Source organism: Pteronotus mesoamericanus, unplaced genomic scaffold (genome assembly GCF_021234165.1).
Source record: "Pteronotus mesoamericanus isolate MK-2021 breed Mesoamerican mustached bat unplaced genomic scaffold, CSHL_Meso_final contig_2, whole genome shotgun sequence".
NCBI lineage: Eukaryota > Metazoa > Chordata > Mammalia > Chiroptera > Mormoopidae > Pteronotus > Pteronotus mesoamericanus.
The window spans coordinates 1,117,323-1,405,680 of NW_026555084.1; the positions used below are offsets into that span (position 1 = coordinate 1,117,323).

The window sequence follows — 288,358 nt, forward strand, 5'->3', positions numbered from 1 at the left end:
CCTCCTCAGCAGGGGACCCGAGTTCTCGCAAATGCCCCTTCTGGCTCCCACATACACGGTTTCTCCAGCTTCTCTTGCCAAACCTATCCTGTTCTTTGTTCTCACGCTCAGCTCGCTACTGGCGGTTTATCTAGTCACTGATCTCAGCTCATGGCCAGGTGCCAGGTGAGTTTTGCACGTTGAAAGGAGCCTCCAGTACCATAACGCAAAGGCACTCAGAGCGCGGAAGGGAGCTCGGGGGCCGAGTCGAGAGAGCTTTCTGTGCTTCTAAGATCATCACGCGGTGCAGGGACCTTGAGCGTCCTCATCCCCCCATCCTAGACAGGCCTGACTGGGAAGCACAGAAAAATGGAAACATCTAGAATACAGCTTTCTAGGGGGTTAGGTTCTGAAGTCAGTGTAGGAGGCAAAAAAATGAGCAACGTCAAAACACCTTCAAACCGTTTCTCGCCTGAGCATCAGCCGGGGCGGTTGGCTTGGCGCAGGGCCCCACGGGCATGGGTGGCATGTGCCTGCACACGAGTCTCCTCAGAAGGGTGAGGGGGACCCGCAGAGCCCCACCCCGCCCACCCTGTCCGCCGGCTTGTTAGTGGTGGGTCCCGTGGAACCGCCCGCGCTACTCCTTCCTTCCTGTTGCCCACTCGAAGTCCGTCAGATACACCTCTGATCTGATGGCGGCATGTGAAGGGTCCAGCCTGGGATCTTCGGTCGGCTCCACACATCTGGGGGTGCCCTTGGATGCTTGTTTTACTCTTGGGGGTCCAGGTCCCTCACCAAGGCAGGCTCCGGCAGGCGGGGTGGGGTGGGGGGGCGCCGTTGGGAATCAGGGTCCCATTGGTGGGGGCAATGAGGACACATATGTGTTCCTGAAATGTCTCAGCTGCCCCACTCCCTTTTTTGCCCTCTGAAAGGGCGCAGTACAGAACCAGGGGCAGTCGGGACTCCTCTCCAGGTTTCAGGGCAGGAACTTCCAGCCAAACTCAACCTCTCTGGCACCGCCCACCAGAGTTGGGGCAGGCGGTTTTGAAAGTGGCTCCTGAGGGTCCCTGTCTCCAGGCGCCCACCCCTTGGTCATCCTCTGGCATGGGCATGAGCTGATGTCAGCGATTTCAGTGACCAGACGGAGTGGAAGTGACAGGCATCCGGTCAGAGAGTGGATGATAAGAGGCCATGGCTCGTGGGCCGCTGCTCTCCCTGGCTCTTCTCTCCCACTTGCGCTGACGAAGCAAGATACTGTCTCGGGAGCTGCCCGTGAAGAGGCCCATGTGTCAAGGGGCAGAGGCTCTCAGGTCACCAGTCCCTGTGGGATGGCCTCCAGCTGTTGCTGCCAGTGACCGCAGAGGCAGGCCCTTCCCCAGCCAAGCCTGCTGATGACCGCAGCCCTGGCCGCCCCACCCTGTGCCTGCGGCCTGTGGGGGACCCTGCAGCAAGGGGCCTGGCTGCAGGTTCCAGCCCCCCAGGAACCGTGACACAATCACCGTGGTTCTAAGCCACTATGTTCTGGGGGACGCTAGGTAGCGACCAGAGTTCTGAAAAACAAATGGAAACGAATGTCAACATCAGCTGGTTTCAACTCAATGGTCTCAAATGTGTCTTCCTCGCAAGAGACCGGGAGTCCTTTGAGGTGAGGACAGATCTGGGTTCCAGTCCTGCTGGCGTGACCGTGTGAACTATGTACCAGCTTTGAGCCTCAGTTCCCTCCTCTCAGAAGTGGGGATAAGGCCGTCTACCTTCCTGGGGCCGTGTGGGGACTAAGGGAGGTAACACGGGGCATGTCGGGGGCTCAGCGTTGGCCGAGTCCGCTTTCCAGCCTGTGCATGCGGCCTCGCCGCGGGCTCCATCAGGCCAGCCCGCGAGCACGCCCTGCCACAGGCGGCCACAGCGCGGCGGGCCTGGCCAGTCCCCAAGGAGGAGCTGCTCTCCCAGGCCAAGGCTGGGGGCCTTCCCTGGCTGGTGTGAGGCCAGCAGGCGACCTGTGGCAGTGCGGCCAAGAAAAGCAAGCGCACAGTGGTATTTTCTTGGGAGCATTTTACTGCAAATGCTATTGTGCTTGTAGGTCCCCAACTTTTGTAAAGAAAACAGTGCCAGATGGGGAGAGGCCTTTGGTGAAGCATTTTTGTGGTGCATGAATGTGCAGAAGTCAGTCCCTGAAAACCGGAACTTCTCTAGTCAGACTTCTTCAACAGTTGATGTTTTATAAAGTTTGGAATTTGCCCCCTCCAGAAAAATTGTTTCTCACTGCTAATGAGATACAGTGTAAGGCCAAGACTTACCTATGCGTGAAATACCAGAAGCAACCCTATGTATAACCCGCTTTCCCTTGTTTCCTGGGTTCACACATGGAAGACAAACATTTTAAGGTAAACTTGGGTGACTCTGCTTTTCCGTGACAAGCCCGTTACGTAATTCTACTATCAAGAGCGGTTTCAACAAACACTAGTCTGAGAAACGAAATTATAACCGGAGCATGTGGATTTACTTCTTCTTCAACAGTAAGGCCGACGTTTCATGTCTTATCAGAAATAAAGGGCATAATATTTATTACAAGCCTGAACCACAAAGACAGAACAGCGAGATAGGAAAACCATCCGACAGTGGCCAACTCCAATGAATAGCCTGGTGACGGTCCCTCACAAATGGCAGGGGCCTCCGTCCTGCCCTGGGCGTGCGTTCTGCTGCGACCCCCACGGTGATGTGTTTTTGTGGAGAGACAGCAACGAACTCCTCCTCATCCTTGGAGGAGCTGAACTTTGGTGCCCCGAACTGATCAGGAGGGCCCAGAAAGGCAGGGCGGCTTTGAATGTCTATTTTAATGAGATGCCTTTGGGTTCTCTTATAGATTAAACGAAGCAGGAGGACCGGGCGCTGACACCAGCTGGGAGTTCTTGCGGGGAGACTCGGCTCCTCCCGAAGAAACGTCTCGGCAGGCAGCGATTGCACAGCTTAATTCTTCTAGACCGAACCACTTCAGATTTATGCCCGCGAAGAGCAAACGTTGTTTGTAGGCCATTTAATTGTGTTACTGTCTCTCTGCTTTATCAGATGCTGCTGAGGCGGGGTGGGGGGGGGGCCTGTGCGGTCCTGTGGTCGCTTCGGAGAGCTCCAGGCTCGTGCTCAGCGCCCCCAGCTCAGTGCCCCCCGCGCCGCTTCTTCCAGACTCATAATGAACTACTAATACAACAGGACCGGACGGCATTTGTCTCAATCTGGGGTCCACGGTGAAGGCTGCACCTCCACCTATTCTCTGCTTTGATTGCAGCACCATTAACTGGTACACGCTTAGGCGCAAACCTGGTTTATTATGTTCTTTGGTTAAATATCGTTTCTACACCGTTTCAGAGCATTGTAAGAACAAAGATAATGACATTTTTATAGAAAGACTGAAAACACTTTTGCTTTTTCAGAGCAAAGAATGAATTTACATAGAATGAATGTGCACTATTATAAATTCTTAATAATGAGGCCAGATTTATAAAAAAGGTAGGGCTTCTGTTGTTGTTCGTTTTGAAAAATAGATTTCCCTGGGCCAGCCAGCATCACTGTCCTGGGCTCAGACCCACAAGAGTCTCCGGACACAGGCCGCTCGGCGCGGTCAGACGGTCCTGTCAGCTCATCATATCCAGGCCGCATGGCTCGGCGCCGCCATCGCTGCGCAGGGCCTCGGCCACGTCCCTCCTGAACACAGACAGGTTCTGGGTGAACCTGTGGAAAGAGGCAGAGAGGGCGAGGGCAGGGGCAGGGCCGGGCTGCACGAGTTCAGGACCCTGGAGAGGGCCCGAGGCCCAGCCGGCGGCTGCCTCCCGGAAGGTTCCCACCAAAACCGCTCTGACCATTCGGAGGGGTGCATTTTATGGTTATGCTTTTTAAAAAGTCAAATTACACACTGATGGTACAGAATATTATAAAGAACTGAAGCTTATGTGCCAGGCTGAGCTTACGTAGGTTCGTTTAATCATCACACGTCTTCCCAAAGGTAGGAGACAGTATTCTCAGTTTACAGATGAGAAAACTGAGCGTAGTGCTTCAGAAGAGGGGGCTCTGGGTCAGACCCCCTGGTTCCTACCCTGGCTCCACCAACCTCTTAGCTGGGGGATGGTGGATGAACACTTAGGGCCCAATAAGAGTAGAAACCCCAGGGGGTGGTGGGCAGTGAGAATTTACTGAGTCAACCGAGACAATGCATGTGAGTGCTCAATACAGTGCCTGGCCCGCGGGAAGCCCCCAGGCCTTGCTGGTTAGAAACTCCAGAGGCGAGGAGGAAGCAAGGAGGGCTGTCTGACTCCGCCATTTCCCCGCGGGGCTGGGGAGGTGGCACTCACACTCCCCGACCCCCGGGGAAGCCGTCCCCCCTCCAGGCGCTCAGGGCTCCCCCACTCAGGGAGTCTCTTCTGCTGGCTTCGCAGGCTGCCCCTTTCTGCCTGAGGGGGTGTCTTGGCAGGAACAAAGGAACTGTCTGCAAGGCTCATCCGACTTGGGCCTTGTATTAGCAGGGCCCAGGCTGGTGGCTCCCGGACACACAGCGGCCGCTGCGATGCCTGTGATTTGCATTTCAAATGGTGTAGCCTTTGAATGCTACCACTTTTACAAGAGGATGGGACAGGTAGTTGTTTTTCCTGGAAACATCAGTCCTTATTGTCTATTGTCTCTACTAGAAGCTCCATAAGGCCAAAACCCTTGAACAATTGGTTCATTGCTGGTATCCCCAGTGCCTGGTGCACAGCGGAGTCTCAAGAACATTCTGCACACTGAGTGAATGGGTGAATTCAGGCATAGCTGATAAGCTCGGGTTCCCCTAATCTCAGTGGCAACTTGTTATCTCTGCTGTACCAAAACCATCGCCCCCACCACCACCCAAGCTTTCTAAACCAGCCACTCTTAAAGGCCAGGCAGAGGAACTGATATTTACTGCAGGCTGTATGTCGGAGGAACCACTCTTCACTACATTCTGTATTTGAACATCACAGCCAATCACCATCATTTCTGTTTTACTAGTAAATAAACTGAGGATCAGAGAAGCTGACTGCCGTAGTCACTGCCACGCCGCCTGAGGGTCAGGGGTAAAAGTTAAGTCGGAGCCTGTCTGACTTCAAAGCTTATGCTTGTTCAAATGCGGGGAAGCCTCTCCTCGTCCTTTGTAGCAAATCTGAGCTTTCTTTCATTAGTTACTTTTCATATCTCTCCTGTTGGAATATAACATAAGCAGAGGCTGGGTTTTATTTGTCTCTGCACCCTGTAGAGTCCCTAGTATGATGCTTGGAAGGAAGCAAACACCCAGCCGTGTATACTGGGTGGAAGCTGAGTCTAGTAGGGTCACAAGGTGTAACAGAAATGCCACGTCAGTGCATGAGCCGCGCAGACCCAGAACACCCTCCTCCCCCGAGACGCTGCGCCTACCAAGCACTGCTTACCTGTCTCTGTTCTTGATGCTCAGGTTCTGCTCCACCCCTTCCATCAGGTTCCTGAAGCACTGGGCAAGGACCTCCTGCTTGGGGAGGGGCTGGCTGTTTATCAGGCTGGCCCTCAGTTCACTGAAATGCTGTTGGGAGACAGAGCAGGCGTCAGGGCCCTGGCCCCGAACCCGGGCCTGAGGGGAGGCCTGGGGAAGGCGCCAGATCGGCTCCAGCCCGCTCTCAGAGGAGCGCCGGGCCGGTCTACTCCGCACCGTGGGCCTTGGCTGAAAATGGAAGCAGCCGGGCCCTCCGATGTGCGACCTGTGTTGTCCTGCCTCAGAAAAATCTCTTGCTAGAATTGTTCTACTGTCACTGAACAGTTAGGGTGACGGGGTCCTTGCTTCCTCTGTGGGGACTGAGCACGTGGCGGGGTCTTCCTGACTCTCATCTCCCCGAGTCGCAGGAAGGCTGGGAGAGGACGGGCCTCTCAGGCTGACGGAAGGACGCGACCGGCGCCCAGGGAGCACGTGGGGCCACTGAAGGCCGAGGCCGGGCCCGGGCCCCGCCATCTTCACGGCTTCAGTGGATCACTCCTCACACAACTCCAGGCTTTGTTTCAAGTCCCTGTCCTCCCAGTGAGGATGGGTCTGCTCTGCAGAGGCGGACGGACGCGAGAGGGGCTTGCTTAGTCCCAGGAACGATCTGTCACATCTGGCCACACAGACCCGCAAGTTCCTTCTCCTTTCTGGGATCGGTGAGCTTTCGTACAAACAAAAGCTCTCATGCCAAACGCAGCTCCTAATTATGGGGAACAGCCTAATTTCGGCACAAAGACAACATTTTGCCAGTCATGTGCTTATCCTTCTAAGCCCGAACAGCGTGATATTTAATTTCCGTCATACATTAAAACAGCTCACATCAAAAACACACATAATTAATATGGAGTCAGACTAATACTTAAATACTATATATCAGAGGCATTAGACGTAAACCTCGGTGTCTTCCTGAACAAGATTGGGAATGCACAAAACGACTTATTTTTCCTTTTTATAATGATGCAGTGACTCACACCAAATAGAAAATTATTAGTTTTTCATCCCAAACCATGAAATATTGCCTCCATCAGTAAAGTATAATATTGTGATGTCATAAGCTTTTTCTAAACACTGAATTTGCCCTTATTCCCTCTCAATCATTTTAAAAGAACTGCTCTCCTTTATAGAGCCTGGATTTAAATCACAATAACACCGGGGGAAGATGAATGGCGGGGCGGCTGAATGTGGCTAAAATTGGATACTTCAGCACAGGTGAGTGATGAGACAGCGCTGCTCTTTTTGATATATTTTCTTCTTCTATTAGTTTCCTTCCAAGGCTGGGATTTCAGTTTGAATTTTAATGTATGCGGCTGCCTCTAATCTCACTGTCTTTTTCCCCAGTACTATCTTATTGTATAGACAATTCATTCTCCCGAGCAGTAATGCACTGTTCCTCCCGACGGCAGGGGGCGGGGGTGGCTTCCGGAGGCGGCAGCCGGAGAGCCAGGGAGGCAGCCCAGGGTGGCGCGCCCTTCGGGACTGGAGACTTGCGCTCCTGGGTGCAGGGGCCTGGCTCTGGGTTTGGCCCTGGGGGCTGCTCTGCTGCCACCAGCAAGGGCGGCAGGGAGCCCAGGTTTGAAAGGAGGCCAAGGAAGGAGCAAAAAAGGTTATTGCTTAGAATTCCCTGGGAACAGCGGGAGGAGGGGAGGGCGAGCTTGAAGCACTGCTGAGCGCATCGCCTGCCCCGGCGTGGGAGCTCCGGTTCCGGAGGAGCTGGCCCGGAGGCCCTGCGTACCTGAAGGAGACCTGAGACCCTTGGGGAAGGGCCTTCTGGGGGGAATACCGCTCTGCCTCTGGGGGCTGACAGTCCCAGCTCGGGCTCAGTGGCCCCTCGGTCCTTCCCTGTCACAGCGGGCCCGCCTCCCGAGGCCTCCCTGCAGGTCCACGCACCTTCTCATGCAGCAGGATGAGCCCCAGGAGAGGCCTGGACACCGACCACTGGTTCCGACAGTCTTCAAAGACGATGGTGTTCATGAGGACAGACATCATCTAGGGGACAGAGTGGCGTGAGGACACTGCTGCCTTGCCTCCGAGTCCCTCCAGCCCCTGGTCTTCTATGGACGGGTCGGTCCCGGCCTCTCCGCCCTCAGGTGCTCCCCTGTGCACTAGGTGACCAGGCGGGAGCCCAGCTCGCCTTCCTTTCTGCCTCTCAGTTCACCTGAGGTCAAGGCGTGGAGGGGACAGCCTCAGACAGAGGGAGGGATGGGACAGCCACCACGGAGCCATGGAACATCCTGCTTCCCGCCAGCTCAGGCTGCTAAAGGCTTCCTCTCACTCCTTGCTCACTGATTCATGCACTTCACACACCCACTTCACTCCTCCATGCTTCTCCATCCATTCTCTTAAATTCAAAGTCTGCAAGGCAGCTAGGGGAGGACAGAGAACACAGGCACCTAGCGTGGCCGCTGCCCTTGAGGCGCCGGCTAGAAGCTTCCTGGCGCAGACCACCAGGAGACAGATGGAAGGGAGCAAGGCTGGGTGGGTGCAGTGCTGTGGGTATGCGGCGGAGGGTGGAGAGACGGGTGGGCCAGACGCAAGACCCTGGCGCCGGGGGGCGGGGAGGGGCGAGGTGGTGGAGACCATGCCTGGACTTCAACCTGATGGCAGTGGAAGCCAGTCATGGGCTTACAGCAAAAGGGAGACATGCTCAGGTTTGTCTGGGGACCTGGAGGCCAGGTCCCGGGCAGGTGACACAAAAGGAGAGAGGCCGGAGATGAGGCTGCTGGACATCCAGGCAAGTGAGAGTGAAGCAAGCTGTGGTCATTCACGTGGGGCTGACGGCGCAATTTCTGCCTCTTGGACTCTTCGCCTCCCCCCACAGCCCCGGTTTCCATAGCCCCAGAGCTCCTTTCCTCGGAGGCGGGGGCGGGGGCGAGGCTGCAGCACAGGCGACCACGCTTACCGCCCCCGACTGGGCTTTGGTAACGCCTGGTTTCACCCTCCGGTGTGTTTGCAATCCAGTCTACCCTGTGATCTCGGGCAAGTGACTGAGCCTTTCTCTCTGTGTCTCAGTTTCGTTAGCTACAAAGAGGAAAGTAATAATCCAGCATCAGGAAGCTCTGAGCATCAAATGAGATGGTGCATATAAGAAGTGCTGCAAAGAGCAGAAAGTGCTGCAAACATTTAAGGTATATAATCACAATGGTAATGAGCTTCTCTGAAGCTCGAAACATCTGTCATCGCATCCATACGTACATCGTCATCGTCATCATTACAACGCGGAGGCCGCCTGCAGATGGACTCTGCCAACTCCAGATAGGCTGATCGGCTGTGTGTCCAGCCTTTCCGGGGGGGCGGCGAGGTCTCCAGCCTGATGCTGAGCGGCATCTGTGGATCACGTGTCTCTACGTACAATCTAACAAGCCATCCAAAGTCATGGAGCCACAAATTAAATTGACAAGCAAAACTAACAGATCCATGGAGACAGTCTAAAATATTATGGGCTTCACAATGTGAAGGCAGAATGGATATTTTAATGGAAAAGATGAAAGTTAGAGGTACTGAACTCCTGTAGTAACTGACAAAGCATCCTGAAGTGATGTGCCAATTACTTTATACGGTTCTCCCGTGGATTCATTTGTCTGAATGCATGTATTTATGTCTGTAATAAGTAAGGGGATGTTTGAATAAAATACTTTTCTAAAAATAAAGTTAGCTAAAATGGATGATTTTTTTTTTCTTTTTAACTCTTCCGGAAAAATGGAAATTAGTGAGCAAATCTGCTCAAATGGCATTGACGTTGCGGCTCGTTTCTAGAGCTCTCTTCCCTCGTAATCGTGGAGGGTGTTGGGGAAGCAGCTCAGCCACGCAGCAAGTTCCTCTGAAGAAGGGCCCCACCGGCAGGAGCACTGGGTGGAATGGTTAAGGACAGAGTCCTGTCTTGGGTGAAGTGAACGTGCTGGCGGGAAGCTCTCGGCGGTTAACGCGGTGAACAGTGACGGCAAGGAGCGAGCTCTCGGCGACTGCACAGCTCACCCAGCCCCAGAGCCGCAAAGCACCACCAGCACGTGTTTGGTATGCGGAACGCAGCAGAAGCGGGGTCCCCGGGGTCCCCAAGGCCCCCGCCCCGCTCACTTCCCGTGCTGTTACAGGGGTGGCCGGAATGGCTGTTTACAATTTACTCAACCCAGGCTACCATTTCCAGGGCCTATGTCCACAAAAACACACACTAGCCATGTAGCATCCTCAGCAGCTATTCGTTATTCTGCCCACGTGGGGAGGGGACCCCGTGGCTTGGCCCACTCCACACTGCCTCAGGCACTTCCTCGTTCCCACAGCCTTTGGCAGGAGTTGATAGGAAGTCTCTCTCGATGAAGTGAAACCAACATGCTGTAGTAGGGAGAGGCTTTGGAGCCAGTCAGAGCTGGGGCCGAATCCGGCCAGGCCACATACCTACCCACTTAAATGTAGAAGGTGGGCAAGCCATCCACTCCTCGGAGTTTTTGCTTCCTTACGTATATAGATGGGAGACAATAACAGCTCCTTGGAAGGGCTGCTGTGAGGACTAACTCACAGGCCTCAAGAGTCACTAGCGTTTCTTTACTTCAACTATGGCTCCCTGGCCCGGCCCAGCAGCGTCTCATGGCTCAAGGAAGTGCCCCATTTCCTGTCCTGATTATGTACCAATAAATCAGATGATAGTCTCCTCACACTCTAACTTCATCGAGGGTTGGAGTAAATAACAACAGCAACAACAAAACTCTAAAATGGGAAACAGTCCAAAAGGCATCCCTATTTGGCCGGCTCGTGCGTTAGCATGGATTTGGAATGACAGTGTTCCCGCTCGTCTGAAAGCCTGTGATCTTCCACATAACACACCAAGCTGCTCTACAAATACCTGACCTGGAAAAAGAGAACAGGCAATGCTGTGTCGTCCGTGTCTCCGTCCACTTCTCAGCTCCCCTCCTCTGCTTCACGGAGCCCAGTGGACGTTCCGACCCCAATGCGCTGGGTGGGCTCTCCCTGCAGCAAGGGGGTAGCTGGGGCGGCCTCCTGCCTTGTCTCCCGCTGACAGAGGGGGGGCACGGACTCGGGGTGAGCGAGTGCTCGACGGCGAGGACGCGGTCTTTCTAAGGAAGCCGGGGCTCAGTGGGGCAGGATGGCTGGAGAGGGTGCGGGGAGAGGCCTGCAGTGGGGAGGGCGGGGCGGGGGGGGCCGCGGGCAAACCTCTGGGTCCTGACGAGGGGCTTCTCTCTGCGCCCCAGGGCCTGCCACTGCGCCTGGTGCACGTCAGAGGTGTAGGGAATAGCTACTGAATCGAAGAACGAAAACACGAAAAAAGAAGAAACGGGTGAATGGGAAGGAATGAGTGAAATATCAAGGACCAAAGTCTAAAGAGCTCAAAATAAAGGGCTGAAAGGGGATGGTAGAGAAAACAGAAGTTCTGGCCTCCGTCTATGGCAAAACCTGAAATGGGTGACTATCTGAATTACTGCGTCGTTCATCTCCAAGGAGCCGGCCTGCCCGCACAGGGACAGTGCGGTCCGCCGCGCCGGCCCCACCCTTCGGGCCACGCGGGCCGCGGGCACCGCCTTTCCCAGGACAGGCCCGCCCGTCAGGAGGCCGGCCCGCGAGCGCTCTGCCTGCCAGCGGCGGCTCTCTCCACGGAGAGCCGCTGGGCCCGCGCCGCTGGGCACACGCGTGCTGCTCTAACCCTCGGCGGCTTCTCCCCATTTCGCAGACGGAGGGGCTGCGGTCCTGAGGGGGTGGGTGGCACCGCTAGCAGCTCCCACGGTGTGAGGTGGGATGAGGATTTGTGCCCGGACCTGCCCAAGCCCCCTGGGTCGTGCCTGCTGCCCAGCGCCCTGCGCCCGAGAGTCGGGGCCACGGCCACCGCAGCGGGGGTGCGGGCCGTGTCGTGCGGCTGGTCCCGCTGCAGCCTTCTGGGGGGCTGACGGTGAGGGGCCAGGCCCGTTTCCGGGCACGGCTGCTCCTTCCACCTTCTGCGGGCGCTCAGCCACGCCGCCGCTGTGGGCGCCAGGCGGCCCCGCGCTCCCTGGGGCTGGGATCCAGGGCAGCAGCTCCCGGAGCGCCTGCAGCGGGCCTTCCGGACTCCCACCTCGAGCTTCTATAAATCTGCTTAACGTGTTCGCGGACTCTCAGGACGAACACCAGCACACGATTAATAGATTGTCTCTGAAAAATGGCCCACTGAACGTTTTCCTAAAAATAATAGCTTCCCTCCCACTGAAAGTACCATGTACACGGCAATTTAAATGAACATCCTAGAAAACACTGGGAAATTAAACTAATTTCCTCTGAGTTCTAGTACTCCCTATAAAGTCAACACTTCTCATTGTTAATGTCCTTTGAGCACGCTGAATAATATAACTAAAAATATTTCACAGACTTCTAAGAAATAGGTGAAAAAATTCAAACCCCTTCCCCTTGCTTCCTGTCTGTGTCAGAAAGAGCGGTGTCCAGGCCGCATGCGGCCCAGCACAAAATCGCAAATTTACTTGAGGTGGTATGAGACTTTTTTGTGATTACGTGTTGCTATGTATTTAAACAGGTGGCCCAAGACAACTCTTCTCGTCCCAGTGTGGCCCAGAGACGCCAAAAGGTCCGACACCCCTGGAAACTGAACCCGAAGTGATGAGATGAACCCTGGCCTCCAGGGGTTGAACCCTCAACATACGCAGGGAACTTCGGCTCTTCCCTCTCTAATCGCATCTCTTTGTTCAGGGCTGCACCGCACCACAGTCGGAGTGGGCGTCCGCTGCCCGTTGACCAGGGAAGTAGAAAGTGGCTCAGGGACAAGAGTCATCTGTCTCGTCCAGAAGGTGGCGGAAGGAGGGCCTGAGGAGGCGGCTTTGGTTTAGACCAGCGACTTTCAGCCTTTCTCATCACAGGGCACACATAAACTAATGACTAAAATTCTGCGGCACACCGAAACTTCCATTTTTTGCCGCTCTGACAGGAACATAGGTATAATTTAGGTTCATTTGCGCTGGATGGCTATTGTTGTATCGGCTGCTGTCTTTTTTTTTTTCAAATTTCGCAATCCGAGAGAAAAGAGGTCAGTGCCCCTGACTAAATAGTCAGGCGTTGCATGTTTTAAACATTCTTGCAGTGCACGGGGTGAAAATCGCTGGTTTAGATAAAGGACGGACGGACCTGGGAAAAGGCGAGCGACTGAGGAGAAAGCCGAGCTCTAGATGGGGGCGGAGGGCGGAGGACGAAGCAAGGACGACCAGGGCTGTGCCCAAGAGGACACGTCTGCAGAATGGGGTGCCCGGCCGTGTCAGGTGGGGGCCTTCGTGGGGGCAGGGGTGGTCGGCAAGGTGACCGGTACCTCTGGCCGAGCCTGCTGGGCCTTGGCTCTGAGGTAATGAGGTGATGTGTTGAGGAACGACCAATACTAAAGGCACCAAACACTCAAGAGCTGCTTCTGAGTCTCTGGCCTCCTCTGGCGCAGTACCTGGCCCTTCCGAAGGCCCGTGGGAGACGGGGCACGGGGCCTGGGAGAAAGCGAGCGCTGCCAGGGGAGGGAGGCGTGCAGGTCGGCGGCGCTTGTGGAAGCCGGGGAGTCGCTGGCCCTGCCGTGTGCTGTTCCCGAGGCCCCACGCACAACACACACTGAAATGTGATCCTCCTCAAATTAGATACTAGTCATCTTTAGGGAAAAGGAATCAATTGTTCTCTTCGTCTGCTGTCTACCAATGTGGTATCAGTGGAAGGCTATGAGAAATAAAAGTAATGGACAAATAAGCGTATATTTCCCTGCCTGGATTAACTAAGCCCCACCATCTAAGTTACATTAAGTCTTTTAATATCTGTACATATTAAACACGCCCTTAAATTCTTATATGTCTTTGTAGCCTCATAATAGAAGCAAGCATTTAGCACTTTAAATGAAAAAAAAAAAATCAAACGAGATGCAAGACGAGGTGAGCCTCTCTTTTAAAGAAACAAGATTGCGGTCGATTATGGGTGACCCCTTCTCCTCCGGAAAATCATTTCGGGGTCCTGCCTACTAGGCCTTTGCACAGTGCTGGCTTTGCTTAAAAATAAATAAATAGACAGACAGATAGATAAATAAAAGCAAGGAGGCTCCTTACCAGTCAAGGCGCTGCAGGACTGGGTACGTCAGCTGGCTTTGGTCTCATATTAGCACTGCGTGTCACATCTAAACTAACGGCCCCCCCCACCCCCGGCCCCTCCTTAAGGCAAGTGAGGGCGTGCTTTCTCTCCGAGTGCTACATGGCCTGGAACATTTCGGAACTCTTCCATCCACCGTAAAATCTAAGGAAATACACGGCCTGGCTTTGCTGCTGTTTCAATTTCCCCCATTGCCAATGTTACCCCTTGTTCTCCAAACATTCACTTGAATCATCGTTTATTGGGGAAAGAATTACCTGCCAGTCTCCAAGCTTATGAGAGTGAAGATAAAGTTGGAATGAAACTTCAGGATTAATTAATTGAGAGTATTGCATGTAATGTGTCTATTCTGGATGTTACGGCACCCATCACGATGAAAACAGTTTTATTTTCCATGGTTGAAATAAATTATCATAAATAATTCATTTCAATGGCAGAGATGTACTGGAGAGCAACAGCAACAAAATTGACTGCACTACACTGTGAGCCTCATTCTTGAATCTTCATTATCCATTGGAAACTTTTTACGAGTAGTAAATCATATTTCAAGTGGCTGCAGATCTCATAAAGCAGCTTGTGCATTAAAATACAACCAGAAAACCCGGGGCTCTGGAAGGCTGCAGGGCCTGCCACTCAGCACTATTTGGGAAGCTGTTTCTCACTCTCCTCTTGCCGACATCAAACGGAACACTTTTCAATGTGATGGGAAAATTAAGCATCACTTGTCAAAAGCGTTATTTCAATTTCCTCTGGGTGGAAATGGTGGGAAAAAAGTAGAGGGATAGCTTTCAGCTCCCAAGCCATCTTCCTCGATCATGTGACACTGATTTCTAGTTCCTGGTCCTGCATGAGTGACCGACTGGCTCATACTAGCCTCTGGGGGTCCCCAAATTAGCCAACAGGTGTGCAAGCTCCAGGGGCACTAGCAAAGGCACCTGTGCTACGATTCTGTCTAGAAAGACCTGCCTGTCTTCATAGGATGGGTGATATTTAGCTTGAATCTTAACAGACGCATAGAGCATCATCGGGGAAGGAGGATATATTTGGAATAGGAGGGAAAATGAGAAAAAGCCCAGGAGACAGGGCTTGGCACGTGCAAGGAGTAGTTGGCCCGTCTATAGGAAGCTTCTGAGAGAGACCCTCCGAGTGGCAGAAGTGGGGCTGAGGACGAAGAGAAGACCGGGCTGAGTCCAGGCTGGAAAAGGCCGTTTGGGCCACGCTAACCACAGAACGGAGTCAGGGCCAGCGTGTAAATGGGAGCCTTCGCAGGGCTGCTGGATGGTGATGCGGTTTCCGGTTTGGAACAGTAGCCAACGGGGAACCGGGGAACGGCAACGATGGGCAGGCAGGGGCAGCGGGCAGGGCTGGGGAACGCTGCCCACGTCCAGGGGAGAAGTGACGCGAGCCGGGGCAGGGCTGCAGTGGCGGACGCTCGGGGAAACGATCGGAATCCTTGACCGTGTGCCCCGTTTTCGTCCCAGTAAATGAAGTCTTTCCAAGAAACATAACCTGACACGGAAGCTGCACATAAATTCTGAGCTTGCGGGACGGGGCCCCAAGTTGAAGGCTGCCAACGGAAAGGAGAGGCTGGATGCTAGGCCGCCCCGGCCGTGCTCCCAGCGGTGGAGGGGGGCTGAGCCTAGCAGGCCGACAGTCCAGCAGTGAACTCGGGGGCTAAGGAGCAGTGAAATGAACCCTAACCAGAGAGCATATATATATGCGTGACAGAGAGGACTGCAAGCGCATGGTGATATTAAATATTCAGTGATAAAGTAAACTCTAACTGAGGCCATTCAAAATCAAGGAAGGGAGCGGGAAACAGCATGCTACTTTATTGAACAGCCATCACAACATTTCCCAATGAATATCATATTTCACAACAGAACAACATAAGGCATAATGGCACGAGGGCATCTCACGCAGTCATCAACGCCGAGTGCAATGAATATTGTATTTCATAATAAATATATTACCCCTCCAGTAGGAGGTTCAAAGTTTCATTGCCTCTCATCTATCACTACATTCTCCCTGATTTCGTGAAGGGATTTGGTTAGAATGGACATAAAACCCTTCATAACCAACAGGGGAGGATTATTTCACTTATCATGTTCACAATGGTTTTGAGTGGGGAGAGAAAGTATTTTTGTGGAAAATTCATGGGGCCCTCAGAAGCGTTTTCCATTGAAGATTCGGCGGGAGTTTGCATTTCAGCCACGGAGGAAGGCCCCTGCGTCTCAGGTGGGAGGGTTTTTATTTATAGCGTCTAAGCGGGGGAGCCAGCACTGGCCAAGCGGCTGGGAGAAGGTTCAAAGATGCTGCTGAGATCTGCAAGCTCTTCTGCCCTGATCGTTACGTAGGGATCCTAAGAAACGACGGGGACTGAAAGTGTGGAGCTCAGACCTCTTGCCGCGAGCTAGTCCGACCTTCGCCAGCCACCTCCTCTGTGTCGGGCTCGCGGTCAGACCCGGGGGATGCAGATATTCAAGGCACAGTCCTAGCCCTCAGAGAGCTCACAATCGAGTAGGGAAGGACACACACAGTTACTTAAACAAAGACAACACAGCATGGCCAGCGCCACCAACATACGCCCGCACAGGAGGCTTTGAGAGGCCAGAGGCGGCTGACTGGCTGCCTAGGGCCGGGGGCAGGCAGGGATCCCCCAGTGTGGTGGAGGGAATAAGCCAAGGCTGAGAGGCGGCCAGGCAGGAAGAAGGGCAGGCAGGTGCAGAGGTACGGAGAAGTGGGGTGATGAGCAGTTCTGGGGGCATGGGAGGGGGTGTGGGGCAAGCTGGTGGCTGAGGAGGGGGACAGGGCCAGGTCTGGTGAGGGGCCTAGTCACGCGCTAGGGAACACGGACTTCCCCCTGCAGGGCATGGGGCGGCACGCAAGCTGAAGGAATCCGTCCGGCAGTGACGTGGAAAGGCGAGCTGCCTCCGTAACCCTTCTCCGGGCGTCAGTGCCTTTAGGGAGTCTGGGCCGGGGGGCTTCTTCAGAGGATGTCCCTTTCCTCCTGCGCTAGGACTGGGAAGCCACTGGCGGGCCACCTGCTCGTGCCGGGCCTTGGTCAGGATGCGCCTCGGCGCCTGCCTTGCTGCCCCTCTGCCAGCCAGTGCCCTGAGAAACGGCACTGCCATTACTTCCCTTGGCCCACAACACATAACTTAATAGTGTCCCTTGTCAGGAATGGTTCTCTTTGTCAGAAAGCTTTTTATTGATGTTCAACCTTCATCTTCCCTTTCTTAATATTATCCCATTATGCCAATACTCCATTGTGCCATGCTAAGTAATTCCCTTTCCTCCCTGGCATTTACATCTTCCAAGTATTTATAGACTTATCAAATGCCCCATTTAGTTGTCACTTAGGCCGGCTATACATATTTAGCTTCTTTAATCTGGCCCCATAAGCCAACCCTTCCATTCTCCTAAATCACTTGAGTCACTCACTCTCCTCCAGGTTCCTGTCAATTTGTTTCTAGCCTCTCTGTAACTCAGGGGGCTGGGGAGGGAGGACCCGCTCCCTCCGTGGGGTGACAGCATAGCATTTGCATAGGGGCGGGGCTTCTCCCTGAAAGGGCAGCCTCGCTTAGAGCAGCCCCCGCCCCTGGAGGGGCTGGGGATCCTGCAGGCATTTCCTGTCAATGTTCTATTCGGAGCTCCTGCTATGTGTTAGGTGCACCCATGCAACACATGCCTTCGGCTCCTACCTACCACAGCCAGACACTGTGGTATGGAATGAATAAAGTGTGGTCCCTGTAGCCTTATGGTGCACGATAGCCTAAGTATTTATTAATCTCTTATTGTCCACCCATCACGTTGATTCCCTTCTAATCTTCAGGGTCTCAGAGAAATCATCCCTAAATGCACTTAACTCTAATTGACGCTTTTAGTTCCCTGAGCGGAACTTCTCTGTCCCGTCTAAAACAAGATGCCACATTAAGCACGGGCATTAACACGCAGCTCCTGTTTCGGGTTTTCCTTCTGCTGGGCCTCTCCGGCGCCTATGAGGTTTCTCTTCAGGTCTTGCACTTTCCGTCACTGGACTTTCTGGCAGTTAATTTCCTATTCTGTGTGGCTATGACGTCGGCTGCTGGGTGTGCCTGTGAGTGTTCCCAGCTGCGGGCAGCTGAAGGGGTGGGGGAGCGGGGGAGCTTTGAGGCAGTGAGCGCTGGCTCAGGTCTTGGGGGGTGTGGGCATGAGACACAGGGTGGAGCAGTTCAGCCGCCTCATCCTGGGGGCCCGTTTGAGTGAGGTACAGAGTTCGCCAGGGGGAGGTGCTGTTGTCCTCAAAGAGGTGAAGTGACTGCCCCGAGGATACAGGGAGGGGCACAGAACTGCTGTTCCAAGCTGGGTATGCTGACTGCCAAGCCTGTCTGTCCTGATGGTTATAAAGTAGAAAGTCCCCAACAAATACAGAGAGTCTGCAATTACACAGCTTCGAAAGGAGGATGGAATTGCCTCAGCCTGAAAGCGCCGCGGGCACGTTTATTCCCCTAAGCATGACGGGGGTACAGAATGGACGTGTAAGAGTTCTTCTGGGGTGCAAAGCGTACTGAACAGCATTAACTCACAAAAGGTCAGAGGACTGGGGAACCTTGACCTTGTTCTGCAAGTAGCGATCAGGTTGCGATCACATAAAAAGTCTTCCCTAACACACTATATAAGCTCACGGCTGCCCCAAAGGCTGCTGCTGTTGGTTCAACTTTCCAAGAGTTAAGACAGAAATGAATACAAAGATTTAATTCACAGCTCCAGCCCTCTAATATACTTTGGGAAAATTTCACATAATTTGCCCTTTGAGTACATGAAAGACCAGTAATAACTGTAAAATGAATAAATCATGCCATCATTAAGCCAACTCTCACTTTATACTGTTTCATTCTTTCAAAAAACTCAAAGAGCTTCCCATACCACTCACAACGCCACTCAGAGAGAAGGTGGGAAGAGACCCTGCTCTCCACCCTGCAGCCTCCGTGGGACCGGGGGCGGGGGGGGCGGCGGAGAAGGAAAGCCAGCGGCGGGGGCGGGGGGGGAGGCAGGGGCGAAGGCCCTGGCAAGCCCGGCCCTGGCAGAGGCTGTACCAGTGACAGATCGGCCCGTCGGCGTGTTCCAGGCATCGACACTAACTGGCGGTGTGACTGCGGGCAAGGTATTTCACCTCTGCATACCTTTCCCACGGAGGTACTATGCGATTAAATTTGTTGATGGACCTACACTCCCAAGTTAAAAAAATATCCATATCGGCCCTATCCACCCATTAGGATGGAGATTCCGAAGAGGCTCGGGCATGAAGGCACTATATACATGGCAAGTGCTATGAAGGGGATTTCCCTTCTTGCCATTCCGAGCAGGTGTCCAGAGCACGCAAGAGGGACAAATGCGAAGTCAGTTTGGGCCAAGAGAGGGGCACAGGAAAAAGCGGCTGTGTTGCAGGGTGCAGGCGCATCTGACGTATTTATCAAATGACGCCTTGGTGTTAGGGAGCCTACGCACTCGGTTCAGTTTGTCCTCACAGCTTCCCTGAGTCAAGGCTCTTCTGGCTGTGAGGAGAGCAGCCGCCACAGACAAAACTTAGGCCTGCAAGGGCTGACCTGAGGTCCCCGGACCAGCAGAGCAGCCAGGCCTCTCAAGGACCCACAACCAGGGACAAGGGCTGGCAGGGCCTGGCCCAGTTGCTTGCTCTCTGGAGCTGCCTGGTCTCGCTCTGAGACTCGGCGTATCCGCTGCCTTTACCTTGCGCTGCAGACCGGCCACTTCTCTGAGCACGTGGCAGGGAATGGCTACCCGTGGCTCTTGATTTTCCAAGTCTCCAACTCAGGTGAAGACTGGAGGCTGACCCATGCCTTTTAAATGCCAACTTCTAAAACCTGGGGCGACTGACTGAGGCATCTTGTGTTAAGCGTCTACCTCTCGTCTAGTCCGTTCTCAAGAACAGGTCCTCAGCTGCATCGAGGACTTATGAATGGAACACTGTTCTCTCCCCTTGGCCTTTCCTCCACTCCCCCAATCCTGATTCTAGTCCATTTAAAATGAGCCCTGTAGACTGGTTAAGAGCACTGCTACTTACTAGCTGCATGATATTGTATTTTGCCGTGTATAATGTGCACTTTTTCGCCCAAATTTTTGAGGGAAAAATAAGGATGCACAGTGTACATGGGTAGTACTAATTCTATATCTATATAAATTTTTAATTTTTTTATTTATGCTTATGCATTAAAAGTGTAACTCTAGAAAGCAATAAGAATATCCATATGCAAAATAATACCCGGGAATACGGTAATTGGTTTTGTTTCTAAGTATGGATAAATAAAAGATTGAAATAAAAAATTAAAATGAGAGATCTTTTTCCCCCTGAAAGTCTGGGCCAAAAATGTGAGTACGCATTATACACGGGAGCATGTTAGACATGGCTAAGTACAGTACCCGGCTTCTTCGAGCTGCAATGGCACTATTTTGATTATGAAATGGAGATAAAAATATCTGCTTTCCAGACAGTGAGACTTGAATAGAGTAACACACACACACACACGTTTTTTCTGTGTGTGTGTGTGTATAAAGCACTTAGCACACAAGCCTAGCATATGGTGATTATTTCTACTTCTTTTCCATCGTCATCATTCATCATCATAATTCTCTGAGCCTGAGGTTGCCCTTCCACAGTGACTTCTTAGGTCCTGGCAGCCCCACAGAGAACAAGGCTTCTCCGCCCGGATGGAGGAAAAGTCTGGCTCTTGAAGGAGGTGTGACGGTTCTGCCACTTGGAAGCGGGAGGGGAGGAGGCCCCCCTGCACCCAACGTGCTGGGGTAACGCCGCCAGCCTCACTGCGGCACCCACACGCATCCCGGGTCCTGCTGGCGCGCCCCAGCCTGGCTCGGGTGTAACTCAGGATGATGCTCCCAGGTGTCGCCTTCACAGGTCACAGAGACACTGCTTATGGGAGAAGGGCCGCACTGGTGTGAACACCTGGGAGCGCGGGCAGAATAGCAGACAGCTTCCGCCTGCGAGGTGTGCACCGCGCCGCCACGGGGGGCGCCAGCATAAAGACGCAGGGTCGTGTGCGGTGCTTTCTTTTGCTGAGAGATCTTTAAAAGCAAAGATCAAACTGTCTCTTTAAAACAAGTTGCTCATTTTCCCAGAGCTGGTCTCCGTATGTAATCTATGGATTAGGAATTTTCCTTGCAGAGACTTTTAAAAAAGATATATTTAGTGGACTCTTTTTGTCCTTAATTTACAGTGATAGCCAATTATGCCAACCACTATTAATGAAGAGGTTAAAACCCGCCTTGCTCGCCGTTTGCCGCACGGGGTGAGTGTTATAAAGCGGGCCTGACTGCGTGCTGTTGGGCGAAGCCGCGCGCAATCCTCTGCGCCTTTTCCTCATGAAATGCTGTCTCTGCTTTACATGAGTGGGAGGGAAAAGGGGCACCCATTGTTCATTTTTTACAACTCCTTTGCTATTCTGACAGCATTTGCTGCAGACTAACGGCAAAACTGACTGTGCTAAACTGTAGATAAAAGAATGATGACAGATTGCAGTCACTTTAATTCATAAAGAGCACACTCGGAGCCCCTGGGAACGCCCTATCAAGCCACTGGCACCCAGTGACTTCATGCGAAGCCACAAACTGTATCCTATTTTTTAGATTAAACGCAAGGGCTAATGGACACATGACTTATTTATTTCAAATTCTTCTTTTACGAAGGAGTGAGCTCCTTGGAAAACATTATACTTCCCCTATTCTATAAACACACAAATATAATTGCAAAATGACATCATTCTGTTTTCATTTAATTACTCCTGAAATGCTTTCTATTTAATATTCATTACTCAAAAGCTAATTTAAAAGAGAAAGAGATGAGACTTATTCAAAAAGATGTACTGTCATTCACAGCAATAGTTATCTAATATACAGAAGTTAATAAAGCAGATTAATCTACAAGTCCCTTTAAGCCATTCTTGAGTTTTGAACAACTGCCTCTTTGACCTTTCACCTTCACGCTGTGCACCAGTAGCAGGTGCCAGCTGTACAGAAATTATGGCTGCGCATTTGAAGGCAAAATCTTTTCTTACTTTGCTTCTGACCAGCAGCTGACCCTGTAGGAGTGATTGTTTCTGGTGCCGGCCTAAAGGCTACATAAACCAGTAGCAGATAAACAAAAGGCTACATAGACCAGCTGCCTTGCCTAAGGGTACCATCCTAGGCTGACACCTCCACTCCTTCTCCAGCGTTCCAAATTGCTCCTTGTCTGTTTCCATACATGCATTTCATCTTGTTATTTTGTGTGAGGGGTGAGCAGGGGTGGGCGCAGGAGAAAAACCCCCCAAATAACAACAAAAAAACGCCCCCCATCCCTTCCCTCGAACTTGACTTTTGAGTATTCCATGTCAAACTGTGCCATTATGATGCTAATCTAGGTCTGATTTAGCAACTTTAATAAGAGGCTAAACCCTCTTGTAATTAGATAATAAAATTTTATTATGTATTTTAATATTAAAAGTCTTAAAATCAAACTCTTCAAATCATACGCTGGTACAGAACTAAGGTACTTAAGTATCATAGCCCTAGAAAACGGGAACCTGAAAAAGCACATTGTGACTAATTTTTCATTCTCAGAAATGTAAACACGGAATTCCTATGTGGTGCCAGTGAAAGCCCCACCACTCTTAATTACGTGCAGGGAAGAACGAATCTATCCAAGTATGAAGCACGCTGTACCATTTCCAGCGACAGCGTGAGATGGCTTTGACAGTTATTTCTTGGATACAAATTACACAAGTATAAAAACAATCCCCATAATGATTAAATGCAGTTATGTACATAGGAGAATACCAGTGCAAATGGTAACATATTTAAATGGTTTTCCTTCATTAAAAAAATTATATATGATATTAAACCATCAATCACTGCTGAGGCACAGGAGTTTAAATGTATTGTCACTGGTTGAAATAAATGACTTGGAGACTGAATTCTGGCTCACTCAATATGGTGTCTTCGCTGTTGCTTAGTCACCCAACTCTCTGCTGGTTTGGGCTACATCTGGTAGATTCCATCCCTTTCAATTAATAAGGGGAGTTACGCTACCAATGGATTACATCTTTAAACTGTGCTTAGAGGTAGGAAAAAAACATGTCCTAGTGGGAAAAAAAACCCCACCTCTCTGTTCTGTTAACCATTTGGAACTATATTTGAAGTACTAATTTTTTTTCTTCACCCATGTTTAAAGGAAAATTTTCTGGTACATTTTCAGCAGGGTTATTCAGTAGTATATAATAATATATAAGAATCTCATCCTAGCATTACCATTTAGTTTGTTATGCAGTAAGTGGTCTCTGATCATGTTGATTTGATACCTAAAGTCACTGCCTGCAGATTGTACTTAAGAAATCTAATTTTTTTGTTGGTTCGTTTTGCAGGCAGCCACTGACTAGCACAAGGTGGCAGGCTCTGTGAGGGGCTGGGACAAGTATCAAGATGGAAATAATCTTTGGGGAAAACAAGGTATTCTGTAAAGAAAGGTGTTAGGGCCGTAACACTGATTTGATGATCTGTTAATCAAGAATGGATTACTATTTTATGTGGTTTTTCTGTTTTAAAATACCAGTTGTTTTGGTTTTTTTTTGGTTACAGTTGAAAGAGTCATTCAAAAATTCTATAACAAAAATGAAATCAAAATGGCAAAGATGATATATAAAGAAGGATATGGACTAAAATTCTCCTTCTAAAGATGGAAGACAAATAATTTATAATATCATGGATAAGATGCCATTGATGCCATTTAAATGAAAAAGAGTATTTTTCTACTTTTACAAACATAAACTTTAATTTTCTAAACTGACCTTCAGTGGTGGTAGTCACATACTCATCAATCTTAAGAGTTTTATCCCCTTTTGGACTTTTACTGCTTGGCTGTTACCCACATAATTTTGTCCAGCCCTGGTTCTTCTGGATATTCTGAGTTGATCTTGAATAGTCAGATTTTATTGCAAATCTCCTGTATGCAAAATAACATCTCCTTTTAAAACAACTAACCAAAAAAGCATGCTTTGAAAATTGTCAAAGTGTCCGAGAGAAATAAAAACACCACCGTAGCGCGGCCACTGGAGACGGGGTGAGAAGCACAAGGGACTATGCGCCGGGGGCTCCTGCAGCTCCGACGTTCTCTGGTATCACATAACAGAGGTGGAAAACCGGTAACCAGACATAGAGAGGGGACCTGCAGAATACTTTCATTTGTTGTTTTCAATTTTCAATTAGTGGCCAACATTTTAAAATCTAGATTTCTGGCTTCTCTTTGGGGGTTCGTCTCAATAGATGCGGCGACACCGAGTCGCCCCTTCTTACAGGGAAGCAGTGGGCTGGAGCTGTGTGGACGCTGCCCCCTTCAGACAGGAATGTGTGCTCAGTTTCGTGGTTTCTTCCCCCAGTCTACCTCATTCAAGTCTTCTGCTTGGCTCTTAAGAGGCATCTTAGCTTGTAGAATGGAAAGGCGAGGAGGAAGGAGGCTCCAAGGAACCCAGGTGTTGGTTTCAGACTTGCCACCGTGAGAAGACATTAAGAATGATCTTTGATAGAGCTAATGGTACTCAGCAGTAGAGGCTTCCTTTAGAAAAGAGAAGCTGTTTATGACCAGTACGAGGTGAGAAAAATGGCCCTCCACACTGATAAATGAGTGAGGAAAATCAGGACGAAGCCCAGGTACGTGCAGGGTATGGGGGACGGACACCAAACACTTGTTGCTCCCCCCGACTCCGTCACACAGCGGCCGTGCTGAGTCTATCCCAGAACAGGCAGGTTAGAGAAAAGCTCAGTAGCTACCGCAAAGGCATTAAAGGAAAGTCACAAAGGCACATCAGGAGACAGTCATACTACAGACCCTGAACTTCGCAAGGGGACGTGCCTCACTAAGTTTTAGACCCTTGATGTCTGGCTATAGAACGAACGACTGGCTGTGGATGTAGCAGGAGAGAGAGGAAACCCGGAGCTCTGCTCGCTCTGCCTCGGGGATGGCGGGGGCCACAGGGCCTTTCTGTACCAGCTGGCAAAGCCACCTTCCTCTCCCTTGCCCGTTGCCTCTCTGGGTCACTGCCCATCTGTTTCGTCCCGGCTGCAGCGCCGAGCTGAGGTATAGGATGACGCTCTAAATCATTCTACCTTGAGGACGGTCCCGGTGGGGCTTCCTGGAAGCTCAACTTGCCTCACTGCAGGCGCTTCAAATATACAAACACTCTCAGATGAGTCGCCTATAGCAGCTATCGCTTTGTGGTTCAGCATGTGGACTCTGCAGGTACACGGGCCCAGGCTAAAATTTTAGTTTTCCCACTTCCTGACCAAGTGACCTTGGGAAAGTTACTTAATCATTTTGTGCCTCAATTTCTGTATCTGAAAATGGGGGTCATGTCACAGAGGTACTGCGATGACAAAATTAGATTAAATACATCCGTACAGCGCATAAGCTCATGCCTGCTCTTAGTAAGTCCTTCTGTTTGGCCAGTGTTATTTTTTTTCCTAGAAATAAATGCACAGTGCACGCATGGAGTGCTATGAAGACCAAGCTCACAGCAGCGTCTGTGAAAACCAGTTGTACCATGACATGGAAGTTCCCCCTTCCCACTTTTGCTGCCTAATGACCTATCCCTGGCTTCCTTTAAACCTTTTCAATCCATGTTACCCTCTGATCCTCCTGTGAGCGGCCTTTCAGCATGTGTATTTTTCATATCAATCTACTGCCATATTTTTGATAATAAAGCTGCAAATCAAGCAGGCTGAGCTAATGGGTCATGTGGAGGGCACACATTCTATTCAGGGTTCACTAGAAAGGTCTTTAATAACATTAGAAAATCCGGCTAATCATTTTTTAAGGGGCTAAGAGACATGAATATATTTCATCTGCTTAAGTGTTCCCCACTGTGAGAGTCTTGCTAAGTTTTCACTGGCCAAAATCTCGCCATCAGTTAAATATGCGACTGCACTCTCCCCTGCTTACTATTATGGAATGGAATCTTAAGTATGAAAGATGTCTTGTATAGTATGTCAAAATGTTGAGCAATATCGTTTCAATCTAAACACAGAAATGAAAGAAGAGCAGATGATTTCCCTTTCGCTGTAATTCACTTTGGGATGTATGTCATGAAGAGCACTATACAAAAGCAATTTTCATTGATTGACTGACTGATTGAGGAAAAGGGTGAATGTTCTTTCAGCTTATGTCCCTGCTGGAGTATGATTCTTATAGCTCCTGACAGCTCTTCACAATTTGTAGTTAAATGCCAGGTTAGCGCAAAAAGAGGGGCTTGGGTGGGGGTTGGGTTTTTGGTTCTTGAGCCAAATAGTTAAAGAGATGAGGGTAAGATAAATTCAAACCCAAATGTTCTAATTCCTGCATTCAACATATTTAGATTTTAGAGAATATAATTGCTAAAGATATCCAGTTAATAAGTTAATTGTACAGTCTAATCAGCAATACTTGCCGATCGCATAGTTTTTGTTGTACTTCTGGGGAAGGTGCTACTGTTATAGGGCAGTTAGTTTTAGCTGAAGATCCGACTTAGAGAAGCACTCAGAATCACTGGCCTGTTCTTACACTCTGAAAAAGAATTAGTCACATCTTTGGCATGGCCCTGTAATTCCATAAAACTCACTCCTTCATTTACCTTATTTGGGCAAATCTTTCACTCTGTCAGGTAACTAAATGAATGCTGATCTATAGACCAGGGATGCAAGCACTTAACGTGGCCAGTGATAACACTGAAGAAATGTCACACGGAAGTTTGATCTTTTAAATTACGGTGGCAGATCAGGGCCTCCTCACTGTCACTATTGGCCTGTTCTTAAAATTTCGGTTTATCTCTCTAATGACATAAACACACGGGGAATTTTTTCTTAATACACGTAAACTGGGTTTTTCTCAACTGTTAAGTTGAAACAGTGCTGGTTAGACACTAATTCTTACTTGAGATAGAGCCACTTAATCGTCATGCATATTCAAATGGACTAAATTTCACGCTCGCAAAGTTATATTTGTTTGCAAAACATGAGGGATAACTTATTTGGAGCGTGTTTTCAGCAACGCTGGAGATCTAAAGCCACACAGCAGGTCAAAAGAAACACAGTTAAGATGAGAGGCAGGTAAAATGGCTTTCCTCGGCTGCTGCATACAGGCTGAGGCCCGTTACAATGTTGGAAAACCTTTATGTGGGTTCGTGCTTCATTTGCTCTGGAAGCTTCAGGAGATAACTTTTGCAATTTGGAATTGACACTCCTCATGCAATTACGCTTCCAGCAATACAGATCCCGGTCTGGGGGGTGGGGGAAGACGGTTCAAACTAGTAAATAATTGCAGTATCATTGCATCAGTTTAGTTTAAAGAGCTGACAAACCCTCTCTAAACTCCAAGCACAATTAGTCATTAGGGTCTAGTTTTTCAGCACTGTTAAGCAATTTGTAACCCATTCCTTTTAATAGGGTTAGGCATTACTTAACGGACACAGATGTCTTGAAAACTGAAACCTCGAGTTATGAAGCAGCAACCTTGTTCATTACTTTCTGTGATAGGCAAATCGTCTATAAAATCAGCATTTAATGGGCAACCAATGAATAATCAATGGCTCACTTTTCATCTGAGTGTGAAAATGAGAATAATCTAATACAAAGTCCCTCTGGTGCGAGGCTGAATCTTGGGTTCTGCTGCTCTTCAGGGCTGATTTATAAGGCCTGGAAAGCTGATGGAAACAGATGATCAATGGGACCCATCCTTGCTCATAATAACCCCCAACTGGCCTACTCCCTATTTTCCAAGTCCATCCCTTCAGGCTATTAGCTCTGTCCAGCTAATTCTTCCCACTACTCCTGCCTGCTGCTTTTACTCCGGCCATCCGTTCAGTCCAGCCGACTCAGAAGTAATTTTATACGCAGCAGAGAGCGGGTGGAATTGATTTTTCACTCAGCACTCAGTTCCCATCTGAATAATTATCAATTTTACTGCCTCATAAAGGGAAGAGTCAAAATTTCAAATCAATTCAAAAGAGCTTTTGAGATGACAGAAACTGTGCATAAGAATAGAGGTCAAAGTTGTCAGTGACCTCAGAAGATGATGTCAGATATTACCATGCCCAACAGTTGACATCAGAGGCACTCAGGATGATATAGCCGAGTGCTAATGCAAATCATATTTATGCTGACGACCAGATACCGGTCATTAATATTTAAAATGCGATCTGAAAGCCTACATTCCAAATAAATAGAATGCATTCCACTGTTAATAAAGATGTATCACTACTTAGGCATACACTATAAAGCAAAGGGTTACCAAGTACTATTAACACAGAGAAATTACTTAAACCAACAAACGCACGGTAATTCTGAGTAAAGACAAACTTGATTGTCTCCTGCACAACCATAGGACTTGCTCTGCATTCTCCGACAGTATGTCTAGGACCACGCCTATTGATTTTTGCTAAAATTTTCTACCAACATAAAAGTTTCTGCCAAAGCTTATTAGACAATATTGTGACCGTGGCTGAGCGCAGGCAGAAGGATTTTGGTGGAGAACTTGTTGCTTGCCATGGGGGTGGGGGGGTGGGGGCTGGGCCTGACCCCTGGCCAATCCAAGGGTATTTATCTTTGCCACCGGCTACACACTCTAAGTCTGTGGCGCTCAACCTTCTCCTGGTAAAACACCCGAGGGCTATGCCCCGCTGCCGACGGCCCCAGTGGCTACTGCAGTGGGTAGGCAGGGGAGCGGGGAGGAGAACACCCAAATCCTGATGGCAAAGGCAGTCTAGGTGGACCTGAGATCTTACCCTCACCAACTAGACCCTTGAGAACCAATGGTATAAGCGGTAAGGACTTGCGCTTTTGAGCTGAACAGACCCTGGTTCACATTCTACTTTCCAGTTGATCTCTCTGAGCCTCACTTTACTCATCTGTAAAATGGGGATGATGATAACCACGTTTCAGGGCTGTTGGGGGTCTAAAAGAGAAGACTTCTCTAAAAGTTGTCTTCTCCTATGCCGCTCTGCCATCACTATCTTAATCAAATTATGATATAATTGGTTAGTTACTTATCTCTCTGTCCCATCTGATAGGAGACTTTTTAAAGAGAAAAATTATGTCTTATGAGTCTTGATTGCTCTTGTACCTTGTACATAGAAAGTCCTCAATAAATGTGAGTTACCTTCTTCTTCTATTTACTGTATCACCAACATGTAACAATTCCAGGGTCATACCAAACAGTTCTAGGCCTACAGCACTTTGCCTAGTGATACAAACTCTTAATTACTTCCCTCCCCACCAGGAAAATAATTGGTTAACTGAGATGTCGCCACAGACAAAGTTCTGATAATTTCATTTAAATATTGGCAAAAAATGGCAGCCAGGAAGAAAACCTGTTCCATGGCTGCTGGCTCGTTCTGTTTCATCAAGAGTGATATTTTCTGTTGATTGCAAAAGACTTATTTGCTGGTTATGACCATGGTAACATGTTTACCTTTGCAAAACAGACGATAATGGATATAATATGGCAAAATAGAACAACTGGAAGCATGATAAAGCTATCATTTTCCAAATCTAGTGAAACTGGAAAATATCAATGTTGGTATTTCCACAGAAAAATGGTATTATTCTTTTGAAATATTTCCAGCACGCGTATTTCTTTTTATGTATGTTGTTACTGTGATTTGTAGAAGTGAGTTTTTTAAAGAACAGAGACAGAATCATGGATTCAGGAGTGTTTTGATGGCTGCCAGATGGGAGGGGGGTGTGGGAAATGGGTGGAGAGGAGAGGGGATTAAGAAGTACAAATAGGTAGTTACAGAAGAGCCATGGGGATGTAAAGTACAGTGTAGGAAATGAAGCTGCCAAAGAACTTATACGCATGGCCCATGGACATGAACAATGGCGGGGTGGGGGGGGTTGCCTGAGGGAGTGGGGGGGTGCTGGGTGGAGGGGGGTAAAGGGGGAAAAATCGGGACAACTCTAATAGCATAATCAATAAAATATAATAAAAAAGAAAAAATAAAAACAATATTAAACTTGGACCTAACTCATATTAGCCACTCAGAAAACGCATTTGACAATAAAGAAATTGTGGCTTTATTACTTATTATTAAATGCTCCCGGGAACATGACCTATCTGAACCTTGATTTCTCATCTTAAAGTGGGAAAATACCAACCAGGATATGATAAATGAAAAGTTCCTAGCAAGTCACCTGGGACAGACTGGGAGCCCAGGTAGTGATAGTTTCCCAACGTTCCAGAGCATTCCCAAGGCAAACGTAAGATGGCACCATCACAGGCCCCGGGAGAAACCGGAGGTTGACCGATCCTAGCGCTGGCTTCGCCTTTTCCCTCCCAGGCCCCTGGAAGAGCGAGGCTCTCGGGAATTCTAGTTCACTGAGGCGAGGGGCAGGTCTCTGAGGTGCCCTGAGGGCGGGTAATCCTAAGGTCGCTGTACTGCCCTGCCTTCAGGGAAAATAATTCCAGGAAATAACCGATACAGAATCTGCGCAAGCAAGCCCAGGTGCTCTCAGAGCTGTTCAGGGACCAGGCTGGCTTTTGGGAAGCTCTGTTTCTTAAGCCCGATGACCAGTTACCTGCTGCAGGACATCTGGATTTTGCTGCATAAAATGTAACAGTCTCTGGCCGGCCTGGGTGGCCTCTCTGCACCGCAGTGGCTTCTTGCCCTCTTTTGAGATGTGCCTGAAGAGGTAGGTGACGATGTAGTCCAGGCTGGCGCAGCAGCTGGAGGAGACGACTGTATCTGTGTGAGTGATAAATGAGAGTTCGTTTGCCTTACTGCAGTGTTTGCTTCATCTGGTTAATTACAATGCCTTTATTAAAAAATAACTTTCTGGTTTCAAAGCACTTTCTCCCCCCTTTTTTTGAATTTATTTGGGTGACATTGGTTAACAAAATTGTACAGGTTTCTGGGGTACAATTCTAATCACACCATGTGTCACCGTGTGGTGTGCTCCCCCCCGAGTCAGGTCTCTGTCCATCACCACCCCCCACCCCACCCACTGCCACATTGCTGTCCATGTCTGTGAGTTTTTTCTCTTTTTCTCTTTTGCTCAAACCCCACCCCCCGACAGCTATCAGCCTGCTCTCTATCTTTGAGTCTGTCACAATTTTGCTTGTTAATTCATTTCGTTCGTTAGATTCCACATATGAGTGAACTCATATGGTACCTGTCTTTCTCTGACTGGTTTGTTTCACTTAGCAAAATGCTCTCCAGGTCCATCCATGCTGTTGTAAAGGGCAAGATTTCCTTCCTTTTTTTTTACAGCCAAGTAGTATTCCACTATGTGAATCTACCACAGCTTTTTTAATCCACTCATCTACTGATGGACACTTGGGCTGCTTCCAAATCTCGGCCATTGTAAATAATGCTGCAATGAACATAGGGGTGCATATATTCTTTTGATTTAGTGTTTTGGGTTTCTTGGATAAATTCCCAGGAATGGAATAGCTGGGTCGTACGGCAGCTCCATTTTTAATTTTTTGAGGTAACTGCATACTGCTTCCCCACAGTGGCTGCACCAATCTGCATTCCCACCAACAATGCATGAGGGTTCCCTTCTCTCTACATCCTAGCCAAGACTTGTTTGTTGATTTATTGATGATAGCCATTCTGACATGTGAGAGGTGATATCTCATTGTGGCTTTAATTTGTATTTCTCTGATGATTAGTGACATTGAGCATCTTTTCACATGCCTATTGGCCATCTGTATGTCCTCTTTGGAGAAGTATCTCTTCTGGTCCTTTGCTCATTTTTTAATTGGATTGTTGGATTTTTGGTGTTGAGTTTTGTATGTTCTTTATAAATTTTGGATATTAACCCCTTATCAGGTGTATCGGTGAATACGTTTTCCCATTCAGTGGGTTGTCTTTTCATTTTGTTGATGGTTTCCTTTGCTGCGCAAAAACTTTTTAGGTTGAAGTAGTCCCATTTGTTTTTCTTTTGCTTCCCTTGTGCAAGGAGATATATAAGAAAAAATGCTGCTATGAGAAATGTCTGAGATTTTACTACCTATGTTTTCTTTTAGTAGTTTTATGGTTTTGAGCCTAACATTTAAGTCCAACATTTATGAAGTCAGCATTATCCTAATTTCAAAAACTAGATACACACTACAAGGAAAATTATGGGCCTATATCACTGATGAACAGAGATACTAAAATCTTTAACAAAATATTAGCAAACCAGAACCAGCCATAGAGTAAAAACCACAATCAAGTGGGATTTATTCTGGGGATGCAAGGTTGGTACAATATCCACGAATCAATAAATGTGATACACCACATAAACAAAAGGAAGGGTATAAACCATATGATCATATCAATAGATGCAGAAAGAACAGTTGATAAAATTGCACCTATTTATGATAAAAACCCTCAGCAAAGTGGGAATAGAGAAAACATACCTCAATGTAATTAAGGCCATGTATGACAAATCCACAGCCAACATTATATTCAATGGGCAAAAACTACAAGAGTTTCCCTTAAGACTGGGAACAAGACAGGGATATCCACTTTCACCAGTCCTATTGAATACAGTACTGGAAGTCCCAGCCACAGCAATCAGACAAGAAGAAATAAAAGGCATCCAAATTGGAAAGGAAGAAGTAGAGCAGTCCAGGTATTTCTGCCTAATGGCAACATATGAACATGATCCCCGGGAATTTATGATTCGTGACAGAAACAGCAAGAGAAACAATTAGAAACACTATGGACTCAAAAAAATGGCAACCGCGATAGACTCAGGAGAGTGCAGACTGGCAAAGTGGGGCTGGGAAGCAGCAGGTTATCAACTTGCTAAGGCAACGGTGTCTTACTCATTTTATTCATCTCTGAGGTTCTGAGACACATGCGCCTGTCACGGATGAGAGGTGCAGTAGGATCCGAACTGATTAAAGAATGGGCAGGCAAAGCTCAAGTTTTTGAAAGGTCTTGAGTTTAGTAATAAAACCTACAGTTGATATAATGCTAGAGTTTAAAAACACTTCCACATACACTGTTTTAGAAAGAAATGACATAGTAAATAGAAAGAGGTAGGTTGGGGGCAAGTTTTGAAACACACAATTTTTTTTTTTGCATTTAAAATAAAGGACAGTGATGGTAGCTGATGCCGGGTCACAAGGGCTTGGATGAGAGTCTAGGAGACGGGCACAGATAACAGTTTTGGGACCCCATGGAGCTATAGGCTTTTAAGGAAAGAGCTTTCCTCCCCTCCTGAAGCTATGGCATTTGATTGATTTACTAATTAACTGCTTACGCCTCTCCCCCCACTAACTGGCTTACTGGGCAGAAAAGGGAGCGTTGGTTTTACAGCCCTGAGTGGTGGTGTGTAGCGGGGAACATTTCGGCCTGAGAGTCAAGCACAGACTTGTTGAGCCTGACTGTTTTTTCTCTTTTTCTTCACATTTCTCCCTTTGAAGTCCTAATCATGAAAGTAAATGGATTAAGTAACTTAACATCTACAAAAGGAAGTGAGCAGGAAATAGATACGGTTCCTCTCACCAGTGAAGAGCAATATGCAATCAATCATGCAAAAATGATGAAGACTTCACATAGATTTGGTGACCACATGCCATGCAGGTTGCATTAAAAGGTTCCAATCTACTGAGTCAGCTATGAAAAAGCCAGGTAAACACTTTAGATACAAAGGTTGGAGCATATATCCTTGCAATAAAAGCAAGAAGAAGAGCTTCCATTATGGCTGATTTATGGTTGGGGACTTTGAAAAGGATAAATGTTATTTCAGGGTAGATTGAAAAGTGAGGAATCATAAGGATTGAGGGGCATTTGATCAAAAAACAGAATGAATACTGCTGAGGACTATGTACTATTATTGGTTTCTTTTTTTTTCTTTAAAGATTTTATTTATTTTTGGAGAGAGGGGAAGGGAGGGAGAAAAACATCAATGTGGGACAGGTACATCGATTGGTTGCCTCTCATACGCCCCCAACTGGGGACCTGGCCCACAACCCAGGCACATGCCCTGACTGGGAATTGAACCGGCAGCCCTTCCGTTCACAGGCTGGCACTCAGTCCTCTGAGCCACACCAGCCAGGGCCTATTACTGGGTTTCTTGATTTGCAGCTCAAGCTATTGTGTGAGATTCAGATAATTAAACTCTCCTGACATAAAAAAAAAAAAACACCAAAAAACAAGCAGAAGTCATGAAGTTTTCTATTTTATCCCATTTCTTAGTGTTTAGACTCTATTAAGAAGGGTTCATCAATAATTTAGACATTTTGGGGTATCATTTTTAAAGAGGTTTTATTTATTTATTTTTAGAGGAAGGAAGGGAGGAAGAAAGAGAAGGAGAGAAACACTGATTGGTTGCTTCTCCTAAGCCCCCAGCTGGGGACCTGGCCAGCAACCCAGGCATGTGCCCTGACCAGGGATCGAACGAGTGACCTTGAGGTTCGCAAGCCAGTGCTCAATCCACTGAGCCACACCACCTAGCGCTGGATACAATTTTTAAGCCCACTAGGCACTGTGTGCTCTGCAGCAACTTCTTGTTGGCACAGGAAACAGCCAAGTGCCCCTTTTCTCCTGTAGCCGCCTCGGCAGGAAGCGCATGCATCGTTAATGGCCCTCCTGCCCGCTAGGCCCGCCACAGAGCGGCTCAGAAAAGTCATCTGCGTAGCCAAGAGCTGCCTAACCAAGAGCTGCCTAACCTAGAGGCAGGAGCGAGCTAAGGGGGCTGAGCTGAAATCTGTCTTTGAGTCACAGTCTCTCACTACAGCAGAAGGGCGTATGAAGGTCTTGGGGAAATAAGGGGTGGAAGGCAATTTCAGAAACAGAAGGCCTATTTGGGGGGTGCAGTGGTTTGGGAAACAGGGGGGGTCTTTTGAATCTGTATTTCCTAGATGTTTGACCTTAAGGAGTTTCAATTTGCACCTCTGCAAAATGTGCTTAATATCACCTACTTTGCAAGGTGGCGTGAGGAATTAATGAGACAAAGTGCTCTACTAACATAGCACATGACACAGAGATTTCCCCTTCTCGCTTCTGTGTTTTCCCGGACAGTTCAATCCCTTTAACACCCAGCCTGTCACTAGTAGCTAATCCATAGCTTTCTTCTTTCTTTAGCACATTTTTGGTTGGAGAAACTAATGTACAAGATGTCTAAGCTTCTAAATACTTCCTGAATGTTTCACTCCCACATTACATCGATACTATTTCCTTCATCCAATTCAAGAACGTGGTCAAAATAACAACATACTCTCTCCATTAATATTGAGCATTTGAGACCCGGAGGTTTGCAAGCGGTTCAGCTTCTCGCCCGCCCTCACCGCCCCCTGCTTTGCCTCTCGGGCCGCCGTTCGCTGCCTGGCCTGCGCCCGTCCCTGCCCCAGCTAATCCTCAGGGGCTTTCCCTGGTCACACTTCTAAAAAGGCCATGCTTAATCATTCTCTACTTACTCCCCGATTTTAAATCTTTGTTTAGCACGTATCATGGTGACATTTTCATGCAGGAGTGAGCTTCATATGAGCGGGGTCTTACCTGTCTCGTTCCCTTCAGTTTGCTAAGGTCTAGAAGAGCAGCTGCTATGTCGTTCTGCGCACAACCAACGCTGAATGAACGAATGAGTCGAGAGCAGCTGGTTGTGAGCCCTGTGCCCAGTCTCTCTATGTAAGAGCTGGGGTGGGGGGAGGTGGTAGTGATGGTAGATCGGTGATTAAAAGGATAGAAAATATAACTACTTTTCTTATTCACCTTTACCTTTCCACACATTATAGCTGGTCTGAACTAAAAATGCTAATTGATGATTAATGAACAAGTTTTACTATCATGTTAAGTGTATTAGGCAAGTTACTACTCTATCGCTGATAGAACTTTTTTGTACTTCCTTCTCACTTTTTCCTCTGAAGCTACAGTAGAACTAAAACCTACCTGTAACCCAAAGAATACTTATAAATGTCTCTTCACAAATTTATCATTGTTGGAAAAGGAGAAAGCCAAGTGGTTACATTCAATGTGTAAACAGTCCTCTCTCTTTCTTTTTAAATGTTTTTCTTTATTGATTTTTTAGAGAGAGGGGAAGGGAGGGAGAAAGAGAGTAAGAGAAACATTGATGTGCTAGAGATATACTGATCGGATGCCTCTTGCAGGCCCCCAAATGGGGACTTAGCCCGCAACCCAGGATGTGCCCTGACTGGGAATTGAACTGGCAACCTTCTGGTTCACAGGCCAGTGCTCGACCCACTGACCCACACCAGCCAGGGCTAAATAGTCCTCTTCCTTAAACACACAGGGCACAATTCACCTGCCAGTTATCTAATGCTGACAATGCCATTTTGTAACAATAGAAGAGACTGAAGATAAAATCAAGAATACAAGGAAAACTGTTTTTACCAGGCATCTAGCCATCAAAACTGCGACCTGTATCAGCCACATCTAGCGGGCTGGCAGGGAAAGAAGAATGAATGAGTTTTAAAGTTAGAGATACTCCTGGACCAGGTCCTTATTAGTTGTATGACCTTAGGCAAATCATTTCACCTCTCTGAGCCACAGTGTATCATCCAGATAACAAAAATAATCTTACCTAATTAATTCACTAAGTATTTATTTATGAAGTATTTATATGCTAGGCACTGGGAATAAAGTGATGATCAAGACTGTTCCTCTCCTTAGGCTTACAATTAAGTAGGAAAGAAGGACAAACAGCCTGTTAGAGTATCTAACCCAGTTTTGGTTCACAGAATGGTGCTGAGAAGGACTGAAAACGTATGAGGCACATAAGAAAATACCTACAGCAGGACCAGGCACAGGGCCGGGGTCCACGGTTATGCATTTAGTAAGGGGCAGCGCTGGAACTTAATTCCAAGTTCAACATTCTCTCCACAAGGCCACTTTGCCAAGACTCACTTGCGAACCTTGCTTAAGAGCAGATTCCAGGCCTAAGACCACACTCAGAACAGCACAGCCACCAGCAACTAATTCAAAATCTTCAGGTATTACTACGATGTGAGATAAAAGAACGCCGAGCCAAACTGTAATAATACAAGACGTCCGTTTCTGTCCACGAAGGATTAACTGCTGTGAGAATTTTCCTTTCCTCCATAAACAACTAGAAAACAGAACAAAATATATGAAACAACATTTTTCAGTTATTGCACAAAAAGTAGTACAGGACTACTAAACCAGAGGGGAGGGAAACCAAAGAGGCAATACCTCCACAACTGCTCAGGCGCATTGCCCGAAGCTGTTTCCAGGCTACTGACGAGGGAGGGGGAAGGCAAACCAAGCCAAGTCTTCTCACTGAGTTGACAAGAAAAAGCCAAAATCTGGGGGACAGCGGGGCTGAGGCAGCTAGAACTTGTGGGGCAGAGTGTTAGAGAGCGGAAGCTATTCAAGGAGAGAGTTTTGCAAAGGAGTCCTCTCCAGTCTTTGAACAATGTAACAGAGATGGGCGCCACATGTGTAACTGGAGTTCCAGAAGGAACGGAGATTGAGGAAGAGAGGCAGCGGCTGCCAATATTTGAAGGCAAACCGTGATAGTATTATTTGAAGGTATAGATTGTGAACCATAGAGTACCGCTAAAATTAAGAAGTATGGCAAATAAACTCAAAGGGGATAGAAAATGAACCCATTAAAAAAAAACAAACGTTTAATTAATCCAAATCACAAGAAGGTAGGAAAAAGAAAAAAAGGAACAGAGTCAACATAGGATTAAGAGAAAACAAACAGCAATATTGAAGTTTACACTCAAATATACTGGTAGTTACATTAAATGTAAATGGCCGAAACACTAACTAGGAGGTAGAGGTAGTCAGATTTGACATAAAAATATGACCCAATTACATGCTGTGTGTTAGGCAAAGACAGGGTCCGGAAGAGGCAAGGCCTGCTTGATGGGGTTGGTAGGGCAATAATATGGGTGTAATAATTTATAGCTTTAATTTGAACATTTCACCTAAAGTGTCACATGGTGTGCTTGAGTATGATATCATTATGTTACAGAATGACATGCTTATGATTTTGTAATAAAACAGGGGCGCAATTTGTGCCGGACCCCCTCTATGTCCATGTGCTTAACGCTGTGAACGCGTTAAGTTACAGGGCAAAGAAGAATTAAGTGTGCAGATGGATTAAGGTGGCTAATCAGTTGAACTAAAAATAGGGAGATAATCCTAGATTATCTGGGTAGAACCAAATTAATCCCAAAGGTCTTTAAAAATGAAAGAGGGACAGGAGAGGTCGGAATCTAAGAGAGACACACTTATGAAAGAATGACCAGGGAGAAAAACGTTGCTGGCTTTGAGGACAGAAAACAGGGCCATGAGCCAAGGAACGTGGCTGGTCTCCAGGAGCTGGAAAAGGCAAGAAAGGGAGGCGCCTTTAGCTGGAGGCCCAGCTCTGCTGGCACCTTGGGGTTGGCCTAGTGAGGCCCATGGCAGGTTTATGGCCCAAAGAACTATAAGATATAATATATTTACATTGTTTTAAGCCACCAAGTTTATAAAAACTTGTTACAGCAGCTATATAAAATATTGGGCTGGTCAAGAAGTCCGCTTAGTTTTTTTCTGTAAAATAAGACTCATTTTTCATTTTCACCAGTAACTTTCTTGATTTGGGTATTTTGAGTACGTCTGCTATCTTCTGCATGGCAGAACGTTGGTTGTTCCCAATTACTGTCTTGATTTGGTCAGTATCAGCTTCAAATGTCTTGATTTGATCTTGACTGTCTTGATCTGATCACTATCAACTTCAAAAATCCAACCGTGGAGCATCATCCAGTGAGAAATCTCTAACACGAAACTTCGCGAACCACTTTTGACACATTCAGTCAGTCACAACACCTTCTCCATACACTGTACAAATCTTTTTTTGTGTTTCAGTTGTATTTTTACCTTCCTTGAAATAAGAAAGCATAATATGCCAGAACTGTGCATTTTCTTCCATCGTCAATATTAAATTAAAATAGCTACATAAAAATTCACCAATTTTGATGTTTTTTTAAAAAATGCATGCCGATATGACAGCTGTAACAAAACAATCTAACAAAATTGTTTCAAATGAAGTTAAAGACAACTAAGTGCTACTAAAGACATCTCATGGAATAAACCAAACGAACTTTTTGGCCGACCCAATACCTGCTATCTACGAGAAACCAAATTCAGATATATGAAGACACAAATTAAAAGCGATTAAAAAAAAGAGGCTAACAGTAATCAAAAGAAAGCTGAAGAAGCCAGTAATATCAAGGTATTGTAGATTTTAGAGGAAAGAATATTCCAGGTATAAAGAGGGTCATTTCATAATAATGGGGCAACTTCATTAAGGGGAAATAACAATCCTGAATATTTATACACCTCCATTATTATTAAGCGAAATATAATAATGGAGCTTAAAATACTTTATATAAAGACCTATAGAACTGACAGGAGAAATGGACAAATCTATAATTATAGTTAGAGACTTTAGCACGTCTCTCTTGGTAATTCATAAAACAAGTAGAAAGCAAACAAACAAGAAACCAGTGAGATATAAAAAAAAAACCTGAACAATATTAATCAGTCAGACTTGATACTTAAAAGAGAATGCCTTTCCAACAACAATGGAACACACATTCATTTCGAGTGCCCATGGAGCACTCACTGTGTTTTAGACTATAAAAAAGATACAATAAATATAAGAGTTATAACAACCCTTGAGTATCTTCTAGGATCACAGTGGAATTAAACTAGGATCAGTAATAGAAAGGTATCAGGAACATCTCTGAGTATCTGGAAATTAAACAACGTACCCCTAAGCAACAATCCACTGGTAAAAGAAGAAATCAGTGGGGTATTTAGAAAATATTTTTAACATAATAGAAAAATATAAATATAAAAATGTTGTGAGGTATTGCTAAAGCAGTGCTTACTTTAAAGCATTAAATGGGTATATTAGAAAAGAAGGAAGGTCTACAATCAGTGATCTAAGCTTATACCTGAAAAAACTAGAATGGGAAAAGCAAAGTAAAATGAAAAAAGGAAATAATAAAGATTATATATCGAACTAATGAAATAAAAATGGAAAAAGAGAAACATCAATGAAAACTGAAAGCTGGTTCTTTGCAATAAAACATAAACCTAGAGCCAGAATGATCAAGAAAAAAAGAGAGAAGACACAAATTGCCCATGTCAGGGATAAAAGAGGGGACATCATGATAGATCCTAAAGAAAACGAATTGTATAAAAGGATATATTATGAACAATTTTATGTCAAAAATATCAGATTAACTTCAGATAAAAAAATGGACAAATTCTTTTAAAGACACAAACTACCAAATGCTGCTCGAGATGTAATAGATAACTTGAACAAAACTAAATCGGTTAAAGAAATTTAATTTGTAGTTAAATACCCTCTAACAAAAGGAAAATCTAGGCCTAATGGTTTCACTAGAGAATTCTACAAAACAATAAATGAAGAACTAATAACAATTCTACACAAAATATGAAGAAAAGGGAGGAGGGAAACATTTCCCAACTCATTTCACGGAGGCACAAGACTGACACTAAAAGGAGGCAAAGATATGAGGAGAACAGGGAACTCTCCAGGAAGAGCTAAAATCTGTTTCAAAATTTTAAAAAGTTGAATCCAGTAATCTATAAAAAGGATAATACCTTGTAACAACGTGTGGAATGCAAGGTTGGTTTAACATTCAAATATATATCAGTGATGATTAACATTATATCATGTATTAACAGACCCTCCTGCCCCACCCAAAAAACCCCTTATGATCATCTTGATAGATGCAGAAAAAGAATCTGATAAAATTCAACACTCAGTCATGATAACACTCTGAGAAAACTACAGTAGAAGGGAATATCCTCCACAAGATAAAAAGCATCTATGGAAGGCCTAGAGCCAACATCATACTAAATGATGAGAGAATGAGCGTTTTTTTCTGTTACATTGGAGACAAGGAAAGGATGTTTGCTATCATCACTTATGTTCAACCTTGTACTATAGATGCTGGCCAGTGTGATAAGGCAAGGAAAAAAGCCTGCGGCTTGGAAAAAAAGAGTGGGGAAAAAAGAGGTAAAATTGTCTTTACTTGCAGACACATCTGCATAGAAAAATCTAAAATAATCTACAAAAAGCTGCCGGAATTAGTGAGTTTAGCAAGGTTGCAAGACACAAGGCTAACACCCAAATATCAACTGCAATTCTACATGGCAGCAAAGAACAACAAAATAAAATATTGAAATTCAATACCACTTTCAATAGCATAGAGACATAAAACAGTTATTTATAAATACAACACAATGTACAAGACTCATACATTTAAAACTACAAAAATGCTATTGATAAAAATTAGGGAAGACCTAAATGAACAGATACGCTATTTTAAGAACTGAACATTCAATATTGCTAATATGTCAATCCTCCCCAAATTGGGTTAGAAATTCTATGCAAATCCTGACCAAAATTCCTCTACTCATTCATTTTTCTAACAGGAGAAGCGGACAAGTTGACCCTCAAATTTATATAAAAAAGGCAAGGGACCCAGAATAGCCAAGACAATTTTAAAGAAGAAAAACAAGATAGAGGGCTATAGTGCCTGATTTTAAGGCTTACTATAACATCAGGACAGTATAGAATTGGTACAAAGTAATCCAATAGATAAAGGATATTCTTCAACAAAATTTGCTAGAACAATTGAATATCCATTATGTTAAAAAATCTCAGCTTTTATCTCATAATACTATATTCAAAAATGTAATTGAAATGGCTTCCCTTCTACTAGGATGGCTAAGATTAAAAAGGCTGAGGATATCAAGAGTTAGGAGAGGCAACTGGAGCCCTTATACATTGCTCGGCAGAGCCAACTTGGTACAATTACTTTACAAATTACTCTGAGAAACAGTTTGGCAGTTTTTTATGTTAAAAATATTCTTAGCATACAACCCAGAAATCCCACTCCTACGTATTTACCTAAGAGAAATAACATTTGTCCACAGAAATACTTGTATTTCAATGTTCATTATTCAAAATAACTAAATAATGAAGACAGCTCAAATTTCAAACAGCTGGTGGATTAAAAAGAGGCGGCAAGCTATAAAATAGAATAATACTCAGCGATAGAAAGTGATAAACTAGCTGATTCATAAAACACAGATGAATCTCAAAGGCATGATGCTAAATGGAAGATGCCAGACACAAAGGATTATACAGTATATGATTCCGCTTATGTGACATTCTGGAAAAGGCAAACTACAGTGGGAGAAAGTCGACCGTGGTTCTGGGGCCAGAGAGAAGGACTAACGGACGGGGGTGCGAGGGAGTGCTGGTGGTGATAAAGATGTTTTATGTCTTGGCTGTGCCGGTTCGCAGCTGTATATGCACTAGTCAGGACTCAGTGAAATGAACGAATTTCATTGCGTGTAAATTATACCTTCATAAAGATGGTTAAAAATAAACTGCGAATTAAACTATAACTACAGCATTCTCCCACTTGTGAGTAATCGATACCACCTTTCAGTCTGGGGACACATCTCGTCCCATCGGTCAGATTGTCACCTGAATGAGCGCAGCCAAGTTCTTCCTGTGGAAGCAACACGCCCCATGCAACTTACCAAGAGTAGTGAGTCCCTCTGAGACAGAGGTGAGGACGTACAGGAGCACCGGGGGCTCGAGGTTGGTGATGAAGCTCATGTGGTCCTGGGTGAGACACTCCAGGAGCGGGTAGTAGGACTGGCTCAGTTTCCGATATTGCTGCAACACAGAGATGCTGAACGTCAAGCCGCGGAGAAGCTAAAGACATGCTACAGGCCAGTGGAAATTGCCATCTACCATACTGGAAATGGTAAACTTACTTAAAATAAACATAAAATAAGGATATGACACAAATGACAATATGATTCTCAATTCAACACGGAAAGGGCTCCAACAGGAATCTCGTGATGTCCAGAAATCCTAATCTGAAGCTACGGCATGTCATTTCAGTTTTACCTTGTATGACTAACACTTCAATGCAAGTAAAATCTCTATAGTATGGAATTTAGAAGACTGAATTATTTTCTGGACTGGAATATTATAACATTGAATAGTGCCTAATATTGGCTTGGCAACCTTTTTTCTTTCTTTCTTTTTAACACAAAGAAATTTGCTATTATAATAGGATTTGGCATTATAGTCTACTGTATTTACACAATGCCAGCCCATCTAACTAAATCATAATTTGGTAAATGGCTTCATATATACCATACACGACAGGCAAAAGATGAGCACATGAGAGAGATACCTGGACAAGCTGAAATGAAACTCAAACCAGTATCAAAAAAAAAAAAAAAAAAAAAAAAAAGCGTTCTCAGAAGAGAAATAAACCAGAATAGTATTTCTTACAGTGATATTAAGACCATGTCTGTAAGAATTACATGGGGTGCTTGTTAAAAATGCAGTTCTCTGATCCCCACACCAGACTCACTAAATGAAAAACTCCGGAAAGAGGTCCAAAAATGGGCATTTTTAGTGTGTGCGCTAAGGGAGTCCTCGGCACCCTCGATTTTGAGAATCACCGAGTTAGACGTTTGCTCGTCTATTAGGAAGAAGATTAGAGACATTCCTAAAACCACACCCGTTTTTCTGGCGGACCTCGGCGGCAGCGAAGAGCCCCCTCAGTGCGCTGGCGGTAAGGCGAGGCTGCCCGGCGGGCGGTTCTACTCCGAGATTTCGGTCACCCGGGCAGCCTTCCATATGCAGGCCTTTCTACTGCAGGGAGGCTTGACCACTGTGACTTGAGATGCGGGCCCGGCGAGACCAGCTTGGGAGGGTCGAAGAGGCTGCCGCGGGTCCCCGGGAAGGCCGAGGAGCACGTCCCGCGCGGCTTCACTAGTGAACGTCCGCCAATCTTCCTTGCAACCCTGGGCTGGGAGCAGGTGGGAGAGCCTACACTAAGCCTGAGCATGAACTTGGCTGTGTTTCTGAAGTCATTACTGTGACCACACTGGGCATGTATTAGCTTCTGTGTAATCAGGCAGAGATGTTTAAAAAAAAAAAAACAAAAAAAACTCGGATAATGAAACAGCTCCGTGGAGGGGCCTGGAAATCCGAATTTTCAACAAGCACCCCAGGTGATTCTGATGGGCCGCAAAGTTGGAGAACCGTGGGCATAAATCATAGGAACTAGATGGTAGAGTACAAAAGGGACCTAGAGATCACCTTGTGTAATTTAGTCTTTCTACAGGTGAGAAAATGAAAACCTGGAGAAAAAGAGAAGGTGATTTATTCGTGGTAAAGGACCAGTGAGTGGCAGAGTTGAGACCGCACACTAGGTCGCTCAACTTCCGGTTCTGCGCTCTGTCCGCCAGACCAGAATTTCAGGGACGCGGGCCAGCAGCAGGGGCTGGCGGGTGGGGACGGGGGAGCCACGGCGCGGAAGCGAGGGCGAAGATCCTGCAGCCGACCCTGCGTTTTCTGCCGTAGGAAACACAGACCTTTGCCGAATTGTAAGTGTAGTTGTAAGCAATTAGTTGAAATTGCTAATTACATTTTCTCTAGGTGCAGGCCCCGGAGCGCTCGGGACGGCTCATCTGTCAGAAGGTGGCGGCTGCGGTTTTCAAAACTGCACATTTAATTACACAAACGCAGCCCCTGTAGTTGCTCAGATTCTTTAAGCTAAATCAAGATGCTGTCCTAAAACATAAAGTGTCCTGGTGCTAGTCTAACTCCTTGGGCTTCGTTACCACAACTCCAAACCTGTGCTGGTGGTACTTCACGTTTTGCGCAGGGGCTCCCAGGACGCACGGTTGCTTACTAGCAAGTCACTGTGGGACGCTGACAGCAGCATTTTGACAAAGGCCTGGAGTACATTGTCAAAATGGTTGTCCCCGTACAACTTGAAGACGCCAAAGCTGACATAATTTCCACACAAGGCAGATTTGAGAGCTGAATAGCAGATGGAGATGCCCTTGAGTTTCATTGGATAAATCTGATCTTTTGAGAGGCTCCCAAGGGACAGGATCTGATTACCTGTTTTAGGGTAAAAGCAGAAAGAGAAAGGGATATAAGGAGATACAATTCAAAGCAGTTATGAGGCACACTATTTGACGTTTTTACTTTCCTGCTTATGTTCGCTTCCCCCTACCACTGTTCCAAGAATTATGCCACTCATGTACTGAAAATATAAATATCAAGGGCAGTTCACCTGGAAAGTACAAATGGCCCGAGGAAAATCAATCAAGGGCATTAGAAAATATTTTATCTTTTTATCTGGATGCATATCTAGATACATAAAAATTCACTGAGTTTTACCTGTTGAGTTCACTTTATGTACTTTAATATATGTGTTATCCATTCTTCAGTAAGAGGTTAAAAAAAAGTAGGACTAAATAACCAGCTAAGTCAAGGGAAAAAAGATAACCTAGACTGAGAGATATAAATTACTCTAAATTCTGGGGTGAATTTTCAACCTTTTCTATATAAACTTGATCTTGAGGTACTTCACTTTTAGGAGCCTCACAGGTTTGGTGTATGAATTAAATGAAATAAGACACAGAAGAAGTTCCCGGCACAGTATGCAATAAATGTTACTTCCTTTCTCTCCTTAGATCCTTTTTCACACGACTGCTTTAAAAACTGTACTTAAATTCTATGTTGACCATCAAAAGACAAAGAAATGTTTATATAATCACCTTAAAATTTTTACTAGGTATGTTACTAGGCAAAACCCAAGAACGCTTTTTCAAAAAAATATAAAGTTGTCCATGTTTCTTAGCTCTGCTTGCTCCTATTCAAGTAAGTGCTGCTTCTAAAACTGAAACTAAATTCAATTTACAAAATTTAGAGGTACATTGTTGTGGTTTTGTACTGTGTCAACTTGGTTAAATAAGAACTAAGTATCCCAGAATGCAATTCCTTGTATGGTTGTGGGCAAGAGTTGGGCAAAACAGAAATTGGTGTGAGTTTTGGGAAGTGGAAGTGGAGCAGCTGCCATGATTTTTTTACGGCCATTCTGATTACAGATAGTGAGAATAAGATGAGCAATGCCACTGGCTTTTCAGTGTGTCCTGGCTCTTTTCTGCTCCGTGACTGGAACTACCAGCCGTGCTGGTCGATGATCCGAAGCGCATCACACTCCCAGGGCAGGTTCCCAGCCACGCGGAGGTGACAGCCCCTCGCTGACTCCCATACCGCTACACCAGCGCTCCCCAATCCCGCCCCCCACGTCCCAATCCAGCAGCTGTGCATGTGCAGCTTCTGGGTTCTCCTGCCAGCTCCAACTTGTCCACCCATGCCATTGTTTTAGGAGGGCCGATCGGTGACTTTTCTCCTGAACTTCCAACTCTCACCTCTGGAACTATTCCCCCATCTTTGCCCAAGATGATAGAAGGTCTAATTCCTAAAATAAATTCCCTACTCCATCTGTGCCATAGCACTTGTTTCCCCTGTTTGATGCCTGACGGGTATGTTTATTATGGTAACCACATGTGTACTACGAGGTTAAGAACCAAAGCTTCTGGCAGATCATAAAACCACCCTTGGACCGCCTGGCTGAAACATTTCCATATATAGGTTTTCTTCTGTGCATCCTCAGGAGCGCAAGAAGCTTTGCTTATAATTTATACACCCGACTGACAAAGCCACTGTCTGGAAGGCCGAAGCAAACCTTGGAACTGACTCCACACCCAGTTCTATACCCTGTCTTGTGCTCTCACCATAACTCACCTTTGGATACACAGCGAGTGTTGCACTGACTCAACGCAATATGACAGCGACAACTTAGCAACAGTTACTATGTGTGAGGTGCTGCGATAAACAAATCAATGAAATAAAGTCTCTGCTCTGATGGAATACAAACAGATTTGCAAGTAAATAACTGCATACCAGCTGACAAACACTAGCAGAGAAGTGTGTCAAGATGTTATGGGAATAGAAGAGGCTGACTGGGTTTGGGCAGGAGGGCAGTGGGAAAAGACACCATAGATCAGGCTACTTCTCAAGGATCCATTGCAGCTTCCCCGGTGAACGTGGAGGGAAAGGAGTATATTCCAGGCAGAGAAAGTGCACAGGTACGGAGGTCTAAGTAAGCAGGGAATGGCAGGACAGGGCAATTGTCAGACATTGCTTTTCTACCTCTGCCTCAAATTCAATATAAGCCAAGGTAGGCCTTTCCTGTCCCTCCCTTTCCCAGGAAAGAAAATTACTGTTTTCATGTGATGGAAAGAGATAGAGTAACTGGCATTGGGGAGGGGTGATGGTGGTGGTTTACCTATCTTTGGGTTTGCTGGGGAGGCCAGGATCACGGGGAGAAAACTGGGTCATCTTTTGGGACCTTTTTATGCTGATGTCCTTCTTGGGGTAGTAAAGATCCTATATTCTTCAGCAAAACATAGAAGAGGCAGACCAAGAACACTGACGAAGGAAAACTTGATTGTAAAGAACTGGATACAGCAAGAGGGGTTAATTATTTAGAACCACAACTTTTAAATTTCTGTTAAAGGTGCAATTTGGCATGTATGTCTTTTGGACTGTTTGAGACACATCTGTGTTAATTAAAACAGTGAATAGTATATATCGTCATGACGGTGCAAAAGAAGAATGAGTGATACTTTTAAAATAGGACATGCTTATCTCATTGTGCTCCGGTGCCTTGGTGGCACTCCAGGGGGCTACGAAAGACCAGGGATGAAAGTGAACAAACATAACAGACAGACAAAAACTCATAGATACAGACGACAGTATGGTGGTTATCAAAGAGAAAGGGAAGGAGAGGAAATAAAGGGTAAAGGGGGTCATATATATGGTGACTTTGGGTAGTAAACACCCAGTGCAATATACAGATGATGTATTATAGAATTGCACACTTGAAATCTATGTAATTTTATTAACCAATGTCACCCCAATGAATTTAATAAAAAAAAAAAAGACTATGGAAGAGAAATCTTGGCAAAGGTGTTATTTGTTGACTCCAATTCAGCTTTATTCAACAATACTTACTGAAATTGGAGGTCTCACCCCACAAAAGCTTAAAATCTAGCAGTGGACTCACACTACTGTAAACACAGGCCTGAGGTTTGACTCTGATGTTCCTCTACAGGTATGACAGCCCTCCTCGCTGTCCCTACGCCTGGAAGATGACACCTCCTTCCTTCCCAGCACCTTCTCCCATGAGGGAAGTCCGCACCACACTGGTGGGCAGCCAGGAGACGCAGGCGTTGCCAGCATGGCCACCGCTGAAGCCGGTAGCAGCCACCACTTTGGTGCTATCGTTGCAGCACCAAAGGAAATGATACTTTCCTTAATAAAAGAAACTTCGAAAGTTTAGGAGCAAAAGGAAAATCTGGAAATGTTCCCTGTTGACTATACCTGCCATACCTGGGGGTGCGGGGAATGGGGCGCTGCTGCGTCTTTAACAGCAGACCTGGGTAAGACGGACGCTGAGGTTATACGCTGGCCCTTGGGAAGCGAGCGCTGTGAACTGAGGGGTGAGCCTGGCCGAAGGCTGTGATGGGGACAGGAGGCACGATGCTAGGAGCCGCCATTCCTGCTCCTCCTGCACACGCTGCGCAGCAGAAGAGGTCTACTGAACAGTATGGGAACTGAACTGGCAAGTTAGCACAGAGGACGCCTGATGCAGATAATTTGCCTTACTAAAAATATTTTCTTCATTATTAGCATATATTAACTGCTTGGGTTCTGGAGAAGCCTTTTTTGTTTGTTTGTTTGTTTCTGGTTAGCTTCCAGCACTTACAAGTAGACAGCCCTCAAGAATTGGATTCAGAGAGGGAAGTATATATAAAGATGCAAAATCTCCTACTTTCAGGTCTAGTTTAAAATAACTTCTTTCCTTCTGACACCCTCTCTCTTCCGAGCGACAGGCTCCATGAAGTCCCCTCCTGCAGAAGCGGCTTCCCGCGCCTACAGAGGAGCAGCTGCCTCACAGGCCTCCGCTGGAGAGCTGGCGAATGAGACGATGTTCTAACCGAGACAAACATGGTTCATAGCCACGCAGTGATGAACTGGCGCGCCCTGACCTAGGCTTTGAATCCTCCATCTTTTCTTACTACCTGGGTGTCTGGGCAGATTATTATGTTCTGTCAGTCAGTGTCTTCACCTGTAAAATGAGAGCAGTAACAGTACCTATAACTCACGAGGCTCTCAGGTGCAGTAAAGGAGGCAGCATATGTAGAGTGCTTACCACAGGAGCTGGCCAGCACAGTAAGAGTAAACTGTAACAATACCTAGCACCGGGGGTCATTTCATTCTCCAGTCTAAGAGCCGTAAGTTCCCATTTGGGGAGCTAGAACCCGGGAAAGAGGAGGAGGTGAAGCTGGGCGTGTATGGTGTGCAATAATGTCACCGCCTTCTAATACATAATTCAGAATAAGGTCAATACTTTATCTCTGACCAACTTCCCTTTGTTCCTTCAATGGCGAAATGGCCCCGGGGGTCATGGTGTGGCTCTCTGCCCCCCTTCTACCAGCTGTCTGAGCTCTTACTAGATTATTTAGGGAAAATGAGGTACAGTGAGAAGACGCTATAACAGCGTGCTGTACCAGGAAGAACTAACAGCATGAACAATCCATTACATCGATTTACCTTTTCTTTTTCCCTTTTAATCTCTAAAATTTTAAAGTGAATTTGATATTTAGCTGACAGCTATATAGGTTGAATGTCTTCATTCATCATCAGAACAGTTATGGGGAGAACCGCAAGCTCGCTGATATTCCTTAGTTCAGGCCACTCTGCAAACCAGCCAAGGGCCCTGGACATAAATAGTTTGGAAGAGAACTGAGGCTGAAAAGGCTGGGAGGAATCTGTTTCCCTTTGAGACTGGAAAAGATTAAAACAATGCAGTGTTGATGAGGCTGTGGGAGACTAAGCAAAGTGTAGGAAATGGAAATTAGTATAACCAGTCTACAAGGCAAGTTAGTAATATTTATTAAGACAAAAATGTGTAAACCCACTCTCGGGAATATATTCTATCGCTCAGTGTTCAACACCACATTCACCTGTCTACCGGCACCTGCACTCACACACAGGCTTCCACAAAAGCCAGCCCCTCCATGTTCCCATGGCTCCCAGCTCCTCTGAACGTGCTTAACGACAAAGCACAGTTTCCCTCTCTTTATCTTATGCAATCTTTTCTTTTTTTTTGCGATTATGTCATCTTACTGGTATACAAATTACACTCTTATCTCTTCCATTAAAAAAATACAAAGCCTTATCTTGTCCCTACTTGCCTGCTACACATATTATTCCCCCTTGCAATAAAACTCCTCCAAAAAATGGTCTGTATTCACTATCATCATTTCCTCTCTGACCCTCTTCCACACCCGCTCCACTGAAGTGCTCTTTTCAAGGTCCCCAGCCATCTCCTTGTGGCTAACTGTAACGGTTGTCTCTCAGTCCTCATCTTACTTGATCCACTGGCAGCTTCTGACGTAGCCGACGACCTCTTTTCCTTGTCTGACAAGATGCACACTCTTCTGATTTTTTCTTATGTCGGTGTTCGCTCCTTCTCCTTCTCCATTGCTGGTGTCTCCTCTTCTCCCTTTCTTTCTAACACTGCAGTGCCCCAAGGATCGAACCTAGGTCTGCGTTTACATTATCTACTCTCCCCTCCAGGCTGGTGATGGGTACTCTTATCTAGTTTTCCAGCTTTAAATACCATCGTGGAGCCGATGACCCCCATATTTGTTTCTCTAGACCAAACCTCTCTTCCGAACCTCAGGCCCGTATATCCACCTCCATATTCACCGTCTCCACTTGGAAGTCTAGTCAACATCTCAAACTCAACACGACCAAAATGGAACTTCTGATCTCCTCACACCCACCTTAGCCTTCCCCATTTCAGTCAATGGTAACTCCATCCTTCCAGTTGTATGTGCCAAAATTCTCTGACTACATTATTTCTCTCATACCATATATCCAATTCACCAAAAAGTTTGATTTGCTTTACCTTCACAATATACCCAGAATCCAACCACTTGTCACCAATTCCACTGCTATCATCCTGGTCAAAGCCACACCACTCCTCTGCTCAAAACACTCTGAAGTCCCTTGATTTCACTTGGAGCTGGCATCGAAGCCCTGACACCGGTCTACAGGACATGGCGTCAATGACATTGCTCTTACTATTTCTCTCCCTTTGGTTTATTCTGCTCCAGCTACTGATCTCCCTGCAGTTCTTCAGACATGCCAGATACACTGCTGCCTCAAGGGCCAAAACTTGGTGCTCCTTCTGCCTGGAACACTCTTCTCCAGCATATCCCTACGTGAGAAACTCCCTCGCTCACAGCAAGCGTTTGATCAGGTGCCATCTCAGTGAGGCCTACTTCGATCACTGCACACAGGAACATGCTTCCCAGTCCCTGGACCCCTAAGGTCACTTATCCTGAGTTCCTTCCTTCTGTCCTTTCAAAGAATATTTTATTGATCATGCTATTACAGTTGTCCCAATTTTCCCCTTTTGCCCCCCTCTGCCCAGTGCCCCCTTCCCTCCAGCAATACCCCCACTTAGTTCATGTCCATGGGTCATGCATATGAGTTCTTCGGCTTCTCCACTTCCTAGAGGCTTCTTATACTATCCTTGCTTTTTTTTGAATTCTTGTTTCTTCTTGCTGCTCTGGCTGAATGCTTATTTCTTCCTTATGTTCCAAATCGTTGATTTGAATCCTGGCTTCCTACTCTTCACTGTTGGTTCCCTGTAGACTTTTCTTAAATATATTTCACTTAGTGTAACCTTCATTTCTTCCTGTATGTTGTTGCCATACTCAATGAGTTCTTTGAGCATCCTGATCACCAGTGTTTTGAACTCTGCATCTGAAAGGTTGGTTAGCTCCGTTTTGTTTTATTTTCTTTTTTTTTTCCTGTTCTTTCATTTGGGCCACACTTCTTTGTCTCCTCAATTTGGCAGCCTCCCTGTGTTTGTTTCTGTGTATCAGGTAGAGCTGCTTTGACTCCCTGCCTTAGTAGCATGGCTTATTATAGAAAAGGCACCTGAAAATTGTGTGGGGTGGAGTATTAGGTAATCACCGGGGTGGGGCAACCTGCTTCACCACTTTGTGGTTCTGTGTGTGGGGAGGGCACAGAGAGGGGACAATGTGGCTGCCTGGCTTCTGGAGGTTTGCCCGGCCACTTCCGGTCACTTCACCCACTACTGCTAGGTGACTGGAGCCCTTCCAGCTGTTGTCCTGAATCCCAGAGTGGGTGGGTTTGCGTATGTTCTAATACAGCGTAGGCCCTTTACACGGCCTCCGAAAATCCACCATCTTCCTCCATCAACCCAACCCTCACTGGTTTTTATAGCCAGAAGTTATGGGTATTGATCTTCCTGGTGCTGGGACCCTGGGCTGTGCGGCCTGGCACCACTTGCTCCCAAGGTATCCCTCCCAATTTTTATTCACCGTACGTGAATGTGGGATGCCCCATTCTGTCACCGCTGCTGTCTCTCTGTGCCACACTGCACCTCTGCGACCCCGCCTCTCCAACCTGTCAGGATGAATGTGGCTTCTTTAAATCCTTGGTTGTCGGACTTCCACACAGCTCAATTTTCTCACAGTTCTGGGTGTTATTTGTTTTGAGATCTAGTTGTAATTTTCTCTACGGTTGCACAAGGAAGCAAAGCATGTCTACCTACATCTCCATCTTGACTGGAAGTCCCTTCCTTCCTTCCTTCCTTTCTTTTTTTTTTATAGTACTTATTACCTTCTAATATATTAAATAATTTATTTTTCAGTTTTGCTCAGTGATGTATCTGAAGAGTCTGGAATAGCACCTGCTGCTCTCATTATACATTTATCGAATGAATGGAGCTCAAAAAACTGAATGTACAAGTTGCTTAGTGAAACATGTTATATGATAGTGAAAAGCTACATGTTTATTACATTTATCAAAAAGTGAATAATTAAATAAATTATAGTATGACCATAAAATGGAGTACTTCGCAGCTATTTAAAAAGACATGGTGGATTCACACATAGTAACATGGAAGGATGGTCATGATACAAGTAAAAAAACAGCAAATTACAGATTAGCACGTATATTATGATTCCACTTTTGGAAAGAAAAATACATGTATATGTACATATGAAAAAGTATGCAAGAGCACACACTAAACTGTTAATAATGGTTATCTTTGAGTGATGAGATACTGACGGATTTCCATGGCAGTTTTGAAATCCCTGCAGTTTACTAATAAACCACAATAGTTTTATAGCGACATGACTTTGTAAAAGTTATTGTCTGCTTGAAATGCCCTTTCCAACTTCTGGGTCATATTTTTACTCACTTAAGAGATACAGCCTTCTCTGATGCCTCAGTTGAGCTACAAAACTCCTCTGGGCTCCTATAGCATTATATATGCTTAGGAAGCATAAGAGTGAATACGACACAGCGTAATTCTTCCTTTACTTCACTGAATCCCCTACTGGACTCAAGTTTCTTAAGGAAAATCTTTTTCTATGTCCTATTTCTCTTCCTAGGCCTTATGAATCTCACAGTATTGGAGACATAGTAAAGGCTCAATAAATGTTCCACTGAATTCTAAGAAATCGCCTTCACTTATTAAACAGCTCATTTAGCATTTTTTTGACGGCCTGTAGAATGGGCCAAGTCCAAGGCACGTGGTGGCAAAGGGGACTCTCAGATCAGTGGCTTCCGGGAGCCCCGGTGGGATGTATTCCTCAAGTCCATGCTTCTGTAAGCCACCTGATCTCGGTATTGGGATCCTCAAGGCGTTAATCATTTCACTGCCTCATAAGACTTTTGTGAACTTTACTCTGCTACTTTGTCATTCTATGTCCCCAACCAAGGTTTTGATAAGATCTAAGGCCGTATCTATGGTTCCTGGCAATGTTTTCCAGAATTATTATTTCCCGGTGACATTTTGTTAAGTCTCTATTTATTTCAAGGTCAATTCATTCTTCAGCTATCTTACTGTAATCATTTAAATATAAGCATACAATCATAAACCTTCATTCTTCAATACTTCTACTATACACTCCAGTCATTTTCAAGTTCTTTTATAATTTTTTTTTTTTTAAGGCAGAAGACCCCTTTTACAAACAAATCCAGTGCAACCATACAGCTGGGTGGTGCTGGTCCAAGTGGCAGTAGGGTTCCCCCCTCTCCCCTCTGGAGGGCCTCTGTGGCCCTTTCTGCAAAACCCAGTTCTAAAACCACTAGTCCATCATCTAGGTCACAATAAACAACAGAGCCTTGGACTTTACAAATTCAATTTATGCATATTATTAAGCCATACCTTAAATGCATCAGGAGCGTATACTGCTGAAAAGAACCATGATGTAAATTCTTATGTAATTATAATGAATAATCATAGCTTGTTCTATTCATTTTTAAAGCTCAGACTTTTACACACCGCACTTCCTTAAATGAGGCATCTAAGGAAGGGATCAGAGCAGTTCCTTCTGGGCCAGTCTTAGGAAAACAATCATGTTTCTCCCTCTGTGCGCACTTCAACCAACAGATGTCACTAAAGACACCAGTACCCAGAGGCAAAGGGGAGAAAAGATTAGACAAATGGAAACTGAGCATAAAAAACATCCAGCTCTTAAAACTGAGAAGTAGGTTTCCAAAGTAATAACATTTATTACACTGCATGCAACATTTTAACCAAAATTCAAGAAAGAAATTTCTTTTATTAAGTTGGTTAGGCTGAACGGATCATAGCACTAAGTTTTGAACTACGCATTCTTGAAGCAATTTAAAACTCATTAGAAATAATAGGCTTGGGCTAGTAGAAAATGTGGTAAAATTTAATCCTCATCCAAATGTTACCTGGGCTGTACAAACAGGAAATTGTTCTGTGCTCCTGTGGCTAACCTTGCTGCTGACCCTGAGCTGCAACAGCGAGAGCCGCTGAGAGCCGAAGCAAAATTAAAAACTTACATCAAAGTATATCATGACAGAATGTAGATAAATAAAACAGCATATCAAAAGTATTATTTTTCTGCCAGTCTCATTGAGCAGGGAGGTGGAGGTATTCCACAAAATATATAGCCAATCAGCTGCGTTTGGAAATGAGCCCTCCCCCTCGCCGTACCCCGCCCTCCCCAACTCCTGACTGCCCAAGAGCAGCGAGCAGGGAGGAATCCCAGTGCGGGCGGGGACGGGGGGAGCACAGAATGTTCTGGCCTTTTCCCTCCATGGGCTTCCCCTTTCTGCACTTGGCTTACCAAAGAAACAAATAATGCTAGCTCCTCTGTGTCCTCCCAGCCACTCTTTCCCTCATTTTCCAGGCTCCTAGTTGGCAACCACATGACCTCCCTCCCATGGGCGTATTAGACTCTCCAGAGGTAAAAGGACGGGTAAGCAAAGACCACACAAGGTAAACTCAGCTGGGCTGATGGGGGCCGGCTCGGGAGTCAGTGAAGGCTCAGAAACATTTTCCTACTATTCTATGTAAAGTGCATGTGTCAAAGTCACTCTTGACAAAGTTGAAGGGCATTTTTCCACGGAGCCTTGATTTCCCTTAAGTTTTAGAATGGAAATCACCATACTTGGAAGAAAAGTGCTCCACCATAAACATCCAAGGTACAACTTTTCTTCGGCAACTCCCAAGGGGCAATAAGAAATATGGACGACGACTGCCTGAAGTCGCTGAGACTCTCAATGACATTCCAATTCAGCGACATGCTGGCTATGCAATATTTGGCAAATCTCTTCTTAACCTCTGTGAGCCTCGGTTTCTCCCTAACAGCAATCATAGCAGCTAACAGGTCTAAGGGCTTTGCATGCATAATCTAATCGACTCTTCACAGCCACCTAATGAAGCAGGTATTATCTTCCCTGTTGAACAAGAATCTCAAGCAAAAGTGACCAGGCAACTTACCCGCGTTCCAATGGCTGGTGAGCAGCAGCATGTACCCACCCTGAGGATGCAACGAGCTAACATGTGATAAATGGTCTAGCACAGGAGTGGGCACCTAATAGCTGATTAAAAAATGGAAGGTGCCATTATTATTGGTACGAACTGGGCAGCAGAGCATTGGCCTAATCTCCTCCTCTTTCTTCAGGGTAAGAAAACACCTTACTGACTTTTGTTCCCCAGGATGCTTTGCGGGGTTTTCTCTTTTCCGCCCCCCTCCCTTCTCTTCTTCCTCACCATCCTCTGTCTCCATCTGCCTCTTCTCGTTCTTCCCCTCGAGTAGCCCTTACATAGTTACCTTTCTCAACTTTTGCCTCTGCCTATGGCAGGCGACCTGACAGAGGACTGGACAGCTCTGGGAGCCCATAGGCTGGGCACTGCTCTGAGAATGCTTTGTTGTCACCTGCTGGACATATGTTCTTCTGTCCTAGAGATCCAGTAATGCTGCCAGAGGAAGGAGCCACTGCTCTCGTCTGCCCCACTGCAATAATGGATAAACCTCCAAGGAAAAATTATCCTTAGTGAAGGGAACTGGATCCAGAAAGAGGGAAATGAAAGATATAATCATGGCTGGTAATAGGAATCTAACATTCATACAGTTATAGCTCTACTGACTACTAAGACATTAAAAAAAAAAGAAATTCATATACATGTATTGTTTCATAATGGAAAATATTACTTCCTTTTAAAAAGTGAGGAAATAGAAGCTCAGCACTTGTCATCGGCAGAAGGGAGCTGAGCGGTGTGGTTCAAGTAGGTGGCATCCCTGAGCAAAAGTGTGACGTGGTCCCTGAACCCCGGTCCAAAGAGAGCTGGCTCTCTGAGTGCACGAGGACGGCTTTGGGTCAAGGAGGGGCATTGCAGTGAACAGGTGTTCAGTGCCACAGCCTGAGCCGAGCCCTTGACCCAGTGTCGCGCCATTATCCCCCCTCATCTTAACTAGACAGGTAGGTCGGCAGGTCCTGCTCATTACAGAGGGCCCTCTGCATTGCACCTGTGGATTCAATCAACTACGGACCTAATATAACTGGGAAAAAAAACCCTCAGAAAATTCCCCAAAGCAAAGCTTGAATTTGCCGCGCACCGAACACTATGCTGAACCCGTGCGCATGAGGTGATGCGTAGGCTGACCCAGCTGTAGTCTGCATGCAAACATAGGCTACATGCAAATGCTCTGCCATTTCATAGAAGGGACTTCAAAGTCGGGGGATTTTGGTGTCCGTGGGGGATCCTGGAACCAGCCCCCCACAGATATGGAGGGGCACCTGGGTTCCTACCTTTACAGTCTGTGAGAAAACCAGGGACGGTGAGGTATAGTGTCTTAGCTGAAGGTCATGGAGTTTAATAAGGGCTGGTCCTCAGACCTTGTGATCCCCCAAGTTAGGCCTTCCCTAAGGCCCCATGCTTTGGGAAAAAGCTCGAGACACACATCTTTGTATGATAAGATGTTGAAAGGAATTCGATATACACTGGAAGTGTGGCAAACTGTGCTGAGAACATTTTAGAAGGGGTCCCTTTTAACCGTTAGGAGACAAAGCACTTCTCTTTGCGTGACTCTAAGGCGCCCATTTTCAAGAGGTGCAAAAGCTGTGGTGATGCCGCTGCTGGTAGAGATGAAAATAAGAGGGTGCAAGTTTACTGGTTCAATCAGGTGATTTCTGTGGCGTCTGTACATTTACAGTCTCCAACTCGAAGAATCAACTGTACAATTAAAACTAAGCATTTTAAACAGATGCCGATAATGCATACAGATCAGAGCCCCAGAATAATATTCTGAATTAATGTAAAAAAAATGTAAAACAACTGTTTTTCGACCTTTTTAAAAAATGGGCTTTTATTTTTAAAAAAGTAATAGGCTTTTAAAGGTTGTCCTCCCTCTTTCCATCTCTGTCTCTCTGTCTCTCTCTCTCCACACACACACACACACACACACACACACACACACACACACAGGATAAAGAAGCTTTACAAAATTTTGTAGAATCTGTTTCTAGGCACTCAGAAGGATGTGTGAAAATCACGGGCAATTCTTGAGACCAACGGTACCTGGAGTTGACTGCTGCCTGGGGACAGCAAGGACGGACGGGCACAAAAGAAGAGGCCAGAGACCCAGGGGGACATTGGGTGACAGGCCTCGGGGAAGGGCCCCACCCAGGGTTCCGCTCGGGCTCGGCGCTCAGTCCGCGTGGGGCAGACGGGGCCCAGGGGATTCCTGTCCTTCCTATCCCCGACCCCTGGCTCCAGAAAACTCCCAGAGGCGAGGATTTTATTGACAAAGCTGTCAGAATAGGTACGTATTAAGGTTTATGGTAGTTCTAAGGCCCACCTTTAGCTCTTAACCCAATTTTTTGACTATAATTGAATTGGACAGTCTTTACTATTGACCTCTGATTCCAGGGGCGTAATGCTCCAAAGTCCCTGTAATTCAGTATTAACTGCTCTTTACCAGGCCATTTCCCCAAAGTTTAGTGCTGGTGACATATTGGTCTAGGCATTGCTTCACCCAAGACAGCAAACTCCCTGACAGAACTTCTAGCAATTTTGAATATGCTATAACTTTTCTATATTCTACCTAGTGTATTCCCTCTGCCTCCTGACACTGCAGTTTTATCCAAAAGAAATTCATCAAGTCGGTCAGGAATGCTTTGCAGCCAGGGGCACACTGCTCGCTTCTCCAGATGCCAATATGAGAGCTACCTGGCTTTTTGCGCTCCTATTACCCACCTCACAAATGCATACAGATATGAAGTTCAAAATAACAAAATAACTAACATCTTTCTTTCCTCCAAAGAGATAAAGTTATATTGCAGAGACAAATATGGAAAAAGATACTCACCGTAAGTGCAAATCATTTTACTAGCTTCTCTGAAGAGAAGAATTCCATTAGGAGAGGATACATCAAAATTCAAACGCTGGGATCTAAGAAATATAGCAAAAAATTAGACTACCCGTGCAGAAAAAGAAACCAAATAGAGGTTTAAAATGCCGAGCCTTTCCATTTATTAGAAGTAGCAGTACTACAATGATTCCCTTTTAAAAGTGTCATTCCATTAACGTATGCTAATTTTTCTCACTACCAAGATACTAGGATAATTAAGAAAAATTATTTTTACTTATTCGCTGATTCAAAGAATTCACTTTTAACTGTCAAAACAATGTCCTGACATCCGACATCACAAACCTCTCCCTTCTCCTGCCATACAAAGTGGGTGATAGATAATAATAAAAAAATCCCAGGTGGGTACGTGCAGGTTTATGTAGATACTTGGATAGGGATTTACATTTGAGATCTCCTGTTGTGTCCAATACACATTTTAAAAACAGATTCTAAAGCGACAGATAGGAAACCTAGGTACCTTTAATACTGCACATATGCATAATGAGTCATTTGATACTTCAAGCATATTTCAAACCCATTCAGTTACATACAGACTATAGTTTCCACTTCATACAACCCAAGTAAAGAAAACCAAATCCTGGAAATTCTAAATAAGAACAATTCTACTGCCCTGGCTCCCGACGTCGGGGGTGGGGGGCGGGGGCAGTAGGGACAGAGTAAAGGGTGTGCCATCCCGACCCCATATTTGCCTTTTTCACATCGCTTTGGCTTTAGTCGCTTCTACTATGCCTTGCTGCTGTGCTTTCAAGAAATGATGTATTTCTAAAAGAATTAGCAAAAATATGAAACCAGGTCAAAGAAATATCAAAAAGCAAAGACATTTGCTAAAGCACTGTTAGCCAGGAACAGAATCAATTGTTGCTTTTCCATGCTTTCTCAAAATGCTTTAGAATTCGGTTCAATTACAACTTATCAGAAATATTATTGTGAACTTCTGATTGTTGGTATACAATTCTTGATTAAAAATGTATAGACATAATTCACATTAAATTCTAGAGAAAAATAGAGAAGATAACATATTTTCTGAGCTATCAATGGGTAGGTGTTAAAACAACTGTGCTAGATAAATTATCTGCCGATGGCCGATTTAAAAAAACACTTCACAATATATAATGCAATATTTTTCCTTTAGCATTAAATGTCATAGCAGTAATATATAATATCAATTATCTGGTTGAAAAAATTATAACTGAATTAAAACTAAATTTCTGATCTAAAATACATAGCTATCTCTCCCTTAGTATTTAAATCACCTATGAGAATGGTTAAAAAAATAAACCAATAGCTTTCAAAAGAATAATACTCACATTTATTTATTTGCCAGGTATTTTTCCACCTCTTGTTTAAAAAATTTTAAAATTATTGCCGGAAAAACTCAGCACCAGAGATAACATTAGAGCTGCAATCCATACTCCTGTCTGAGTATCTCCCTTCCAGCCGGCGGTTTACAAAGAAGAACTGATGAGACAGGATGGCTAAGTGACAGGTAATTTGGTGCTAAGCCATATTCACAATGACATATTTTAAAGAGGTAAACCAATTAGCTTATTGCAGTTTTTCTCTTTTGGCTACATCTTCGTTAATATTTATGCGCAGGGTTATTGAATCTCTGCTGGTCTATGCAAATCATAAGGTCAACTAGGCAATTTCTGGGAAGTGTTGTAGTTGCTATTTAAATAAAAACTTTGAGTGCATAAATCACCCACATAACATGCACCTTGGCGCAGAGGAAGGAAGATAACCTAGAAGCCAAAGCAAGGGTACTCCCGGGGCTCCTGAGACAAACTAGGTCCTCAACTTCTCTGGGCCTCTTTTCCCTTCTCCATAAAAGGAAGCACCCCAGTTCCGAAACCTCTAGACTTCTTTCCTGCTTTAAAATTCTACAGAATTGCAGTTAAGCAGGGAAACAGTTAAAAATAGCTGCCCTTCCTCCATTTTGTCTTTGATTATTTTAAGTAAGTGTGGCTGTAGTCTCTTATTATTTTTTCCAGCCCCCATAGACACCTAAGTATACTACAGTCTTTCTCCCAAAAGGACTAAGTTTATGCCTCTAATTCTATTGCTATCACCGATCATCTTGTTTTGGTTCCTCGGCTCATGCTAAGCCTTGATTATACACACGTAAGGCAGTAAATAAATTCTGACCTCTGGAGACAGCTGCCAAATAGATTGTTTCTCACTCCTGAGCACACCTCTTACCTGTTTTGCATCAGCTCTGCCATAAGTTTTAAGATGGGGGTGGTACAGGCTGGCTCTCCATACCACCGCTCAACAGCCCTCTGAAGAAGTGGAAGATACGTTGGGTACCTTTTACAAAGCCTGTTAAAGAATTTAAGGGTCAAAAGAAATATTGTTCTTGAAAGTGTCACTTAAGAAAAAAAAAGGCACCCTCAGTTGTTCTATGTTTAGTCCACGATGGCAGTCTTATAAATCACTCTCCATAATCTGCATGGCTATATGTTTTTGAGACTGCAAATGATTTGCTCTTATTTGTGATACATCCCACACACGATGTTGCTTTGTTTTTGGCACGCTCTATAAATAAAGTACACATGTTTAAAGTGTCACGTAAGTAACACATTTAAAGACTTAATGCTTAATATTGTAGAAAAAATAAATTTCATTAACGAGGCTAAAAACATATTTTAATTGTTATTAGTACCAGACTTTCTTGGATATCAAACTATTTAAGGAATAATGGTGCTCAGTATGAAATTTTAAAAATACATAAAAGTAGAGGGAAATAGTAAAAATAAACCACATGTATCTATCTCCCAGCTTAGAAATTACATATGTTCTTTTCAAGCCGCTGACTTGCTCTGCTTGGACCTGCTATAACTCTGAAGAACACTGTGGATGTCAATGTGAAGAAAATCTTTGAGTAACTTCTACTCCGTGTGGCTAAAAGGCATCCCCCATACATACACCCAGAAAGGAATTCTCAGACGTCCTCATCCGTACCAAGGAGTGTGTGCCTCCCAGAAGTCAATGGCCAAGGCCATCAGACCCCGAAAAGTGACTTAGCACCTGCTAGACCTTTAACCCACAACCGGCCTCCTCGTTGCCAAATGGACATGTAAACAAAAAGGGAAGGCCTGAAACTGCAGCAGAGAAGCTCTTCCTACGCCGCCACCTTCATTCATTTCCTCTCTCTTTTCCTAATCCCCACGTCTCACCTTTCTGATGTTTTCCAACATACGTGCCTTTTTGTTGCCTGTGAAGTGCTGACCTGAATCATGTGATGGTGTTCGCATGATACGTGTGGGGATCGCCCTGGTGAAAAAGACCACACTTTTCTTCCCTGCGCTTGGGGTGCACACCAAACCCCTCAGCGTGCCATACAAGGCCTTCTGAGAGGGGGCCCCACCTCCCTCCCGTCGCTTTCCTCAGCACCCCCAGCCCCGGCGGGCCGGCCATTCTGAATCCCCGCAAATCCACCGACACCTACTCCCTGGCCTCCACTCCTCGATGGGCCGCCTCCTCCGCCTAACCCATTCCTGCCTTCAACGCCCAGCTCAAGCGTCACTCCCCCAGGACGAGCAGCCTCGCTCTGTTTAGTCGAAAGGCAGCGAGCGGTCTCTTCTCCATCTATGCTCCGAGCACTCTGACTGCTCCTCCCTTATGACGAACTGTATTAGGATAGGTCACTTGTGTTCTCTGCCTGCCCCATTACACAGTGAGTTTCTCAAGGGCACATTTCTAAATGTGCTTCCCTACCGTGTCCCTACTGATTCCGATTTGCCCCCCAGATTTCAGTATAGATGTCAATTACCCTAAGAAGCCTCCCTAACCCCCGCCCCCACAGCACAGGGTGGACCCACACATCCCCTGTGTGTGGCTGTGGTACCTCATTTAGTGCTATCGCAGCACTTTTTTCTATTATATCGTGTGCTTTCGGAGGGCAGGGCCTAGGTACTTCTTGTATGCACGGCACAAAGTAGATTTCAATATATATTTGTTATGCGCTGCCCTCAAAATGAGGTGTAGCATGTTTCAGTAGAACTACCTACTTAATTCTTTTACACTGTGTATTTTACTTTGAAGCTTCAGGAAATAATTCACGTAACATTCATTGAAAATAAGCCCGCTACTAGTTGAAGAGTGGCATCCTCCTTACAAGTACAAAAAGCAATACTTTTATCTCCCTAAGACACAGCATGTTAAAGGCAGGATTTGCTTATAGGAAAACAATTTACGTGTTTACTGAAGGCCTATTCTATAACTGTATTCACTGTTTTAGACTCTGGAGACACCAGTGAACCAAACATTAAAAAAAAAAAATCCCTACCATCATAGACTTTATATTCTAAAATGACAGAAAATAAACGAAAGGGCTACGCAGTATGTTAGGAAGTACTACAACGGAAATTAGCAGAGATGGGAGATACGTGAGTCTACACGTGTGAGACTTCAGTTGAATGAGAATGGAAAAAATAAAATCAGTGAACTTGATTATTAACTCTACTTTGGCTGTTGTCAGATAATTGGCTCTTTTTTTCCTGTCAACTAGAAAATCTGATATTTCTGATACACGGTAGGTACTATGGGCAGGCACTATGCTGGCGGCCAGGGATCCGGAGACAAGCAAGCTGTGGCTTTTATTCCCGGGGAGCTGACCTCCTGCTCAGGTCTGGATGGTGGACACACCGCAGGGATGCTCTGAGCAGCAAAATTCTGGGGCAGTGCCAGAGGGGCTGGGGGGAGGACACAGCCCACGAAGAGGCCTCGCGAGCACACACTCCACGATCGTTAGTGAGGGAGCCCGTGAAAGGCTCAGAGAACTGGACAGCCCCGTATGTCAGAATCTAAGAACATCGTAAGCACACGCGAGCCCCTCGGCCAGCCATTCCAAAGGCATCAGGGCCATCCTATTTTTCAAAGCGCGGTGCACGCACTGTGGGATACGGCCGGGGGACGTGCGGGGCTGCTCGCTTCCCTGTGTGGAACGAGAGCCGTGCCAGCTGTAATATGCACCTGACAGAGGTGACTGCCACAGAGAAGATGAGGGATAGTGCAGAGCAGAGTAGAGACCTACCAAGCAAGGAGGTTAAAGGGGCTTCCGAGAGAGGGAGCCGGACGCAGGTTGCAGGGCGAGAATCAGAACCCACTCTCGATTTTCCCGCAGGCCTGCAGGACTACGTGCACAGGGGCAGGAGGGTGGCGCGGCGGCCCCCCGGCGGGAGAGGCGCGGACCTGACTGCTTTCGCCTAGATCTTCTCCATGAATTCCTGAGGTCTGCATGCTTCCATGTGAGACGCCAAATACGAAAAAATGAACAGTACGTGAGATTTGCTTCCTGACATCCATCCAGCCCCCCGGCCAGCAGTCATTAGCACTTACTATGGGCCCACCCCCCAGACCCCCAAAATGAAGCGAGTGAAAACATCACTCTCTCCCTCTGGGATTTCACAGCAGAGACAGCACCCCAGTATGCTGCAAGGCCACAGAAGAGCTGCTGCTAGAACTGTTCGGAGGGGAGGTGTGAGGGTGCGCCCGCGCACGAGGGGCCTGCCAGCTCCAAGCTCATTTTGAAGGCGTCCCACGGCTGTGAAGGTCTCTGCGCCTTTGTTCACGGAGCGAAGGCTGCTGGGGGCCTGTCTTCTCCCCTCTGCCTGGCAAATGCCTGCCTATCCGTCTTTAGCACCTGGGCCAAGGCTGGCTTCCCTGGGAAGCCTGCGCTTTTCGCCCAAAATGCCCATCTCTTTCTCTTGCATGTTCGCGTGGCCCTTCCCATGCATTTTTGTTACAACACGTTGACTGTTTATTAGTTATTTGTTACATCCACTAGATCTAAAGAGCAATCTTTGTATTCATTCCTGTAAAAAGCAATCCTTTTATTCATTTCTTTGTGCCTGGCAAAAAACACTAAAAAAAAGAAAAAAAAAAAAAAGGCTTGAACAGGATTTTTCAGGCTTACTTTCTTCCCTATTTTAATTTGTCCAACACGCTGACCATTATTTTGTTCTTAAAACTTAATTCTGACTGTTAGTCAATCAAAACGATCAACTGCTTCACACTATCTATGGAATAAGGGTCTAAATTCCTTAGCCTGATATTCAAGGGTCCCAAACAACCTGCAGTTCCAACCATGAAGGAAGTGGTATCTATAACAAAACATCTTCCCCACCAGCCCCCTTCCTACCCCTGTGCTTCAGCCAACTGAAAAGATCTTACTCTGTAGTTCCAATAGTCCAACCCTACATATTTTGATAAGATCCAAGAAAAAATCTTCACCTTTACGGAGCCTTTCCTGATCTCCCAGCTAAACGCAATCACTCCATCTGTATCTTTAAGGCACTTATCCCCTTTTATATTTTATTACAGTCACTTATGTAGGTATCTGATCGGGTCTGTTATAAACCATAAGCTCATTTTGGGGTAGGATTCAATCCAAAGTAATCTACATCCTTCACAAAACCTAACAGAGTCCTTAGCAAAATGTGCTGAGTAAGTGACAAATGGGACCCCTTTGTCTCCTTCCGATTAGGGAACAGAACTAAAATGACAGTCGGAGAGCACTTACTTTGTGCCAGGCTCTGGCCCAGGCCCTTTCTGTATGTCACTTCGCTCACTTTCCAACACGCCGGGGAGGCCGCTATTATTAGCCCTGTTCTGTAGACGAGAACACTGTGATTCCAAGACATTAAGCGTCTTACCCGAGACCTCTCAAGCTGTTAAGCGGTGAAACCAGAAGGGAGTCTAAGACTCTCCTATTCCAGAGTTTGTGCTCACCTATAGAGCTCATTGTCTTGCCTTGTCTCTGTGTGTTTTGATGCATATTAATAAACAGGACCGACTGAAAAACAGTGGACTCAAAGATCAGACTGGGACAATTAAAACACTAGCGTCATATACTTTCTGCATTTTTTTTCCAACTTCCCTCTGGATTTTTGATACTTCAGTCTAAATATGATCTGGGAAAAGTTTAAACAAGGTGACTTAATACACTGTAGGATAAGGTGCTTTTACATTGTTGCATTCTCACTATAGGAGCAAAGAAGTATCTCAGTGATTCTTCAATTCTCCCGTAGTGGAACAATTTATCAAATGGTTGCTGTGTAGTTTCAGGCAATTTAGTTTTGGAAGGACAGAGTGATGAGCAATGTAGTTTGTGTAGCAGTTAATGCAGTCAGTATTTATAGAAATGTTTTTGAATTAAATAGCTAACCACTAAAATAGCATTTTATCAAATAATCACCATAAATAAAATGCATTTTGACTGTAAGATGACATGTGAGCTTACAGGACGCTTCTCCTGCGTGCTAAGGACTGTATAACAAATTAAAGAACACACAGTTATGTGGATAAAAGGCAAATAAACTTTCCCGAGCAGTAATGTGGGAATCGCCGCTGACGTTTTGACATATCAATATTTCAGGAAGAATAAATGACTTTCATATCCATGTTTTTTTTAATCATATACTTATTCATTTTTACATTACTAGAATACTTGGAAAAGAATCTGTACTTTATCACCTGAAACTGCTTAAAGTATTTCGAAATATTTTAATAAAGCTTTTTGAATGATCAAATAATGTAACTTTTAAACAAATTTTACTATTATTATAAATATTTGCTCTTCATCCCTGGCCCAAAGGAAAACTATAAATCTTGTCTCAACTGAATGAACACCATTTATCATATTCATTTTGTTGTCAATACAATTATGAAAAGCCTTTGGCCTTTTCCCAGGGAAGCTGATTTGCTACTGAAACTCAATTATTATAAGCGAGGCCTGGACCAAGCCGCCGGTTTGGCGATCTAACCCAGCTTCCTGCAGAACAGACATTTCGCCCTGCGCCCCTGACCCTAATAGCGTCAGCATCTACGGTCAAATGGAGGAGACAATGGCTTCTAGTTCAAAGCAAAACACTGTCCCAAGGTTTTCTGTTTGCTATCTTCTGCCATCTGCTGGACAAACGGTTCACTTTAGGCAGGGGCCAAACGGAAGGAGTTAAGTCAGGAAATGGAAAACAGCCGTAATTAAAAGCTTGACTTACAATGTATTCTGCACATTTCAGGCAGTATCAGTTATGGAAGGTATTTCTATTCTTTGACACTGAGGGAGGAAGCCCCGGCCTTGGCTCTTGGCTCAGGTTATCGATGAGGAAAACACAAAACCGTAACTGCTGGACATCCTAGAGTTGTAGCCTGGTTTCAAGATCGTTATCAATTTTAAAGTGCAAAAACTAGGATTTTATGACTTTTCAAAGAAATGAAAGCCTTACTTTGTGAGCTATTTATGTTCAGAGAAATAAAAGGCTCATACGTAAGTCCAGCTTATCATTCACAATTTAAAGAGTTGCATGACTTTCCACATTAAAATCTATCTCTCTAAATATACCGTTTGCTAATCTAAGGACACACATGATTTCTCAATGACATGAAATGTTATCTCTAATCCTTTTTTTAAAAAGATTTTATTTATTTATTATTAGAGAGAGGGGAAGGTAGGGGGTAAGAGCAGGAGAGAAGCATCAATGTGGAAGAGGAACATTGATCGGTTGCTTCTCTCATGCTCCCAGCTGGGGACCTGGCCTGCAACCCAGGCATGTGCCTAGGCTGGGAATTGAACCAGCAACCTTTCAGTTCACAGGCTGGCGCTCAATCCACTGAGCCACACCAGCCAGGGCTCCAACCCTTATCTGGGCACATAAATCTGATGATGTAGGTTTTAATAGTAACATGTGAATCAGTATTCAAATTAATGTTAACAATTAAAAAAAATACAGGTTCCCAGTTATTTATTTCTTGGGGCCATAACTGTTGCAGATTGTCTTTAAAAAGTTTCTTTTACAATTTATGAGGGAATTTTGGATAAGAAGAGTTTGAAGGGAGCAATGGAGAAATCGTGCAACTTAAAAAACAAAATAGATGGAAAGCTTCAGAATTTTTCTTACATGCTCTGATGGTTTCATGTATAAAGGCACGCAAACACTTTACATTACACTTACGCAACTTGCAGAAATTGTCACTTCCTGTTAGGATCAAAGAGGATTCATATAACACTATTAAAACAATATTAATAGCAGCCATTTAAGACTATCGGGCATTATACAAAGTTAGCTATTTTCATGGTCACAATAAGCCTTGATATTGGAGTCTCCTTTTTCAGAGGAGGAACCTGAGGCTCAGAGAGGGTGAATGACTTGCTGAGGCTCACACAGCAAGTGCGGAGCTGGGGTCTCTGACGCCCAAGCCCCTGTTCTTTGCACTCTGACGCGATGAGATGTTTCTGTGGAGGAGGTTTGGTTCTTTCTTTCACTGTCTCTGCTACACCTCGGCAAAGGTAGACTCATACACTGAATGAGAAATCCCAACCATTTACTTCCCCCTTTCCACACCCATTAATATTTTCATGATGATGAAAAACTGTACATGATGAATTAAGCCTCCAAGAGATAAAGTGACCTTCTCAGCCCCGCTAATTAAGATGGAGGAGAAATTCAAATCTCTTCAAAATGCCAAACGGTAGGATTCATGGGTCCTGAGTCAAAGATGTCAGCCCAGTTATCCCTGCGACCCCAAAGTAAACAACCCTTTGGGGATGTGATTTCTAAGTTGTCAATATTTAATGGCACCGAAAAAGTGACCTCTCGGAGCTGGGTCTCCAAATGCTGTGCTCAGTTATCTGCACCGCTGCCACTGTGCTGTAATTTTTAGCTGATTACACATTAGTTCATTTAGCTTTGTTTCCTCTTCCCTACTGTGCCATACTATTAAACGAAAGCCAGGGGCCTGGCATCCCTCTGTGCACAGAGCTGGTATTGTCACAGTGTAATAAGGATACATCCAGTCAAACAGCATGGTGTAGCTGGTCTTTGTGTTCAGCGCAAAGGCAATCCCTCGAAGATCTCTTGCCAGCCCGATCAACATACGCTGTCAGTGGGAAAGAGACACAGTAATTGATTTTCACGTTAGCACAGAGCAGATGGAGTAATAATCAGGCAATAATGACCACATATCTGATTTTGATTCATTAGCTAAAATGTCTCGCTCAGATCCTTCTCTATAGAAAACCATGGACCCTTTAAACAAACAGACCACAAATCTGCTGGCCAACTCTACTTTGATTCTTATAAATTGCGCGAAGTCATAACTCTAGTAGTGTAGGAACATGTAGATTCTTATTATATTTTGTTTCTGAATAAAGCCAAAATAGAAAAAAAGGATTAACTCCATGAGACGGAAATGCACAGAGTCTAGACATTATTTAATAACAGCAAATCTTAACAACATTGGCTCGCATGAAATCAGTCCCACTATGCAATCTGACATCTACTGCGGAAGCACACTGGCATTTAAAGATCTCTAAGGAAAATCCCAAGTGACTGAGGACAAAACAAAACTGCCCAGGTGACCTGCTGGTACCATGACATGCCTAGGACACTCATGTTCCCCAAGCGGAAAAAAAAAAAAAAAGCAAAAACAAAATAAGAAGGTGTAAGGAAAAGAGGTCTATATGTGACGTCAGAGGACTTGATACTGAATTCCAGCTTTACTTTTTAATTGTAAGTCTTAAAGCAAGGCAACTTAACAGTCTCAGTTTTTCTCATCTATAAAAGGGGCTAATAATACTTCTTTCACAGAGGCATTGTGAGGAGTAAATTTAATGAATTTCTGTAAAAGTGCTGAACAAGAGCCTGATATATACTAAGCGTTCCACAGACATTTAGTCTTGGAAAAACAAAAACCGGACTCCAAAATTAAAGAGATCTGACTTGCACTCTGGGTGCTTAATTAAGCTGTCCTTAGGATGATGCCTGGGAAGAGGAAAATAAAACCCATGAACAGATGCTAGAATGTCAGAACAAAGAGCACAAATAAACATAATCGCAAAACAAGGGGGCGGGATAATTGAGATGTGCAACTGTGATTTCTGAAGATCCTGTTTCGGTGGGACTGTTTGACAGAAAACGGCTTCTGAACTCCTCATCTGGTCGGATTTTCTTGTTCCTCACTCTTTGGTAACAAATGAAAACCTCTTTAGGAAGGTGTTTAAATTATCATTAAGGACTTGGAAGTGAATCATGACCCTCAGCTTAATGGCTGAATAACACTTCGAAGTACCAAACAATAGTGTCTCTGTCAGGGTGCCTGAACTTCTGATCTTTCCGCCATCCACCTAAAAGGTGACCTATTACAACGGGAAGTTGGTTATAAAAAGATGCAGTTTTAATGCGGCCCAGCAGTTTACAGAGTGATGGTTATGTGAGTTTCTGACTCTGTAAACCCTGAATACCCGTTTCTGCTTCTTTACGTGACTGATTCTTTTTTCTCTCATACCTCCCCAGTCCTTGTTTTTCTGTAATCGGCTCGTCTCCTGTGTCGTTCTCTCACGTGACCTGCTATTTTTTAAAAAAAACCATCTTGCCTTTTATTTAACCTGTTTTCACCACCTGGAGCCTGGTCCCCTCTTCCTCGGCTCTTCATGTTTCTCACGGCCTCCAGACAAAACAGACCTTCTAAGAAGCCTTCTCGAACAGTTCCATTCTGACTCGTCAGCCCTGCGGTCTTTCTACTGCGGTGGCCTTTTTGGTCTACTTTTATTACGTGTGCTTACAGGCTACAAGCTACTCTTCAAATAATCTTACATTTTCCTATGTAAGTGGCCCCCGCCATTCAACTCTGAACTCAACAGGAACCAGGAGGTACTCTCTTTGTACCTGGTGCAAAGTGTCCTTAAAATATTTTAGACTATCCTCGTGACACAAAAATGTTAATATTTATTTCATTCAAAATTTTTCTTCCTTAAATGATGCCAGGTTAATCGATGCACTCTGACTCAAATCTATAGAAAAAAAAAAATCTATCAATGTTTAATTTTAGAAAATGTTAATTCTACAGCAGAGTAAGCATTAAGAAATAATTAAATGTTTGTTTTCAACAGATGTGACTGTTGAAAATTTTAGAAGATGCAGTGTTCATAGAAGAAACAGATTTCTTATGCTCGAACAATATCTTTTAACTCAAAACAGCAAAAGTACAATGATAAGCTCCATAGATACTCCAACACGAAGGGAGCATTTTCTTGATACGCAAAACATGCCCAGGCCTGGCATGAGGCAGGAAACCGTTCCCCAGGAGCTCAACCAGCTACCAGACCGCCTTGGAGAGTGACAGGTGATCCGACTGAAATTTGGGGGAGGCGGAGCCACCATTTACCATCTCATTTAAAAGAGCACAAAGAGGCTTATTGGGACAAGCTGCCTTTCTCCTCCGGGTGGGCAACCCTTGATGGATCTGAAAAGCGAGCGGGTGGTTGCGAGGTTTTCCGGGGGGCGGGGATGCCCAGGGGTATCTAATCCTGAAGATGCCTTTCTGGACAGCCCAAGGGGAAGCCGCTCAGCGCTGCGGCCCGCTGCCTGGTGAACAGTTGACTGTGTGCCAAGTGCGAGACGGATGGGCCGGGGAACAGCTGAAATGCGGCTCCTGCCACCCTGACCCCCAAAACAGGGTTTCTAATGGAAAGTCTGACAGACCCTTTACTGTAGTGGCACTACTGGGGGCAGCTATAATATTATCCTCATAATTCTCCTATATAATAACAACAAAGAAAAAGAAGGTGAAGGGTCATTGTGCTTTGTCTTTAGAATTAAGATGGCTGTCTTCATCCTTAAAGCATACTCTTAATTCTGGAGACACATCTTAATAACCTCTAAATAGTTCCAACAAAAGAGCCGTGTCAGAAGAATGAGCCGGCCCCAAGGTGTTTCAACTGGAGTGTTTTCATCTGCCTTTATTGCTCTATCCCTCTCCAGAATTAAGGCAATAACCTGTGATAAATTATTCAGGAACTGCTACAGGGATCAAAGCAAAATCATTCTGTTAAAGTGCTGTTTGCAACATTTGGCACTTAGTGCGAAAACTTTTAATGTGCGCATGCTGAAAATCAAGGATTTTAAATAATTTAACATTGTGGAGTTTATACGAAGGGACTAAAGATAGCAGGCTCCCATTTAACTGCTCCTCTTCCTCTGAGAAGTTTTCATTCATTTTCCTTAAAACCGATGACGTCATGGTCAAATCTAAAATGATGCACGAGTGAGGGGGGGTACCGGACGATATTTTACTACGGATACAATTACATGGGAAAAACATAGATTTTGAACAAGTGCTTTAGAGCCAGGATTTGTCACAGCATTTTCTTTTTTTTCTTCCTCCCCCCCCCCTTTACTTTGAAGAGAAAAACCCAAGACAAAAATTCAATGTTCTCTTCATTTTTATTAGGACTAAGTAAGAAAACAAAGCTATAAATTTAAGAGTTTTGCGGCATTTCCTCCCCTCGCAACCATATTTCATTTTGGCAACAGAGGTCCTTAATGTTTATGTTCGTCCTGAAATCTGCATTTGAAAAATATCTATAAATAGGGAGTTAGAAAATCTTGGTAAGGGTTGCAAATTAAATGAATATGGCAGTCCTGAGGCATTTTCATAGAGATATTTTAACAGCATCACCTCCTGTGGATTGGAATACTAAATACTTTATTGAAGAACAAAACAGAACCGTTTTTATCTCTGGTACTTGCAAAATGAAGTACCTGAAAGCACTTTTGCATGTATTATTTATTCATCATGATAGAAAAATAGCCTTAACCTAATAAATTACATTTAAAAGCATTTAGTGCAAAAGTTTTGTTTATGATAAAGCAACAGATTTAGTTCTTTACTGGTAGCTTAAAGCACCAAGTTTTCTTTATACAAATTAGACAGATGGTGCTTACAGTAGAATTTACTAAAGGTCTGTCACAACAAATGCAGCCAAGCTGCATATTTAATCACTGCAGAATCTTGTCTACCTGCAGCTGCCAACTGCTAATCCAATTTCCCTGATAAATGTGGCAAGAGACACGATCAGCAATAAAGAGCATCTAACTCCATTTTCCTGCAGGGCGTCTTTTGATGAACATTTAGGACGGAAGCCGGGAGTGCACTGTGCGGCCTGGGTGCGTGGCAGCTGCATGCATTCTGGGGCACGGTTCTCAGGTTACTCACTTAATTCTGCCACTATCATTACGTTGCTATTGATCTCAGTAGCTGTTGCCTACACAGCATTACTCTAGATGAAGCTGAATCAGGCAGTTATCATGCATCAAACTTGCTCAAAAGCCTGGAGATTTCCCCTTAATTACTTGTGATTTTATTTGCAAATACCGTTAAAGTGTAATCAAGCAGTCACTTTCCAGGGTCGTTAAGAACTTGCTGGTTTAGGGATATATCACTGGAACTCCATTAAAAATGACTGGAGGAAGGTGGTTTCTATCAAACTAGATGGGATCACATCAAAACGGGCTTGGAGTATAATGAAATCTTCAAATGAGACGAATGTAATTTTTATCAAGATGGTGTTTTCAACCTTGCTTCTTTTTGATATCAAGGGCAGCAATAGCCACCTTAAAGCTGCCAAGATCTTGCTGGTCAGTAGAAATTTTTGTAAGACACCTAAAAAACATAGCTGACCCGAATAGAAATGCTGGTGAAGAATTTCAGCGAGGCTATAAACACAAAGGAAAAAGCTCTACTCTTTTTTGGTTTTAAAATTCTGTGACTATTGTATGTTGATAGATGCTCATTTCAAAAACTTCATTTCAAATTAAAAAGTATGGTATTTGGCTAATTATTTTTTGGTAGAAGAATTATCCTAAAATAATCATCAAAGGTGCCTGTTTTTCTATTTGGCTCCTTACTGCTATTTTTTGGTTTGTTTGTTTTTGTTTTTTTGGTCGAGAGGAGTCATGCAATATGGTGGTTAACATTTTGGCCAACTTATTTCAAATAATGACAAAATATGACTCAGGCATCACCAGCAAAGGTGCCTAAATTCTCAGGAGTACATTTATTAGTCTCTTAAAAAATAATAATCGGTGTCAATCTACTTAATATGGCGCTGATACCTTATAATTTCAGAAGATGCTCTTTCGATTTAGCAGACCTTCTGCTCCCCATCCTCCACGTTAAAATATGGGACTGTTTTGTCACAAACAGCTTGCTACACTTAAGGATTTTACTAATAAAACATAATGTTGTCTTAGATATTATGACTGTTGCCACAGCTGAACTGACTTGTCAAATCAATCCTAATATGGCTCCCACAGGCACATAAAAACCTTATTTAGCTATCAGTTATCCTAATCACTTTGTTCAGTTTAAGAATGCAATACTTCAAGACCAGCTCCTATTTATACATATATGCCTAGCCATTTAATAAAGTCTTGATTTATATAAATTCCTGTTTAAAAAATATTTAGAGATGTAGTGTTTTAGCATGTGTACGTTTGTGCGTTCTTCCACAGAAATGTGTTGAAAAACACAGTGCAGGGCAGGCGAGGGAACAGCCATGTTTTAAGTGGTGTGCCCAGGAGAAATGTCCCTTTAAAGACATTAACTGCCACAAAGAGACAAATCTGTGTCATCTAATCATGAAGCGAAGACCCAAACTCATCGCCGATCTCCACGCCCATTTGTGTAAGAAACTTCGACACTTAAGTGAAAAGCGCAAACGGCAGCTGCGTAGGGTTGGGAACGCGAGCTGGGCGAGGCCCGGGGCTCACGCAAATGCCCGGCACCTTTTCCTGCACCTAGATACTCGAGAGCGAACAAAATCGCTTTTTCTCATGTTTGGAAAAAAACCCACCTTCACATCTTCCTGTTTAAAGTTGTTGTTGAATATCTGTAATACTGTTTCAAAGGAGACCGTAAGAGGCAGCATGAAATTCTCAAATTCGTCCTCATCTTCGCCTATTAAAAAAAACAAAAGGGTCACCACGGTTTAGAAGGCGTGCTACTGTGCAGGGGCCTCGGCGGCGGGGGCTCCATTCAGGGCCGTCCGCGAGGGGCTCGGCCGGCACGCCTGCCCCGGCCGCACTTGGTGCTTTGGCACATTGAGTATTCTGCTGTTCTGCCCTCTCTTTTTGCACCATATGAAAGAGTGAAATTACTTACCAGCCATTTTTTTCCCTGGCTCTTTATTGGATCACACAGACTCCTGCCCCAGGCACGTCAGCCCTTCAGCGCCAGGGCCCCCAGAGCTTCCCTAGTGCCCCAAGGAAAGTCCCTTTCAAAGCCTCCGAGACAAGGCCCTCTCTCTCCCTTCTCGTTGGGTGCCAAGGCCCTAAAGGGCTCACAGACTCAGGTGCCCAGATAGCTCTAAGTTATTATTCCCTCTTATTTATGTTCTTTTTATTAATTCGTTAAATAGATGGCAGGGAAACTTCTGTCTGCCAAACAGACTGAGGCCCCTCCTAGGTCATTTGGATTTTCAGCACATTCTCCCTGGGCACACTTCCTCTTGCACTAAGCTTCCTTTTCTTTACAGAAAAGAGAGAAAAGAGACATCTTCCTACTGTTTTTTCACTTTAAAGGCAGACTAGATTCTGCCAAAGCAGAGTCTTCACACATGGATAGGCGCAACCGACGATTTAGAGAGTGTGCTTTCAAAAGGGGTTTCTTTTCAATGAGGCTCGATTCTCTCATTCATCCTCTGCCACCGGGAAGTCAGAGGCCCGAGTTACTGACGAAGACCAGACAGAGAAAGGTCAGGCGACTTACTGAAGGCAGCACACTTAGCTGGGGGGAGCTCTAGGGGCCAGCGGCCCGGACTGCTGGCCTTGCAGGGTTCACACGGAGCATCAGAGAAGAGGCCAGTGGCTCCCGAGTCTGGTCTTGGCCCAGCGGCATCGGCAGCGCCCGGGGACTTGTTGGACGGAAAGCCCAGGCTCTAGCCCGGGTTTACTGCATCAGGAACTCTGGGGCGGAGCCGAGCAATTTTTGTTTAAAGAAACCCTCCAGGCGATTCAGGTGCATGCAAATACTTGAGAAACACTAGCCTGTACACCGTTCTACAGACAAGGAAACAGCTCCAAGGCCACATCGACCATGCAGAATCCACAGATTCATGGCAGAATCAGGATCTTTTGACACTTAAGGAGTGGCTGACCAGGCTGACAATGATCTTTTGTGACTTTTCTTTTCCCTTTAACCTTATATAATTTATTTCTAGAGTCCAACAGCATCAGAAGCTTAGCTTTCTTCACAAAGAGACGTCAAAAGGCCAATGAATACTTCCTGGTTGGCTGTTCTAGACAAGGGTCGCGGCCCCAGGGAAGGGGTACGGCAGAGCAAGCGATAATCCCTGCCCTGCCAGCTGGCTGTGTGACCAAGTTATCCCTCTCAGATACAACCCGTCAACCGGTGAGGACCTTAGAGAGCTTTCCGGAAGCCTGTCTCGCCTTCCAACGCCCAAGTCAAACGATCGCTTTCCCGGTGCCTGAGCTCAGCTCCCCTGCCAGTGCTCTCTGAGCGCCCCCCACGCGTGCTCCCCGCTTTCCCTTCGGGTTCCATTCTGTCGGCCTCCGCCGGAGACAGCGCTCACCCGGAAGCCTGGGATTGCAAGTTGAGGCACACGGCTAATTATAGCGCTAACAATACCGCCTACCTCATTCCACCGTTTCCACCATAGGCCGAGGATTACCGTGGCGACGGGATGGGATAGAACTGCTACTGTGCGTGTGTAAATTATTAGGGCTGTCAGCCCACATTGATAGCGTCTTTGGCTTCCCTTCTGGAGAACTGAGGCTGGTTGCACCTTTGCGCTTCTCGGTGAAGGACGCGAGGCAGGGAGGGCCCTGCGGGACCAGCCCCAGAGCCTGCCTCACCCACACACTGCTCGACTCTGGGTCCTTCCTCATCACTCTGAGTCTCGGTTCCTCAGCTTCAGCACCAGGATGAACATACCCAACTTTTAAGGTTATTGTGAATATGAAATGTTACGTACAACACATGAAAAGTAACTCAACAAACAGGAGCGGCAGTACGCGTACGACCGCGTTAGCACCTATACCAGTGCCTGTGAATAACGTGGAATCGCTCCTGAGAACACTGAGCGTTGCTCTGCCGGCAGGTAAGGGTGCAGGGAGGAGTGGGTGCCTTCCAAGTTCTAAGCTTGGACCTGGCTGTACTATTGTTAGCTGTCTGGTTTTGGACCTCGTCACTTCACTCATCTAATCCTTAGTGTCCTCGTCTGTGATTAAGAGACGTAATATTTATAGTAGACCCCCTTAGCCGTGGTTTCGCTTTCTACAGTTTCAATTACCTGTGGTTAACCAAGGCCCAAAAATACTAAATGGAAAATTCCAGAAATAAACAATTTATAAGTTTTAAATTGCGTGCCCTCCTGAGAAGCAGGACCGTATCGGTGCCCTCCGGCTCTGTCCCGCTCGGGGCGTGAGGCATCCTTCGCCCCGCGTATCTGTGCTGTGCATGCCCCCCATCCGTTAGTCACCGAGCAGCCGCCTCGATCAGACCTGCCGTCGTGGTGTCACAGCGCTCGTGTCCAGCGAACCCTTATTTTACTTAATAATGACCTCAAAGTACGAGATTAGTGATGCTGGCAATTTGGAGATGCCAAAGAGAAGCTGTAAAGTGCTTCCTTTAAGTGAAAGATGAAAGTTCTTGACTTAATAAAGAGAAAAAAAAATCATATGCTGAGTTTGCTACGATCCATTATAAGAATGAATCTTCTACCCATGAAATTGTGAAGCGGGGAAAAACACAAACCGGTGCTAGTTTTGCTGTCGCACCTCAAACTGTGACAGTTACAGCCACAGTGTGTGATGAGTGCTTAGTGAGGATGGAGAACGCGGGTGGAAGCCACCAGCAGAAAACACGTTCTGACTGATGGCAGCGTTGCCCAGCGAGCACGGGGCCTATGGGAAGACTCCACCCACCAGGGGGTCCCTAGAAACGGGGGACCACAGTCACAGAACTTTTATTACAGTCTATTGTTATAATTGTTTTGTTTTATTATTAGTTATTGTTAATCTCTTACTGTGCCTAATTTATAAGTTAACATTTATCATAGATATGTATTATAGGAAGAAACATAGGTTCAGTACTATCTGCAGTTTCAGGCATCCACGGGGGTCTTAGAATGTATCCCCAGTGGATGGGGGGGCTACTGTGCTTCATAAAATTAGCTGTAAGGATCAAGTAACAAACCATCCGTAAACCCCTTTGCTCAGTGGCTGGCACTTAAAACACGATAATCATTAGCGTTTTGTTGTTTTGAATTTCAGACGGACTTAGGTGATTATGGTGATCAAATAAAGTGTGTCCACCACGCTGACCGCCTGATACCCTTCCTTTGGGAGCGACGCTTTTCTAAGGCATAGATGCTCACTCAGAGCACAGATAAACTCAGGGCGTTAACATTTCTACCCTTCATTAATATGCTGAGCTACAGATCAAAACACTTCCTGCCTTCACTTCCTCCCTCAATCCATTTTGGAGGCAAAGAGAGATGTCAGAAATGCGAGGCAAGTCACCGAAATGTGCCTGGAGAAGTGAAGGAGCGAATACCAAAGACAGCAACATGAAGAGCAATTCCACATCACTTCCTCAGAAGGCCTTCGCCGGGCCCTCTGCCGAAGACACACCCAGGGCGCGCCCCCCACCCTCACCACTTCCGGCCCCACGAACAATCGGACTTTTCTTATGGGACTTACTATGACCGGCTATCACATACGTACATACCTCACCAACCTCCCCAACCTCCCCGCTAGAATGCAAGCTCATTAGGGAAGCACTTGGGTCGGTTTTGGTGACGGTTGTATCCCTAGTGCCTGGACTAGGGTCCGGCACCTAAGAAATAATCGTGTAGCAGCTGCTGGAGCAACTGGGCCATGAGCCGGTTTGGAAGGACCCTCAACTGCAGAAGGCAAGGGAACCCGTTCTTCCTCTGAGCCTCCAGAAGAAAACACCGTCCTGCCGACACCTTGAGGTAGCCCATGGAGAGACCACGGGACGGCAGTTTTGGACGTCTGACCTCTAGAATTGTAAAATTATAAATTTGCAATATTTAAGTCATTGCATTGGTGGTAATATTTGTCACGGTGGTATCAGGAAACTAATATAGTCAGTAAAGGTCAGGTCTAATGCCTCTGGTCCAAACTGCGGAGAATTAAGAGGAGAGACAAACAGGGAGACCCAGAGGCAGCGAGTGGAGAAAGGAATCCGTTTAAAACCCAGCAGCGAGGGGCGACCTCGAAGAGCCGGACGCGTGGGGGCCTGGGCCCCCGCCACCGCCAGCCCTTCCTTAGGACAGCGCCTGCGGGTTCCGGGGGCACTCCCGAGAAGCGTGCTCACCTAGGTCTCTCCGCCTGGGGCCGGAATTTGGTTTTTGTTTCGGGTCCCTCTACACTGCCTAGCAGTTCTAGCGGGCTTTGAGGTGACTTCAGCTTCAGGGGGAGCCGGAGGCTTCTGTATCTGTCAGGGGCGTCACCAGCGTGTGCTTTGGTAGGACGAGGACAGCCCAAGCACAGAAGGCGGAGCAGCCGCATTAAGGCACTAGACTTGGGTTGTTTTGGGGTCCCCGTGGCAGCCCGTGTCCCTAATAGTGCTGTCAATAAATGTTGGTGTCTTAATTAAGATACGCCGAGTACTTGTTTTATGAATGGAAATTGTCCCAGGCCCTTCGCACACCGCATCATCTTACTTCTGCCATATGACCCTTCGAGGCAGATTATTTCCACTTACCAGATGAAAAAATTGAGGCTCCCTGTCCTTCCTCTCCCTAGGGAACCGGAAGGTTTATTTTAGTTCCCCGAAGAAACGTGCGCCGCCCACTGCCGGCTACTGAACACCTCTGCTGCAGCGACCTTCCCGGCCTCATCCCCAGGCGCCTGATTCCCTCGGGTGCTCTGGACGCCACCCTCCACGCCAGGTAGGTTATTAAAGCTGGATCTGGACTTAATGGGCTGCTCTCTGCCTACGGGGCCAGCTAATTAGTCTTAATGATCTCATTACAGATTCTAACTATTTCCAGCTGCTTCTTTACCCCTTATTGCCCACTCCCATCCCACCCCCTAACCCCCAACGTCTATTTCCAGATAATCTCTGCCAAGTCCTGGGCACAGGTGATACACTGACGTAGGCCTCCCATCTATCCGAACATCAGGTACTTCTGATCGAGCTTCTCGCTTGCTAGGTCCTCCTGGGGCATCCACCTTTGTGTTCCTTGAGCTGCGGAAAAATGTGCTTTGCCTAATTATTGAACATAGACAAGTTTTAAAAACTACTCTTGACTTGCACTGATCATAGGACTCTAACAGACATATAAAGGGCAAACAATAAACATGAATCTATCTGTTTATTTGATAAGAAGCTTGGAAAGCAATCCTTTCTCCCTTCTTCTCATTGCCCCCAAGCCTCACAGCAATCATTCAGTACCATTAGTTCAAATAAAAATGAAGAAGAGAAAGTTACTTTTCCTAATTGGCTGGGCATGGCAAAGGTGAAGTAACAGTCCAGCGAAAGTGAATGAGAGCGTGGGGTCAGATGGCCGCACCGCGTACGGCTGACCTCGGGCCGCTCACCGAGTCTCCGTGCTCAGCTTTCCACCAGGCAAGCACGGCCACAGTCCCTGTCTCGTGGGGGGTCCCGTGAGGATCAAACGGGCTACTGTATGTAAGAGTCGTACGCCCGCTGTAAGCCTGTGAACAAGTGGTAGTTGTTATTACTAAAATAAAGGAAAGTTTCCTTCCTCTGTATTTTTACTTCTCTCTTCAGGAGTTATTTCTAGAATACTCTTCCCTTTTTATTCAAGTCACTTACTTGTTATTGAAATTTTCTCCGATTTAAGCTAGAGATATCTCTGGGCACCAAGTGCTTGTTATAAGCCACGAAAGCAGATGGATGCTTTGCTCCCCTCATCGCTGCAGGGCAGCGGTCCCCGGCCTTTTTGGCACCAGGGACCGGTTTCGTGGGAGACAGTTTTTCCATGGATGGGGGGTGGGAGGGGAGAGTTTCAGGATGATTCAAGCGCATTACATTCAAGCTCACCTCCTGCTGTGCGGCCCCAGGTTCCTACCAGGCCCGGACTGGTACTGGTCCAAGACCCGGAGGTTGGGGACCCTTGCTGTCGAGAGAACTATCTCTTAAATGCCTATAAACTATTTTCATATTAGCATTCCCACGGTCACCAAAACATATGACTGCCTCTAAAGGGTGCGAATATCTGAGGAAAGCACTGCTCACTCCGATACTATCAACATGCTCCTCGTCTGAGTATTCTAAGGGAAGGTGCAATCGTAAAATGTCCGAGGAGAAACAGTGGTCAGTGACGCTGAGCGCTTCTAAATTTGTGGCTGGTCAAAACTTCATTTGCAGCTAATAGTATTTAGTTCCTCATAAAACAGAAGGCCTGGTTAGAGGTCTTCTCCACACTTCCCCTCTCCAGCCTTTATCAACTGATTCCACCTCCATTCAAATGAAACAAAATAGAAGGTTTTTATTTATTCCAGTATTTTAGACTGAACAGCTCCCTGGAGGTTCTCCATTTACTGGCTTCAGTAATACTATCTTTCCTTTGGTTTATTAAATTGACAAAGTTAATTTAAAAATAACCTAGGGAACTTTAAGTGATTCTTGGAAGGGCTAACATGCCGGCACATATGGTCGGTCACCCACTTTCTGCTGTATGGAAGCTAGCGCGAAGGGAAGTTTTTGCACTTATTTTTATAATTTCTTAGAATACAAAACATACATTGCAACACGAAACATCTTCATTCTCATCAAGAAATGTTTTCAATTCCTTTCTTTATTTCATCTAGTTTAGACAGGGAAAAATTTGATAAAGTTGTACAGCTGTTTATTGCCAAAAACCTCCCCATTTTCATCTGAAACACTACCTGGGGCACGTAGCATCTAATTAAATTCGTACGAAGCACAAATTATTGACTAGAAACCAAAATGCATTTCAAAGTAAATATCAATTAATGTGACACCCAATTTCTAATCACTCCAATGCTCAAGGTTTATACACAAAACATGTTCAATTTATTCTGTAGGATTCAATTAGAATATGTTTTATATTTCAATCCAAGAATCACACCCAGTGCTTTGCTAGCAGTTTGGTTAGGTGTTTTTTCCTAGTTGATTCTTACCAAAAAAGAAAAAAAAAGAGAGTGTTTTAAAAGGTTCTGCCTCAAATTTTTCTTTGCTTACTTTGAGAGGATTCTCATTACCTAACTTTTTATTTCTTTCATTTAATACATGGATCTGTGCTTCTTTTGGCAAGAGCACTCTCTTTCTTCCTGGTTTCCATGACAGTGAACACCCAACAGAAAACTGAAAAACCATACATACAGGGGTTCTGACAGCAACGTACTGGTCAACCTAGTTTGTGAGACAAGACCTCAAATAATAAAACCGTGTTCAACAACACTCTCAACGATCGTCTACAAAGCAGTAACACTTCATCTGTTCAACAGAAAAGAACAGCGACTAATCCAGCCCAAGAGTGGGCGAGGGCAGCTCATCCTGTGCAAAAGCAATCAGCCACTTGATTAGTTTTGTCTTGGAGAGGCCCAGAGTCACAGCTACTCCCAGAGAGAACCTGGCGGCAGAGCGGATTCCAGGAGCCATAATGACCGCGTCCTGCTCACAGTGCACTTCCTTGTATGTCGTGCTTTCTACAAATATTCACTGAGTGTTTACAAGGGAGAGACACTGAGACTGGGGCTAGAAAACATGAAAAAGACAAAGTCCGTAAGCTGAAGGAGCTCAACATACTCTGGAAGGAAGAGCTACTGTGGCTCTTAACAAGGGAAGGAAGCTTGGGAATATTTACTGCAAACCATCACTTGACGCTTGTAATACACATTATTTTAAAATATAAAACAGTAATAAATAAGGAAAGAATTTCTTTTCAAACAATGTACAGTTTCTGTGAGTGTAGCTGCTGTTGTTTTTCATTTTATCTATATTCAATTCAATTTTCTTATACTTAGTGCCTACCATGTACCTGACACTTCCACGTGGCCTATCTTTTCCGGTTTCTCACAAGGTATCTAACAATTGCTTGCAACATAACAGATGTTTACTTAAAAAAAAAACAAAACCTAACTAAAAAATCAATTTATACATTACATTGTTGTGGGTTAAGTAATTGAAAGAAACTGGCAAAAGCTAAAAAAAGTCCTAATATTTATTCCAATTTATCTATTTTTACTTCAGTTTCTCACACTTCACAGTTAACACCGAGTAATACGAAGTAGAAGTCACCTTCAAAGGGCAGGGTGTCGTGCGCGGTTCTTCGGGGCCTCATCACGCCTGCCGATTTTCAGTGCAACGACAAGTCCACTGCACTGTGAGTGCCGAGAGTGCCATCCTGCCGTTGAAGCTACTACAGGTTTGTGAGGGTTCTTCCATCCAGGGGGCCCTTAGGAAGAAGGATCTTGGCCCATTCGATTTCCAGGTCCCGAAGATGTGTGTGACATGAACCGCCTCCTAAGAAACCTCCTCCAGTTTGTTCTCGTCAGCTTTGGTCTCCCCTTTTCCTTCACTCTGTCTGACAGAGTCGTTCAAAGAACATGCTGAAGGCTTGGGAAACAATCAAGTGCAGGCCAGGGCTTCGTGGCCATCTTTAGCGCCTGGACAGCGGGAAAGAGAGAGGGCAAGCTCCCCGAGGGGGGCCCGGCGTGGCTCGGGCTGAGGTGCGGAGCCCCCAGAGCTCAGCAGAGCGCGCTCTCTAAATGATTCCTGAGGACCAGGACCCAAAGACCTGGGCTGCTCCCCTTCTCTCCCAGGCAGCAGCCAAGACGTGAAACAGGTCAGTGTGCAGTATGCAAAGCTGTCACTTGGTCAGCTCTCCCACTTGCCTAAGGTAGCAGGTGATTGGGTTTTGCACGCCTGGTTTATACTTTTCAAATATTTATAGACAGCCCCTTCTGCCTCGAGCCCTTGGTTGTTGCTTAGCCAAGTCATACATACATGGTTCTTTTAATCTTTTCTTAGAAATCAATCCTGCTCAGGTCCTTAATCATTCTACTTGTGCTTCTCTCCACGTTTGGCTGTTTGTCTTTCTGGTAATTTCTTCTTTTGAAACGCATAAAAATAATACAGGTGTGGAGCAGGGAGGAGTTTGGTCGCTTTCCCAGGACAAGGTTCAGTGTCATTAATGTGCAAAATAAAATTATTCCATCCTCTTGCCTTTTGTATGATCATGTTTTAAAAAATTCATATTTAAGTTGATGGATCAATCAATACATTGCAAGAGAAAGGAAGAAAAAAGCATCATCGGTATTACATTTTCTAAGGATGATATGGTACGACATCGACTGAACTCTATCGTGTGTTTATAAAACATGGTGAACCACGGGACCCCTGAGTCACATGGTCGCAGAGGGGCTTATGTGCCCACCCCGAGGTACTGCCGGCCTGTGGGGACTGCAAGCTAACTTCGGCTTTCAACAAAAAAAGATAAACTCAAGATAATTTCTCCCATTTACGAAAGTAATACATTAAAGAACATTCCAAGTAATCAGAAACGACAAAGTGTTACCTACAGTCCACTATTCAAAGATAATATTGAACATTTTTGAAGAATCTCATGTGAGACTTTTTTGCTATATTATCCCTCCAGCCCCCATTTGCGTAGTTTAATACCTTGCCTTTTCCACTTACTATTATAACAGAAATTTCCACGTCTTGCACAGTCTTCAAATTGTAATTTTTAATGACCATATATTATTCCATCAAGTAAGTGGATGTGCCTAATTTTACAATTCCTTGTGTTAGACATTTACATTGTTTCAATTTTTCCTCTAGATTAAATGCCATTATAAAGAAAATCTGTGTGTAAAAAGCTTTTCTGTAAGATTATTCCTAGATTCATAGCAGTAATATTAAGGTACCAAATGATACCCAGAAAACAGATTTTGAAGACGTGAAAAATTAATGCAAGTACTGTTTGAAGTGAGGAATACCATCTTAAGTACAAAGATTTGTCTTTTGGCTCTGAGGTTAACAAGTGAATGCTCGAGTCCTAGAAAGGTGTAGAAAACTCCTGGAGGTGGCAAATATTAGTAAGTCATTACTAGCCTTTCACTTCTTCATTCACACAAGCATATGGTTAATCCCTCAACAAGTGACACACAGTTCTTACTCTTACCTAGCTCTACCATGAGAAGGCGGGTCAGGGCTGTGTAGAAGGTTGTCCGGCACCTGAAGTCACTGAGACTGTGACTGTCGCCGACGCCCAAGAAGGGGAAGTGTTCACTCTGAAAGCCAAAGAGCACCCGAGGTTACATGTGCTTTACCGAGACGGCCTGGAAAGTTCTAGTCATTAATTAAAGGAAATAACACTTACCGTGTGGTTTTTTAGCATGAATTTCACAGCATCTATCTTCACGAGTTTTTTTAAAAGGATATAGGTAACAGAAGTTAAGGAATCTGGGGAGATGTCTTATCAATAGGTAATAAATCACAAAATAACACTGAATTATAATGGCACCAATTTCTATTTATGAAGAATAAATATCACTTCTAAAGGATATTCCTATAGAAATGTCCTTCATACTATTAAGAATGATAATCTATTATTAACTAGTGCAATTACTTTTCCTTTCTTATACATATTCTCATTATGGAAAGAAAGAATGAATTTTATAATTAAGACAAAACTTCTTTACTATTAAAACCTTCATAGTGGAAAATTAAAATTGACCTTTTTTACATTTTGGGTGTAATGCGAGAATTTCTTTTCACTTAATATCATTTCATAATAAAATAATTATAAAAGACCCATAATATGCTATCAAGAAAGAAAAATTTTCAATTCTAAGAAACAATGAGCTCAATTAGAAATCTACGGAAGTTCTGCTTTTGGACGAAGATCGGACTTTGACCGTGAGGATGTAGCAGGCTGCATGTCCTCAAGTATCGAAGGGCAGGCGTAGAGGACCTAATATTTCCCAAGTACCCACTGGGTGCAAGGCATTTTATATTTGCTAACCATCAGTTATACTGTTCAATATTATTTATTATTTCTAATCTATGGATGAGACATGCACAGAGAAATTAAGTTACTTGTCCAAGACCGCACAGCTATGGATGGGCAGTGCTGAGATTTTAACTGAAGTGAGACTTCCTTCTACTGTCCTGCACTATTGATCTCAACAGTTCAAATGAAAATGAGAACAAAGTTAAAATGTCTTAAACATGATCGTAGGCCTAAGTAATTTCTGGTTAACGCTGTCATCAAAGAAGGGCTGATGTAGGCTCTCAGAACATTGATTCAGGATTTACACACCCTCTTCTTTTATTTTGCCCGAGTCCCAAGTTCCCTGCTAAAGGCAGGGTCCCTCTTGGCGATCCCTGCATACTCACTCATGCCCCTCGTGCAGGCCACAACAACCTACGCGGCCCCGTTCGTGTTCCAGAGAAAACACGGGCTCCCTTCCTTTCGTCATCTCCGAATACAGAACTCCGTATATTGCCTCTGCACACGGGCGCTGAATTCTCACTCTGTTTTACTCACTCGGGTGTGATGTAAGAGAGTGGAAACCACGCTGGAGCACAAGCCGGGAAGCCTGGGCTTGCGGCTTAACTACACCAGCCAATCAGCTGGTTGGTCTGAGCACTACACTCCGCCACTCCGAGCCTTAGCTTCCCTCCCAGCAAATGAGGATGAAACCTATACTCAAGCCACCTATCTTACAGGACTGTTGTGAGGATCAAATGATGAGAATGTCTTTGTCCATTATACACCAGCGGAGAGGACACACAGAGGCAGAGATTACCATTTACAGAATGTTTACTACTTGCTGGGTTGATTCTCACAGCCCCATGAGATAGGTGGCATCACTTCCCTTGTTCAGACACAAAAAAGTTAAATAAAACTTTCCCTACAAAACAACCAGTATGACCTAGACTCAAGTCCCTCGGACTCTAGAGCCACCATTCCAGTGGCATAGCAAGCCAGCACATGTGGCTCACCTCCACGCTAGACCGGAAGCCTTGTAAGGACAGCTGCTGCGTCTGTGCGTCTCCCTCCCTGCGCTGTGCTCCGTGGGCGCCCAGTGAGCCGTGTGCTTCCGGCAGGCTGAAGGGCAACAAGGTCAGGGTGGACAGGTGGTAGGTCTTTCCCCGCCTACATAGGTGCAGATTTGATGATTTTTCCCAGGCTAAATCACTGAGCCGAAGAGCTGCCACTCAGACTTCACTCAGTTCAACGGGGTGGGGATCAATAAACTAAGAAATACCTTAAGTAATTACCAAATACAATTCTCTTAGAATTGCAAAGTTAAAGTGACAGGGTCTATGGGTAATAAGAATGCTGCCATTAATAGGAATCTTCCTGTCAGTGCCGCTAATAAACAGCAAGTCATGTTTTGACAATAGAATATTTATGGTAGCAATAAACAGAACACTCACAGGAAGAATCTCATCGGCCGAAGACACATTTTCTGCAGAAGTGCATCTGTGCACTTCGTACCAAGGCCAGCCTCGGTGCCTTTTAATTACATTCTACAGAAAAAAAAAAAAAACAATTAAGAATAAATACTTTTTTCAATAAAGAAAAAAATGAGAGTTCGTCTGAATATTTATCTTCCCTTATAGGAATTCAATGCAAAGCCAGTTATGGTCCTTAAGAGGGTCTGTAATTTTTTTTTCTTTAAAAGGCAAGTGGAAAATCATTTTATGATCTTTTGTACTTTTATCCCATTCTTCCCTAAGAGACTAGGGTTCTTATAAATGGCTCCACTTGATTTGGTGGGAGCGTTTTAGCCAGGCCCTGTGCCGAACAAACAGCTCACAACAGAAAACACGGCGAGGGGTGTGACAGAAGCTGCGCCCATGGCAGGAGCCCACAGCAGCGCGGAAGAGAATTCAGCGAAGGCCGCACGCAGAACAGGTAGAACAAAACAGTAAAACCAAGATTCAAATCCAGCTCTGTCTGACTGTCAAGTGTGAGCTCTTTTCACTGCGTTACATCATATCCACTTGATCTGAAAGAGGCTGGTGAATCTACGTAGGCCACTAGCTTTCTGAGATACAACTGAAGCTGGAGCCAGGCCCCAGAAGGGACAGGGAGGCTTTTTCTTTCAGAGGGGAACCAATTCATTAATGAGCTTTCATCGCACTCGGACTGAGCAAACTCCATGGATTGGCTAACACTCAGTGAACGAAATTCCCGGAGAGTTCCTTTCTGTGTCCATGTGGTTACGAAAACACTGTGGGAGGCAAAGACCGGCTTATTGAGAGCTGGTAATGACAAGGGGAGAAGGGTGAGGAAAAGCTCAAAAAGCTCTTAAAGGTGGTCGCCAATTGTGAAAATCTGTATCCCTTGAAGAGGAGGATAACTAAATGGAGAGTTCACTGGTTTCTCCAGTTACAGGAGTACCACCCACTTTAATTTAGTAGCTGATGGGCACAGTAGCGCCAAGTACAACTTCAGTTCATGGTATCAAGTCTTTGCTGACTATCTACCATATGTCATCAAACCTACAATACCACTGATCGTAAGAAACATTACTTGTTTTATGCGCTAATAAGAAAGAAAAGGTATTGAAAAATACCATCAATTGTAAGACATTTTATTGAGAGAAGTGTTAAAATGTGAAGAAATTTGTTTGAGAATCAAAGGAGTGGTGCAATAAATACACGACATTCACTAAATACAAGAGGGTGGATGATGGTAGTGATGTAGGCAATAATTTTAAAGCCATGCGTGTTTATAAACAGGTTTTACAGATAGACTTAGACCCTGATGATAAAAGGAAGTTCACGAATAAGAAAATTACACATCGGAAGTTACTTTAGATAGATGACAGACACAGTATAATTACTGACCTATTCGTTCAGCTATTTCGCAAACAGGATTATGCTAATAAACCCTACTAGTCTTAAAAAATCCAAAAAGGTACAACCAAAATGAAGCATCTTAAGGGATACTAATAATCACCTACAAGGAATAGGAGTTAAAGGTCATTCAACAAGAGGGGTAACAATAGGTTCAAATGCTCACTATGTGATGTTCTGAAACCCTAGAGGAAAAAGAAGAGCCCTAACCTCAAAGAACTTACAAGCTAATTGGAGGAAGGACTAGCCAATACCAAGCTATATTATGTTCATCCTCAGATATATAGATGAGAACTAAGTGTTCAGGAGCATTAAGAAAATTAAAGATGATAGCAATGAAAATGAGGTGCTTAATTTAGTAAGCACCTACTGTATGACAGGGTCAGTAGTCCCAGGTGCTTTATTTTTGTTAGATAACACAAATATATTCTTATACATTTATTTATTTAATTTATATGAAATCCTAAGAGGTAGATAATATTCCCTTTCTACTGATGAAGAAACTGAGCCTCAGAGAAATTAAAACTTGTTCATGTTCTTCCAGTTAACACAGTTACTAAGGATTATAACTATTTCAAGATGGCTTTACTAAGTCCTCAGTAGGACCCGAAGAAAAAATTTTTTTAAGAGACAAAATTGAGTTACAATGGGTCAAATGATGAGAATAGCATACGTGGTGGTTCAGTGAAAGACCATGAAGGGTGTCAAGGGGAAGGTAAAATAAATTTCCTTGGCCCAAGGAAAAGTACAAAGTACAAATTGCGGTTGAGTGGTGGATCAGAAATTAGTTATGGGAACTCAATAAGTCAAGTACCGTTAAAGGACTCAAGTTCAAATCAATAATTTTACTTTGACCTGAGAAGCAAGTAGAAGTAATTCTGGGCTTTTGGGAAGAGAAATGATCAGATTAAAACAATACTCAAGGAAGGTAATCTTGTGAAGCAAGAATCTAAAGAACTGAGTGAAGGTCTGAATAAGCGAGCTGTAGAAGAGTAGAAAGGATTCTCAGGCTTGATTCTAGTATAAAAGCAAATACAGCAGATAAATTATGGGAGTCCCTTTCCATGGATGAGAGAGACGGAAAAGAGAAAAATAAATCAACATTCCTTTTGATGAGAAATGTTAATAGAAGAATCCCCGAGGGATGTGTGCTGGAACTAGTTTTATTTAACATTCTCAGAACCATCTGGAGATGGTGGGGTTCACTGAAATAAAGCGATACATTTTAATACTGTTTCACCAAAGCAGAATTACTACTGTTTATTACTAAATATTTCCTGTAACAGACATATTCACTTTTATTTCCGCCCTGCACCCTTATTTCATTCTAGACCTTTGTTTCACTTCTCATCCTCTCCTCTTTCCTGACCCCCAGCCTCCTTCAGGATTCACGCCTGGTAGTGGGAACATCAGCCACAGGGTAAGCATGTCTGGACTGCATATCACTTGCATGCTTAACGGCTTGTATATAAGCTGAGTCTAAATGACCTTGAATAAAAAGAGCTCCCTCAAAGCCACCACATCAAAATGTCACCTACCCATGTTATATTTAGTGGGTAGATTTTCAGAAATTTAGGATGTAATTTATTTGAGTTAAATTTTTAAAAAGGAAACTGTTAATAATACAATGTTCTTAGAGCTCCTAGTAGAAATCTAGGAAAGGAAGTCTGGAATCAGGGCTAGTCCTGGGAAGGCAAGGGCCTGTGTCTCATTTTTGCCCTGTACTGAGCAAAAGCTTGATTAATATTTGTTGAATTGAAAGAGGCCAGTAAGATAAAGTCAATCATTAAGATGAGTAGGAAATTAAATTTTAAAATCATTATTTTATTCTTAGCCAATGTTAAATTTAAGTAAGAATGCAGTTCTAGTTATTGCACTTAAACCAGCAAACAAAAAAGACAGATGAAGTTGGAAGGAGTTTGGGGTTGAAAATAAAATCATCAGGGTGATCAAGTAGCCTGAACAGGAAATAAGACTCCCTGGCTTGCAAAAATGAAAACTACTGAAAAAACAAACAAACAGAGACACAGATCCATGATGCATGTGGACAGAAATTATATTCACTAAATCCTGGTGTGCAGGAACTAAGACGAGAGCCTCAAAATCTTGGAGAGTTAGTCTGAAGCCTAACTCTGCAAATGAAAGGGAATTATTTTTTCATGTAACAGATAACCTGGGCCAGCTTCATGAGTATGCAAGCTGCACTCTTGCTCAGGGTCTTGGGCTTGGTTCAATGCTCTGCTGCTGAGGTCCTGAAATTCTTACCAAGTTGGGAACAAGGCCCCCCACATAGTCATTCTGTGCTAGGCCCTGCAAATTATGTAGGTGGTCTTGGAATAATATGGATAAGTTTATTAATCCTAAGAACTGGTGAAGTTAATAGTAACAACAACGTAAAAGTGAGTTGGCTCATTTCATGAATTAATGTAGAACTCTTTTATGGGGTCTGTTGTAAAAAGCTAAAGATATTTTTGGGTTTTCTTAAACCTTTGCGGAAGATGTAATAAGGGCAACTACCAACAGAGGGCCTAATAGAAAATAAAAATCCTTTCTTGTCATTTTCTATCTGAAACCTGTGTTACTGCCGTAAATTTGAGTAAATGAACAAATTACAGTAAAAAAATGCATCAATTATTTTTCAAAGGAAAAAAACTTGAAACAATAATAAACAAAATTTTGGACAAAATGTAACCTTTCTTCCCTCTTTCTTGGCATTTCACCGAGTTTAGCCTCTTTGTGACCCTTACTTACTCCAGTTTTCCCAGCAGCTTCCTTGTTATAATCATTGGAACAATTCCATCCTTTTCCCAGTGAGAAAGTGAGAACTGGAATTCCTGATTGGAAAACACTTCAGAAAGGACAAGGGTCCCTGAACCTGACCGGGGGGGGTGAGGGGGCTGCCCCAGGACACGGCCATTTCACCTCTGTCCTCCGTGCGTGTCAGAAAGGGCTACACGGAAACTTGAAAGTCTTGAAATGTTGCTCTGGGTGTTTAAAGAGCATATGAAAAAGTTACTCAGATATTTGCCAAATGGATTTTATATGCTCCATGTAATGAATTCGATAGGAAAACATAAACTTTCTCTTGAAAATGGCCTCTGGATTTTAAAATCACAATAGTCTTAACAATTTGGAAAACTTTACATTTGGCACACAGAAGCCTTGGGGTAAAACGCCAACAGGCTTGTCCTCAAGTTAGAATCCAGGGACTCCTGGAGCTGGCGCCGCCCCCCCTCCCACTGCCCCCGGCTCTTCGGGGAGCCAGACTCCAGGTAGTTCTCCAAGTGCAGCCCCCAGGCCACCAGCACCTCCGAGACCTGCTGAAATGCAGATTCCCAGGGCCCGGCCTAACACGTCCTGACACCCGGATGCCGGAGGGAAGGGCTACAGCGCGTACTTTAACAAGCACGCCTGCGATTCGATTCGGACTGTTACCAAGTGTGAGGCTGCTGCCGTGGGGCAGGTGAACACACTCTTTTCCACGTGTCCTAAAAATGAGAATCTTTGGGGGTTTCCCTTTCTAAACGAGTGGTCAGATACAGGAACTCAGAAGCTCAGAGGGTGACTTTGAAGACCATAAACATTGGGTAAGATTCCTATGATGAAGGTAAAAATAGAAAAAACCCCCAAAGTATCTGAAAACATGCATTATAAAGTCATAGGGAACATTTAAAAACTTTACGGTAAGATAACATGCTTTTCATTTGTTACTAATATTTTAAATACATATATTTTAAATACTAACATATAAACAGATTTACATGAACGGGGGTCAATCAGTAATGATTTTTATCCCGCACGACTGTTTCTATTTCTGAAGGATGCCGTCTTATTTTTAACACAGAAATAATGTATTGCTTTAAAATCAGGACTTAAAAATACATTATAATAGAGAAATCGATTGGAAACAACGAAACATGCATTAGGTATCCAGCAACTGCACTGAAATAGATCCACCACTCACATATTCCATTATGTAAATGAATTCAAAGATATTTCATGACTGATCAGCTAGAAGGGACATAATGATTTATAATTCAAATAACTGAGCACTGAAATCAAATTGAGCTAATATATATTTCTAAATATGCAAACCTGAAATAATTGTTAAAAAATATAAATCAATGTACCCACGTTGAAACCATTCATATCCCTTAGTTTAAAATGTTATAGCTTTTAAACTTTTATCTAATAAGTTTTCTGAAAATGTGATTTTTTATTAACTTCAGGAAGTGCTCAAAAGCAATAAGCAGCTTATAAAATAAAAGGTTATAATTTTAGAATTAAAGAATATATACAAAATATAAGGTGATAGGAAGAGGATCTTAATAGCAGAAACAAATAAATTAGGCATTATGCAAATTATACTAAAAAGAATACAAATCAAATTAATTTTACATTAGATTTCAATTTCAACCTAAAAAATAGGGTAAATCTAAACAATAGATATGTGCGATAAAACAACACAGGTTCCTTCCCAGATAATCTGCTCTCAAAGTAATTCATTGTGAAAAGGCCAGCGTTTGCAATACTAGGAAGTACTTATAAACCACTTCATATGTTAGAAATAAAGAGTATTTCAGCATTATTATTTTAAAAAAATACAGGTTCAGTTTTTTTTTTAATAAGAAAAAATACCTATCTTAAAAAGCCAAAATGACCACTGGAATTGGGTTGTACATCACTTTCCAGTAAAAAGGAAAAACAGCCTGGACAGGTGTAATTTATCATTTTTCTGATTTAATATCAAAGAAATATATTAAAATAATAAAAAGAATCCTGAAATCCTCAAAATTTGTAGTGATAAATAGCCCTCCCTGACTTTATTGCATTATACCTACTAACAGAAATATTGCATGGTGGATTTTGCCAGACAAGGACGATTATTTTCCAATAAAAAGTTGCATATTAAATTCCAGCACAAAAGTGGGTGTCTAATACTTTGGAAATCTTTTATGGTTTGCCAAGGAACACAATTTTAAAGTTAACTAATATAAACATATTCCTGAAGTGAACCTACATTAAAAATTTCTCTCCAACGCCACCCATTTTCAGCACGTTACCCTCATATTAAAATATCAGCTAATCTTAGTGTTTAACTAAACCAACATTTATTTTTCACAACTTCTATGCATTTGCTAGATAACATATAAAAGACAAATTACATGCTTCTTTCTCATTGGTAGAAACATGGCAGTATTATCAATTATAACCTAATAGGAAAAGATGATTCCAGTTTTAGATTTCAAAAATCTACTAATGAGAGAAATCTAAACATTTAATATGTACTGGGAAATGCAGAGTAAATAACATGTTGATTTGGTGAGGCCAAAAATCAAAAAAGTGTTCAAACAACTTAAAATTTTCTTCCTGTTCCTTTGTGACTCAACTAATGAAAATAATATTCTTTTCAATTGAACAATACTGAATACACATCTACTCCTAGGGATTCAGTTTTTGTAAGGTAGAATTTTTAGAACATTCTAACCTTCTTGAAATTAATTACATGCTCTCTTTTAAAACAAGAACTTCCTGACAATTATGTAAAATCATGGGTTAAAACACATGTGGTTGCATACTTTTTTACATAACAGTTTTTAACCTGGGTAGGTATAAACCAGAACTTTACTTAGGAATCTATATATCCACCTATATTTATTGTGACTCTGTAAAGATGTTTATAGTACAGTATGAAGCTAATATAAATCTTCCAAAAACATGCAGTTACAGATAAGGCTAAATAAAAGGCTTTTTATTTTTTTTTAAATACTTGCAAAAATTTAAACAAGGAAATCCCTAGCCAATAAAATGCACTTGTTAGGTTGTTTATATAAATTATCGGACATACAGTAAAAAGGATATCCAACAGAAAGGTCATTTAGGAACTGAAGAGTCCTTGAAATTACAGGTTCACATCTTCCCCAGTATTTAAGGTTTGTAACACTGAATATGAAAAAAGAAGTTTTTAATTGTAAGTAAGGTACTTGCTTGTATAGGGAAAGCATGGAAATACACATACTGTCGTGTAAGTCAGAAGACCTAAATTACAAAATACTAACGGAACATTTTTAACTTTATTCTTGTTATATAGCACATTCAAAATTGTAAAGGATCACTGTACAATGGACAGTACTCTCCAAATGGTGTATAATTCTATAAATTTAGTTTTGTAAATTAACAAGTTGCCTAAGTGTTTCACAGGAGAAACGTTAAGTTTTTACCTAAAACACGTATCTGGGAACGCAGCACGACTCACAAAGGAAGTCAGACAGAGGTTCACAGTTACCACTGAGAGTCAAACCATCCAACGTGCGGCTCCAAAACCCACCTCCTATGACCATGGTTGTTGATCTAGCTTTTATTCTCCGTAATCAAGACAGCGCGATTTCTGTGTTACACAGATACGGGGGTGCCGCGGGGAGGTGCGGCAGTGTAAGCGTAGAAAGCTATGTCTCTAACCAGAAACGACTGAATTCTGCTGATGTTGGAGGGATAATTCCGTGTCCACGACTCTGTCTCTGGTGGCCATAGGTCCCTGCTAGAGTCAATGTATGCCCCGCGTTAAGGCGAGCGAACCTCTCTCAGGGATTCCAATGTGCAATGATCTCTTCCCTTGGTCTGCAAAGTTGGGTATTTTCTTTGTAATTAAAAAAAAAAATACTGCCCAAGTGACTTGAAGAGTCCAAGTCTGTGAACTTTCTAAACCCATGTTTTGCTGCTGCGCACTGCAGCTGCGTAGGGACCTGGGCGAATCACCATGACTGCTGGACGGTGAACTTTAAATCTGAGAAATTAAGTTTTAATGAAAAACCATGCTACCATTCTAAGAATTAAAGCCTAATTTTAAAAGCCATTTATTAACACAGTTAATATTTACAAAAAGATTTAAGCAAAGTAAAAAGGTCTATTAGATTCAAACCAGCAACAACAATACGGAAAAAATCAAAGAACCAAAGCGGGAACTCACTCACATTTTCGTCATGAATGTTTCTAGAACGTGGTTGTCATCTGTTATTCCTAAGACTTCTGACATGCGGGCATATACCTGCAGGAAAACATTTCATTGTTAAAAGCTTTATCAGTAACATATACTTTCAAAAGACTATCGAACTGAACAAAGATGAGATTTAACGCACTGTTGTGTCCACACCGAAGCTGGGAGTGGGGCGTGGGGAGGAGAGCAAATAAGGAATTTTTAAAAAGGCTAGAGATTGGAGCGCCTCCATCAAAGGCTCCAACGTTTACAAAGCGTCCCTCCGTTCCGGTTTTCGGCAAACTGTCAAATAACCTGGGTTTATGCTAGGCAGTTGTAAAAAGAATGGTTTCAAAAATAAAAGTTAAAGAATTTATAGAAAGTCTCCTCCAACATCTCTCAATGAAGCTCCCCTAAACGTAGAGGTAGGTCTTACTTTCCACGCTGAAACCGAAATCCCAGGCTCAGGGTTCTCGGCTGAGTGCATCAGGGCCTGGGGGTGCACTAAGCTTCCAAGTAGAGAGTGCTGGTCGCAGAGTATGTGTGCAACACTCCAGTCCCAACGCAAGGCACGCTGAGCTGATAAACGCACATCCCCCTTCCACGGGGAAAGTGCCACCGGCAGCCAATGGGATGGTCCCTAGCAGCCTGGCAAGGCCGAGAGGTGGGTTAGCACCTCCGCACTCCCCGATGCTCTGGTGTGCGTCCAGGTTACCACCCCTGCCAGACACCAGCTGCATGGGTGTCAAGCTGCGACTTGATCCCCTGTGCCTGTGCTTTCCCACTTCCCACTGGCCAGCTCCTCTCCGGTGGTCCGGTGGCCTCTCCGCCTTTACGTCAACTACAGCTTGACACGCTGCCAGAACGGGTCGTGAAGGCAAGGGAGCAATCACGGGGTGCCCCGGGCTGGAGGGTTATACGGGGAGCAAGGCTCTTCTCTGCACAGGTCTCACATTTGGATTGTAAACACTATTCAAACCAGAAGCTGTGTTCTAGGCTTTCAACCGAAGTCCTGTGACCAAAAGCTCCTCAGGCCCGGGGAGTCCATCGGAGAGGGGAGAAGGGGGGCAGGTGGAGAGGCGAGAGAAGGGAAGGAGGAGCACAGCGGTGGCGGGAGAGGCCGGTGGCCCTTCCTGCCGACTTCGGAGCCGTGCAGAAAAGCGTTCCAACTACGGCATCTGTGACTCCGCTCGTGAGGGTAGGCCTTCATCTTGTAAGAGCGGGGCGGTCACTGTGTGTGTGTGGGATGTTCAGGGAAAAGAGGAAACTAGGAAGGGAGAACCTAGAGAAGGTCGTCGCTGCCAGTCCTCTGTGGTCAGAAACCTCAAGCCCATTGAAGGCTCGAAAGAGGAACGGCCCGTAGAAAGGGGAGTTTCCCTCTCTCACCCTGACCCGGAACCTGTCTCGTCCATGGGAGGGAATCGGGGCCCTTGGAAAATATGATAGTGACATGAGGGCCCGTCACGACTGGACACTACCCTGCTTCTCCTCTACCACTTCCCCCCAACCTGAAGCTGCGTGAAATGCCGCTGGAAAACAGGCGTCTCATGCGACTTCAGACCTCCGTGAGCTCACGTGCTTTCATTTTGCCTGAATCTGCCTCTTCCTCTGCACGCTCCCCCCCATTCCCGTCCGAAAGCCCTCTCCCCTGCGAAGCCTTCCTTCCCTTCCCAGCAGGGAGGCGCCCTCTCCTTTGTGTCCCCGCAGCGGCTGGCCTGTCCCTCCTCACAGGGCTTTGCGCCCTCTAATTGGGCGTCCATTCCCCGCCCCACACTACACTGTGTTGTATTTTTCTAAAATCAAATTTTACAATTTCAAGGCTCTATAGATGCTTTTTTTCATGGCAAAACTCAGGATTAATCTAATTTTGATTTTACTCATGCCACACTGAAAAAAAATATAAAATATGACTGTAAACATTTAACATATTTTAACAGTTAAAAAAATGTTTCTTTACGAATGGTTCTTACAAGGAAGTTTTCAGTTGTGTCCCTGGCCCTCAAGAAAGGAGCAAAGCAGACAGGCGGCTTGTGCTCTGCTGTCAAAACAGTGGCTCAAAGCATCAGACTTGACCCAATAAGATACTAGGGAAAACAGTCAACATTGACACATGGCAGCGCTTTAATCCACAATTATCCTTGTAACGTGCACCATTCCTTTTATCATCCATTAGCTTTGATTCCCATTACCCCGTCTAGGACTGTGTCAACGCTTCTGTCCCCAGGGATTCCTCTCCACTACCAGGATCTGACAGTCAAGCTTGAGTACTAAACAGGATCATTACCTCTTAAATCCACTTATCTGATCTACTGAATAGTAAATTGAAAAGCTCATTAAGAGCAACAATCTGATTTGTTTTCATGTGTGACAGGGTCATTTAAAATCAATGTATGATTACTGCATTTCTTTTAAAAGACTGTCTCACATTTTCCAAGGCACCTTATCATTCAGAGGACACACAGATAATATGAAAATGTCTTCAAACATTTGGAATTTAATTACGGCATAGACACACGTAATTTGGGGGTGGGAAGTGATGTGTCCAGTGAGAAAAGATCTATAAAGTTGTTTATCATAAAACAAGCAAATGAAAGTTCTCTACAGAGAAAATTCTAACACAATATGCAGGGGTTTTGACATTATCTAAAACTATCAGTTCACCAGAAAAAATTTTTATGACAGCCAGAAGAAACTACATCATGATACTCATTTTAAGCACGGATACAGAGGATGGCATAGGACTGCAAGGCGAGGTTAAAAACTCACTTTAGCTCACAGATTCCTAATCTATTATTTCAGGATTAATGAAGATAATTTGATCACAGTGAAAAATGAGCAGAAATCTAAGACAGAAGAGACTAAGCCCATGGTATTGCCCGTCTTTCTCTGAGGGACACGATGCAGTAGAATAAATGGTTACCTCTTTGGTTACATGCATCACATACTCAGAAATGCGCACGTTGCGACCTAGGTCCTGCTCGTCAGCCTGGGCCTCCCTCCCTCTCCTCCTTCGCTTTTAATACGCCTGTATTTCTCTACTAGACCAAAAGCTCCCTGTGGGCGGGGATGATGGTGTCTTTTATCTCCCATGCCCAAGACTCAATAAATGTAAAATAACTAAAAAGGATGTAATGTTAAAATGTAAATTTTGGCTGGATCCATTTCATTCAAAATTGTTTACCCAAAGGAAAACAACCTATATAAGGTTCTTTTAGAGAACAGTTTTCCTAAAAATAATACACCCAAAATTCCACTCACCATAGGTGGCCATTGGCAAAATTTTGTTATTTAAAAAGATGTGGTTTTAATGCTTAAATAATATTTCCGGAAGCAGCTCTTCCTGTAGACTCAGTAAGAAGAATTCTTTCCCCTCTGCATACTCAGCGTGCCCATTGTCTCAGCCTGTTCATGGTGCTTCTCATATTATATAACAGCCTATAATCTTGTTTTAGAATTAATTTCCCATGTGAATATGGAAAATTCATTGTCTGCCACTATTTCCAACATGTGCTCTGCCATTTCCTCCAGCATTTCAGGTAGATGTTGCCTGAGGGCAGGGAAACCGTCCACGTCTCTCTTTACATACCCAGGAGTGCTTACAAAACTGGATAAACTTAGCAACAAAGGGAGAGCCCCAGCTCTGGTCCCAAAGAAACCTGGATTTGCATTCTGGGTCCACATTGTGTTACTTAAAATCTCTGAATCTTGGTTTCCTATCTGTAAAACAGGAATATCAGCATCAACGCCTCCTTGGGGGGCTTTTGGGAAGATCGAACGAGGACACCTGACACAGAGGCTGGCTTTCTGTAGTTCCTCAGCAAACGCTGCTGGCCTTCCTACTCCATTTCACGAACCTTTTCTCACGGGAGGGGCTCAAGCTGTCAGCGAAGACCTTTTCAAGGGAGCTTCATTACATCAAAGATAGCAGAAAGGTAAGAAGGGGCTTCCCCTGGAGATTTTGACATGGCACAAAGAGGGTTAAAACAAACAAAACTTTAAAATTTGTGTTGACTTTGAAATCTTTACATCCATATTCAGCCAACACATTCTAATCAAGGTCAGAAATGGCATTCGTTAAAGGTATAAAGCTTCGAAATTTCATGATACAAAACCAAATTCTCTCCACTTCTACACAGTTACTGCCCAAGAAGCTAGAAAATTCGCCCGTTTTAACCAGCCATCCATCTCTCTAGCTCTTGAGACACAGGAAGTTGTTAGAAATGTAAGAATTTACCATTCTTACAGATTTGAGAAGGCATGTTCCTAAAAAACTGCTTTAACATGCTTGTTTTCTTATCTCTATTTATTTTACATGAAGGTTATTTTAATTTTCAGAAAAGAGCATTTGGATATGCATGCAATGCTTCAACGACCAAACTCCTCTCTCTTCTCAAGTAACCAAATGGCAGATACTGCTTGTGCATATGCAGGTAGCTTAAATGACCTTATATCTGGTTTTTAAAAAGGAAACAGATGAGATAAGAAAACCAGACAAGGGAATAAATATACAAATAGCAATAAGAGTTTGAGTTGTAAATTTAATTTAATAAAGAATAAAAGCATGTACTGTGATACTTTTTATATTACTTTCTTTTTCCAATCCTAATCCTAGGTCTCCAGTATCTGCAGCACTGTCTCTAACATTCTGGTTATAACTTTGAAGAAACTAATTATGTCAATCCTTAAATTTGAAGTAGATTACAGAACTGGGAAACCCAGAATATTAGTTCCTAAAGGTTGTATGGATATATAATGACAGTCACAGAAATTCAATAACAGCCCTCTATGAAATGTACTCAAAAGCACCACATGAAACAAATTAAAAAGAACAATGAATCGCTCATTCTGTGCAAATAAGAAAATAAAAGAGAAAAACTGGTTCTGCAGGTTTTCATAAGAGTTGTTATAATGAATTAAGATTTGGGATAATGAATCTTCAGAAAATTACAGTAAGTTAATACCCTTAGGCCTTCTATAACTGTTCTCAGAGAGCTTTTGTGAGCAGGCTCCATGTAGAAAATTAGCAGCGCTGTGAAAATCAACAACAGAGTATTCTGCCATCGGATGATGTATTTTCCTGAGCCAATTTATTCTCAAAAATTCACATACAATAATACAAAACTGATACCACAAAATTAAAAAAGCCAATTGTTGTGAATTTTAAAGTATTATTTCAATCTACTGAAATGACTTCTCAATCAAGATTTTTTTAACTGGTTGTCATTAGGCAAAACAAAACCTGTCACCAGAAAGGATCCAACATAATGAAAGAATGAGCGTTCTTTAGGAAAAGAATTTTGGAACTGAGTGTGAACTCATTTGTTGTGAGGAAGAGACCAATTTCCAGTTTTTGTCTTAAGCTTCAAGTGCCCTGGAGGTCAATGCAGTGCTTTCTGCAAGAGAGACCCATTTCTGTGAGAGGAGGGGAGGTGGAAGAAGGAACAGAGCATTTAATCACCTGGATGAAAACGCCTGGAACTAAAGATACTGAGCTCCTTCATTAACATGTGAAACAGAATAAAACATGATCATCACCATTAACGTATGACCACGTTGAGAGAATTCCTGGTACAAACATCACTGCTGCATATTAAACATACAAACTTAGTGACAGTGAACAGATCCACATCAGCCTCGGCTGACTAACTTTTCCACGCCATCTAACACAGCATCACCAACTATAGGACCAAAACTATATGTCAAAAAAAAAAAAATCTTTGGCCAGAATTTAATTTTAAAACCCTAACACATGTTGGAAGCCAAGCGGCAAACGTTCAGGGACCCGGCCGCCCCACACAGAAAGGCATCTGATGGAGAAGTGGGCCGTGGACAAGTGAAAGAAATAGGGATGTGAGTGAGGCGTTTCAGCTGGAATAGCTGAACCCACCATCTGCGGTGGCCATCTTGCCGAGGGGACATGTACCTAACAAATCTCTTAAGAGGCATCCCCAATCCGCTTGAATAAGCTATTGTATGAGGATACGTGGTGCCACCCCTTCGGCCTCACGTCGCCTTGCTCCGCATCCTGTGGCACAGCGGAGCGGCAGGCTGGGCGCAGGGCTGCCTGCTGCCTCCTGCTAATCCCCTCTCCCAGCGGGGGCCTCCACTGATGCATGGCTAAGACCCCGCTTCCTCTTTTGCTTGCACCCCAGTGGGGTTCCCATTCCTCGCTCGGGCCCTCGTCCAGACTGCTGAGGAAGGGCTCCAGATGCTGCCAGAGATATTTTTGGATTAGTGTCTAAACAATCATTTATTAGAAAGAGGAACACAGGTACGGCGTGAAACCAGCAATGCTGGCAGTTTGGGGGAGATTCTTTCCCTCCCACCCCCGCCCAGACCTAAGGTCTAACTACCACCTGTTCAACAGAAGCTGGCTGTGTGCCTCGCTCTCCTTCAGGGAGCCACTGACTGAGGATCTCCACCAGCATGAACCTAATGTCCCCCGACAGCCCTTCGCCAGCCAAGAGGGAGCCGGGGCGAGTGCACCCGCTATTGGTCACAGGATCCGCAGCCCATAGAAAGGCTCCTGCGGCGCGGCCAGCTGAAAGCCAACTCGAGAGGACGGGCAGTGTGCATGTGTCCTGACACAGCTTTGCTCTGCTGGCTGCCAGCTCGCTCCGCGTTGGGGGCCAAGCTTCTGCGGAACTGGTCTTCTGCGGTGAGGGCCGGGTGAAGCCCTGGGCAAACGTGCTCCCTTCCCCGGGTCATGCAACGGGAAGCTGGCTGTGGCGGCGGCACCGGCTGCCGGAAAGAGGCTGGCTGAGTGCGGCAGAAGGTCTGGAGGCCATGATTTCAAGGGGCATCTCAGGCATTTCATTTACAAGTTTTTGCAATAATGAATTTGTAAGACGACATGATGAGATCGTGGGGCAAAGGGGCTGGGGCTGGATGAAGAAGTGTGGCAGAGGGCGATGGCCCAGGAAATCAGGGAATGAAAGATTCTGTTTACGCCAGTGCCCCACACTTGTCAGAGGTGTCAGCCGGAAACACATTCTGGCACGTGGGATATATGGCACTCGGTACTGTTCCATAACAGATGCCAAAGAAAACTTTCTCCCTTCAGGTATGGATACCTGGTCAGAACTGGCCGCTTCAGAAATGTGACGACCCAGAAGTGTAGGCTGCTTTCAGGCTCTGCAAGCACGCCAAACAGTCCTGGCAGTTAACACGGCTCATTAGCGGGCCAGTGGCCATTTGGTTACGGAACATCCACACCGCGGGACTACATACCGCATACAAAAGGGAACCAAGGCAACGCGCCCCTACAAACCCACTGTGAGCATGTGCCTCTTTTGGTGCTAAGAACCTGAGGCTATGGTGAGACAAGCGTAAAGACTGGCGACCCACCATGCCAACCGGCAACCCCACTCACCTTAACTACTTTCCAAGCCTTCTCTGGAACTCTGGACACATCGCTCCTCAGGCGTACAACCTAAAAAGCACAGAGTTTAGGGACCTGCTACCTGGCGTCAGAGGTAAGGGAAGAGCAGAAGGCCTTCCCAAGTTCACACACAGGGGCAAGGTGGCTCAGGATCTTCATGGCTGCCACTTAACATATTCTTGGGACTTGGATTTATTCTGGAGGCCATGAGCAGAGGCCTGGTGAAGTGCTGTTTGAAGCCTGGATGTGGTTAGATGGATTCCATGGACTACTTCAAGAATCCAATTACTAAAGAATAGCCCTACGAAAGAACCAATTACTTGACAGAACTATTTAAAAGAATCTGTTAGAACTATTGTTTCCCGCGAGGCACTCTAGTTATGCAAGTGCGGCAGGTGGGGCTGATGATTTCAGCAGGCCAAGTCACCTTCTCATGGGTAGAAGTACGTTTTCAATAAATGGAACTCATTTCTATAGGCATCCGGAAGGTAAATAAATCATCAGGAGTCTTCCCACCACTTAATCAAATTCTGACACACACAGCCTCCCCAAACCCTTTAAAAGCACACCAAATTAGAGCCTCAGTGGGCGTTAGGGTCTTCACCGGGACCCCGTTTCCACTTCTACTATCTTTATTTTATCCGTACATGTTTCCTAGTATTACTCTGTTTTTGCTTCCACATGGCCTCCCTGAAACACGTCCGGTTTTCTACATCTAAAATAACTTCTGTGCCTTTCTCCAAAGAGACCGCAACTCCGCTGCTCCGGAAGAAAGCCCGACAGGGAGAGCAGAGGAGCGGTGGCTCAGCGAATAAATGGGGGGTGTCGATGACACCATCTGCATTTTTGCTACCTTGTCAAATCAGCTAGTTTCATTTTTTTTCATAGTAGTCTCAAATTTTACTCAAAGACCTTTTTCCTACAGTCCTTTGTACTTTTCAATTGGTCTGCCACACTGGCCTGGTTCGTGACAACTTTAACTTACCCAAATGCAGCGGGTCAGAGTCCACCTTCTGACGGGCCACTGACGCCCTCCAACGCTAACTGCCGGCCTCCCTGAGCAGGCGTGTCTGTGCCACAGGCCAGCGCTGCCTCCAGCCCAGCCTTCCCAGTGAACGTGTCTGGGCTGAAGACTGGCTGCCGCATGCGCAGAAACCCAACCAGTGGACACGGTTGCCAAGGATGCCTATTCCTCTCGGTAACAAGGCAGAAATGAGCGAGTGAATGGAGCATGTATTTTCGAGGAGGTCACCCAGGAGGAGACACGGGAGGCGTGGGCAGCGCAGTGCACGGAGGGTGCGGGCAAGACTCTGCTGCTTGCCAGCCTAGCCCAATGCTCGGCCAAGCAGGCCCCGAGTAACCATTTTTATTTAGCAAATTAACTCTATCACCCTGGTTAAAATTAATTAGCCTCTCTGAGAGATTTTCAGTTCTTCTTCTGTAAAATGGGAAGAATAATATCACAAGGAGTAATCCCACAGATCAGGAGGGGGTCTAGTGAAGGGGTTACAGATTCTGAAGGCCAAGTCTAGCTGGATTCTACCACTGAGTAACTTTGAACCAGTTCCCTACCCTCTAAACCTGAGTTTTCTCAAATGTAAAATGAGGACGAGAGTAGGACCTAATATACAGAATCTCTGAGAGGATTAAAGTAGTTAATTCATGCAAAGCACTTAGGCCTTGCACACAGTAAAACTTCCATGTTAGCTATTACTTTTATTATTATTATTACTACTATTGTCATCCAACACTATGGTATATACAGTGCTGCCAGTACAGCGTCAGAAACACTTGGAAAGCTTCTAGCACACAGCAAGCACCAAATAAACACCAGCTATTAGCCATTAGAATAGGTGGTTAGTAAATGGCTGCTATTCGTATTACATGATATATAATCAAACATTAGCACCATGATGACAGTCTCTTCTCTTTGTGTTTTATCTGAACTAGATGCTAGAAAACAGATACACGTACGAAGTTGGTGTATGAGGAGCTTCAGTCATGGTTAGAGAAGAGCGGTCAGAAGGGAGAGCGCGCTGGTGAAGGACAGCCAGCTCGCAACCCTCTCTCTTCTGCCTGGAACCCGCTCTTACGGGAGGAGGAGCAGGAAAGTGACGGGGAAGGAGGCAGGGGAAACAGTCCTGAGGCGGCGGGTGATGTCTTACCCCGGGGCTCGTGCGCACCGCAGAGTTCCCAGGTTTGGAGCCCTCGCCTTCCTCTTTCTGAGTCATCACAAATGCCTATTTCCTGGGTGAGTTCTCAGCTTACTGGGTGACTACATGATTGACATCCCTGTGTCCAATAAATTATCAAAGTCTCCCCAGTTCAGGCCAATGAGTCCACCCACTGCTCCAAGTTTACTTTGCTAAATTAGCACACACAGACAAGGCATTTCAAAATACCACCGTGAGTTTAAAATCATCAAGAGGTTTTGGTAAAGGGTTAAATCTATGGTACTGGATGGAAACTAGACTTTTGGTGGTATGTGTGCCATAGTTTATACAGAGATAGAATTACATTGAACACTTAAAACTTATATAATGTTATTAACCAAAGTTACCTCAATTTTGTGTGATAGGCTCAGTAAGAACAGAAATGAAATGCCTTTCAGATATAAATATAATAGTGATCTGACTCTAGACTGTGTTGAGTTGCTTTTCCTGCAGTAGAATGGGTAATATCAAATATCTAGGACCTAGCTTAGTTCTCTGTGACTGATGGCTCGCCAGGACTAGAGGTCCAATATGTGGCTGTAGAGATAAATTTTTTCCTTGGGAAATAAAGCAGCAAATGTGGGGATGAAACGTGTGACGTTGATCTTATCAAACATTACGCTTAAAACTGATCATGCCTGGGCTCATGCCATGTGACACAATGGAAAGCAAACTTGGGTTCAGAGTAAGATGATTTGGTCAAAACCCCGGGTCTGCCTCTAAACACGTTTATAACCTTCCTGAAATCTATTTCATATTCTGTAATGAAGATAATCATATTTACGAAACAGAATATTGCTTAGAAGACTAAATGAGAAACGTAATGAATAACCTCACAAAATGGTCCAAGCCCAAAGGAGAAGCCCAATACAGATTAAATTAAGGTTGAAGACAAGACATTCTCAAATGACATTTCCTAGGCATTTCTCATTCTACATTATCTGAAAATATAGAATGTCTAAGTCACAGCACAGACCATGTTTTAATACCCAGCACCTTGAACATCAGGAGCTTCAGGAGCATTCAGGTTGGAGATGCTGTGTAAGGCCGCTGTACCTGCTGGGGAGTGCGCAACGAGAGCCCTGTCTCGTAAATGCAAATAAGCAGGAAAAAGGAAGGTTGAGAACTGGGACTTCCAAGCATGAATATTCCTAATGAGTGAGCGAAGTGGACCAAGGGGAAGCATGCAAGCAAGTGGTCAGGACACTTGCAGACAAGAAAAAATGCTAAGTGATTGAAGGTGCGCGTGAAATTAATGTGATAGTGAATGTCGACTGTCACTGAAAAATTTAAAAAATAATCAAAAGAAGACAAAATAAGTGATCAAAGACCAAGAACAAAGGGTTAACACAAAAATTGGGAATTGCAGGTCTCAGCAAATGTAAAGCTACCAGCGCACTAAGGAGCCACACACATTTCAGTGTTGTCTATCACTTCACAGTTTCCCTCATCGAAAGGTGTGAGGTTATCCATAGAAAAGCATTTCCAGTCGTGTAACAGGAATCAGTCAGAGAATGTGCTTCACACGGGAGAAAGCCGTTTCAAAGCCAACCTCGCTCAAACACATCTATTCAGCAAGGCAAGGGGTCCTGGCGCTAGGGCGCCACGCAGGCCTAAGGGAAAACGAAATTCCAGTAAGTTCGCCAAATGTGCTTTTATATTTCAAGACTCCTTCAACAGAAACATTCTGGGAGATAAGAATTAGGAAAACACTGAACTGAACTAATTCAAAATGTTGAAAAAATGTTTTGCATTTGTGTTTTATAACCAAGCGCTTTCCCCCCGTTTGTCCCAAGGCAGCAGACGAAGCGTTCTGTTCACCAATGCTAATACCAGCAATTGCAACATGCTCTTTGGCAAGGCAGAAATAAGATAATTGTTCAACATAGGCTGGCTTTTCAGAAATACTGGAAGCATTGCCTGTAATTATAGACATCTGTCACTGCTAGCCACTCAGTACTAACCCTGACATCAATATATACAACCATAGCACTAAACTGCCCGCAGGCACGGCGGTGGAGACCAGATACCCGGGCAGGCAATCATCCGCTTCATCCGAACGATCTGTCAGAGGCTCCCGACCGCAAATAGCTCTTACGTTTTGTATCCTTAGGATAATATGTTGATTTATTTTAGATTCCCTAATATTTACAGTCTAGGCCATCTACTAAAATAAAGAAACAAAACTTATGGCTGATGGAGGCAGTTACTGTTCGCAGTCATCATAAAAGGTCATAGCTCAACCCTCAAATGTTAAAAATTGATGGCAGCTTTAACCATGCACTATTGTACAGATGTTTCCTTCGGTAGAGGCAATTATTTTCAATAGCAATTCAAAATGGTAAATATAATCTTTCATCAGCAAGTACGTTGCCACAAATGATCTAACAGAAATGCTCGTATTTTGAAGCCTTTTTTTGAGAACTAAAGATAAGTTTCAATGTTGAGTATTGAAGAACCCAGGCTGTCAGTTTGGGTTTGGCTACACATACAGTACTGTATCTGGCAACGTGTTTTTTGTTTGTTTTTACATATATAAATGATATGATGTCTAAAAAATTAGGAAGTGATATTGAAAGAGAAAAGACTCGGTTAATGAATGAGTCAACTGGCATGTAATATTGCTGGGTGTAAAGCTTACTGAAATATGTGCATGCACATCCATATTTTTAAAAGCCCAGAGATGCACTACAGCTTTAAACACCACTCTCTTTTTTTTTCCTTGAAGAAGGCAGAGAAGCTAAAAATTACTACACATTTAGGCTAATTAGGAATAAACACTCACAATTATCGTAATGTGTTACTAAAAACCCAGATATTTCTTGGTCTGATCACAACAGCCTATGCTGAAGAAAAACTATTAATTACTGACAGACAGTTAGCTTACAAGTGAGCTGCATCTTAAAAACCTCTTTTAAAATACAATTGCTAAATGCCTTACAGTGCTGTAATGTGAGACAGGTTCAAATCTTATTACTTCACTGAAATTAAAACCTAAGTTTTAATACTGTTCAAGTCGAACAATGATTCCACACTTTATTGCTTTTGAAATCCCTTGATGATCATAGGAGAAAATGCCCCCGAGAAAAAAAGACTGTTTTCGATAAACAGAAAATACAGTTTGCACTCTTAGCCTCTTTGTCATCACAAAAAAAGGATTTAATGCCAATTCTTTAAAAAAAGACTTTTCCCCACAAAATGTGCACCTTGTGTGCCATTTGTAAAATCAGTTCACTTTCTTTTATTTATTACTGCAGCGCGGCAAGGCAATAAAGAAGCTACCGATAGCTAATAAATTACATGCCTTTTAAAACAATTCTCTTGCTACAAAAACATGTAACTACAAAGGTTTACATTTACATGGTACATCACATGAAATGTCTGTATTTGTGTCCTATTAACCATTTTAGCAAATTGTGGATTTTTACCAAATAGCTGATAAGAAAAAAAAATAAAATAAAATGATTCACAAATGTCAATGTGATAAAAAGTAAAAGCCTTTTCTAGGAAACTACTTTTATGTTATTTGCACTTTCTAAAAATCCTCCAAAATTTATTTTAACATATGTTTTGATAAATTATTTTATGCATCAAAAAGGCATTAAAAGATATTCTAATCAACGTTAAACTTTACTCAGTGAACACTAAGCCGTAAGAAAGTACCCCCTTCCATGTATGCTGCTAGTATCATGCAGACTCTTAAAAATCATAGCTCCTAGCAATTACTTAGAACAAATTATAAAGACAAGATCGCTGGATAGAATGCAAAAGTGGCCCAAATCTGTTCCTTAATGTAGTCTGTATTTTAAAAAAGATACAGGAACTTGGTTATTTATTTTTAAGAATATTCATATCAAATACATCTTGCTTAATTATAATTTTTCTTTTAAAAGAATATATTTTCACATATCCACAAGGATTGCCTAAAAACCCTACCTTCTGAAAGTAAGCTGTTTATTTTATCTCTCTGGTTTATCTACATTAAGATGAATTTTGAAATATCTGTACTCCAATTCCAGGATTAAGTTGTTAAATTAATCAGGGTATTTGTTTAATGCTCTCATCCTCTAATCCAGTGATTTTCAACTGGTGTGCCGCAAGAATTTTTAAAACATGCAAAACCTGACTATTTAGTCAGGGCACTGACCTCTTTTCCCTTAGACTGTTAAAAAAAAAAAAATGACAACAGCCAACATAACAATAGCCATCCTATGTGAATGAATCCAAATTGTACCTATATTTTTGGTCAGGCTGGCAAAAATTTTATTTATTTTTTGATGTGCCGCAGAATTTTAGGACTTAGTTTATGTGTTCCATGAGATGAAAAAGGTTGAAAATAGCTGCTCTAATCTCCTGATGAGCATGTATTTATGAGGTAATGTATTGTCTTTTATTATTAATTTCCTCCATTTCCTGTAATAGCTATCATAGCTGTGGCTTTTTTTGTTTCATACCTACAAAATTTCAACTTTGTTCAATTATGCATGATGAACGATAATTCAGTTTTTAAAGCACAAACAACTTTGTTCCATTTCATCTTTACTTTCAGACGACAACCCACTATATACCAATGAACACAAATGTTGCATTCTGTAGCCCTCCATGTAAGACCTACTCTTTCTTCCTTTCTTTTGATATCAGCTTGACTATGATGATTAACCATCAGAAATTTGTGGAAGCTATCTTTTTTGAAGTGTTCAACGAAATAATTTAATTTCACTTGTACAGATTTTTTAAAGGAGAATCATTACCATCATAATCATAAAGTACATCTCTGTATATGTAGAGAACACTGGTATATATCGTAATGTATCTTTTGCTTCTTTCATGTTCTTTTTTTTGAAATCATGACCTTCTCCATACTGCAGCTGATTTGAAGTGATAAGATTCTCAATTAGCAACCAAGAAAAAGAGCTGACAAAATATCCACTTTCTCTATGGCCCCTTGTCTCCCTCCTATATTGCATGACAAAACTTTATTTAAAATCTTTAATTCCTTGGATTATCTTCCCCGCAGCCGGGAGAGGGCTCACATTCATTGCCCTGCCTCCCTTGGATCACTGACAATGCACATCAAAGCAGGCAGGGCGGGTATCATCAACCTCATTTTTTTAGATGAGAAACATTAAAAAATGGTTAGGAGACTGCCCACGATTACACAATAAAATGGCTTCTCTTCCAACTTCCTATTCACAATTCTCACTGCTTCCTAGCTACTAGGGAAAAATATGTATTCATGGCCATTTATTCTCCTAAATCCAAACTAAACTTTCTTTTGGGTGCCACTTTATTCACTGTATGGGAAACAGCCTTCACTTATGAAGGGCGCCTACCTGACAGCGCGGAAGCGATGGGTAGCTCCTGGTGCCCATCGAGCGGGGCAGGGGAATTCTTCTGTTTTACTAATTCCCCTCTTAGAAGTGATGGAACATTCATGTTGTCACCAAACTCCTTAGTTTGGTCAACAATCTAAAATGTACTGATATTTAGTTTTCTTGGTCTTGTTTTGCAATCTTAAAAAGAAAATTTTTTAGATTGATTTGTAGAGTGGGGGAGGGAGAGAGAAGGAAAAAAACCACATAGATTTGTTGCTTCACCCCATTTATGCACTCGTTGGTTGCTTCTTCTATGAGCCCTGACCAGGGATTGAACTGGCGATCTTGGTGCCCTGGGACGACACTGCAGCCCACTGAGCCACCTGGCCAAGGCCTGCTTTGCAGTCTTGATGGGAAAGTAGAAAACCCACAGCTGGACTCTTCTGGCACCAAAATGCAATGGGCTCCTAGTTTTACTTTATTTACCTGTTCCTGCAACACACAAAACTGAATGACACTAAAAGTGTCCCCTGGGACTTTCAGTAGGTCTCTCCCTATATATTCCCATTGTTCTTCTGCATTTCAGTCATGGCCTCATCACACTGAACAATGGTTACCCGTCAGCTCTGTCTGTTCTCTGCCAGTCTGTTGACGGCAGGACTCACCGTTGCTTAGCACATAGTAGGAATTACGTGTATTTGTAATTCCAATGTGTTTTTCCCCCTAAACCATCAAGTACTTCTCCAGCTCTCAGTGGACAACTGATCAGATGCTGACTAGATTCTGCTGCTTCCTACCTAGAGAGGGTGTCAGATCGCACAGGTGAGGGGCTCAGCCCCACGAGACTGCCCCTAATTCAGAAGACAACAGGAAGAAAGTCCAGATGATCGCCTATGGGTCAAAGTTTCCAACGACTTCCTCCTTGGGTCTAATTTGCTACAGTGGCTCATAGAACTCATAGAAACATTTTGCTTACTAGGTTACTCGTCTATTATAAAAAGATGTAACACAGGAACAGCCAAATAGAGGAGATGCTTAGGGCAAAGTACACGCAGAGCTCCCACGCCCGCCCTCTGCGGAAGCCGCTCTCCCTGAATCTGCAGGTGCTCGCTAGTCCAGGGCTCTCCTTCCACTTTCTATGGGCGCTTCCCGCCAGAGGCACACCTGGTGCACGCACAGGCCACGGGCAGTGACTGACCTCGGTCCCCAGCCCGCGCCCCTTCCCAGAGGCCAGGGGGTGGGACTGAAGGCTCCAGCCCTCTGGCCGCATGGTTAGTTCCCCTGGCAACCAGCCCCCACCCTCAGGTGCTTTCCAAAAGTCGCCTCTTTAACAAAAACCCAGGCATAGTTGAGGGGGGTTTGTTCAGACTATCGCGACACTGTGACCGGCAGTTAATCGCTTAGGAAATTCCAAGCATTTTCGGAGCTCTAGGACAGAAAGGGGAACGCAGACCAAACACAATATTTCTTATTATAAATCGCAATGTCAGAGTAATTATAAGTGCTTGAATAATGAAACTAAAAGAGTGGCACTGATCTGGCCCCACGTTATATCGTTACAGCTACGATAAAGGTCCTTTTCTAATTTACCGTCCTTAAAAAGTGAACATGGGCTGGCTCCAAATCACTGTTTCCCATAAATCACTGCTTTCATTCACGACACCTATTTCAGAAAAATGACTAGGGTCAGAATAAAATTGCTCTGCTTCTGTCTCCATGAATTCTGACCACCTCGCCCTACCTAATCCACACCCCGTCAATCAGGACAGTCTCAAACTTTGTTAAAAAAAAACCAAACAAACAAGGACACAGAGCAGAAAACACTTAAGGAACAAGACTGGGAATTACAGCTCATCGTTTAATGGATTTGAAGTTAGACCTAAATGTCAAGTCACGTGCACGCCATTTCCTACCACTGCATTCTTAGTCAAGTCACTTTATCAGCAGAGCTAGGGTTAAGAACGCCATCATTAAGATTACTTTGAGGCTTACAAGATATAATGCATGTAAAAGCTTATTGTCACAGTGCCTGGCATATACTAAAGAATAAATGAATGCTAAAATTGTCATTATCATTATTATTTAACTAAGTTTTAATGAACATGATCTAAATATTGAGAACTGTAGGAGCGAATACTTGAGTAGACTATTGAAGGATGGGAATTGCGTGGGCTGGAGAAAGAGAGAAGGGAAAAGAGAAAAAAGAATCTAAGGCAGCGATGGCGAGAGTCAGCCTGGCAGACGGAAGCTGGCGGAACTAAAGCTGGCGGAACTAAAGCTGGCTAGCAGGTGGAGGATCTTAGAAGCCGAGGAGTGCGGGCCTGATGCAGGCCACAGGGAGGTCTTTGAGCGCCGGGGGGTTTCGGTTTGCCCAACTGCAGACTGCGTGCTGGACCACAGACAGAGAGCTCAGGCTTCTATCCTTCTTGGACCCTTGGTTGTCTCCGATACCATGTGTTTCCTCTCCTTGACAGTCTGTCCTTCACAGACACTTGGCTCTGGTTTCTCATTTTTCCAGTTCTTTATTTTCCATTAGAAATTTCTAGTCTCCACATCCTTGAACTGAGAGTGCCCTCCATCCTCATACACACAGTTCCTTGGGGAAGGTTCATCTGCTTTCAATTAAATATGTACCCAAAAGCTTAGTCTAAATCCATTGTCCCAAAAGTCAGTGCTCAGTGTGGAAAAGAAACCCCTCCACCTCAGCCGTATTACAGAAGGAAAGTACCGTATTTGCTGTGTATAAGGCGCACTTCTTTGCCTAAATTTTTGAGGGGGAAATAAGGATGCGCATTATATATGGGAGTATTAATTCCGTATCTTATAAATGTTTTTAATCCTTTTATTTATGCTTATGTGTTAAAAGTGTAACTCTAGAAAGCAATAATGATATCCATATGCAAAAATAATACCCTGGAATATGATAATTGGTTTTGTTTTTAAATATAAATAAAAAATTGAATTAAAAATTAAAACGAAAGATTTTTTTCCTGAAAGTTTGGGTCAAAAACATGGGTGCACATTATATACAGCAAAATACAGCAGGTAGGGTTCGAAATTGAAAAGGAATGTCAAGGTGCCAAAATTGTGACCATTTTGGCTCTATTTCGTTGAACAAGAATATCTGAGGTTGGCCAGGAACTTGAAGGAGATTTCTACTACCTAAGTCAATTACATAAGAACACAACTTACCAGCTCAAGAGCTCATTTCGTTCATTGTTGTCTCTGATTTCTCCTCCAAAGACCTGCTCCCCAACCATGACTATGTCCCTTAAAAGGTCAGAGACATAACCTAGATATTTCTTTCTTAATAGCTGGACGACAGTCTCTCGTTCATGGACTTATCAAACCTATTTGTAGTTTCAGCTTGTGACACTGCTTGAAAACACATGTTCCATAAATTTTATTATCCACCAGAGAAAACAGAATTTCCTCTTATTTTCCATGAACTTACTGTAGGGCTAAGGGGACTCTTGAACTTCACTATTTAAGAAATTTTCAGGTCTTACCAATTTCCCAATTAAAAAAAAATCTGATCTCCCCTCTTACATGATTAACTTTCTAGGCTGAGAGGCCTAATATTTTCGTAGTGTTTACTTTTACAGTGTATATGCAAGCTGTGTCCTAAAAAGTAAAAATATACAGATTATATCTATTAACACTGTGCTTTTAAATCACTTGAACAATTGCATCTTTGGGGACTGTTTTGCGAGAACCACAATTTTGGGTAGTGACAAAGGTCAAACACCATGTAACAACACAGCTGTTCAATTCTGACTGTAATCTTAAAGGGTACCAGAGGCCTTACATGACAGAGAGAACGCCCAAGGGAAAAACAAATAGGTGGTGTTAATTTTTAGGAACAGGGCAAACTTGTTCCTTTTCTTTCTTTTTTAAGTAAGGAAAAAAAAAATGAGAAAAGCACAAATAGGGAACCAAGTGGCACGGTATTTCTCAAACTAGAGAAGAAAATAAAATGCGTCTAGACTGTCAAGGGCTGGCAGGACTCAGAAACTCCACAAGCCAAACACAGCATGCTCACTTCAACGAAACAAAATGCAACACCTCTCACTCTTGGTGTAGAAACCTTCTATCACATACTGAATCGTCTTTTTGACATTTGACATGACATTTTTGAAAAGCAGTGTACAAGAGTCAGAGAAAGTAGAGGTCAGATCTTGGCCAGTCTCGGGTGCGACCCTGAACAATGTTATCAACTTCCTTGAGAATCAATTTCTTCATCTACAGAATGAAGATAATACCTGTCTTTTAAGGCTATGAAAAGGATTAGCAGTAAGTTAGACAAAAATGCCTAGCACCGCATCTGGTCGGTGCCCAACAGGACTTTTATAAGTACTGCTGCTATTGAGAATATCAGTTGCATATCTAGAAAGTAACGAAGCTTATAAAGAATTAGGGATTTTCATTAAATTGTACAATGCTTTTTTTTTTAAATGAAAAGGGATAAGTAAACCATCATTTACATTTAATTACTATGCCTCTATTAATATATCACATTATTTAGGCAATTTAAATTTTGAGGTCTGAGAATAAGTAATTGGGAAGCGAGGAAAACATTTAATTGCATAACATATAACACGCAGTACCTAAATTAAAAAGCAACTATTCTCTTGAGCATTAAATGGGAATATCTAAAAAAAAGCATAAGGTTTTTAAAGAGTGGTATGGATTCCTGGCTTATTGTGAAAAATTCCCAATGCCTTTTAAAGCTTTTGAAGAACGCCAGAGTGGCCAGCAGTAGGTAAAGAGAATATAAAGCAGATGGTTCGGACAGTCTGAATATGAAAAAGCAGGTGCTTAGCAAAACAAGCATTTGCCAGTTCGCCAACACTGCTGCTTCCTGCTTCCACATTCTGCTTGCGGCACCCGCCCCCCCCCCCGCCCCCCCCCCCCCCGCCCCACATCTGCTCACGGGTGCTCATGTGATACATTCATTTGACTCAGAAGATGGAGAGTAGCAACCTGCAAATCAAGAGCCTACTGAGATCTCTTATTTAAAAATGCAATTTCCTTTTTTTTTTTTGCAGGTTTTTCCTCACTATTTTAATCTTAGAGAGGTTGGATTATCTTTCTTTAAAATTAAGACACATTTCTGTGATTGGAGATAATTCTTTCAACAAGAGCACAATAAAAGGACATCAATGCCTAGCTTGCGGCACATGTTAATACAGATAGATGCAAACCAACTCAAAGCGTAAACCATGTTTGCAGATTATATTCTCTATTGCCCAACTATAGTAAAAGAAGAAATTGCCATAAATTAGCTTCTAAAAACAGAAAGAAAGCAGTCACAGCACCTCTTGATCACATGGAGAACCAAACTAGGCATATTTCTCATGAAGTATCACACTTCTCTTTTGCCTGTGAACAAACAAAGCTAGGAACTTCTGAGGAGAATATGATATAATTTAGAAGGACCAAACTCCTTCTAAATGGAAAGAAGAAAATGAACAGTCACATGGTGGGAGAACCTAGGCAGGAAACAGCGTTCTTCCCTTTCACATTCCCTTACAGGTGGTGCGATGGATTTCGAAAAAAACAAACAAACCTCCAAAAACTTGACTGTATACCTCCTTAGAAACTTAACAGACATGTTTAAAACGAGTATAACTCAGACATAAATAAAAAGGAGGAGACCCAGGATATCTCCAAAAGGTGTACAGGATGCAGAGAGTGAATACTGGTAGATAACGAACTAGGAAAGAGACCCTGTAGGGCGGCCAGAGAAGGTGAGGGCGATTTTACGGAAGCGGGGCGGGGGGGCGGCGTGTCACGTGAGGTGGCCCACGCCGGCTACCGGCCCCACGGCCAGGTTCACTTTGCTAACCAGCAGCCTCCAAGCTGGCCCCGCTCATTTATACCCCATCACGGGAGGGTCCTCAAGTCCCAGGGACAGCGACAGTGACAACGGCGAAGACGATACTATGAGCAGCCAGCATTACTGAGCGCCTGTTATCTGCTAGGCCCTGGAAGAAATCTGGCTTGACTGCTCTTCACACGCAGAAACCCTGGTGTTTAATGTCTAGCCTTCATAGTATATGCTAAAGCACCTTTCATAAAACAATAGCCCTTTCGATTTACTATCAAGCAAGCGTCACACAAATCATTGAATCCTGTATTCAGTCACAGAAAAGCCAAGTGAAACATAAGACGCTCTCCCAACAGGCAGCTTCTCCATACATCTTTATGCCTGAAGCCAAAATCCATCGCAGAATACTCGAGAGAAATAATAATATAAAAATCATACGTCCTTCCCATTCTCCATTCCTCTGAAGCAACGCGGAGCACTCCATGGCTGTGACATCGAAGGAGATGATGACAAAGGAAACTACAAATTATCCTGTCTCACGGTAAGTCATAATGTCACTTCAAGTGAAGCAAAACCCAAAAAGGGATTTCACAGAGAGTCACTCAGTTTTAAAAGGTCCTCCACGTCGGACCTATGCTGTGCTGTGACAGGCAGAGACTCTAAAGGACAAAACACCTTGAACAGAACATCTAGCGGAGACCTGCTGCTATAGGAAAGGGCCCGGGGCACCAGGAAGCGTAAGGGCTGAGATGACCGAAGGGCGAAGTGTGCGATGGCCGCACCCCTTGCCATCCGGGACGAAGATGCTGGCGCCACAAAGTCACCTCTGAAACATCACGTAAACGAGCAGTCACTCCTCTCCTCTAAATGGAAGTCTTCAGCGGTACCCAGTTTCCTGCGGACTCACACCTTCTTTCCCTGCTTTACTGGGAGCTCTCCTTCTGCGCTGGCCATCCCCAACCGTGGGGTGCCCTGTACCCTAACTGGCACTGGGTTATCCCGAACTTGAGCCCAGAAGCCCCGTGGCACGGCTGCCCCTGCCATGCTTCCATCCGTCCCCAGCGTGGGACACAGCCGGGAACAGTCTTCCTCCCCTGGCCAACCTGGCGACGTCATCTCCACCTTCGAGACCTAGTTTGAATGTGACATCGCACGGGACGCTTGGCCTCTTTCAGACGACACTTCATGAACTCCCTTCATGACAGTGTGCTGCCAATTGTTTGTTTATTCTTACGTCTTTTCCGCAGTCTGTGAGCTCTAGGCATAGCGACTGGACTGGGACACAGCAGATATTCAATAAATGCTAATTAAAGAGAATGAATAAACTACAGTATTGAAAATCCGCGTCCAGCCCTGACTGGCTTGGCTCGGTGGATTGGGCATCGTCCCACCGAGAGAAAGATTGCCAGTTCAATTCCCGGTCAGGGCGCTTGCCTGGGTTGCGGGCCAGGTCCCTGTCTCCCTCCCTTCCCCTCTTGCTCAAAATAAATAAATAACATCTTAAAAAAGAAAATCCTTGTCCAGCAAATGAGATTACCATGGAAAGATGATTTGTTCTCTGTAATGTTAGGAAACGGTGAAAAAATGTTTTAAAGATGTGAACCCATTTCTTCAAATAGGAGCTTACCTGAATGCCTAATATGCGTGACAGACTAGGGCAGGGTGCCCTGTTTCATGGGAGGGCAAGGTGACCTGGCCCGCTCCCCCTCCTGCTGCCAGACCCCCCAGAGCCAGCTGAAAAAACTACTGAAGTACGTATTTTATGATCTCTTTCAGTTCTAATATTCTATGATTCTATTCAGTATTTCAAAGCAATGCATATAAGGATTATCAAGTGGAAAAAAAATCCATTGTTCTGTTGTTCTTTAGGAACAAAAACCTCAATTTGCAATCATATTTTCTCATAATGGATTATTTTATAGATATATCAAATCTGGACTCACTAGCTATGCTACACAACTGCGTAATTATGGAGCCATTCATCCTAGCTAGTGTATCAGGTAAAATCAGGTTGCCTGTAATAATCATTAATTTCAAAGACAAGATGTTGCAATCAGTCAAATAAGTTTAAAATTTTTAAAAAACCTGTTCAATGATCTTTTAAGAACCCAGGCCTTTATGCTTATATCTGAAAAGAAAAGGTGAACACCTATAACACTTTCAGTCTTCATGTGCCTTTGTAGTTCTAGGTCTGAAACACGACTCTATGGATTCATTAGCGAATGAGGGTCATTTGTTTTGAAATTTAAATTTCCTCCTCTCTAAAAATGGTACAATACTTGCTTCGCAGAGTTGTTAGAAGAGCCAAAGGAAATAAAGTTGTCCAGCTTACGGATTGGCACAGGGCAAGCCTTTGAAACAGTCTATGTTTAACTTCCTAATGAATGCTAAGAAACTGAAAGAGACAAGCTTTTAAAAAATCATTTGTTTGGTCACAGATAACCCTCATAACCACACATTACCCCTGGCAATTTATTAATATGAAAAGCCTATGCTTGAGTATACCCAAAATTTGCACTGTAACTGCAAATGCAAATCTGGAACAATTCCACAGTCATCGTGACAAAAATATTATCTCTACCTATAAAACGCAGGTAGAACATTTGGTTCAGACTCCGCCACCAATGGCAGTCGTAGTCTGGATTCCAAAGCCAGGCAACAGGGGTATGTATTTGCTATGTAACCAGCCAGTGATAGCGGACTACACAGATGGCCTCTAACAGTATTTTTTCCTCAATTACAGCTTGAACAATTAAAACTATTTTTCAACAGAAAGTTACATGAAAAAGAGACCAGTCCTGCTTTCAAGAAAAGATTCCTCTGGCTACGACATATAAAATGGGCCGAAAGCATGGCGCCGAGGGGCAAGAACAGAGTGCAGATTCAAGTTACAGGGGTAATGTAACGGCCCAGGCCAAAGGGATCACAACCGGGGCTAGAGCTGCAGAGCAAGACGTATGAAAGGACAGGCTGGTGAGAGGTTTATGAGGCAGAAAAATACCAGAATTGGGTGAGGGTGAAGGAGGAGGAGATGAAATAAAAATGAGTCCTAACTTACTGGCTTGGGCCAGAACGGTGCCAGTCGCCAAGGGGGCCGCAGCGAAAGCAGCTCAGGCTTGTTTCAAGGCGCCGAGGCCGCCAATCGAAGATGAGCCTCTAGATCTAGAGTCTCAGACAATGAGGGGAGACCTATGATAAGGGGAAGGCGCAGAGGGAAAGGACGCGCAAGTCAAGAGCGGGGGCAAGCGGGGCGGAGGTGGCTGGGGACTTCCTGGAGTTGCTGACTATACAGAATTCTTTGAGTAAAAATTTAATTTTTCATGCTTTAGAGTCCTCATCTGTAAAATGTGGCAACCATGTTACTTTAGAGGAATGCTGTCCCCCCAGAAGGGGAGCTGGTCACCGCCTATATACTTTTTAGTTCTAGTCTGACGTGATTCTGGCTGTACAGCAAAGGTGCAGACAACAGGACAGAAAGTTTCCATACACCTTTCGCGCAGTTTCCCCTAATGTTAGCACCTTATGGGACTGTGGCATATTTGTCCACAATAAACTGTTGGCATAATGCTACTAACTGAGCGACAGACGTGACTCATCCTTCACCCACACCTGTCCCCACTGGTGCCCTTCTGCTGAGCCAGGGTCTGCTCTAGCGTCCACAGAGCATTTGATTGTCACGTCTCCCCCGTCTCCCCCAGTCTGTGCAAGTTCCCAGTCTTTTCCTTGACTTTTGGGACCTCGAGGTAATTGTGAAGAACTCTGGGCAATGAACTGGTAGAAGGTCTGTTTGGGTCTTTCTAATGTCTTTTCATGAGCAAACTGAAGTTGTACATTTTTAGCAAGAATACCAGAGGGGAGTCCATGTGAACAGGTCTTACTACTTGTGATGTCAACCTTGAACTCTTGCCACTACTTTTTCATTGCAGTGATCATTTTTCCTTTTGTAATTAATATTTTGTGGGAAATACTAGTCTTCTTGTGAAGATTAGGAAAATAACCTGTTTATCCTTAAATTTATGCCCACTCACTTGAGCGTCCATTGATGGATCTTGCCTACAACAACTGCTACTGTGGTATTCCAATTTTGATTATATATTTCCTTCACTCCCTCTGAATTTATTAGCTGGAAATCATTCATAAGAAAGAACTTCCTCTTCTTGCTCATTTATTCAGTTATATATGCATATCAGTATTAACTCATGAATATTTATCTCATTCTGAGTGTTATAATCCAGTACCATCCTTCATTCTGCTGCTCAAAATTATTTCAGCTCGCCATTGGGAGTCCCTCCTGGCCTGCCCACCCCCTTTCCCCTGCCTTTTAAAAAGCCCGTCTTTACTTGCTGGCGCTGTGAGACGCTCTAAGCTCATCTCGTCTTTTCCCTGGACCCAGACCTGGAACCAACCTCTCCTCCAAGTAGCTTTGGTTTCTTTTATTGGAAAATGGTGTTTAGAAATCAAGATGTGTGATCTAGATCTGTTTGCTGCTTTTGGGGTTTCACTGATTCTCAGTGACAAAGCAAGCAAATAGGAGTATGATCACTATATCCATATCCGTACTTATTTTTGAATCTGTAGCTGCAGGCAAGTACTGAGCTGGTGCCTTTAGTTCTGACTCAGGACCACGCAGTCTAGCCTCCCCTCCCTTATTTCAACTCTTCCTCAGCAGGGAGAAATCTGGCTCTTAGTATCTGTAATATTTGGTATTATGAAATTTTTAAAAAATCTAAATCCTTCTGATAAAGTTGTAGTATCTCATTATGGTTTTAACGTGCACTTTCATAATAATAGTGATGTTGGGCTTTTCACATACTTATTTGTTACTTGTATACATTGAAGTATCTGCTACTATGGTGTTTCTTATAGTCAGGCCCTAAGACTATATATTTTAGATAAGTCATTTGTCAGAAATGTAATTTGCAAATATCTTTGCAGATCTGTTACTTGCCTTTCAATTCATTTTGAGTTAATTTTTGTACAAATTGTGAGATATAAAGAGAAATTCCTATTTTTGCATGTGGACCTAGAACCATTTGTTGAAGAAGACTATCCTTTGTCCAGTGAATTTACTTTGCATCTTTGTAAAAATCAACGAAGTATATTTGTGTGGGTCCATTTCTGATTTTCTAGTATGTTCCACTGATCTATGTCTAAATTTCTGCCAGGGCCACATTTACCTGATTACTGTGCCTTTATGGTAAGTCTTAAACCGGGTATGTGCATCCTATCATTTTGTTCTTTCTCAGAATAGTTTTTGGCTATTCTTATTCCTGTGCCTTCCCAGATAAACTTTTGAATCAGTCTGTCAAAGTCTACAAAAATTCTGCTAGAATATTGACTGGGAATGTACTGAATCTATAGATTAATTTTGGAGAGAACCAACATCTTCTCAATATTGAACCTTCTGATCACGAACCGTGTACATCTCCCTTTATTTAGGAGTTTCATTTCTTCCATCAGTGTATACTGATCCTACATATATTTTGTTAGCTTTACACCAAAGTATTGAATTTGGTGGTCATTTTTTACATAGTACTTTTACAAAAATAAAAATTAAATTATTCACTGCTAGTATATAGATATCCAACAGAAATTTGTGTTTTGACCTTGCATTCTGCACCTTGCTAAACTCACTTACTAGTTCCAGGATTTTTTTTTTTTTTTTTTGTAGATTCCTTGGCATTTTCTATACCGTCATGTCATTTGGGAATACAAACAAGTTTTATTTTTCCTTTCCAATCTGTATATTTAAGATTTTTCTGTCTCGCTGAACAGAACAGGACTTCTGGTTTGATGTCAAGTAGGTGTGGTAAGAAAGGGTATCCTTGCATTGTTGCTGAACTTAGAGAAAAGCATTCAGCCTTTCAGTGTCAGAGAATGATGTTCGTTCTTCACAGGCAACACTGATCAGACTAAGAAGGGTCCCTTGGTTTATTCAATTTTAACAATGAATAGGTGTTAAAAACTTTTGCTGCATCTACTGAAATGATCATATATTGTTTTTCTTCTTTAGCTTGTTAATAAGATGAATGACATTAACTGATTCTTAAATGTGAACTAGCCACGCGGCTCCTGGGATGAGTCCATTTGGTTGTGCTGTATCATCTTCTTAATATAGTGTCAGATTTGATTTACAAATACTTTGTTAAGAATTTTTGAGTCTATGACCATGAAGGATATTGATCTTTTTAGTTTTCTTTTTGTGTAATATCTTTGTCTGGTTTGGAAATGGGGTTACTCATAGCCTCATAAAATGAGTTGAAGAGTATTTCCTTCTCTCTATTTTCTGAAAGAGGACAGGTAGAATTAGAATTGTTTCTTCCTTACATGTTTGGTAGAATTCTCCAGTGAAACGACTGGGATTTGGAGTTCTCCTCATTGAAATGCCTTTAAGAATAAATTCAGTTTCTTTAATAGATATCAGACTATTCTGGTTATGTTTCTTCCTGGATGAACTTTGGTAGTTTGTGTCTCACAGAAATAGTCCATTTAATTGAAAGTGTCAAATTGTATAACTTCATTATCCTTGTACTGTTTGTGGGGTCTGCACTGGAGTCTGTGCTTTCATTCTTGATTTGAATTTGTGCCTTTTTTATTTTTCTCTTGGCCAGTATACCTACATACTTACTCATTTTATTTCTCTTTTCAACCTGCTTTTGATTTCAACGACTTTTATTATTTTTGTTTAAATTTCATTGGTTTGTGCTCTTACGTTTATTATTTCCTTCCTTGTTTTGACTCTGAATTTAATTTGCTCTCCATATTCTGAATGAGGGGGTGGGCAACCTAGAGTCCACGAGCCCACCTGGGTCTTGACAGAAGCGCCCACCCCTGCCCTGGGTTTCTCATTTAAGTTCATTTTTCTTTTTCTAATATTATCATTCAATGCTAAAATTTTACCCCAAGCACTTCCTTAGCAGTATCCCATGAGTTATATTTAAGATTTATTTTTATTTTCAGTTAAAATATTTTTATATTTTTGGACCCATGAACTATTTAGAAGTGGTTGTTTTATTTCCAAATATTTAGTAATTTTCAGGGTATCTTTCTGATAATGATTTCAAGTTCAATTTTCTCATGGTCTGAAAACATACTTTACGGGATTTCTATAAATTTGGTAACATTTGCTTTATGGCCCCAAATAGGGTCTAGCTTGGTGGATGTATTATGTGCATGTGAAAAGAACGTACGCCCTACTAGTCTTAGATGAAGCATTCTACAAATGTCAATTAGGTTAAGTTGGTTTACAGCATTATTCAAGTTTTCCGTAGTCTATGTGTATATTGTACTTAGGCTTTGGATGGCCTCTTCTTTTAAATTTTCTTCATTCTTTTTCTACTTACGTTCAGTTTGGGTAATCTCTCTTGACCTGCCACTGAGTGGGCTGTTTCTTTCCTTAACTCCATCAAGGGTGCTGATAAGGCCTTCAAAGGCATTCTTCATTTTCAGAGGTTTACACTTCCAGCACTTATACTTCATTCTACCTTATAATTTTCAACTCCCTGCTGAAATTACTCTGATATTGCACGTTGTCCATGTTCACTATTAGAATCTTTAACGTATTAATCACCATTACCGTAAATTCCTCGTCACACGGTTCTAACATCTGCCTCACAGCTGAGTCTACTTTCGTTATCTGCTTCATCTCTGGGCAGGTTTTACTCCTTTTTATTCCTTTTTTTTCCGAAGCAGGGTTTTTTGTGTGGTTTTGCTCCTGGAAGTGGGTGTGCCTTTCTGCTAGGCCTTTTGTGAGGGAGCCTGGGTTGAGTTAAGAACTGGGCTAAGTCTGCAGTTACTTGCTGTATGGTTAAGTACAGTGAATCACAGGCTTTAAATTACTCTAGCGCTACCTTTTATTTCGAGTGGAGGCTGGTTACGGGGAGGATGCCAGGGCTTTTCTCAGTGTCTGCTCCGCCCCCGGGGGCAGGCCTCCCCCGACCCCCCCTCCCTGCTGAGCCGCAGGCAGGGCCTGCCCGAGCCCTCCGGTAATCTCCCCAGTATCGACTGCAACACTGTTACCTGTTAGTGGACCCTGGCTGGTCTGGTGGCCGTGGGATGGGGCGTGTGTCCTCTGCTGTCGGGGTCAGGCCTTAGGCTGCGGTGGCCTGGTCTCTGGGTGTTGGGGGTATGGCCTTCTCAGCGCTTCTCTCTCTCTCCCTCTCTCACTCTCCGTCCCTCCCTCGGGCTGCAGTCCCAGGCTGCAGGTCCCCCCACCCCCCGAAACGGGCTCAGCCTCCTCCCCACTCACCGCTCCGTTTCCTCACCTTAGCTGCAAGAGGTTTTCATGGGTTGCCTTCCTTACTGTGCACATTGAAACTCTTTTTTCCAGCGGGGGGGACAGAGGATAAGGTATCAGGTGGCATTTGTGCCCTTCCAGGCTGTTCCCCTCATCCAGGTCCACACCCTGAAGCGAGTTTGCTCAAGGTGGTTACTGACGTCTCTGTGGTGTAGGCAGGTGCTGTAGGGGAAGGAGCCTGCAGCCGCGTGTACAGCCCCCCCCCCTTCAGGCCATCTGGGGCCCCGCTGTCCCTCGCCAGCCTCCACCGATTCCTGGCCTGTTGCAGCCCAGTCACTCCCACGGGTTTCGCTGAGCCTGCCTCAGGTAAGGACGCGCTTGTGCTCGCTCTGCTCCTGCACGCACCCACCTCTTCCCAGGCTTCAGGCTGCGTGGCTGCCCTGACATCTCTGGTCTCTAAAAGGTTCAAGGAAAGTCCTCGAGTCGAGCGGTTTGCCTGGCTTTTTTGTTGCTGTAAGGATGGGCGTGAAGATCCTTCAGTCCTCTACAGTCCCAAATGGAAGCTGAAAGTCTGCGTCACCCCAGGAAATGCCATAAAAAAACTCAAAAAAGAAAGCCCTCTGCCATCTTCACTCCTAGAAATTGAGTCACAAAGGTCCTAGAAGCAATCTAGTTCATTACTTTATTTTACAAATGAGAGCACTGAAACGCTAAAAGAAACAAAAATAACTTCTTCGGCTATTTAGTGACAGAGGCGGGGCAATTTTACTTACTTATACACTGAGTCATTCTATATGGCATTTGGAGTCACTCATAGGAAATCCAGGCATTAAAAAAGCAGAAAATGGAATTAAAATGAAACGGAAGAACTGGGTGCCCTCTGAAGTTAAATAAGAGTACAGATTGGGCAGGGGAGGAGAATGATAAAAGTTCACAAAAGCAGATTATCAAGTTTCACATGATATAGCTAAGCCGTAAGTCAGTGCCAAATTTCCAATGTCCAGGGTGAAAAATGAAAGGTTATTTTAGAGTCTTTGATGTCTCTTAGAGGAATATATTCGCATTTCTTAAGGAAGTAAAAGCATATCCCAGTGCTAATTTCTAACATAAACGTCTCTCCCGTGGCGTATGGAATCAGGACGATGATGGGGCAGACGTCGCCCGAGGTGCACGGTCACCAGGCTTTACACAAAGGGCGGCCTCAGCCCGTGGATACAAGTGTTCGGTCTTAAACTCTCACTCTGTGTTTGCTCTACTGCGCAGCCTACGCGACAGCACCGCACTCAGACAGACGGCCGCACAAACTGCTGAGGACCCCTGGTGACTCAGCTGATGTCAAAACAAGCGGGTATGGCCTAGGTTACAAATTCTCTCAAGTTAGAAGGGGCCTCATCAACTCACCCCATCATCTCATGCAAAGTGCTTTCTTGTGAAAAATGTAAGCAGGGCAAGTTAAAGTCCTACTTAGTTTAAAAAGAAGTCTTTTAAAACCCAGTTAAGCTGACAAGATAGTTTCTCTTTAGGATGATATTGATGTTAATAATGGAACTTTATAAATATTTTAAAATAATTCCTAGAAATCATAAACAAAAGAAATGGAAAACGAAAGCCGGCCATAAATCCCCCTGCACTGCCAACAACTTATTGGAGTGAAAGGGTCAAAATCTAGACCGAGAGACTGGGAGGAACCACAGAGAAAAAGAAAATGAACGGTCCCTCCAGAGATAAGAGTTCCTAGAACTGCTCAAGCTATATAGCTTCACAGCTCCAACTTGCAAGAGTTTGATGAATTTTTATTTAATTTTGTACAACAAATGCCAAATCAGTAATTTCTAAATTTTCCATTAGTCATTGAAGGTAGAGTGAGCTAGAAAAGACCTAGGGTAAGAGAGCTTATCTACTTACAGCAAAACATTCAAAGAGGTCCCAACGAAACCTGACTACGCCCAGAGATTGAGAAAAACCCCTGCTAACATGATACTCTGATGCTCCCTCTAAGAAGAGCTCTGGCAGGCCCTGAAGAAACACAGGACTGGCTTTGGGTGCTGTTCCGAGTGCGTCTGCTGAAGTGCTGGGAAGGTCGCCTGGGCACAATGCAATCTTACTCAGAGGGGGCCCGCGCTAGGGACCCAGGGCACAGAATTGGAGAGAGGTTCCTGATCTCCCTCTCTCTTTAAAAAAAAAAAAAAAGGTGGGGAGATTTGAGTAGAATGAAAATTTTATGTAAATATATAGGTATCTGTTAAAAAAACGAACACCCAGTTAATATAATTGGACATCTCGATAGAGAGAAAATAATTTCACTTCCCATTTGGCATTAGCTAACTCATGGTTGAAAAAAGTAAACATTTATTAATAATACTCACAGGAAAAAATAACTTAATAGAAACTAAAGGGAAAGAATGTTACTTTGGATCTATAATCCTGCAGCCTTACTTAAGTTGGGATGTTAGTCATCTTAATGACAGAAATTATGATTCAAAGACCAACTAAATAAAAATTAAGATGAACATTAATGCATAAAAACAAAATTAAGGGTATACGGCCAATGCATGCCTCTTAGCACCTGTCCTTACATGTAGAAAAGAACATCAGCCTTTGACTGATTATTTCTTTTTGACATGATTTATCACCCGGTATTCTTTAAACTTGATAAAGCAAATTAATCTTTGATTGCAGGCGGCACTGGAGCGCGCCATTAGTCATGTAGTTTGGTGAGGTTCCTTGTGTTTCATTTACCAGGCACACAGAGTGCGAGCCCAGAAGCAATTGCCTCAGCTTTGACTTCCTTCCCAATCCACCCAGGAGAAATGATCAAAGAATTCAATATATGGTATTTTAAATTACTTCTATAGAACTGACCAACAAGGGGAAAAAAGAATGTTCCCTTTACCCTGTTTTTATAATTATTTTTTTAACCAAGAACAAAGGAACAAACAGTTAAAACTTGGGATTTCAACATTAACAACTCAAACAGACTTTTTTTCTTTGTCTGTCGTGGGGACCAGGACTCGGGGGAGGGGGTAATTAAAAATGACAATTTTTAAAAACTAGAATCTCAAGAAAGAAAGAATATTTAGGCATCAACTATGTAGGAATACAAAAAACAGCAAGTTGATATTCAATACTGAAAAGATTCTTATCAAAACCATCTCTTATTGAAAAATACCTTCTAGATTAGTAAACATTTTATCCTAAAATATTATCTAATTTTTGCTTTAAAAAAAATCAGTACACAATGCTAGGAAATCTGTTATGACTCTTCAAGCTTATTCCTTTTTGGGCTTCTTATTTTATAATTTAACATTCAAAGAGCATTATGTTGGCCTCACACCATTACTCATCCTAATATCTTGGTGTGCAGAAGAGAAAGATTTATCTGATGAAATAACGACTAGGGAACAATGTCTGAGTTAGAACTTAGGGCTTCCTGCTTTTGGTCCTTTACTTAAGTGACAATACCTATCAGGGACATTAGCCACAATTTCAAAACACAGATTCCTCTATTATACTGTCAGTAACAAACCATCACGTTACATATAATCCAATCATTTCAACAAAACAGTCCTTCAATGTAGCCTTAAGTACAGGATTGAAAATTTGATCCCAAAGAAAGGCGACAATCTCTATTAGGCGAAATTGGGGGAAAAACAATTTGAATTAGACTGCTGGAGAACTTAATAAATCCCCAGTATTTGAGATAGCCTCATTCTCCAATTAGTTTGCACGGAAGACCCTTCCGTACCTAAAGGGGAGGAAAAGTTCTCTTTGTAGCTCAAACCTATCTTAAAAAAATCACTTATTCTTTTAGGAAGAAACCCAACAAATACATGAATAATTAAAAATATCAAATTCCACTTACGATTTATACAGTGTCTTAATTTGCAAACAACTATATTCCATTAAAATTAACTGACTGAAGTAGGCCTAACATCAGTTGGTGTTTCAAGCATTTCAAGGGATACCATCTGCTCATAGAACAAAATTCTGCAAATGATCTAAATGTGGAAATAAAGGTGTTTCATGTGTAGATGCTTAAAAGACCCTTTTCTTAAATGAAACATAAAAGCACCTCCAAAAGCACTGTGATGCATGGAAACAAGCTAAAAGCCCAAGTACAACAATGCCCTTTTACCAAAAGAAGAAAAAAAAAAAAGAACTGTTCATGTCCTTATTCCAATGATGTCTGGTGTGTCACACTAACCAGACTCCTGGTCACACACATAAGTGCAAGCTATTAAATACAGTAACTAGGTTTCTGTCCATTTTCCTGCCATCTGTATATGAACTGAAGAGCTGGGGCAGCCTATGCACCCTGATATTCACAGATCGAGCCATTCCCTGATGTTTTAAAGCATTTATGAAAATGAGGTCACAAAACGTAATTTCCCCAAAACAATGCTCTATTTTTCCTTAACACGTTTGAGAGCATGTTGGAAATACCATTTAGTAAATTGTAAAGAGTTAGGAGGAAATCTTCACAAAATGATTATATTAAAATGCATGAATTTGGCCTATATTGTCTCTAGCTCCAAACAAAATGCATCATTGGTTTGGCATTTATAGAAACTTTAAAAAGCTAGCACGATTATAAACTCTAATACTGACAATAATCAGAATTATAAGAACTATATATTCCTTATAGCAAATATTATCATATGTAAATAGAAACATATAACTGTATTATCTTTCAAAAATGTGTCACTCCACATTATTTCTACATTTTAGCTTAACTAATTAAAAGGCAAAAACTCTGAGAAATACCCTGATTTTTTTAATGAACAATTTAGTCGCAACATTTTCTTCTAGAATCATTTTACTGTATTACATTTTAGAAAACCTGAGTATATGAGAAGAGTAGAAAAAGCGTCAGGATAGAGTGACTGGAAAAACTTGAAATACACTAGGATAAACAAATCCTAGTCTCATCCCTGGCATATGACTCCAGGAGAGGAAGTCAAGGAAACGATGTGCTCCGGCACAAGGGTGCAAGCCTTCCTTTTAGGCTTTCCTTCCCTCCCTCCTTCCTTCCTTCCTTCCCTCCCTCCCTCCCTCCCTCCCTCCCTCCTTTTCTCCTTCCCTTCCTCCCTCTCTCCTCCCTCCCTTCTGAATAAAGAAGGACATTTCAGGAAAGAAAAAATTCAGTATGACACTTAAAAGTATCCTTCCCTTTTTATTAGTATCTCTAGTAACTTGTATGCTTATTTAAAGCAGGTTCACATGTAACAACTTACTATTTATATACAAATATACACTTACTGCTTGGCTCCATTGAGAAACTATAAATTTCATCTATTGAACATTAGCAAAAAATTACATGTGTTTATCATCTGGATTATTCTCAGATTAATAGAGATAAATGACAAAACATAATCAGTAGCAGCTCTGCAACTTAATCATTGCATCTGAGCTATAGGAAGCACTTAATTACTCTCATTTACTGGGTTCAATCTAATGAGAAAGCATTAGCCAAATGAAAAGAATGCAGTACAAACAAACAAAATAGTTATACCATCATTAAAAAGAAACTCTGACAGTGCAGGTGACAGCACAGGCAGGATAAATTACCATAATGTTCTAAATGCTGAGCTGTCAGCATGCTAATGCCGCGATCAGATGCCCTGGGAATCTCGGCACTAGAGCTGTCAGAAGCAGGTACCATAAATCACCTCTCTCTACTGTACTGCTCATTACCGCAGCCGTAGTATACATGGTTTTCAGCATACTTCCGTGCAAATGTGAAGGCAACACTTATTCTTATGAGTGGGTCTGTTTACTCTTGCAGACACTGTAGACAATCCCTGCCTAATAAATGGATACTTTATTTTGCAATAATGAACTACGGGTCTTAGAACATGATAGGCCTCTGCTTTTAATTCATAAACCATGTGAATGAACAGACTGCAAAAACAGCACATTTTCCTGAGCTGTACACTACAGGAGCAGTGAACTAGATAAATTAACATTATTCCATTTAAAAGACTATCATTATTTGGAAGCTGCTCCTGGATCTGGAAAACAACAGTTGCAGCTACAAATTAGCAGCAGATACAAACCACTTCCAATGCTTAGGAACACTGAAGGAAGCCATCAACGAAATTAAAAGGCTGCCTGAGGAATGGGACAGAATATTTGCAAATCATAAATCTGATAAGGGTTTAATACACAAAATATATAAAAATTCATACAACTCAATAGACTAAAAAATCTGGTTAAAAAATAGGCAAAGGATCTTACTGGACATTTTTCCAAAGATGACATACAAAAGTCTAACAGGTACCTAAAAAGGTGCTCAGCATCTCAGCATTACTCATCACCGGGGAAGTGCATATCAAAACCACCATGAGATATTACCTCACACCTGTCTGGAAAGGTATTGTCAAAAAATCAAGAAATAAGGGTTCTCAAGGAAACAGCTGCACTGTTGGTGGTAACAGACAGGTAAATTGGCGCAGCCCATGGGAAACAGTATGGAGGCTCCTCAGGGTTAAAAATAGAACTACCATATGATCCAGCAATTCTACCTCTGGATATTTATCTAAAGGAAACAAAATCATGGTCTTGAAGAGATATCTGCACCCCCATGTTCACTGCAGCTTTATTTACAACAGCCAAGACATGGAAACAACCTACATGTCCATCAACAGGTGAAGAAAGAAAATGTGATATATACACAGTAGAATATTATTCAGCCATAAAAAAGGAAATCCTGCCACTTGATACAGCACAGATGGGCCTCGAGGGCATTATAAAAAGCTAAGGAAGCCAGACAGAAAAGACAAACACTGTGTGATCTCATGTTCACTGTGTGAAACCTAAAACAAGACTCCAGGACTTACAGACACAGGGTACAGACGAGTGGCCGCCAGCGGTGGGGGAGGAGGAGAGCGGGCAAAATGGGCGAAGGGGGTCAAGAGAAAAAAAAGACACAATCTTAATGCTTTTTTCCGGGGGAATTTTTTTTTTCATAGGGAAAAAGAGCTAATATTTTTTGAGAGCTCATTAAATGTAATCTCCTTTAATCCTCACAACAGCCTTGTAAATTAGGTAGCATTATTCTAACTCTAGAAGCAAGAATACGAAAGATCTGCGAGTTGGAGGAATTCGCCCACAGGTCGCTCCGTGGTAGAACCAGTTTTGGACCCAAGTTTGTACCATGCCCTTATCGCTGACAGAGACAGCAAAAGGATTTTGGAGAGAAAAGTCTAAAAACATATATAACGTGAAAGAGTTCTCAAAAAGGGTGTATGAACAAAAACATGTATACTGTATGTCCAGTGTAAATAAAAGAATATTAAACTGCTAATTTCTATTTTTGCAGATGACCCCATCCATTGTCTCATCTGGTTTACCTGAGCTCTCGTTGCCGACACTGTTACAGATGTGCCCTTTCCCCCTACCCATGCTGCCTCCGCCCGCCCCCACCCCCCGCCCCTGGCCCTCACCACACCGCTGTCTGTGTCTGTGGGTTACGCATATCCGTTCTCTGGCTGATCCCTTCACCTTCAAACCGCTAATTTCTAGTCACTAAAAGAAACACCTAGAAGGAAAACTAGCTCTTCATCTTCACAATATAATCTGTAATACAACTGTGTCAAGGTAAACAGTTGCTTATGATGATATATCCATAGTCCCAAAATGGTTTTTCCTAAAATGCACAGGATATGTTTAAGAAATAAAACTGTATGTTTATAACAAAAAAAAGTACTTTTAAAGTACTTTGATTGAGCATAAAAATGTAAGGAGAAGAAAAAATATAATGTTATATTCAGGAAGCACAATTTCCAAAAGAAAATGAAAGTAATGAATGACTCTTCCCTTACAATCTGCTTGCAGGTTCCCCTGCGCTTGCGCCCGGGGGTGGGGTTTCTTGCTGGCTCCTTGTATTTTAGTGGGAGGTTAGTGACGGAGGACAGTGTTACAAAACTTGCTTCAATGCTCTTGTGCCGAGTATAATTGAATTCCATGTTGAAACCTCAGTTTTACTTTGATGATAATATAGTTCTATGTTGTAACTAGAATACTTATTGCTGTAAATTTAATCCTTTTCTGATTGAGATAGACACCAGAGCCCACTACTCTTCTTTTAAAAAGTAGGTGTGCTTAATGTTTATTTTCTTTCCTTACGTTGCACAAAATAATTTCAATATTTTTGTAGGATGTGACTCTCCTCTGGCTCCATTTAATTCTTCCCATATTATTTTGAAACATAATGTCATGACTCGCTTGGAGGGGCCTGCTGTGTCCCAAGCGCTTGACATATTACAATCGGAAAAACCCTACGAATGCAGAGGGTGGATGTGAACCCAGGTCAGTTTGGTACAGAGCTTGTGTGCTACTATTCACTCTATAACACTGTCCTCTGCCATGTGTGTAAATTGGCTTTCCTAGATTGTCCCGGGGAGAAGACTCTATAAATCTCATACTCATTTGTTTCTCTGACATAATTTTACATAATTTCCTGCTACCTGGAAACGGCCGCTCTGGCGGCTACACAGCATTGGGCGTGCTTTGGAAAGGGGGTTCTCAGGCTGCGAGCTCTGCGGAATGCAGAGGCACGGGGACGCTGCTCTCCGTCACCTCCCCTGATCCCTAGATGGCGCCATGGGCTCAACGGCAGTGCCAGATTGAAGTCACTGGTAGAGACGCAGGGATAGTGTCCGGCAAGGGGCTGGGGGAGCAGGAGGAAGAGCAACCACTGGGGTTCACATGCTGTCCTGGCTGAGCTTGAGCCTGTGCGCTTCAAAAGGCGGTAGCTAGTCTTACATCCAACTAGCCCTTATTTCATTAGAATAAAATTTGTAGTAGTAAAAACCAGCAGGTTTTAAAAGATTTTAAATTCTGTTCCTATGCAAACTGTCATTTATGTCCAGGTCAATGGTATTCGCCATAAAGGAGTCCCAAGCCCCTTTGACCATGAAACACAAGTACCTGATGCTGTTGCAATGCCGCTAGGTCGAGCGCTAAGCATGTAAGTAAGGAGGGCCTAGAAAATGCTCCTAACTGCAAAAATTAAAACTGACACCACTTTCCCCAGCATTAATGGGGTACACATGCACTGCAATGCACAGGCATGTGAAATCTACACCTAAATGTTCTTCAATTTTCTGGGAAATCTCAGATATTGTTCTCATACACACAACTCAATTGGGCGACCAATTTGTTTTACAGTGAACAGTTTCCAGCGTCTATTCTTTCAATAAAGTAGACAATATTATCTCTTTTTATCTTGAGGGAGGTTAGATAAAAAGAAAAAAATTAGTCATTGTTTTAAAAAATACTTAACATTGTATTAGATATCAATAATTTCTATTACATGTGGAAGTTAGATTTTTATTACTAATTAATAATACTCGTAAAATAGGCTGTAATCTTTCTAGTCCCCTAAAATCAATGACAGACATCATTCATCAAGAATAAAAAAGATGTTATTTTTGGAAGTTTTACACTCGTTTGGCAAAAATACCTTTCGTTTATTTTCTTTTCTACCTCCTCCATTTAACATAAGAACCAAGACTGTGGCTGGTCTGTCTCCGCAGCACTAAACACAGACACTGGCACACACTTAATCACTGTTAAATAAAAGAAATAAAGGTTTTTATAATCCGTTAAGTGTGCCTGTACTCTACCATGCCTTTAAAATGCTGAAAAATACCTAATACATAAATCCTGGTCAAACATTCAGCCATTTCATTATCTAAGAAAGAAGCAGGCTAGTCACTTCCTGAAGTTGAATAAACTTCAAGAAGTGGTACTATACTAGCTACAATACCAGTCATGTACTATAACATAGTGTTTAAGCATTTAAAAACAACCGGCTTCCATCACAGTGTAATTCTTTCTGTGTAGTTCATAAAACTTTGGGAATCTGACGCAAGTACACCCAAATCAGGGTATTGTAATATTCTGTACTGCAAGCCCTTGGGGAGGGCAACAGGGTCCAAGAACATAAAAGGTGTCAAGCATTCCTGCTAACAATTTTGACAACTTGTTAGAAGATATTATTTTTGGACAGAATTACAGGGTCTTCTAAAACTGAGGTAGCAGCTTAAAAGACCCAAAATGTATATGAAAGGGAGGTTCTCAATTACAGAAGTGACAGTGCGAAGTGGCAGGAAGTGGCAGGAAGTGGCAGGAAGTGGCAGTCCTCAGACAGCCGGTCCCTGGTGCATTTCAAAAAACCACTGAGGAGGAGCTCAAGGAGGCTTTGTTTCTGCGGGCTGCGGCTGCTGATCTTCACTACACTAGATATAAATCAGAATTTAAGAAATGTTAACTAATTAGAAAAATAATCTAGTACATGCCAATATAATTAACATTCTAAATGAAAAAGCTCTGTTTTCTGAGACAAAAAATTCAGTAAGAAGAATGGCACTCCTTCACACTTTCATAAATCTCCAACATCTGGATTAACGGAAGCAGGAGCAGCTGCATTTTCATATGCGCCTTGGCACTCAGGCTACAGGGCCATCACACGGCCCGGAGCCTCGGGAAAACCCCACGGCACAGCTACCGGAGCGTGGCAGCGACGAGTTAATACTGGCCTAGCATGGTTTTGAAAATAGCTTTGACCTCAGTGACCCCCAAAAGGGTCTTGGGGTCTCCAGGAATTCCTGGACCACATGAGGAGACCTGCTGGCTCATCGGTATTTAATTTTAATGGAAAATTATTTCAAAAACTTATACAATAAAAGTAACGTTAAACGTAAATATAGCGAGAAATGCATAGTTCTTAATTTGAACAATTATCTTTATAGGACTTTGAAATGCACTAAAATAGTAACATTCCCTTCATCTAAATATTTTTAACTTTACTTAACACACATTCCATTAAGTTTTTCCAAAATATGTGAGATTCTGTCAGCCATTTTTCTGATATTACTTTATTTGACTGAAATATTGGATAGAAAAACGTGTAAGGCACAAAAAACTCCTACAGGACTACACCTGAACCTGAATCTTTTATTTGTTTGTTTATTTTAATGTGCAAGGAACCTTTATTTTTAAGCAACATGGTCCTTTTCTTTTAAACGTTTTATTATTTAGGCTGCTACAGTTGTTCCGTTCTGTCCCCTCTGCCCCCATCCCCCCAGCTCACCCTCCACTTCCATAGTCTCCTGAATCTTTTAAACCTATGTTTAAAGTATGTTGATATGCTATGTATCTTTTCTGTTACAACTCGACATAACATGTAATTCTAAAAGTCTCCTTTGTAGTTACACTGCTTCGTGCTTAAGAAACTGAAAACAGCACTTAAAATTGAGACCAAAAAAGTCCCTAAAACAAAACAAAACAACGAACTGTTACTTACATAACTGTTTGGCAAGGCATCTGGCTTACAAAATTTCTACCTCCAAAAGTGAAAAATGGGAGACGCTGCCATGCCAACTTGACTTTTTAATCACACAATGAGCAGATGAGTAAATTATAATATCCATCACCAATAAGCCTTCTTTGAGTAAGTATCAATTGACTTTGACCATAATTGATAACCTAAGCCAATAGTACATTCTGTTACAATTCCAGGTTCAAAAGGTTAATGATGGCCTGGCCACAGGCTCCTCCGGAAACCTGAGGCTGATTGCTATATGCCTACTTAATGAAGATGTACTGCAGGTATTACAGACGCACACGGATAAGTGATCGGAACCTCCGACATCAATGCAGCAGGCAAGCATTAACCTTCGCCACGTCAATTTACCTGTCATCCTCACAGTTTATATCCCATCAGGTCCTTTTATTCTATGAGAAAGATAGTGTCTGATAACTTTGTTTCCTTTGCAAAGACAACATTTCCCTTTTCATTCTAATGAATACAGGAATCAATAACGGTAAGTCAATTCAAACTATGTTATGAATTAACAATACCCAGGAAAGTTAAGAAGAGATTAGAGTGATGATGAGAGTTATCATTTGTCACCAAAATCTTTAATTTGCGTGTAGATTTACTGCCCCTGTGCACAGGGTATTAGAAAAATATCAGCATCTTTTCTTTCCAAGAGGCACTTACACTGTCCCCGTATTTACAGGCCAAGGAAAGGACATGGCAGGCTGAACTACGAGCATCTACTCACAAATAAAACCAACAAGCAACCTTCACGGCTGCACCAACACTCACCATCAGTTTGAGGAGGAAGAACTGGGGCTGCTCTAAAACAGGGTTGTAGGGACGAAGGTATCTTCAATAGAGCACAGTTTCTGAACAGACCATGGGGCACTAATTAGCAACAAACTCCTGTCTTTGACGGTGGGCAACAGAGGAGCAGAGTGGTGGATGAAGCGTGCCTTTGCCTATGAGGCTGACTGTGTGATGGATGGCTGTGTTCTTCACTGCATGTGAGGCTTTTGAACAAAACATTTAGCTTCTCTACCTCTAAAACAAAAACGGTTATTCCTGTTTGCTTTTTCTCGTAAACAGAAGTTTTCACCCATGGCTATACAGTGGAATCACATAAAACTTAAAGGAAAAGATAGCTGTCCTACTGCATGATATTCTGATATAACTGGTTTAGGGTGGGACCCAGGCACAGAGAGAGATCTTTTGGTGGTGGTTGTTCAGAAAAACTCCTTATAATTTTACTACTTAAACTTTTTACTATAGAAATCTTCAGACACAAACATCATGGGACTACTTTAATGAACCCCAGGTACCCATTACCAAGCTTCAGTGATAATCGATATTTTGCCAGTCATGTAGCATCTATTCCCACCCCCCGCCATTAAAAATTTTCTGTTCGAGTATTTTATAGCAAATCCACACTGGAATTAAAAAAAAAAAAATCCCTATGTGATTATACTGTACAGCCAGTATTAAGAACCACATGAGAATTTTGAAAATAATTTCCAAATTACAAGAGTAATAATAAAAACAAAGCCATACCCAGGTGGATTATTAGGCTCAAGCATTGTTACTGAAACTGACTAATCAAGTCATTAGAATAAAATAGCTTATTGAATCATTTCAATCGTTGTCTTCCTTGAAAGTGACTGGTTCTTTCACAAAACAGATACTCCAAGGCCACAGTAGGAAAACCTCCTTTCTCCTTTTGTGCTCAGTAGTTTCATCTCACTACCTGATCTTACAGTTCCCCAGGTATGTTACTTCTTCAACCAGGAAAAATATACCCCTTTGAGGTCCCCCCCCCCCGACCTGCCAACCCCCTGCTGGGCCTCCGGCTGAACCAGGCATTACCCTTGTGAAGGCTTCTGGCTCCTCGGCCCTCTGCCCGCTCTCCTCGGGCCCGGGGGAGCCCTCGGAAGGGCTGCCACAGCCCCGTCCGCACCTCGGTCACAGCTCTGTCTGCCCGGTCTTGTCAGTCTCACCACTAACTACAAGATTCTTTTTACTTATTTATTTATTTGTAATAGCCATCATTTTTTGAAATTATGTTTTATTTTTTGATGACGGTTGACTTTTTTTTAATTTTAAAAAATGTATTGATTGTGTGTGTGAGAGAGAGAGAATGGCGGCAGGAGAGAAATACTGATTTCTTGTTCAACTTATTTATTCATTGGTTGATTCTTCTACGTGCCCTGACTGGGGATTGAACCCACAACCTTGCTGTATTGAGATGATGCTCTAAATCAACTGAGCTATGCAGCCAGGGCCTACAGTTGACGTTCTTAAGTGTAATGATGATTTCACAACAGGTCTGGTCCATGATAGGTATTCAATACACTTCAGTTTGCAAAAACATAGGCCAACCCCTTTCTCTAGGACTCCAATTAGATATTGCTCAACGGTTTGTTCACCTCGCTCACTAATGTGTAGCACAATTTACCCCTTGCAGCTACACCTCAACTGTCTGTCTAAAGGACAACAAGCCCACGTGCTGACTGCTTCAAAAATAAAATACCGAGAAACATAAGATTGTATAGTGAATCCTCATTACACTTCCCCCAACGGCATCCCCAGCCTCAGACTAGCCTGCTGCCAAGAACCCTGGTTTCTGCACTAGACTGACACCTAGAGTAACCGATTCTAAAAATTACCGTTTTTTTTTTTTTTAATTCAAAGATATAAAATAGAGGGACATTTTCAAATAAAGAAAATCTTTCTTTCTCCTCCAAAAGTTTTAAAGATACAACATGCTAAAAGGCAAAGCTTATTAACCTCTACTATACAGTCCATGGCCACCGCTTACATAAACATGCCCCTGCGATTATTTCCCAGCGACTTTTCTCTGATCTTGTGGAGCACGGGGATAAGGACAGCTGAGACAGTAACAGCAATAACAACAACGACAGAGGCACCTGATGCTCAACGAGCACTGCGCTTGTGTCAGTTACCGTAAGCATATTATGGCAACCCTCACATCGCCCCACAAGGGGGTATCAACGTCCCCATTTCTTGACAAAACTGACGTTTCAAGAGCCAAAGAACTGGCCTGAAAAAAAAGAGAGAGACAGTGAGTAGCAGTATAGGGACTTCGTTTGTCTAACGTAGTTCTGGGGGAAAGAACTAAAGAGAGAGAAGAACTAAAAACGGAGCTGAACCATTCAGATGTCTTCCCCGCACCGGCTACTCAGGGCTTGGGACAATTTCAGCACTGGATTTAGAAAATTACTAAGGGACATTTCTTCAGCGGCTCTTTAAAGCAAAAAGTTGTAAATTCTTTCATAAAACATCAGCTAATAAAATAAGACATGAAGTCAAGAATCACAAACTTTAATTCCATGGGCACAATTAATGTTTAATAACATTATCCAAAACCGTAATTCCTTTCTTACTAGGGTATGAATCTCCAAAAGTTCTACCACATACTTAGAATTTTCACGAGGATCTCAGAAATAATTCCTAAATATACTCTCTTCTCTCTCCTCCATCCGCAACTGTTTTCCTTGATAAACTAGCCTTTAAGGTAAACACTGATCTTTTAAAAAGTTAACAAGAACTTAGCCTCTTCTTTTACAGATGCAAAATTCAGGCCCTACGCTGCTTATACTATTTTCCTAAAATTATTCTTTTCCTGTAAGTTGCAACATTTTTTCCAAATACTTGTAACTGCAGAACTATCTCAAAATGGTTCTATCCTGTTCCTAACAAGATGCTGAGGTGCTACGCAGAGACAACAGAACAACACCGCAAGCCATGCAGCCAAAGCCTGTGCAGAGAGACAGCCTTGAGCTCCAGCTGCACCTGGAACCGAAGTGTCCCCTGCCTCATGGAACCAAAGGACCAGCGCATGACTGGAACTTGAAGAGCAGAACCTTTTCAGAAGCAAGGGTCTGCTGTGCTGGGAGGTCCGCTGTTGAAGCTCCGAGCCATAGCCTGCCACAAGGGCCGAGTTCCAAAGCCCCCCGGACAGGCCTGGTCCGCCGGAGCTTCCCTGCACCTACCTATTCCCCCTCTCCTAGCCGCCCTCCGTGGCGCTGTAGGAACTATTTAGCGAGAATGGATTTGGAATTCACTCGGCTGACTTTACGAGAGATTAACGGACTCCAAAAAAACAAAAGGGTGAAAGTAAAATTACATGAAGTTATCATGAGGGAAAGGAGAGTGGGGACAGAACACAGAAAGCTGAGCGTGGGCATGAGTAAGGGGGACTGCAAACCAGAGGCGACGCTCGGCGTGCACGCACGCCTCCTGGGCAAACTGCAGACGCTGCCGCATGCCAAGACTGGCCAGAGAGTAACTAAACTCCCATAATTCCTCTACCTGAAGAGAGCGTTATTCTGAAAGTTCAGAAGAATCCGTGTGAGAAGACAGACTTGGATAAGAAAGGTTAAAGGTTGAGAGCCTACAGGATCTGATGGTGCATTTTTACTCTCAGATGCTACACAGAGCCTCTATGGTTATTCAAAGAATCCATTTCTAAGGAACATAAATATTGCGGGGATCCACAAAGGCACAGATTGACCTTAAATGCACAGATCATTCTATAAAGATGATAATGACGACAATGACAATAATAATGAGAACAATAAAAATAACAGGTTCAATTTACGGGAGAATTTATAAAATGCCAGTCACTTGGATTAGTTGTTTTGCAGACATAACCCCTAACCCCCATAATAGCTTTGCAATGAAGGCGTGCGGGGCCGATTTCTGATAGAGAAAACGCAGCAGAGGGTAGTTTATCTAGTGCTCAGTGAGCTAAGGCAGCAATCTCTCATCACCTAACACACACAGTTAAAAATCGCACACACGTTGGTTGCCACCATCTAGACTGGCATCTGATTACTATTATTTTCCATTAAATAAAAACCCCAAAGGCCTTACACCAGAGTTAGCTGGTTCTTTCACTCCTTGGTCTGCTTTAGAACCTACTATAGAGTTACCATATGCCAAGATATATCGCATGCTGGTAAATTACACTTTCAAGGCAATGGACTCCAAGCCCTTTAAAACAATTTTTCACACTTAATGATTATTTTTAAGAATATACTTTTTAGACGAAATGAACGTTAGCTACATCGTGGAGCAACCTACCAGCATCTGATACTAGGGTTAGTGTTTAATGTATGCTACCTCAATTAGTGGAGATCCAGGTATATGTGATTACAAAACCAGGAATCTTTCCAACGCATCATCTTGGCTCAAGCCCAGCTTTGATTCAGTTTGCATTACTTCATTGCCCAAGCACTAAATTAGACGGATGCAGATCGAGGGTTATTGCTACGAGTGAAAAAAAGACGCAGACACACTTCATCTGATTACATTACCAGACTGCAGAAAATCCCAACTAAAAATAACCGACACATTTCTATGGTCATTTAAAAAAAAAATACAGAACTGCTTAGGGTTCGTGAAAATTATAGCAGCAACTACAGTTATATCTGTCCTTTGTCCCTGCAATAATACAATAGCGACAATCAGCAGGCTCTTTCCAGAAGTTCCCTTGTTACATAAGCTGTCACACACATCTGGGTTCTTGATGCTTTTTTCTTGTAGAAAGGGACCATTACAAAGGCAGCGATTATCGCCTTCCGTAATGATGCAGCTAGTGCATGTGTGTGGTGTTGTAACATCACCTGCTTAGCAAACATAATCGTCTGTCTAGTTAGAAGGAGACAAAACGCTAGAAGGAGACAAAAACGCTAGAAGAAGACAAACGCTAGAAGGAGACAAAAAGTTAATTCAAGTAGCGTATAGTCCGCAGGGTTGGACAAAGCCACATGGAAACATATATTGTCTATGACACAAGAAAAATAAATGTGTTTCTATCTTTTTAACAAATTTGGGGACTAAACCATGGCTGCCAGGACTTTGATGCTGGCAGAAAACAGGGTGCAGGGAGCTGACTCGACGACACACTCGTCGTCCTACAAATGCAAAGACAGCAGCACGACAGGCATTCACTAGGAGCCACGCACAGAGCTGAAGCACCCGTGATCAAAGGGGCGAACAGTTCTTCTAAGAACGTAAGAAGCTCCCGTGCAGCACAGGTTCCCCAAGCGCTGCTACTACAGAGGTAAGAACAAGCTGAGCTTCCTAGGGATAAACTTCCGGAACAGTCGTTTCACTATGATGTGAAAAGTCTCTTTGCAAAAATAAATATAAGTGACAGATACTGCTAAGCTCTTTTGGTTGAGAATTTCTCCAGCTAGACAGAACCTTAGCAATAATCCAGTGTAAGTCCTCATTTCCTAAATAAAACCTTCACAGGGTAACGTCACACAGTTAACTGAAGGTAGAGCCCCGTACCTGGTTTATCCCGATGACTGGGAGAGAAGTCTCAGCAAATCCCTTCCATCTTAGTTTACTATACCGACACTACTATGAAAGGTGACTATTTATTATGAAAGTCAATAGGACATTTTAGATCATCAGTCACAAATCAAGAATATTTTTGTTGTAAGAGCCACTGCAATAGGACTATATAGTTACGGATCAATTTGGCTAAGTATTTCTGGATTTTCAACATAACTTGAAGTATCACTCAGTGCATTATTAGGAGTTCACTAAATGCCAAGAGCAGAGTTGAAGGGCTAGAGAGCAAAGGTAACTGGGAATTCTCTGAACTTAAGAGGCCCCCAATGGTGTGCAGGACAGACACGCAACTGTGGATACGACTGCTGCAGTAAAGGAATGTACAAGGAGCCATGAAAAGAAAAAAAAAATAATACCAATTTTGAGCAAAATAACTTCTCTTTTGGTATTAAGTCATTTAATAAAGTATAAAGTTATTTTACATAACTTAAGAAAGGAATATTCAAATTAAGAGTTTGCCAAGAAAATAGGAAATGTATGTGTTCTTTAAAATGAACAAAAGTTTGTAGGTTTGTAGGTAGGACCAACACAGACATAATCATAGTTTATCATACTTAACATTAAGTAAGACTTTGGAGTAAACTTTTCCTTTTTGCTTTACTATAATTTTTTTTAGGTATTAAATCATTTTCCCACTGACTTTAATAAATTTTAATCATGTTCTTGGGCAAAATTCCTGGCCCCCAAAACAGATGTTAATGAAATGAACCAGTACAGATCACCTCATTAAAATAAAATATTTAAACATTAAAACCTATAGCAATCAGTGTAAAATATAAATGCAAATTAACAAGGAAATGATTTTATATTAACCAAAAGATTAATAGTTGAAAGACAATTAAGAAAAGGTACTGGACTAAATAGTACACTCTGTACTGAAAAGACCTCTCTTCGTTTGTTTAGTCTATAATCTTTATCATGTTTGGAAAGCTACTGTCTTTTTGAAATGTACATGGTTACTTGATATCAGAAGCACAGATGAAAACCGTGAAACAGTAAATCAGTAAGTGAGTAAGTAAACCCAGCAACAGATTGTGTTAGAAGTTACATTGGGTTATACCCCAGAAGTTGTAGTGTAAGAAAGAATTTGAGATTATACATCAAACCCAAGTAACAAGAACTTGTACTAGCAAGATGCCTAGTCTGCTAATAAATTACTGTCTGACAAAGTGGCAATTATTTAAGAGTTCAAATGCCTTCATATATGTTAATTCAGATAATTTTCACAATAATCCTGTTTAGTAGGTACTATTTTTGCCATTTTGGAGACGAGAGAACTGGGGTTTCTAAAGGTTATATGATCTCCACATTTATGTGACCAGTAAACAAGGTGGAGTCGTCAGACTAGAGTCGAGGTTCTTGATTTGTACTGGACCCCTTTTTAGAGGCCCTGAGTTCTAAATCCAAGCAAAGGCGAGAAAACACCACAACTTTGATTCTGAGATGCATGTGTGTTTCCTGCAGTCTTGCCTATCCTGATATAGCCTGCAAATCATCCTTTTCTCACAATTTAACCATTTCCTACAAGCTTAGTAGTGATTGACCCAATCAAATTGATCCATTTACTCCTGTATCAAATACAGAATTAATTATCATGTGCCTGAAAGCCTTAGGTTCCCAGAGAACACAAGAAAATGGCTGATCAATCGTTCCTTGATTGGCACCTTGTTAGAATGTCTGGACTAACAGTGTTTTATGTTTTTTCATATGAGAAACAAAGGTAAGTCACTCTACTCAAGGTGAGTACAAGTCAACTAACCAATACAATAGCAGCAACTCAGAGATGATCATTAGACAATAGAAAATTACTTTTAAAGATTGATTACGTAACAGTATGTGACAGAAAAATGACTTGAAAGGGAAATGCTAAACCTAACAAGTTACATAACTTTAGAGTTAGGAGGGCCATCGGGACACTTAGCTCATTTCAGTTTCTAAATAAGGAAATGGAGAATTGCAAAAGTTAAGGGACTCCTCCGTGACATTAATGAAAGAGCAACGGTGCATATTTCATCTGACACTGTTTACATTCAATGTATCCAACCTGCACTGCAATAAACTGGCAAAGAGCTATCTCATCTTTTCTTCTGAAGTTTCCAATTAATTAACCAAACTAATCCTTAAGTCTACATTTACCTCAAGTCAGGTCTGATGTGAAAATTTTTATCTACCAGTTTATGGTTCATGATTACGCATTATCAAAAAACTGAGTTTGTATTCTTAGTTTGAGTTAGAAACAATACTTCCAAATTAAAAACTACCTACCTGACTCTCTCCAGAATAACAGCTGCACAATGGTAGGTATGACTTAGCTGAATACCTGGAGAGTCAACTGCTCTGTAATGGCAAGTTTGCCATGTTTTAAAGTATTTGGAAGTATTTTTTTTTACAATAAAATCCATCATTCTATACCTTGAAACAAAGGACACTGCATGACATGTTTGGTTAATACTTGAACACTTGCATCAGATTCGGCTTATTGTGAATATACTGCAGAATGCGGTATCAATCTACTATCTTATAAATCATTCATGAAAAAACAAATCCTATATCCCTTTATCCAATGACCACGGTGTAGCTCTTATCCTCTTATTAAATGATATGGAGATCTGTCACTTAAGTCAGTTCCACTGACTGGTGGAAAGAGGAAAGAAAGCAAACAGGAGGTACCGCTACTAAAGAAGTAACGTCGAAGGTGAGAACATCTATTACGTGCCTGTCCCCAGAGATGTGGTTGGAAGAATGGTAAAAGCATAAGCTTCTGACTTTATGGACCAGAGTTTTAAACGCCAGTTATATCACCAATCGGATGACCTTAGACAGAAGGTCTGGGCCTCAAGTTCATCTGACACGGAGTCACACCATCTACCTTACAATCCCACACAGTCAACGACTAGTATAACGGGGCGGCGGGGGCGGAGGGGGGGCGCTCAATAAACAACAACAGCTATTACTGTGCTGAGGGAAAAGTTTGGCATATGAATTACACACGGACAAAAACAAAATGGTGAGATATGGCCTTCTTTTTTCGTACAAAAATGCCCCAAAAGGCTCTATATTATCATGGGCAGTCATATACAATTTCTTCCTTATAATAATGATGAAGAGTGTTGCATGCAGAATGTTCTATTTGCAGCTGTGATTCATTGTGTGCATGGAAAAAACTGCTGACACGTTGAGAAGATATTTTCCCGTAAAAGGTTGAAGTCCTTAAGCAGCAAAAAACACCAACGTCCATCATCTTTAAACCCTATTGATTTCTGGTGAAGATTTAAAAGGCTGTTTACTTATTTCCCATCATTTCTGTCAGAGCTGTAACAGTTCTCTTCCCACTGAATAAACCTCTCATGATCCTCCTGGTGATTAAGGTCAGACAAAATGTCAAACTCCTAATGCTAAGTGCTTTCACATTAAAAATTCATATCAAATCACCAAGTAAAATCCAAACAAGAAGTCAGACATGTAAACAGTTCACAAAAAAGGGTTGCAGTGACCATCACAGAACATGGGTGCAGTGCAGGTGTGAGAAAAAGGGGCTGGCGACAGGTCAGGACGCCGCCCCGACTCCCCCGGCCTCCTCACCCCCATGTCCTGTTTTAGAATTAGCGGCCGTACTGGACTTGCACATGCGTGTGCGTGCGTGTGTGTGCGTGTGTGTAGGAAGAGGAGGTGGAGGGAGAGGAGGGGGAAGGAGAGAAGGGAGGAGAAGAAGAAGAAGAAGAAGGGGGAGGAGAAGGACAGGGTGAAAAGAGACAGGGAGGCAGGGAGAGAAGAGGGAGGAAATATCACCAGCATCGCTTCGAATCACTAGCAGCCATTTGGCTCTACAAGTTCAGCATGCCTTTTAAGACAGGGAGCATGCGCGGAGGGCGTATGTAACCAGTATCTGAAATACCCATTGCTAGGTCTTCTTGGTGGTCATGGTCGGGTCACTGGATCCGGGGGCTAAAGCAACAGTGTCAGGGCCTGTCTCTTTCCAGCTCCCGGTACTTCATTCACACCCAAGCTGGAGTTCTGAACAGAGTTGCTCTTACTAGCTCTCGGACTTACTTTCTGAGCTACAGATTCAGTGGAAAGAGGACTTCTCTTTCCAAAGAGTTTAAACAGGCCTTAGAAGTTAAACCTCCCCGGCCATGGACTTGGCTTGGTTCATATGTTCATATTAAACCAGTAACGGAAGCCAGGAATGGGGCCAGTTCCCCAAGGACTAAAGGTAGCAGAGACAGCACAGAATGTACTTGATAATAGAAATCAGCATATGATTGTATGTAAAAGCATGAGCAACAAAGAAAACCCAAACAGATAAGCTGGACATCTACTGAATTAAGAATCTTTGCACTTCAAAGGACATTATCGAGGAAGCGAGACGACCCACAGATGGGGAAGACATGTGCAAACCGTGTATCTGATGAGGGTTTGCTGTCAAGACAACATAAACAATGCTTATAACTCAGTATGAAAAAGACAAACAACCCAATTAAAAATGGGTATAAGACTGGACTAGATACTGCTCCAAAGAAGATATTCAAGCGCATGGTAATATGATCAACATGATTTGTCATTAACGAAATGCAAATCAAAACTACAATGACGTATTGCTTTACGCACACTAGCCTCGTTATAATAATTGTATTTTTTAAAGTGCTGGAAGGGCAGGAGAGGGGGTGAGAGCTGTCAGAACCATCAACCCAGAATTCCATCTCCAGAGAAAAAAAGTCCATCATAAATAAAGGCAAAATAATGACCAATCTCAGATGAAGGAAAACGAAGAGAATTCATTGTTCGTAGACCTGCTCTGTAAGAAATGTTACAGGAAGTGCCTCAGACAGGAGGGAAATGGTATGAAAGAAAAAGCTGGAATGTTGGTCATGAAAAGAGACACATGGAAAAAAATATATGGATAAATATAATAGTAAATTATTTTTCTCTCACATTCTATGAAATATGTCTAATCGTTCAAAGCAAAAGTTATAATATCATTTGAGAAGTTTTCAGCGTATGTAGACACAATATATAATGCAACTACAACAAAATGAGTGGGGGATAAAGGGATGCATGTTCTGCTCTAAGTGGTAAAGTACTAAATCTAAATATTGTGAAAAGTTAAATATGTAGGTTACAATTTCTAGAGGAGCCAGGTAAAAAACTCAGTGGATAATATAAAAGGGAATACTAGAAATATTTACATAATCTAAAAGGAGGCAGGAAGGAAGAAACAGAAATAAAGAGGGAACACACAAAACGAATGAGAAAAAGACAGACTTAAATACAAGTAGCAATAATAATTAAAAGACATCCTAAAAGACATACACAAAAATGATACAATTTAGGAGACTCTTTCTGTGCCCTGGGAACAGGCAGAGACTCACACATTGCACACGTAACTCTGCAGGACGCCAAAAGCACGATCCACTAAAAAAAAATTTCATATATTGGATTTCATTAAAATAAAAATTTTTTGCTCCTTAATGGGCAATGTTAAGGAAATGAAAAAATAAGCAATATATTGAATAGAAGACATTTGTTAATCATACATCCAGCAAAGGACTTGTATTCAAAATCCATAAAGTATTCTAAAAACTTGAGAACAGGAAAACAAATGACCTAATTTCAAAATCGCTGAAAGACTTGAGCAAATACTTTTCCAAAGAAACTATATGGGAGATAATTAGGTGCAAAAAAAAATTATGCTCAACACTATTACCCATTTAATGAGAAAGCTCAAACAAAAGCCTACAAAAAAAACCCCCCGAAAATTCTTGCTGGCATTTTCTTTAAAATTTAAGATTGCGGTGAATACATAAACCAAATTGGAGACATCTGGCATCTTAACGATATTGATTTCATTTGCTCTAATATTCCATGAATATAATTAAAAATAAAAGAAAGAAATTTTCCGTTACTAGACCTGTAAAGATTACAAAGAAGGATGATGGTGGCAAAGTAAGTGTACAAACTGGCTGAACGCTTTGGAGGGCAAATTGTAACCCACACAATTTTTTTGCATTTATTGTGTTTTTGGGTTCTTTCATCCAGCAATTTCATTTCTGGAAGTTATTGAAAATTTACATGCAGAAAGATATGCACAAGAATGATTACTGCAGCACTGGATACCATTTTTTTTTTAAAAACCTAAGCATCTGTGTTGGAGGCAGGTTCAACAAAATATGGCACATCCATAACATTACAATGGAGACAGTTAAAAAGGCAGAACTGTATGTGTGAACAAGGGCAAAAATCAAATTCTAGTTATGATGGGGACACTATGAAAACGGAACTAACTTTCCCTACGGGGAGATCATTTACATTAATTGGACAAGCTGATATTATTGTTGCTATGTTCAATTTGGGGAGGGGCAGGTAAGGGACAATTTACTGACATTACTGAAACATGGATGAATCTCAAAGGCACTATACTGATGAAAGCCAGTTTCAAAAGATCAAATACTACGAGACTCCATTTATGTGACATTCTGGAAAAAGGCAACACTATAGTGAATAGGAATAGATCAGTGGTTGCCAGGGTTTAGAAATAGGGGAGGGTGTGGCAGAATGAAAAAAAAAATATTTTTTAGGAGATGAACTATTTTGTATCCTGATTGTCATAGTGGTTACATAGGTTAAAGCTTGTACAACTGTACACGCCCCCCCCAAAAAAATTAAAAAGTGAATATTACTGTATTGTTTTTATAAAAAAACAAGTTTTAAATTGCATACTTTGAAGGTTACTTTGCTTTTCCCTGCAGAAAGACTCAATTAGAATTATATATAGAGATATATATTTTTAATATATTTAAATATATTACTAAAGCTTTTGTCCTCATTCATTTCTGATTCAAAACAATTAGAATTATCTGCTAAGTGCAAGTGATTAGGACGCCTATTGTTTCTGACATCTACAGTTCTTAATATAAATCCTTCTGTCTGAGAATGTGAATCGAGTTCCTCCTCCTTCCCATAGCGAGGGCATGAAGAAATGCTTCTAGTTCATAAAATAAGAATCAATCAAATCTCTACTTGTGTTATATACCATGTCTTCAAGTGCCAACTGAATGTCATCTTAAGATAAACTAACGAGTCTCTAGTTTTATCTTCTCGTGAATAAAACCTGATCATTCTTCTCATAATTATGTCGGTCACTGCACTGGGTACTGAGGGTTTTTTATTTTCTCTGTCCGCAGAAACTGCCATTCTTTTGGTCTGAATTTGCGTTAAGCCTTGACCTTCATGTATACTAGAAACGGTGTTTTCTTTTGCACAAGAGAAGAGAACATTAAAAGCATTACAAAACTGTTCAAATTGTTTGTTAAGTTATACATTATAATTAGTTTGGCAGAGCTAATACAAATCACATTTACAGACTAACAATAATAAAATTGAAGTACCAGTTAAATATCCAAAATAATTAAAGGAATCATTTTTAGCCTGGCATAATTAGCTAATTCACTTTACAAGCATTTATTAAAATGAATTCACATGTTATTATTCTATAGGTAGTTACACAATAGTGTTTATACAGGAAAAAATAATGAACCAAACTCTTTGTATCCAGCCCTCCACAATTAAAACGAAGACTCCCCAAGTAATATCAATCTAGGATAGACTAATTAAGTTTGGTTTGATAACCATTCATTTCTTCTATTGCCTCTGAGCAAATTGTTTATTAGAGAAAGTTATTTTACACAAATCAAATCAAACTGGGTAAACCATTATATTTGAGGGAAACTTTAGCCATCAGTCAATTAATCCATCATTTTCTCCAGACACTATTGTTTAACGAGCAGATCATATTATCAACAATTTAGAAATCATATGATTCAATTATAACAGTAAATTTATTGACAGTTTCTCTAATACTTTTATTATGAGTAAATTTGGATTTCTCCTTACCTTTGTGAGCAAAAGCAAAACCAGTTTGAGTATTATAGTCAAATATCAAATAAATATAAAATTCTCTATAAATTTTATAATGGTTTGAAAATACATTATTACCAAAGGAAAAAAAATAAGCTTTAATGAATTAAAATTGATAGTAGAATAAAATTTAAATATAAAAAATAATAACTAAAATATTTCCTTAATATGCTGAAATATATCTATATGACCTTACAGTTATATTAAAAATTCATTTCAAAAAGACTTCAGAAAAGATTAATTTACACTCATAAACAATTAGGAAAATTTGCCACTTTAATTTTAATGTTCAAGCCATATGCCAAATGAATTTATATAAACTGTTAAAGCTGTAGCCTGGTTCATTAGATTTCTAAGACTGTAGATTTCACAGGAGGCATTTAAATAAGAATGTCATGTTATTTTTATTTATGGACAGCATACGAAGAAAACTAATACCTTTCCACACTGGCTTCGAGGATCACATTTAAGACAAAAATAAAGTAATAGGACTGATTTCTAGTTCTCAGTAGGAAATGCATAAATGCGTAATTTGTTAGTTTACCTAAATTAGATGAAATCTCAAACAAGAACTTTTTCTTAATCTAAAGATTTGAAAATAGATACTTTCTATATACATTTGTCACTTTATAATTTCAGTTCTTAAAATCCAAAACATTTTATTAATATTTCGTTAGTAGGTTTTTTCTAATCATATCTTGGCTAGTTTTATCTCACCAATCTGAGTTTAAACCTCTCAGAGTTACGGACTAGGGCTAAGACTTGTCCTTTACCTCATAAAAGGAAAACTCTAGACTTTCTATCGAATGACAGAATGGTAGGGAGGTGCTTGGAAGGAGCTTCCGATCTGACTGAATCCAACTCTCTTTCATTACAGACATGCAAAGAAATCGAGAACTGAGGCGTCTGAACCACACCTACGGTGCCTAATTACGGGTTCGGATTAGGCAGACATTTTGACTAACAAGAACTTGGAGAGCCAGTGAACACATTCCCGTTGAATAACTGTAGTTCCCGCTGGCCAGCGTGTGTGATCTAACAGTGACACCAAGGCAGAGCTGCCTAACAGTCGAGCGAACAGCATATGGCCTATGAATGATGAATTCCTACATATGCCCACAGTTCTCAAAATGCACTCCTCGGAGGCGCAGCGTGCCAGGGAGACAGCTCGGGGGCACCGCCGGGTGACGGAGGCAGAGCCATCGGAACACCTGGCCCCTGCGACCCCCGTGTCCTCGTTTCAGTCATTTGCTTTTGTCTGTAATTGTATATTCTTTAGTTACATTTAAAAATAATATAGCCCAGCAATGTTCAACCTTTTTCATCTCATCACACGCATAAACTAATTATTAAATTTCTGCAGCACACCACAAAATATATTATTTTTTTGCCAATCTGACAAAAAATAGGTATATATATTTTATTGTATTTTTTTCTGTTACCATTTATCACCCCCCCTGCATCCCGCCATATATTCTTGTATCCCAGAGCCATTTGCTTTTGTGTAAAATTTTTAAAATACCAGTTTGAAACCACTGTCCTCTCCTACCTATAATCCTGGAATCTTCACAGTGAAAGAGTTACTCAGAAGAGAATGAACTTAGGGTTGTTGTTTTTTTTAAGTAAAACAAAAATACTTCATTTCACAAATTTGCCTCAAAAAGATTCACTTATTACAAAGTAATTATAGAAACATCTGCATGAAAATGCTGTCGTCAGTCATTTGATGGAGATCAATATTTGCACAGTACAAACTGTTTAACATTAAGTACAGGAAAGCAGTCAGCAGTCAATATATAACATCAGCTCTATCTCTTTTTCTAAACTTGTCCCATTTTCATTTACTTTTGTACCCATTAAGTACATCCTTATTATTAATTTAAGCAAATTACTCTTTCCTCTTTTAAAATACTGTAGAAGTGGCTTTATGTTCCCATTTCTCCAAACATGTGTAATATATATACTCCTTTCACAAAAAGCACGAATTAAACAGGAGGGGTCTTTCTGTGACTTGGGTTTCCATGACAAAACATTAAATGGTTCTGACAAAACATTTTGCTCTCTGTAATTTTACATGGTTTTTGATTTATACTTATAATTAAGAAAAGCAATACAAAAAAGAACACTAGTTAGAACCTTTTAATACAAAGATGATTCAAATGTGAGTGCTACTGTAATAAAATCATTCCTGATGTTCCAGATCATTCTCAAGATATTAGCAAAGGGAGAATTCCTCTTTGATCCAAACAACTCACCAGCATTAATTAATCATCTCTTTCACCACAAATATTTCATTAACACTGAAAACAACACATGTATTTAAGTAGAGCATCTGCTTATAATGATGTACTTCAAAAATGATTTCAACTGAGATATATAGGACTTCCTTCAACAAATAAAAATATATTTTCATATTTCATCGCAACTTAGATTGTAAAGGGGATTGTGGTGGTAATTAGGCTTCTTTATTTGTTTTGGGAGATATGTTGCTTTGTGCTCAGTAATGATTCAAGAAACTTAGGAATTACAAGATATAATGAAGCAAATGGGCGATATCGCTTACGGAAATCAATGGTTCTCACTGCTTAATAAATATTACATAATATAACCCTGAATTTGTACATAAGCCTTCTAGGGGATAACTCGGGTGCCTTTAGATACTATTTATCACAATGCCATTCCACTGTAGGACAAACTGAGGCACGGCAGGACTCAGTCAACCACTCAGCACCATCCAGTGAGAGAATCAAGACTTCAATCTAGTTAGCCAGCTCCCTCAAAACTAAAGATTTTCTTACAAGATCAGATTGCCCTTCTCAATGAGCACATTTAACTATGCACAAAAATTAAGCACCTACAACAGGGCTGATATTGTGAGATACATCTATCTACATTCACACTTTAGGTGTCTCAATGTTCCTTTGGTATGATTATTGGGTTCCCCTACTTCCAAAAATAGTACACTAAGCCTCAGGGTGGGGGGAAGCTATTAATTTCCTATGTTTTACCTACAAATAGTTTCAGACTTAAAGAATAATTACAAATGTAGTTACAAAGAATTCATATATATCCTTCACTTATATTCCTCTCAGAGTGTGTCCAAACTTTTGGTGCCTCTGGGCCACACTGGAAGAAGAGTTGTTGTCTTGAGCCACATATTAAATACACAAATACTAACAAAAACAAACAAACAAAAATCTCATAATGTTTTAAGTAAATTTCTGATTTTGTGTTGGGCCACGTTCAGAGCACTCCGAGTGTCGGCTCTTTCAACTATATGATCATTTTAACTACACGTGAGCTATGCGAAGTACAAGAAATCGTCAGACCATAAGAGAGACCACGGCAAATATCTAGGCATTTTGCACAGACTACACTAATGAATAATAGCCACACACTAGAATCTGAAACTATACGTAATGATTTTCAATACTAAAGGGACTTTTACCAGGACCACCACCAAGAAGCCAAAATACTGCAGTGCAGTTGCGCCATTTGCACTTTTCTACAGCTCTGGCTTTTTATACGGATTACGGGCAGAACCGCGGTCCTAGTCCAGGACCTGGGACATGGCAGGAACTGGTAGCAGCTGCCATGTAACCGCCAAGCTGTGTAAGTGTGTTTCGTGCTTGGGGCCCCTGCGATATGTAGGAAAACGTCCGAGTTGTGATCATTGCTACCACATCCCAGGAAGCACATTATTTAGACAGAAAGAGCTAGATGTTACTAGGCTTGCTAAGACATCAACTACTGATGGTACATTGTGTATGTTGCTCGGGCCAGGGAGAAAAGTCAGCAACTCTCTGCCGCTACAGGTCGGCGCGCATTTGGAAGAGCAATAGCTCGGGGTAGTATCATAGGGATGAGAGTTTATTCCCTCAACATTTTAATTATGAAAATTTTCAAAATACAGAAAAGTTGAAAGAGCTGCACGATGAACAGCCATAGATCCACCATCTAAATTTATGATGAAAGGGGTGCATTATCCCTTGCCATGCCAGCCCTCCGTCCATCCACTGACCCACCAGGCGGGAGTTTCCAAGCCCTTAGATCCATGGAAGTTTGTAGCAACTCCACGTGTGTAACCCTCGTTAGAGGGACGCCTGGACTTCAAAGCTGACTGGCACCACGGTCCCGAGCTTCACAAGTTTCAGTGGGCACTGTGCAGAGCCAGGCCCGCCTCTCTCCGCGAGCGCTCTGGCCGCTGGTCTCTCTGGGAGTCACAGCCACGCAGGTGGGAACACGTAGGAGCTGCCAGGTCTTCTACTGACGCTCCTGCCAGCCAGACTGACCCCGGAAGTTTGACCACGAGATCCTTCAGCTCAAGAATGCAATGAGCCTGAGAAAGTAAAAATCCAGCGAAGCCCACATTCCAGAACTGGGAGAGGGAGACCTGAGAAGGTTCAAGGAAGTTGGCTGCCTTGCATCGTAAGGACTATCAACCAGTCCTTTGGAGAGTCGCACGTGGCGAGAAAGTGAGGCCCCCTGTTGACCATTAGCAAGGAACTGAGGAGACCCCTGCCGTCAGCCAAGAGGGCAAGACCGTCTGCAAGCTGACCCTCCACCTCCAGCCACGTTTTCAGAGGCTAGAGCCTCAGGTGAACATCCTGAGGGGACCTCATGCGAAACCCTGGGCCAGGCCACTGAGCGGCCCTGCTCTCCAACACCTGTGCCTCAGACCTGTCTGGGGCACAGCACGGCTCTCCCCGCATGGTGGGCAATTTGTTACACAGCGGTAGGCAACCAACGCAGGACGCAGCTGGGAAGAACTTCTTCAGCGGTTTCCTCTTGTCTGTGTCAAAACTTAGCTTTCACATGCTTTTGGCTTCTTCTCCTTGGAACCTCATGCTTCTACTAAGGTCTTCTTTTTAGCTCTGTTTCCCCAAGTTTGGTTCCTCTGTTCCTCACTTTCCGCCACAGAAGGAGGCAACTGGTTCTCAAAACTGTTTTCAGTAAAGGACCCATTTTATAGGGTTGACGAGCCCCCAAGTTCCCTACCTCACCTACTTCCATTGATCGGCCACTCAAATGACCGAAACAGCAACACTTCACAAACCTTCATGGAGCTGCGGGCTGCTCTGGAGGGGCCGCTAAATGAAATGATGTTTGTTTTTACTGAGTGCTCAAAATAAATGGAAGACCTACCTAACGACAGTGAAAGTACAAATGTTCTCCAATTATAAGCTCTTAAAATATATAGAAAAGTCCATGGCTCATAGTCTGAGACTTTCTGCCATAACTTCGCAAAAATGAAAATCTAGATCCCCACAAAAATATATATATGACAGAGTGAATATGTTCAAAGTACATTCAAATAGTTTGAAACTATGTCACTTCTATTATATTAAGAAAGTTATTGGAAGCATCATTTGAGTTTGAACTACCCTGTAACAGCAAAAGCCTAACCAAACAAACAAAAAAATCTTTAATGGTATTAAATTCATTTTAATTCTTAAAAATCGCTGAGGCAATATTTTTTATTTTTTTCCATTTTAAAATTCATTCCACAGTGAGATCAACATTAACTCTGGAACAAAGATGCTTGGAAGAGCACTGGCTTGTTGAGACAATGACCTGCAATATTTTTAATTTCTTAAATTTCCCCCTTATTTACTTTGCTGAGTCACAGCGGCCTTGCTGTTTTGCAAATGCACCAAATACACTTCTGTCTCAGAACTGCTGTGGCCACTGTTCCCGGGACATTTTTACCACAGATGCCATTATGGCTGCTTGTACACTTTATTCAGATTTTTGCTAAAATGCCGTCTCATTAGAAAGTGCTTCTATAAATATCCTGTATGAAACAGCCCCACCTAGCACCCGCCAGCCTCCAAATCCCATTTTGCTTTTCTTCCTCACGCTTATTGCTTACTAATTTTATTTTTTATTGTTTACTAGTTTTGTTCTTTATTACTATCTCTCCAACTAGACTACTAAAAACAAGAAATGTAATTTATTTTATTCATGTTCTCCCTTGTCCCCCAAAAGATGTTGAGGTAGGTAACACATTTAATGCAACATCTAATCCTGCTTGAAATTATATTAAGTGTATTACGAGTCATAGATGATGTTAAAGATTTAAAATGCATCTTTCTGAAGTCTCTAAACTTCACCTCCCTCTATTATTCCTGGCATTTTTTTTTTTTAAACATGGCTTCTTCTATTTGTTTTTAACATGGAACGTGCTCCCGAGAGGTGATGAAATGAATCAACAGAAGGTTACAAAAATACTCATTTAGTTCCAAAAGACGGTGCACCCTGGCAGACGTGGAGCGAAGCTGGTTAGTGAGGGGGGTGTACAGATTTTTACCTTTCAAGAATGTCCTAGCGGCAGCTGGCTGAGGCCTAGTCCCCTGAGCCAGTTCCGAACTCCCCGAGCCAGTTCTGAACTCCCCGTGCAGCATCTTGCGCGGCGGTGACTACCTGACAAGTGTTGAGGTTTTACAGCGTTGCAAGCGCTGTATGTGTCATAAATAGAAAATACGATTTACAAAGGGGTGGTAATTACATTATGATAAGCACCACAGCAATGCTTAAAAATGAGCCTATTATAAACTGAGAACAAAGTTAACTGTTTCTAAGAATGTGCTGTGCTTTGTAACTTTGCAGGTGGTTATTTGCAGCTTTAGCTAAGCATTTTTATGTCAAGTGCTTTATAATAATGAATATATTTAATCCAGCTTTTGTTTTTTATTTTCTATTGTTACTTGCTACTTAAGTTGTAATGGTGCCAGATCACAGCGAGGCTGAGATGAGAGAGCCGCTCGGCAGGGAGCAGAACTCGGGATTTCAGCCGTGATCTTCGCTCAGGGGTCGGTGCGCTGGGCTTTCGCTGTTCTGGAGGGTGCGCTCAATGTTATCACTCATGAACGAGACTCAACAGAGGGAGGATGAACATATGCACAATTTAACTAACAAGTTCTCCTTCCATGGGATTTTTTTTCTCGAATATAGAGGCAATATATTTCTTCCATTTCCCTCTTTGAGACATCAAAAGCCTTTTACAATCAGGCCCCAGGCAACTGTCCCATATTTTACCTCTCTTCATTGCTTAGAATATTGTTGCATTCATACATTTATTATTTCAACTAAAGAGCCTGAAGACTACTGACCTATTTACACTGTTAACAAAATATATAGAGCACTGAGAAACAGCCTAAAGTTTAAAGGGTATTACCCACCCACAGAAATGCCAGGCACAGCAGCAGTAAAATCTCTCAGGTGGCAAAATGCAGATTCCAAGTCCAGCCCTGAGTATCCAAAGGACATCAGATCGCAGACTTCAAAAGGTTACATTTGGGGGAGGAAATATCTACAAAATGTTCAGAGGCTATGATTCATGTAACCCATAAACAATAACCTGAGCGTAACAAGTACATTTGACCTTCAAAGTAGTAACAAAAAATGTAAAAAGAGTTTCTCGTTTTCTATTACTGTTAATTTTATTTTCCTCTTAAGTTTCACCCCATTATGGTACAATAATCCCTCATTACTGTAGCACAATAACGCATACTCTACACTCCACCTATAGTTGTCTTGTGTCTGCTTAGTTTGATAGCAAGCAAGCAATTTGAGAATATGGTAATAAAGCCTCAATCACAGTAATGATGTATGATGGGCTGTAATTTCTCTGTGCTAATGGGTTACAAACAGTGTTACGGTGGTAACGGGAATCTCATTGATTCATTCTATGACTGCAGTAATATCAAAATGACTTAATATAGATCACTATTAAGTCATGCACATGCTACTAACAACCTCTATATTTCACTATATAGATATATAGGGAAATAAAATTAATACTAGTCTTTCTATATAAAAGTTCACACAGCACAAAACATTTTGTGTTGAGTACCCTAAATCAATGTTTAAAGTTGGAATTACTGCATTGAACTGGTTCTTTGAAAAGAAAACCATTGATTTTAATCTGCTTGAAGCAATCAATTACTCCCTGTCCTCTTTATTCCAAACTGTAATGAAAACTAAACTGCGTTGTCTTGAAAACTAAATGTGAAGATGATCATAAACAGAATTTAAACTCCATGGATTATTCATATCTACCCATTTAGATTTGCCATTTCCATTATGAGTACATTTGCCACGAGCATTTAATGGACATCTAAAAGGGAATTCATTAAAGCAGGAGCTGTTGGCAGCACTTATGGGCTTCAGACTGCTTTATGCTTGCCTTTAATAGCTCACTATTATAAAAGTGATATATTGTGTTCATCCCATTAGTAGTTTGCAGAAAGGTCTGCAAGAGATAACAAATCCTTCGGAATATTTTCACAACTGAAAGTAAATCATTGTTTGTAGCATTCATATTCTAATAACATACAATTTTAGTGTTTACTAAATTTAGTTGTTTCAAGCAAATAAGATTTTAGCAATCACAGATACATTTATGAAGCAGGCACCACCTTTCTGAAATATTCTATGATTATTAACTTGAGGCATTAGTAGCCGTCAGGCCATCTAACCAATTACTTGAAGGGATGGTAGGGATAATAGTACAACAGACATTTCTATGAGTTAATGGTGAGACATCACCAACAGAAAAGCTAGGGAGAGTATTCCCACACAACTGCATGCTACCACTGTTCAGGAAGTATGAAAGAATTGTTCTGGCATCTTAGATGCATCATAAGAGTCTCTTTGAAGAATGACATTCACTGGTATTTTTTTCTTTTGAACGAAACAGAAACAGAAAATGAACTTGAAGAAACTCAAAATATTAAAGCTTATTAGAGTAATGCAATGGAATCCTAACTAGGAAGAGAGAATAAGGAAAGGAACCCCGATTTTGGCATATAATCTCTATTATGCCTAGGTCTAAACGATGCTTCCTTCCAACTCTAACATATTTCACTTAAAAGATAACTTGAAGCTTATGGTAGGTTAGCAGCATGCCTTTGTATTTTCAATATCAATACATGGAAGAGTCCAAAAGTCATATATTTGGTTTTGAAAGTCCATGACTTATTTTTCCTATCAAACTTCCCTTTCTAATTTTGTTTTGCTTATAGTAAGGTAAATTAGCTAGCATGTCCTTTATTGCACATACCAGGTGTCTCTGAAATGTAACTGGTGTAGAATAGAAATGCCATCACAGGTAATCAAAATCTGTAAGTGTGAAGTCTGTAAATCTCTACGTAGACAATTAAAAGTTGATCTCATTATGATGTTCTAAAAAATGCTCTTTTAAGTGTCTACATTTTAGTTCATTCATTTACCGAAACAGATGTTGCAATGACTTCACTGCTAAAACTAAGGAAATGTCTCAAGTTCACATAAGCGTTGACACAAAAAGCCAATGGTTACAGAAGTAAAAGGGTACGAGGAGAATAAAAGTAGGAAAGGTTATTTTAAAATTTACTCTTCAGATATTATTCCAAAGCCAGGCAAATATACTCCTCTAGTTTCACTCATAGGTGGCAAATTTCTACAAGTTTGCACGCCTGCAGCAATGTGGCCGGTGAGCGCAGCCCAAGAGCAGCAGGGAGGTCTGTGCTACTTCCCGAGTCTCTGAGTCCTGGCCCCTGAGCTCATTTCAGTACAGATTCTAATATTTACAAACATTTTAATGTGCATGACATTCCTGGTTCGGTAATGTAATTCAGATTTCTAAATATTTAAGTTACTTTATACATTTACCTAACTGGGTTAAAATACGTTCACATACACATGCAAAGCACATATAAGAACCTAATCATATTAAAAATAGTAATGATTTGGTGGTAAATAACTTTGTATTAGAATCTGAAGCAGAGTTAAATATCTTTCCTATTCTGGAGAAATATGGAAATATTTAATACCCAATACATATTTTCTGTTCTTCTGCACGTTACACTAAACATAAAGGGATTTAAAAAACCCAAACAAACAGGGGATTTGTACCCAACAGATTTTGTGTCTAAGTCCATAATAAATTGTATTGCTATAGAATCAAATAAACAACTACTTTATTAAGGTTCTAAATAGTAACATATAGGCGGTTCCAAATAATGAATGCTTGAAAAGCTGCTTTTCCAGGCAAAGAAAAATTCACTTGCTCAAAATCTTACCGATGTTTTTGAGAAATAAACACAAGACAATGCATTTCAAAAAGCCAATAGTAAAGAGTAACACAACTATTTAGCTGTCAGAGTTCAGAGGGGAAGGCAGTCTGCTCTTCCCAGTGACTCAGAGTCACTCTTCACTGCACTGAACTCACCGAAGTGCGATAACTTCAGTTTGTAACTGAAGAGTCATTCGGACAGTTAGCCAACAAAAGGATATAAGCACACAGTTTATTCCCATCTACGCGCTGGCGAATGGAGGGACAAGGTATATTAGGATTACTTTTGTTTTCCTCACAATTAAATGCATAGTGTCATTATCATGATGAAACAAATAATGTTTTATAAAATTGATAGCTAATTTATTATGGTATGTAAAGGGTTACGTATAAAACAAATTACATATAATGCACAAGTGTGTTTTGAAGGACAGACAATCAGTGTCAGAATACAAGGCAGACTGTACTTTCCCCAGTTAAAAAAACAAACAACTTTTGTCCTGGTGTGACTCAGTGGATTGAGCACCGGCCTGTGAACCAAAGAGTCACAGGTTTGATTTCCAGTCAGGGCACATGCCTGGGTTGCGGGCCAGGTCCCCATTAGGGGGCGCATTAGAGTCAACCACACATTGATGTTTCCCTCTCTTTCTCCCTCCCTTCTCTTTTATCTAAAAGTAAATAAAGAAAATCTTTTTAAAAAAGGTTTGAAAAATAAGTTGTCTTGAACATATAGCCTCATATAGCCACAGACCTAATTCACCTTCAACTTAGGAGACAATATCAAGGTACAAAGCTAGACTTCATTTGACTGAGACCACTTGCCTGAGGGGCAACCATATATTTCTTTTCATAACTAGCATATGGAAGCTGGGTACAGCGCAGGGAAATCCTTGTCTCCTTCCTCAATCATTCTGGCATTAAATGAAAGAATTCACGGCAAACCAGCAAAGACCTTCATGACCACTATGTACGCAAATGATAGCTCGAATATTCAGAATCTACATCTGGCTTTCAAGACATCTACCAATGTAATAAAACTATTACTATGACAAGGGTACAGGATTATATATGCAGGATTGATTATAAATTGTTCTAAACTCTCACTAGTTCAGTAAAAACGGAGACGAGAACCAGTACTAAAACTGCAACTCGAAAGACCTGTTATAATGTATGTCTATCCTTCTCGCCGCACAGGTGCTCCTTTTAAGGTTTCTGGAATTAAAAATGAGTAAGTATCCTCAAATGGTTACATTATACAGCAAAGAAAAAATTTTAACGATGTGCTCAATCATTAATAGTTTAGGTGGGTCCTCGAACTAATGGGCAGATGAACTGAGTCTCTCTCTCTTTGCGGACTGGGACACCTGAAAAAACTAAGGCTGGCTGATGCTGAGTGAAAGCATGCCTGAGAGTGACTTACCTGACCAGAAAAGAAATGGGCTTAAAATACAGACTGACTTGCCCTCACCTGGACCCTGAGAGTGTGATCCCTGGTTCAGATGATGATGGATCAGATCGTTCTCAAGGAGGAAGAGACCCGAGTTGGATAGGTTTGCCACAGGCCCTTCACAGGAAGATGTCAGTCTTCTGTGCAAGACAAAAAAGAAGAGAAAAAAGGTACAGTGGCAGTGGGTGAGTTCTCCCTTCTTAGGAGAGGGAAAAAAGGCAGGTGTGATATTCGCCTTTAGCTACCTCTTGTTTTGTTTGTACACAGGCAAAGAAAGTCTCCGCAAAAGTTGGGAGAGACAAAGGTATCAAAAATGAAAATCAACTTGGAATGGAGATTAAAACAATAAAGATGCTAATTATAACATCGTTTTCATGGCCCCTTAACATTGAATTTTGGGAAGATCAATAATCAAAAGTTTGCCTTCATGGACAAAGTACTTAGTCCTAGAATATTTCTAAAAATGCTTAAGTTTGGATATAGAAGATATAAAAAAATCCAGTATCAATCCAAATGATTAAGTTATTTTCAGGTATTATTGCTACTCTTACGGTGATTTAAAAGAATATATCTTTCCACTCTTCAAATTACCAAGCATTCCAAAGGCCAGTATTTGCTGTGCTTCTAACATGTTCCAATTGAGTTTTTCATAGGTATAAAATATTCCTATTGCAGTTTCAAACAAGAATTCTAAAATACTGGTTTTTTCCTCCAAAATTGGTGATTTCCCATGTTTAATTTTAGGGTCTATATTCAATAATATCATGTCGGTCTTCTTTACAGATATGCACGCTATTGTTTAAAAAAAAAATCAGTAAGCTCCTAGATTTTAAAATGTCTATTTTGCCCTCCTAAACACAAATAATTTGTTTATTTAAAAATTACTCAGTTTTTTTTAGTACTTTAAAAATCTAATGTTAATTTAACTGTTCTCCTTCATAGGCAAGTCTGAAATTTCAATGTTCTGTAGGTTATGGGCATCACTTAATTTTTACTAAAAAAAAAAATCAGTAAACCAAAAATTCCTTTTCACATGAGTGAGATGATATGGTGAGACAGACTCACAATAAGCCTGGCTGGAAAAATCAAATAGGCCAGCTAATCAAGAGCTGACGAATCTACAGGAAATCCAAATCCCTTCCTCAACTCTAGCTCTCATCTCCCATTCTACAAAATAACCAGAACAACTCTATCTAACAGTGATATCTGACGAGTGAAATACCTTCTCGGAGTCTGCCCACATAAAAGTGAGGCTACAGCTCACTCCACTGCAGGGCCATAGTGAGGATTAAAATCGGACTGTGCGGGTCGCAAGCACATGTCTCCCAAGAGATTTAGAAGTCTCCCAAGGAAAAATGACCAATTATAAGGTTTTTATGATAATTAAAACACGTAATAGACTGACTTACTTCATTTCGCCAATCTTTACTGACTTTTAAAAATATGATTGGTACTGAGGATGCAATGATGAGCAAAACACAGACACAACCCCTCTCCTTATGGAGTTTCTGGTTTTGTGAGAAAGACAGACAAATAATTACATTAATTAGAGTTGTAACTAATCACAGTGTCATAAGTGCTTTGAAGACTAAAGACAAAGTAATACAATTTCCAATAACTGGAGGCCCTAAGAGGGGAAGGGCTGCCCCATGTAAGAACTGGCTAATGAAAGAAGAAAGATCATTCCGGGTAGAGGAAACAATACATGCAAAGGCCCTGGGAAAGGCTTTGGAGACTTTGGAAATTAAAAAAATACCAGAGTACCTACAGAGAAGAGAAAGAAAGGAAAATGGTATAGCATGATGCCGAGGAGGGAGATAGGAGACAAGGTCTTTAGTAGATTCTATGAGCCATTAAAAGATTTTCGTCTTTATCTTAAAAGCAATGAGAATACACAGATTTTCATTTTAAAACAATCACCTTGGCTATGGGATCTGCTGTACCCCTTTGAGAGATGCAAGAATGCATACAGGTAGACCAGTAGGCCAATTGCCACAGAGGCTAGAAAGAGGTGGCCTGAACTAGGGACATACTCACACAGACAAAATTATACAAAATCAAATACCTAAGAGTTTGAAACTGAAAAGGTCTTAGTGGCTACAACGATGAGTTCTAGGTTATCAACATGCACACCAGGAGCCATTTACGGACAAGAGACACCTGAAGGTAAAGCAGCTTTTGCAGGGGATGTAATAAATTGTGCTTCAGCCTCCTGAATTTAAGATGACAAGCAGAGGTCAGTAGACAGTTGGATACATAAGCCTGAAGGTCAGAAGACAGGCCTAGCTACAGATACATACTTGGAGTCGTCAGTAAATAGATGGTAACTGAAGACACAGGAGCGTGTGAGATTTGGGAGAACACAGAGAAGGCAGCCATGAAGACCTGTAAGCCCAGTCCTAAGAAAATCCAATGTTTAAAGGTCCGATGTAGGAAAATTAGTATACAAAGAAGCTGAGAAAGAACTCTGCAAGAGCTGATTTTCTTTTTTTTAATGTAAAAAAGAACACACTGGAAAAGCTGAAAAGAATGAACTTGAATAGGCTGGGAAATAAGCAGGGGATGAGGGCACGGCGACAAGTGGTCTAGACAGCACTTCTAAGAGGCCTGGTCATGAAAGGGAATAAATAATGAGGCAGCAGCCGACAGGGGAGCTGTGCGGTTTCTCCGCAGGGACATGGGTCGGGTCACGGTTCAAAGTCCGCCAGTTTCCAGCCCTGCTCTCGTTTGCTGCTCCCCTGCGGCCGGGGGCTGAGCTGGCAGCAGCGAGCCAGGCCAGGCAATGTCTGGCATAACGAAGATGCTCAAAATACAAAGCCGGATGCCGGGACCGTCTCTGAATTCTGGGAGCTGCTTCAAACACGTTCAATAAGGAACTGCAAGCAATATCAGATAAATGGTTGTTCAGAATGAATATGCACACAAAGCCGGTAGAATATGTCTTCTGAGATGTAACTCGCGAATCAAAAGAGACATTCAGAGCTTCTGCGCCTCTCTCATAAGTGGACTGCTTCCTTGTTTGGGGTAACTGGAAAGCCACCAGATGAAATATGAAGCTACAGAAGACATTTTACATAGCGGAAGAGATTAAAATGTAGCTATTCTATGATCTGATCAAATGTGAAGTAAGCATATACATTCCTGCCTTTAAAAGAATTCTTTAATTTAGAATCTAAGGAAGATTAATTTGCAAAAAAAGTCCAAGTTTGAAAGTTATGATTTCAGCATGGAAAAGCTATCATAAAAATCATGAGTCAACTGAAAATAGAACAGCGGCGAATAATGATTTAAAAACTTTCTCTTTGAACACTGAAAATTTCTCAATTGACTATTTAACAATTTCTACTTTCACTTATGAGAACCACAGTTCTCAAAGGATGGCTAGATATCTTGCCCAAATGCTTTTTCCCTCTCAGTCACTAGAATCCTGACCAAAAATAGTTTTCTCAAAAATATCCGAGAAAAATGTAAACAACAACTATAATATTCCGATTCTAAGAAACAAATCGTTCAGCAAGGGCACATACACTAAAGAGATTTGAATTTAAAAATAACTGTAGGCTTTTACCTTAGATGAATACTAAAAATTAGCTTGTTTCTTAAATATAAGACAAGCTAATGCAGAATTGATCTCTGGTAGGATAATTTTATAAATTTCAGGTTTGCTATTTCTTTTTTGCTCCACAGTTCATTGTCTGCAGTGCCCTTTTTGCAAAAGTTTTATTAAAATTGGATTTCCTTAGCTATGCGGTATTCTTGGCAAGACTGTTTAAACAGATCTGAGACAATAAGCTAAAAAACACAAATTGTAGGACTTTTTATAAAACTGTTGGAGTGCAGTTCTCAAGAAAGTATCGTGAGACAACAAGAAAAGGTGGCAAAAAACTTTAGGTTAAAGAGAAATAACTGAATATATAATCATTGGGGCATTAAAAAAAACTATACATGACATTATTGAGACAACTGGAGAATCTTAAATAAAGACCATATATTAAATGATATTCTTATGCCATTACAGTAAGGCAAAAGTAGGTTTACAGTTGTAAGTATGTGAAATAGCTTATTCCCGTATTATTACTTGTTGCACTATTTTTCATACAAACAACCATAAACCTACTTTTGTCCCACCCTTTATACTGACTGTGATAATGGTGTTGTGTTTATATATGAGAATATCCCTGATCTCAAGAGATTCATGAAAAGTATTAGGGCTAACTGTCATGGGTGTAACATATTCACCCATATGTTTACATGAAAAAAGTGTTTATATATAATGTGCACATGTGCATATGGACATAGAATGAGATATTAAACAGATGTGGCTAAATGTATGGCATAAAGGCATTTGTTACATTATTCCTTAAAACTTTTCTATGGATTTGAAGAATTTTTTAATGTGTAATTGGAAAAAAAGAATTTTCCGAAATTATCATGAGAATGTGCTAAAATTCCTTTTGAATGAATACTATAAAAAATAATAGAAAGAGTAACTACCTGTTATAAAAGTCCTAAGGAAGACAACAGAAGCGAGAAGCGATACTAACCGGCTGTTGTCATATAACACGTTGGTCACTTCTGATTACAAATTGGTCATTAAAACAACAGTTATCATATTCTCACGTGATGGTAAATTAAAGAAAACAAATATAAGTAGTACATTATCTACTTTTAGTTGAATTAATCTTAAGTGGAGTAAATTCTTTTCTTTCATTTATAACTAGCATAAAGTCTGAAATGATTAGGGGCTTTTGTGTTTATGTTCGCGAGGTGTATTGGTATGAAATCTTTTTCTAAAATGTCCTTGTTGGGTTTTGGTATGAGGGATATATTAGACTCAGAAAGGAGACAGGACAGTCGTTATTCTCTCTTTCCTGATAGTCGGCATGAGGATAGTGTATTTCCTCCACCAATCCTTGACAGAATTCACAGGTGATGCAATCGAGCCTGCTATTTTCTTTGTGGGGAGATATTTACTTACATTTATTTGACATTAAACTAATGTAGAGTTTTCCATTTCTTCTTTTGTTCTGGTAAGTTCTGTTTTTAAAAGACTTGCCATTTTCTCGAGCTGTCAAACTGATTGGTATAAAATTATTCATATGGTTCCCTAGTTATCCTGCCAATATCTGTAGGATTATAGTGATGTCCCTTTTTCATTCCTGGTATTGGTAATGTTAGGGTTTTTTATTCCTTAATCCATCTTGCAGGGTTTTTTAAAAGTAGTGATTTTAGAGAGAGAATGGGGTGGCCGGGGGCGGGGGGAGGAAGCGCAACATCGATGCGCCATCCCGCCCATTTATGCGGTCTCTGCTTGCTTCCTGTATGTGTCCTGACAGAGAGTCTAACCCACAACCTCCGTATATTGGGCCAACACTCCAACCAGTTTAGCTACCCCAAAATCTGACCAGGGCAGATTTTGTTTATCTTCTCAAATAACCATCTTTTCATGTCATTACCTCTCTCTATTGCTTGTCTATTTTATAGTTCATTGATTTCTACTCCTATTTCAATGGCTTCCTTTCTCCTACTTACATTGGGTTTAATTTGCTCATTTTTTCTGACAACATAAGGTAGAAGTTTAAGTTGATTTTAAACTTTTCTTCCTTTATCATATAAGCACTGCCTTAGCTTTATCCCACAAGTTTGCTGAGATTTGCATAATTGCTCAGCATATGGTCCAACCTGTTCCTCACATTCAACAAAAAGGTATATTCTGCAATTGTTCAGTGTAATGTTCGATAAATGTCCTGTTTTGAGTTGACCGAGATTCATAAGGTATTTTTTAAAAATCAAATATAGGATCAACCTGGCCAAGATTTCTTTCATTTTGTTCTTCTGTCCTTTCCCACCGCTTTCTAGAATGTGAACTGCACAGGCAATAGACTCCCTGAGACTGTCTCACGGGTCACGGAGACGCTGTTCACTCCCCAGCCTGCCTGTCCTCCGCTCTCTGCTTTAGTTTTGATGACTTACACTCTCTGTCTGCAAGGTCATTGGTCCTTTCTTCCACTGCGTCTAATTTTCTGATAATCCCATCCACTGATTCTTTTAATTTAAAAAATGGTAATTTTCCGTTTTAGGATTTCCAATTGATTTTTTAAAAATGACTTTCACACTTGTCCAAAAATCCCTCACTTATTCACACAATTGCTCTTTCTTTTTATGAAGATACTTCAACATAGTTAGCAGATATTTTAAAGTCCTTATCTACTAACGCTGACATCTGAGTTAACTGCTGGTCTCTTTATATAAATTATATTTCCTCCTATGCGTCACTTGTTTCATTTTTTAATGTCTACTGCATATAATGTCTGAATTCTGTATTGTATTAGCTTTCTCTAAAACATAATGAGTTTTATGCTTGCAGGCAACTGAATTAGTCAATCTACCTTGACCTTGATAGACCTGTTTTAGGTTTGTTTGAACATGTCTAGTTCAGTTTGGCATTGGTCCTGTCCCAAAAATGTCAGTCGTAGAATGTGACCTATATTCCTTACGCGTGGCCATTCCAGATTTTCAATAATAAGCCTGAGGTGTTTAACAAGTTCCTCTCATTTAGCAGAACCGGAGCTCTAGTTTTATCTTCAGCAGCTGCTGAGATGGCTGCTTAGCCCGTTAGCGTTTCTGAGTGCTGTCCTGCCTTGGCCCCCGTGTGGACATGGGAAAGTCTGAACACAAATTCTGGGGTTCCCCGCTTTGTGACTCTTCCTTTCTAGCATTCCTCTCAACTTTCAGCTGCTCTGACAACCCTAATTTTCATCCTCTAACTCATCAAAAAAGATATCTGATTTCTGCTTGAGCTGTACGTATTCCTGTGCACTGCATGAACTTGTGTTTCTTCAAGGAAAAAGCCAACTTTCTGAATTCCTTTCTTTCAAAGGGTAATGTCTACAGTTTCCACCTACTCTGGGTCATTGTCTAGTGCTTTACCCAGAGGTTATAATTCAGCAAGAAGGTTATTTGATACAAGTACTCCATATTACCATAAGCCAGGAGATGACAATGATTACCTTTAACAGCAAAGGTCTTGATTTAAAAAGTCTTTTCCAGAAAGAATTTCCCCCTTTTGGCCACACTGAGGCTGCCTGTGTAACATACAACCACACCACTTTATCACTAGAAAAGAACTTGGAGATCACCTCATTTGATAGTAATCCTTTTCAAAGATTTAAAAACCACTTTAAGAATCTGAGGAATACTACAAATCTTTTCCTAGAAGTCTGCAAAATGAAAATGTAAGCATATCATTCAAACATCCTGAGCCCCATTTCTCTTGGTCTGGTTCAACCTTTTTCCTTCACGGGGGCTAAATGAGACTTGGACTACGACTAACTCACCCAAGGGTGCAAAACTAAAGCAGTAACTGTGATTTAGAGGACATGAATTCTGTGTGAAGCTCTTTGTATTTGTATCTCTAACCTTCATGACAACCCTGCAGAGTGTTTTATTTAGGGAAAGTGATATCTAGAGAAGTTAGGTAAATTGCCCAAGGCCGCAGACCTCCTAAGTGAAACAGACTGGCACCAGTCAAGTATATCAGGTTCCAAAACTAAAATAGAAGCATGTTCTACTACAAAATGTGGCATTAGTGTTAGAGACAAAACTAGGCAGCAACTCTCTTGACTCTGTCTCCTCATCGTATGGCTTGGATGTGTGTGCCAAGCCAAGGCTCTGGTGTGAGGATTTAGTAGGGCCAGATAAATCAAATAATGTCTTAGAGCAACATGTAAATTGTACAAATTAGAAAGGTACAGTGTAGGAAGCTGTTAAGTATTTACATGTAATGGTGTGAAAAAACACCCCTCTAACTGTCGTAATAGTAAAAAAGAAAAAGTGGTACTTATTATTGGAAATATATCTTCAGATTGATTCCAAGAGTCAACATAAATAATCAGATTTAAAAACATTTTGAACTGAGAGGCCCAAAAGATCATCTGAGTTAAAAAGCTTAATTATATAGCTACTTCAGTTTTACTGTGAACAGAATTTACATGTATTTTGTTTTGTATAGCTAGAGGTTGTGGAGAAACTGAAACTCTTGTGCACTGTTTGTGAGGATGTATAAATGGTACAACCATTGTGGAAAGGAGTATGACAGCTCCTCAAAATATTAAAAATAGAATTACCATGTAATCCAGCAATTGCACTTCTGAGTATCTACTCAGAAGAATTGAAAAGCAGGGTCTGGAAGAGATACTTGTATACCATGTTCATAGAAGCGTTATTCACAATAGCTAAAACGTGGGAGCAACCCAAGTGTCTGTTGACAGATGAATGAATAAGCAAAATGTGGTATATACACGCAACAGAATAGTCTTCAGCCTTGAACAAGTAGGAAACTCTGACACATACCACAACATCAATTGACCTTGAAAACATTAGCTAATTGAAATAAGCCAACCAGAAATGACAGACACTGTATGATTCTACTTATGGGTACTTGAGCTGTCAAAATCACAGAGACAAAAGTATAACGGTGGCTGCCAAGGGCTAAGGAGAGGGGAGAATGAAGACCTATTGTTTAATGGGCATAGTGCTTCAGTTTCGCAGACTGAAAAAAGATCTGGAGACAGATGCGCAACAACGTGAATGTACTTAATACTGCTGTACACTTAAACATTGTAAGATAATAAATTTAATATTTTACTACAATAAAAATAATTTGGGGAAAAAAGACTTCAGTAAGATTAATATGCATTAGGTTATAGCAAGTGTACTAAAATGCATTCATCTCAACCCATGTTTTTCAATCGTCTTTGAGAATGCCCATATTTTTCTAAGCATGTAAGAAACCAATTTATGTATAGACTATTCATTTTTAAGTTTGCAAAAGATGGTATCAATTCTGAATCATTTAAATATTAGTTTACAAATATTGCTTATAGCTTAATAGCATTGTAGATGCAGCTTCACAAAGAAATTGGCTCTAGACAGTAATTATATACTCAGCCTAATGTTTCAGTTAATGGACGCGCATTTCAGTAATAATTGCAATGCTTGAACATAATGTGCTGTTATTAGCAGTATAAAATAAAGCCAGCTTATGTCAATAGAAAAAGCGGGCTATTTATTTTTATAATTGCTTAATTTTTTACTGCAAAAATATTATGAAATGGTAAAAAGAAAACCTGTAAGAAATACTAGCATTTTATTTACAATTATGAAAATACACTTAAAAACTAAATAATGGTGAACACTGGCATAAGCCGTATCTGTTAAAAATATATTAATGTAATGATCCAAGAAAATAATTTAATAAAATTACTACATTAGGAAAATAATAGAAGCCTAGATTCTAGTTTGCTCTCTAACACTTGCCAGCTATGAGACCTTGAGTAAGTCACTTACTCTCACAGGGCATCCCTATTAAAAAGTACGGTTCATTTTTTTTTTAACTGCCTCAAGGTAGCAGAGAGTTTGTCAAGATCCTTTCTAGTGGTAAACGTGACAGTGCTATTAGAGAATATAAATATAAATAAAAACTTTAAAGTAAAATATCCTAAGATGGGATACTCTATCTAGATTCACGAACATTTCCAGCAAAAATACAAGTGACAAGTTGCAAAAATACAAGTGACAAGTTACAAAAATACCCTGAAATTTCTCATTGAAAATAAAAGATATTTAATACAAATTAACCGCCACAGCCCTGACACCTGTGCTCCTCTGACATTTTTTTCATTAAAACTATAATAGATGATTTTAATTTCCCATCAGCAAAAGTGTTGGGATGGACAGCTAAGACAAAAGTAAAAGCACAAGAAAACAGACCAGTTGGTAGGTCCATTTTTAATTAGCAGCAGTTAAAATGCCTCAAGGACCTCAACAAGACTATTAAACTGTTCAACGAGAAGGGCTTAACACTGAATTAATATTGTTATCAAAGCCTTCTTCTACTTTCAGTACTGGCGTTATTGTTGTGTGCATTTACCTTTTCCTTACTGTATGGACACACAGAGCATTTAAATGCTGTGACAATGGACACAGTTTAACTGCAATCATTTAGGTAATTTTACATGGATATGCCTAAGAGTGAAATCATTTTTTTTTTAAAGCCATAAACCCAAGGTTTATACATGGGCTTTTATGTCTTCTAACAAATAGTTCGACCTCAGAATGGCTCAAGTAGTCTTAATTACTTGAAATGACAATTGCGCCACCCTGACAATTATATTCAGAATGCTAATACATTAAAAAAGGTATGCATATGACAATAAAATTTTCCAAGGTCAGTGAGGAACTACAAAGTGAGAAACAGCATAAGATTTAAAACACCAAATTTACATGAATAGCAAATTCACATGCATTTGGCAGACTTCATAGTATATTGCAAAACTAAGTATGATAGAAAGTACTGTGATAATCCTTAGACTTTCACTATTTAATCAAGTCAGTTGTGAAGATATTAAAAAATGGTTACTTGTGATGGAATCCTTTTAATAAGAAATACAAGGTGGGGCAAGAGTAGATTTACACTTGTGAGTAGGTAAAATGCAGAGTTTAATTTTGTATTATTTATTAATTACTGTATTATTTTTTATATGAAGGACTGTAAACCTATTTTTGTCCCACCATGTAATACTGGAACATTCAAAGAAGAAAATTTTAAAATGCTCTGTAACTGTCATGAGAGATAAAGAAAATGAGTATTTTGGGTCCTTTCCTTCTAAGTCCTTTCTATTCCTCTTTTAGCATATAGTTGGGTATTATTACATATTTAGTATTGTGTGCTGTTTCTATTATCATAAATGAGGCATTTTTCAAGTGACTTCAGATTTCATACTGTCTTTTTATACTAAATTTATTACCTACAAATACCAAAGCAATGACTGATAATTTCTAATTAATACACTTCCAGATACGGCAATTACTAGATCAAAGGGTATGCACATTTTAAAAAAAGATTTTATTTCTTTATTTTTAGAGAGAGGGAAGGGAGGGAAAATGAGGGAAAGGTACATCGATGTGAGTGAGAAACATGGATCACACACGCCCTGACCGAGAACCAAACCAGCGACCATTCACCTTACAGGACGCCGCCCAACCAACGGAGCCACACCGGTCAGGTCAGGGAGGGCACACACATTTTTATGGCTCCTAAAATGTACTGTGAATAGCTTAACCAGAACATTGAATTAATATATGGTTTCCCAACAGTGTGGAATAAAAGGCCCAAAGACATCGGTATCAAATAATTGTTTAATCAACCAGCATTTATTTAGGATAACAGTGGGTATATAGCACTTCACTAAGCCAAAGAGACAAATAACAATCTAAATCAAACAAACTAGAAATACTTCTGTGAGAAGACTTATAAAGTTATCTGTCACCCTTAGCATTACATCCAGTCTACGGATTAGGAGGGAGAACTTTTGGACAAGTAAAGGTAGTTCAGGGACCACATACATCAAAATTAGTAAGAGTACTTTACTAAAATAATGGGTCCAGCCCAGATCTACTGCATGAGAATCTCTGTGGATTATATGAATCTGCATTTACCACCCTCCCCTCCCCCCAAGATTCTTATGTACAACGCAGTTTGAGGAATCTCTATTCTAGAAACACTCACTGAAGATTTGGACCTGTAATTTGAGACTTAACTGAAATTTTTTTTTTTTCTTTTAGCTGGCAATTCGCTTTTCAATTTTCAAGAAACCTCTGCATAACAAATAGAAATGCTGAGAAATCTTATCTTTTAGTAGAGCTAGAAAAAGATAAATGATCCCTTTCCAACGTACAAAAGTGGTAATGATGACAATGTAACTTGAGACACAACTTTTAGTCCCACACTCAGACAGCGTGTCTTAGGTGGGAACGAGAATGCACAAGAATGCACAGAGAGAGCGGTTCGAAGTCTGGCCCACCTAGGTCTGAATTCTGTCTTCGCCACTCTTCATCTACGACAACTTTGGGCACGTTGCGACTATGACATCACCATTCTCCAGAGGAGAAAAGCAGCCTTTCTTTATATTCAACTAGTTCAGCTGTTGAAAAGCTGCTGTTTAGCAGAATATGAATGATATAAATTCCAGATTCCAAACGACCAAAACACCCAACCTCGCAGAGCTCACGCTGGCATCCGCTGGAGTGGGTTTCCGGCACACTGCAGTTACCCCTCCCGCGCATTGCGCCACTCCTCCTGTTTGCTAGTTCATCCGCGTACCTGCCTGCCAGTATCCTTTACCCTTTTATCCACTGCCTTGTTTAGGGAAGGGCGGGGGCGGGGGGGAGAATGACATCAATTAACATTTAAATTTAGAAAGAAGAGGCTCCTTCAAGCGCCCTATCTTTCAAACTTTTAGATTTCTAAGCCCTCTTGATGTAGAAAGATTGTCCCTTATCTATGATCTTGTATTTTAAAATTACTTGGGGGTGGGGGGCTGTGGAAGGTAATTGAAAGTACACAGACGCAGAGATAAGCAATATTAACATTTTTATATGTTATCCTCCAATCTCTTTGGTAACTTTAAAAAATATTTGATTTTTTGCCCTTAAAAAATGTAACATACCATAACTTATTTAATCAACCTTCTACTCTTTAAACTATCATTGAAATGAATGCCTTGGTACATGAAGTTTTGCTTTCATTAGAGGGTGGGAAAGGTGAAGGGACTAAGCAAAAACAAAAGAAAGAAAAAAGCTCATATACACAGACAACAGTATGGTGATTACCAGAGAGAAAAGGGTGGGAAGGGAGTAGATATTCTGGGGGCTTAATGGTGATGGAGACTTGACTTAGGGTTTTGAACACACAGTACAATGTACAGATGATGCATTATAGAACTGTACAGCTGAAACCATGTAATTTTATTAACCTATGTCTCCCTAATAAATTCAATAGAAGAGTAAAATGAAAAAGAAAAAAATACTAAAATTATTTCCTCAGGCTACACTTCCAGACATGAAACACTGGGTCAAGAGATGTGAGTATTTTTAAGGACCTTGAATTATAACTATTTATTTTTTGGTTTGGTTTCTCTGAAGCAAAACATGAAATAAAAACAAGTCACAAAGTTGGAGAATAAAAGATAATAGTATTATTACTTTGAAAGTCAAAGAATAGAAAATCTATTCTATTGAAAATTTGTGATAAAAAATGCTAAAGGCAAAAAATGTCTATGTAGCACGATCATAAATGTAAGGTCTTAAAGAAAAGCTATGCATTTGACAAATTTCTCAAACACTTCACCTGTAATACATAAAATGCTCACACAAGATTATAAAAGTCCTCGTCTATGACAATATACAATTGTATATGGTGCCAAATGATGTCCATTGGACTTCCTGAACTTGGCTGATTGCTTACTGAAAGCAGACATGTAGCTATATACTAGAGCTAATTCTTACTTGGCTGAGAATTCTCACCATCTTTACAGCGCTTGGGCAGGTGTCAGCTATAAAGGATATATTACTCCAAATATTATCCATAGTTCCCCAAAATTTTTCGTGTAGAGATTCTTAGGTTTTCTGACATAAGAGGACCTAGATTTAAGTTTAAATTATAAGCATTCTGTTCTAAGGTCAATCAATAGTTGTGGTAAAGAAGTAAAAACTGAATTTAATTTACTAATCTAAAAAAGAGAACTGAACATAACTTGCCAATAATCTGTTGGGTTGATGAAAACGTACAGCTTTGAATGATGCCACAACTGCTTTAACTGACGGGCTGTTATACCTGCTTCAGTAACAGCTAAAGGCAAGGCAACAAATAAGCCAGTATCGTTCCTCCTCACACATGCAAGACTTCGAGGTGTGAGTGTACACAGAGTGAGTTTTATTTGCATTTCTTGTCATTGAATCTGATCTATTTTTAATCTTCTTTTTGCCAATGTAGAAAGATGACACCACTTCTCTAATCACTCAGGATCATAAGGTTCTTACAGTTTTTATAAAGATCCATGTCTCGAAATCTAGATCTAGTCACATATAACCTAGCAATGATAACTTACCATCTACCTATAAGTCAGGGCACCCAGGAGTCTGAGGATCTGTATTTTTAACAAGTATCCTAGACTCCCTTACAATCGGACAAACAGGAGAAGCACTGTATTGGAATTATCTCCCATGCCTCTTTCTTTACCATCCTATGCAACAGAACCATCTCCATTTTCTACTCAAACTATTTTCTTTCCTACATCCAAACTTGATCACAAAAGCAAGTGAACAGGACTAGGAAGAGCTGTGGGTTCCAAACTGAGTGACCAGTCTGTGTGCCCAGCTCTGTAACCTTATATAAGTCACCAAATCCTGTTGGAATGGGGTCGAGGAGATGCTGATTAGTCTATAAAAGAAAGGGTTTGGTCTAGATAGCACCTCCGAGACAGTATTCTGTAAAACATAAGCAGGTACTCCCTACAGGAAAGGTTTCTATGGCTAAGTAATTTTGATGAATGCTAAGGATTATTTAAGGTAGGGCCTTCTTAAAACCTTTAATATGCCAATATGCATTATCAATTTCTAAGAGAAAAATACAGTACACGGGCGTTTTCAAATTTAACAACAAAAAAATCCTTTCCTTAAAAAAGTACCATTAACTTGTTCAATTCTGTCGTCAGGAGACTGTGACCTACAAAGACGGCTTGGGAAGTGTTCATTTAAATTAAAACCCCGGCCTCTTCCAGGCCCTAACATTTTGTAACTTTAAAAATACCGTGTACTGGTTAAATTGAGGTAGAAAAGCGACAGCCACATTGTTGTCATCGTTGTCACCTTCGTCATCATCACAGCAGCTAACATTTATTGAGCACTGTATCACGTACTGTGCCAACTATTTAATATGTGCTCTTTTAATGTCAAAACTTTCCTAAGAGGTAGGCGCTCCTATTCTTATTTTCCAGATGAAGAAAGAATGTCTTAGAGAGATAGTATGCTTGTCCAAAATCACACGGCTAATAAAAAAACAGAACTGGGAATTAAGCCCTAACAATCTGAGTCTGAGAGCTGAGAAGAGTGTGTCTTCTGATTTAACCTTGCAATTGTCTGAAAGACTTTTTTTAAAAAGTATTGATTTTTAACAGTTAATGAGTCCACAGATAGCCAGCAATATAATGTACCTAAATGTCAACAAAAGGGAAGGGTTACAACACTTGAGAACTATGTTCAAGGTATTAGTTCAGACTGTAGTTTTCTTTAAAAAAAAGCATCAATATATTGAGAAATTTCATTTAAAAACAATTTTCTCTCTAAAACATATTCCTTTAAAATAAGTTCATTTTAGTATTACTTATAATGTAAAAATAAACATTAAAAAATAGAGATAAGATAAGGATGATTCATAGTTTATTACATATGTACCTTGGATAACCATATACATTTTCGTTTTTAGGAGAGGACATACATCCTATTAACTTACACGTGCCCCTGAGCACTTCAGCACACTGTTTGACCCATAACGGACAAATGGTCACTTGCTCCTTCCCTACACTGGAACTGAGATTAAAATAAAGCAAGAAAGGAGCAGGCATTCAGGTTAAGGGTGGGGGGAAGGGAGTTGCAAGCAAACAGAAGTTCATTATGATGATTTGAATGAAGACAGAGCATCTCTCTTCAAGCAAGTAATTCAGTGGTTCTCAAACTCTCCGGCATCAGCATCACCGGAGGAGCCTGTTGCACCACGGGCTGCTGGGCCGGCCCTCCCAGCCTCAGTGTCCGCAGGTCCGGGCAGGTTCGGTCCATAGGGCCTGGGAACCCGCCTTTCTACCGAGCTCTCAGGTGGACTGATGCTGCGGCCCAGGGTCTCAGCGCGAGACCGCTGCTGGAATCCGCTTTTTTAACCTTAGAAATCCTTGCCTGATGACCACAATTCCTTTCTTCAATTCTGACATCCTCTCCCATCCTCGTGTACCCTCCAGGGAAACAAACCCATCTATTTTCCTTCTCTTCAGAATTACTGTTTTAACTGTTTAGTTTTGTGGGGGGTTTTTGTTGTTGTTGTTTTTTTGCTTGTTTGTTTGCCCTGGGGTGGTTTGTAAACAGGTGAAAAGTACTACTGTCATTTTCGTATCAAGAGACAGACACAGTGCTTCATACTTTGCACCTTATACTTTCACATACATTTAGTTAGCGCGCGTAATTCTAATGAGTAAGCTGGCAGTTTTTGCGCTTTAAGGCAATACTAGCCTTCACATCTTGATAAACTGGAAAACACTCCTCCTGCTCTTATCTCTTATGGAGATCCACTCCTTTTTCCTGTTTTAATTGTTTATCAGGTTTTTGGGTTGGTTTTTTTTTTGACAAAGCATACAACACAGCTGACGCGGGCAAAACATTCCGATACAATCCATTACCCAAAGAGCAACAGGTATTATGAATTTCATCTCACTGCCACAGACGACAAAGCTGGAGGCCAGTGTCAGAGGCCTCGTTGGTGGCCGGCGCGCTGCCGGACCACAACCCCGGAAAGACAGCGGAGGAGAAGCGAAACGGGGGGAATCCAACAGAAGCATCAGAAGCCAAAACAGAGATTCTGAGCAAAGGGTAGGTTTGATCACATCAGAAGTCACACTTTTGCCTTTTTCAAAAGACTATCTGGTTTTCATTCCCATTTCTGCCTGGCATTAGGAAAAGGCATGACCTTGGTTTATCTGCTGATACAACAGTTACTAAAGAGCTGTCCCAAAGAGGAACTGCATCCAAAGTCTCCACATAGAAGTCAATCTGTGATAAATCAGTTGGTTTCCAAAACAGATGAGGAATCACATTAGATACTTTAAGAGTCAGATTACATGAAATTCTTTCAAGGAGACTTCTCATTACAATAAATTTATAGAGAGATAAATTTAAAAAAATGTACCCTATTTTCTTAATCAGTAACAGGAGCTTTTTTGGTGGGGGGGAGTATTTGTGTTGTATTAAATGCTATGCTAGGTACTTGTCACATATATTACTTAATCCTCACAATTCTCTGTAAAAAGCATCTCTCCTGTTGATAGGCGAGGAAATTTATACTAAGAAAAATGAAGAGATTTTCTGAGAGTAGCGAGAGTAGGAGAGGCAGCTGACTGCAAGCCCAAGCTGCTTCTCGCTACACCACCGCATCTTTCTTCTAAACAGACAAATCCTCTCCTAACCGGGCTGTGTGATGGCTATCCTATTTCAGGGAGGAAAAAGAACCCACAAGCACAGTTTCTAAAATGTAGAGCCTCTAATTCTCCGACACTGCCTACCAGAAATAAATAAGGTGACCACCCTTGCAGTTTCTACCTTGGGTTGCTTCTTTAAAGAATAAATAATCATCCTTATCTTATAATAACACATGACAGAGGTTACATGCCGTTCTCATTATGATGCTTTCTGAAACCCTAACTGCTAAACTTAAATGAGAGGCATTTGGTACAATCTGAAAAATATTCAGTTCAATTAAAAGTAATTGATGCATGGTGAAATAATTCTTCCCAAAGCTGCTGTAAAATCTTCAAAAAAATAAAGCTACTTAATAATTTTCATCTCCTACAGGCTAGAGAGAAGCATTATTGCATATTAAAAATTGGAGTGTAGTTTTCCCAGAGGTAAAAGAAAGTTATTAAAACAACCTATTTATTGTTGATATAACTATCCATTTGTGCCACACAAAAAGTAACAAATTTCAGTACATTAAAAGAAAAGCTAATTAAGGTATAATTAGTATTTTCTGTATTTTGATAATTAGGGGTTAGTTGGCTATTCCTTTTTAAATTTCGATTTGATGCGCCCTGACAACGCCTTTAATGAGCAACTAACGCTATTGAATCCCTCATGGCAGAAGAGTTTAGTGACCACTACTACATTACTTTCATTTATCACTGCCTCTTTACCTATAAATTAATCTAGCCCTGTAGCTATGTTGATCTACTTTATATCAATTTCTTCATCCATATCAGCTGAATATGTATGGCATTAACCTCATTTGCTAGTTGAGAAAAGCAGAATTAAAATGAGATCTAATTTCTTGTGCACAGCACAATTTCAAAACTGCCTGCTAATTTCCACCACCTGTCAGTGTGGAGAGCCTTTACTTTCTTGTAATTAAATAAAACAGTATATTTTTTTAGCAGCTCTGAAAAATGCTAATCTTTCAAAAGTGTTCAGTGATCATTAATCATTAGGACAGTAAAGGAGCCTCATTCTGAATGCTCGTTTACCCTTTGTTTAAGCTTAAAAAAAATTTTTTTTTGGCTTTTTCACAGGAAAGAAAAAAAATAAATGGGCCAGATGGAATAGAAACATTAACTATTATAATCCACACTGCTCAGGTTTTTATTTATCTAGTTTACTGCCACATGGAGAAGAGGGGCTTAACATAGCAAAACCTGGAAGTAGCTAGTTTGATAAAATAAAAATATAATAAGCACACAATATTCTCTGAAATCAGTAGGACTCTACAGTAAATGCACACTGCATCTATGTGTAGTAAAACCTGAATTTATAAGACTTAAATACAGTATAATTGGAGAAAAAATTTTGACAACACATTTAAACAAATTCATTCAATATACTGCCTACTAGGCTACACATTAAATTATTACCTAAAAGTATCATTTGAACAAAGGCAGTGCCATTCAGACGTAGACACAGTTAAGCACTTTTAATTGGGCTTTGCTGGATTTCCCAAATGTATATAACCAGTAGGAATCTGAAAATATTAAAAAACCTAAAAGAATACATTAACTGTCATTTTAATTTAGAGACAGCAAATTAATATTTTATATTTCCTCTGTATTATTCTTCAAATATTGATGTGCCTTGGAAATAATATCCTATGCTTACTTTCTTATACTTATCCTACCAAAAATGCACAACGTATTTTTACTTAAGTGATAAAGTAATTGATATAGAGAACTTATAAAGAATGACTAAATGATTTAAAATTTTTAATGATTAAAAATGTGTAATATTCCTCCTAAAATTTTATAGGGAACATATGACTCTATAGGATCACTATTTTGAAGGCTAAAACTCTATTGGAAATATTTCAACCACATTTACTTACAAACTGGTAACTAAAATGACTTTTATTATCATTCCAGCTGATCATCACAATATCTAATAGGTGTTAAGTATTCCTTGGAGCAAAAGGCACAAAGATATGGGGTGGATGATTTACAAATTTTGAGTAGCTTCAGGGTTTCCATGGCAGCAGTAGGATGGATCCTATCTCATCCTGATTCCCTTCAAGGAGCGACCTCAGCAATTATGAGCAGAAGGAAGAGAACACTTTCAGGGGTGTAGTAAGAGATTCTCATTGATAACCACTTTGACACTAAGTAGTAAGAAAGAGAACTAATTTTAGCACCAGTAACACAGGTGAACACATTTTGGAAAGAAATTTAGCAGAAGATTTACATATACCTCTATCATTGAAATGCCAAAGTTAGTAATATGTTTTTACTGATGGGTGTCTTTTAAGAGATTGAAATATTTTTAAGACAGCAGATTCCACCCCAAGATCCCATTAACTAGGTTTCCCATCTCTACCATACAAAGTGTTCAATGAGGTATTCAGTAGATTCTCTAAATTTCCATTATCCTAGAAGAACTATTAAATAAATGCAGGTCTATTGTGTGTGTGCGCGCGTGTGTGTGTGTAAAATGAACTGCAGATGTGATTTAAATTATGGGAGGTCTTTCTCAGGGAAACGACTGTATATTGCATACTTCACCTTTCGATTTGTGAGGGAAGATCTATTGTCTTGTGCCATGACTTCCATGAGACCCAATGACTATGAATAAATCTACAGGCCAATGGGGGCAGAAAAGGAATTTCTCAGTTGCAAAATTTTAAAACTACAACGTCTTTAAATTAAGAGTGTCCTTTAGTGCTGAAATTCTTCAGAGATAGATCTTAGTCACATACCACATGATAATTTGTTTATTCTCATCACAAGAATTTCTTTAAATCATTAGGAAAGTTCCAAACATCAGAAAGTAAGTTGGGATAAATACACCAGAGGCAGAAAACTTATAAGCCACCACCCAAAGAAATTCTTACCTTCCATCTTCCTTTTAAAAAATTAATCAAGATAACAATCCAAAACATGTCATTCATAATCTGTCAACACACATGGAATTTTTACTTTGGGCATTTTGTTCACAGATGTCAAATTTTAAAATGCCTTAGAATTTATAATCATTAAAAATAAATAAAAACAAGAAATATAGACTAAAATTTCTCTGTGGGTAAGCACACAATTCATCAAGTAATCACAAAGAAACCTTATCTTTGTATTGTTCCAGTGTCTAACATAATGCTGGGCACAACGGAGACAGTGAGGGTTTAACAAAAATATGTATAACGAATTACAAAATTACGTATAGGTCACGTAAGATTCGATGCCAAATAATGTGATAAATAATAAAAGTTGGTTAAAAAAAAATCTAATCCCATGTTTTCTCATTTAAATCCTATACTTCTTTTGCTTCATAATTTCAATTATTAATGGTGGCTAAGATTTTAACTTTAGGTTTTTCTGCTCCAAACTTCCTTGTCTAGTACTTAATGCTCTTGAATCAACACTTAAATGCACTTAGGGAGTTCATACTTAAAAGTATGAATTGGCAAATCCATTTATAAAGCAGAGACATTTTAAAAATAAAATAAGCAGGCTTTCTATCTGCTGTGTTCAACTTTCTGTTAAGCAGAGACATAGAATGTGGTTTTTTAAAATAGCTAATACATATTATCATATAAGACAAATTAAGTGGGAAAGAGTATAAAGAAATCATGTTTTTTAAAAAGAGCACATCTGGCTCAGTGGGTTGGGCACCATCTCCCCAAAGCAAAAGGTCGCTAGTTCAATTCCCCGTCAGGGCACATGGCTGGGTTGCAGGTTTGGTTCATGCTGTGACCCATGAGAGAGGCAACCAATCGATGTTTCTCTCACACTTCGAAGTATATCTCCCTCTCTTTCTCCCTCCCTTTCCCCTCTCTAAAAATAAATAAAATCTTTAAAAAAAAAGAGCCTCTTTGAATACCGATGTATTAATATGATTACTGAAAAACAAATCCATGACCAATAAAATACAGCCATGTAAGCGCTAATTTGGACTATATGCACTACCCATTCTCTAAGAAGGGGACCCTAACTAGCTCTAATAAGGCTCTATGACAGTGACAGGTGATGATATATTTACACGGCAAATGTGAAAACACTGTATGATTAAAGTCAGAAAGTTTTAAAACACTTGGTGAAAATGCCAAAAGTCACTGATCATTATTCTCTAACATTCAAACATCGAAAGATAATCTTAACTTTTTAAGGCTCTCTTTCCCTATAACCTGCATGACACACTGACCACACTGAAACATTTTTAAATGCTTAAATGTTTTAAATGTTTAAAAAGTTTTAAAAATCCTATTTATTTTTCACCAAAGCAAAAATTCTATGCATAAAAGTTTTCTGGTGATTGAATTTCTTAAATGCTTTTCCCTAAAATCATTATCAAGTACAAAGGCACACTTGGCCTACTGAACTATATCCAAGCACCAAAAAAAGCAGCAAAATACATTATTTCAACATTGGATTGCACTTTTAGCTACAGCGGTCCGCTGAAGTCGCTGTTCCGATTTGTTGTTGTTTCATTACTCAAGTGCGCTCCTACTCAATTCACTAGTGCCTGTTAGAAACGATCTATGCGGGAGGACCTACCGACTGCAGGGAGAGAATGCCATCTGCTGCTCCGTGTGCGCACGCGCAGGGGAAGGAAAGCCGGCTCACAGGGGGAGTCACCGCAGAAAGCAACGGAAGAGTCTACATGCAAAGATGATGCTCGGACGTGGACGTATTCCCATTTGTATTCCGAATAGCTTGAAAATACATCCATGGGCACTTACTGTCTTCATGTAAACTCCAAGTTATTCCACAGAATTACAAGGCTGCAATGTGCTTACATTACATGTCACTGGTTCATGAGGCTTATCAACAAGGCTTCTCAGGTATGAAGAGCCAGAGAGCCAAAAGCCAAGGATCCGTTGCCTCGCCTTAATAAAGCTATTTCCCATTTGTGAATTACTACCATATCCTATTTAAAAACATGTAACCTGTAAATCAAGGGACCATATAATTTATTATCCACACGGGGACACACTTGAGAATGAAAGGTAGAGCAATGACCTATCGATCATGCCGGGGCAAGTGGGAACCCAGACTAACCCAGGCAGATCTAAACGGCTGAACATCCGCCGGTCACCCCCTGTGTAAAGTACCGTCTCACTCCCTCCGGCTTCCCGACCGTCCCCGTGCCTTGAGGGCCCTCCTGAAAGGCATGCTGGACGTTTTTAGGAAATAGCGAGATTCAAGAGGACGGGGAGGGAGGCAGGAAACTTAACAGTGCAGCAGACTCTCAAGACAGACAGAACCTGGATCTAAGGCAGCCTCAACACTACCTGATTTTTTACTTTCCTCCCTTTCTTATATCATTTGAAATTCTCCGGCATTAGTAAGTACTTTCTTTACAAAAGGCAAATCCTCCCTAGGAGAATTCATTCATACACTCATTGGAATGCTCTCTTTTTGACATCTGGTAGATACTCGGTATTTGGAGAGAAAGCAAACGTGTAAGGGTGGGGGGCGGTGCTGCTGCGTGTGGAGCGGTGACGGAGAAAGGGGAGCGCCGCTCGCGTCCGGCGACGAAACCCCCCCCCCCCGCCCGTGGGGGCTGCCTGGACAGGACGTCAAAACTGGGAGCGAGGGAAGGAGAGCAGAATCTCTGGGACTAACCTGCCTATGTCAAATTTTAAATCCTAGGAGGGAAAGGGACCTCTCTTTCTCCTCAATTTCTGATGCTGCAGTTGCAGAGGCCAAACTCGACTTCTATTAATACTACAGCTTATCAGTGTCATTGATTAAATAGGTCTTTGTGGATCTGTTTTTAAAGGAAAATGCACTCCAAGATCTCAAGAAGCACATTTAAACCAACTTTTGGACATTTACTGGTGAGATTTTTGTTACCAAGCAAAGCAAAACTGTTGTTTATGGTAGGGTTGGCTTGAATAAATAAAGGGATATAAAAACTAAGTTCGAAACTTCCAACCCTTGGTAAATATTCAGAAGCCAAGATGTGTGTGTGTGTGTGTGTGTGTGTGTGTGTGTGTGTTTAAAAATGGTTCTTCCTTATTTAATTTTAAATTCTAATTTTAATTGGATTGAAAATTTAAACTTTTCCCAAAAAATGAAAGGATATCAAATTTTAAAATGTAATATGTGTAACTATTCTCAATAACTGAAGCCATTAGTAATTATGGTAAATGGTGGCATCTGCTATATGAGTTCAAAGAAAGCACTAATATTTACCAGAGAACTGATGAATACAAAAGAAAAATACCGCACAAATTCTGATATACTCTAAAAAATACTCTATTATATTTAGTAGAGTTTTAATTTGTATCTGAATATTTTAAATGGGTGATCTATTTACATATACAGTTTATCAATTAGCTGCACTTTTGATTAGCACATTTTATTCCAAGAGCTTGCCGGATTAGAGTAATTACACTGTCAGTGAACTCTAGAGCAGATTATTTGTCTATCTCAGAAATAATCTGTTTAGTCAGGCACAGCCTGGTCAGCGTGTAGAATTGCTACACCTTCCACCTAGACTCCTGGCACTCTCGATACCGGGCAGGCCCCACGTGACCGCCTGCGTCTCCCTTCCCAGGTGCCTCCCTCCTCCCGCCTAAAAAATCCTTGTCCATACGTCAGTTACATGCTCACCGGCTCTGTGCCCCCATGACACCGTGCGCCACCATTATCACTGCATGTCTACAATGACATTGTAGTTGTCCAAGTTAATTTGTATTTCTAGAATATTATACATACACATCACGGAAAAATCAAGTGGTAACAATAAAAAGCCTGCTATCCTCTGACATCCTCCTCCACACGTCGGATCCAAAACTCAGTAAACCCACTTTAAACTCTTTTAGATCTTTCCTTCACTATTTTCATCCATTCTTCTAAATAACAGGCTGATCCAGCTATTTCTTCAATTTTGAATTTTAGACATTCTCTTCTGACTCCCTAACATATTTTTGATGATGTAACTATCCTTCACAGGTAAGCTACATAATTCTACTATAATTGGACCTCGTTTCTTGTACAAACATTAAGTTGGACTCACTTTTAAATTACCTGAGTTTTCTGTGTTTCTACCTATTGCAAATTGATCCTTGACCTCTATCCCAGATCTGTGAAACCCTCCAACTCCTGTGCATGTAACCCAGCACGCTGGGGAATCAATCAGTCCCTCCACAGAAGAAAAGAAAAACCAACGACCTCCCACCTGTTCCGGTCTAAACTGACTGGTCTCCCGGCCGGAGGCTCCGCGGTCACCCCAGAGCACCCCTGGGCCACCCCGCTGGGAAAGCCCCCTGCGTCTCTCCTGCACTGGATTCCCCGATTCCCAGGCCCCGCCCACGCCTTCCTTCTCGTTTCTGGGTTTACACTCCTAATTCAGTGGAACACAGCTTCCAGGAGCGTCATGGTAAAGAACGTAAGGGAAGTAAAGTTTGAGGCTTTGACTAAAAATGATGTTTAAGTTTGGACATCAAGTTTCAGGTTGGAATTCGGTTTTCCTGAGACCTGCGAGGGCACTGTTCCCCGCCCACTGGTTCCAGCGCCACAGCGGGGAGGGCCAGTGCGGCTGTGGTTCCCAGTCGTCCGAACAGGCCCTGTTTCGTCTCCGTGGGGGCTGTCAGAATCCACTCTTCCCTCCCCGATAATGTGAGTTCCTGCGTCCTGGTGAGGATCTCCTCTCTCTCGTTGTGCTGGAGGCTGGCATAGTCCTTTTTAATCAATACAAAAATCTCTTATCCTTCTTTACAAAAAATGTTCTAGTAGTCATTCAATTCCTCTTCCTGGAACTAATATTAATCTGCTGTTCTTATTTTTCTCTCTGATTCATGAGGCATAACATACAAACAATAAGGTGCTTACGTGATCATTCTGAGCGGAGTGAATGTTTACGTATGCACACACTCAGGTCGCCCCCACCAAGATGGACGTATTTACAGCTCCCAGAAGGCTTCCTTGCTCAGCTTCTCCTGTTGATACACTCTCCCCACCCAAAGGCAGCCGCCGTCCTGACCTCTATGACCGTGAGCTAATTTTGACTGTGATAAATGAAGTAGAATCATAAAGTATATACACGTGTGTCTAACCTTTTTTCATCTATCATCATGGTTAAATTGCTTATCATAAATTTACCCAAATTTTTGCATGCAGCAAAATGCTTTTCCTTCTGTTTTCCTGCTGTGTAATATTACACCATATGGCTATATGTTAATTTATCCATTCGACTGCTTACGGACATGGGTTTCCAGTTCTTGGATGTTATAAATGAAGCTGCTATGAATGTTCTTGTACAAGTCACTTGGCGGACATATAAACTCATTTCTTCTGGATTTATCCCTGAGAATGAAATGGCTGAGTTATAGGGTGGGCTATGTTCAATTTTAGTAGATATCATCAAATAGTTTTCCAAAAAGTTCACATCAATTTACACCTCCGCCAGCAACATATGATTGTGTCATGTAGTCCACGTGATCGAGGCTTGGTTTTATCAATCTTTTTCATGTCTAGCCATTTTAGCAGATTTACATTGGCATTTCATTAGATTTCACTGATGATTAACAACGTTGAGCGTCTTTTTATGTGGTTATTAGCCACTTAGATATCTTCTTTTGATATATTTAACTCTTTCCCTCATTTTAAAAGTGAGTTTTTGTCTTATTTTGGTAATAGCTGAAAACCACTCACCTAAATTCAGATATTTACAGCATATGATTTACTGGTTTTCAGTATATCCACACACATTTGCAACCATCTTCACTATCAATTAGAGAATATTTTCAACACCATTAAGCGACACCTTTCCTAGGCAGCCAATAATCTACTCTGTTTCTATACATTTGCCTATTCTGGAAATTTCACATAAATGAAATCACACAATACTTGTTCTTTTGGGGCTGGCCTCTTTCACTTAAGCAATACATTTTCAAGGATCATCCATATTGTAGCACTACTTCACTCCTACTTATGACCAAATAATATTCCACTTTCGTATATACCACATTTTATTTATCTGCTCTCCAGTTGATGGACATTGGGGTTTCTCTTTTTAATGGCTATTAGGAATAATGCTTCTGTGAACAGCTGTACAAAAGTTTTGTGTGAATGTGTGTCTTCATTTCTCTTGGGTACATACAAAGGACTGGAAGTGCTGAATCATACAGCAGCTTTTGGAGGACCTGCAGGACTGTTTTCCAAACTAGCTGCACTTTACACTCCCACCGGCACTGTAAGAACAGGTCCAACTTCTCCACATCCTCACCAATGTTTGTTATTATCTGTTTTTATGATTATATCCCTCCTAGGGGGTGGGAGGTGGCATCTCATTAAAGTATTGACAGGAATTTCCCATGAATTACAATGATGTTAAACATCTTTTCATGCGCTTACTGGCCACTTGTGTGTCTTTGGGGAAATGTCTATTCAAACCCTTCTTCCATTTTAAATTGGGTTATCTTTTTATTATTGTGTTTTAAGAGCTCTTTATATATTTTAGATTCAAGTCCTTTATCTTTCTTTGTCAGATAAATGAGTTGCACAGGTTTTCTCCCATTCTATGGGTTGTGTTTTTACTTTCTTGACGGTGTCCTTTATAGCAGAAAAGTTTTTAATTTTTAATGAAGTCCAATTTACCTATTTTTTCCCCTTTGGTTGCTTGTGCTTTTGGTGTTGTATTTAAGAAACCACGGCCCAATCCAAAGTCTTAAAGATTTACTCCTATGTTTTCTTCTAACAGTTTCGTAGTTTTAACTGTTACGTTTAAGTCCTATTCATGTTGACTTAATTATTGTGTATGGTGGGAGATAGGGGTTCAACTTCATTCTTTTGCGTGTGTCCCCAGCAGCATTTGTTGAAAAGACTGTTCTTTCATCATGGGACTGTCTTGGCATCCTTGTCGAAATAAACTGACTGCAAATGTGAGGGTTCCCAGCTGGGCTTTCAATTTTATTTCATTGGCCTATAGATCCATAATTACGGCAGTACCACACACGGTCTGATTATTATTGCTTTGTAGTAAGTTTGGAAATTGACAGGGCAGTGTTCTTCTTTTTCAAGATTGTTTCGGTTATTCTTGGTATTTTAAATTTCCATATAAATCTTAGGATAAGCTTGTCGATTCCTGCAAAGACAGCTAAGATTGGGATATTGTGTTGAAGCTGTAGATCAACTGAGAGAGTAATGCCATCTTAACAATACTAAGTCTTCTGAATCATGACCACGGGATAGCTTTCCATTTATTGTATTTTAATTTGTTCCAACAATGTTTTGTAGTTTTTCAGTTTATAAGTTTTACACTTCTTTTGTTAAATTTATTCCTAAGTATTTAATTTTTTGTGCTACTGTAAATGGAATGTTTTGTTCACTTCCAGGTTGGTTACGTCAAGTCTATAGAAATTCCATTGATTTTTATATTGATCTTCTATCCTGCAAACTTACTAATGTTTTTTAATTAGTTCTAATCGTTTTTAGTGGATTCTTAGGATTTTCTATATAAAAAACCATGTCAGAAAGCTTTGCTTCCTCCTTTCCAATCTAGGAAATTGGGGCCTAATTTCCTGCCCAGAACGTCTAGCACAATGTTTAATACAAGGGATGTGCTTGTCTTGCTCCTGATCACAAGGGAAAGCATTTAGAAGTTGCTGGACTCAGTTTGTTCGTATTTTTTGAGTTTTTTGCATCTGTATTCATAAGTGATATTGGTGAGTTTTGTTTTTTTGTGTGATGTATTGGTGTAAACTGGCCTCTTAGAACGAGCTGGGAATTGTTTCCTCATCTTCCATTTTTTGGAAAGCATTTACGAAGAACTGGTATTAATTCTTTGAATGTTTGCTAGAATTCATGAGCGAAGCAACCTGCGCCTGGGCCCTACTTTGTGCGTAATCTTTGATGAGTAATTCAGTCTTTTCAGTTGTGTGTCTGTTCAGATTTGTATAACTTCTTGATTCAGTTTCAGTGGTTTATATCATTCTAGGAATTTGTTGATTTCATCTAAGTTATCTAACTTGTTGGCATCAACTGTGCATAATACTCCATTACAATCTTTTTTATTTCTGTGAGGTCAATAGTTCTGTTTCCTACTTCATTCCTGATTTTAGTACTTTGAGTCGTCTCTTTCTTCGTTAGTCTAGCAAAGAGGTTATCAGCACGGACTCTATTATTAGGTCTCCTGGGTTCAAATCCAGTTCAACCAGTTATACACATTAATTACTCACTCCAAGCTTCAGTCTCCAAATATGTAAAAAGAGGTGACAGTGGGTGTTAATAAAAAGAACTATTTCCATGGAGTTTTTGTGAAATAAAATTAGATGCTTGTCAAGTGCTGTGCGAAGCCTTTGGCAGAGACTAACTGTTAAGTAGATGCCTTCAGCTACTATTGATGATTCTTCCTTCCCGCTTATAGCACGTACTTGTATACATCACTCAGCACTCCTCAATGATTCCACCTTAGTTCCTGAAACACTTATTTCTAAAAATTATATTATTTGCATATGTAGGCTTTTGTAAGATTTTCAAGATGCTTAACAGTATATCTCATTTAAAACTGCCAAGTAATTTCACTGAAATCAGCATCATTTTCCTTTATTACCCTTAATTACCTGAAAATAATGTATCACGAAGTCTAGACCCACTTCCTGTGGAGTTCTACTGAATACATACATTCGACCCCTGTGTAGCCGAGACCATACAAGCAATATGCCAGCACTTGGAGGTAAAAACAATAAAAAAGGCAGAAACAGTCCTGACCCAAATTATAGCCCACCTGCGTTGTACTGATACGTGTAATTGCAATGCAATGTAACAATGCAAAATAGGAAACACAGGTGCCAGGGAGCACAGAGAAGAGAAATTCTCCCAGACCTTGAGTTAAGAAGGGCATCCTAAAGGATGGCAGTCGGACGTGAAAGGTAAGTCGGAGTTAACAGAGTAAGGCTGGGAGGTAGAAGCTGGATTTAAAAGAAATGGGTCCTAAGCAGAAGAAACATTTTGTTCAAAGGTCCTCAACTGACAGAGAGTGCAGAATGCAGCAGGAGCTGAAAAAGCTTGGCACGCGTAAGGTACGCAGCCCAAGCGTGGAGTGCGGACGCATGAAGCTGGTGACAGGTAGAAAAGGGACCGGGAAGCACTTCATGACGTCATATTCTACACAATGTGATTAAATGAAATAATGCACCTAGAGTGTTCAATACAGTTCCTGGTACAAAGTAAGTGCACACTAAACATTATTCACTTCTTGTTACCTACCACTCTCCTCTTTTTGGACACAATTTGAAATACAACAATACACTAACCAAAAAATATTTTCCATCTAGTCGTTCTTAGTTGGATGCCAGAAAAATAGTGTGTAGGGGACTTACAAAACTCCGAAACAGTCAGCTCTCTCATTTTAAATGGGCATAATACTTCCAACCTCTCGGGCTGCTGTGAGGACTAGGAAGAGCATGACGAGGTCCTAGGAGGGGGTCAGGCCCGTGTTAATGACCTCGGACAACAGTCCTATCCAGGTGGCGTGGCTCACCGGCCAGAGAAAAAGAAGAGCGGCAAGTTTCGGCTTCACTCTGGGGTCATGCAGCAGAAATGCTTGGAAAGAACATCCACTTAGGCCTAAGCTCTCTGAAAACATGGGTACACCAAAAATATTGAAGTTTTACCACAAGAAACAAAGCTAGTCTGATGATATGTTTATTTTTTCCTAATGTGTAAGCTCTTTCAAAGAAGAAAAAGAGACCTTCTAGAATTCATTTTTTTCACAATTACCTTCTATTAAGAGATGCATATGTGTATTTTCCAAGTCCCATTGCCCTAAAACAACTATTCTTACTTTAGAAATTTCTTTCCAGTACTTTAAACACAACATTTGAAGGTTTTTCTACTCCATATTATACTGTTCTGATTTAACACCCAGGCCAAATGGATACTGAGTAAGTAATGTTTCCAGAGTATCTACTTTTGCAAAGCAAAAAAACAAATTCTCTGGGTACATTTAAAACAAGACAATCATAATTCAATTTACATTCAACTTCTGAGCGACACAACTAGGATTTTAAAAGAGGCACCCTATGTCAATTTTATAACTTATAATTTCTGTCTGATTCTAATTTGTCTTAGTCTCAACCTTATGCATTTATTTCTAGCTACTCTTTTTTCTCCCTAATGGTCTCATTCAATAGCAGCTTAATTCTAAGAAAATATTATTGATATTAATCATAAATGGCAATAAAACATCACAATGTATTTGTCATAGAAAGCATCAAGCTATATCTCTTTCTTAAAAAGCAAACAAAAAGACTACCTGAAATAAACTAAAGGATGATCTTAACAAAATCAAACAAATATTTTTTTTCATACTACTATACAACTATTACTCACAGAAAATCATAAATGAAGGTTAAAACTAAAATTTCCCAGGGCACAAAAACCCTCAGTTTAATATAAAAAGCTTATTCTAGAATTTTCAAGTAGGAAAGACTTTTTTCCCCATTTCTAATACAAACTATAAATCCAAAGGAGATAAGAATATTCGTAGGACTTCTTACAGAGAAGTTTTGGAAGGAGTTACTGTTCCAGGAAGAAGAAAAAAATCTCAAAGATCTCACGCAGTGTCCCAAGTACCACTGAAAACCTGGCTAGGGCTCACATACGTGCCCTCAGTAATCCCTCATGCCTTTGGGTCAAGTCATCGCTGTTCGCTGATGCTCAGCTTTCAGTGATCACAGGACAAGTGTTCTCCACACTAATGTAATTTAACTGTGACCTCCCAAAGACATATCTCTCCTAGTTGTCATAAGCCATCATGCAAAAAATGCCAAGGAGTGAGCAAAAAACCTACTGGAAGTCACATAAATAAATGTGTCCAGAAAAAAACCCAGAACTACTAAGAGTTAATCTTATGTTTTAAAGCATGAAATACAATACAGTAAGGCAAAATCCATCAAGATCTTTAAAATAATCTTAACTATTTAATGAGCAGTCACATAAAAAACATTCACTAACTCTGTCAATCAGTCTTCAAAGAAAATAGTAAATCCAGGCATAAAATGAGCAAATTAATCTCACATTGCCTTCAATGCCAATTAATCAATTGATTTCAATTGATCAATTAAATTTCTTATGTAGAAATTGCCCAAATATATCATTCAGCTCTAAGCTGTTACATGTGAATATCTTTCTTCATCTTCAAAAACATTTTTTTGAATCTCTAGTAAAAACCTACCTTTGAGGTTCTTTGAAGCTGATCACCAACATATGTTTTACGAAACTGATCCAAGAACCACAGAATTGCAAGCTCTATTTTCTCATTAGAACACTGAGGCAATCCGGTATCCATTAAAGATATTAGCTGAAAAACTCTTTTCATGAAGGAAAGAAAAAAAGCTTCAGTGAAAATTGTTAGAAAAACAGCATTAAAACATACATGAAAACATTTACTGTCAATGTAATATATAATTACTGTAAAAAGTGGAAAAATACAAAAACTTAGAAAGAAAATATTTTTTTAAAACCATCTAAAATCCTATCATTAAGAAACACTACAATTTGGTCTAATTCTTTCTAGTCTTTTTTTCTAAGACACACACACACACACACATATATATATATATATATATACACACACATACAAGCATACAAACCTACACAGACACATGTAGTATTTTACAAGTTATATTTAAATACATATGACATATACATATATAATATACATGTAAGTAAATAAGGTTATTTTGAATATAATACACAGTGTATGTTAATATCTATGTATATACAAAATTTTAGTAAAAAAAAGAATGACACTGAATATGTAGTTTTGGGTTTTACTTTTTCATTAAAACTTGTATTTTTACTTAGTAATATATTTTGGGGTCCCATGATTCAAAATACAAAAAATATCAAGAGGTGCACCCATCAAGTTATATCACTTTCTTCATGAACAATAAAAATTTTACCTGAAATAAATTACAAGTTGATCTTATTAACATAATCAAATATTTTAACACAGTATGCAATTATTATAATCAGAAAATCATAAACTAAAGGTTGAGTTAAATTTCCTAGAGGAAAAAAACACTTAATTCGGTATAATGAAAAGTTTAGTCTAGAATTTTCAAAGGAAATCCTTTTATCATCTACCTACCATCACTAAAATGTTCCAGTGCATGGCAACCAAGTACCTGGTGCTAAGCAAAGCCAGGACACTGTGACAATCTTTTTAAGTGACAAAGTAGAGGTTGCTGAGGAAGCAGCACCTTCTCCACCCTCCTCAAACTGCACAGAGGCAGCGAAGCCCAGCCCTGACCCCCCTGCGTCCTGCCATGCCTGCACACAAGACGCATACGTGCACACGGTTAGCAGTTTATGTGTCCTTCCAAGGATGCTAATAAATGTATGTACAGGCAAATACGACTATGTATTCTCCTCCCAACTCTTTAAAAATATGGAGCATATTATACCTATGGTTCTAAACCGAGCATTTTTGGATTGACAATACATCTCACAGACCCTTCCGTATTAGACATAAAGAGCTTCTTCATCCTCTTTTGCGGCTGTTAAACATTCCATTACATGAATATACCATAATATTTTCAAACATTACACTACTGATGGACAGACATTAAAGTTGTTTGTAATTTTTTGCTGTTACAGAAATTCTGCAATTAACAATCTTGTACACACCATTTCATACCTGTTACAATACATACTTCTAAAAGTCAAACTACGAGCTTAAAGAATATAAACTTTTATATTTGTCCATGTACTTTAGCCATATTTATGTCTTTGCTGTGACCTGTTCATATCCTTTGCTATTTTTTTCTACTGGGTGTCTTTTCATTGCTGATTACTACAAATTCTTTATATATTAGTAAATGGGGCCCTTTGCCTGTGATTGAGCTGCAAGTATTTTTCCTCATTTTTCATTTGTCTCTTGACTTTGATTATTGTATTTTTTAATGTATGCAGAAGATTTTGTTGTTTTTCTTATGCAGAAAATTTTATCAATTTTTCTTTTATGGATTTGCATAACAAGGTCTTAACTGAATCTGGAGTATTTTTACATTTCATTTTTTTAACATTTACCTGCGTGATATATTTGAACTTATCTTAAACATTTTGTGAGGTATTGACTATCATTTTTCCCCAGATGGCTACTCAGCTACTTAAACATCATTTCTTTCTTGTGTAGCATATCTTTTCCTCACCATTTTGAATTACCCTTTATCAATACACTCAGTTCATTTATGCATTCAGATTACTTATTGAACCCTCATTCTATTCCATTGCCCTATCTCACTGAATATATCTTGATTATTTTTTTATGTTATTAAGTAATTTATTAAACAATAAATTTTATTAAATAATTTTTCTAAACATTTTCATGGTTAATATAATATTAAGGCTATGTCAACATTTAATCATCTTATTTTGAATATAAATTCATATTTCAGTAAAATATAACTACTGTCCTCTTTCCTACTACCAAAGATTTCTAGAAACAAAATGTCTAGGTTACTGCATATAAACTTCTTGTAAAAACCTAGTACTTCTGGCCAATGTTATGAAATGTATTTTGACCTCTATTTTTATAGTTATTTCCTATATTTATACATTAAGCTACTTATTTAAGATTACCATTCACTTACCAAGTATCTTTAACATCATGAAATTTTATGAAGGAAAACTTAACTAAAGATTAAATTTTAGAATTATAGTAACTAGGTTTTGGGGGGATTTTTTTCTGTTTTCCCTAAGAAGTGTTTATTATCTATTTTCGAGAGAAAGCACAAAGCTGACTTCTAAAGTCTGTGTATTGGGGAATTAGATTGTGGGAGAAATTTTTAGTTAAATAAATGCATATATCAAACTTTGTTTCTGGATCCAGGTGATATTTCAAGTGCCTTAATTAAGGCATATCTTGCTATTAAATTCTTTATTGAGTAGGACTTCCCTTCTCCTACTCTATTTCTTTGTTGATTCTATGTATTTGCTCTTGTTTACTTTTATTTCCTTTTTACAGCATACATTCCAAAATCCAAGGAAGACATGAGACAAAAAGACAGTTTGTTAGGGTATCTTTACAACTCATATTAGGATGCCAGTCTGCATTTCCCTAAGAGGCAATGACATCCCTAGCAGGAAAGTAGAAAAGAGTTCCCAGCAGGGTACACGGTCCACTTGTCAAAGAAGTTTTGGTAGTTGTACAAGAAGCTCAGCTGCAAGTGCCTGAAATCCAAAATAACAATGGCTTAAACAATATAGATGTTTGACTCTCAAGCAAAAAAATCCAAGGCAGTACTCCAGGACTAGTTGGTGCTCCATGGTGTCTTAGGGAGTCAGGTTCCTTCTATTTGTTGTTACACTTGCTTTCATTCACATAATCACTTCATGGTCTAACATGGCTTCTTCAGTTCTATCCATTATTTTCATATATGTTGCACATACCACACTGATTTACATCCAAGTGCTGAACATAATCACTTAACTAGCTGCAAGAGAGTCCAGTAAATCTAGGTATTTTTAAACTTTTTTCAGGTATTTTCAGGTGGCCACAATCAGGTGTTTTATTACTGCAGAAGAAGGGAAGAAGAGATATGGCACAACTAGAAGTCTCTGCCATGGTGTCCTTCAAAGATTTTTGGCCACCTCCAACAAGTGCTTAAGATCAAAACTTGTGTTTTATATATATAATATTTACTTCCAGATTCAATTTACTCTATATTTATTTTCCCTTTATATTAACTTATGTATATAAGAGGGAATAAAAAGATAAATATATCATTAAATTATTTTGATCCAAGTATAAGCACACTATTTCAAATACAAAGAAATGAATTTTGGACAATCATTTTATATTCCCCTGGATATCCAATTAAATAATTATTCGGTCAACAAATATTTGAGGGCTGACTATATGACTGATACGTATTAGGTGTTCAGAGTACAACAATAAGCAAGACATATAGTCCCAGTTCTCCAAAAACCTATTGTCTATGCAAGGAAAAATAAAAGATGCAACTAGAATAAAGACTGACAAGTGCTATAATAAACACAAGAAAGAAATGAGTGAGGATTCCTAATATTCTAGAATGGAACGGGACAAAGAATGTTGAGAGAAAGGGGAAAGCATGCGTAGCTATCTATGGAAGTAAGAAAAAGCATGGCTCATTTAAGAGCTGAAGAAAAGCTCAAAATGGCTATAGAGCAGTCCGTGGCCACGGATGAGGCTAATATGAGACAGGCAGAAGCCAGATGATGAAGAAAGCGATAAGCCATGTTGCTTTTGAAACCAACAGCAACGGGAAGTCTTGTGGAGTTGAAGGAAAGCGCAGACATAATGGGATCTGTACTTCAGAAAGCCAGAGATGAGGCAAGGTGGACATTTAAAGCGATAGCACGAATCCAGGGGAAAGATCACAGGGGTAAACTGGCAGAGACAGATATCACTGGACTAACTGAGATGACTATGAGGTAGAACTCACAGAATTGGATGACTATATGGATGCCAGCGAGAGGGAAAAAAAAAATTAAGGATCACTCCCAGGTAACTCCCAGGACTCAAGCTTAGGCAAATGAGTGGACAGCGATGAGAAAGAGGAAGAGAGCCAAGGCTGGGAGTGGGTGGAAAACACGAGTTTAATTTCAGTCATTGAATTGGAGGCACATGTAGGACAGGATGTTCCTGTGGGCGTCTGGAAGCCAGAAGACAAGAATTACTAAAACATCACAGAATCACTGAGCAACACGGAGGGCTCGGTTGAAGTGAAAAAAAAAATTGACACTACTACTTATTTACAGAGGTGTGCAATTTCTTTTATTATCACTCAACAAATTAGAGAAAACTCAGAATCTTGTCAGGGTTAAGGTTTGCCAGGCAGATGAAATAATAATATAGCAATGAACAAAGTATATGAAGTTTATTCCTTTCCTTATTCCCTTACTGTGAAATATTGTGAACAAAATATATGTCAAGAGGTAAAGGTACTATAAAGGAAACTGAAGTCGGGTATGTTATTTTGGAGACGGAAGTCAAAGGTGGGAGAGAGATCGGAGTGCAGTGAGGGCGTACAGCATAAACATCTAGGGGAAAGCATTCCCAGCATAAGAGAAGTTCAAAGGTACTAAAGAGAAAATGCTGGTAATAGTCAAAAAAACAGCAAGGAGGCCAGTACGGTTGAATGGAATGAGAAGGGATTGGAAATCAGGTCAGAGAAGTAGTACAGGGTGCTCTGGACCATGACGAGAACTTTGGAGTTTGTCCCTGGTGGGATGGGAAGCCACTGGAAGCTTACGAATAAAGAGGACAGAACCATTATTTGATGTGACAGAAGTTCAAGTCATCTAACTATATGGTAACAGGGTTTGGGAGAGCGAGCCAAACCCTGAGGCAGTCGTCCAAGAAAGTCTGCGAAGAATGGTGAGGGGTGACGAGGATGAGCGGGTGGAACGCTGGGGGAAGAGGGCGGCGTAACCGGGAAGAACGAGCCTGAAGAAAGCAGCGCCTCTGCCAGCACTAGGCACATGAGAGGACACGGGGTCAGCAAGACAGAAGCCCCGGGAAATCTCTCCAGAGGCTCACAGTCTGGTCGTGATGAATGAATCCGAAATGACTATGAAATTATCCTCATTTAATTAGAATTGTGTGGCCTGAGCACAAATACATTTATTTGTTTTAGTTCTAATTGTCACCATATTGGGAGCTTTCATGAATTTAGTTAACCTTTTCCTGATAAAACGGCACACAGACTTTGGCAGGAGCCGCGCAACCGTCTAATTCGGCGGTGTTCTCCCAGGGGCAGGAAAGTCGTCACGTAACCACCCACACAGGAAGCCGTGTGACGCTTCCAGTTTCTCAGGACTTCTTCATTTGAAATTGGCATTTCAAAATATTACGTAAAGCGTCATTCTTATTTAATTAAAAAATCCCATTTTAAAACACGAATCTATGTTTTTTTTCTAGACATAGAAAAGTAGGGAAGCTACGCTGAACCTGCTTGCTCCTGTGTCCACACCCACCGGCCCCACCACCTCTTCTCACCCCGCCCCTAGCCTCAGCCACGTGCCCTGTAGCCCAGTAAAGATTCACAAGTTCCCGCGTTTACATGAAACCCTCACCCAGGGGAGAGAGGCCTGCCATAGCTCCAGCCCTTACTCTCAACTTGACAGGAGCAACAGCAGCTCTGGCTTCCTCAACGGCTTCTCAAAGAGGCCAGGGAACACAACTAAGAAATACGGAAGAGTTAAACACCCCCCAGGGGTAGATGTCAAGCAATAGGAAATGGGACACAGAAATAATTCAACAGATAAACTGCTCTCACTTAGCTTCCATCCCCCCACTACCACCACAAACTGCCTTGAGGCAAAGAAAGTGGTTCCATGTGGCCTTTGGGGAAGACTTCTGTAAAACGAAGCCACCAGGTGTGTAATGCACCACCTTATTCAGTTGACTGTCATTATCCAGGATAGTTACGTTCTAGACAGTTGCTATGAAAACTGAATTAGTGAATATCGAACCACTGCTCCTAAAGGAAACACAGGGTTAGGTTCCTGAGGCACTATGGTCACAATATGTTCATCACGTGATCAAAACACAGCCTTGTTTTGTGTCTGTTTTTATTTAAAAACACCCTATTTAATATATAGTTGATTCATTAATATTGAACTCACAGCCAATAGCACTACAACTTGCCTAAATTAAGCTCACCTAAACACACGTTTCTTCTCCGTAAGGCACATTATGGCCTTCTTGTGCTTAGAAACACTAGCCAGCACTTCAGCACTATTCCAGAAGGGCCATTTTGAACAGCAAAACCACCCACAAAAAACACAAAAATGCAAAAATGATGGCCCTAAGTCGAGAGCAGGAAGGGCACATTTACAGCATGAGAGCCCAAAGGAGAAGGCAGAGGACCCGTCTAAGCTCAGCCGGGAGAGTGTGCATCCAGCAACTCAAATGTTTTGCCGCTGTGCGTATGCCCAAGAATGACTACAACAGCACCTCCAGTACTGACTAGGGCCACCCGTAAATTTCAGCAAGTATGGAAATGTGCAGAAGTGCAATCTGTGAATAATGAGGCTTGACTCTATTTGTTTCTTCTTATTCTCTCACTTCCTTTTCCTTCCTTCTTTCTTCCCTAAAAATGCACCCTTCTCCCCACCCCTCAAAAAGGCCTTGGTCCATAACCTTCACCTAAGCCTCTGTTTTCTAAAGAATGCAGATTAAAACACAGATCTCATTTAAAAGTTATATGTGTGTGCTGCTTAAAGAGAAAATTCAAATTTGTAACTTAATATTGGAAATAATTAACTTAGAGAAACTAAGAATACTTGTCAGATTCGTACTGAAATTTCAATGACAAGGTATTTTAAAGGTTGAAATGGGTACGGAATAAAGGGAAAATATAACTAAAAGAATATTTACTTTAAGGTCGTTTAAAATAAAAAATTGAGAAACAACCTAACATTCCCCAAACAACGGCCTGTTTCAATTATGGTACAGTTTAGAATATTTTATGTCGAGATAAAATGTTCATAATATTATGTTTGATTTTTTTTTTAAAAGAAGAGTTTCCCCCTGGCCAGGTGGCGAAGTTGGAGCGTCGCCCCGTACGCCCGAAGTGCTCCCCGCGCAGGTCGCGTCCCTGGACTCTGGGCTGGACCCTGGTCAGGGCGGTAGGGAGGTACAGAAGGCTGCTGACCAATCACTGTTTCTCTCTCACGTCAATGTTTACAAATAAAAATGTTTTGAGGTTTTTGTTTTGTTTTGTTAGTAATATAGTACTTACCATTTGCCAGGCATTGTTCTAAGCATTTAAAAAATATTAACTCATTTAATCCTAGTAATAGCCCCAAATGAATTCGGTATTATTAGTAGTATTCCTATTTTAGTTTACAAAACAATAGTATAATTTTTGCTTAAAAAAGTTGAGAAATACACAGGGGGAGTACACATACCTTCAAGCATGAATTAGAAAGACTCATGGTCTTTACCAAAATGATAGTAGTAGTCACCTCCCACCCAACATATGACTTCATTTGAATTTTTAAGGGTTCAACAAAAACATGTATTACTTTGTGAATAAAGTTGTTTTTTAAAAATAAAATATATGGAAAACCAACTCATTATTCATAGATAGGAATTTTCCTCATGTTAGAATAGAAACATGAACTGCTTCTTATGAAAGCTACAGTTATGAGGTGAACGATCTAGTCAACTACCATAAACAAAACCTGTCCTGGATAGCTGACTACTCACTGCTTTTTGACTAGATGTGTGTCCCACCGACTTTGCCACCCTCCCAATATACACCAATCTTGCATGCTTCATCGGGTCTTAAGAAATAGATAGCAACATAAATCTTCATCACACTATTCAAACACATTTAAAATATATTTGACTATAAAAACTTACTACAGGCTTAACATCGGCCAATCACTTAACCTCTAAGCCTTGGTTTTCTCTTCAATAAAAGGGAAAAGAATACCTTCCTCAAAAGGCCAAATACAAAGTGCTTTAGCTGACAATACCAGTTCAATAACAGTTTCTTAACTACATAGTAAATTTCTGTACATTACATGGCCATCGCTTACCGACAGGATAGTTCTCCGTCCATAGCATCATGTTCATCTGTACTGGTGTACGTTAATCTTCCTCCAACGACTGTCCCAACTAAGTATACCAGCCACGCAAGACGTCCTAATAAATAACAAGAACAAAAAATATTTAGGAAGTGCTGTCGAATCTCTTTAAGCTGTAGAAAGAAAGTTCATTGTTTCAGGAAACTCCGAACTTAGTCAAATGATCTATTCTTACAAACAAGTGATAAATTATTGTGAACTCAGTTCTTCACAGCATGGAGAGCTGGGGTTTAAGTTTATCAAGGCAGTAAGCAGAACAGTAAAAATGAGATTTCAGAGCCAGATAAAACTGTTTGAATCCCTGCTCTACCAATGTGCTATGTGATCTTGTTTAAGTTACTTACCCCTTTATATCTTAGGGTTTTCATCTGCAAAATGGAGAAAATCTTATCTACTCTGAAGACTTAGGATTAAAATTAGACTTGATCACAAAAAACAAATGTAATGTCTAGATCTAGGGCTGCACGTCAGTACTAGTGTGATCCAAGCACCAGCATCTTTTCTGAATATAATAGTACTAGTCTGAACATTTTTAATATTACCCCTGCTTGGGACAAAATAATTTATTCCCTTTGTATTTTTATGCATAATTTTTAAAAATCCAAGACTTTCACTGTGCAAATCACATTGTTTGACAACCAAATTAGCTTCACAGGCAAGAGCAGTAAAGGATTAAATACCTTTATGACAGGGGCACAATGGCGGCCTCTACAGTCTTCACGGATCTTATTTTGGGGCAGCCAACACTGACAGTTTAGAAATGGAGGTATTTATGTCAAATGGCTTTTATTTAAGGCATATTATTTTACATCTCTAGATTCATCGATCTATGTATCAGGTTCTCCAAGATTTTTGAGACCTTTATGAATAATTAACAACATACCAATTATCTAAAAAGAAATTTTGTGCTATTCTTGGGGACTAATTTTTCAAAGATGAGTAGGCTATTTCATAATACTGAAATCAATGATGTTTCTGTATTGGGAAACGTTTTCAAGTGAGCTACAGTGTTGTTTTTTTTAATGAGGTATTGACTTGAACAGTAATAAAAGAGGGTACTTATAAGAAGACTTAAGAAGGATAAATTTTTAAAAAGTAGAAAAATGACATATTCTTCCTATCTTCCTATGCATACTAGCAGTCATTACCGCACGACAATGAATCAACAACTACTTCAAACTTCTGGAGACATGAGCGCACCAAGGTGACAAACATCCCGTAAGTCTGAAATGTAACCTGGCAAGTACCCACATCCCTTAACCTATCATAAAACAATAATGAATAAGTCAGAACTGACCAATTATGCAGCCTTGTATGTTAGCAATGTGAACAGGTTCAATAAAAGAATAAGATCACTGATTTGATCAAGCAATTCAGTTTTATGAATTACTAATGTATAATTCGTGAAAAAGGTAACAGGAGAAAAAAGCCCATGTAGGAAATGGAAGGTACTAGAAAGTTACCTTATGTACTTCAAAAGTATTTTACGATCAATACAAAAGTGTGTTACTAACAAACACATTATACCTTTACCTAAACCTCAGCAATTTAGACTGGCAGTATTCAAAATAATAAATGCTAAGTTACTCTGGTAACAGAATTAACTCCATGAAGTTTAAAGAATCATATAAATCCATATATCTAAACTGTATTTAGGAATATGTTCAATAAATACCCAATATGTGAGTAATAGATCTATAAATTTTAAAAATATCTCATCCTGTAATAAGACTAAATTTCCATTTTAATTTTCCATTAATGTTCAGGGCACTTGTTTTAGCAGCTGTTCAAGCACAGAACATTTTTTCCTTTAAAAAAATAATTATTGCTGTAATAATCTGTAATTATGGTTTATAACTGCAATAATCCCAAAGAAATCAGTCATTACCATAGATCACAAGTAATCGTTAACTACTGTTAATGACCTATTTCTTAGGGATTATTGTTTTCGTAAACCATGACCATATCATCACAAATATGGAAGAGCAAGACAATATAATACAAATGAGATCATAATATAATAATAAACTTATTTTGTAACATTAAAAGCCATTAAGCATCTAAATTAAAGCACACATAACGAGAGCATATAATTTTCTTTGTTCAACACTAACTGAAGTGTTTAGCTTGCACAAAAGAAATTGAATACTACTACATACAATAGTACAAACTAGAGCCACGTTAGGTATTTTTCATCATATTAAAAAAATCATTTTTGAATACACCACAGATATCTTTAAAAGGCGGAAAAATGCCTTCCCATTGACCATTTGACTAGAAGGGAACAAATATTTATTTAAAATTTTCTGTGTATCAGGCATTATATTAGAGACTTTGAAATGTTATTTTATTAAAACTATATAATGTATCTAACTATAAAAACTCCTTAAATTTATACTAATTAAAAATCAAGTGTCACTTATTTTATTCAATAAAGAGACCTTTATTAAACATTAGTAAATCATTACCGTTCAGTTAATTCCTTTCATATTTCTTAAAAGAGCTAGCAGCCCATAGTAGGAAATACCCTTTTATAGGAAGAAAGGCCTTTGATTTCTCAACTGAATCTTTTTATTGGGTAGGCCAGAAAGTTTGTTTGTTTTTCCAGTATGATGGCTCTAGCTGTGCTTAGTTGTCTTAAAATTTCATTCGAAACAATGTTGTTAGACTGTGACAACTGTCATATCAGCGTGTATTAAAAGAACACATCAAAATTGGTGAATTTTTGTGTAGGCATTTTAATATTGAAGATGGAAGAAAATATAAAACATTCTCAGCATATGCTTTCCTATTTCAAGAAAGGTAAAAATGCAACTGAAGTACAAAAAACAACAAAAGATTTGCGCAGTGTATAGAAAAGGTGCTATGACTGAAGGTGCCAAAAGTGGTTTGCGAAGTGTCGTGCTGGAGATTACTCACTGGATGATGCTCCACGGTCGCGTAGACCAGTTGAAGTTGATAGTGATCAAATTGAGACATTAATTGAGAATAATCAACATTATACAACGCAGGAGATAGCTGGCATACTCGAATATCCAAATCAAGAAAGTTATTGGTGAAAGTGAAAAATGTGTCTTTTACGGAAAAAACTTAAAAGACTTTTTGGCCAGTCCAATACATTGTAATTTAATATTTATATACGTGAAAAATATAAGTAACGTATATGAAATGCAATAAAACAAACACCCACGAACGTGCTACACAACCTAGGAACCAAGGCTTTACCGATACTCTCACTCTCGCTTACCTTCACACCCTCCCCTACCGCGCCCCTCCCCTCCACCCTAGAGGTAACCACGATCCTGCATTCGGAGCTTACTAATCTCTTGACATTTTTTTTTTCATTTTATCACTTGCACATATCACTACGTGTTCCTAAACAATATATTTTTAGTCTGATTTTTTCTGGGGCTTTATTAAATATTTCATATTTTATATAGTTCACTAAGAATTGCTTCCCCCCCCCATTAAATATATTACTTCTGGCATTCACCTGTAAATATACCTGTAGCTCATTAATTTTATTGGGTTTTTTTTAAGTCTTTTTTTAAAAAGATTTTATTTATTTATTTTTAGAGAGGGGAAGAGAGGGAGAAAGAGAGGGAGAGAAACATCCATGTGTGGTTGCATCTCACATACCCGCTGCCGGGGACCTGGCCTGCAACCCAGGCATGTGCCCTACACTGGGAATCGAACCAGTGACCCTTTGGTTTGCAGTCCGGCACTCAATCCCCTGAGCCCACCAGCCAGGGCCATTTTATTGTTATATAGTATTATTGGGTTGGCCAAAAAACCATGTATTATTTTCACAATATATAAATATGCAGTAGAAGTATGAAGAAAAGGCATTAATTGATACATATAAAAAATTCAAGATTTCAAGTATTTTCTCCTGGTAGGAAAAAGGATAAATTTGGAAAGAGGAACAAGGGAACAGCAAAGCTCGTGGTGCCGCCCTGTTCCTTAAGGTACATGATGGTGTTTGTTACCGGTAGCCCCTACGTCTCAATGTACGCAAACAACCTCTTTTATGTACTTGGTATTTAGTAACTTACAAAGCTCTAGTAAAAGAAGAAATCAATCATGAAAAGACTAAACGCTGCACAAAATGTTAGTTCTCCCCAACTTAATTTATAAAGAATGAAATTCCAGCAAAAGAGAGAACCTTTAAAGGAGAGACGGTTAACTACCGCACTACTTAGTCCCCTGGCAGGATTGTGCGACACAAAAAAAGGAAAAATACATAATGAATAAAAGGTATTTTAAGAAGACATTATGTAAATGCAAAGGATAATCTTTTAAGTATGTTTTACAAAAAAGTTTCGACGAGAAGTCATTGAAAGTAAGTTTGACTATCAACCCTTACCACTTACTTTCCAAAACAAAAGACACACATATGTTTTAGAAAACTCTTGAACTATAATGAAAATGCCTTCTCTTAGAAATGTATAAAGCCAGTTCCATTCTCATAATTCATCTCATTAAAAAAATCTGAGAAATGTATTTATTTATTTTCATTCCCTGCTATGGCCCTGAAAGGATTTAAAGGCATATACATAAATAAATAAATCCTCCTTCAATAAAGCATTAAAAAAATTAATGAGATTTATAAATTTAAAGAATTAAAATATAATAATAAACTGAAGCCATAGTGAAGGTTAATACACAAATGCAAATCCATGAGGAGGACTCAGAGAATTTATACCGGCTGAAACTGGGCTCTGAATTTGCCATCTACCACAAAGACGGAAACATGATTAATTAGATCAGTTAAAAGATAGGTATAAGACAATAAACTCTGTTCATTATCAGCTTTTCTTGATACTGATTCCAGAGAATTATCTCCTATGAATATTCTAAAGGACAACTGAAAATGAACCATCAAGCCACCAAAATAACCAGAAGGTTAAAAAATTAATGGCTTATTAGGGGATTAGGAATTGGTGGAAATGTAGAAAAGTAATTTGCATAACATTATTAAAGTGATTAATGAAACTACTTAAAATTCAACCTAACGCCATAGAATAGATAAAGTGTACTGGCCTTCCTGAATCGCCATGTCCACGGTCACCCCAGCTGCAGAGTGCAGAAGCTTTTGGTAGTTCTGTGCGTTTTGGTCAAACAACTGCACGAGAAGAGCGCAGGTCTTCTCATACTCGCACCGGCTGACGGTGCACAGCTGCTCCAGCTGCTGGAACACCGTGGCGGTGTCATCCAGGGGGTCGTCCAGGTTGTCTCTGCCAACACAAGGACACGTGTGCAGCCAGCATGAGAATGGAATGCACTTTTAGTCGCCGCAAATAAACTTTATTTATGTTAAGTAAAGTTCCATGTTGGATAAAGGAATAAAAGAAAAATAGATCGCAATGTAAAACACAAAATGTTTATATCTGCATATGTCACGATGACGTGCATTAAAAATAATACCAAAAAAAGCTACTTGTACTAACAGGTGAGTTTACCAAGATCCTGGCATACAAGGTCAATGTACAAAATTCAGCTGTATTACTATACACTAGCAATGAACAGCTAGAAATTGAAATTTAAAAGACAGCATCTTCCATAGGCACTAGAACACATAGAATAGTAATTAAACCTAATTAAACATATGTAAGAGTTGAAGGCTGAATACTACAAAACACTGATAAAAGAAATCACAGAAGAGCTAAATAAATCAGAAGATAAACATGCCCATTGGCTGAAAGACCCAATATTGTTTAGATATCAGTTCTGCCCCCGTATGAATATATAAATTCAAGGCAATCCCAGTCAAAACCCCACCAGGATTTCATTGTCGATACTGACAAGATAATTTTAAAATTTACATACATGGAAAAACAAAGGAAGGAAAAAAGCCAAAATAATTTTGGCTCCCTTATTTTCATAAAAATTTTATAGTGATATATATCACACACATATAGAAGAGCTCACAAATTACAGGTGTACAGCTTAATGAATTTTTACAAAGTGAACACACCAATGTGACTGGCACTCAAAACAAAAACCAGCACATTTCTACTACCCCACAAACCTCCTGATTGCCCCCAAAGCCCCCTCTTATTTACCCAAAGGAGGAGTATGAGTTAATTTTGTCTGATTTTGAACTTCATGGGAGTGTGCAGCTTGCACTCCTTTGTGTCTGTCTTCCTTGCCTTTGCTTAGTATAATGTTTGTGAAATTCACCCACAGTATTGCATCTAACTGTAAAAGATTTATTCTCACTAGAGCCAAAAAAATTTTGAAAAAGGAAGACTAAGGTGGAAGACTCATGCTATTTGACTTCAAAGCTTATTATAAGACAACAGTCATCAAGATAGGTTATTAGCAGGAGAAACATACAGATTAGAGAGAACAGAGTCAAGAAACAGAACCACACTTATGTGGTCAATTACTTTTTGAAAACAGTGTAAAGTCAATTCAATGGAGAAAGAATAGTTGGGTTTTTTTTCTTTCTTTTTCACAAATGGTGTTGGGATAACTGGTCATCCATATGCAAAAACAAAACAAAACAAAACAAAAACCTCGAGCCTTACCTCACATCACATACAAAAATTAACTCAAAATAAAATCACAGACCTCACTGTCAATAATGAAAGTATATAAATTTTAGAGGAAAAATACAGAATAAATTGAACTTCATCAAACTTTACAACACCTTGTCTTTGAAAGACTGTTAAGGAAATGAAAAGGCAGGCTATGAACTGGAAGAAAATAATTGAAAAAACACATACGATAAAGCCTTGTGACCAGAATATACAGATCTCTCAAATTTCAACATAGGAAAATAACACAATAAAAATGGGTAACAGATTGGACAGGTACTTTGCCAAGAACACATACAAATGATAAACAAACACATAAAATGATGCTCAACATTATTAATCATTAAGGGAATGCAAAATAAAACCGCAATGAGGCACTGCTACCTCCCTATTAGGTTGACTAAATTTTAAAAACAGACAATATCAAGTGCTGATGAGGATGCAGAGCGCCTGGATATTTCATACATTGCTGGCGGGAATGCAAAATGATACAGCCAATTTGGAAAAAGAGTTTGGCAGTTTCTTACAAAGTAAAACATACACTTACCATACAACCTAGGAGTCTCACACCTCACTATTTACCCAAGAGAAACAAAAGCTGATGTCCGTGCAAAAATCTGTACAGGAACATATACAGCTGTTTTATTCATAACTGATAAAAATGAAAACAATCCCAATGTCCACTCATAGGTGAATGGATAAACAAATTAGGATCTATCCATAGAACAGAATACTATTCGGCAATGAAAAGGCAACTACTGCTGCAACATGGAGGAACCTTACGTGCACTATGCTAAGTGAAAGGAGCCAGACTGAGAGGCCCTACTACTACATAATTTCATTTATACAACGTTCTGGAAAAGGCAAACACTATAGGGAAACAAAACAAATCAGTAATTGCCAGGGGCCAATGGTGGGGAAAGGCCTAACTACAAAGGGACCCAAAGAACTTTTTGGGGATGATGAAACCATTCTGTATCTTAATTTTCATGGTAGTTATACAGCTGTATGCACTTGTCAGAACTCATAAAACTGTACACTAAAAAGGGCGAATTTTACAGTAGGTAAATTATTCCTCAATTTTTAAAAATTCCAAGATGCAGAAGATGAAAATTCGACAGAAAGATTTGGTTTTCAATACCTCACAACTATGGCAACAGATTCCAACCGAGAAGTGATAAAGGCCTTCGTGATTTCTGGTGCGTAAGTGTCTAATAAGTGGGGTTCAGTTGATTTCACAAAAGGAACTGAAGCCACCATCCTTTGCCACAGAGTTAATAAATAATGAACACTGTTGGGAGCAAATTCCCAATGCTACAAAGAAATAAAGCAAATGTTACTTTAAATGGCATATCTTCCCAGAATAAGAATTACAGAGGCAAACTTACTAAACATAGATTTTAAAATTAACTTTTATTCTGATTATATAGTCAGTGAAACTTAACATAGCAAACTCTGTAAATGCAAAAAAAAGTATAAAGAAGAAACTAACAATCTCTCTTTATTCTACAACCCAAGAGTGATCACTCTTAAAATGTTAGTACACTTCCTTCTAATCTTCTTTCCATGGAATTTATATCATTTGGAAAATATGGTTTTAAAACCTTCCCCCAAACTTATAAATATTCCCCAAAACCAATCTGTAAAAACCTTCTTTTATTTCTTCACATAGATTTTATTACAGCTTCTCAATTCATTCTTCAATTATTAGATATTCAGATGTCTTCTAAATTTTTTATAAAAATGTTATAATGAACTTTTTAACCTAAAACCTTGCAATGAACATTTTTAGCAAAGTACTCTAATAGATGTTAAAAAAAAGAATCCCTACCAAATCTTACCAAGAAAGTATTTTAAAACTACTTACAGTTTAATATCAATTATATATTTCTATTTACCTGCAGGCTAGTAATGGTAAAATTAGCAATCAATCTGATAACTTCAGGATACTCCTTCACCATAACTAATTCTCCCAGCTGGTAATTTGTCTTCAAACGAGCCAAAAATCGACAAAATTCATGATAATTACCTGGATCAGACAAACCCTAAAATATGAGACAAAAAGAAAGGCTTTTAAACACTTAAAAATAAACCAAGCCAATGTCCATCAATAAATTCCAAAAGCATTTTATTAAGTCTCCCAGTTTTCATGAATACTTATAGTATTTTGTACCAACTGGGTAGATAGTAATGGAAGGAAACAAATAATTTCTGCTGGATTTAAAGTTGTCATCATTAACAATAAGAAATCCAAAGTAGAAGCTTTGCAGAAAACTTTGCACCATGATAGCTAAATTACAATGTTTAGGAACCCACTACATTACACGCAAAATTGTGTGTGTGCGTGCGTGCGTGCGTGTGTGTGTGTGTGTGTTATGGCTTAAACAGAGGTCAATAGAAGACTTGAAAAATATTTACGATAAAAAATAAGAGTGGGCTCTTGAAACTCTGGAAAAGAGCAATACCACCTGAGCTTAGAATAAACAGCATATGTGCACCACACACACAAATAATAGAAATTTCAATTCAAAAAATTTCTATTTGGAATCTGCAGGCACTGTACCCTCTAGCATCTTCCTGTTGCTAAATGAAGAGTCATTCAAATAAGTGATTGCAATGTAGGGCACAAAGTTGAACAAAAATGCTACAAGATACAGAAATAACTTCCGGGGGAGGATGGTTTAAAAGGAAAGACCAAAAATGGTGCCCCCTGTTGTCTGTGAGCTCCCTGAAGATCGGGCTCATGAAGGTCTTTATAGTGTGGATGCTTTGCATGGTTGCTGGTATGAAACAGACTTCGAAAAGTATTTGTTTAATACTGAAAGGGTGTATAGGAAATTTCATTCAAATGAGCTCAAGGAAAGAATATAAAATAGTGTCTAATCATTAATGACAAATTACAACAAGTATTTTGTACTCATAGGTCTTTTGTGATATGTTTGTAACTCTAAAATAATATAATATTCAAACTAACTTTATAAACAGCCATAAAACATCAGCATTTGGATGTTAAATCAATTAAGAAAACTATATGATATTATCATATCACCCTCCACATATTGATTGATGATAGTAATTAAAACTAAAAACACTGAAGTATTTTGGTAAAAGCCCATTTATCAGCAAAACATGTATATTTTATAGTTACGTTAAACCGAAAAGATAAAGCGGGGTGGGGGACTGGATGAAAAAAGGTGAAGGGATTTGCCAAAAAACATTTGCAGGTAACACAAAGACCCAGCGAGCAGCGTGGTGCAGGCGGGGGGGGGCGGGGGGGCGGGGGGGGCGGGTGGGGGAGGCGGAGCGGGGCGGGGCGCAAGGGCACAGAAAGGGACCGCCCGGGGCAGCGGACCCCCGGAGCAGGGCGCCCAGGGGATGTTCTATTGAGTGGCACACTCGGAGCTTGTATGGTTTTATTAACCAACATCACCCCATAAGTTCAATTAATTACAAAAAAAAAAGAAAGAAAGGCAAAGCAGATGCCTAACCTATAAAATACTCCCAAAAATAACCTGCAAAAATAATTGCTCTTTAAAAAAACGTTTTATGTACAGCTATTAGTAACCAAAATTAGTAGTAACCAAGAGGTTTACATAAACCTCCTTAAATCATCATTTAACCTTTTAAAATCTGTACTTGTGTTTCTGCTATTTTAAACCAAGCACAAAAAAAGTGAAGCAAAAAATTTTATCTCAGCGTGCAAAATCACTAATGAACAGTGGCGCTGCAATTCTCTGAAAGGAATAGTGCTACTGAAGTTTTACAGTTAGAAAGTCATTTTTAAAATCTACAAACTCTTATTTGTCCACAAGAGGGCAAAAAGACATTATTTCATAATTTAAAGCCACTTATTCCAATGCTAACATTCAGATTTACATTAAGTCCTCTCGTTCAGAAGGCAGCTCTAACTCTGAATTCATCCCTTCAGTAATTTAAGAAGTGCAAGCAGAGAAGTGCAGTACAATAGTGAAAAGCAGAAGCATAATTATGATACATGACATCCACTCCCCTAAGAGAACAGAAAAAAAAACACAAGAGGAAGATCATAGAAGTGTCAGGAAAAGTACCCGTTCGTACTACAAATGAGCTGTAAGAAAGATGACTGTGACACTTCATATTTTCTTCCGGAATCATGAGACAGTAATGAGGGTATTGTGCACCTTTCAGCAGAAAAACTTTATTTCTATATTGTAAGTATTAATTAAATTTCTTCATAAATACCTGAGGGTTTTCAAGTATCCTTTTTACTCCCTTAATTAAATTGCCAAGGTACTTGGCACGTTCAGGACTGCTAAATAAGGACCTTCTTGTAGAAGCAAACTGAACTAAACAGGAAAGTGCCTGAAAAAGGAAATGACAAGTCAGTTCCATTTTAAAAGTAACTATGGCCGCATGTAAGGAACACTAGTCTTTACATAAAAACGTTTTTAATTTCTGTGATTAAAAAAGCATTATAGAATCTAAAAATGATGAAACCTAAAAACTTAACTCATCACTCACGACCACCATCCACAACCCTTCAACCCCACTACCATTTCTATTAGCGTGTCTTCTCCTCTAATATTTTTTCATATATTAATTCAATGTGCCCAGAGCAGCACCTGGACATATACATTCAAACGGCTTTCCATTCTTTCTGACGACCAGTTCCGTCTGCGAACCCATGAACCCGGTGCTCTACCAAGAAGAAAATACGGTTTTGGGGTAGAGCGTGTTTGGGAAACGCTGCACATCGCGCGCCGTGGTGCTCTGCAAGGAGCGGGTGGGAAGGCCCCGTAACTACTTAGTCCACCATGTCCCAAATTCATTCGATGATAGAGTGTCTTACCATGCATTAACGCCTCGAGGAACCATGTGGAAAATGCTGCTGGAAGAGTTAGATAATCTATAAAAACTTCTACAGAGAATCTATGGTCTAATTGTCATCTTAAAAAGTTAAGACTTCACCAGACAATTTCGCTGCCTGGGTTCTTCACTCCACCCCTAGTGCCCACTGAAGTCTGTTGGATCATTAAATGGGGGCCCCAAATTGATAACTTTTAGGTCAAACTGGCCCATAGCTCTTTTGTTTAGGTCCACATAACATCTGCTTGCCCGGCTTTTTAAAAATATTCGAATTTGCTGTCAATACTGAAATATTTCAATTTCACACAAAATGTCTGGCTGTCTTGGCAAAGGCGAGAGTAAGGACCAAAATCTGACGATGACATTTCCAGATGCTCTCCGGTTTGCCAAAGTCCTTACTGTTAAAAAATAAATAAACAAAACAAATCAAAACCCTTAGGCGATTCTGATGTGGAGAAGGTCCAAGAACCACTAGCATCTTAAAGACGTCCCAGGCGTGGGGCCCCAGGACACTAAGGTCCAACATTTAGTGTGCTGCCCTGGAGAAAGTCGCCTCAGCCAGTCTGCTCGCTTCCTTGTCTTCACAGTGAGGATAACCATGTCCTGCAGGGCCACTTTGAGGACAAGGGGACAGAAGCGTCGCATATTAACAGGGCAGGCCCTATAGGTGTTCCTTTCTCTTAAAGCAGTTAGGTATCCGCCACTTTATTTTTTAAGCACCAGCAGCTTCTTTGTTTTATCCCAAAACACAACCGTACTTGAAACCATGGTTTTTAAACCGCTAGAAACCAGACTATCCTGGTTAAAAGACGGAAGGCTGAAGCTCTGTGGCACCACCTGGAAGCCTAGGGGTCCTGGGAAACCCAGTTTAAAAACCACCATCTTAAAATCCGCAATTCAAGAGGATACACGTTCCAAAAAAAAAAAGAACATTTTTGTGAATGAATCTGTTCTGCCCCTTTAGGCGATAACATCTTTTAACAAGCATACCGCTTATACCCAGTGTAAACCTGGAAGGCCTTTTTCAGGAGATGGCAATGTTAGAATTCCCAGACGCTACTCCTACAAGCTTAGAGATTAAACTGACAACTTTTTCTTCTCTTTTATTTATTTATTTTTTTTATCGTGCCTGGCTTCTGTTTCCGAGTCCACAACGATGGGGTTCATAGTCTCAAAGTTCTATATAACCAAAGAGTTTCAAGATTTTTTAAATCACATAATAGCACTGGATTTAAAAATAATTAACAACTGGAGCGCTGAACACAAAATCAACAGAGATCTCCTTTGTTGCTCTTTTGGAGACGTGATGGGGGCTGCCGGGCAGGCCAGGGACAGGGCAGGGTTGAGAAAGAGCTGGAGAGGCAGAAAAAGAAGGGAAGGCAACAGATGCGGGCGGCCGGCTACGGGACTGCAGCCCAGGACAAGGGCTGCGGACTGAGACCGACCTAGAGGCTGGCAGGGGTCTTGGCTGCGGGCGGAAGCCGGACCAACAGTAATTGGTCCTGGGCTCACCCTGGAAACGGAACGCATTGTTGACTATGCACAGAATCCAGCAAACAGCTTAAGCAACACAAATCCCAGAAATGTAAGAATTTCCTGTGAGAGATAAACCCAATCAAGAACATACATGTAATTTTAAAGTAAGTCTGTAACAACCTTAGATAAAGATCACAAGTACTTTTTAATGAAATAATAAAGGGTTTTTACTTACTAACTGAGATAGTAGTGGTGGAAGTGAATGATACAAATTGAAGAAAAGATCCAATGTTTCTGGTTCCAGGAAAACTAGAAAAAAAGTTATTTTCTAATACCATTACTTTCAATTCTGTGACCTTAACAAAGCAAGACTTTATCACACAAACCAAGCACTCCAAGATCTCCTCCTGTGGCCACTCTTCCCAGTAAGGCTTAACTGCTTTTTAACTCTTAGTTATTTTCTTTTGAAAGGTGAAGTAATATACAAATAGAAAATAATTAGCTAAGTTGTTTCTTATTTCTATGTAGCATTACAGTTCTTACTGGGAGAACCATCTTTCTATTTTCAATTGTATAAAAGTACAGATATTTAAAAATTCAGTGTCAAAAAGTAACTAAAAATTATATAACAAAAAATTGTGGCACCCCACCCCAGTTCAATCACCTTTCAACTCTTAGCTATATTTACAAACATATTCCCAAATGGCATGTTATATGCTATTTCCTTGTTTACTTTAGACATTAAATTACCCCACCACTCTCTCCACAATCCATCCTTTTTTAGGAATCCATCCACTATTATACTAATTTACAATTAAATCAATTCTAAGTATTTACATAGTTTGTGACCATGTAAATGTTAACAGCTGAGACAAGGAATAGATGACATTTCTTACACTCTCTGGGTTTAATCACACCATCTTCTCTGTCCTTACGCTGTACATCTACCTTTACAAACGCTCTGACAGCTTTGCAAAAGGTTCATGCCATTTTCCTCATGATCAATAACATCACATGACCATCATTTTCATTTTTGCGCTCCTTCCTCCCAGAGCCTTCAACTTGGACGGGTTATTCCTAAATTTGTTACACAATTATCTCCTTTTTATGACTATGTATTGTCACCTTGGTTTGAGGCTCCCTATCCCAAACTCTGTTATCTTCCACTTTTTTGGCACGTATAGGAGGAAGCTTCCTCATAGGAAGTCCATAAGGAATAAATTTCAGGACTTACAAGTCTGATAGTGTCTTTATTCTATTTTATACTTGACACTTTCAATCTAGGTTGAAAATAAGTTTCCCTCAAAAGTCTGAGGATATGACACCATTGTCTTCTAGCTTCCAGGGTTGCTGTTGAGAAGGTTAATAGCATTCTTGATCCCAATCCTCTGTAGGTGACTTATTTTTTTTCTTTCTTGTAGGTTTTAGGATCTTCTCTTTATCATTATTCTGAAATATCACGATTATGAAGCTTGGTGTATTTTTTTCCATTCATTCTGTTGGGTACTTGATGGGACCTTTCAATGTGAAAATTTATGTCTCAGTGCTATGAACGTTTGTTGGTATCATTTGTTGCAAAATGTCCTTCTGTTTTTCCTGTCATCTTTCTCAAACTCCTCCTAGTCAGATGCCAAACTTCACTTTATGCTGTAAACATTCTTGTATTTTCATCTCCTATCAATTCTCTCCTTGTTTTTTTGTTCTACATTTTGGGATATTTCCTTAACTTTATCTGCCAACTCTTTTACTGAGTGTTCTGTTTTGGCAACCGTCTTTTATATTTGGAATATCCTCTGAATATTCCTCTTAAAAACAATATCCTATTTTTGTTTCAGGGATGCATTACCTCTTTATCTCTCTGGAGAGAATAATTATTCTTTAAAGTTCACTTCTACTCTTCATTTTGTCTCTGTTTCTACTAACTCTCCCTCATTTTAAAAATACTTTTTGGACAATTACAGATTCATATGCAATCTCAAGAAATAACTCCATGTACCCTGACCCAGTTCCCCCCAATGGTTAAGTTCCTAGAAAACTGCAATACGGTATCACAGTCAGTAAACTACATTGAAACAATCCACTAACCTCATTCTGATTTCCCAGTTTTACATGCACTTGTGTGTGTGTGGATTTAGTCTGCAATTTTTATTCAGTGTGTTGGTTCATGTATTCATAGCCAGAGTCAAGGTATGAAATCCCTTTGAATTGTTTGTTTTAGTCTCTAATTTCTGTATTAGTTCTCACAATATCTATGGCGTCTCCCCACTATATCCGATATGCCTGAATGCGAACTCTCTCTGGTTTAATGTTTTGAGGGAAAACAGCTCTGGCCTTGGAAAGCAAGAGGGGAGGGCACTGAGGGGAGAGAGGGAAGGCAGTCACCAGGCACACAGGTGGGAGTGTGGACCCCGGGGACGCTGTGCAGAGCTTTGTGGCAGCCCTTCCGGCCAGTCCTGTCTTGTCCTGTCTTGTGCTTGATCGCTTCAGCCTGACCCGGGAAAACCCCACCGCATCAGCTCTCTGGGATGCCTGAGAGCAAGTCAGTTGTTTCTCCTGGCACCGCTCTGCTCTCGGTAAGAGAGCAAGCTGCGATTCTGCTCTGCTAAGTCCTGCCTCTTTTCATTCTCTTTCTAATTTTGAGGAAAACTATGTTGATACCTGTTGCCAAGGGTCGTATCTTCTGCCACTGTGTTTATCTGAAAGTTTCCAAACAGAACTCATTTTCCCTCTCAAACCTGTTTCCCCCCTAACTCTACGGTGGTCAGTCTTTTCTTTTTCCCGAAATCAAAATATGAATATGGGAGTTATGCTGATGTGAACTGGGGAAAGCATTTTATTACCAGTAGAAGCAGCTACCTTGGATTACAAGTCCCTTTGAACTTTTTGCCTGCCTAGCAAACAATGCAGATACTGCAAGCAGGCAACTGTATTGCTTAATTCTGCATAAAGCTGAGCGTCCCTCACACTAAACTTTTGTCTTACTTGTTCTCCAGGTTGTTGGAATCTGCACGGTGCAAAGGTCATCTGCAGATTCATCTGCTGAACTGCCAATGAAGTCAAAGTTAAGGCAGTTGAGGACCAGTTTCAGGGCCTGCATTACTAGGTTTTGTTGATCTTGATCCTGAAGATTTAAAGGTTTGGCCAATACCTGCAAAAAGGTTCAAAGTCAAATAACACTTTATAAAATATGTCAATAAACAAATTTTCACTAATTTAAATAATTTTTCAACGCCAAATTAAAATGAGCAAAAAACCCCCCAAAAAACTGCTTGTAGTTATGTGATTGTATGTTAGAAAAAAACTGTAAAGTATATCAAAAATCTACAATAATAGACTATTTTCATACTTAATTTTGTAAAGTGGAAATAAAAAATTTTACTCTTCACTGAAAATTGTAGGTCACGCTCCAAAATTTTAAGGGGTAACTTTAGAACAAATACTTTATACAGCACAAATGTATAAATGTATGGGACTCATTCAAAGCTTTCTTGGAACAAGCTGAAATATAATATTCTTCAAGAAAAAGTGGGGGAACTACATGCATACATTGCCCCTATTCAGCTCACAAAGGGTCTCGGAGCTGCTTGAATGTGGGAGGCTGCTCGCAAGCCTCTGGAGAACAGTCCCGACCACCCCCTCCCCCGCGGGTCCCACAGAAGCCCATTCTGACACCCACGGAACAGACTCTGTGTCCTAGCGCTACATCATGAAGTATTTGTGGAGATGATACAATGTTTGGATTCTGCTTCAAGAATAACACAAAAAGAAACAAAGCTGTTAGGTTAGGGATAGAGATGAACCAAGACCGGTCATGAGTTGCTACTACCAATGACCCGAAGGATCCAAGGGAGTTCATTATAGCCATTCTACTAGTCTGCCTTATTTCCTGTATGTTAAAATGTTCTATACTAAAAGAAAATGTTTAAAATAACAGGCTCTTTCAGCCTGGCCTTGTGTGGGAGTTACCAGGTCATTACAGAACTGAGTGAGCAGAAAACAGCGAGCGGGGTGCGCACTTCGGGAAGTGCCGTCCACACCAAGTAACAGGCCTGAGCAGCCTGCGGGGAGGCCTCCGTTACAAGAGAACACAACGGAGTTATAAACAGTGCTGTCCCTAGTGACCCATACGGCACAAAGTGGCAAATGGGGAACCAGGACTGCCCTAAGAAATCATTGAAGTCAACTACCTTGGCTCAACTATGAATGAGTATAGGTAAACGATTCATTAGAAAAACCTATTGTCCCTTTGTTGCTCATCTACATACACCCTGTTAAAATATGGGCAGGGCCATAAAGAAACTGCATCTCAATTAGCTTCTGCAATAAAGGATCTGCAGCAGGAACACAATGGAAGTACTACCCAAAGCCAAGTCTCTCCATTCTCTTCGGATTTTACTTTATTATATTCCTAGTGAGTGAAAGTGAATTTTTGGAACCTCTTACAGACTTGTACAAATCTACTGTATCCTACGATTGTCTTCAACTCTTCAAAGGGCAGAATGGGAGGAGGCTCACTTGAAATTCTTGGAAACGTAAAATTTCCTAAATACTGCAACTAGGCCATTGAATTATTAAATAACTTACCTCTTTTAGAAGAGAGCATGCCAGCACTAAAATGTCTTTGAGGGAAGTGTCACGAAATGAGGTAGCTATTTTCCTGTGTTTTGCTGAAGGTCTAGAATAATCAACCTAAAAAGATCAAGATGAATTTGTTTAACCAGGCTTCCCAAGTAGCAAAAAAAATTTACTAAGTAGGAAAAAAATGGAAATAACTAAAGAATCATAAAGAATAGAGCTAAAATACTTTTAAAAATCTACTGGAATTAAGCAGTTTCCTTAGGGTTACTCAAAAAGTTAATGGCAGAACCATGGTTAGAACCCAAGTTTCTGGGTTATTTTAGTTCAGTGCTCTTTCTATGAACCATACTAATCCCAAATTCAAAAACCAGAATTGACTAAGCTTTCAGAGGCAATATGAACACACACTACAAAATAACAGGGATACTAAGACTATCAACTCCCAAACTAAGCACATTAAGCAAGTAGCAACTTCCCTGTTCCTCAGACTCCACCTTTAAAATGATGAATATCTAAGATAATCTAAAGATAATTTTCAAATTCTTACTTTCTGTCAATTAGCAAACTGGATTAGTTATATAAAATTTCTTCTATATAAAAGTGATATTTCTCTACATATACCAGATATGTCATTGGTTTCATATATCCTTGGTACTCTAAAAAGCAAGCAAGCAGAAATTGTAAATAACCAGAAGCCTGATTTATTAAATGAAATAGCATATTTCCTCTTAATATTTTATTAATGATAAATAATTTTAAGAATAAATTTACTAAGAACCTCTACTATATATAGTCAAAACTACAGTATTAATACCATTAATATTTCCATTTATCAATAGGAAATAAACAAAATTGAAGTCTGAAACCCAAATAATTATTAACACCATGGACTACAGCATTATCTAATACTTCCTAAGCTCCATCATACAATTTAGACTATTCCTGAGTACCACTTACTTATAGAAACATGAAACATAACAGAAGGTCAATGCGATTACAGAAAGTAGTTACTGGAATCTAAATCCACTATGTAAGATTTAAATGAATATTTCCAGCACTCCTCCCTTCTCTCAAATCAAACTTTTGCCTGTAAATCCAAAACTTCCCTTTATATATTAAAAAAAAAGTTCTCCTTCACACAAATTAAGAGCAGCATACCGCATTACAACAGCAATTTCGGAAACTTTCCACACACATCATTCCACTGAACCCTCCAAACAAACCTGTGAGATACCCATTTTCCTCTTTCTGACGTATGAAAAACTTCAGGTTGACAGACACACCGCCTTAGCCCACCCCCCACCGCCGCCGAGCGGTCACACAGAGGGGACCTTGGGTTCCCTAGCACTTGCACAGGCTCGGCCCTGCACCAGCAGCTTTCCTCACAGAAGGCCCATGGAAGGTGTCACTCTCGCTTTAAAGATAGGAATGTTCACGTTTAAAGACATTAGGAAGTGTATACAAAGTAGTAAGCAACAGAGCTAAAATACAAATCCAGGTCTTATTTCAGAACTGTCTTCAAGGCCCACGTGCTATTTTACTTGGGTCACTCATTTAGACGTCCAGCTTCCCGAGGAGGGAAACTGTGGGTGGGCCCACTTTCTACTGCATTCCTATATGACTGCCCCGACCATAGAGGCAAAGGGTATTTTACTTCTTGATGATTATACACTGAATACACTCCAGGAATAGCAGATTTTGCTTCTAAAAAAAGCAGGATAACATCTATCACTCTTCACTTTTAGCAAACTTAGATCTTTTCCTTAAAAGAGACATCCTGTTATTGACTCCACATGAATGTACCTGGCTCACATTTGACAACTATAATATCTGATTTTCATTATACATTGTAGATCTCCAACTGTCTGGTTCAGAAGTACTTAAGAAATTAGAGTTGAAATTGTCAATGCCATAAAATCAGGATGAGTGACATACGTCCAGAACCCATCTATTTTTTCACCATACGAAGCCAAAATCACACTTGAGACCTTGAAGCTTTTGTCAAAAGGTACTTGGTTCTATACAAGATAAGACCAGAACATCTTGTACAAAAAAGTAAGAAAATGTTCAAAGAATGGTAAATAAATGTCATTTGGACAGAGAAGCTAGCTTGAAAGGGTTCCTGCTGGCCAAATCCAGGAAAATTTGAGCATCGAAATACACCACTAACAAATTATAACCTATTAAGTAAAATAGGAAACCAGGAATGCCTACTGATATAAATAAATGAATAAATGGAAACTTTGATAAGGAATGAGGTTTTTTCAGAGTTTGGAAAAGCCCAGCAGAGACCATCTTAATCATATGACCAAAGTGAACATCATTAGTAACATCACAATTCATGTGCTTTCTGATACGAGACAAGACCACAATAACACTTCTGTGATATTCCTAACAAATACGCATCATCTGAATCCATTAATGAAGAAACATCAGACAGTCCCTAACTGAGGGACATTTTACAAAACAACTAGCCTTCACAAACAAGTATCAAGGTCATAAATGTGAAGGAAAGATTGAGGAATTTTTCTAGATTGATGGAGACTAATAAAACGTCTGCTAAATGAGATGCGTGATTCTAAACAGGTTCCTCTCTGGGACATAGGATGAAACTTAGGTGGAGTATGAGGGTAACAATAGTATGTCATTTAATTTTCTAATTTTAATGTGTAAGAGAATGTCCCTGTGTATAAGAAATACACTAGAGTATTCTGGGACCACATCGGCAATCTAGTAGCAAATTGTTGAGAGAAAACTTCTTTGTATTAGACTCCCAAGTTTTCTATAAGTTTAAAATAGTTCATTTAAAAAAAAACACGCCTTAGTTGCTCTCTGGGTCATACTTTTATTAGAACTCCAAATTACCTAGTCTTGTCTAAGTAACGATGTACACACGCAACACCCTCACTACCGGGCCGTCTGGATTCCTGTTGTGTTATCAAGTAGGAAATGAGAAAAATTCTAGTTTTTAAATTAGCAAATGGCTGATGGTGGTATAAGCTAAATAATGATACCTGGGGTTTTTGTACTATTCTCTTCCCTTTTATGAGATAAAATATTCACACTAAAATTATGTTTAAATATATATATATTCTAAAGAAGAAAGCTACAGTTTTTTAGACCTATTTACAGAGCCCAGCAGGAGCAGCCACAGGCCTTGCGATGAGGCCCCGGCCAACCCAGCGACCGCCCCAGGAGGGACCACTGCTAGGCCGGAGGCGCGGACACAGGTGTTGGCGCGCCTGTAAGGCGAGAAGCCTTCACGTGCTCCGGGGAGGCGACGGGCTGCGGTGTGTTAACAGATCACTAAAGCTTAGGAACCCTTCCACCTGGAAATATTTTCCAATTCCTGATTGAGCATTAGTAGAAAATAGTTATTTTGGATGATTTTTTTTTCCTAGACACTGAAGACACACAGTCTCTCCAAAGGGAGTTTGGCAAGGGGTGCTCGCAACTCTCCCTGCATGTACACGTGTTTAAATACATGTATGTACGTATATGTGGATACACACACATACACAGAGACCCTTCAAGATGACAATCAATTTTTATCTAAAAACCTACATTCCCCTTGTCTGCAACATTCCACATAGCACCCAACCTCTGCTTCTGTTCTGTTTGGAACCATGTACAGTATAAAAGTGAACGGGAGCAGGTGACAATGCGCTCAGCTGCGGGGCTCTTTAAGGCCCTGCTGCGGCCAAGCGTGGCCTCTGAGGACTCCCCTTGGGTGGGGCCGAAATCCACACTAGCAAGTGGCCAAGTGCCAAGGGCCTGCTCTTTGACGAGTCCTGCTGTGCCCCCATTACTGAGTATCAAATTCACGAGCAGCTTCTCATCTATTTGTAAGCAAATAAAGGTTGGTTTCTCCGCTGCATATAATTTATTTTTTATGGTTAGTATATTACTACACATACAGAACATAAAAGGGTAATTCTCCAGTCGCCATGGAGCAAGGACCATGCCTAATTCCCTATTCTTTGCAGTGCTTTCTGCTATTGGTCTTATTTTCAATAACAATGAAAGTATTCCAACACTTATTACCCCACTGATAAAAAAAAAAGACTTGAATATTCAGAGTTTTATGCCACATAAAGAAGATTTGATATCAAAGAAACAGGATTACTTAGCAAATGCCATGTCACCACTAGATGCAAAGGCTTACCAGGTTCATTTCTTGAGTCAGTTCTGAAAGGATCATTACCCCTATCACGCAGTGTCCCACGGTACCCTGTGGGGGAGATGACCGAGTTCAGACGGACCGGAGACACGTGACTGGTTCTTAAGGCGTAAACCACATTATATTTACAAGTAACTAAATGCTGAAACATAACAGTCTCTTAATCACATACCTATTAAAATATGCAGAAAAATCACAGTGAGGTCCACAAATAAAAAGAACTTCAAGTTCATTTTTTGAAGAATAAGTTAATATACAGAGTTGAGTGGGATAAAAGCTCGCCAGTCTTAGAACTGCGTGATAATCTGCAAAATGTTTTCAGCACCTAGAATTTATCATAGACTAAACCTCAAAATATAGGAGTTTGGTTTAATACTTTTCATAAGACCCTCAATAAGAATGAACAAAAGACACTTTCGTGTGTGCAAGATTTACTTTTATTTTTTTTAATTTATAAATCATGTTCATTCTATTACAGTTGTCTCAATTTTTCCCCCTTGACCCCCTCCGCCCATCCCACCCCGCCCCCCGCTCCCACAGTCAGTTCCCACTCTGTTGTCCATGTCCATGGGTCATTCCTGCATGTTCTTTGTCTAGTCTCTTCCCCTTCTTTCCACCATTGTCCTCTTTCCCCATCCCCTCTGGTCACTTTCAGTCTGCTCCATGTTTCCGTGCCTGTGGTTTATTTTGTTCGTTAGTTTATTTTGTTGAATAGAGTCCACTTATAGGTGAGATCATATGGTATTTGTCTTTCATCAACTGGCTTATTTCACTTAGCATAATATTCTCCAGTTCCATCCATGTTGTCGCAAAAAGGAGGAGTTCCATCTCTCTCTCTTTCTTTTTTTCTTTCTTAAATGCAGATTGATTTTATTAATTTTTTTAAATGTCAAAGTTAATTATAAAGTATTTAAAAAGTTTAAAACCATTATAAAGTCTCAGCAATTTTAGCTCTTACATAAATCTGCTTGAAAGCTACTGAGACACATGCATTCAATAAATAATTAATAAAAGCTTAGAAACTAATTTAAAATCCCTCAATCTAATATCAGGTAAGATCACGTAGTCCCTTTTAATACTATGTAATAGTACATGCGTGTGCATTTATTACGTGTCTATAATGAAGGCATCTAAAGTGCCCAATGCACTGGGGTAAATACATGACTATCAATACGCAATACAGTTTCATAGCCTCCATAATGTTTTTAATTTAATCAGTTTCCGATTTAATCTCAAAAACTTCTTCAAATCAAAATTCAGGTTTTATGTGCACATTATTAACAAATTACCCTACTGCAAACTCAGCCTGGAAGTATGAAATAAATGTAGCATCCAGTTATAGCGGCATAATAAAAATACACTAACAGAGACGACACACGTTTCACGTTTTAATGTTACAGTTGGCCTTTCCCTATCGCCCAATTCCACTAACACTGCGCCACTAAGCGTAACTAAGTTCAAATTATCTCATGATAAAAATATTTTAAAAAAGCAATGCACCGTCATTTTTGCACTGTAATTCTTTTAAGACGACCTGAGCTACCTGAACTGAGCCACAGGTTTCGTATTCCTGAAGCACCCACGCTCTGGGCGCACCGGGCTGACACTCCTCAGGTGCGGTTCCCTGACCAGCTGGCTGGTCCCTGAGTTCGCTGGTTGTCTGCAAACCCAGTTCGAATCTGAGTGCAGTCTGGTACTGGCCCATGACAGCGGGGGGGGGGGATAAAAAACCTTGTACGGGAATATAAAATAGCTAAGTCACTGTGTACACTGTTTAGCTCAGTTGGCACTTTTTCAGAGCAAGTCTTTCTGGAGGAAATAAGTGCCACGGTGATTTGCATTCTGACATAAAGCCATATTTTGCTGTGGACCAGCAGTTTGAGTAGCACGGCCCTAGACGACAGCAGGGCCCTCTGGGTACGGGTGTGGAAAGGAGTCACGTAAACGTTTAGAGTGTGGCAGCAAGAGATGCAAAAACCGAGAAAAGATGATGTACACAACTTCAGGCCATTAAAGAGTTAACACATTTAAAATAATGTTTAGTACAAAATTCACAGAAGCTGCTAATACCCAAAGGAATCCTACAGTACCACTATTTTAGAGAACTAAATGTTCCAGTCAACTGTCTTTCTCGCAACAAGGTTACCTTAAGTCACGTACCAAGAAAGCAAGTGCTTTTTCTGATACTGTAATAAACTTTGAAAACAAAACATTTTCTGTTCCTTCTGACCTTCCATGACTGACAGAAGCACACCGGAGCCCACTTACCAGCCACAGGAAATGGAGCTTCAAAAATGTTGGTCAACAAAAATGATTTCATTCCACTGAGGTTCAACCTGGACTTTTTTTTTTTAAAAAAAAAAAGAACTTTGAAGCCTCTTGTCTATGCTTATGATTCTGGATGAGCTGTATGCAATCTTAGCAAATGACAAGAGAGGTGCTCTACTGAGTCAGCCAGCATTGCATGTCCATCTCTGATGTGAGAAACCCTCTGAATGAACTAGCTCTGTCTGCCCCAGGGCAGATCTACTCAGGGCAGAAAACACACTATTCCTGTTGTTTTAGACAATCAAATAGAGTAGGTCCTCGGCAGGTTCTGCTACTTTAAGTGAAATGACTTACAGAGAAACCAATTTTATTGTAACATTCACAGATAGAAACAGAGTTAAGTTGCTCTACATCTCATCAACAGTGTAACAAAATGACATTTTTTAAGGACGTGTGGTATCTGTGAACCATGGTTTGAACAACCCGAATAAACGAGCAGCAGCACGTCTGACCTTCATTGTCTGTGGTGTCCGGCACTGCACTATGTCGTTGAGTTACAGCTTACACAGGGTTTAAACTTTAAAGTTACTATATAAGAATAAAATCGCACAAAGTCCAAAGTGCCCCTGATTGCTAATAAGCCAATACCGAACCATCTCTCAATTAATCCAAACTGCCAGCTTTTCCTCAAGAATTGTAACAGATCACTGCGTTTTCAGCAGAGCTCTGGCTAAAGTACTATTCTTGCAGGTACGGTTCACGTCTGGGTAAAAAACATGTCTCTTCAAACATCTGAATCGTACTGCGCAGAGCACGAGGGCCATCGCAGACACGCGCAGGGAACCACAGCGTTCCCGGAACGCACGCTGGGCTGGAAACGTCCTTGAGAAACTAATATAGTCAATGTGGCACAATGTAAAAATTAAGTATATTGGTGTGTATATATTTATTTATGTATCTTAAGTTGGAAAGCCTGTTGAAATGCTAGCTCTATGCATTACTAGGTCACTGTGCAACCTTAAGCAAATTACTTAACTTGCTATGCCTCAGTTTTCTCATTTACAAAATGAAATCTACTGCAAAGAGATAGTAATGAACAATACACAAAAACATTGTATGCGTGATTTGTATATGTAAAGTACATAAATATACACATGTTAGAAATGACAGAACATATACTTCTGCAATTAGAAAACATCACCATTTGCATTTTTCTGGTCTGCAAACTATATAATGACAAGGTCCTCATTTACTGGCAATAAAAAATAAGGGACCCAGAGGATAACAGATGAATGGCATTTGCTATGGTACTGGCTGCCAAAAACAAACCGCACAACTTTAACAAAAGCAGTTTTTTAAACCTAAAAGTGATGTTCTAATAATGTCATAATGCCTTTTTACCTGAAGAAACTTCTTCACATCAGCAATAATTTCTCTGAAGACAAACTGGTCTTTCTGCACCTCAAACCACCCCAACTTAGTGATTTTGGCAATGACTTGAATCAGGGCTTGGATGACGAAGGGAGCCAGCTTGGGTTGTGAGGCCACATAATTCAGAATGTAGTTTCCTGGAAGAAAACAGCCCATGATCACTTGGACTCTTCAGTAACATAATGTGAATCACGTGCAGAAAAACAGGTGGCGAAGACAGTTCTCTGACAAAGAGCCATTCCCTTCCTTTAAGGTATGTACTTACTTACATCGTCAATTCTCCCATAAGGCTCATTTTGAAAAAGCACATTTGTTCCAATTCAATTGATATATTGCAGAATAATTTGAGTATAATGAAAACGTCACTTTTGTTTTTGCATGATTTCCTATAGGAAAAAATGCTGAGTGAATATAGAAAACTCCATCTAGGCCAAGTGAGCCAAGCCATGCATACACACCTCATCAAAGAAAACATACAGATGGCAAATATGCATGTGAAAAGATGTCCAACATCCTACGTCTTGGGGAACTATAAATCAGAACAACTGCAAGATACTAATTACCACACGCCATTAAAATGGCCAAAATGCAAAACACTGAAAACACCAAATGCTGGCAAAGATGCGGAACGACAGTCACTCTCATTCACCGCTGGTAAGAATGCAAAATGGTTCAGCCACACTGGAAGATGGTCTGGTAATTTCTTCCAAACCTAAGCATATTCTTACCGTACAACCCAAGGAGAGTGACATTACCATACAACCTCACTCTCCTTGGTATTTGCCCAAGGAGAAAGCGTATGTGTGCATAAAAACCTGCTTTATTGTGGTTTCAGTGTCAACTGCCAAACCTCAGAGGCAATCAAGTTGTTCTTCAGGAGGTAAATGGACAAACTGCACTGCACCCAGACAACAGCGTATCACTCAGTTCTTTAAAAAAAAAAAAAAAAAGCCATGAAGACATGAAGGAAACTTAAACACACACTACTAAGTAAAAGAAGCCAATCTGAAAAGGCTACACTGGAATTACTGTGTAATTCCAACTCTGACATTCTGAAAAAGGGAAAATTGAAGAAACAGTAAAAAGACCAGTGGTTGCCAGGGGCTGGAGGGGAGGAAGAGATGAATGCGCAGGTCACAGGGTTTTCAGAGCAGTGAAACTACGTCGTATATTATACTGGGGACACACGCCATCATACATACATCCAAACCCACAGAACGCTCAACACTACAGTGAACCCTAATGTAAACATGGACTTCGGGTAATGATGATGTGCCAATGCAGGTTTATGAATTGTGACAAATGCACCACTTGGGTGCAGGGTGCTAATAACGGGGGAGGTTATATATGTGTGGGGGCAAGAGGTGTACAGGAACTCTGCACTGTTTGCTCAATTCTGCCGTGAACCTAAAACTGCTCTAAAAAATAGTCTATTTAAAATATGTCCGTGTGTGTATAAAAATAAGCCAAACCAAAAAAATGTGTTTTATGACAGGTTTATAATGTTTAAACCTTCATTTTTAAAACTGTGAGTTTCCCTTTTGCTTTCCTACGCACACAGGTCCACAAGGGCCCGGATACACGCCCCTCTGGGTCTTCGGCAGTGCCTGCGGCCCCGGGCGCTGGCGGAAGCACTAGTCACATATTTGAGGCAAAGATCACATCACTGTGTGATCCATCCATTCAAAAACTGGTCCTAAAGGTCCATCACATACATTTTAAGTTTTCTACACAAATATGAATCATGTGAACCTTGAGACCAGAAAGCAGAAATGAATCAACAGTCTGTTTCTAATATGAAAAAAGATTTTTAAAAATCCCATACCTCAATTATTAGAGTTTTGTCCATATGAAAAGCATATTCACACACACTCCTTAAAATACATTACTTATGAAAACTATATTTCTACTTTATAGAATCAGTCTCCAACTATACAAAATGTCAAGTAAAATTCATCCACATATACATTATCTTCCTAATAAGTAGCATTACATTTTAATTATGTTTACTTTATTGTATCTCTCCCACTGCCGTTAATGCCCCTATGGCCTCTTCCCCCTCTATCCGGCCCCTCCGGAAATCTGCTTTTAATTTTAGGCATGCATCCCAAATAATTTCGGTAGAGCATCCTGATGAATACTAGAGAACTGACTTTTTTTCCTATCATTCAGTTGTATATGAAGTTAAGACAAGACTAAGAACAGGAACTCCCCACATATTGTACAGGTTTAACCCCAGCTCTCTCTCTTCCTGGCTGTGAGACCTTGGACACATTACACAGCCTATCACATCTGATTTCCTCATTTATAAAATAAGGGTAACAATAGTGCCAACCTTCTAAGTGTAATAGCTAAAATAAAACAGTGCAAATCTCGGTACATAGTATGCAAAATAAAATACTAGTTATTATTTATTATTAACTTAAACAAATGTTTTTTCAATTATACATAGTTGTATAATCATCATTATTCATCACTAGATGGGGGAAGGAAACTTGACCACTCATCTTCATAAAAGGACAGAATCAAATAGCTTGCATACCTATAACAGTCTTGCAAATTTAAAAGGAAGATAGACACAATGCGATAAAAGGCCTTTTAAACCACTTACTGATATCTATCCTCTGTTCAATCGGCAAGGGAGTGACTCGGCTAACAAGCTTGGAAAGGCAGGTTGCTGCAAGGAGCTGAGCGTAGGACGTCTGAAAGAATCACAATATTTATTATCACCACGAACGAAATCAGAGTAATTGAAACTCCATAGTAAGAACTTTTCCTAAGCAATGATGAGAATTTTTCACAGGAAACCAACAATCAAAAAAAGTATAGAATTTAAAACAGAATACTTCATCACAAAGTAGAACTTTGTCACAAAAGCAGAAAATATGGCTGCAACCAAACGTTAAGTCTTCAAGGGGCCCATCTCTTAGCATGCAAGGAAAGCCACTTCCCAGGGAGTTAATTAAATCGCCATTATCTTACTGCTGTAGCCAAAGTGATACATGCAAGGAAAATAAACTCCAGGCCACCAGCCCTTGGGCGAGACCAATGCTCAGATGAAGACACCTGAGCAACGTGCAAAGCAGACTTCAAACCAGGCAAGTGACCGGAGCGCCTCCTTCGCTCTTGCTGCGTGGACAGGTGACTAACACTGCCCAGGCTGTGACGGATGCTTACCGTTTATCCAGAAACCGATGCTAAGTACGGAGTGACTCAAGAACTGACCTCTATAAAGAGCCTGTGAAACTACAGGCCAGAGTATCTTAACGGAGCTGAGAAAACACTAACTCTGTACAACCTAAAGGGTGTCTGCTGAGACGTGTCACAGGTGGCGGTGCAACTACAGGGAGCAGAAAAGGGCTGCTGGACATCAGAGTCCAAAGCCCACGGTCAGTCACGGTACGATCACCAGCGGATGCTCCGCAGTCGATACTGGAATAGGCTAGCGTTCATGAATCAGTGGTGTTAACTGCGGACTTCTAATCACTTTTGTGAACTTATCTTCACTTCTGTAAATTTCTCTCAGAAATGGAAGCTGAAAATCCTGACTTTCCCCACCACGCAGTTAGTTCAACAGCTTAGCAGTGGTCAAGTGTCATTACGAGTCTTTTTCTTAAACTCAGGGCTGGGACTGGAATTTTTCTAAATGAGATGGGCCATTCTAAGCCATAACTGTGGAACACTAAACGGCTTTAAGAAATTAGCTTTTACTGTAAACTTGGCCTCTCTTAATGACTTCAACCTGAAGTTATAAACTGCCTAACAGGCACACACTGCTCAGTACTTATTTACAAAACGTGCACTGCAATACAAGTCATTTTGAAAACATTTGACATTGTGTGATTCACAAGTATCACCAAGCTGCTTTACATGCTTCCACGCTGCCAAAAGTTTAAACAAGCAGCAAGGTCTCTACTCTGGATATATTTTCTGAGCTCAAACTACAGTTCCAGCGGCAGTTTTCAGATCTTTTGATGCAAGAGCAAAAAAAAATTTCCATATTTTAAAATACATTTAACTGAGCAATTGAGGAGCTTCCACTTAACCTTCAATTGGAAGTGACTAATCAGCAACGTACTCACATTCTAAAAGGCAAATATCAAGAGAAGTTTTAATAGAATTCTATAAGTGCCTTCTAAGTGATGAATATGCTTAATTAAAATCACATGCTCATGGATTGCTCTCAGCATTTGTCAGAACCCATCTGTGTGAAAAGGCATTTCAAAAATGAAATATGTAAAATCTCATTACCGATCAGTATTAACATATGAACATTTGCAATCAATGTCGATGATAGGAAATACTACCTTTGCACACCAGTTGAGCAAAACATTACCCCCAAAAGAATAATTCCATTCTTTTCATTAGTATACCTATATGAAGAAAACTGTACTCAACTATTCCATTTTAAATTTCATCAATAAAACTTTGGGAAAATTTGTTTTCTCTCTGCTCCTAGACATGTTTAAAAGTCATCCTTGATTTTGTCTCTTGGCCTGCAAAGTGTAAAACGTTTCCAATCTGGCACTTCACAGAAAACATTTGCTGGCCTCCGCGCTGGACCATACAGTCTGTGATTGTATCACTTACCGTGTTATTTCAGAGCTCTCTATTTATACAGCTATGCCTCGTAACTCAAATATGAGTAACTTCCATGCACCAACATAAAGCAAAGAGGCAGTACAGCACCTGGTTTTACAATGAAGTATTTGCTAAATAATTGCTGAATGAACGGCTATGAAACTGCAGGAGGGAAGGAGGCAAGAGGTCTTGAGCGGTCCCTGGAAGCGTCCCTGTTTCAGCGTCTATTACAGCCTGCCTCTCCCACCTTAGAGGGTTATTTTTTAAAGCTGTCAGTCAACTTTATAAAAATGTAACTTTTGCCCACTGATATGATAGATAAAGAGCGGCCAAATGATAGATAAAGAGCAGCCAAGCAGAAACAACAAACTATTTCAATTCATGCCTATTTACGCCTCCTGGGCCCTTTAAATTTGCTTTCAGGCTTTCCAGTTCTTTCTCTGATTAATCTTTTTGACAATGAAATAAACTACAGTAAAAAGACATGTGATGATACACATCAGCCATCACTGCTAACCTACGTGAGTTCATTAACTATGACATATATCTACGGATCTTTCACGATTAATCACTGTTATCAAATACTTACTGTTCCTTGTTCTAATAAAAGTTGACACTTGCTGAGACATTCCGGGCTGTCAATAAGTTCCAGGAGTGCTTTCTCTGCCTCTATTCTTTGGGTAAGATCAGTCCCTATGTAGAGATGAGTACATAATACTTCCAATTCTGCCAAACTCTTGAAAAGAAAAAAAAATTAGTATTTTACTTGAGTGGAAAAAATCAGATAAATGGATTAATCACAGGAAACAAGGGATACAAATATCGTGCCTGTGTTCATCAATTCAATAAATGCTTATGGACCTACCACTACTTATTAGAGGTCACAGTGGTGAACAAAACAAGCACATCTCCTACCTCACCTCCAAGTTATCCAATTCTAAATGGATAGTTCTCTGATGGAAAAGCAAGAGTATAGAAAGAGGAGCACTCGCCAAACCCAAGGAGTTAGGAAAGGCTTGCCTGAAGGAGTAATGTTCGGGCTGACCGGAAGGATGAGACAGGCGAAAAAGATATTAGAGAGCAGTCCCTGGCCATGGATCAGCATGTACCAGGGCCCAGAAGGGAGCCTGATCATTTCGAGGCACGAAAAGGTCAGCACAACTGGCAGAAGGGCGGCAGGGAGGAGATGCCAAGCAAAGCCAAAGAGCGGGGCGGGAGGAATTGCAGGCAACTTGCAGACAGCGCACCAATTTACGTTCTTTCTCAAACTGTGAGACTTTCTACCGCTGCGTCGATGAAAAAGGAAAGGTAATGACAAATGCGCGCTGACTTGGGGCTGCTGCACTAACGGCTCGCAGTCCTGTCGGCAAACTCTGCCATGATGTTCAGGAGCTATCACTTGACCCGTGTTGTTAGGAGCAGTGTAGTAACTAGTTATCACGTTCAAGGCACCTACTTTGTAGGTACAAAGAATAAGTCGTTCTGTTTACAAATGTAATCTCAACTGAAGATACATAGGACACACGGATACAACCTGAAAAAAAATTTAAAAATGGGTTCAGCATTCCTCTCAGCTGAAAAGAACTGTTGTTAATGGCATCCTATTAAAACAAACTACTTCCCTTTCAACTTGAATCAGAAGAGAGTTACTCTCTGGAGGACAAACAACAATTGGCACAGATTTCAATGTCAGGTGGGCATATGAAGAAATATGGGCGATGTCAGGTGTCCTTTCTGGCCTGAACTTTTTGGGGGCAGCTTTACAGAGACACCAGTCCAAACACTCCCTCACACGCATATATACTCTCGCCTAGTAGCAATCCACAAGAAACACTGACATGAAACCTCCTTTTCCCCCTTGATTCTTGTCACTTCTCTCTCGTTCTTAGCTCCCTTATGGTATTTTCCACTTCCCTATCCAGGTCAGAGCCCGACAGCCCAGACTTGGGAATCTTCTGCTACAGTGAAAATAAAAATACAAAAGAAAGGCTTCAAATGGATAAAAATAAAGGAAAACCTAGCCCTAGGTGTTGCGGCTCAGTGGATTGAGCGCTGGCCTGCGAACCAAGGGGTCGCTGGTTCAATTCCCAGTGTAAGGCACATGCCTGGGTTGCAGGCCAGGTGCCCAGTAGGGGGCGCACAAGCTGCAACCACACAGCAATGTTTCTCTCCCTCTTTCTCCCTCCCTTCTCTTCTCTAAAAAATAAATAAATATCTTTAAAAAATAAAATAAGGGAAAAACTAAAATAAAGGATCTCCAATGAACCACATTTTAAACACCGCCCCCCCACCCTGGATTGGTCCAGCAAGTCTTCAGAGTATTACCACATGCTGTTCACGATATTAAAATACAGAGAGAATTTATGATTCACGCATACATGCAAATTCTCCTATTTTCTCCAAGGATAAGAAATACAGAAAAAGAAAAGAGCTACCCCTTTCCTGCTCATAACTCATGCTCAAGCTCAGAAGTCTTCCTTCATCTAACAAATCTGAAGGGCTGAATCTTAGAACCAATAATACCCAGAATACTTTAATAATAAACTGACCTTGCCACATTCATCTAGGTCTGAGACTTTGAAGAAGTCGACTTTGAGTACAAAAAGAACTGGGCCAGAAAGTGACAAGACCGAACTGTTTAAATACAAAAGGCAACAAAAAGAAGAGACTAATGACAGCATCTACCTCATAGGTTCGTTTGGAAGAGTAAATGAGTTAAGGATGCATAACTTTTGAGGACAGTGTACACCAAACAGGCTAGCTGTTTCTTAGGAATACTACGGTGAATGGAATTATAGCCCCCTAAGAGATACTCCCAAGTCCTAACCCCTAGTACCTTTGAATGTGGTCTTATTTGGAAATAGGGTCTTCGCAAATCCTTAAATAAAGGATCTCAGGAAATGAGATCTGCTGGATTGGGGGCGGGCCCCCAATCTAACGATTCTTGAGAGAAAGGAGAGAGACGCTTTTGATGCAGAGACACAGAGACACAAGGGGAGGAGGAGGCAGAGACTGGAGGGCTCTATCTCCAAGCCAGGGCGGGAGGGGGGGGGCGGGGCACCCAAGGCCGTCCGCGGCCACAGAACCCCGGGAAAGACAAGAGCAGTGTCTCCCTTGAGGCCTCCAGAAGGAACCAGCCCTCCTGGCACCTCAGCCTTGGACGCCTGGCCTTCACAGCTGTAAGAGAGTGAGTTACTGTTCTAACCCACCCAGCCTGTGGCAACTGGTCACAACAGCCCCAGGAATCTAGTACAAATAAAATTAATCAATTCTATGGTACCTAAGGAAATCTATTTGGAAAGATTCTGGAAAAGTTCTGGAAATTATTTTGTCGATTTTCTTATTCTGATGTAGAGATTCTTAACACAGAACAGGACTGGAATGTACTTAAATAGTATTTGTTTAAGTCTAAAATGTCACCAGTTACCTATTTTTTCCCCCAAAGGTATTGCAAATTATTAACAACTGAAAGGCAGCGCAGGATAAAGAGAGAAAGGTTTGAACTTTCTTTTCCAAAAGATTGAAACAAAGGGGAAAAAAAATCAAGTCATTCTTTCATTGTAACTATTATAATTAAACACATGCCTGGCCTACTAAACCTTTTTAGAGAAAAGGATACATACACAAAGATCCTTAGTCTGGTGGAAAAGCATTATGTAACCTTTAAAATAGTTAAACTCACAGTGTGGCAACTGCTGGCTGACCAAGAAATCTTCTGATTAGCATTTGACTTTCCAAAGAATCTCTCTCTAGAGACTTTATTTTTCATAGTGAATTGATAAATTTACATCTTAGTTTTATGCACTGATGTCAGAGAACATACAATGAATGTGAGAATGCCTCAGAGAAACGACTCCCTTCTTGATCTGTTGACAAATCAGGTTTGGGTTATTAAAGCTTCTACGAGGCTTAGTATCAACATTATAAACCCATTTAAATAAGTCATGGGTAGAACAAGAATTGGACATCACCTGACTCTTATAGAGCCACTATCAAATGTAAATGGACAGCGCCCAATTTCCATAGCCTGGGAGACAATGGCATAATTCTGCATACAGTATAAATAAAGATCTTCCAAATTATTTTGGGCTTATTTCTGGCCCTTGCACTCGACACACAATTAACTCTAAATGATGTGACTTTCTTCGAAACAGTAATTCCCATACATGTATTGATCAAGAGGTAAATGCTGAGTAAAAGAAGGCAGACAGCCCTACCCGGTGTGGCTCAGTTGGCTGGAACGTTATCCCACAGATGTAAAATCGCAGGTTCAATTCTCAGTCAGGGCACATACCTAGGTTGAGGGTTTGGTCCCCAATGGGGGCACATGAGAGAGACAACCAGTGGATTCTTCTCTCTCACATCAGTGTTTCTGCATCTCTGTCTTCCCCTCCCTTCCTCTAACTTTAAAATCAATAAGCATGTCCTCAGGTAAGGATTTAAAAAGAAGCCAAACAAAAAGAATGTATATTGTATGGTTCTGTAGTAACAGAGAGATCAGTGGTTTCCAGCTGGGGAGGGAGGAGAGGAGACTTTACGTTGCGGAATGATGGGTATGCACGTTATCTGGACTTCAGCGATGGTTTCACAGGTGTATACACATGTCAAAATCCAACCATCTGCAGAGTTTAAATATGTGCAGTTTATTACTTATCAATTACACTTCAATAAAGCTAAAAAAAAATGAAGGCTTTTGTTCTAGGGAAAAAAAATGCCCCCAATAATAAATAAATAAATAAACCACGAAAATCCCACCTCAATTCAATTTTAAACTCTTTTTAATTACTTCCCTATATCTTTCCTGCCTTCTGAAATTAAACTTCTTGATTACCGCTAATAAAAAATGCCTTTATCTGGAGGTTATTCATTTCCCACAAATTCTCTGTTTCTTCCTCCCTTTACTCCCCTTTCCTGGCTTATTCCTGAGCCTCCTGTAACACTTTCTTCTACAATGAATTGGGTAGGTACTGTTTTAGTGCTTTACAGTTTACAAAAGTATTTCCACCTTTTTTTTTTTTGAACCAATCCTGAAAAGTAGATTCCTGCAAAGTACATATTTTAGCATACCCATTTTACAGACATACTGAGGGTGAGAGATATAATATATACGTAAGTTGCTCACGATCAAACATAGAGTAGCTGGTCAATTTTGAGCCAAATACAAGTGTTAGACCCCAGGTACACACTGTCTCCTCACCGCCGCCTCACTACAATTTACCTCAGTCATCATCAATCTGCAGATGATGTCTAGTCCGTACTTTCAACTCTGGCACCATCTTTGTATTTGCCTACAAATGTCTTCCTCTTGGGAGCCCAGAGAGATGCTGAAAACAACTCCTAAATGTCAGAAACTGAATTGAATATATTTCCCACAGATTTCCATTTCAAGTGTCCCTTTCTTTTCTTTCAGTGGCTTCATCTTGATGTTATCTTTGGCTCTTCATCCCCCTTAGTCCCTCCCGTATAATTAAGAGTTTGGCCCTGCCCAAAGGAAGTCCGGCCTTTGCCCTCAGATTCTGGGAGATAATCGATGTGATGATACCCGATAGGAGTGCTTTTGCCCAGAACGGAAGGCAGGGAGGTACACCCCATGGTCTTAAATTGAGGTCTGGCCACACCAGAAATGCCAACCACGTTTTTCAGGATGGGGACTGTGGAGTACATGGTAGCCGTCTCCCGAAAAGACTGGGATCAATCACGTGGGCAAACGGTCAGTCCTGACCACATAATGAAGTCCCAATAAAACCTCCAAAACTGAAAGCCCCGGAGAGCTTCCTGCTTTGCAATACTCGGTGCACATTGCTACATATATATGCTCGGAGAGGAATGTGTCCTGAGGACAAGGAAAACTTTGTTTCAGAATTCTTCCAGACTCTACCCTACACATCCCTTCTTTTAATCAGCTTTAATCTGCGTACTTTCCTGGTGATAAACTGCAACCTCCAGTATGACAGCATTCAGTGAATTCTCTGAGTTCTTCTGATAAACTATCACACCAGAGGGCTGTCCTGGGAAACCCCCAAGCACACAGTTCCTGCTGAAGGTGAGGACATTCTTTTGAACTGTGTTCCCCCAAGTTTGGCTAATTCCAGGTACATACCTAATCTCTCATAATGTCCTACCTATTCTTTGTAAATAAAGACTTTCTGCCTCTGTATGATATTCATAGACAACAGAGCAATAAAACAACATTTCTAACTGTGGCCTCCAGGACCCTGGATTCTTAATTGGTTTCTTTGGGAACAAGAGTGGAAGCTTTGGAATCTGCCACTTACTTATTAAGTAACCTCATGCAAAGTATTTAACCTTTCTAAACCTCATTTTGAAATTGAAAACTATGATTGTGAAATGATATCCACCTTCCAAAATAACTGTAAAGATTAAGATTGAAAAGGTGAGAGAAAGCTTAATCCAGTGCCCAGCACACCATAGATCCACAATAAATTATAAATCATCTCTTAGTTACTATTAATGATAAAACACTAGACTGTCTTCTGCCTACAGTTTCTCCAGTTCAAGTCCATTCTGCCAGGATGACCATTCCTAAACCCCCGTTTCATCATGTTACCATCATATTCAAATAGAATAGTTCACAGTCACATCTATATCAAATGAGAAGGCCTGGCTGGGTGTTAACAAGGATGACTACGGTCCCTGGTTCTGGAACAATCCTGAGAGAAACAAAAAAAAAGACCAACGAGGTCCCCTTAATTGTTCACAATGGTGTCTCTTGACCCTTGTCAAGGTCCCTCTGTTCCATGCCGTTAGCTTACATCTTCTCTGTTCCCACTTCTAACTTTCCTCACTCTGCTCCTGAGCCCCAGTCTGGGCTGTCTCCTCTCAGTTAATCCAGATCCATTATATTCTTCCAGACAGAGTACCCTAATGCACAGCTTCCTAACCAGAATATATGCACCTTAAGGGGGCTATAGGTATGCCGGACATTGATCCCGCTGCCCTCCGCCGCCCTCCGCTCAGCCAGGCTTCTGCCTGTGGGCAATTTATGGCAATGAGCTACACAATTAGCACTTTTTAATGTATGTCATGATGTGAAAAAGATTGTGGAGCAGAGCCTGAACCTCACTCTACACAAATCCACTTCTTTACTCATCACCTCAACAGCATAATTTTTGACAATCAACTCTGTCGAGGTGACAGTAAGATACATGTAAGAAAGAACACAGAATTATGAGTCATTAAGTCTATTCTAACCCTGTAGCCATGGGCAAGTCACAACTGTTGGAAGACTCAGTGTCTCCAGGAATAAAATAAGTGCATAACTGCACACTTCGCAAGTTAGTTGTGGGGCTCCACATCTACAATGAGCATAGGAAAATTCAAAATGCGAGGGACTGATTATCATTATTAATAACTGCTCCTTGAGTTACCTGGACAACAATATGATCCTGTAGGCTGAGAAGAATTCAAAGTGAGAAATTCTGGAGGTTTTTTCTGGCCCCCCAAACTATCTGATCTCTTATTTGTCCAATTCCACTTTCAAGCTGCCCACAGCTGCGCTGAAATACATTGCTAGGAAACCAATATGGGCAGTTCTGGCATTAGCAGCTCATTTTTCCAACGCTCATACCTAAGTATGAAGCAGTCTTCCAGGGCTGAGTGATTTACTGTCATGCATCATCTTTCCAAGCCTGAAAATGTTCCAAATTTCCGCCATAGTTTTTAATTCACCCTCAAGATTTACATCTGAACTGTGAACACCTGATTGCCTATTTACACTCCCCAAGTCCTCCCTGTGAGATTCTTCCTGTGAAATTCTCCCAGTGGGGCAAATTTATAAAGCAATCATAAATCACATAATTTTGACTGGGAGACCCTTAAAATGGCAATGAGTCAAAAGGCAATATGCGGGGCTCACCACCTCCTAATCCATAACACCCTGGAACTGCCGTGAAGGAATGAGTCAGTGTGACCACAGGGGGACCCAGAGAAGTCTACCAAGGGTATGTGACACTTGAGATACACTGTGACCATATCAAGAAACTGCTGGCCGCTCCCAAGTCACCTCCTGCCATCCACAGCCTCCCCTGCTCCCATCCCTTTTGTGTGAATCCTATGCTCCAGCCAGACCAGGGTCCTGCTGAGTGCCATGTTCTTCCACAATTCCTTGCCCTGGCTCACGTGGTCCTTTTGCCCTTACACCCTCCCCTTCCTCTTTGCCCAGCCAACTCCTGCCAAGACTGGAAAACCACTAGACTGCAAGTTCCCTGAGAGTAGATATCATCAAGTTTTGCTACAGTTGTATCTTCCGTGCCCAGCAAAGCAGGACTTCAATAAGTAAGTGCACGAATGGGAGCTCACAGAAGCTCAAAGCCTCTCCTGTCTGAGAAGCCTGGCAGCTCTGCCTCACACACTTGGTGGACTGCCCCCTTCCCAATGTTCCCATGATAGCCTCTGATGAATTCTATCACACCATTTTTCACATGTACTGTAATAATGTTGCATTCAGTGAGAGCAGGGATGGGAAAATGATGTCATCCTTCATCCCAGAACTTTGCACAGTGCTTAAGACACAGTGGGGAGCTCTATAAACGTTTGTTGAATGAATAACTGGATGCACATGCCCGAGGAGCCCGAGAATGCGTGAGCCTTCCTCCTCCAGCATCCTTAGCATCTCCACGTTCCCCGCCCACGCCCGGGTTTGCTCCTCCAACTCCCTACAGACACAGCCCCTGCCCGCCCCGGCCAGTTAAAGTCCAACTGCTTGCCGCCGCTCCTTTGGCCGACCCAGGGGCCCTTGAGAGCTCCGTCCCAACAGTGTGTTGACTGGCGACAGAGCCGCGGCCAGCGATGCGGCGGGAAGGCTGTCCAGCCCGGCTGGGCTCCCACCTGCCTGCGGGCCACCCTTCGCGCCGATCCTCAGCATGCGCACACCCGAGGGGCGAGCTCCGAGCCTGGCCTCTGGCCCTCCATCCTCCGCCCTCGGTCTCGGGCCGCCCCTCCCTCCGGCCCGGGGTGTACAGCCTAGGCTAGTGCCCGTGTCCCTGAGACTCCGACTCCGGTCCATGGCCCCGCGGCCTCCGCCGCCTCTTTCGGCCCTCGGGATCCAGACCCCAGAGTCCTGCCGGGTTCCCGGGGCGGCGCAGGGGGACCCAGGGCAGCGGAGCGGGGACCCGCGGCGCAGAGCGCACTGACCTGGAAGTGCAGCGCCATCTTCCCGGGAGGCGGTGCCGGCCAGCGGCCCCAAGAGCCCGAGGGGAGGGAGCAGAGGCGGGCGCCGTGAAAGCCCCAGCCGCCCGCGGGGTCCCTGCGCCGCTCGTTCGCTAGCTCTTCGCCCGCTGCCGCGCGGCCTCCGCGTTCGAGGCGCTGGACAGGGCGGGGCCTGACGTGAGGGGCGGGGCCGTAGAGGCGGTGCGCGGGGCGGGGCCAAGAGGGGCGGGGCCTGGGGCAGGAATCTCAACTGTTCTCTGCCCTCATTTCAACCGCTGTTAACCTTGTATCTCTGTCCTTTGACACAACACCACAACCCAACTGTCAGACATCACCCCTGACTCTCATCTCCCACAGATTCCTGATCCCTAACTCCTACAGCACTATTGCCCATGGCGTCCACCTATCAGATCTCTTCAAGTTCTCATGTCCCCTGAGGCCTACTTACTCAACAAAATCCCGCCATAACGTTTGATTCCTATATGCTAACTGCTGTCCTTGACCTCTGACTCCCAGAACCCAACTTCGTTGTTTGTTTTTGTTTTTTTTACTTTATTTTGGTTAAAATTAAACTGATGTGGTGTTAAGTTGTAAAATCATAGCTCACCTCTTCTCTGTATTTCATTTAATATGAACTTATATTTTAAACCAAATCATTTCAATGGGATGAGAATTTATTCGAACAAAAGTGAGTCAAAGTCACTTTCTTCGATGTGCTTCATACTCCTTGAAGTTTGACACCTCTGGTTGGGATCACTGTACTTTAGTGTGAAATATTCCTATAAGACTTTTTATAGTTCATGTTTACTACTGACAAATCCACTCAGCTTTTATGGACATGCAAACCCCTTTATTTTACCTACATTTTTTAAAGGATAGTTTTGCTGGGTATAGAATTCTATTTTGGCTTTTAACATTTTTTGTCATTTAAAAATGTCTTTCCCTTGATTTCTGGTTGCCATTGTTTCTGTGGAGAAGTGAGCCATTAGTCTGCCTGATTGTTGCCCCTCTGAAGGTATTATGTCTTCTTTTCCCACCCCTGGATGTTTTACAATTTTTCTTTCATTTTATAGTGATTGTGTGTGTGTGTGTGTGTGTGTGTGTGATCCTACTTGAGATCTTAAGAACTCTTAAATATAAAATCCGATTGTTTTTATCAGTGTTTGAAAATTCTCACTCACAATTTCTTTAGGTATTGCCTCTGTCCCCTTCTCTGTCTCTCTTCTTCTGGAACTCCAATTGCATGTGTGTTAGACCTTTTTGAGTATTCCATATGTCTTTTACACTCTTTTTTTCCTCATTGTGCTTTAGTTTGCATATTTTTTTTACTGACCTATCACCCATTCAATAGACTCATTTGAGTTGCTATATAACCCCTCTACTGAATTCTTGTTTTTAGTTATATTTTTAGTTCTAGAATTTTCATTTCACTTCTCCCTTTCCATTCTTTAAGTAGATTCCAAGGCTCTGGTGAAATATTTTATCTTTCCTCTAAGTTCTTGAACATTTTAATTCTATTATTGAAAGGCCATATTTGGTATCTTCAATATCTATAGAATACCAATGAATCACCTTAATCCTACTGAGGCCTGGTTTTGGTTTGTGCTTTTAAAGTCATGGTCCTTACTAGATCTTACAACTAAAAGCCCAGGATGATTACCAAAGCCCCTCCACCTTTTGGGGCTTGAACTTGAACTCCCATTTCAACACTGTGCAGCTGCTAAAATCTATGTTCACCTCTTTAGGTGATACTCTTTTCCTGAGTTTCTTAAAGTCGTTCCCTGGATGTGTGCATCTTAAGAACTGAATGATGATTTGAGGGAAATTTTTACACAGATTTTTTTGGCTCACATCTCTGTAACTTCCTCCTCTCTAGAATTTTGTCCCTCAAATCCTAGCTGCTTTTATTATCCAACCGCCATCTCTTCTCCTATCCTACTGAGATTGCTGCTGGCTATTTAGTTCTATTGCCCCTTGACCCTATTGGAAAATGCTCTGAGGACTCGGGGAAAGCTGAGATTAACATGAATTTTGCCCTTAACACTTTCATGCTCTCAATAGTTGAAATCAATCAAATTCTGCCTTTGTCTGTTGTTCTCTACTGCCTTCAAGCAGTTGTTAAATATATGTTTGTCATTTGTGTGTATATTTGCATACAATTTTTAATACATGTTAAATTATTAAGCATAGTTATTTATAGTTGTTATATATAATATGACTGTTAAATATATATTTATATATATATATATCCTATTTTTATATTGTTTTCAATGGGAAGTGTAATCCAACATAAGCTATTCCATTACAATGAGACTATTTCTGCCTTTCATTCTTGATTTTCACAGCCCACCCACAGCCCATGAATCCTCATGCCCACAGCTCAGCTCCTAAATTTTAAAATATTCGATATCCTCATTGTGTCACTTTTAATACCTATATCCCAGTTTGCGATTCCTGTATTCTAACTTTTATTTTCATGTGCCAGCAGTTTTGATGTACAATCTCATTGCGATCCCCACATCCCAACATTTCTGACTCCCACATCCCAGGAACAAATGTTGATTTCTCACCTCCCCACTGTATCTGCCCTATAACTTCTATTACTTCATATTTTAGGCCGTTTAGAGAGAAAAATTTACTTGAGATTTGATCATTTAACTTTTTTTCCCCCATTCCAGACTATCCTTGACACAAATAAAAGATCATGGTAAAAACAGCAGCTGACTATTCTGTGGATTCACCAGGTAATTCTGGAAATGGGAAGCCAATTATTTTTTCCTTTAAATTTGAGGGACCACTTAAGATTTCTGTTTCTATTTTCAATTAACTCTCCCTTTCATGATTTCTATCAACAAAACATTCAACTCCATGTCTTTTTTTGTCAATTAATACAATTTAAGATAGAATTGTGTCGCTGCAGTTATTAAAATTAGCACAGAAGATGCTCCAGGATGTCAAATAATTCATTTCTATCACAAAACTCAATTAAAGTAGGGACATTCACAGCCCTCAGGAATTACAAAATTATCTTCCTTTTGCCAACTAGTCTTCTAAAAAAGATAGATGGACCTTTGATCTTTGAATTTTTTCTGGGCATTCAATTAACATTTGTAATCCTGATACCTTAGAAAATCCACCTAACATATCCAAGTTTTGACTTGTTATTTCCAAAATCAGGATAACACTAAGTCTATAATTGAAAATTTACATAAGAAGTAACAACAGACACTGGAACCAAAGAGCTTGGATTTGAAGATCACCTGCATCCCTTACTAGCTGGTAAGCTTGATGAAGTTACCGAACCTCTCCATACCTTCATTTCCTCATCTGTAAAATGCAGACTAATAGTATCTGTCTCATAGGTTGCTGTGATTAAATTAGTTAATACTTATGGAGTACTTAGTGCCTGGCAAGTTAAGTGCTGCCAAAATACTAATTATTATTATCAATTAAATTCCTATTATTTTCTGAATATTGAAAATGAAATTTCTAATGAAGTGGAATTATAATTTTAATCAGAGTAAATGATTCTAGACATTTTTAGTCTGTAAATTTACAGTCCAGCTAGATATTTCCTCATTGTCCCTCCTATCCCACCCAGCTTCTCTATCCTGAAGAATTTTGAAGTCAGTGACATTAACAGTATTTCTAGTTCATTTTATCATAAACTAAATTTTCACTTAATCAAAACTTAAAATGTGAGTCCTATGATCAATCATTCATTTGGTAGCACATGGAAAGAAAATATAGGAAATGTTACTACACATTTTCATTAACTTAGCCTACAAATGTGATTTTATCGTATACACCTAGGGAGATTGTTTAATGCCTCTGTAAGTTTAGGGAATCCGGCAAAGTGCAGGCAACTAAGAGAAATGGGAGAAGAATGCATCCAAAAAATTCAAATTCACGTTAAAATTGTCCAAAAAAATAACAGTTGCATAAAATATTTACCTGTGTACATTTCTTTCACGTTGGTTGATTTCAATTATATTTTTGTTCTGTCATTAACCTTAAACTCTATTTAAATATCCACTGTGAAACCAAAATAACAAAAAAATTTCTTCTCACTGGTGATATGGATATGAGTTATCTCACAATGTTATTTATTATATATGTACTAAAAACCACACATATCTTTTCTTTAAGTGATTTTGTACTTTTAACATACTAGCGATAATAAAGGTATATTGCTATGTATTAATAATGCCATTATGTTTACAAATACAGTGATATTTCTCATTCTGTACATTCTGTACCATGCCTTATGTTATTTGCATATTAGTTCCTTCACATAATAATATATAAAGTATTTTTATATAAGATAGTAATATTATATGAATATGCATCCTTAAAATTACTGCAAAGCAGGATCATGATAAAATGTCACCTTAAATGCAATACTATTAGAGATAAATAAAGCAGTATAGCCTTCCTGAAAAGCATTTTTGCAATATACATCCAGAAGCTTGAAAATGTCATCTTCACCCAACTTCTAGAAAGTGATTCTAAGAAAATAACCTAAGTTTCAAAAAAAAGTTTTATATCTGACAATATTCATTATAGCATGGCTTATATATCAATAGGGAAAAGTGGGAAAAATTAAATAAATGATGGTGTAGCATATGGCAGAATCCTATACAGTCATTAAAAATTATGGAGAGCTCTGTAAAAACATGGCGAATACTATGCTATAAGATTTCTGTTCTATGTAAAAGGCAAAATGGAACACTTTATCATTACAATCAAATAAAGAAGGCATAGAAAAAAAATGAATGAAACAATACAAAAAACTGTTAACAGTGCTATGTTATGAATGGTGGAATTAAGAGGTGATTTTCTTTCTTCTTCATAATGTTTCTGTATTTTCAAGATGTTCTAAAATGTGCATTACTCATATTTATAATCAGAGAAAAAACTTATGGTATAATGAAAAATTAGACCTAAGCAGGTTACTGCTAATGCTTATGAAATAGAAGTAGCTATTAAAAATGTGCTGATGGGAGGCGTGGCCAGGGGAGGGGGAGAGGGCCAATCACAAAAGGTGTTGTCGACCAGACAGGCACGATTGCCATAGATCTTTTTTGGAATAAGGCAAAGTGTATGCGTGTCTGTGTGTGGGGTGTGTATGTAATTTTTAAAAATAGCGTAGTCTTAAATTGAAATGGAGGGTATCAAATGTGTCAACTGGAGGGGAATAGGGCAGGAAAAAAGAGCTATCACCAGCCATAGCCTGTTTTATGCATGTCCCGGTGCTTTCCTCTAAAAGACTTCTATAAAATACATTTAGGCCTTATCAATGAGAGCATTACTGTTTAATTATTTTAAGAGGAAAATTAATTTGGCCTAAAATATAAAACTAGGTCCCTCATATACTAATATTACTTTGAGCAGGCAAAGCTACACTATTTCTTAGAAGCTAAGTCCTTTCCTTAAGGGTCAACATTTTCCTTTTGCTAAGAGTTATGTTTTAAATTTACTGTAAGGATACCCAGCTGACCAGGCAAGTCTCTTATTATAAGGAAAAATGAAAGAGCCTAAGAATAGCTCAAGGAAAACCAAGTCGTCAACTTTCTTCGTTTTTCCTTTCTTCCTCTGCCTCCCATCTCGCCTGCCCCAGCGCACAGTCACGCCGTCCCCAAGACTAGGTTGCGTCACCCTGGGAGCTTCGGAGAGATCAGTCAATACTGACGCCCATGTTGTGTCTTTTTAAATTGCAGTGACTTATTTTAAGAGTATTTCTATCATTTTCTCCTGATTATAAAAGAAATCCAGGATTTTTGTATATGATTTAATGATACAAAATTGTATAAAATCAAAGGTAAAAGTTGTCAAGAATGGCACCCCCTCAAAACAACCTACCTTAATACAATGGCATATGTCCCTCCCTGCCTGTGTCTCTGCGCATACGTACGTGGGCAAAGTTTTCTCTTTCACACAGATGAGCTCATGCTACAATTCTGTGTTGTACCTTGTCTTTCTGCTTAGCAGTGTATTTTAGGGTGCTCGCTTTGGCAGCACATCATCAACATAAGATAGGTATCTTTCAATGTCGGTAGTATAAGTCTACCTCATTTCTTTGTAAGGAATCATTATTCCTTCATCATTATAGATAGATAGATAGGGAAGTAGGTAGGTAGGTAGGTAGGTACGTAGTCTGTCCAGAAAGTATCCAGTCATGTAATATGAAAAATAGAGACAGTTATTGAAGAAGATACAAGATACAAGAAACACTGTACATTGGACAATGGCACCTCAGTCCCCTCCAATAGGCACCTTGGGACCTCACACAGTTCTCCCAATTGCCATCAGCAGCCCCATTGTATTTTCCTGAACCTCATCAATGGTCTGAAATCTCTTCCCTTTCCAAGGTGGTTTTAGTTTTGGAAAAATCCAGAAGTCGCTGGGCACCAAATCTGGGCTGCAGGGGGCTGAGGCACCTGGGTGATTTTATGTTTTGCCAAAAAACTCTGCATGAGACGTGATGCACGAGTAGGTGTGTTGTCATGGTGAAGCTGCCAATCACCAGCTGCCCACAGCTGCAGCTTCTGACTCATCTGAGTAGTTTCCACAGAGGAATGTTCAAGCTTAACACAAAATCTGAGGCAGATTCATTGCTCTACTTTCTCAGTCATTTTGAATGTGATGGCCACACAGTACACACGTACACAGTACACATGGTCACTCAAAGGTGTCTAACACCCCTATTGACTTGTACAGTGAAGTCGTCATTGCTCATGCGTGTGCATTCCAGCCCACTCTCCTTTGTTGCCAGGTTACATTGATGTCGAGCACACGGTTCTGATTATATTAACAATGGCTGGACTTTTTCTGGACAGACATTGAATATCATGATATAGTTCATAAATCCTCTACTGAGAGAAGTTTACATTTGCCTGATAGTTTTCACAAATATAAATAAAGCACATGGTAGTAATATTAAGTGAACTATCAGTAATGTCTATAACTAGGAATGGCACAAAAAGATAAAAAATTTGCCTTTGGGACATATTAAAAAAACTGTTCCAAAAACAGCTTTCCAGGTTGTCCTTTACATAAGTTGACCATGTAGTTTATTGTTCACGGAGGACACTTTTGAGAACAAAAGGTTAAGGCACGCTCTGCACTGGCCCTGGAGCCACCTAGGAGGGTGAGGCAAGGTCCACACCCGCCGTGGCAGAAGAAGGTTGGGGGAGCCGCTCTGGCCAAGCAGGGCAAAGAAGGCTTCTGCGTGGGAGGGTGGGTGGGCAAGGGTGTCAGAGCCTGTGTGGGGTGAGGAGAGCACCGTGCACAACAGTGGTCCTTGGGGTGTCAGAGGCTAAGCAGGGGACGAGGGCGCCCAGAGTTTTGACCTATTGTAGGGTTTTAGAGCCCAGTTGGTATGAAGAGGGTATTTGTGCATTGAGGTTAGGGAGGGCGGCACAGTCTCGGATTTTGGAGCTCAAAAGACCTGCTGCAACAGGCAGGGGCAGGGCTGGCCAGGTGTGGGGAGTCCGAGCCTGCACAGGCTGAGAGGTGTGTTCATGCGGAGGGCACCCTGACAAGGAGTCAGCACCCATAAAGGGGAAGCAGATGTCCATGCATGGAGGAGCTGGCAACGGGGCTGGGAGACTGGTCGCCTATGGGGGAAATAAATAAATACATTAAAAGTAATGGAAGCAGGGTTTCTCACTGTGGGAGAAGAGAGTTACAAATATGGAGAGAAAGAAAACCTGTGATGTTAGACTGGAATTAGAAGCATCAGGGAAAATTCATGGTTTTCAAAATATGGAGATAAAAAGGGAAATAAATTTAGGAGTGTGTGTGTGTGTGTACCTATACATAGGCCCTCCTGAGTACCTGAGACCAGGAACAGCTCAATGGCAATGAGCACACCTAACAACCAAAGTTTGGCTTCTAATCCGTAAACATGGATAGGGTGCTAGAATTAGGACATCCCTGTTTTATCCCCACTAATGAAAAATGGTTCAGGCAATAATCATCCGTGGGTTGAAATTTTTAACTGGAAGGTGGCGGAGAACTTTGTCATGGTGGGGTCAGGTTTTTACCTGCTGAAAACACTGACCAATACCAGCATGTCTAAAAGTGGGACGGCCAGACCTGGTGCGTCTTCTCCTGTGACAGATTGTGAAGTCCACCACACCCTACAAAGGGCGCATGCCCACTGAACCTGAATCTAAATAAGTCTCCAGAGCCAACATCCACCTATAGGAAATAAATGGCCATCCCCACCCCAGGGAAACCCACAGACAAATCCAGAATGTAGAGTATTCCATGGAAACAAATCATCTGGTTTCTAGAGTAAGTCAATGATGAAAAAAGCAAATATGCGAGGAGGGTACTTCTCTAGACTTTTCAAGAGACTTAAGCCTACTTACCAACTGTTGTACATTGATTGTGTTTGGAGCCTATTTTTTAAAAAAACAACTGTAAAAGGACATTTTTGAGACAATTGGGGAAATGTGATAATGAGGCAGGCAGTAGATAGATGATGCCAAGGAAATACTGTTGACTTTTTTATGTTTGATAAAGGCATTCTGTTTATGTCAAAGAAGTGTCATGTGTATTATAGATGTATACTGAGGTACGGAGCGTAAAGTAACGTGAAAGCTTAGGATTGCTTCAAGATATTTTAGCAAAAGAAAGCAAAATAAAGAAGAGGAAGATGAGCCAATGTGGAAAATTTTGGTATTATTGAATCTGGGTGATGTGTGTATAGAGTTTCACTAAACTATGCTCTCTACTTTTGAGGATGTTTGAAAATTGTTATAGTAAAAATAACCCTTCAATGGCTTCGTAGCTTGCTGTGAAAAATTCCAACTCTGTTCTCCGAGTTTGTGGTCTTCTTTTCTAGCCCGATCCTACTTTTCCAGGTTTACCTATTGCTATTCCTGCGCATGACCTCTACATAGATATAGTAATAATTTGCATAGCATGAATGTCCTGGAAGCTTTGCTTACCCTGTTTCCTCCACATAAACATCATTACCACCCATTATTCTGAGAAGAATGGCCCAAAGATGTGGTTCAGAAATATAATAATTATGATTCATCAAGTGCCTACTCTGAGCAAGAGAGCATGCTCAGTGACTGACATATATTCATTATTAAACAGTTCAGAGATTTTTTTGAGAAGGCGAAGCAACGGGATCAAAGAGATAATTTCCTCACAGTATTTTTTTTCATTCTGAAGCATAGTATGCTATTTAGTTATTTATTTACTATACCAGTGGTCATCAAACTTTAGAGTGAATAAGGGTCATCTGGGACAATTATTTTACAATGCAGATTTGTGAGGCACAGCCCCTGTGTTCTGATCCGTCCTGGCTGTAGGTGTGTCCTACAGCTAGTCGGTCATTTCACCGGGCTGTCAAGATGGTCCTGGAATCTTGGAGCCACACCGAGAAACACTACACCGCCCCTTCCGTCCTTTCCTCTCAATCATTCTCCATCACAATGTGCAGACCTCTGAGATGTACTGAGGAGATCAGACATGTGACAAGATTGTATAAATCTTCTAATACCTTAAACAGGGAAGCTATTATTATATTACCTGAGATGACTAAAAAAGAAACATTCTAATATTTCAAACTTGCATTATAAAATGTGATCTGCAGGAAAGAATGCATTAATGACATCCACAGATACGTTGACTACTTGTGTGCTCTGTGCAAATAACTCACACGCCTGCACTGAAAGAGGCCGAGCACCACAGGGGAGGAGCGTTGTGTCTTCCCTTTTCTTCCGCCCCACACATGCTATCGCACAGGCTGAAACTTCACAACCAAAATGACATTATTGATGGACGTTCTCTCTTTTTTGAGTAGGCAAAGGAACGACAGGAGCTACAAGGAAAAAAAAAATATTATGCAAGGAATTTGTGTCAACAATGTTTCGAGTGTTCAAAGAAATATTTTTGGAAATAATTTGTGCCTGTGTAAATTCCACTGGCATAAATAATTAAGGGCTTTTAAAACTACTCACATAAAGAGTTAGTAGACTTTGAGCCAAAGTTGCTATAAAAGTATGTGACGTATTTAAGCAGCATGAAAAGAGGAATCCTGATGACAAAGAAACCTTGCATTATAAACTTATTCAGAGGTGCCTGTCATTCAGTTGGATAGAAATGATTTGGCATGGGATTTTTTTTTTTTTTGTTAAAATTTCTAAAACCCTCGGGAAAAATGAAAGTTGTGTATGTGTCATACTAAATCGGGTGGGGCAGGTTGAGGGGGAAGATAGGAAAATAATGGGGGAAAAAGAAACCACATATCTGACAAGGGGCTATATCTAGACTATATAAAGGACTATTCCAATTCAATAATAAAAAGACAACCCAATTAAAAAATGGATAAAGGATCTGAGTAGTCATTCCTTCAGGAAAGGTATACAAATGGTCCATAAGCAAATGAAAAGATGCTCTGCCTCATGAGCCATTGGGAGAGGCAAATCAAAACCCCACTGAGATGCCATTTCACTCACACTAGGATAACTATTAAAAAAACAATCAAACAGATAATAAATAGCAAGTGTTGGTGAGGGTATGGAGAAACTGGAATTCTCGTGCACCGCTGGTAGAAATAGAAAATCTTGTAGATGTTTCAGAAAACAACCTAAAAGTTCCTTTAATGGTTCAACAAAGAATTACCATTGATGCAGCAATTCTGCCCGTAGGTTTATGCCCAAGAGGAGTGAAAATCTGTCCACACAAAATTGTGTACATAAATGTTCATAGTAGCATTATTCCTGGTAATGAAAAAGTGGAAACAACTGAAATACCCATCAATGGAAGAATGAAAAATAAATGTGGTATATTCATACAATGGCGTATTATTCAGCCATAAAAGGACTGTATTGACATGCTACAACAGGGAGGAATCTTGAAAACATGTGTGAAGGAGAAGATCAGTCACAAAGGGCCACATATTGTGTGATTCTACTTACCAGAAATGTCCAGAATAGGAAAGCTGACAGTGACAGAAAGTAGGTGAGTGAGTGTCCGGGGCTGCAGAGGACGGGAGGTTTGGAGGGTGACGACTAAGGGCAGTGGGTTTTCTTTTCGGGAGCGATGGCAACAGGAAATTGGTCATGGTGAATAAATTCGACTGTGATGACAGATGCACGGCTCTGTGAATACACTAAAAGCCACTGCATTGTCCACTTTAAGTGGGTGAATTGTACAGCCTATGAATTATATCTCAGTAAAGCTCTTAACAAAAAAAAGACCATTTAAAAATACAAAAGCTGTTTTTTCTACTATAATATAAGAGAGAAAAATAGTGATTACACGAGGGTCTCATCTTCACAATGTGGATGGGAGAAAGGAAAACATATTTTTAGACAGTTATTGATGGGTAAAGTCAAGAGTGAGAATATTTTAGTTGAAGGCAATAGTTAAGAAGCCTAGCCAGTGAAGGCGTATGAAGAGCAATTGTTCCAGGACCTGCAGGTATGGCCCACCCTGACTCCAGGAGACAATGAGCAGTCCCACCTTGGGCCTCAGGAGGACTGCAAGCAATTCAAGATGGTATCTGAGCCCTTGTGCTGCGGAGTGAGATGACCTCCACCCAGGACACAGAAAGACCACTGCCCAGGGCAGGAATGCTGCAGGTTTTTTTAATCCAATTAACTTTTCCCGGAATTCCAAACCCTCTGCCTACACTTTGTTCTCCTAAAAAGGGCCGGTGGAAAACGGAATTTAAGATGGTCTGTTAGGGTACAAACCCGCTACCTTCTCAGATCGCCTGCCATCTGGATAAAGATTCAGTCCCTACCTCTGCTCATTGGGTCTGGTAGATGACAGGCAGTATGAATGCCAGTTTTCTGGTTTCATTACGTATCAAGCTTTGTGAAATTGTTATTAACATTACAGCTGGTAAGACAGCTATTTTTTTTTTATTGTTCAGGTGACTTCAAAGAAGTTAAGCCCCTTGCCCAAGGTCAGTCAGGGTGTTAAGTGGCAGGGCCCAGATTTAAATATTTGTCTGTCTACAAATATTTCCCCCATTGTACCATAACTAGCCTTATAATTTTATTTCAATAATGGAGCTAAAACTAAATAGATCCTTTATTCAGAAATGAAATACAACAAAGAATGCGGTAAATTCTATTTTGGTATTGTTTTAATTTAAAAAAAAATTATATCAAAAGATCCTAAGAAACTTCTACAAGTTGCCTCACAGGATATTTTTATGCATTTAGAGGATAAAATTTAAAATGTATGCATGTATGTTTAATTAATATTTAATTATGTATACTAAAAATTCTTTCTGAAAATTATTGCAATATAATAGTCACGTAGTTCAGTTTTATCGTAAATGATACAACTCTTGGAAATTGACTTTATTATTAGCCAGGGTTAAAAAAAAGCCATCTTTAATCCAGCTATATGAATTTTCTTGCCCATTTGTTTAACTGTTTATTCATTTCAGTCTATTTAACAATTGATACAAGCTGGCATGGTATAATTATTTAATGGCTGACATGATCCTATAAAGGTGGAGGGCTCTTATAAATTTTCTATTCCATAGTTTTTATGTCTTAATATTAAGTATTTTTTCATTAGTAGTAATCTCAGGAAATCAGAATGGGCCATCAGTCAATTTAACATTGAAGTAATTTTTCTTTTTTGGCCGGGGAAAGCAGGAATATCGATGCCAAGGGCACCAAATAAAAAACAAGATATCACATAAATCCTCCTTTTCAAGGACAAAACTATTCCATGTAGCCTTTGGAAGTATTAGGTTGTGAACATCCAATCAAAAATATATGGGATAAAAAATAAAACAAAAAGTGGGCTGTTGTTAAATTGTTGCTTCTCAACTTAGGGAGTACATTTTATAGCAAGAAACTCATAAAGAATAGATGGTTTAGCTTAGCTCTCCTAACCACCATTTTTTTTTTTTTTTTTTTTGTCCTGGCTTGTGTTAAAAGCTCCCAATATTTGGTAGTACTTCTCTTTTTGTTTTTCTTCTTTTGGGAGTACCTTTTGATTGCTAACAATAATAACCTTTTCTTAGACTTAAATGAATCAAACCTATTTAGGTTTAATCCTGAATTGTCTACAAATCAATTACTTGGATAAAGGAAACTCTAATATGACTCCATTGTTCCAGCTAATATTAATCAGTAAAGATGGCCTTTAAATTTTCCAAACTCGATATACTCAACTTCATCTGTGCTAATATCACTCATGATAAATCTACCTGTCTTGCACGCAAAAGGTCTCACAGACTTTCCATAGCCTTAGCGTGATCAAAGTTCAAACTCAATTCATCATATTACCTGCCAAAACCCCAAGAAAATCATGCCCAATGGACTGTTAAAACATATTAGGTTTGTATTATTTGGCTCAAGAACATTGAGTAAGAGGTAAGTAAAAAGCAGCTTTGAAAATATTTTAAAGGATTTTAGCTCATTATTGCTGAGTATATATATTAGTGTGGTATAATAACTACAAATTGTTTCTTATGGATGTCAGAAAAATCATAATTATGTTGGTAAATTGTTCATTTTGCAAAGCCTGTGAATTCAGACCACTGCAAGAAGGTATTAACATAAATTAACAGAATAATGGTTAACCATGTTTTTGTAAATGTGGTGCATTGTTAAAGGCTTGTCACAAGATTCTGAAAGAATCCTACCCTCTGAATTCATTTGCTTAAACTTCAACTTCACAAAGTGCAATTATCCATGTGGAAACCAGAATATGGGAGGGGAGACCAAATAAAGAAGGGAAAGACTTTGCATTCTCAGACTGTCAACATAACTAGTCCTTTTGGATTCATCCTCCCAGCCCCAGGCACTCGCAAATTACACAGAGAAGTTGTGAACCAATGATTACAAAAGATGTAGAAGATTTCCGAAAACCAGCATTTGAGGGCCTTAGAAGTAATGCTAGGAGGACTACCCTAACTTTAAAAATAAAACAAAGAAAGTGGACACTGGGAAACTTAGCCTTATGATATGATCGCCTTATGATATGAAGACTCATCAATAATAAATATGATAACGATATCAGCATAACTAGATTTCAAGTGCCACTGTGGTTCTACCACTATGGAGAAAAAAACTATAGTTTCTCGTTGCTAACAGAATGCACACACTCATGGAAGTAGGTTAGAGCCGATTGAAGATATTATGTTGCGCGCAAGGACCTTAGGCAAAAGTATTCTCTTTGCTAAACTGGAATTCTCCAGAGTTTGGAGTTTCAGCACATCCCGTGCAGCAGTCTGCACACTCTGCATCTGTATTTGCAGTTCTATTATCTCATTAGAATGGGTTGATAGTATTACAATGGGGACCGTGCTGGGGAAGCCTTATTTCATCCTGGGAATCTGCTTCTTGAGATCTCGAATATTGACTCGTCAGAAACAATTGTAGTAGGGAAAACAGCACCCATGGACTTTTGAAAACTAAGTGGGGTGAATCACATTCTGAAATACCTGAGTGTATACTGTGAGCCTGTGATAACACATAGTGGATTCTAGGTACTGAGGTAATTGTTGAACATACCCTATTTCATCAATAGCTAGCTATATTTTGAAGTGTTTGATGAGCAATTTAGAGCTCTGGAGAGCGTGCTTGAGGACATTTCAAAATTTGTAAGAAATTGGAATGGCTCATTTTTGAAGAATGAGTTATATTAATATGGAGCTGTAAAACTATTTGTGAAAGTTGCCATTGTAATTGCTTTATTTTTCTTCATCTTCCCAATGAGTATAGTAGCTTTATGTTTACACTGACTTCTTTATCCTATCAAGGAAAATGGAGCCTTATAAGAACTTTATTTTGTCTTGTTATGGCTCTTAAGTACACCGGAATAAATGAAAATGATTTCCCAGTGACATGGGAAGTCTTTTCTACTTACTTATCAAGTATTGTAGATTTACAGTCTATTTACATTGGGTCTTTCAAACGATGTAAGTTTTGACTTTCACACCAAAGCAAAATTTTATTCAAATGATAATGTGCCATGCCCATACTTTTAAAAAAGTGTTACATCCAGCACAGATACAATTCCTATTTATCAGGTTATTTGCATTTTATTGCTTCTTACTATTTTTAACTTCATCTAGCTATTAGTAAATTAGAATTTAGTTGATTTTGCATGATAACTGTAGAAGAGAGAAAATTCTGTCGTTATTGTTGTGAAATATTTGCTATTGAGAAGTCACATGGTTGAACTCTACTACAGTTCATTTTTTTATTCTTCTATAATATTTTTTTTATCTATGGAGCACTAAATCAAGCCCTGGGCAAGTAATTTTTCATACCTGAGTTTTTTAGATCTGCTGGAGGTCAAATAACCCAGAATTAAGTCAAGATTCTGACCACAAAGAGATACCAGATTCTCACATCATTTCAACACATAGTCAATGGTAGAAATAGAAAGAGAGATGCAGAGATCCTTATGCTTTACTTCTTTTTTTTTTTAATTCCACTGACTAGTATGAGGGTCCAGCATTACCTGACTCACAAGGTCCTTTGTGTTCATGTTGTTATTGGCGCTCTTCTGAGAGTTTAACTCCTTGAACTGGCAGCCAGTCTCGCAGGTATTTCCTCTGGGCCCATGGATGCTTAGCTGGGTCACTCAGATGCCCCCTGGCTCGGGGATTCCTCCATCCATCAGCCCCTCTGCATCCAGAACGCATGCCACGTGGTGCCCACAATGACCACAGAAATGACTCTTCTCTGTCCGAGTTTCAGAGCCAACCTTCCGTGTCCCCACATTCGAAGCAGCAGCCACCTCGATGTGACACAGTCCCAGGTGGGCAGTTTGCCGGTGGGGAGCAGAATTCCACATCGCATTTCCCTCCGTCGTCACTGCTCCTGAATAATGTCAGCTCTCCTGACGCGAAGCGGAGGCCCTTTGCAAACCAGGTGGCAGGGCTGCAAAGACCGCTATGCTCATTCAAGGCTTCATTCAAAGGCAATGGACATGAGCCTTGAACGCCTGGTCTTAAGCCAAGAGAGAAAAGAAAGTCTCATTTCTTCTTTCCTTTTCTCTTTCCCCTCAAAAAAAAAAAAAAAAAAAAAATCACAAACTGCCACAGATGGTTTCAGGCCAATATTGACATCAGATTCCAAGTCTAGAGAAGATAAATAGGATACTTTAAAATCCACAAGTGCTCTTCTGGGATGTCATTTTTATATGGACAGCTTTTGGGTTTAAAACAAACTATACTCTTGGCAATGGAAGTGTAATTTTTGCCTCCTGTTGGTTCTGGAAGCCAAATCCCAAGACAGTTATCGTATGAGAATTGCATTGTTTTATGCCACCAAATAGTGAAGCCCAAGAAGTATTAATGAAGAAAAATTATGTAAAGGTTATTACCATGTGTCATTTTTTAAAAATTAGGAAAAGACTTTACATACCTTTCCTCCCTCCTTCCTTTCCTCTCCTCCCCTCCCTTTTTTCTTCTCTTCTAGTGTTAATAGATCAACATGTTTAATACACTGAGGCAACTTACTTTATGAGACACTGGAGAATACCTATAGCCCGACCTAATCAGCCTCTGGTAGTTGAGGATCAAGTGAGGTTTTAGGCTGTTATTTAACACGCTGTGATCCTAACATGATTGCTAAATAAGAATAACATGTGGGACTTCTGGTTCAAGATGATAAAAGAGTTCTTACGTGTATTCCTGCACCCTGCTCAAATCCCACCAAGATGATAGATAGTGAAGAAATGTCACATACCAACAAGGACAAGAAACAGGAGAGGATTCCACTACAACTGGGTTGGAAGCAGAAATGCAAATAAACAGGTGGTAACTGACTTAGCACAGCAGGGAGCGCAGGACCCTAGATACCTGTAGTGGGGACAAAGGGACAAGAAGCGGGCGACGTGGCACACTGCCGAACTTCAGTGTCAAGACAGGAAAGCAATAGGAACTTCTGGAGAAAATGAGGAGCGGGGCTGAAAACAGGGGAGGTTTTGAAAGTTAGCCTACAGAACAGTAAGATTTGTCCCTGGTAGCTGGGTAAGAAAACAATCGGGGCTTTTAATTTCTCGCAAGGTTTGCTCAGCTGTGGCCAAGGGTCAAGGGCAGAGCCAGGAGACTGAGCGGCAAGCCCTCCTGCCCGTCTTCCGTCTGGGCTCCCAGGACACTGGCAGGGCGAAATCAGGAGGGTCCTGCGAGGGGGAAACTGGCCTCACTGGGAGATAGAGCCTCTGGATGAGGACTTCAGGTGTCACCCAGTGAACGCTGACCCGCCACCCCATTGCCCTTTCATCACTCACTCGAAAAGCTCGCCGGTTGCACGCTCTGTCCCCGCACGGAGCTGCCGCGGACGGGCGATAGGAGAGCCAAATAAACCAATGGAAAAAGACGACCTGGAAAAAAATTAATTTAGGGAGCAGAATAAAACTTTTTTAAAATTACAATTAATGTGCTTAGAGAGAGAAAAGAAAATTTTGCACCCCTGGAACAAGCGCAGGATGCTATAATTAAGAAATATTCAGAGACTAAGCCATAGAGATTGGAAATAAAAAAATAAAATGCCACAAATAAAAAATCCATTAGTTGAAAGAAAAAGTTGAAGAAATCACCCAAAATATAAGCAAAAAAGAAAGGCAAGAAATGATGACATAGAGGGTCTTTTCCAGAGATCCAATACCTAACTAGTGGGAGTTATGGAAAGAGAGGACAGAGAAATTATCGAAGAAACTGCACAGGAAAACTCTCAGAACTGAAGGATCGGCATCTAGAGCCTGGAAGAAGCTACCAAGAGCCCAAAACATGAACAAAGCAGATGCTGAGAGTGATCGATGTGGACTGATAATTTAGGGCTTGTACGCTGAACGTCAGGAACAAAATAAAACAAAACATGCCCACCCAGAAAACCAATACATCACTTGATGCATTTGCCCATATTGAGAGTTTTATGGTTCTGGCAGAGAGCTAGGGATGAATTAGTAATAGAAACATGAAATGCTAAAGAAATGGAATGGCAATGCAATCATTAATTCCAGGGAAAGCTGTTGTACAAGAAAAGAAAAATGATCAAGGTATACTATTACAATAGTTCAGCTGTGAATGATATTGATATGGCCAAAGCAATGTAAACACTGACTATTGATCTAATTTAACAAAAAAAATTGTTATATTATATTAGGAGGGACGAGGAGGATTGGAGGAGCATGGTGGTTGAGAGTTAAATCCCCACCTTTTGTAGTTGTCAGTCAATCTTGAACAGCATCTAAGTATATTATGAAAGAAATATAGAGATAAATAGCAGAAAAAGCAGTCACAAGAGGTTTCCTCTGGGGAACGAGAATTAGAGGTGGGAAGGGTGGGACGAGGGACGGCTGCCACTTTGTCCTAAGTCTGTGGAACTCTTTAACATTATATGCACATATTCCTTGGCAAAAGAAGCTTTAAATTAAAAGTAATAGTATTAACAGAACATACTCAGAAAACCGCTTACGGCTTGTTTCAATCTTGGTTCAGCCTCTCACCAGCTGTGACTTTGGGCCAGGAATTACCCCAACGTGATCTTACAATTTCCTTAAATTTGGAAAACCTTTTGCAAAGTTGTGATGAGGATAAAATGAGATACATATGTGAAAGCTTCTAGGGGATAAAGGTACTTAATAAATAGCAGCTTTTTCCATTACTTCATAGCAGTCAATAATTGTAGTCAAACTAAGTCCTCTTAGAATAATTAACCTTCTCTGGCACAGCAACCTTTGGCCAACTACCACCCTGGGCAGAATGCTATATTGGCGTGCTTTAGACTCTTGCTAAGTGGCCTGGCTGTTGCCTGAGAAACAGCGATATAAACAAGGCATATGGATTTCTGTCTAAGTATGACAGATGAGTTAAGATAGCCGCTGGAAAAGGTAGAAGCTCAAGGAAGAGGAGGGAGAAGGGAATTGATCTGGGTTTTCTTCAAAGAGCTGGTGTCATTTTTCTTAGATTTGTCATCATGTCTTGTTTGATCACTTGAAACCTAGGTGTCAAATACCAGCTGTATGCTTCATAGAAGTAGCAGATTTTATAAGGGAATTTGAAAGTCTGGGGAGATAGGAGAGGAGGAGATAGTGTCTGATGCCAGTGGCCATTCTGGGGAAGGACAGCTGTCAGAGGACGAGGGCCCTGAGCAATCCCTAAGCAACCAAGTGGGATTAGAGGGTCTGCCTAATGTGAGTGTGAAGAGTCCTCTGTGTTTCAGCCTTGGCTGATTCCCTTTAAAACCTCACAACCCCAACCTTAGCCCAAATAACCAACTCACGATGTGGCTATTTATACCCTCTGCCTTTTGACAAATGAGGACATTGAAGCAAAGAGGTTAAAGATTTGCCCAAGATTGAATATTTAGCAGAACCAAGATTGGTACCCAAGGAATCTCTTCCCAAAGTCCATCTATCTTTCCATTCTATCGTTCTCTAGACACGAACTATTTTTTATGAAATAGTGCGCGCGAGCCCTTTGTAAGGCATGAAATATCTCACAACGTTTAAGACAGTACATGACATTTGGGAAGCAAATGATACCTAAAAATCAGAGTAGCAGTTCTACTTGTATCACACCTGGTGTGTTGTAGTCTGTGGAGCAGGTTGAAAAAGAGAAGGAAATACAAGTCGACATGGAGATGAAGTGGAGAAAAAGATGAAAGGTGGTGAGTTTTACTATTTCAACAGAAAAAGAATAATAAAATTGTTTCTGAGTGGTAGAAATTGCTTACCTTAACCATGTGTTTCTTCCGTGAAAAATCGTGTAAGTACAATATGAGTTTTCTATGTATAAAATTAAAGTCGTTCAAGGACGCGTCATGAAAAGTCTAAGTTCTTGCTACTCAGAGCGTGGCCGGGACGGGCCGCTCAGCTGCCTCGCCTGGAGTTTGTTAGAAATGCAGAATCCGAGCCCCACCTGAGTCAGGATGGGCATCGGAACAGGATTCCCAGGTGCTGTGTAAGCCCTTTGCAGCCTCAGAAGCATTGCTTTTGGCCAACAGCTAAAAGTTGCGGGCGAAGAGAAAAGGGCATAGATTTAGGCAAGGGATTTGTGGGTCATGATTTTTTTTTTTTGAGAAAATTAATTTTAGGGAGTATCCTGAGTACTTTTTATGACTGATCGGACTCTGAACAAAGCACTGCAACTGCCACAGGGTGGCTGAACTGTGGCTGGGGAGTGAGAACGTAGGGGATATATCTTATAAAGAAAGTTCATTAAACAAACAAACAAACCCAAAGCTAAGGTATTAAAAGGGACCAGAACATTTCATTCAGGCTACATTTTAATTAGCCAAGGATGACTTACGTAAACCTTGAAAATACAGCTTACAAATTTCCCTCTAATAATGTTATATATTCTATGAATTCAACAAAAGCAACATTTCGTGGATTTCTCACTTGTCAAAGCAGTTCGGTACTTCATAAAGGAGTTTGGTTTACTCCTTTAGTGCTCTGAGGAAGAGGGCAAGGGCGCCTGGCTCCTTGTAGAGAACCCAGCAGCAGGGCAGGAACGGCGCCCTCAGGCCTTCTAAGTCCTGCCAGGGGCTAGACCGGTTTCCTGCAGCCTCTCCTCACCATTTCTGACCTTTGCCCTCTCGGCAGTGTTCTGGGAGTTCCTGGTGGGAGCTTGAGGAAGCGAGACCGAGATCCAAGCCTCCCCATCTCTAGCTGCAGGTGTCTGACCTAAAGGAAATTATAATCCCTCGGGTCCTCGGGGAGTGAATTATGAATTTATACTCTTCAATCAGTTCATCAACGGGGATTCAGTAAGCACAAACTTTGTGAACAGTTCTGTACAGTGGCACAAAGTGTAAGCCATAGTTGTTCTCTCCCACAGTATTTAAACAGAAGCAGCAGAGTAGTTCATGGAGCGGGGCGGGGCAGGGCGGGGGGTTGAGGGGGTGATGTGCACTTGGGTACGAGGCACTGCAATAATACCCTGCCTGCTCTTAGAACTCGTCAGCGGAAAGCACGTTCAGAGTCAGAGCCAATCGGTTTTCACATTTCAGAGCTCCGGAAGGAGATCCGGGAAGGTTTAATGACCTCCCCACGGTCATCCTCACTGGTAAACTGGCAGAGCCAGAAACAAAATCCAGACCTTCCCTTGCATAATTCCATGAAGAGGAAGGACCCGGATGCTGATGGTGATGGTGATGATGGTAACGGTGATGATGACGGTGGTGATGATGATGAGGAAGATGACGATGATGCTGGTGGTGATGACAATAATGGTGATGATGATGGCGCAGGCAAGAAAGGATAAACGTTGAGAAAGGCAGCGTGAGGGGCTCCACCTGGAAGAAAATAAAAAAAGAACATTCCTGTTACTCCTTCCACTGGTGGTGTTTGTTTTGGTTGAAGGAGAAAACTGAGTGGCTTCCAGGGACTGAAACCGAAGGCAAAAAGAGAGACCGGGCATCCCTCAGCACGGGTGGGGTGCGCCGGGGCTCCATGAAGTGCAAGTGAGCGAACAGCCCTACAGTTGTCGTACCCCACAACGGAGGGTAAAAAATCAGGGGCTTCACTAAATGCATCTGGCAAGCACTTCGTCTTCTCTTAAATAAAATAAATTCCCTTAATAAAGCCAATGGAGGCAGGGTTGGTGGCGAGGGTGGGGGCGGAGCGGGTGTGCATGATTTATTATGGAGCAAGGAGAAGGCCTTGAAGGCTCTGAACTATCTATTTAGAACTGCTGGCTCTAAAACCCAGTGGTACATTGGTTTCTCTTTTTGTGCCAATCTTACATCTTAAAAAAATATAACTTTTATGAATATCATCATTAGTGCTATAAGCACAGGGAAGTATAAGTTAATTCTACAGTAAAGTGATTATTAAATCCATTAGTCATATACAGGGAATCCATAATTAACTTATTCTCCAGCATCAAGTAAATGATTCTACTGTGTGCTTTAAGAAAGCAATTGTTCACTAATATGCAAAATACAGCAGAACTATTAGATCATAAAGCTATGCAATCTTATAATTAAATTATAAATTTTACATATTTTAATAATGTGCTTTATATACTTTAATTGTTTTCTACGCAAGATTAAAAGGAGGTGCCATGGTTTTTCTCAGACATATTATATCTTGACCCGAACTGTGCGATACTTAATAATAACTGATGAGCATCTACAAGGGTGACAGCAATCTTTCAGCAACATCAGACGACTTCGTTGGGTTACTGCCGAGGACGAAAAGGAAGACATGCATTAGTCTTAAGTGGAGTTGCAGCTATACCCTTGGGCTTTCTATTGTTTTCCCCCCTCTCCCTGTTGCCACAACCATTCGCATCCACGCTCTCTCTTCTCAGGCCATGGGAAGGGGCCGGCCCCCATTCCCACCGCCTTGAATATATACGTGGGTAAAAGCAACACACGCATTACATTCTCTGCAGGGGACTTATGTGCCTACATGAGCAATCTATTGTTGTTATTGTGTTTTGGATTAAGTAATGATACCATTCTTTTCTGCGTGCGCAATTAAGTGCATTTGAAAGAACTGGGAAATCCCACGGATCTGTGCCGCGGGGGTGGCCTCTGTCACCTTGTGCTTTTCCAAAGCCTGACTGCTGCCCGGGGAACTGTGGCGGAGGCTTCCTTTATTCTCTCTCGGGGGCGGGGGGGGCAGCCTTGCTCTTGGATGGTCACACCATTCCAGCCTGCTTTCCAGTTTCCAGAAGTGACGTTGCATTGAAGATGCCTTCCACACAAGCAGAATAAACAGTTCATTCATTCCCTCAGCAAACACTTACTGAGTTTACCACATGCCCAGCCCGGAGCTCAGAGCAGGGGTATAAAGGTTTAAAAAGATAAGCTTTTTTGGCCAGAGTCGAGTAAAAGAGGGCCGGGGAAAGGGATTGACACAATGTGGAGTCAGGAATGTGGGCAGGAGGCCAACCTGGAGGACCATGGGAGTCGGGCTAAGGGGGTGGGACTTTGTCCTGAAGGCCAAGAAAAATCCCCTAAGGATTCTAGGCTGGGAGATGGTGAGGTCAGTTTCCTTTTTCACAGAGAAGCTGGTTATATTTTAGGGGCCCAAGAGAAAGGTTGCCAATATCCCAAAATATCTTCCCTGTGGGATTTGCCTGAAATTCCCAAGACCAAAGAAACTTTCCTTTGGGTCACTAGCCTATAGATGCCATCCTCTTTATTTCTTAGTGACACTGATCACCGGGATAGGGTGGAAGTTGTGGAAGAGGAGAGACAGGAAGTGAGCCACTGGGAGCTACACCGTTCTTTGTAAAGAACAGGTCACATCTTTGATACGACCCAGGAGAGAGCGACCGAGCCTGCAGGAGGTCTGAGGCCTTGGCATAAAAGAAACGCACGAAGAAAGCAGACCCGCCAAGCCGCCTTACTTTGACCCTCCTACACCAAACCAACTTGGCTTCCTAGAATTGGACGAGAGAGCAAAAGCCCGTTTAATTTGTGAGCTCTGGACACAAAATCATTCTCTGTGGCAGCTCTGATATTGGCAGATGGGAGATTTAGCTCTGTCCTGTTTATATAACAGCAGTTGATAGATAGTGACTTCGTAGTTGGATATTTATGAGAGGTTTCATTTCAAATAATATAGTTTTGGCCCGTGGCAATGTGAAGGCTCTTACCCATTATTCCCGTGAAGCTAAATCTTTAGGATATTGTAACCTTAACTGCGAGGTCGGTGCGATTTACCCGGGAGAACTGGAAAAGTTAATATTTCTCCAAGCAATGAAAGCTTTATTATAAAAAGTCTCATTAGGAAGTTATCTGTCCCTAAAACACATAGGCTATCAGATGGCCAGGTATAAAAACTAGCAACTTTTCATACTTTCCTTTCACCCTGTGACTTTTATCACATAACAAGGTAATTAAAAAGCAAGCACCCTGCCAGGCCCCGCGGCCAGGTCCCGGGACAGCGGCCTTTGCTGTGTTAGCTAGTGGGGCCTCCTCTAACTTTGTGCGGTCTCCAGGCCTGTAAACTGTCCTGTGTCCTAAGTGTCCTGTGTCCCCAGTGGTGAAAGGAGACTCTCCTTGTTTTGACACCACCTGGGCATTTCTCCCAGAGCCTGTGGGTTTTAAATCTTTGGAATATTATGGGAGGTTCTGGGCAGCTGAGGATGTTACGGGGTCTGGAGAAGGTGGGCGGGAGGGAGCTACAGAGGCGCTTTAAGGGTGGGTGCAAGGAACCTGCAGGAAAGAGCGGCAGCTCTTGTCAAAGGGACGCTGGACAGCACAAGCAGGCCCATGTCACAGGGGCTCTCTGGGCTTGGGGAAGAAAGAATAAAAGCTAAAGTGGTGGGCAAAAACTGGGCAAGGAACAAGGGTGGTAGAAAACCTAGCAGAGGGCTTTGATGTGTGTGTGTGTGTGTGTGTGTGTGTGTGTGTGTGTGTGTGTGTTTGTGATGCAGGAAATTGAAGAGGACCAGTACCAGGACCAGGACCAGGACCTGTGGCCTGTTAGGAACCGGGCCACGTAGCAGGCGGTGAGCCATGGTCCAGGGAGCAAAGCTTCACTCGTATTATGGCCTGAGCTCTCCCCTCCCCTCTGCCCTGTCCGTGGGAGAACTGGCTTCCACTAAAGCAGCCCCTGGTGCCACAAAGGTTGGGGACAGCTGTATTATGAACTGTACACCTGAAACCTATATAATTTTATTAACAAACATCACCCCAATAAGTTCAATACAACTCAACACAAGAAGGCAAAAAACCCAATTAAAAATGGGAAAAGGACCTGAATAGACACTTCTCCAAATAGGATATACCGGTGGCCAATAGACATACGAAAAGATGCTCAACGTCACTAATCAGCAGACGGATGCAAATTAAAACCACAATGAACTATCACCTCATACCTGTCGGAATGGCCATCATCAATAAATCAACAAACGCCAAGTGCTGGCGAGGATGTGGAGAAAAGGGAACCTTCGTGCACTGTCGGTGGGAATGCAGAACGGTGCAGCCAGTGTGGAAAACAGTACAGAGTTTCATCAAACAATTAAAAATGGAACTACCTTTTGACCCAATGATCCTACTTCTGAAAATATATCCAAAGAAATCCCAAACACAAATTCAAAAGACTAAATGCACCCCATGTTGACTGCAGCACTATTTACAACAGCCAAGATCTAGAAACCACCCAACCAAGTGCCCATCAGTAGATGAATGGATAAAAAAATGCTGTGTTATATTTATACAACGGAATACTAGATGGCCATAAGAAGGAGGAAATCTTACCTTTTGCGACAGCATGGATGGAACCAGTGACTATTATGCTAAGTGAAGTAAGCCAGTCAGAGAAAGACAAATATCGTATAATCTCACTTACATGTGGAATATAATGAACAAAATAAACTAACAGAATAGACACAGAAGCATGGATGATACATAGAACGCACTGACAGCTATCAGAGGAGAGGAGCGCTGGGGAGCTGGGTGAAAAAAGGTGAAGGGATTGAGCAAAATAAATATATTTATGACACATAGACAACAGTATGGTGACAGTCAGAGGGAAAGGCAGTTGGGGGGGGCAGAGTGGGGATAAACGGGGACGGAAAGAGACTAGACTTGGATGGTGAGCGCGTGATGCCGTGTGCAGATGCTGCTTTGTTGGGTTGGACACTGGAAACCTATAAGGTTTTTATTAACCAATGTCACCCCAATAAATTCAATAAAAAGAGGGGGGCAGAATGGGTCTTGAGACCAAAAAGGTCTGGGTTCAATCCTCAGCTCTGCCACTTACTAACTGTATAACCTGAGCCAGGCAGTCTCACTGAATCATTGTTTTTCTTCTCTGCAAAATGGGTTAACGACATCTACCTTATAGGATTGTTGTCAGATGAGAGACAGGGTAGGTTAGAGGTTTGGTATAAGACTGGCACTTAACAAACTATAGCGATTGATTAGCCTTTAAACGCCATGAACTCCTGTCCTTTCACGTGACTCATAACATCAAGTCTCTATAAAATATCTGGGAAGAAGCAAACTGAGAACACCACAGATGGAGTGCATTGTGGTGATGATGCTTAATATTTTCCACCAGCAGACGGAATACAAGTTATTTTATGCCTCTGTTCTATTTGGAAAACGCTATAAAACTTGGAGCAGACAACAGCGCTATGATAGCACAGCGCTCATGAAAGCACTGGAAGCTTTTCTGATAAAGATATAACTTGATTGCCCTTAATGTCTACTCTCAGTTAATACAGCAAGTGAAGGGGAGATAATTTGAAATACCTTTACTACCATTTATAGTGTCAGAATGTACAACTTGCCTTTAAAAATGCAGAAGATTCGTTGCAATGGAAGGCCTTGCTTATACATACAAATGCATTTTTAAAACAATTTACCTGCGTAGTGCCGAGAGGATTCATGGTCTGAGGTCTTTCACCTTCGCGGAAGTGAGATAGGATTTTCTTCTTACTGTGTACCAGGGGCTGCTAGCAAGGACAGAGATCCATTTGGGGGTCAGGATGCCAGCTTTTGTGAGCTCCTCTTGCAAGAGCTTTTAGAAGGAACTGGTAAAAGAATGGATCCTGTATGCTAAAAGATGACATTGAAGTTCGTTCTGGGGAAGAATGATCTGATTTGGTAGCAAAGATGCCAGCGATGCCTCTGCCTTAAATTTCTGGGGGTATCAGACTCCTGGCAGACTGAGAGATCTTCAAGGCTTGGGCCACAGGTAATGCCATTACATCCTGGTGGGGTGTGGCTTTTGCTGGCCTGCAGAGCTGTCATCTTGCAGTGCTGCTTTTGCAAGGCAGAGCAGGGTTGTTTCAGGACGTAATGGAATCTGCAGAAAGAACGCTGACTTAAGAGACGTGGCCTCTGGTCCTGGTTGTGCCCTGTGTTTGATCTCGGATGCATCCTGGGATGCTGTGTTCCTCATGTACTAAGATGTCATACAAGCTGGTTGGACTTCATCCTCATTCTCATTTTTTAGGGGATGTAATATGTGCATAATCATGTACCAAATTAATGATGACCTGCTTCTGTTTACCTTTCCAAATACTTTCACATTTATAGTTTCACTTTTAACTCTGTCACACACTGGTGAGGTAGGAAGGGCAAATATTTTTGTTCCACTTAACTTATTAGTAACAGGCAAATAGAGATTAAGTTAATGGCAGAGCCCGGATCTCTTGACTCTCATTCCTGGGCTTGTAGACTAAACTCAACTGGATTAGTCTTTTGGGACATGTGCGAAAGGATACGCAATTAAACCCTTTGTGGGAAAAGACAGCTAGGTAAGTTATATTAAATTATTACAGAAATAGGTAAAATAAAGTTCTATTTCCCTTCCTGGGAACTTACCTTTGAATCCCTCTGTGAAATGGATTAGAATGTTTTGTTAGGATTTCAGAAATACACAAACCCAGAAAGAGTACACCTCATATGCTTTTAAATGGATAATTCCTCCTGGGATTCCTCTACATTCTGAAAATTCACTTTATTATTCCATTCTAAGGTCTGTGGTTTAAATGCCACGGCATCTGAGGGTAACTCTTATTGCTGATATTTGTGGTTATCACTTTCCATTGTCATCCGCTCCCATTTCCTTTGTTTTGATCCACAGATACAATTTGATTTATGAATGAAGGCTTTTTGATTCTTGAAGCTATATTTTGGTGAGTTGGTTCAATAACTTGTTATTGAAAAGCAAAATCCATCAGGGACATATTTTCCTACTTCTCCTAAAAAGAAATCTCTTCAAAGTCAACTTTATTCATCATCACGCCACATTCTTTTGTTTGTTAAACGTGTCCATAAAAGTAGTCAAGCTAAAAAGCCAGCTTCAAGACATTCAAAAATTTAGAAATGGCATGATTGTCTTAATCCATGAAATAATAAACATGATGCAATTCAAAGGCTTCTGCCTTTGGTACTGATGGAGAATTAGTTGGCGGGCCAGACTAAATGGAACCCTGATAATAAGGAAGGAATTTGAGCTTCGGAGATGCCCGTTTACGTCACAACTTTGATGATCTCATACCTCTTAGTGGAGTCCTCTCCTTTGTCACTGTGAGTTCTTAATGAACCTTTGGGGTCATATTCTTAACCTCCTTGAGAGGCAACTAGGATGTATCATTCAAGCCCATTGGCTTCCACCTCCCCGCCTTTGGCAGAAGCCAAAGTCTTTGGCTGCATGTCGTCTAACTTTTTGTTTTCCTGTGAGGGTTTTTAGTTCATTTGCATGGCTGTTAAGGTTTAATGTCTCAAAAACTGGGAGACCGCTGCTTCTCTGTATTCCTGCCTAACTGTTCAAACGCACGTTTACCATTGCCTGACTTTTTGTCAGGCTGTGGCTTTATTGGAAACAGAACCTGCCCTGTTCCTTCTTGGAAGCAGGCGTTCAGCATAAGCCACATAGTTTGTACAGTTCAGGCACCATGAGCCATTCTTATCAAGTAGAGGATAATGGGAATTCTCCCCAAATCCAAACTCTCAGATGCCGCCTAACGCATCTTGCTAACAGAATTTTTAAGGATAGGAGTCTCAGGCTTATTATGTTTTCCTACACAGTATATTAACCAAGTTTCTGTACTGGTTGACTCTCCAGATGAAAATGGAGATTCAGGTGATAAAGTCTGAAAACCTATTCCTTGAGGATTTTCATATAATTCATGCCTTGACTTAAACAGGAAGCAGGCCATGCATGTGGGGTATGGATGACCTGGCCTTCCAAGGCCATTCAGGTCCTGGCTCTAGTCAGGGCTTAGAGAAGAAGAGATAACTGGCTTATAGGTGCAGATGTCCTCAGGGATCATGAGACACTGGCTCAAAACGTGTGTGTGTGTACTGTCTGGGGTTGGGGGGTACGATGGTAGAGGAGCGTGAGCCCACTGCCTGTGTTCTATGGTGTATACCTTTTCCAAATGGGATCTTACAATACTCCTTCTATAGATGACCACTTGATTTGGTGGGTAGCTAATATGGTGTATTTATTTCACAGTTTCACATATTTACAGTTTGCTTCATATAGTGCTTACATGGGGTTTCAGAAAAGATATTTCCTTTCAAACCTTTCTTTAAAAATCACAAATATAATTGAACCGTACGACTACATTCCACCTCTGTTAGCAACCCCCTTCCTATTAGAAACAGTTTGTTAAAAGCTCAGAGGTGATCACACCCACAGAAACCTAAAGTGTGAGAAGTATCATAATGGGAAAGAGAATGAGAGTCTTTGGTGCAGGGGAGTATAGAAGAAAGATGATCTTTCAAAGCTGTGGATTAATTCTGAAAGGAAGGGTAAAGGCATATATCTATTAGGGAAGAAAGCTAAAGAATTAAAGATCGCAAGATTTAAAATGCCTGAGACTGAGCCAGAAACCTGTATCATGGCGCACACACAAATGGCCGCTTAGGATGCTGTTGGGTGAGTGTGGCTGAGGAGCAAGGAGGTGTGCGCACTTGTTCTTCTGATTTTAGGGTGAGAGTGGCTGGCTCACCTGCAGCCTGAACATAGGTTCTATAACAAGTCTCATTGTCACTCAGAAAGTTCAGGACACAGGGCCAAACCACTCAAAGCAGTTCAGCTACAAGGATCGGGGAGCTGGACACAGCCAAGCTTACTAGAGCTACGCCACGTGTTCCTGAGGAATGCCACTCACTAGCCAGTAAACATCATTCCTGGTCATTAGAACGTGGGGATCAAAGCTCTTCTTGGAAGGATGCGAGGGGTCTGCAGCTGGGAAAGAGCAGCAGATAGAAATGGACTCAATGCTGCCGGTCAGGCCATCATACATCTTAGAAACAAGGGGTTTATGTGTGAGATTACTGACCCACTAAATTTTTCATCACTTACATTTGATTTTTCAATGGTAAGACTTATGGGAATTTGGGGACAATTCTGTTGTGGTATTAAATCCTATATTAAAAACTCATCTTGGTATTGAGTTAATCCAGTGACTTCCAGTCAATTGACTTAGGCCTACATTTCATTTTAATCAAAAACAAAAACTAGAAAGTGTTGCTCCCTAAATAGGACCAATGTGTGTGTTATAAGCACTGCAGAGATTTAATAAATAGCATGTATGATTAGTTCAGAAACAACCCCTGCCACTTGAGGGTTACTTGATACCTGCAATGGCCACCTTCTCAGTTTTTAAAAAATGAGGTAATGTATGCAGACCAGGCAGCTGCTGAGCAATCAGCCCATCCTCGGTAGGTCTGTAACCTTGGGCTCCACGTGTATGTCTTTTGTAAAGATAAAATGGATTGACGTTTCTATGACCAGACTTTGTAATGCTTAGGACTTCTACAAGCTTAAATAATGGTTGGGAGTCCATTCTTTGGGAAGAATTGTTGAATTGTTATGTTTGTTAACTTGCAGCACCATTGGGTGAGGGTACATACTTGGGCTGAATACAATTTGCTTCATTATCTTGTCCTGCTGAAGTCCTACAGCATGCAAATTATTCAACGTACTCTTAAAAATACATGTAGTATGCCCAGTAAAAGACATTGGCTAGCATAAAAATCAAAGGGAATAGTAGTTTGGAATACCGATCAACATTACTGGGGTTTTGAATTGTGAAATAATCAACAATCCTTCCCATTTTATCTCGGAAGACCAGCTTGAACTTGTCAGTGGTTTTCATGGTCAAGTTGCTGTAGTCGACGTTATCGCCCGAAATTTCAATGGTGGCAAAGCTGATCTTCCGTTTAAAGCTGGAGATGGAGCTGTTGATGATGTTAGTGATATTGACTTCTTCCACTTCCTTTGGCATCTCCTAGTTCATAGACAATGCAATTAGTTGCAGGAGTTGACTCGGCAAAATAAATACGTGGGTATTTATATACTTGGAGGCCTAAATATTGCATAACTAGGTTTAATAGAGAATGGCATGGAGAACATCAGAAATCAGTTGGTGAGCCAGGCTTGGCAGTCTTGCTACTGTGCTCATAGGCACCGATCCCTGGTCATAGGCCTGTATAATGGGAAAGAATAACCCCCGCCCGCTCTGCAGAGCTGTGTGCTACATGCTAAATCCACGTGCTCGATACGTAACAGCCATTATTATTATTCTGAGAGTAGAACCACACTTCCAATTAGCAGAAATTTATGCTAATCCAGAAATTTACCACAACATGATTTTTTTTCATACCTTTTCCAATAAACTATTATTTGTATAATTTGGGAAAATAATATTGCAAAAAAAATTAAATGTAAATATGTATTAATCTGAAACTTGTAATCAGCTAATCACATTTCATTTAATATTGGGGTTTTTGTGGATGCTTGTTCTCATAGTTGTGATTTTGCACTGCATACAGATAATGTAGTTATTTTCTGCTGGAAAATTAAATGTATTAATATCTCACAAGACTTGGTGAAAAGGACGGTCTTTTTCAAGAGGCAGCTTCTGACTTCCAGAAGCTCCTACCGGAACAAAGATGAGAATCCCGGGAGCGAAGGGAATCCCTGGGGGGCAGGGACCAGGTCTCGGCCACCTCTGCCAGCCAGCACAGGGCCCAAGCGATGGGCCGCGTACAGGGCCCGCCACCCCTTACCCTGTCTTTGGCTGCCATCTGCTGCAAGGAGCTGTAGTGGGCCACCGCGTACTCCAGCAGGGCCCCGAACACGAAGCTGAAGCAGATCCCCAGGTACACGTCGATGGCCTTTATGAAGCAGTTGGTGTTGGGGAGAGAAGTGCGGGACCCGATCATCAGCGTGGTCATTGACAGCACGGTGGTCACTCCTGGGGAAACAGGCGGGCAGCGTCCCCATGCCAGGCCCTAGCGGACCTTCCGCCGTTACCTGGCAGACTCAGGACGTGGCAAGGCGGGGACAGGACTCGGAAATGGAACTTAGCTCATTGTGAAAAATCTACGGCCTTCTAGAACAGGGGTGATTGGTCCATTTTGTACAAATTTGAGTGATAGGGTTTCCTAAAGGTTTCACCTCCTGTGTTCTCATTGGAGGGGGGCGTTCAGTATGCAAAATACCCGACAATAGACCATCTAATCACAATATTCCCTCACCTGTCACTGTAAAACATAAGTTTAAAAATGCACTACTGCTAGAGTAGTCTGTCTCTCTTTTTCTTTCTCTCTGTGAAAGAATCTCTCAAGAAACCAACTCCTAGCACTGCTCCGTGAATAACAATAAAAACACTGGGAGAAGAACAAGGCCGGGGGAAGAGAGGAGAGAGGACCTAAGAACCAAGTTCTTAGACTGGAGCTGCTCACCGATGCAGGTTCTTGCAGGAACTGAATCGAGGGAGATCCAAAACGAAACCCAGGACAGCACCACCAGGAAAGTGGAAGGAACATAGGTTTCCAGAATGAAATACAGGACATTCCTCCGAAGCTCGAATTGCAAGACCAATCGCGTATAATTTCCTGAGAGAGTAAACAAGAGGTAGGAAATCACGCCTGCTCCCACCACAGAGCGGTTTCCCTGTGGGGCGTTTAATGCAGCTACATATATTCGCATTAAGCTGTCTGTTATTCCCCAAAACCGAGTTAATCATGAACTGACATTATAGTTTTCAATAAGAAAATGCTGGTGTGTAGAGTGGGACTTATAGGGGTGCTGATGACCCCCGCCCATGATCCTCTTCCCGTGCCTGTCTGTCATATTATACCTGCTGCATCGTAACTGCTGGTGTCCTTGTCATCTGCCTCACCAGACTCTGAGCCCCTTGGCCGCCATGGCACTACTGGATGTGGAGCAGGTAAAGGTGCCAGTCCCAAACCCTACCACCCGCCCCACTGCAGAGGGGTCTCCGGGCCCCAAAGGGAGAGAGCGGAGATGAAATGGTATTTCTGACTCGGCTCTTCTGCGGTTGTACAGTCCGCCCCACCAGTTACCGGTCTCCTGCTGCGTTCTGGTGACCAAGGTGAAATAGCGCTGTATGGTGTACTGAGCCAGCCGCAGGTTTTCCAGCCCACGCACGGAGTCGTTCCCGCGCAGCCAGCTGAACTCCACGTCGTTTCCGTCGTAGCCCCCTGGCCCAGGAGACAGAGCCCTGGTCAGTGCGAGGGGGTGGCACATTGAACCGGTCTGGGCAATGAATGCCACGCTAGGGAAACAGCAGGGGCGCTATCTTGCTAAGTCCAAGGCTGATTCCACGTAAAACTTGGCACGATTTCTCCAGTGTGACTGCGGCAGCCACTCAGAATGAGGTGACCTGCGAGGGGCTATGTGCCTTCAACTGAGAACCGGTTCAGCGCAGAGTAGACACCGGGTAGGTGATAAGCCTCCAGGAGTGGTCTCTCTCGCTGTTTAAATATTTGTTGAACCCATAGATGTGAACACAAAAAATCTATGCTACATAGCGCCTCCCAGGACAGCCTGACGTCTCCGACGGTGTTCGCGGGGACTTCACAGTCGGTCTGTTCACATTGCCACGTGGGCAAAAAAGGCAAAAAACAAAAACCCTGCACCCAGCCACTTCACTGATGTCTATAAACCTGGGCGTTTGATAAATCTCAAAGCAGTTCTCCTAACAGAGTTGACAATAGTAGTTAGAGCTGCCTTTTGGCAAACACTTATGCTAAGTCCTTTATACGGGTGTCGCTAACGTCTTCACAAACTTGCCAGGGAGACATTTCTATTTTTCTTCATTTCCTTGCATTAAAATTTAAAAATATTTCAATTACATTTAGTTGACATTTAGTGCTGTATTACTTTCAGGGGTACAGCATAGGGGTTAGATACAGCTTACGAAGCGCTCCCCCCGACGGGTCTAGTACTTGCTTGGCACTCTAGGTAGTTATTACAACATCGTTGATTTTATGTCCTCTGCTGACTTTCTCCGTTTTCTGAAATTGGAATGGGTCTTATACTTGAGAGATATATACCTATAATGTGGTAGATATATATGTATATATATAATTTACCATTTGACCCAGCATTTACTCCTAAGTATCTGCCCAAGAGAAACCAAATCCCGTCCACCAATAGCTTTGTGCACGGCAGCATTACTCACTATAGGTAAAGGTGGGAACAAGCCAGAGGCTGTGTGCTGTGTATATTCTTTTGTAAGGAATAATGAGGAATAAAGCAGTAAGGAGGAACGAAGTACTGTTACGTGTGCCAACATGTATGGACCTCAGAGACATGCTAAGCAAAGGGAGCCAGATGCAAAAGACCGCATATTGTATTGATCCTATTTATGTATAATATCCCAAAAAGGCAAACTCGCAGAGACAGAAAGTAGACTAACGGTTGACTAAGGGCTGGTGGTGGCCATGGGAGTGACCATACGTGGGCACAAGGGGTCCCTGTGGGTGACGGAAATGTCCTCACAGTAAAATGTGTCAGTGGCCGCCCATTTTGGCAAACTTACTAAAAATCTTTGAATTGTACATTTAAAATGGGTGACTCTCTGGCACGTAAATTTATCCCAATAGAGCTGTTAAAAAATTACTCCTTGAATCAGATACTATCATTTTTCCCACCTTACTCATGAGGAAACTGAGGTCCCCAGATGCCAGTTCTGCCCACCTGAAGTCACACAGCCCGTGATGGGGAAAGCCCCCCGATTCCGGCACCTGCGATCTGAAAAGTGGACCCACACCGCCTGTGTTTCCCCAGGCCATGGGCAATGGGACGCCAGAGCCGGGACTAGCCTTTTGTGGCGTCTCAGCTTCGGCATCCACTGTCGAGAAGCAGTGATCCCCATCCAAGAACGGAGAAGTACTCATGAGCTCTTAGAGCGTTTCCGGGTAAAAACCACCCGTGGGCTTTCCCTTAGAAGCACTGCCGAATTTCCTGAAGGTAGCTGTCCCAATAGGCCTAGGATCCCAAAGGAATTTTTTTAAAAATCTAAAAAAGCGAGTCATCCTAGCCCCTCCTTGGACAGTTTGCTTTGTGGGATGGTATCCATTCTTTTCTAGGCGCTCAGGACAAAACCCTTGGAGAGGTTTCTGTACCCAAATAACTGCTAATAAACATTCGGCGAAAGCCTCCGCTGCTCGCCGGGGACGGTCTCCGTGCAGACAGAGTGCTGGAGTTTCCAGGAGAATCTCGCTCCTGGGATTCGGGATGAGAACAGCCACACAGGCAGGGCAATTGCTTTTGCCATGTAGGGCTGAAAGTGAGTTCTCGTGTTGATAACCTCAAGCTTTATTCTGCCCCCAAACAGCTGTATTGCTTCCAGAAGGTTATGCATGCATTTAATCAATAAGGTAATTAATCTGCCTGTCTGAATCTTTAATTAAATGCCTGCCTCTGAAAAACGACTGTTGCCTTATAATGGTTCTGTTCCTACGCGTTGGCCACTCGTGTGCCCAACTGCCCACTGGGGTCCAGCCGCTTGGCTGGAGCTTTTCCTCCGTGCACAAGACATGCCTTGATTCCTCAGCAACTCCTATCTGTGGCTGTCTTCCCGGGACAACGGTCACGGTTACCGCTTTCCCGAGGTTGGTGGGCACTTCCAAGTAGTTTACTAGGGAGCGATGGCGATTACTCAACAGTGCCATTTGCCACACATCGGCCTGGAGTAAACGCTCATTCTTATCGCCAGCAGCTCCCCAGACCACAGTTCAGATGCCCGCGTGCCGGCGTGACTGTGCTAAGCTTTATATATATCATACAGTTTCTTTCAGAAGTCGAAAGCAGCTGTGCGATGAATGTCCAGCGTTGCTTTGTGTATTTGCTGTTTCTAAGCTCTGCTGTGTCCTTTCTGGCTTCCTCGCCTTGGCAGATTCTGGGTCCCATTCCTAGCCCCAGCGACCCCCCCATTTCCTTGGCTGACTTGTCCACTCTTAGGTTGAAATGTTTGATTACAAGGCACAGTGGTTGCCCCCAAAAGATGTCATTTAGGAAGGTTTGTCCTGGAGCAGTCTCTAAATCCCTCCGCATGTGCAGTCAGAAGGGCCAAAGCCGGTGTAATCAATGTCAAGACAAGAACGGCCGCTACGTATAGCACACTCTTTGTGAATACACAGCTCTAAGTCACTTGGGAAAATCAGCTCAGGGGCCTGCAGGATATATACTCACAGCTCTCCAGTTGCAACTGGCATGTCTGCGTGTCCATGGGATACTTAGACAGGTCCATGTTGCACGCGACAGTCGTTGTGATTCTGAGAAAGGAAAAACGGGTTCAAGAGAGTGTTATGAGGATGCTGTAGAAAGTACGCATTTCCCTTTAAGGGCCACTCCAAGAAGACTTTCACCTTGCGTGCTACAGTGAATGTGTGACTTGGAACCTGCCTTCAAAGCATTCCTGAGGTTTTCTGTGCTAAGCAACACCTGTGCCACTCGGTTAAATCCGGGGTCCAGAACAGAGAAGTTCGAATGTCGGCAGTTCAGAGGCAAACTGCCAACAGTATTGCAGAAGCGAATCACTCATCGGCTTGTCTGAGAGGCTTTTGCATCCAGTTATTAAATTTCACCTTCATGACAAACCGTGAGAAGCCAGAACAGAGATCACTGTCACTACTTCTCACCATTGACAGCAGACACAGGGGCTCCCTTAGGCTCACCCGGCTCTCGGGCGGCAGAGCTGGGGCTGGAGCCCGGGCAGTTCCCCAGGTCCCTGCCTCCTGGGGCGGGGGGGTCAGCAGGCAGAGGAAGCGGAGGGCATCACAGGGCACCAGGCACCGTGGCTCTGAGGGACCAACTTCCAGAGACGTTCAATGACATATCAACTAAGCCTTCACAGTGGAGATTTCAATGGGCAGACCTTGACCTTCCTTTTTCTTCAGGGTCACGTGTTGTTATTAAGCACAGAGCTGGGCACTTGGGAAAATGGAAATGATGAGGGCATGGTGCCCACTTCTTTAAGGGAGAGGGAGTAACAACGGCTGCGACTGACTGACCACGAGCCAGTCCCTGGGCTCACAGCTTCATCTCTTTGAGTTTCTATAATGGCTTTATGAGGTTGGAACTATTATTATTCTCCTGCTGCTGCTGAGGAGACTGAGGCTCAGAGAGTTAAGTAACTTGCTTTATGCAGAAAAGGGAGAGAGCAGGGATTTGCCCTCAAATCTGTCTGACTCTAGAGCCAGGCATTCATCCATCATCCATTATTTGTATCCCGTGTACACAGCAGACGTGTTATGTGCCATGATATGGACAGGCATGCGCACACATGCATCTGTGGGAATATGGGGAAAGGGGGCATTAATTTTGGTTTGAATTGGGGTCACAGGAGGGTTCTTATTAGGCTTCTTGAAAGAGGACTTGGGTCCTGGCTGGTGTGGCTCAGGGGGTTGAGTGCCAGCCTGTGAACCAAAGGGTCACTGGTTCAATTCCCAGAGCAGGGCACATGCCTGGGTTGCAGGCCAGGTCTCCAGGAGGGGACACATGAGAGGCAACCACACATTGATGTTTTTTTCCCTCTTTCTCCCTCCCTTCCCCTCTCTCTAAAAATAAATAAACAAAATCTTAAAAAAAAAATAAAAGAAAGAAAGAAAGAAAGAAAGAAAGAAAGAAAGAAAGAAAGAAAGAAAGAAAGATAGAAAGAAAGAAAGAGAAAGAAAGAGGAGTTGGGGTTTTGGCTGGTCTTTGCAAAATTCAGTGCACCAAGGAGGATCAGAAGAATAATCCAGAAATTCACTTTATAGGTTACCTCGGTCTTTGTTTTACAGCTTCAGCCTCTTATTTGGGGTTAAAGATTAGCCTCTTGAGTGTGCACTTCCTGGCCTTCTCCCCAGGCCTCTGGGAGCACTCGGTTTGCACAGGCAGCAGTGAGTTCCTCCCACCCACCGCTGCTTCCCCCGTGGGTGCCTTGTGCAGCTCTGCAGAGCACCTTTGCGGTTCCCCCCAATGAACAATTGGTTGGGAAGACCTTCTGGCCCAGGGACTTGGGGAAGGGGCGAAAGGAAACCCATGGCTGCAGGTGGCAGAGGCCTTGGGGCCCCGTACCTTGACTCTGTACAGAAATGACTGGGACGGGGAGAGGTGCATTCTGGGGCTATGCCAGCCCCATGAGCCCCATGAAAGTTAAGGTCCCACTATGGACGTTTCTGTTGGCTCTTGCTGTCCCCCCACCTCCTTCCCTTGCTAACGTCCTTTGCTCTTTAGAACTCGGCTCAGAGTCCCGTGAGAGCGTCCCTCACATCACCCCAAATGGGAGCGTGAGAAGGGGGCCCTCAGCCCGGTGTTGGGAGTGCTCGTCAGAACTACTCAAGATGAATCTACACCTCTTTGTCCGCCTGTTTGCCCTCCCACGCTGACGGCACAGGTGCCCACCTACCTGAGGGCGTACAGGACAGTGCCATTGGAGAAGAGGCGGATGAGCCTGTTTCCCACAGTGACCTCGTGGAGGAAGGACGTCTTGGACTCCACAATGTAAGTGTCCGGCACCCAGAGGAACTCCACGAGGCGCGCGTCCAGAGTGACGCTCTTGTTGCCTTCGAACACCAGCCGCTGGTCCGTCCAGCGCTGTCTGAGATAGATGGTGGCTGTGTAGTCCTGATGGGCGGCCGGGGTAGAAATGGAAGGCGAGAGAAAGATTCCGAAATCGGAAGGGGTTGTCTTACTTGCCTCCCCACCCCCATGTAGGTCAAGTGCATAGGTCTCCTGCCGTAGACACTGGTGAATAAAGCTTGTCTGCAGGGCGGTGGCCTGTAGCCGTGTGTGAACAAAGCACCGTATTTATTCTAGATGATGACTCCCACCGGCAGAAGGGAAGCCACAGGGGCATGTCCAGTACCTTAGCTTACTTGCCCTCGATCACAAAAGCCCCATAAGACGGCTGAAGGTTTTCGAGAGTTAAGTGCTTAGGTCTACCCTGAATGCACAGTGGGGCCTCCCAAGGCCTACGGTGTCAATTTGTCTATAAGGTGTTTCCTTAAGTGCAGCGTGGTTGAAAGCAGTTATGTGATTGCCGGTTTTCATCGGCTTGTCTCGGGCTCGGTGAGGATCCATGTGCTATTCAGGCTTCCCCGTGACATATTCATTCTTTTCCCCAATTTTTATCCCTCACTAAACTCCACCCCCTCCTTTCTCCCCTCCTGGCCTTCGAATCCATTTTCTTCCTGATACTGCTTGGGTCTATTTTAAAAGAATCTTCTAATGCCTTGAGTTTTGGGATAGGTCCCCACCTTCTGCCATTCCAAGGGCAGGAGGGCTGGAAGTCTGTCCTGTTTCTAATGTATCGCCGTTAAACACAAGGAGAGGGACCCATCAGGTGGCAGACGGAGGGGCCTCACTTACCATGTTACTCTCTGAAATGCTAGAAATACTTGCAATGTCCAGAGTCAGGGCTATCTGAACTGGCTCTCCTAAGATGGAAGGAAAAACCAGGAAGACTTACATAGAAACACTAACAAGGTTTCCTAACATCGCATTAGTGTATTTCTTTTTCAAATAGAAAATTGCAAAAGTAACACCTGTTTGATGGAGAATTTTAAACGCTCTAGAAGTATTTCAAGTACAATTTTAATTTCTACCCTCCCTGTCTCAGGAGAAAACATCTTGTAGACTGTGCTCCCTTTTTGTATGAAAAAAAGATGCACAAACACATAGTTAGCTTACTGAGAGACGGCACTATATTCATTTGTGTGTATTTTAAAGGATATAATGGTATTTCCCACTTCATACTTGGAGGACTTTTCCTATGGTGTTTGCAAGGGACTAATTATTTAGAAATGTAATTGAGATTTGGGAATTCGTGCACAGATAGCTTTTCTCCCTCAGTTAAGTATATTTACAACAAGATGGAATTCCAGACGGCTCATGACTGAGCTCTCGCTCACCTATGACCTTCCCCCCTCTTCCTTTACTCTTCGGGAACCCTAAACTATTCAGAATTCCAGAACGTCCCCCCTGAGGGCTGGTGTACAGCTGTCAGGCCTCAGTCCTGGAGTTTCGGCAGATGGGCCACCTCCGGAAGGGCCAGTCCCAGCCCTTGAGACCGAGGCCTCTGAGCCACCGGTCCTGGAAGCCAGGCCCGGCCAGCGAAGCTTCCACAGGTTGGAATGTGGACAGAAAGTCCAGGAGTCAAAAAGATGTGACTTTGGTCTCAGCGTGGCAACCTGGGAAAAGTCACCAAACCTGTCAGAACTGCACTTTTCTCACCTCTATGTAGGGATAAGGCCAAGGACACCCTGGGTCACAGGAGGGGGTTAAATGAGATGAGGCGGTGATGGCCTCTTGGTGAGGTGGGGATAAGAGTCCAATGCCTGCCCGGCTGGGCATGGTGTCTGTCACGTATTAACAGGCACTCAGTAAATGGCATTTCCCTTCCCTGCCCCTCTCTTCCGTAATCCTAGCTAATTCTGCAGGAGGAACAAGCTCACCGGCCAGGGTAGTAGATGCAGTAGCATTCACTTGCAATAAGTACTAGGGAGCCTCTGGGGACTGTGACAATGCATTTATGGGGAACAGGAGAGGCAGAATTCCAAGGAAGCTTAAAAAACATCTGATCGGTTGTTTAGAAATTAGACAAAGCAACCTAATTGTTCATCGAAGGAACCCAAGCCATAGAATATAGGTAGGAATTTGGAAATGGAGTTGTGGAGCCAATGCCAGTAAAAAATAATGAAGCTAATGTTTGTTGTTACTCCTTGGTACAAAAGGGGAGTTTTGGGGGACAGACCCTGGAAGGTGCTGAAGGAGTGTGACGCCTTGGGGGGCTTTCTACCCCTCAGGGCAGCGTGGTACAGCGCCAAGAAGAGAAGGCTGGAGTCCGAGTGTCTGGATCTCACGCCAGCCACTTCGCAGCTGTGTGACCTTGAGCAAATTGCTTACCCTCTCTGTGCTCCAGCTTCTCACCTGTAAAAGAGAGCTCCTAGTGCCTACCAGGAAGGAAGGGGCTAGGAAGGTTACAGGCTCTATTGGACGTGCCGGAGCCCAGTGGAGAGTGGGTCAGGGTGAGGCGCTTTCCCCGAGGCACGTGGAGAATGAAAAGCACACAGAGCTCCAGCCCCGCTGTGTTTTCTCAGTGCGTTTCCAGGTGGGCTGGCCCAGGCCTCGCCTCAGCTGGCAGTCCCGCGGGGCCGGGCTCCCTCTCTGGCTTGTGAAACCGCGCCCTGCCACCAGAGGGCAGCTTTCCCCTAGGAGAGGGGTCAAAGCCGGGGCCTGTTGCAAACCTGGCTCTGTTCCGCTCAGTCCCGGGAATGTCCCAGGGAGGTCTTGTCTCTTAAGGACCTTGGGGTTCTAGAATCTGGGTGGACAGACATTACGTAGAACAATGACCCCTGCGTGGGCCCCCAGGCTGCCTCGTATGTGTAGGTTCCTTTAGGAGCCAAAGTGCCAAAAGGCACAAAAAAGGGGTTAGGGTTGTGCTTTTGGACTGAGGACCCCTTGCCCCACTTTCACCCTGCGGGAATCTGGGCCTCGCGTCCCCTTGGGTCCACTGCAGGCTCAGAGTGAGCACCTTACCCAAGGGCCCCCGGGGTCAGCCCTGCGTGACAGCGTGACAACCCTCCCCGGCTTCCCTCTTTCCCGCCCCAGAGTCTTTCATAGGCATTGCCCAGACGAGTGTCCCGTACAGACAGTCCCCACTCAGTCTGCTTCTCAGGGGGCCTGGACTAGCCCATAATCCTAGACCGGACCAAGAAATCTTATCACCTGCTGGGAGGAGCAGGAAGGAGTGGGGATTAAAACAAACTGCACCCTGGTGACGTGGCGGGGACCGTGCTCTGCAGGGACACGCTTCACCGCATTCGGTCCTCCCTGAGAGGTGGGGGACACGTCCCTGTTTCCCAGAAAGGAAAACAGAGGCTCAAGAAGCTAAGGTGTTCACCCAGCAGGGGAGCCAGGGACCAAACTCAGCTTTGTTCAAGTTCAAGGCTCTTTCTACTACTTTCTGCTCTGCGTGATGGGACATTAGAGACCACCTTCATTCCATCTCGTGTTTTATAAGCAGGGCCTGAGACCTGCGCGGAGGTGTGTGGTTGGTCTCCTGCCCTCCCTCCTGGCCTCATTCTCTCAACAAATATGAATAACTTCCTGTACGTCAAGCACGGCTGTGGCCTTCAGCTGAGACAAACATCAAACTGGTGACCATGACAGTGTCACCAGGCAACCGCTGGGATTTGGAGGTCTGTTCAAAATGAAGAGTGAAGGAAGGGGAGGGGCCTGGAGGAATCTGGGAAGGCTTCTCAGAGGAGGGAGCCTTTGCTCTGAGACATGAAAGAAAATCGGTATTTCACCCGGGAGCCAAGTTGGAAGCAGCCTTTCTTGGCAGATCAGTGACTTCAGCACAGCCAGGGAGCATGCAGGGCACGCTTGCGTGGAGGGCAGAGGCGATGGACTTGGGGGTGCTAGGACTGGTGGATGGACAAGGATGGGCTGGGAGGGGTCTGGCGGGCCACGGAAAGGCCTTGGGGCTTCGGCTGACAATGCTGGGGTGCAGGTAGGTATTCGGAGCAGGCAAAGGGCCCGGCAAGTGATCCAGGCAGCGGAGCGGAGGTTAGCCCCGAGGGGGCAGGCAGGCCAGGTGGGACGGGCCTGGGGAGACCTGGCCAGACTTGTGGATAATGACGCTGAAAGTGGGGACAGAAGGGACACAGTGTGTGCGGTTGTTGGGCGGCTCTGGGACGCCTCTAGGGGGAGCAGTATTTCTTTATCCTGCAGGCGGGGAGACAAGGCACTTTCTCCAAGGTAGCGTGAGCCATCCTTGGCGGCTACGCTTGCCCATCACTGCCAGTCCTTAACAGGCTGCAGGCCAGCAAGTGCGGTCAGCCAACGCCCCCCCGCCCCCGAAGCCCTCCTCCACTCCTGGCCTGTGAATTGCTGTCCTGGACGAAAGAAGATGACCTACCGCCAAAATTGGGCCTGAGAAATTTGTTATAGCCCACAGTGAGGTTCTCAAAGCCAGGCAGGGAGAGCTTGTCACTTCTGCTGACCTCCACGTTGAACCGACTCCCTCGGACGCACAGCCTGGAAAAGAAACAGCTTTCGTGCACCTGCTTGTTTATGTGTGAGTAGCATGTGCGCACAAACAAGAGCTATGTCTGCATGCATGTGGTCATGCCCATGGACCAGCGGTGACTTTCCCAAAGAGAGAGCTCTACGTTCCAGCTGCCGGATGGAGAGGTCCCGATCCCACTCCATTTTATCACCCACCTACCAGGTTGTGTCAAGCTGGAACCCCTCGGAGTGTCTTCCCTCAAATTACAAGGGGCTTGTCCCCTTATGACCGTTCTGAAAGCTTGAGTTCCCCAGAGGGAATAAACGGCAGAACGCTGCGTTGTCCTGGTGCACCAGGGAGGCGGCACATTGGGAAGCAGGGAGGCTGCCACCTCTCCCACCACGTGTGCGCACACACAAAGCGGTTCAGACCAAGGCCACTGTGGGGTAGCAAGGCTCACCTTCCAGTGAAGAGGCTCAGACACATGAAGGTCAAGTGCAGACTGTGTCTCATGTTGAGGAGCCGTGTGCGCAGAGAGGAGTGGAGAGGAATCGCCTGGGGAAACATGTGGGCAGGCGGGAGGCGGACGGCCGAGGGGCTCCCCTCTTCTCAGCCCAGCTCCTCCAGCCTGCGGACTGTCCGGTGCAGCGTTTTCTCCCCCTGCATGGGGAGCAGCCTCTTTCCCCGCCTGCCTTCTCAGAATGACTTCGTTTTGGAGGATCATTTTACATCCAGCCCAAATAAAGACTGGATGGTGGCTCACCAGCCCCAGAAACACAGCGGGTCCATCCTGTCCTGAGCTCCAAGAGCGACCTTACCCTGTCCTTGTCCTGACTTTGCCAGGAAAGACACCCGCAACTATACACTAACGGCGATCACACCAGGCGGTTTGGACCCAGACTCTGAATATTTGCCTGTATTGCCCAAGGAAGCAGAGGCTCATGGGAAGACCACTGTACTAGTGAAAGTCGGAGGAAACTTTGGCTCCCGGGCTGGCTGCCTCTTTTGTGGTCCAAGGACACTGGCTGCTTCCCCAGCCTCCCAGACCTGCTCCTGGGATGCTCTGAAGCCGTTCAGCTGCTGCAGGCGAGCATCGAGCACGGTGAATGGCAAGGACGGTCGGGTGGGCACGGCCCCCCAGCTCTGGCAGCGGCTGCCGCGTGTCCCTCTGAGAGCGCAGCAGGCAGCCAGGCAGGCAAGCCTGCGACGGGCCATGGCCATGCTGGTGACAGCAGAGCAGGGGTGGTTAGGCGGGGTTCAGGCCGCTCCCAGGCAGGCCGAGCGTGGGTCACCCCTCCCCCGTGGTTTCTCTCTGTGAACCAGGCCACTTCCTAGAATGTAGCCATTCTGGGGCCCTGGGGTATGACCCAGCCATTAATTAACTAATTTTTTTTTACTTACAAAAAACACATGCTCATTGAAGAAACAAAAGCCAGATAGAAGTGTATAAAGTTAGAAGTGTAAGTCTCCAGCCCTGGCGGATGTGGCTCGGTGGATTGAGCGCCAGCACATGAACCAAAAGATCACTTGTCTGATTCCTGGTCAAGGCACGGGCCTGGGCTACAGGCCACGTTCCCAGCTGGGGGCGTATGAGAGGCAACTGATCAATCTTTCTCTCACACATCAATGTTTCCCTCCCTCTCTTTCTCCCTCCTTTCCCCTTATCTCTTTAAAAAATAAATAAAATCTTTAAAAAAAGCGTGTAAGTCTCCATGAGTCAAAAGATGTAACAAGTGATAGTGAGGAAGTTTGGCTTGTGTGGGGCTCCATACTGCTGTGGAACAAGAGACTAAAACTCCTCTAAAAGTTTAAGTCTATGAAAAAAATGTGAGTCCTTCCCTCCCTTCTTCTCTCTGAGTCTTCTGCCTCTGAGAGAGAACCACTGTTAACAGCTGTTTAGCTATGCCTACACGTGCATATTTATACACACCTATGAAGAAAACACTAAAAAGTAAAAGTGGGGTGATAGCATGCATTTCTGCTATTCACTTTTTGGCTTAATAACAACAGCAAACATTTAAAAACTACTTGAATGCATGTGTGCACTGGGCTAAGAATGCCTCAAATCCCCACAGCAACTCTGAAGTATTACTACCATTCCCTTCATTTTCAAATGGAGAGGCCGAGGCTCAGAGAGGGTAACAGTCAGTTTGGGCAGGAGGTGAGGGGCGGAGCCGGTCCGGGCAAGAGGACCCGGCACTTCCCACCACGGACCAGGCCGCTCCCTTTTCCCCAACGTCAGTGACCCGGTCCCATGCCGGTTCCTGCAGGCCCGGCTCTCATTGCAAGGGCTGCAAAGCTCAGTCTGTAAGATCAATGCGCCAACACCTACGTAGCGCAGGTCCTCTTTATGAATTTGGAGTTATGTTCAAATTTCTTACTGCTGCAAAACCATGCATGTAAGCTCCGGCAGTTCTGCACTCAGCCACGTTTCTCCACCCCAGGCCTGCCCTTCTCACTCCCCTGAAATACCAGCCATAGACAAAACATTGTCACCCCACCAACGATCAGACTCCGGCCTTCTCCCTTTAGTCCACTTCCCCAATCCCTGTCTCTGCCCCTGCCCTGGCCTCAAGTTTATGCGAGTCCGTGGAGTGACTCCCATGGCCTCCTCCGTCCCTTCCCCCGCCAAGGCGTACCAAGCTCCTCCTCTGAAGGAGGCACCGCCAGGGCGGAGCTCTGGGTTCCGACACACCTGAGTCAATGAACTGCTCAGCGCCTCGGCTTCCCCGCCGCACAAATGGGGAGAAAGGACTCAGTACAGTTTAGTTTTCATTCTCTTCCCCCGTGTGTGTTTTCCATGGGGACTTCAGTGATCCCACTGTGACTCTGAGGACCCAGAGCTCCCAGGCTCTTTCTAGGACACCCGCAGGCTGCCACCCAGAGGCCGAGCTGGCTGGAGGGTCATTCTGAGGGTGCTAGGTTTAGCATCCCCTCAGAAAGGACAGGGTCGAGTCACCTCGGTGGCCCATGGCCCCTTTGTCTGGACTGGCTCTGAGAAGCAGAGGTAATGCTCACACGGGTGGGCTGCCAGGCGCGTCCCCAGAATCCCCATCACACAGACACTGGGAACCCCAAGCTTCCCTCTACGCAGGCACCATCCGCCCCTCGCCATCCGCTGCTGCAGCGCAGAGCGAACCGCTGGTGGGAAGCAAGAGTGAAGCCCGAACTGGGCTGAGAAGAGCAAAGGCACCATTGCCGTGGGTCCTCCTCAAGGAAGTCACAGAGGGTCAAGCTGTGTGGTGGGTGCCCCGTCGGCAGAGCAGAAGGGGACCCCTGCAGCCCAAGTGTCAGACAGAAGGAGCTTGAACCTGGGCTCTGCCACTTGCTTTGAGAGTGTACAACTTCTCCTTGAGGTTTAGTTTTCTCCACTGTAAAATGGGAGAGTTGTGAGCAGTTCTTCAGACAATGGGGAGCCTGAGACCACGCAGGAGCTCGGCAGATTCCAGGCCCTGCCCCTCCCCTCTGCCCCAGCAGGGCTCCTAGTGTCCGGGCCTCCTCCCCTCTCCTCCCTCCAAGCACCAGGGGGCCCAGCAGGTCCCTTACCAGGTGGCAGCCGAAGCTGTGTTAGGGCAGGTCCTTCGGGCCTTCAGGCCGGGTTTTCAGGCCGGGCGCGGTCTTCTGGGTCCCTGAGATGCTCCCCATCCTCAGCCCTGACCTCTTGGATGCCAGCGCACAGCCACTCTGGGGTGGAGGGCTCCTCTCCGAGCGGCGGGGCGGCTAGGCAGACAGGTGGGCGGGGCATCCCGCAGCCCCGCCCCTGGGTGGAGCCCGGGGTGTCCGGGAACGGCCCTGCTCCTGTTCTGACTGCGGGCTGCTAGGGGTTTGATTCTGAGCTGTGTCTCGGCTCAGTCCCCAGGCCACTGAAAAGACTCGAGATCAAAGATCCCTGAAAGTCTAATAATAGTCTAATAGAGCGCGCGACCCCACCCGCCATGGCGGGCAGCTGAGTCGCGGGGGGGGCTCTGAATTTGGAGGACACTCCTCTATCCTGATACAATGGAAGGGGCGTTAGCAGTGTGTGTGACCTTTGGGCAAGCCAGACCTTCTAAAATTCTGATGCCTGGTTGTGCATTTTAAGAGCATTTTGGAGAGGAAGCCTAGTCTATCTAAGACGAGACTCGCAGATCCCAGGAACACACGCTTTGCAGGCTGGGAAGTTTCAAAAGAACCACAGGGGCCAAGGGAATGGAGGGTGGAGGGCAAGCGGCCAAGCCAGGACAAGCAGGGAGAGACTTGCGGAGAAATTTGGCTGGGCTTCTAGATCTCTCCTCCTTCCCCACCCCACTCTCCCACAGAGGAGTCTTGAATTCCCCAGAAGTCCCTCGAGGAGCACCCATTCTCCACGCCCCGCCCCACCTCCCAACAGCCCCGCTTCCAAGCGCTAGACCTCACGTCACTACAGCCCGTGGCCCCGAAACTCAAAACTGTCTCCTGCCTCCAGCCCCATGGGAAGGCATGGGAACCCCCTGGAGGCTTGGCTTTTGCACCCAGCAGAGCAGGGAGCTGGCGGGGGGCGGGGGGGGCGGCAGTGATCCAGAGGAGAGGCCGGGGAGAGAGCGAGGTTGTGGCGAGGTGCACCCCAGCCGCCTCCCACCCTCCTGGCAGCTCCTGCCAGAACCCCCTCCCCCAATGGTCTTGGAGGGCAAAGAGGAAAGACCAGGTGGGAGAGGAGTGGAGGGAGCGGGTGGCGCTGCAGAAAAGGAGGTAGGAGTTAGGGGGCAGGGGTCGGAGGCCGGGCTGGCCCCAGTGAGGAATACCCCAGGGGCGCCTTCGGCTCCACGCTTTCTTCCCTGGGCCCGGTGCCCCTGGAACCAGGCCGCCTCGCTCACAGTTCCATCTGCTTTTGGGGAGTGGGCTCTGAAGAAACAGCCCTTTGATTTCTCCTGAGAGGCCTCACCTTCACCTGGGCGCCTGGAAGGTGGTGGAGCAGAACCAGCTGAGGAGCGGCTTCAGGTTTTCAGTGAACAGGAAGTGGTCAGGAGGTTCTCTCAGGATTTCCAGGATGTTGCCATATTAAAAAAAGGCTTAAAAGAAAGAAACACAGCTCAGAGCTGGGAGGTAGCAGTGTGTGTGGTTTCCTTGTGGCTCAGGAACGCCAAGACTTAGATGAAAGAACACAGGCCGGCCAGCTGGGGGGCTTTGGGCAAGTTGCTTAACTTCTCTGGACCTCAGTTTCCTTATCTGACAAACAGGGATGATGATTTCTCACAGTGTTAATGCAAGAATTCAGGAATGACAGGTATGATGGCATAGCTGAAACTACCTGGCATAACTTACCAGGTACATTGTAGGTGCTCAATAAATTGTTCTTTTTTATCCTGATGCTGTATCTTCTATCCAATCCTCCATCTTGTCTATCCAATCCTCCATCTATCATTAAGTGCTCATGCTTATCATCTCTAGTCCTACCATTAATCAATCAGTCTAGTGACCAATCATGCATCCGTCCTGTATTTAATCTTGCCAATCAGATTGTTAGTGCTTTCATTGCGCAGTTGTGTATTGACTCTATGTAGGCATTCAGCAAATATATTAATAGGCTGATTATACCTGGGGGTCAGGGCAAACCAGACCTCAAGTTAATAAAGCAGGTGTAGCCTGGAGTTTTATCTCCCAGCTTCAAACAATTCTTCCTCTCAGTGCCAGCTTCTCCTTAGACTTATTTCAGAGCAACTGAAGAAATGCCCTGTGTGGGGAGTCTGCAGGGAAGCCAGGTTCCCATCCAGGGGTCGCGGGCAGCCTGGCACCTTGGCCTGGCACCTGGGCTCCGGACCCCTCAGCATCCTGTGCGCCTTCCAGGCTGCCCCATCCCCAAGGGTGGCCTCAGGTCTCAGGATGCCTGGGGTCAGTCATGTTCCAGGGTGTTCAGCTATGCAGACATACTG

The 288,358-nt window shown here is 41.9% G+C and overlaps 2 protein-coding genes and 1 long non-coding RNA gene across 3 annotated transcripts; all 3 read right to left on the reverse strand.

The window, feature by feature from the left end:
- Positions 1-3,605: 3,605 nt before the first annotated feature.
- On the reverse strand, positions 3,606-239,783 carry RANBP17 (RAN binding protein 17). The gene is made up of 28 exons (XM_054568057.1): positions 239,756-239,783; positions 231,192-231,338; positions 228,633-228,723; positions 225,992-226,158; positions 222,308-222,373; positions 218,149-218,253; positions 216,547-216,712; positions 213,800-213,873; positions 211,465-211,584; positions 209,142-209,288; positions 208,385-208,557; positions 205,745-205,938; positions 200,654-200,759; positions 192,288-192,423; positions 94,926-94,999; positions 93,817-93,897; positions 84,461-84,524; positions 84,263-84,371; positions 73,949-74,052; positions 68,105-68,193; positions 60,514-60,621; positions 58,252-58,334; positions 44,340-44,554; positions 42,160-42,298; positions 30,176-30,342; positions 7,376-7,474; positions 5,409-5,536; positions 3,606-3,702 (listed from the first exon to the last, which is right to left on the reverse strand). The coding sequence occupies exons 1-28, from the start codon at positions 239,771-239,773 to the stop codon at positions 3,606-3,608; spliced, it is 3,267 nt and encodes a 1,088-aa protein (XP_054424032.1). The 5' UTR covers positions 239,774-239,783.
- Positions 239,784-261,852: 22,069 nt separating this feature from the next.
- LOC129066348 (uncharacterized) lies at positions 261,853-266,595 on the reverse strand. Its single transcript, XR_008528698.1, has 3 exons — positions 266,061-266,595; positions 262,277-262,432; positions 261,853-261,914 (listed from the first exon to the last, which is right to left on the reverse strand). It is a non-coding gene; the product is annotated as an uncharacterized LOC129066348 (long non-coding RNA).
- A 1,979-nt stretch (positions 266,596-268,574) lies between these two features.
- GABRP (gamma-aminobutyric acid type A receptor subunit pi) lies at positions 268,575-286,135 on the reverse strand. Its single transcript, XM_054568058.1, has 10 exons — positions 286,017-286,135; positions 282,931-283,025; positions 282,381-282,499; positions 278,828-278,895; positions 277,866-278,083; positions 275,666-275,748; positions 272,530-272,667; positions 271,906-272,058; positions 271,228-271,415; positions 268,575-270,446 (listed from the first exon to the last, which is right to left on the reverse strand). Exons 2-10 carry the CDS (start codon positions 282,981-282,983, stop codon positions 270,144-270,146), a joined length of 1,323 nt encoding a protein of 440 aa, XP_054424033.1. The 5' UTR covers positions 282,984-283,025; positions 286,017-286,135; the 3' UTR covers positions 268,575-270,143.
- Between the last annotated feature and the right edge of the window lie 2,223 nt (positions 286,136-288,358).

Bases quoted from the DNA above. Each gene is read 5' to 3' on its own strand.
- RANBP17 (XM_054568057.1), bottom strand. The intron at 200,760-205,744 runs GCCAGTACACTT...GTTATTTATTAG, and splicing joins GGACATGGCGATTCAGGAAG to GACGTCTTGCGTGGCTGGTA. The intron at 84,372-84,460 runs GTAAGTGTTATT...TTTGGCTTTCAG, and splicing joins TCATGCTAAAAAACCACACG to AGTGAACACTTCCCCTTCTT.
- GABRP (XM_054568058.1), bottom strand. From the start codon at position 282,983: ATGAGACACAGTCTGCACTTGACCTTCATGTGTCTGAGCCTCTTCACT. The intron at 278,896-282,380 runs GTAGGTCATCTT...CTTCCATCTTAG, and splicing joins TCTCAGGCCCAATTTTGGCG to GAGAGCCAGTTCAGATAGCC. The intron at 272,059-272,529 runs GTAACTGGTGGG...TTACTCTCTCAG, and splicing joins CAGAACGCAGCAGGAGACCG to GAAATTATACGCGATTGGTC.